The 226,604-nt window shown below is 39.3% G+C and overlaps 1 protein-coding gene and 1 long non-coding RNA gene across 15 annotated transcripts; one reads left to right on the top strand and one right to left on the bottom strand.

Annotated features, from left to right (window-relative positions):
* Positions 1–301: 301 nt before the first annotated feature.
* Positions 302–215,875, bottom strand: syt1a (synaptotagmin Ia). Of its 13 annotated transcripts, none has more exons than XM_078941964.1 (11): positions 215,576–215,875; positions 145,909–145,965; positions 110,075–110,170; positions 58,580–58,783; positions 43,629–43,801; positions 38,577–38,693; positions 27,214–27,381; positions 24,713–24,880; positions 19,226–19,343; positions 7,501–7,634; positions 302–3,552 (listed from the first exon to the last, which is right to left on the bottom strand). In XM_078941964.1, exons 4-11 carry the CDS (start codon positions 58,752–58,754, stop codon positions 3,346–3,348), a joined length of 1,260 nt encoding a protein of 419 aa, XP_078798090.1. In that variant the 5' UTR covers positions 58,755–58,783; positions 110,075–110,170; positions 145,909–145,965; positions 215,576–215,875; the 3' UTR covers positions 302–3,345. The 13 variants fall into 13 exon arrangements, with proteins under 13 accessions (XP_078798090.1, XP_078798087.1, XP_011489566.1 ...); XM_078941961.1 differs by having other exon boundaries at positions 38,577–38,702; positions 215,576–215,874; XM_011491264.4 differs by lacking the exon at positions 215,576–215,875 and adding an exon at positions 198,988–199,347.
* Positions 82,364–133,798, top strand: LOC144989465 (uncharacterized). Of its 2 annotated transcripts, none has more exons than XR_013653671.1 (5): positions 82,364–82,510; positions 83,028–83,085; positions 83,228–83,289; positions 84,100–84,195; positions 133,670–133,798. It is a non-coding gene; the product is annotated as an uncharacterized LOC144989465 (long non-coding RNA). The 2 variants fall into 2 exon arrangements; XR_013653672.1 differs by lacking the exon at positions 133,670–133,798 and adding an exon at positions 84,685–84,805.
* Positions 215,876–226,604: the final 10,729 nt, after the last annotated feature.

Below are 226,604 nucleotides of genomic sequence, written 5' to 3'. Positions count from 1 at the left end.
AGTAAGGTCAAAATAAACACCTTTTATTGTATATTTACAACACATTATGAATAGTTGTGGCCTTCTTTACATCTAAAAAATATCTATTTTATGTCATAATTCCATGGATTTATATTTTGTAATTCCTCATGGTTTGTCTCCAGGCTAAATTTCAGTGAAAATTTGATTTAAATTTGCTGAATCTCGGTCGCTTGTTCCACTATGATCCTCTAGATGGCAGTAGTGACCTGTCAATGTGAAGTTATGAGCTTTCCTTCTGCAGACCCAACGCCAAAAAGAGTGAAAACATCACATGATAGGCTTCTGTATCAACAGGAAATAAAACGTTTTTATTGATCATTTGTGTATATGAAGTTATATAACAACAGTCAGAAAACTCCACAGAGTGAATCACTACACAAAATGAAACAAAAACTGTAAAACACCTCATCAAAAATGAAGGTATACACAGCAAATATAACTTGTCAGCGGCCCGCTGTCGCTGCGAGCGATATGGCAGGAAAAAACACCCCAAACAGTTCTACAAGATTACAGAGAAAACTTCCACACACAAAATACTCAAGCAGGCAGTTGATATACACAAAGGCAACTAGGATCTTTCTACAGCATCAGATTCTAATACTTACACAGCTTTGCTTTTGAAAGGTCAGTGTGGCTTTTTGTCGGTGTCACTGGAGAGAATCTTGTCGCACGCTCCATACGATTGTAAAAATTTTGTGGTCTTCGTGCACACTTTGGCGGGAAACGGTAACGAGGGCAGCACCGCAGCGCAGATAATGGCTTTGTAGTTAGTTTTTATTTTTTCTTTAAATACACACCTCCTGATCCGATGTGTGTTCTGCAGGGCGGCCCGTTACCGGATCCCCAGACACTTGAATGCGTTTCTGTCGCTCAACCGTCGGTTCTTCATTGAAATCTGAAGCTGTTCAGGAATTGGTGGATCTACGGGTGAAACCAGCCTCTCCAAGCAGGAGGCTCAAAAACATAATATTCAGTGAACCCCACAAAGGATTGTGACAAATACCTGGAAAATATGAACAAAATGACCAAAGATATTTTTATTTTTTTCTCAAACAACAAAAAGCCAAAGTACATCTAATCATCTCACGGCTAAAGAAATCTACAACAACACAGTCCGTACTGTACATTCAGAGTTTTCGTCTCGGATATAAAAGCGCTCTGAATCAAAAAAGAAGTAAATGAGAGTCAAATGGATGAGATATATTTGCTGCTGAATCGTCGTGTCCATATTTATGTCCAGACACGAAGAGTATTTACATCTTTAAGGGGACGTTGATCTGGTTTTTTGTTTTATACGAAGACTCCCTGAAGCGTCTGATGCTGGAACTGTGTGCAAGAGGAGAAAACGAAGCTGCGAAACCCATAAACGGAATCTACGTGTGCTGTGGCCTAACCTTCCCGACCTCCTCTGGAGACTTCCTGGGGCGACGCCACCCACGCCAACACTATGGGATGGACATACAAGTATTGCACAGTGCTCAACAAAATGCTGTGTGAAGCCACCCGCTGGGATAAAACGCTTTCCCTCTCTCGGCTGCGTGTAGAAGGGGGGGGGATGGCATTGAACGCTACGACAACACTACAGAACAAACTCGCTACCTACTGATAAGTCTACGTCTCGAAGCACACACGGCAGTCACAGTGATACACAAAGCAGTCCTCAGAGACTCCTATGGAATGACAAGTAGCTTTTTCTTAATAGTGCTATCAACAACACAATAACATTGAAAAACACTTAGTCCTCCTGAAGCTAGCATCGAGTATACGCAAGAGGTTCCTTCAAGACTTCATGGATTTCATGGATTCTTCTGCTCATATTTGGACCCGTAGTCAAAGACACTGTGGACAAATCGCAGACCATTAACTTTTACGGTTATTCTGCGCCAACACAAAAGGAGGATGCCGTTGGCCCAAACGGGAATTGTCATTGCTTTTTCTCTTTTTTTTGTTTCGGTGCGGCCGGAGGATCTCTGGCTCCACCTCGCAGGTGACCTGGAACACGACAATGCTCGGTAAAGAATTCAAAGACACCCAGTGCAAAACAGCAGCCACATAAAGGTTGAAACTGGCAGTAAAACATGGCTAGCTCTATTGTCACTGTGAAAAGGCAACGCAAAGCAAAGACTGCGAGTCAGGGCACCACTGCAGCCAGAGACATTGTTCCCGATAAACCAAAGCTACGACCGCTAGCAAGCGGGAGAGTGCTCTGCGCACCTCCCTGAAAAATGGCAGTGTTTAGAAGCTTCACCTTCCTCTGACTGAAGGCGGATTTCCCTCCGACTTTAGTTAAAATCATTTTAAAAAAATCATGCACGTTACGAAAAATAGTCAAAAGGCTGAACCGCTCTAAAAATATCGTTGTCATCTTTAAACCAGAAGTGCTCCCGTTTTGATAACTCTTCATTCAGGTCAGAGATCAGACCCGGAACGCGACGACGAAGCTGAACATAAGATCGAGTTTAAGGACACAATGGCTACAACTTGGTGCTTTTTTTCCCCCCACATCGGGTCACGTTTCCTCTGGGACAAACGGTCAGGAGAAGTGATCAAGGCCCTCTCTGTCGCCTAGTATGAGGAGATGAAGCGCTCAGTGGCTGTAGTTTAGGACCGCCTGTCCTCTGAGTACAAAACACTGTAAGAAAGCGTGTGCTTGTGTCACTTCCAGCAGCACTTTCCCACAGAACCATAGCAGTTAATGGCCTCGTACTCTTTTTAGGGTTTTGCTGGAATATATTCATCTGTTCGTCTTTCTACAATGATTGGTTGCTTAACTTAAAGCCCGGACGTCGTCTTTTAGGCTCCACCGACGTCTTCGTGTTAGAATTTTCTGGAATGCAAGAAGGTAATAAGGTACAATTCTTAAATCCTGGGATATATATAATATTGGCTTTCCTCTATATCTGCATTTACATAATTTAAAATAGAACATCGTATTAAAAACATCCAGATATACACAGATTAGGAAACGGTAACAACATATAAACACGAAAACTAGAAATCATTTTTGTCTGCATACTTATATATACAACTGTGGTACAATAAACTCTTTCAGTCATGCGGTATCTATACAGATCATATTGCTTAAAAGAAGGGGGCTTTTGGTTGTTAAGGGCTCCGAGATGAAACTGCTAAATCATAGAGGAACGGAATAAAACCCGACAGAAAAAATACAGAGCATGTCTGGGGACGTTTGAATCGGTATCTGAAATCAGGAAGCTGAGACGGGTGGAGGGCGGGCTAACATGGACGGACCCATATATCACTGAGGTATTTACACATACTGGCTAAAGAGTACTACAAGGCAGGGAGCTGAAAGGGCCCTGCCTATTTCTTGACGGAGAGCTGAGCGTCCACCTCCTCCTCGGGCTTCAGCACGTGCCACTGGGCGATGGGTCTCCTGGGGTTGGCCAGCATGTCGGACCAGTGGCGCAGCTCCGTGCCCGAGCTGTTGAGCCCCACAAATACCTTGCCGATGGCATCGTTCTTACCGATCTTGTCATAGTCCAGAACCGTTATAACAATTTGCACTTTCTGCAGAAGGGAAGAGGGCGGGGAAACAGCGGGGGAGAAACCAGATTTACCACAGACTAGGAAACAGGGAGCAGCTTGTTTTGACACGTTACCTGTTTTCTGTCAGCTCTTTTGTCCTTTCAGGAATCAACTTGCTTAAGTTAAAAGGCCTATATCGTGCAAAATCAACTTTTTGGAGCTTTTAGGTGTATTAGAATGTTCATTCCTCACAAAAAATTACCCCACAGTGGTATTTTGATCACGCCTTTCTGAGTATTCCTCTCAAACCCTGCGCTCTGAGCACCAGCCCCTCCCAATCCAGGAGAACCAGCGGGTTCTCACATTGTGACATCACAAAGTGAGGACCAGCCCCTTCTAAGAAGAGTCTGCACTTTCTCCGTGGAGCTAACAGCGATCGGCTAAACGCTGTTCTTTTAAATGCACCACGTGCACATCTCTATGCAAAAGCTTGGATGTAGTTTGTTTTCGTGGAATAAATGCAGACACGCTACAGATGACGTCATAAAATGGGAGACACCCACAAGGAGAGAAAGGCGGAGCCTCCAAAATCCAGTTGTCTTACCTCCGGGTAGAAAAATTAGCCGTGAGAATAACTCATATTTAATAAAAATAACACGATACGGGCCCTTCAAATGCTCATTTGCTCATTTTTACTTTGTATTTGGACGAGTCTTCTGATGCTTTTGCTTCCAAATATTCTAAAACAATCTTTAATCTGGCTTGTTTACTCCTCCGAGAACTGTTGCCATGGACACTAGCTCCACCTCTCCTCTGGGCTGTTAGACTGAATTAAAATGAAACAAAAATGTATTTATTCTGGAAAGAAAAGAAGCCCCTAATGGTCACTCATGGAACTGAACGATCATCTTTTGATGTATTTTAAAAGTATTCCCAGTGGTCCTTTATGATTATGCTATTTTGAGCCGAAATCTAAAAACCTGTGTCGTTTTTAAGGACATAGTTTCTGAAGAGCTGCAGGAGTTCATTAGAAATTGTTTTTGGTGGGACTGTTGGCACAAAGAACCCCGACCCCCCCCCCCCCCACCACCACCACCTCACTGTTACTGAGAGCTCGGAGCATTTTCTACGTAACAAATACGATCTTTTTCCAACAGCCTTTTTGGGTCACCGACTTGAACAAAGATATTTTCTTTATGAATGTTTCCATCAGAAAATGATAAGACAATTGTTTGGGGGAAAAAAATAAAAAAGAAAGATCAACAAATCCATAAAAATAAGAATACAATGTTTCTAAAGAACTCTGGGTTTCAGGACTAACCAGTTGTTTGTTGGGACAAATTGTTTTGTTTGTTTGTGTTTATAAATATACTGAATCCAAGCACAAACTAGAGTTGTTAAAGCAGTTTCCATCATTTATAGTTGAATGAATTGAGATAAAAAGACTTAAGATGATGTGTCTGCAGAGAAGCGCAGCTCCTTTAGAAAGTGATAATTAACAGGACGAGTTCTTTTCAGAGGGTTTGATCGCTCACAGGTCCGCCTCTCGGGCTCGCCGTGGCGTTTATCTGCAGAAGAGGAGTGACCGGGCCGTCTGCCTCTGGAGCAGAATAGGAATTTCCGCACAAAGTGGCCTGATTAAGTTTCGATCCAGACTGAGATGGAGCTGTTCATCTGAAATGATATTTTTATACATGTTGACTAAAAAGGATTAAATTGAAAAGGGTTAAATATCTGATCTACCGGCAAGAAAAAAAATGGTCACAAATGTCAAAATGCAAAACCGCCTGACTACAGGCTTCATTTCTTTCTTTTTAAAAATAAAATAAAATGTAGAAACCACACAAATGATGGGATTAAACATGCAACCATTGACTGTATATGAGAACTGGACTGAGCGTATCGTAAAAAATGGCAAGTGAATTAACTTTATTAACCATTTTCTATGTATGATGTCACACTCACGCCATCCAGTTGTCATATACAGTCAGTGGTTGGTGCACATCAACCCTCTAACCATTTTCCTACTTTACTTTATTGTTTTTGTGTTTACCAACTTATGATTTGACAAGTTTTCAGATATCTAGAGATTGCCGTTTAAAAAATGCTAATAGAGGTAATTTTTTATGGAGTTACTGAAGAGTTATGGAGACTATAACTATATACAAAACTAGTATTATTTTGTTGCCTCTTAAATACCAGCTAATAATTTGCTGGTAACTCGGCCCCTCCCACAGACAGCTAATTATTTTTTTAGAATCCTTTTTTCCGAGAGGGAAATGCTAAATCCATGTTAATAAAAAGGTTTTACTAAAGAGCACAAATCTTTAGGGGGTAAAAATTTGGTACAAGTGTGACTCACAAACAAAAAAACATTTTGTTTTTGCTTCTTCGCCTTCAAAGGTAGAAAAACACAAACTGGAGTTTTTCCTCCAGAAGAGGCTGCGGGACGCACAGCCCACTCAAAGCCATCATTCAACAAAATGAGTCTTCAAGAACGACAACTATCACCGACAGCGCTTTAGACGCGTCTGAATTATTGAAGGGGGCCGATGGAACAAGACGGCTGTGTGAGGAGCTGCAGGCGCAGAAACCAAACTCCTTCATTTGTTCTCTGCAGTCGACAGATTCACTCTAAGTGAATCACAAAAAATCTGATCACGATTGCTTAAAATGAGGAATATTTGCTCTGCTGTTTTTAAAAATTGCCGCTTAAAGGTTTCCAATTTTGTCCATTCTACTTTAAGTTCTGAAATAAAACATCACAATTGTTTTTGTAAGTTTTAACCATTTGTTTGTTACTAAACTTCACTCATAAAGTTGATAATTAGAGAAAACTGAAATAATTTCCTCCTTTGGACGCGTTTCCATAAACACAAAAGCCTCATTTTACGATGACCTGGTAAAAAAAAAAAGAATAAACAGATTAAGTTGATGTGTTGAGCGGAAAAGCTCCACGGTTCAGTGTGTTGGTTTCAGGCCTGAAGAGCCTTCAGTGATACAGACGATGTTTGAACAGCTCATTAGTTCAACATTTACACCAGCCTCAGAGTGTTTGCTCTGTCAAAGTCCAATGAGTGTTTTTAAGTGTTAAATAACCTTTTAAGTGTTCAATCATTCAAACTCCACGACAGGATTATGAGTCAATCAATGGTGGTGACGTGAAACTGCCAGAATGCACCCTGTGATTTGTGGTCTTTAGGAATCCCACTCAGTTAAAATCATGTCTTTAATCGTTTATATTCTTCAGCTGCTATAAAAAGAGTCGTCGCCACAGCGAAAGCGTGGCTCCATATTATTGTTGTACAAACATCCAGCTCAGTGATGATGTGCTCGCTAATCACTGCAGAAGTCTGCACAATTAATCTCAAATTTATCGTTATCGCGATTTCAAGCAGGGCAATATCCATATCGCAAAGTCTGTGAAAATTCCAATAAATGGTAAACCTTAAATGAGCTAAAACAATCTTATGACAACTTGAAGTATTTAATGAATTGAATAAAACTCTTTATGCATTTGACCTATCGGATGGAGCTTTTATGTTAGATGTTGGCCTCCTATGTAGACGAGGGTCCTTTGGAGACTAATTTAAGGTATTTTGACTCTGTTAAACTTTTGCAGTAAAATTGAAGTGTTTTTGTTATTTGTTCATTTCTCGCAAGTTATATCGCAATATTGATCACTAATATCGCATATCACGAGTTTTCCTCATATCGTGCAGCCCTACACTGCAGTAATAAATGTGACAGGTAGTGACGAGTGCAGAGAATCACAAGCACTAAAGAATTGGCCTGACGAATTGTAAAACTGAAGCTGATTTAAGCTGAATTGACTTACTGTTTGGATGAAAAACTACTAAACTGATTATTTGCTACATGAGCTCTCACTTATCAATGCTAACACGCAGCAAACTGTTAAGCTGCTTAAACCAAATGTTCCATTAAAGCTCGGAAAGCTTGGTCTGAAAACAAAAGGAGGAAAACTGATACCTGGATTTGTTCAAACGGGACTTCAAAGCTAAAGGACTCGTTGTAGTAAGGGTTAAGGGTGTTCTTCTTGATTGTCGTCTTCTTCTTCTTCAGCCTCTTGCCGTTTTGCATCAGGTGGATCTTCACATATGGATCTAAAACAAAAAGTTTGAAACGTTTAATAGTTTTTAAACATCTTGGGTCAATATTAAAAGAGGCTTCCTGTCCAAAAATTTCATTTCGGACAATATTGCTTAGCCCTTTAACCCTTTAACCCTTGTGCTATCTCAGATGACCCCCCCCCCTGCATTGAGGTGTTCTCCCTACCATGACAAAGGTGGATAAAGGTGGAAAGATTTCATGTAATCCATGGACACCAGTGAAGATCACAAATCATTGAAGAAAAAAGGTTCAGAGCACTGTCTAGTGGGTCTAGATGACCCAACTCCCAATGTTAAAGTGCCTAGGATAGCACCAGGGTTACAGACATTCTTTGAATTGTCGTAACTCTTCAAAGTAAAGTTGATATGAAAAGCTGCTTTTCTCAGTGCCACATGACTAAATTGAGACACTTTTTATCTATTTACAACGATGCACACACTGATGCATTATTAGCCTCAACCCAGGACAGCTGTGCATCCTTGTGTTTGTTTACAGCACTCTGTTAGCCTTCTCCTCTCAAGAGCCCTTATTGTTATCCGCCCAAATGCCATGTCAAGTGGCACCCAAGTGGTCATCCATCTTTATCCACTTTGCAGCCATCATGGGGAGCATAGTCTGAATTGGTTTACATTTTAGAAATCATCACACAGAACTAGTGAGTCCTGGAGTCTGAGATGAGGAGGACACTTCTCAATCAAATGTTAAAAAACAACAACATGGTTTTTAGGTTTTAAAGGACTCATTACAAAAGGAGGCAGAGAGTTAATTCACATGAAGTCTAATGAGTCCAGCGACAGACGGGGAAGAAAGTAACGAGGTTCACTGCAATTTTCCCAGGGCACAGGACAGAGAAAGTAATGAAAGACTATCGGGAGTGTGTGATGATATTATCCATTCAGGCGCCTTCTCACCTCAAAGTCACGAATAATGTGGATTCATGGAAACAATGAGAAAACCATTTTTTCCTCATTTGTTATCAAATCTGGCAGATATGATCATCTGTGAGTTAAAATATATAACCTGGAAGTCCACAGAGAGCAGCAACAAACTGCCTCTGAGAAAACAGGGGCTGTAACCCAAGTAGTTCTCTGTAACCCCCTGATGAGGAGGAGTAAGTGGGGGGAACAAAAAACAAACAAAAAAAGATGAACCCCAAATCTGGAGTCGGTAACCATGGAAACTTGACCTGCTTTGCTGGTGAGTTCTTCAGTGACTCTTCTTAAGCGGAGTTCGCTCCTGCTGAGCCTGAAGCAGCCGTGTGGCGGATCGCTTCCCTTCCTTCTTCATAAAGTTCTCCTCTCACACATCAAACATCCGTCTATTTGGGTCCTTAAATAATTAATCCGAGCCTTTCTTTTTTAAGTCACTAAAGCTCTCTGCTTTTAGTGAGTGGTTTCTATTTTCTGCTGACCTGAAAGCTGTTTTTCCATTTTCTCATTAGTGTGGTTGCATTAAAAAAAAAAAAACACGAAATATTGATTTCAGTAGAAAAACACAGACAAAGAGCCTCATCTAATGTTTTCAGTTGGCAGTAAATAAAAGTATTTCTGAATGTCATTCATCCTGTACACATTTACTGAACCCTGAAGCCAAAGAAACCCAACGAAGACCTAAAGGTTTTCAGAGGACCATCTTAGTCTATTGTGGTTCCAAGAGTCTGTTTCCCTTTGTAAAAATCTCATTTCTTAAAATTAAGGTTTTTAGTTTCAACATAATTAGATGTCTGAAATAAACCAGATGAATGGAAAATGAATGGAAACATCTAAACAAGATGTAGAATAAGTTTATGGTCCTCATATTTATGAACAGTAAATGTTATGTAAATAAAGTTTTGACTACAGTCATATATCCCAAAGCGCCATTGTGTGGCGATTTAAATGCAAGCTTCCCTAAAAGGTCCCTAAAATCGTCTGATGAAGGGCTGATTTTAGACCGTCACCGCCCTGCCCCCACCACGGGCTGTCGACATTCCTGTCCACGCCAACAGTGCAAAAAAATAAAATAAAATCAGGCGGCGGCATGAAATCTTGAAGAATCTGCCTGTGCCTCCCCATCACCCGCTGGCAGCTGTATTTGGAACCGTAGCATTACTTCTATAAACTTGTAAATTCTTTTACCTTTAAAGTAATATCTAGAGGGTTGGAAATAAACCTAATATTTGTGACTTGCACCTCAGTTCAGTTCAAAACATAATCATAAATTTAATGTAAAAAATTACAGAAATACTTTCTCCAGTATTTAAGGTTGCTTGGTCAAAACGAGATGAATATTTATTAATGTTTTAGAATCTGGCTGCCTGTAGGATTGAGATGTGATCCGTTTTTTCAGGCTGAAAAAACCCCCTAAATTCTGACATTTCTCTGTTTTGGAACTGAAGTATCCTTAGGAAAACAGCAATCTGAACATGAAAATAACTTTCTCTAACAACTGAACCGAGTCTGCATGAAAAAGAAGTTAAACTCGTATTCAGACCCAATAATTAACTGATGAAACGCAGCTCTGTAGGATAATATGGATTATCTGAGGATCCCAGATGCCCAAAGTCTTTAGCTTGTAAGATTTCTTGATGCTGAAAAATGTTTCTCATCTCTGTTGGAGAATTGTGAGATGTCGAGCTAAAATACAAGCTTAGCTCCTCTAATCTGTCATCCAATTTGGGAAGAATAAGGACCCGGATCAGAATGATGGACACGAGCAGGGTGGTTTTTATGAAAGTGGAGGAAAAACAGTGCAGAGACTGCAAAGTAGCAGAATAAATAGATGATGGGGAGTAAAAAGGTAACATGCTCCTAATGGAGTGGGTGTCCATTATTACTCTCCTGCTGAGTGGAGCTGAAGAGCAAAGATGGGAAGAAAAAAAAAACCACAGCAGAAGGTTTGTGTGCACGGTTTGTCACTTGGTGCACAAAACGAATGGATCCCAAAGCTTCCAAATGAGGCCTTCATGCAGCTTCAGCAGCTCTGTTTAAAAAGACCCTTCATGTGACAGATTTCTGTCTAAAAAACAGACCAAATATAAACCGCACTAATGAAGTTAAAAGAGGATTATTTTGGTTCCACTAGTCAGTATTTACCTGATCTGAATATCAGGTAGTAACAAATACGCCGTCAAAGAACCATGGGAATTGGAATCTAACACTATAATTGGAAACAACTTGTGGGATGAGTTGTATGGGACCAGCCATAAAAGTCTTCAAAGTCAGCAATAGAGAGAATCAAGACTGGATAGTAAAAATTAGATCTGTATATATGCTGATCTTTCCGATGGGTTAAAAAAAGCATCAGTTTAGAGAGAAAGTTCACCTCTTACCGCTTGTTTTTGTCCAAATGATGATGAAGCTAAAGGTTGTTTTAACGAAGCCGGTGCAGTGATACAAAACATTTAAGCTAGGTGACCGGAACTTCTTTCACCATGCAGTTATCCTGTGGTATATCACTTTTTAAGGCACACCCAGCAGCCAATCAGAATCGAGTATTCACCCAGACCATGGTATAATGATAATTAAAAGACCACTGATAAGGACATACTATGTTTGGTTATGGGATGTTGTTTTTTAAGTGGTTTAAAGGGTTATTTTTTGTTTTATATTCTTGGTTTTGTTTGTAACACTGAACATCAAATAAAATTAATTTGTTTTTATCAAGAAAAATACACTAATGCGAAAACTAAAGGAGATGTTTGGATATTAAAATTTTACTTTAAACCTCTTTCTGTTAAGGTGAAGAACAAAAGTATTCGGATGAAGCCTGTGGTTTTAAAAAGAAAAAGAAAAAAAAGCCAGAGTAACAGCCGAAGCACATTTTTCCGTTTTTTAAATGGTAATTTGATGCTCAAGCATAAATAATTAGAAAAGAGTTTAGATGTAACTGACTTTTAAGAATAAAAAGTAAAATCAACCATAAACTATTATGAGTTAGGAGCTGTGAAGTTTTCAGTGATCCGAGAGCCAGAGGTTGTTTCTGATTTAGACATCCACATCATTCTAGAACAAATTAGAAACATACTTCCCATTTATAAAAGCTGCATATTGTTTTTTTCACATTTTTGTGCTGTAATTTTTTATTCGTTTAGTTAATAGCTGTGATTTGAGTAATTTATCCAACAAACCAAAGTCATTTCTGGCGCTGCTGTGGGCTAAAAGAGGAAGTTGTGCATTAAAAATGCACATTTCTGCTCTTTTGAGCTGGCTAAACTGACCGGACCGCATTAAATGAGCAGAAAAAAAGCTCTGAGCTGTGGCTGTGATCACCAGAGGCAATGATGTCCTAAACGGCTCAGATCTACTTCATTTTGGTCCATTCGAGCAGACATTTCGTCCTCTGTCTTACAATCTCAATCCCTCCTGCTGCATAAATATTTGGGCGAGGAGGATCAGTTAGAAATCTTTTTTTTTTTAAATTAAAAAATCTGCATGACAGCAGCTGACTCCTTTGTTCTTAATTGTCTCTGAAAAACACAAAGCAGCAGCTGAAAGGGATCAAGCCAGATAACCTTTTATGGTGCAGAGAAAGAAACACCTGCGGCGCCGCATCACGGCCATCCAGATGCTCTTATCTTTGCCGCCAGCAGATGACAGTTTGGCTTTTCTGAGAATTGGGGGAGTCGCCCTACCTCACATCCGGCCCCTTTTACCGTTTTCATCCCAGATGGATGTAATCTCTCCCTATTTTATGGATGAAAGGCGGATCTTGTGATCCAAGAGCGCCTCCGCACGTATTTGAACAGCGTTCAGGCTCGTCTGCGCCGTCCTGGGGGTTACTCATCCGAGTCCTGGATCCTGGCCACAGTTTATGAGGGGACGCACTGCCAATGGTCCATGGGCTTCCCTCAGGAAGCTCGACGCAGGTTTCTGGATAAACTATGAGCTCTGAGCCAAATCTGCTGCAGAGTTAAGCAGAGCGACTAAAGCTGTCTAATTTTAAAGTGGTTACTTACACATAGACGTTCAAGCTGTGATTAAACGCCAGCTGGGACTCATTTGGATTAATCTAGTGGTGAGGAGACTTACTGCAGGCTACAGTACCGATTTTTCTGAAACAGTACCGGCTTCTCTTCAAGTGTTTCCGTGCTCATCAAGTGCGAGTGTGGTGGGCGTCGGCAAATGAACGCCAATACAGCCGAGTTAAATATAGCTGTGTGGCTTTTCTCCTGTCATTCTGGATTTTCTATGGTTGGTGCATCCAGGGGTGACTGTGGAGAAGTGGCTTGCAGGTTCCTCAGGGTACAAGCACTCACTGTGAAATTTATCTCTTTAGGGTTCAAACCGCCTGCGTTGGTTGGACCTCTGATTTTTTTGCTTGTAGGATGTAATTTTCAGTTTTAGTTAAATAATCTTTTGACCCAAGTTTTACTGTTTTACTAAACTGGGTGGAAATAACAGGAGAAGCGAGACACATGAAACCTCTAACTCTAAGCTTCATAGAGATAGAACTTGGTTTAGTGTACAGAACCTTATTACCACCAACATTACAATTGTGTGCTTTGATACCGTCCCTTCTGTAGATCGTTACATGGTTGTATCACAACAGAAGAGGTTAAAAAAGTCCTTCACGCTCTTGACAATTACCATATTTTTAGCATAAGTCCTATTTTTTTGCACAGCTTGAACAGGGGCGAGACTTATACTCAGGAGCGACTTATATGTGATTTAAAAAAGTTAATGGCTCATACATTTGTTCTTTTCCCACTAACAACCACTAAAGGGCAGTGTGTGTCAGTATTTGATAGTGACATTAACGCAGAAGCAACCGCTCACTCTGATCAGTGGGTGGAGTCCACCGCTCACAAGTTTATGAAACACATTTTTGGACGAGCGCTAAGCATCGAATTTGACGCAAGCCGATAGAGAGACAAAGGACTCAAATTTAGGGCATGACTCGCGTTTGGTGTGACAGCAGCATTACGCCAGGCTTAGCAGATTAGTTCAGAAGCATCGCACTTTTCCCCCAAAAGTGCAAATTATCCTCCAGAGCGACTTATGTATGATTTTTTCCACTTTATAATGCTTTTTTTTTGCCTGCGACTCATAAACAAAAAAATACGGTGATGTAAACAGCCTTTGTTTTCATCTAACCCCCCGGTCATTTCTAGTTTTAGAGATTCAGACCCAAAATCCTGTAAAACAAAAAAAGAAAAAAAAGAAAGCTTAATTCAAACTATGGGATAGCTTGATTCTGGTTCATTCTCCCCACGTCTCATGAAGATGAACTGAGAGTGAAGCAGGCTGTCTTATTTTTTATACTTCCAAGGACATGGAGGGATAATCCTCTGGCTGTCTCTTTCTCTAGGCATTGTGGGAATCAACATTAACCACAGGCGTCCTCCTCACAGACACCGTTTGGTTGTGAGTTATCTCCACAACTTCTTTGGTACTGAATGTCCTTGTAGTGTTTTGTGCTGAACAAATGTCCACAGCTCCTCGCTCCCACAGCCAGCTGCTCTATTCTAGAAAGAAAAAAAAAACTTCCTCTATTTCTGATGACACACCCCTTCACGTCTTTCCAATCCAACATTAGTGGTCTCTATTATTCTAAAACAAAGACATCAGCCTGTGTTGGAAACGTTGACTGTATCTGAGAACTGGAGTGAGTGTTAACTTACTTCTGGCTCCAACCAAATGAAGTCAAATTTGTCGCCATTTTTTCCACAGTACAAACGTAGTCATGCTGGAGCCAGACGTCATTAGCAAGCAGTGCTTGGTCTGAGGTCAACGTTTCTATGGCAACCACTCTCACCAATCAGGTGTGCCTTTATTGGAAGTCCAAACCCCTACCACTTGAAAGTGGGCTACAAGAAATCTGCCAATCAAATGTTAGACGTGGGACCAGCAGACTCCATCTACTTTTCTTGAAGCATCTGATTGGTCGGTTTATAACTTGGATAACTTGCAGTACATGGAAAAAAAATTGGATTAACAAGAACATGTTTAAAAAAAAGGTGTCAGAGCAAAAATGAATATTCTGATTGGGATTGCACAAAATATGGCAATTTTATCATTATTTCAAAAACAAACTGCAATAAATGGTTACCTTAAGTGTGCTTAAGCAATCTTACGCAGCTTGAAGTATTAAACGAGTGAAATAAATCTCTTTATGCATTTGACCAATCGGATGGAGCCCTTTGATGTTAGATCCTTGTTCCAATGTAGACGAAGGTCATTCGGAATGCAAGTTAAGTCATGTTGACTCTTTTTTAAATTTAATTGTTGCAGTGAAATGGAAATTATGTATTTAGTTGTTTTGCCATTTCTTCATGTATCGCAAGTTATATCGTCATTGCAATATTGATCAATAATATCGCAAATCGCAAGTTTTCCTGATATTTGCAGCCCTAATCCGGACCAATAGACTGATTGAGTAACAGCTGTTTTGTCTATGGGGTTTTGGCTCCCTGGAGCCAGCGGGTACTTCGCTGCACAATAGGAGGGAGAGGTCACTCAGTCCAGTTTGCATTTACAGTCAATGGTTGGAAACGAGTAGAGGTTGTGGGGATGCAGGACAATAAAAAGAAATCATCATCTATTTTCCCAAATCTGCGCACAGCTGGATTGTTGAAGTTTGAATCAGCGTTTCTGGTCAAGCGGGGATGCGTGGATGCCGCTCCAAAGGAAAGGGAAACATCTTCATTTACCTAAGTTTGCATTCACACGGGAGCAACATCCATGAAATGTCAGGCAGTTACGACTGCTCATCTAAGGGCAATACTGGCTAAAAACAGCTTTGACCAGAAAAAGGAATGAAGACGACCAGCTGGTCCTGATAGTCTTCTAACCTTCACATCCTGACTGTACAAAACCGCTTTTTCAGTCTTTTATTCTCTCTAGATGTACCTCTCACTTGTATAACTCTCTTTAGTTCATTTTAAAGTGATCCCTTGTTTATCGCCATAGTTACGTTCTAAAAATAACCCGCAATAGATAAAATCCACAAAGTTGTCAGTTTAATTTTTCTTCAATACAGATGCTTGAAAGGCTGTAAAATTAATCACTTTCACTTTTCTAAGACATTCTCACTCTTTGATCACTGGTCTGATCGCCATCGAAGATTTTTGTGAAGATTGACTGACGATAACAGCCAGTCAGGACGCAGAACAGAATGGATTTTTAAAAAGGCTGCACTGTGCAAGACTTCAACCCTTTAACACCAAAGCTTTAGCCCCCAGTGTTGACATTCTTTTGACTACAGTAACTCTTCAAGTGTTTACATACTCAACGTAACTCCGGTGGACTCTGAAGCAAAGAAAAGCAACTTTGAGTTACTATGCAACACTTTATGCTAGTAGAGGTGCTTTTCTCTGCGTCAAAATATGCAGATTCACGGTGATCACGTAAACAGTCGAACAGTTATGGTACATCAAAGATTGTGTGTTGTTTCGGTGTCGCTATCTGGTTTTGGGGTTACAACCCTGCACCCTCTTTTCACATAAAGCAGAACTGTATCAAGGTTGACTTGAAATAGAAGCAAGACCTCAGCCCTCCGATGGATCAGGTTTTGCTCATATCTAAAGCTAACCTTCCAATGAAATAAACTGGAGTGAACTAAACAGTGGAGTCACTTTAAAGTCTTTGTTTTAGCTAAATAAAAATAAGCCTGTGGAATTCTAACCTTTTTTTTTAATCCCATTGCCCTCAACTCCACATAATAGCAGTAATGATAAATTGTAGAGTTGGTTCCTGCAGAGGGAGAAGCAACACGTTGACAAAGAGGCTGGGATTATTTTAAGACGACAGCTAAAGAACACGGTGTCTGGCGTGTCACAAAGGTTTAGCAGCAGCGATCCTGTAAATCCATCCCCTCAAAAGTTTGCTTTTTTAGGAAACAGCGTGGCAGGTAGATTTTTGGGGGCAGTTGGATGAGGAACAAATGAAAAGAATTATTTCTGATTATACATTGGTTAATGATAATTCCCACATCTTCCTCTGTGAGCCATAATTAGCCGCGGTAAACAGGATGACAATAGTGGAGAAAGCCGATCCCAGGCCGTCAATTGCTTGTTCTCTTTAAGCTCTGGCTGTGCGTGGAGGCTAATTATTGTTATCAGAGACTCGCCTATTATTTCCTCCATCTGCCGCACATTTAAGTCTGTTTTAACAGCAGTCACTGCTAAATCAGTTGTTTGTAACCAGAAACGTGCAATGTGCTATTACTTTTATGATAACAATTCACTGGAATTCATGGATGAGAGCAGATGAAACCTGCGACACACATCCTGTGGATTCAGACAGAACAGACTTGGCTTTCACAGCAAACAAATTCTCACTTTTTTTCTTCTTCTGCATGAGCTGCTCGCTGTCTGACAGCTAAAAACATTGACAATCTCACCATGCAAATGGGAACAGGTGAGCGCTGATGTCAGTGTCATAAAATGGCAGCAGGGGAGCGTTGTTTTTTTTTTTTTCTTTGCCCAAATGGCTGGTCTCTTAGATGAAAGGGAGCTCTGGGCTCTTCAATGTGTTACTGTACTGCACGTTGTTTGGGCTTATATGGAGAGGCGGGCCTGTCGAGCAGAAAGAAAGTGGACCCAGGTGTATGGTAATTGCAGCTGAAAGAGTCAAGGTGGGAGGGAAGGGGCGCAATGGGGAATTTCTAATGAAACCATGGAAGAAAGTCAACAGAGAGGCAGCGGGGGAAGACGGCGGGTTGGGGCCATAATCAGCATTTCAGAAATCGACACTGATCAAAGTCTAGGTGAAAAAACACGACTCAGATTTTACACGACTCAGCAGAAAACAGGACTGATAGGATTAGGATTGTCCCAGTCAGGTTTTTTTGGGTCCGATTAGAGCCATTTGATGTTAGGAATCTGCCGATACAGAGTCCCGGTCCGATACTTTTGTAACAGATTTAGTCAATAAACAGATCCAGGTTGTTCCCACAGTCCGATTTTCTTTTGATACCAGCTCCCAGACGTCTCTTTATTCTGATTATGCAGTTTTTTCGGACATAGTTTCTGCGTCTCTGAGTTGTAGGCGGAACTGTTGCAGCGGAGCTAAAAACGCAGAGCAATGAACTTTTTTACAACTTTTCTACATCACAAATGAGCTTTTTTTCTTTCATCTGCTTCTGATTTACAACCATTTAAGTAAAGAAATGCTGAGAAATGCAATTTTGAGCTTAATTTTCTTCACAATATATCTTCCATCATCAGAAAAATCCCACAAGAACATGTAAATATGTCAGAAAAATACAATTTTCCTTGTGTTTCATCAGACTGGGTGTATAAACAGGCATTATAGTGCAACTATAAACTAGAAAGCAATTAAAAATAGGTGATAATTACCTTAGTCATGTGAGAAAGATTGGTGACTGTAGCTTTTGTATCTTCAGCATTATTGAACATTTTTCATCATATGAGATTTTTGACTCGATTAAAGAATCCTAAAAAATGTAAAATTACTTTGTTCCCAAACTGTAACTGGAGCAAAAAATGACGAGATCATATCAATGTAACCGTTCGTTAGTTTTAGTTATTTTTGAGACATTATGGATTTATTAATTTTTTTAAATCTGTTTTTCCTCAAGCTTGCACTTTGTAGACGGTCCCTTGGCAGCTGTGTCTCTCTCTCTCTCTCTCTGTCTCTCTCTCTCTCTGTCAGAAGCATGGAGAGAGCAATTCTCATTAAAAAGAAGCAAAAACCTGATCTTTTTTCCTTTTTAAACGCTTTTGTAAGTCGTCGTTTGCATTAAGACAAACCAATAAAGACATTTGCTGTGAGTTTTAAATGTTTATTAAAAAAACTGTTGGGCTCAGAAGTCCAAATCTGTGAACATCTTGATAACTTCACAGAACTGATTTGGTGCGCCGACTGCTCAGACTAATGTCGTATTCTGCTGCTCTTTACGGCAATAAAATGACGTGATGCCTTCATGACAAGTAGAACTTTTATTTGAAATAATAAGCTTGAAACTTAACATTCAAGTCTGAAGCAGCGTGATCAGGCCCGATTTCCCTAAATAAATTCTCGTTGTTAAAAACTAACCTGACATTCTTCTTATCTTTTACAACAGCTCAAATTGCGTTAAAACTCTTAAATGTTGGTATATATGGATGGACAGCTGTTACTTCCCTCTTCTTTTCTTTGAGTATCTTTGATCGCAGCAGCTCTGCTGGATGTGGAGCACAATGCCATCGACGAGTCGAGCTCTTAACGAACGCTCAGAGGAGATCAACTCGCAGTTTTCATTCAAATGTGCGATTTTGTATTTCAAATCCCAGCTGTGCAGGAAATGAAGCTGAAGGTAAAACCTGGAAAATCAGCATCAGCTTTATCATCAGCATGACAAAGAGCCAAGACTGACCGTTAGATAAGAACCAGTAAGCAGCAGAATAATTCATGTTTGATCCTTATCCTCCTTTTCTACATTAAAACTGTGAATATTTTCCCCTCCGACAGTAGAAGAATAAAGCTTCGAAGGCCCGCTTTTTTACAATAACTGAGCGTGTTTGGATAGTTGAGGTTGAAACAGGAAAAACAGCGAGTGTTGTCGGAGCAGTGAGTGCTGCAGAGCGGGTATAATTACAGACAAAAAGCCCTGTCAGAGGAAAAGGCGGCAGGTAGGCATTAGCATCGTTTCATCTCCTCACCTGACAGGCCGCCCACGTCCATTTTCTTCAGGTTTTTGGCCTCAAGAACAACCACCGTCAGCTTGCCGGCGGTGGGGACGTATCGCAGGGAGAAGCAGATATCACCCAGCTTCTCTTGCTGTTAGAAGGGCAGGCGGAGAGAGAAACTGGTTTAACAGAAATCAGACCCATCAGAGAAGACAATCATTTCTCAGCTTTGGTGCAGAAAATCTAAGAAAAATCTAAAAACACAGCAACAAATCCGTCTAAAAAGATGTAAGCTTAAAAGTTTTACAAACTGAAAAAAGATATTAAACTGTTCTGTGTTTGATCAAAGATGTTAAATCTTATTCTTTCATTGCTGCAGCATTAAAAGGTTTGTTCCTATGTGACCATTCCTAAGATTAATAACTTTTTCACTAGTTATTTTTCAAAGATGCATAAAGAAGGAAAAAATGAAGATGAAGGAAAAGGCAGATTTTGAACTTAAATTATTCGTAAAGAAGTTCTAACAAACTCATGTGAAGCCTTAGTCCACTCTATAGTACTATAGTACTTTTGAAGAAACTGCAAAGTGGAGCAAAACCTAAAAAAGAAGGGATACGCTTTCAAATGTGTGTATAAATCTGTTAAAATTCTCCATTTTCAGAGGTGCATTTGCTGCTGGATGTTTGAAGATCAATGTGCCATTAGAAGTTCATCAGCCCCGAAAATTCACTGCACTAAATGTGTTCCCTGATTTGATTTGAATGTTTCTAAAAATCAGCATTTTGAGAAATGCTGCAATCACTTCACCTGTAACCCAAATCAGCATCACTGATCCTGAAGAAGGAAGGTGATTCATCTCCTGACTTTATCGCTCTGTGGTCAGAGCAGACGGATGGCCATCTTTGGAAGAGCTTTAAAAATCAACAAAAACACGACCTGAAAGTAATTCCCCATCAACGTCCAATCAGGGTGTGCTTCCTTTTGTTCAATCGGTGTACTGCTTTCTGCAGTGTGTTATAAATTGAACACATTTCACTTCTCTTTCTTAAAGACAAGAAACAAAGGCTAAATTCTTCAAGTAAAAAAATAGCATGCTCCTTTAAAGCTTTTTTTTTAAATCATTTTTGGAGAAACAAAACCCCAACAAGGATATTTGAGGACAGGAAATAAAATCCCACAAACATTTATCAAAATAATCTGTATAATGGCATTAAAATCCGCATGTGAGACAGAGCAGGTATACGCTGCCCCACCTTTACAAACTCATCAGCATCAGTGAGATGCCACCATGCATTTATAATTCACTGCATTCAGACAGAATCCTGTGGGTTAGTCTCTGTCCCCCCTTTATATATTTTTTTAAATAAAATTGCTTATATTTCTCTTTAAACGATGTTTGAACGTCTTGTTTGTTCTGCAGCTACGTTGAAGTCAAAGGCTTGGACCGATGACAGCTAGCATGTCGAGCAATCCATTGATCATTGTGCAGCTGCATCAGTAAATATTGGTTTAAATGGACCGTGCATCGTCTATCATAGCTCAGCATTAATGTGGTCTCATTACCTGGACAAATAGGAGAGTAAACATTAAAAACGTGGACAAAAGAATAAACATGTTTTTAATTAAAGCAAAGTCTTCGGGTAATTTTTCCTGTGTCTGATTTAATAAAAAACATCTGGACTACTTGTCAAAGGTTATTTGACTGTGATATAGTTAGAGCACTAAACTGAAGAAGTTCCCTCTATGAAGATCAAAACGTCACAAACTTCATCAACATGAAGTTCTAACACAAAACATTAAAACATTACCATCTGACCCGACCCAGATGTTCAGATTTACAGCTTTAAGTTTCATAGCAAAAAAATAAATAAAAAAAACAGATGCAGCTGCACTTTTACTAAATAAAATGTTTTAAAAATATGAGAGGAAAAGCAAAGATAAACAGCGGTAAAAACTTTGCACAATGCTGAGCATTTAATGATGCGTAACGTCATCGATGTTCTTCGGTTGATCAAATAATAAACTGCATAGTGGATGTAAGAAGAAAATAGACTCCGATAGCAGAGAAGCATCTCAGTTTAGAGGAGCTGCAGGCTTGTTTCATCAATTTATTATAAAAAGAAAAGAAAAAAAAGAAAAGAGCAGTGCAAGTTGTTTAATACAATAAATAAACATGATTTTTTTCTTTAAAATGCAAGCAAACCCATGCTAACAAGGTTTTAGCAAGCTAGCTCTTTTCAAACTGGTTTAAAATCAATGCCTCAGTTCTTCCATCTATGTCTTGATTTTTTAAATAATTTTTTTATTTGTTTTATTTTTAGGATCCTGCTCCTTCTTGCCCTCAGGTTTATTCAGTAATAGTTTACTGTCTTACTCTGATCATCTTTTGGTCCATTTGTAAAAGCGTTCCCAGTGATCTTTTATTTATATTTATCTGTCAGGTTTTTACCCGTTAAGTCATAATATTATTCATCTGACTATAATGTGTATGGATTGCATGTTTTATGGCTTTATTTTATTGTTTTTAATGTTGCCTAACCTAAAAAATGTTAAGAACTTTAATGTGCATCTGCTGGAACTGTACAGTGGTGAATAGTTTAATGTTCCCTGTAACGATGGAAGTACTTTGGGCTTCATATTGATGAATAAAAATACTCAATAAACAACTTCTTCTTTTTTAGAGATGAATTGATTATACCATTTTGAAACAAACAAAAGTGACTTTTTGAGTTTGACAAGTCCAGAACTTTGTTATTTTCAGTCCAGAAACAGATTTTCTTTTATGTCTCTGCTCGCGCCTTCAGCCTGCCTCTTCTCACCATTGGTGTTGAGGGTCAAGAAAAAACTCGAGTGGTACGACCCAAAACTCCTTCAGACAATGCTGGAGAAATCGGCTCTCCGGGTGAGAAATCAAGTTCAAGAAGTTCTTTTTTTTTTTTTTTTATCTGAGCAACACAATCATTTTTTCTCACGTCTAGAGAATGGCAACGTTTTTGCAGCACAGGGTTTTATTTTTGTATGAGAGTGACTATCACTTGATGCAGGACAGAAACTCTGCAAAAGACGTTCGATGGAAGGGTTTGTATGGTTTTTAAAATAAAATCTAAAAAGATGCCTTAAAATAAAAAATAAAATGACATGTTTTCAGGTTTTTAATGATACTTTAGCAAAATTATATCTAATTGAAAGAAGGAAAGCATTAAATTAATTACTTAAGTCATGTGCTATCGTACGGCAGGTTGAACAATTGGGTCAAAAGGTGCTGCAGGTTTTTCATGGAGGGTCGTACAGAGGAGTGGCGGCATCGTAATGGGAGCGCAAGTTTGGCTTGCAGATCCCTCCAGGTTTGTATGGATACCTCAAGGGACGGCATAAAAATGGAACGTACCATTGCTGTGGGTATGGTAAGTGTATTATGCAGTATTTGAAAGGATAACCTAAGTTTTGCTTATGAAGTACGCGTGCTGCTGTAGTACAGTGACCTTTCGCCACACTAGTCATTAGAACGGTGTCAGTGCAGGTCTCTTACTGACACACAAATGTGGCTGTAGGACGCCCACTAAAACTCCATTTTGATTGTCTCATTTCCTCATTTCTAACATCTGGCTGCACGCATGGAGCACTTGAACAGCACTGAAGGCCTCTCTTTATCTCACTAACTTCACTTACCCTTGTATGTTTAGGTGGGGATGACATTTTTCTCAGTACGGGCTTACCGAGCGGTCTATGACCACCTCCGTGCCTCGTACCGGTTTACCCATTTTGGCCATTGGGTGTTTCCCAACCCTTGTCCTCAGGGAACACTGTCCTGCAGGTTTTAACCACACTTTATTCAGCTCATCATCAAGTTTAGCCCTTAAAGGTAAGTGTTGTAGTTGTAGGGTTAGATAAGTTAATTCTTCTCAAAGAGTTCTGGTACATCGCCTGTCCGTCCTAGGGGAAGATCCCACCTTCATGTAGACACCCGTCTGTTCATTCATTTTTTTCCGGATTGTATTTTTTTTTTTTTTAGGAAGTTTTACTTACCGCAAAGGAGGGTCTCAGGGCAGGGATGCCCAGTTTAGTTTAGTCTGTTTAGTTAAAGTTGAGTATTCTCCCATTGAATTCTATGCATCTATGATCCTTTTGATTGTATGTTCACTTTCCAATTACCATTACGAAGCCCACTGACATGACTGTTGTTGTGAATTTGGGCTGTACAAATAAAATTGAAATTGAATTAAAGGCGGGTGTGTTTAAACAGGGTAGGATTGAATGAATACAGCACTGTGTCCCCTGAGGACCAGGGTTGGAAAACACTGATGTTGTCAATTCCAGACTAAAATATGTAAGGGTTAATGGCCGACGAAGTGTGCATTATCACTTTTTAACGCACGCTGTGGAAGCCTGAACCGTCCGACGTGAAGCAGAGTGCGTTAAAAAGTGACAATGTACACTTCGAAGGCCGTTAACCTGCTTATACCATGGTCATTTACAAAAGCAATACATATTCACCAGTTTTTAGCCCTTTATTCTTGTTTTTTTCCGATTTGGATCGCTTTTTTCACGAAAAGTGGACTATTTGTTCTGTGGTACGATGCCTTGTCTTGCTGCAGTCAAGATTCAGTGATATAAATGATTTATATATATGCTGATTGTCCCGATGGGTTGAATAAAGCATCAGTTCAGAGAAAAAGGTCACCTCTTACCGCTTGTTTTTGTGCATATGATGATGAAGCTGAAGGTTGTTTTAAAGAAGCCGGCGCAGTGATACAGAAGAGTTAAGCTAGGTGACCGGAACTTCTTTTTGGGGCGTGCGGTTATCACTTTTTAAAGCACACCCAGCAGCCAATCAGAATCGAGTATTCACCAGGACCACGGTATAACACGTAGATAATGAATATTAAGTTAAAGTCTTTTGTCCCCCTGCCTCTTCTTCCTGGTTTTGTGCAACTCATGTTTAGTTTCATCATACTAAAACCTTATTGTCTTTTCATTAATCTTGCATTAACTCTTTAAAAAAAAAAAAAAAAAATCCACCAGCAGGAATGAGGAAAAGGTTGAAATAAATAAGAGGTGTAACTACCAAACAGCAGTGGAATCAATGTAAAGACTTGAATTAAGTTGTTGTGTGCTACAGTGTAACGAAACCTAATACAGTAAAGTGATGCCCTTCAAACAAACACCAGCAGCAGCCTTTCAATGCTGTTATAATTAACCTTTATATCAACCCACAGTAATGCTAGAAATAAGGTTGGCAACATGTGCTATACGCCGTGACATTTACCATGAAAATTAAATCTCCTGAGCTGCTGCTCGGAAAGTCACACTTCTATTAATTGAAGGGGAAGTGTGGACATGTGATTGACATTTCCGGGACAGATGAATGAGATGGCCACTGCTGTGTTTGCTTCGGTTGAGAATGTTTGACTGTACACAGGAGAGGAAAGGCCCAAAATATATTACTGAACCGACGTTCCAACTGAACGTGTCTTAACCTGTGACTCAAGAACTGGAAAAGCTGTGGTTTCGGACTCTGACCTCCTCCTTCTCTGCGCTCTGCAGGTCTCGCCACTCCTCCGTTACGTGGCTGAAGTCCACTTTGTTCATGGGCACCTTGATGTCGCCGATGGCGTCGTGCTTGGAGAAGCGGTCGAAATCGTACACCGTCATCACCAGCGTCTTTCCACCGAGCTCTACGTAGGGGACCTGCCAAGGAAACATTACAACAAAACAAGAAATTCCTGTTTTATGGAGAGTTTACCAATAAACTTAAATCTATAGATGCATTTCTTTAAGTTTACTTTGAGTTTAAAAAGCATAATGCTGCATCCACACCGTATTTGCAAGTCAAATTCGCGTCTGCTGGCTCTCTTTTGACGTGCCTCAAATTTACTGCTGGATGCCCCGGCGCCGGAGCAACTGCCAGCCTTTTTCTGGACTTCATTCGTTGCCACATCATGGTAAACATGGATTATGTTAAACCAGTAGCTTAGTTTTGAAGAGCTCCACAGAGGCGCCGGCAACCACGTCGCTGTGTCTGGGCTCACCAGATCCTTCAGAGACGCTCGTCACCATTTACAGCAGATGCTGCGCCTGGATGTGACGGCTGTTTTAAACATTACATCCCTCTGTCTGTGGCCCAGTTTAAAGAAATTCTGTCCCGCATTAACCTGAGAGGAGAGTATATAAAATTAAACCGGAGGTTCTTTTTATTATGATGAAATTAGGAAAAACATCATAAGCCCACAGAGCTGGAGCCATCAAGCCCACCATTACAGCACCCGTGGCAGCTCTCCGTCTGCTGGGCGGCCAGCATAGCAAGCTCCGCTGCCCAGGACTGGGGAGCTCTGCCAGATCCTGGGCCGAACCAGGTCGCTGGCGGGCACATTGCCCCAGCTCCATGGGCTTTTTGACAGGCCGGCGACCCGTCCAGGGTGTGACCCGCCTTCGCCCAACAGTAACCAAAGCAGTCTGCGGCAACCCCGCGGCACCAGTGGATTAAAAAGAATGGAGGGAAATGGACAAAAATCGTCGCACCGACCAGCCACATTGGATTTATTTTTCGACCCTTTGATCGAATCACTGAAAGCGTCACATGCCCAAAGCTGAGTCCCTCATTGGTTGTTGCGCTGCATCAACCTCGTTGCCCCCGATTGCCAAATTGCCCTGCAGGACCTCAGATCGCATCTATACATTGACTTAACATCCCCCCTTGACGTTATAGTAACTTTTATGTTATAGTAAAATAAACCTACCATGTGTCGATCCACATGGTTTTTTCCAATTTTTCGATTATCAATTGATCAATATCAATTAAAAATGATATTGGTTAATCAATCTCAGACAGATTGATCTGGTTGGATCATAGGAATATGAATCAATCAATTAATTATTTGTTACACCCCTTATAATAATTATTGGGGTTATATTCTATTCTTAAATCATCAACTCCAGTATTTTCTAAGGATGATCCACCTGTTGTAAGGTATATTTGCTCCTCTATTTTGTCCTTTTTAGAATCTGTTGATGTTTGATGAAGTCAAATCCAGCAAGTTTGAAGCTGAACAATGGTTCCAAATCAGCCCGGTACCAACCAATGGAGGTGCTCCAATCTCTAATCAATGGTTTAGACTCAACTTTATGACATGTTCTATAAATACAACACTGTTTTTTAAATTAATTTTAGTCAGTAAACCTGAAGAGGTTAATTCTCCCTCCTGAGTCTGAGATAAAATACATCTGTAGCTGAAAACCTGCTGCCTTCAGTGTGATCAAAATCTCCTCTTGATGTTTTCTGTTGCGTTTATCTTAAAGTTTATAACATGTCAAGCTGACTTTAACGAGTTTTTCAAAATGCATTGAGTGCTGTGAGTGATTTTTTTTTCTCCCTATCAGGCACTTTCACCTCAAATCATTTGTTCTCACACTGCCTTCAATCATGAAAACTTTCATATTAGGCAAAAATCCTGCTGTGAAAATTCAAAAAGCAGCCTCTCAGAAGGCTCCTTGACATTATCTCAGCATAACATCTGCTTTTCTTGACAGTGTCACCACTGCATGTGTGCCATTTAATCCCAGAATGCATTGCAGATTTGAAAGGAAGTGTTAAAAAAAGAAAAGAAGAAAGAAAGGTACAATAAATTCTTCTAGGAGATGGATATCACATGAGATTATGCTCCATGTAAACCAAACACCTGCGCTCTCCACTGTTGGGTGAATAACAAAACTTTCCCCACCACTGAGCAACAGCTATGCATCCATAATAGCTGAGGTAACGTCAAGCTGTAGTGATGCATCTGCCCGTGTTCATCCCAATCACATCCCGTCCCGGTGTGTGTTTGTGTGAGTGTAACTGTGTGTGTGTGTGAGAATCTGTCAGGAGCTTGTTAATGTGCCAGCTGGTTGCTGTCTCCACACTTTCCCAGAATCCAAGGCTGAATGCAAATCAGATTGTCAGCAGGAGCAAAACACTTCCAGTAACAAAACGCCGAATGTGTTTGACCGTTCTGATGAAAACGCACTTTCGGTTCGGGGCTTACCTTGAAGGTGAACTGCTCGTTGAAGACGGGGTTCAGGGTCTTCCTGTGGACTTTTGTTTCAAATTTCTTCTTCTTGTCAGGCAGCAGGTAGACTTTCACATAGGGGTCAGAGGTGCCGCCCATGTCCATAGCTGGCAGCTCTGCTGCCTGAATGATGCCCACCATTAGCTGTGAGAGTGAAGAAAGATGTGTCACGATCCACAAAATTCTCACTGAAAAACTGTTCCAAGAAAAAAAGAAACTTGGCGTTTTAATTATGATCATGCTGTTTTTAGGTGAAATAAAAAAAAACCTGTGTCGTTTTATAGGACATAGTTTCTGCAGAGCAGCAGGAGTTCATTAAAATTTGGCCTAGAGATGTGGGTGGGATTGTAGGTGCCCCATTGCTGAGAGCTCTCTGTTTACATGCCCTTTTGCGAGCTTACAGCCCCTCACACCCCCAACCTAGCATTAGTGGTGCAACAAAAGTGGTGAACAATATTGGAGCTATCCAGCCGTACAGCTTTAAACCAGATCCCAGCTGAGACGAGGAAAAGGAAGATGTACACGGATTCGTCTGCAAATGGACGCATCAGAATGGAGCGGAGCAGGCAGCTTGAGGCACCCCCGTCCTATTTTCTACATCACAAATAAGCTCTTTCTCAAACAGTATTTTTTTCGTCTGCTCCTGATTCACAACAATTGGAAGGAGGAAAAACTCGGAAATGCAATTTTAAGCTTAATTTTCTTAATTTGCCCTGTAAATGACTGGCGACTTGTCCAGCGTGTTCCTCGTCTTTGCCCATGAGGCTCCGGTGACCCCATCACTCAAAATGGAATACGGTGGCTTAAGAAAAATGGATATTTTCTTAATTTGTGTCCTCTGTCATGAGAAAAATGCCACAAGAACATGTTAAAAACACCCGGGGGTCTTTTAACCTCTGTTTTATGAAGCCGCCATCAATCATCGTAACGATGATTCGGTGTCATTTCCTTCTGAGCAGAAGCTCCACTAGTGGGAGGTTAAGTAGACAGAACATGACTGCAGAGTCCTTAAAGGTCAGGAAGTATCAGACTCATTTCGACTGGTCTGGTTTTCCTCATACAAGGCTAATAATTAATATCCCCAATGGAAGGGGGGGGGGGTGATTGACCTGTCAATCTATTCAAAGGTTTCTCAGGACATCCAGCCAGTCAGTCAATCAACTTCTATCAGGGACCAATCTAAGATCTGGAGCTGCTGTTGAGAGAGCAGCTGCTTTGGTTCACATACAAACTTAATTTGTTTTATCAGATTGGTTGATTTAGCTTATTTCTATTACTTTGAGCAGTAAGAACAAAGAAAAACAACAAAAAGAAAACAAAATTAAGTTTTTCAATGTATTAAATATTTTAATTAATAACTGAATCAAAGAATTGAAAAAAAGGGGAAAATTACGCTACTTTCTTGACGTTTTAACTGTTCTAAAATACAAATAGACACATTTGAACTTACACACACAGTGCACAAACGACATGTGATTCCATTAAATTGTTACCAAACCTTTTAACATTCATACTAATCCAAAGATGTTTCCAAAGGTTCAAAACTAATTGACTAATGAGTAAAGTAAGTACTTTTTTTATGCACTTTTTCCCAGTGAGCGACTCACAAAGTGATCAACAATGTTTAAACAAGACAAAACCAGAGAAATAATACAAGCTGCTTTAAAATAGCTTAATAAAAAAAGATAATCATTCAATTCATGACATGTTTATAAAAGCTTTTGAAGATTAAATAGACATACATTTAATTTGAGCTGGGTATTTAGCAAGCATTTAAACTGACAATTAATAAAGACAAAAATATAAACAATAAAATGACAAATTTCATTTCATTTTCATCGATGGGTTCATGTAATCTGAACTGGAGGTTCAGAAACTATTGCAGTTCGATCCGTTTAAAAGGTAAAGTTGAAAATACAACCACAGCTCTGCTGTCATTTTGAGTTTTATTGGTTGTTTATCACACCGATGTCAAAGATTTGACACAATGGGGTGAACTTTTGATTTTATGTACCGGTTTCTTTTTTCTCTAAACTCTCTTGTTATCGTCATGTCAAATGCTCTTATGTCTTGCTTTAACTGTTGTATTTTCCAGGGATTTTTTTCTTTCATGCTCATCTGAACCAAAAACTCTGCCGTGGATCAAACCTGCCAGAGAAACTTGTTGGAAGAACCTGGTTGCATGTTGATGGCATTACTGCAAGCACACAGGATCACTTTGACACAAACGGTGTGTCAGCTTGTACACTTGCAGCTCATCAGAATCACTCACTGTGAAATAGTTGCTCAGAAAAGAAACGAAACAATTACTGCGGCTGTCATTTACCTTTACCTAAATGGAAGCATGGTGAGCATGCGAGCGCTGTGAAATGGCACTTGGATCTTATCGTAAACATGTCTTCATGCATGCTGTCCTCCTGATTTCCATCCATCCATCCAGCAGCACAGCGAGGAGGAGACACAACGTGTCACACCTTCTTTGTTGGGAGGAGCAGTGAAGCTTGAGGAACGATGAGCCCTGATTCCCATTCTGCTGCTTTGGTTCATTGTAACCACGTCTGTGCGAGTTTGGATCCATACACTCGCTTGTAAACAGCAGTGATGGTTTGTCAACGATCATTAATGAAAAATGTTAAATCGATCAATGGCTCCTTTCACCAGCTATGCTGAACAGTAGTTTTTTAAAGAGAGAATATAGAAGTAAAATAGCTTAATTTACAAATGAAAAATAAGGCGTGCTGAATATTAAATACTGATTTAAGCCCTCATGCTAGCATTAGATTATTTTTGGAGGATTTTGGTTTTACATAAAATACATACCTTGATTGTAAAGGAGACATATTTGTATATTTATGATATAATTATACCTTTTAAAAGTATTTGTCACAGTCTCAGTAAAACTAAACAGTTTATGGGTTAATCAAATGGAAAAAACGAGGAAATGTTCTTCTAAAGCATCACGTTGACTTATGGAGAAAAACACATTTATTATTTCAATGTAAAGAAGAAAAAAAGAAAATGGGATCATTGTCCCAATAATGGAAACATATTCTGACCTAGACCGTTATCTTTTTTTGGTCTGTTTTTTTTTTTTATCTACAAAAACAAATCTGGTTAAATCATAAAAAACAATATCTCATTTTAAATCAAAATATTTTTTTTAATTTACAAACAAAATTATTTTTTTAAACATGTAATCTAATAATTTTCCTCCAATTGATGTGATAAAATAAAAAAAACACAACAACTTAAGCATGATGTATTTGCTCATCTGTGTGTGTTTGGGGTTTATCTAAGGACTCAAGCCGCCTCACAGAAAATAACTGCTTAAAGAAAATTTCTTTCTTTTGTGAGTTGCGCGTCAGTCCAGTGAGCTTTATGCTGACCAGAATGAGCACACAGGACGATGATTCAGCTCCTGGCATCTTTATATTGGAGGGCTTTGTCCTAATGCATCACATGGCTGCGCTGCAACTGCGCTCAAGTACTCACACAAAGATTAAGCACCGGCTGGCCTCAGTCGTATTTACCGCAGTGGCTTTGGACAGTAATTTTGGAAATGAAATGCAATGAATATCATGAAGAAATGAAGTGTTTCGAGATTCACCTCTTCTTAATAATGGTAATAAATTGGGAAACGGACTGGACACAGTGAAATGTGCCTGCTCTCGACCTGGGGAACAGCAATGAGTTTGGTAATGATGCTGACAGTGGCAATGACACTGTAATTCTCCTCCTGCTGTGCTGAAATGGCTCTTTGTGGTTCATTTGGTGTTTATTTGCCTTTTGCAGCACTGCGCCACTCACAAAACGATTGGGATCCTTTACAAAACCTTTTTGGTCTCATTAGTGACCAAGCAGACCGTAGACAAGAAGGGAACCTTTACCAGTTTAAGGTCTTTGAAGGACATGAGTAACTTATAAAACTCCAACAGATTGGAACTTGCATTAGAATCTCATAGGTAAACATGAAAAATGTTGGACAATTTGATAATCACATTTGTAATCATATAAGAGCAGTACTGAAAGAATAAACCATGTAAACAGCAATATGACTGACTAAGTACCTCGTCTTGGTCCTAAAGATTAAACACTGGATAGTTTCATTCATCTTCTTGACCGTTTATTCCCTTTCGGGGTCACGGGGTTGCCGGAGCCTATCCCGGCCACTTGGGCGTAGGCAAGGGATGCCCTGGACTGGTCGCCAGTCTGTCGCAGGGTAGAATATCTTCAACCACACATCCATTCACTCTCACACTCACACTTATTGGACAATTTAGAGTTGCCAATCAACCTACGAAGCATGTTTTTGGACGGTGGGAGGAAGCCGGAGATCCCGGAGAAAACCCACGCATGCACGGGGAGAACATGCAAACTCCACACAGAAAGGCCCCCTGTTGATGTTGTGTTTTTCATGTCCCCCAGCCAGGACTTGAACCAGGGGCCTTCTTGCTGTGAGGCAAGAGCGCTAACCACTGCGCCACCGTGCAGCCTAAACACTGGATAGAAATTTTCAAATTTTGTTCAGCAAATTTGAAATAGAAACAGACAGTCTGTGTCTGAATTCCCTCACTACTTCCCGCTTAGTGGACTATTTATGTCATTTGGCATTTATTCGGGTTGTTTGAATTATTTTTTTGGGTTATTTGCACTTGGTTCCAGCGATTGAGGATTTTTTGCAATAAAAAAAATGATGATTTTTTTTTCTTGTTGTTGTTGAAAGATTTCATTTAAAAACAAACATTACAGTCTTACCAAAAAGTTCTGTTTTGGTTTTCACCTGACCATAGGACATTCTCCCAATCCTCTTCTGGATCATCCAAATGCTCTCTAGTAAGCTTTAGGCCAGGGGTCGGCAACCTTTTTTACTGAAAGAGCCATTTGGGACCGCCCCTAATAAAAAAGAAAGCACCCGGAGCCACAACCCGTTTTGACATCATTATATATATTATGCATGGATATATTATATCAAAGGTGCTCATTACGTCGATCGCGATCGACCGGTCGATCTTCAATGACATGAGTGTAGATCGTGGGCCAGAAAAGATTAAAAAAATAAAAGTACTTCTTTAAAATCCACCAGCCAATCAAAATCCTCACTGAGAAGTACGGGACTTGATTGACATGCAGATTGGCCAATCGGACATCGTCTGAAGCATACGTTGCTGCAAATGCACATTGTGTTCTTTAAAGGATGATACCACGGCCGCGTGTGGGAGGAGCTACTGGTTCTGGTCTGATCGCTGCATGGAGCGATGTTTTTGTCAATGCATGGTAGACAGTGAGAATGTGGAGAGATCAGGTTTATTATTTTGAAGAATTCTACTTGGTAATCATGTTTCCATGTTTGAGTTCATAAAATCATCCCAGAGAAAGTCTCTGCTTCAACTCCTGCAGGGAAAGCTGCGTCTCAATCTGACGCCCGTGTTTGCATCTCTGACAGAGTTTGAAGCCAAAGCCCTTCCCCCGCCTCTCTACCTGCTTTTCCTCTCTACCTGTTCACCTGTTCACATCCTCTGCAGCTGAGAGTTGGTTTCCCGCGCTCCCAGTGTATTCTACAGAGAGAGCGCAAGATACGATAGTCGGGGCCTCCAGCGAAGCACAAGGATGAAAGAACAGGACGCAGGTTATAGCGGGGATAGAGCGGGTTAAGAAAATGAATGGAAGAAGGCGCTCCGCTGAAGAAATATTCAATAGTGTACACATTTTATTATTAGTCTGAACTATCTTTTATTTAGAAAAATCTTTTATTTTGTTAAATCAGTCCAGTGCGAAAAAAAACATCAACAAAAGTTATGTTGGGCGGTTTTTGGCTGGGTCTGGCGGTTTGCAGATGACTTTTGGGCTGGAAAACTGTGACTTTATCTGGCAACACTGGCTCTGTCATCAGAAAGTTGCTCTCTGCCCCGCAGCACGTCAAGTTCCCGGCAGAAGATCACGCCGCCCCGCGTTTGTCCTCCTGCTATCAGCTCTGCAGTTCTCGCCCGATAAATACGAGCTCATTACGAAGCTGTTTTTTACGTGGCACGCGCTTCATGCGGCGCCAGCAGTGACTTTGAAATGCCATGAAAAATGAAAAAACTAAAATAAAATTTAATTATTACAAAATACTCATTATTTTCTAAAGTCACAGGGAGCCACATCAGATGGATGAAAGAGCCACATGTGGCTCCGGAGCCATGGGTTGCCGACCCCTGCTTTAGGCGGTCCTGCACATGTACTGGCGTTAGCGGGGGGGACACCTCTGGCACTGCAGGGTTTGAGTCCCTGGTGGCGTAGTCTGCTACTGATAGTAGTCTTTGTTACTGTGGTCCCAGCTCTCTGCAGGTCATTCACTAGGTCCCCCCTGTGGTTCTGGGATTCTTGCTCACCGGTCTTGTGATCATTTTGACCCCACGAGGTGAGATCTTGCGGGGAGCCCCAGATGGAGGGAGATCATCAGTGGTCTTGTGTGTCTTTCATTTCCTAATAACACTTGATTTCTTCACACCAAGCTGCTTACCTTTTGCAGATTCAGACTGTTTGAGGTTGTGGCCAGGCGTCTTTTCTATAGATAACCAGTTCAAACAGGTGCCATCAATACAGGTAACGAGTGGAGGACAGTTGAACCTCTTACAGAAGAAGTTACAAGTCTCTGAGAGCCAGAAATCTGGCTTGTTTGTTTGTTGGCAAACACTAATTTTCCACCATTATTTACAAATAAATTATTTAAAAAAAAAAAATTAGACAATGTGCTTGTCCGGATTTTTTTTTTTGTTGAAAAAACCCACTAGGGTAGCTACAACATCATCCCTCGTATTTTATGGCCATGACCTTAAAAAACAGGGAAAAAACTGTGAGTTTGCTATTGTGAAGAACAATGCATTTGAGTGGGTTTTCCTGGTACACTTCCCACGCTTGGTCAAATAGTTGGAGCTTTGCATATAGGAGATCTGCACAGCCGACGCACATCACTATGCATACATCCAGAGCTTTGACGGAGAAGACATTGCATTGATAGATTTCATGGAATTTTTTTTAATGTTTATTTTATTTTGAAGAGGATCACTGTTAATATTGTTGGGTCTTATTGTTATTATTTTTGGGGCAGTCCAGGGGCCTGTTTCAGAAAGGAGGTTCAACCAACTCTGAGGTTAAACTTGAACTCTGAGTTGGTCAATCGAGAGATTAACAACTCTGAGTTTTCTGTTTCAGAGAAGCTGATCGGAGTTAGGTCAATCAACTCTGAGTGGACTGATTCGGAGTTAAGGCCCGTACACACCGGGATTCGCCAGGCGTTATTCGCCAGCGTTTTTCGCCACGTTTTTTGTGTTCACACCCAGGCGATTTTCACTGACGATGAGCCGAGTGAACATGCAATTTCATTCCCTGACATTAGATGGCGCTTAATGTAAACAGTAATACTCCTGTACACAAGGTGGCGCTGCGCAACTTTACGCTTCTTAAAGTCGCTTTTCACTCAGAAGAAGAGAGCAAGTTTCTACGCGCTTGTCAGAATCATACAAAGAAAACATGAATATTTCAAGCACCAGTAGCTCCAACTGGTACTTGGTTTGGGGATATTTTAGAATGTCCGTCATTATTTCTTCGCTGCTGTGTAGACGCTACTTGGCGTCTATCTTCTTCGCTGGTATGTGTGCTCAGCAAGGCAGTTTTGTGTTTGAGCGCCCCCAAGTTGTGTTTTACTGTAACTTCAGAAGCTCCAGACATGTGTGCAAAAGCGGCATTCTCATTGGTCGAATAGATTTCGACGCGAGGCGTCAAAAAAAACAAACAAACCCGAGGCGTTTTTTTTTTTTTTGACGCTTTGACGCGTGGCATTTTTTCGCGTCGGTGTGCACACTCTCATTGGTGCCCTTTGTTTAGTCATGAGGCGTTAAACGAAATTGTGAACGGGCCTTTAAGCGTGCGCACCGCGACTATAAGAAGCCATTATTAATGGAGCGCAGATATTACGAGTCACCATGGCAACCGTGAAAAAAAAGAGGTGTGCGTATTTTTCTCCAGCTGAACTTGACGTGCTGCTGCAGAGTTACAGTGAATATGAGCACATATTCCGGAAGAAAAGCAACACCGCTGCATCTGCAAAACAGAGACAGTTAGCATGGGAAAACATAGCTGCTCAAGTTAATGCCTAAGTTTGCATTTAAATCATTGTTATAAAATATTGTCTGTAATAATTTTTTAAATAGCGTAAGGTGTGAAATAAAAAATGCCGATATTTAGGTTTACTTTTGAAGTGTTATTGCTGGTGTAATTGCATGAAATGCTGCATAGTGTACAGAACCAATCGGGGGAAAAATGCATTTAACGTCGGTAATGTTTAGAGGACTTTTTTATTAACCTTCCCCTCTTGCAAACGTTGGTCAGTTTAATATTAATACATGCAAATGTGTTTTTAAAAGTGAACTTTTGTCTACCCTTGTATTGATCAAGTGGTATAGGTATATATGGGATTAAGAAAGTAAGCAGTGCTAGCAAATTGTGTTTCCAAAAAGTAATTGTTACATTAATCTAATTCAATGTCCCTGATTTCATTTTCATGTAGATTTTCATGTAGATTTTAATTCCTGCAGGAATTAAAAGAACATGGCAGCAGCTAAAAATGAAGTATAAAAACATAATTCAATCAGGTCAAATTAGAGCATGTCATGGATGTAGGCTTTGTTGACAATATTTGACATATGAAACATCTACATAGCAATACATATCTAATGTTGTTTTCATTGTATATATGTAATTGACTGCAACGAAAAACGGTAACGCTCAAACAAAAACGTATGGGGAAATGACAAAAAATCGAGTCTAGGTCTCAAAATCCTCGCACGACGTAAATGTAATTCTCTACTAATTAATGCAGCCTCCTCGGCTATTGGGTCCTCCAGAAAAGGACAAGCCATTCTTGTCACTTGTCTCTGTGTGACGGAAATGTGGGCAATGAAGGTTAAAGCGAAAAATACCGCTTCGTCTTTAAAAAGGGGAGGGGACCTGCAGAAACCTTGAGTTTAGAGAATAAAACCTGCTCCCGACCAGGTTAGGTTCACATCGTAAGTAACCATGGACACTGACTCCGAGTATAAGTTACCTCTCTTTCAGAAACGGGTTTAACTTACTCTGCTTTCTCTGGTTTAACAAACCTCCCATTCTGAAACGGAAAACCCAGGGTTTCCCTGATTTCAGGGTTAACGCACTCAGAGTTTACACTTATCCTCCTTTCTGAAACAGGCCCCAGATCTGTGGAGGGTTGACGAGAAAAGCAGTTGAACCTTAAAGGGAGAACAGGTGCACTTCCCCTAAAGCTCATTGAAAATAGAATGTACGATTGTCGTGCGTGTGGTAAAGGTAGCGTGAAGTATTTGTAAAGCTAATGTAAGTAGTATAGAGTCGTCCATGATCTTAAAATTTCATAGAGGCCACCTGCGTCACATGCAGGTTTGTTAATGTTTCATTCATAGCAGGAGTTGTGGTTAAGCCATTAAGCAGACAGTGAAGACGAGTCCCAGTTTAATTCTGGCTTCATGCTTCAGAGAAACTTAAGTTGGAGCTTTTAAGGACAGACTCCTTAATTTTATGGAGCTTTACAGTGACTAACTGTAAACATGTCATTCTAAGTCTGGTCTACTTATAGAGCAGAAAATTTGGACTTTTTCTGATAAATAAAACTCGCTTATTTCTCAACAACAAACTTCCTGTGAGAAAGGATTATATTAGGCTTTGAAGTGTGTGCAGAGTTGTGAAATGCTTCCTGAAATGACTTCCCTTCCCTTCTTTTTTTGTCAGAATCTAAAGGGCTGCTGTCTGAATCGTCCAAACTCCAAACGTTTGCAGCGATTACGCAACACTAGGGAGGGGGGTTAGATAGAGGAATGGTTTTAAATGTTTTCTTCATTTCACAGCAAAACCCTTTCAATTTATTCAGATGGCACTTTTAGGAAGAGCTGCCTCTGAAAAGGGAGCTGTTACTTTGATTCTGACAGACGATGCATGTTTGGAAAAGCAAACATCTTCGCAGAGAGAAGGTTTTTAAGTCTAGCATGAAACGTGGCCATGATTACATAATGAAGACAAATGATAAAAAATAGAGAGGAAATAAAACAATTGCCACTTCTCTCAAGTGTTTTTTGCATTTTTGAGCTGCTGTAATTTGGTCCATTCTATAGCCTCTTTGTAATAAAATGTCAACAGTCGTTTATTTTGCCATCACAGAGTTCATTACTGGTGTAATCAAGGAGCTCTGTCAACACCTTCCAATGCGTGACAAACGCTCAATACAAGGGAAACATTTACATATAACTGTGGAGTTGAATTTCAGAAGCTTCCAGTGTGTGTTTGGAATATACATTAGATTTGACTATAAAAGTCCTTGTTTTTTAGGAAATAGAGTTTTCTACTTTTTCCAAGGTGTTTAGAAGCAATCAAAAGGGCGTCTGAATCCCAGGTTGTCACTTCTGTTTAGAACTGGGAGTTGGGGCAGGGTGTTCATGCACAGCGTCTATTATCTGTTTCTCAACATCTGCCGTGGGAAAGTTTATGTACTTTCTCATTCAGCCTTTAAAAGTCAGTCATTGGAAAAATAAAGCAGATTTCCATCTGCGGTGGATGTATTCAGTGAGGGAGAAAAACACAAAGCAAATCCCTGCAGTGTACTGTATCTTTTACACGTCTCAGCGGAGAAGGCACAAAATCAACCACCATGATTCATCCGTGAGACTCTCAAAGAACAAACTGTGTTTAGAAGAACCGTAGTGGAGCAGAGTGTTGTGCAAAACCTGAAACAAGTCCTGATTATCTTTGGAGACAAGGACCTCAGAGATTGCTTATGACCACGAATAAAGTCCCACCTCAACCATCTTTTAATCTATTGTAACAGTTTTCCCAGTGGTCTTTCAATTATTATTATGCCAAAATGAAGAAGCCAGCTTTTGTTTTCTAGGACAGTTTTTGCAGTACGGCAGTAGTTTATTAGAAATTCAGTTGTGGGCTGACATGTTGGTGCAGAGTGATCCTGAGCTCACTTCCCATCATCCCTTTGTTTACACTCTCCCCTGTCAGCCTCCAGCCCCTCACACCCCCAACCTAACATTGGAATACCTGCAAAAATGAGGAGCAATATTGGATTGCTTGTCACTGCTACAAGCCTTTTCAAACCGCATTGTTCCGTCTTCTCCTGACTCACATTAATTTGAAAACAGGAATACTCAGAAATGCAATTTCTTTATATATGTCCTCCATCATGAGAGAAATGCCACAAAAAACATGTTAAAAACACAGAAAATATATTTTTTATTGGTATGGGCCCACAGCATGAACTTAAGCGAACATGGAGAAATGATCCTTACCGTATTCTCTGTGAAATTGTAATCCAGGGAGTACTGTAATTTGCCCAGTTTCTCGCTCTCCTTGGGCTCAGCCTCTTTCTCCGTTTCAGTCAGCCCTGTCTCGGCATCCTCCTCATCCTTCAAGGCCTGAAGGAGACACCCACCAAGAGTCAGTGTCGCCCGTTTGTCGCTGGTGCTAGCACCCAGCCAGCGGCTCCCCGCCCAGGTCCTGCCTGTGGACCTACTCCTGTAAAAGCTCCCACTTGTTTTATGGAGTAGAAGGGGAAAGGGGGAAGCAAGCACTAAAACACCATAGCAGTTAAAACCAGGACATGCTCTGTGATGCACTAAAAGCCCCGAGTTTGGTCCCCCGTGGTGCCTTTCTATTAATCTGAGTGTTTCTCTTTAAAAGGAAGGAAAGATCAGATGATGGCGCCAGGAATAAGAGCAATGAGCAGGCATTAGAGAAAGGAGAAGAGAGGATATAGAAAGTCACAGAAAGGGTGGAAAAAGAGATGCTCGTGGAAAATATCACAATAAGACAAGTCCCTTGATGTTATTTCAGGCAGATCAAGTCTTAGGCAAAAAACATAAAACAAAAAACCACAACTGGGAAAAGTCAGAAGTGGCAGAAAGTGAGAAGTGAAGTTGCCCTCTGGCTAACCCTGTCCTGAGGTGAGAGGAGCAGGTGGTGGGTGGTGGGGGTGGAGGAGTTTCTTATAAGAGCAACATGCGATTGAAGAGGCAAAGAAGAGTTCTCAATGTCATTCATTCAGCGTCAAATGTTGCCTTTCCAAGAGTCTCTTTGGTTTGGCATGCAGAGCATTCTCTGTCATACAAAACAGTGCTCTCGCGTGATTCCCCATTCCTGTGCGTGTTTACACCCTCAGACATACAGTTACATCGCCATCGCGGCTTACAGCCGCCGTGTTACCCCCTATGCCGATGGTAGCTAGAAGCATCATGCCAGCAGTGGGTGGGTGTTGGTAGAAGGGGTTGTAATGTACATCAGGCCTGCTTCTATTAGTTTCGTCACAAAGCAGAGGCTGAACAGCACTGATTGAGACAAAAGTTGCAGCTGAACCACTTGGTCTCTACCTTTTGTGGGACCAGAAAAGTTTGAGCTGTTAAAGTCCCACTCCAATTATCTTTTAAATATGATTGTCGTTTTTTTTTGAGCCAAAAAAAAAAAAAAGTTATTTTCTAGGACATAGTTTCTGCGGGAGTGGAGTAACACCTAACTAATTTCCCATCATTCCTTTGTTTACGCTCTCTCCTGCTAGCTTTCAACCCTTCACAACCCCAAGCTAACATTAGTGGAGCAACAACGAGCAATCTTGAAGCTATCCAGCGGAACAGTTTTGAGCCAGATAGCCACTCGGACAAGGAAAACAGAGACATTAATGAATCTATTTGTCTGCAAGTGGATGCAGCGAAATGGGGTGGAAAAGGGAGCTTGTGGCCTGATTGGAGTTTGTACGTTGCAACTATTTTTTGCTCCTGATTCACAATGATTTAAATAAAAAAATACGCAGAAACGTAGTTTAAATCTTAATTTTCTCAATAGATGTCTTGCATTGTCAGGAAAATGTTACAAGAACAAGTCAAAAACACCAAAAATGCAATTTTTATTGGAGCGGATCTTTAAAGTGAATGAGCCAATAACAAACTAAGATTTTAACAATTTGAATCCAATTTTGAAGTAAGAGGTCCCCATTTATTTCACCTGGGTTGACAGAAGGTATTTCAAATGGAGCTGCAAGTCAAAAGGTGGTTTTTCGTGATTATCTTGCAGATTTGAATGTGGAGCCTCTCAATTTTTTCAGCTGTTTGAAATGTAAATGAAAGGCAGAAAAAGGCAGGAGACGTCGCACAGAAATCAGTGTGGTTCAACCTCGTCAATGCACACCCAGTGCTTCTTTCGTACATATATATGTGCATATGCAGGTTTTACGCACATATATACAGTAGATATAGATGTACAGTATGCATAGTTACATATATCTGGTACTATGGGAGTAGTAGTTGTTGTCAAGAGGCTATTAAAAAAAAACATCAGAGCAGCAGGCTTAAGAAGATCCAACAGCAATTAGGAACCTACCGCCAGTGACCATCCCGAACAGTCATCAGACACAACACAGATAAGGAGGACATAGAAGGAAGAAACACAAATTAAAACAACCACACACAGGAGTTAACACACTAGAGTCTGGGCACACCAGGAGAAATGACTGCTGGCCCCCAAAGTGGCAGATTCACAGATTGCCAAGATTGGCTATTAAGGAATCCTTTGTCTTGATTAATAGCTATTTGAGCCTAAACTCTGTGCAGGGTAAAGGCAAAATAGTGGAAACTAAGGAACAACCGTGTCCCCTAACAGGCTGAGTGATGAACCGAGCTGTACATAAAGCTATCATTTTTAAAGCCTTAATTACAGCTAATCAAATGTGGTAATTTTCTTTCATCCAACTCCAAATAGTAGAGGTGTTTTGGCAAATTGGACACACTTTATTTCTTATTTCATGAGGGAAATGGCTATATGGATTCTCTGCAGGAGATTTCAGCAAACACTTCCATTTAGGTTTAGGACAGTATCCATTACCACAGTTAAAACAATTAGACTCAAATTAGACCGAAGTCCGTTTTTTGTTTAGCAATGTCATTTCTCTGGGTGGATACCACTGCATTGAACATTTACTCAAACTCCCAAAAAAGTGAGAAGGTCGTCATATGACAAAAAGAGACATTGACAGCAACCATATGGAGGAGAGAAAACTCATGTGCTGTCTCTGAAATACAAAGTAATCTACCGGTACATATTTATTCTTAATTCAATTGGATATTTGTCTTTTTTAGTGTTTATAAAGTTTGTGCAAAAATTAGTACCCCTGTGTAAAATTGTTATCCTATTAAGCAAAATCTGCTTGTGGAGTCTTTATATTTGTCAAATCAAACCTCAAAAAAACAAAAGAGGGCAACACAAAACATTGATATGATTCAATTAGATAAAACTCACAAAGTAGGAAAAAAAATAACTGGGAGTAATCAGGTCAATGAAAATATGGAAAAAATATCATCAGTAAAAACATGGCCTACCTGTTGGTCAATTATCGGAATCATTTTGGATTACTTTTATCACCGATCATAATGTGACTTTCAAACTTCCTATTACTTTTAAAACCTCCACCAATCTATTCTTCCCAATCATGATAGTCTTTAGCTTTTGCTGTGGGAACCAATATACATGTAGCTCCACAATAAACAACACGCTGCTGCTGTGCACAGTTTGTTCTCCAGAAAGAGAAAACAGAAGTATATACGCAATGTTTCTTAGTCTCACACTCGTAACTCCTTTACTCACATTTACTCACTGTTTTTTGGCATGTGAAGAAGAAGACTTTAAAACTGTGGTGGATACATGCTGACAGGTATCACCTTTTGGAGTGTCAAACCGATATCCAAATCTCATAACTGCCGTTATCATATAGAAGACAGTGGATTATGCTGTCTAGGGCTGCACGATATGAGGACAACTTGCGATATTAGTGATTAATATTGCGTTGACGATACGAGTCTACACAACTTAAATTTACTCCAACTGACCCTAGTCCACATAGGAGGCGAACATCTAACATAAAAAGCTCCATCCAACTGGTCAACAACGAGAAGGGGTCCATCAGATTGGTCAAATGCTTAAATGGATTTAATTGATTCATTAAATACTTCAAGCAAACATAAGATTGTTTTAGCACATTTAAGGTAACCATTTATTGCAATTTTTGCCATGTTTTGCAATATGGATATTGCACAGCTTGATATGGCGATAACGATAAATTTGCAGTATATTGTGCCGGCCTACTGTCTGCCAACTATTAGTAATCACTAATCTGTGATTGACTGTACAAGAGAACTGCAGAGTGACCCCTACCCCTTTGCTTTCCAAACAGGAAGTACTCGCTGGCTCCATTGACTTCTATGGATAAATAAACAGGTATTACTCAGTTATTCTATTTTGTCAGAATAACCATTCTAGCTCTGATACCTATTTTTTGAAACAATTTCTTGATAGTCCTTTTTTTAAATTATTTTTCTGCTGTTCAAGTTATTCAAGTGATAAACTAGCGAATCAGATGTATCAATAGAAGTAGGTGGAGCCTGCTGGCCCCATGTCCAACATTTGACGTTTGACAGATTTTGTGTAGCGCGCTTTAACATGGCAGGGTTGTGGACTTTTAAAAAGGTCATTCCTGATTGGTGAGAGTGGTTGCCATAGAAACAATGACTCAGACCTATCACTGCTTACTGACGTCTGGCTCCAACATTGCAGCGTCCACATCGTAAAAGAAGCCAAAAGTAAGCCATTTTTATTAGTTACGTCACACTCAGTCCAGTTCTCATGTACAGTCAATGGCCCCTCCCCTACATGCCGAACACAACGTTCGACTAGTCACTGATTAGGGTCGCATTAAACACAATAAAAAGCTCAATTTCATTGATCTGATAAGAGCGACCAGAAAGACCTGTGATTGTGAAAAATAAAGATATTTTTCTTCTTTATTTAAATAAAGAGGTAGCTTGCCTTCAGTCATCAGCTCGACTGAAAAATTAGCTGCACAGTTTGGTTAAGAGACTAAAGAAGTCTGTAACCTTCTTTCTTTAATAATAGTAGCAGCAAATTTTTCTTAAATAAACCCTTATGTTGTTGAACAATTCATTAATTGCTTTGAGGTCATCTTTGCTGAATACTTAGACCCACCATGATCAGATCATTTAGATTTTTAGCTGAAAAGATCGCAGGGGTAATAGTTTTTGTGCACAACTGTAAAAAAAACAAATGAACAGTAAAAATAAAGTAACCTTTAACAACCATCTACACATTCCATTTTTATGTACAAAAGAATCTAACGGCCCAGAATTATGAAATAAACAAATAAACATTAGAACGATTGAATCTTTGGTGCTTTTTTGTGGACACATTGAGGATAAAATGCCCTCAGCCTTCATCAGAAGAAAAAAGATTTTTAAAACAGAACTTCTATTTAAACCACTGATTCAATGGTTTAAAGTCATTACCTCAGTTTTGGCACCATCTTTGACATCCTTCATGTTGATGGCGTTTTTGCCCTTGTCTTTGCCCTTCTTTTTGTTTTTCTTCTTGAAAATCCACTTTTTGCAGATGCAGAAGCAGCACGCCAACACCAGGATAATGGCCACAAAGGCGATGGAGACAATAGCCCACGACGGCACTGCCAACAAAAAAAAACAGGACAGAGCATTTTATGCCACTCTCATGGAGTTAAGGATACCTAAAAGCCAAATATTAATGTGTTAAGCGTATCCACCAGGACAAAAACTGTACCTCAGAGAAGTTTGAAGACACTGTTTAAAGGGAATTAAATGGGTCAAAGATCTAAAACATACTTATTACAGCAAATGAGATGGAGAGGGGAAGGTTGTATGTGTGCACGAGTCCATCAGGAAGTCCTAATGACCAGTCGTGACTCACAGGACAGTACCGGGGCAGAACACCTCCAGCCAATTTAGTGGATATAATAGAAGTTGGCATTTTCCAGTTGTAATTTAAACTGTCCATTCGCAGACAGATGACACTTTCACAGGAATAACCAGCAGCACGAAGCTGGCTGGGAATGGAACTGGTGGGTTTGGAGGTTGTGCTCTGGGGCAATAACGCCGTTACAAACATGACATACCAGACAGATATGAGGGTCACATCTTCCATACTGTGGGCTTTAACCCTCCTTTCTACCCTCTTCTGCGGTAATGAGCTTTGTGCCATGATTGAAAGGATAAGATGTTGGCTGAAATGAGTTTCCTCCACAGTGTGGATGGGCGCTCCTTTCAAATCAATCAATCGATTGATTGATTGATCGGTCAATCAACCAATTAATCAATCAATTAAAAAAACCACCAACCAACCAATTAATCAACCAACCAATCACTTTCTTTGTATAGTGTCTTTTATCACACATAAGTAGAGCACAAGGCACTTTAAGAAAAAAAAATAAAGAGAGATAAAAGTGGTTAAAAAAACGAGAAGTCGAAGAGCTAATCGACTCACAACTCAACACAATCCTAATTAAAACATCAAAAATTGTGGATAAAAAAAAAAACTCACTAAAGAGGTACTGGTCGTTTAAGTTTAAAAATGACAATATTTTAAACACAATAAAATAAATTAGAAGCTGAGAGATAAATACTTTAAACAAGTTATGTAAAAGCAAAGTTAAAAAGATGTGTTTACATGTAGAAATATCCAATGATGCAGTAACCCAGATCCTCAGGTAAGTTATTCCAGTGGTAAGGTCCAAGATACTGGACAGAAGCCTCATCATGAGTCTTCGTTGTAATAGCGGGTATCGATAAAAGAATCTTAGGATCTGAGAGCTCTGGGTGGTTTAAGAAGATCTGATAAATAGAAGGGCCTCCTAACCCATTCAGACATTTAAAAAACAAAATGAGTAACCTAAAACTGATCCGATAGCTGACGGGCAGCCAGTGCAGAGACCTTAAAACAGGGGTAATGTTTGCTCTCTTATGAGTGTGAGTTGAAAGACATGCAGCAGAGTTTAGAAGTTTATGATTAGAATCCTTTGGGAGACCACTTAAGAGAGCACTACAGTAATCAAGTCCACACATGGTAAAAGCATGAATCAAAGTCTCTGCACCGTCTCTGGGGAGGAATGGTTTAACTCTGGCTACATTTTTTAAGTGTATAAAAGCAACCATAGTAAAATGAGCAATTTGGTTATTCAAACTTTAAATCAAAAAGCAAAAACTCTTAAATAAGAAGGTCTCTGTTCAATGGTTAATGCAAGTTATTAAATATACTTCTTGGAATTATATACACCTTATATTTATGATGGGAAATTGTTGTGATCATCAAAGAACTGCCAACTTCTGTTAAAAACATTTCTACAGAACACCGAGGGGATGTATTTTTTGAAACTGCTGAAATGAGGATTTTAAAGGTTAAAGAACCTGTTTTCTTCCATCCATCTTTCAGAGCTCAGTTAATTAACCCCATTATTCAATTTGGGGTTACATTTCTGAATGTAAAATGAAAGTAGCGTCTGTTGAGTGACAGTGCTTTATTAACAACAGCTTAGAAACACAATAGTGGTGTGTGACATTTAAACGCTCAAATTGTCCCGGATTTCCTGAATCTTTTCATGTGTTTTCTTTGTTCTCTATGGCCAATTCCGATTTAGTTTGGCTCAAAGTGGTGAGCCATGACCATGACCCTCCCCTACCTGCAAAGTCCAACATCTGTATGTTTGTTTCTTTTATTTACTCGTTTTTGTAATTTCAGCAAAAACTGTCATCAACTTTGGTCAAAGTCCTACAAAAATATGTCAGAAAAACTCCAAAAATAAAACATAGATGTTGCAGTCTCTCTCTCTGGGGGCTTTACTGACTAGTATTCAGCTGAGGTTTCTTTTCTAAGGTCCGAGAGCAGCAGAGAGAAGGGAGACAAATCAATTCTCTGTTGACAAAATCAATAAGCGCTGTCCTCTGAGGAAAAACAGAGACTGATGCTCTGAACTAACTTTAGGATCCACAGCTCCGGCCTTGCCTTGGAGCCACGTGGTAATGGAGGTGACACTCCATCGGCCTCGTTTACAATGAACTACGTGAAACTGAAGCATATCCTTGAGGAACTTCACACCTCACCCAGAGTAAACTAATGATCACCACGCTCAGAGGAGAGCAGCTTTTTGTCTCTTAAGGACAAGAGGGGATTTAAATTTAAAACGATTAAAATTGTAAAGATTTAGAAATTCATTTCCCAAGACTAAAAGAAAACGTTAACTCCTGTATACTTTAATTTGCAGTGCCTATCAATCCATGGCTCAAAGAAAATGAAAACAACCCTAGTTATAAAATGTACTGATGAAATAAAGAGGACTTTCAGTCGGTTGGATGGATTAATGCTGCTGAAAGCGATTCTTTTCTCTATTTAATTTGAACTTGAAATTGAATTCCAAAGTATATGAGAGGGGGTGCAGTAAGCTAAAATTTCTGCCTAAAAAGCAGCAATTCTGCTTTTTTTAATTAGATTTTGAGGACCAAAACAAACAAATGCTGACAAAAAATAAAAGGAAAATTCAGTGAGCTAACCAATGCTCTCCAGGATGTGAACAAGAACTGATAGAAATAAAAAAAAACATTTTTATTAAAAGGTAGAAAGCCTGGTTTGAAAAACATATATTTCTGGCTATCCTAAGTGGCATAACTCACTAATGTTCGCTTATCTATTCAGGTCTGAATTGAACAATGTCGCTTCTAAAATGTATGCTTTCCCTCCTTTTTATTACTCTTCTTAAATTGCACAATGTTTCCGTCAACAGTTTATTTTTTTCAATTTAAATCCTTTATTAGTTTTTTCCTTTTTACAAAATAAAACATATAAATCAGCAGAAAAATAATCAACTTTAGAGGTGAGCCTTCTATCTCATAAGAAATAAAGTATGAAATAAAGTATGGACAAACGTTCTCATGTGATCTGTTTTAAACAAAATCTGTTCTGACAGGTAATCCAAGTTTATTTCAACTTTATGTATATATATATATATATATATATATATATATATATATATATATATATATATATATATATATATATATATATATATATATATATATATATATATATATAAAGCTTTGTTTGATTCTTGGCTCTGGTCCACCTGATAACATGAGTCTCTGTTTACCTGGTATTGAACTGTGTGTCGTTCACGACAGACTAACTGCAGACTTGAACTAAACAGATGAAACAACAAATGGTTGACCAACAAAAAAAAAAAAAATACATATATACTCAGATTTTCAAGGATTTCTAACACATCAGGCCCACTTTAGAGAAAAATTATTCCTAATCCTAATACTTTTAGCATATATGACAACTCGCTGTTTTAGCTCTGGAGTTAGACACGATCTCTGCCTTTAAGGATAACTTAAGACTTAAGACTTTTTGACACAACATTGAGCTCGGTTGGGTCTGGGTGACTCCAAGCTTAGACTGCTCTGAGCTTTTTCTAAAATAAACTTGTTTTCTTTCTTCACACGTTTCCTTTGTATTCCTTACTCATCCTTCAACGTGTCAATTTTAAAAATTCCAAACCTGTCACTCCTTTGTCTTAAAACAGATGTTCCTGTGTTTTTTTTTCCTGTCTACCTCTTTCCCATTTTCTCTGATCCTAATGAGTCACAGCAGATGGTCACTCATATAGAGTGTGGTTCTGCTTGAGGTTTCCTCTAATAATCCACTTTTCTTCTCTACAGTCGCTCACTTGGATGCTCAGAACTCTTCTGTGAAACCCTCAAATTTATCAGTGTGTCAATTATTTAAGGCACAGTGGTTCTCGCTACATCATGGTCCACTATTAGCGTTTTATTAAGTGAAATTTTTCTTTTTTTTTTACAGTGCATTGTGTTCTACGCCCTGATTGGCTGCATAGACCATTGTCAATTAATCTCTTTCATATAGAATATGTTTGATTTGCCTAATCAAAATCAATTGTGAGCAGATTGTTGTTTACATTCTATAATACCGGACTTAGTTTTTTATTTAGGTTGAAGCTTTTGGGGGTTTAAGCCAGAGTAAAGTTCGTTTATTATTTCCTAAAGGAAATATCTCGATTGAATCATACAAAAAAAAATAATAGTTTGATAAATAAGTTTTTGCTTTTTTTTATTTTAGCAATTCTTTGTGTAGCTCTTTGAGGCTAAAATGAACTCAAACTTGAATTTCCATAGACAACAAATTTGAATCCTTTACATGTATTTCTTACAATCTTTCTAACATTGAATTCAAACTATTTCGTGTGTCAAATTTTTTTAAAGGTTGAGAAATTCAAAGGTTAAGTGGAAAGCTTTGTGTTTTCCAGAGAGAAGGTGTTTGTTACTGTTGACGGTTGTAACAACTAAAGTGATGGTTCTTGTCTCTATTATATTAAAACACAGAGGAAAAAGAGCAACAATGAAAGTTTTTACTGCCAGGAGGAGACAGGCTTTTAAGAGAACTATTAAAGATGTGACAGATGTTAGGCAGGCATCCCACCGTGAAAAGCAATCACATCTCTTTGGAAGCTATGGAATGACTAATGGAGGCGTTCATTAGTGGAAATCAGAATAAATAAAATGAAAATTTGCTTTCACGAGTGCTATGTCCTTCTGCAGTGTGGCTGGCATTTCATCAATGCTCGACAGACCTGACGGAATGCGATTTAAGCAGTGAAATACATGGAATACTCTGCCTTTATCTTTTTTTTTTTTTTTAAATCGCACGTCTTCCAATGAAAGGCAATTCTGTGTTCCTTAATTAAAGGAATAAAAGCAGTCCCTAATTAACTACATTATGTGAGTGTCCGTTCTCTAGAGGAAACAGCAAGAAAGTAAAAGATGGAGGGAGAACAGTCAGCAGCTCCCACACTTATCTCCCGTTCCGCCATGCAGTACCGAGGAAAATAGAGTTCCTCTAATAGCTAGGCTGAGTACGCTGAGTTCCATGTTTACTGTTCCTGGAGGCTGCAGCCTCTCTAGCAAGCAGCAAAGCTGAAAATGGAATGATGCCACACGCCAACAATCGTTTCATCGCTGTTTTCATTTTTTAAATCCCTTTTTATTTTGGATCATTTAGCAGCCAACATAAACAGACGGTTGCGTCAGAATGTTCTGCAGCAGTCCTGAACTTCTTGCTTAGTGTGCGTTTGACCGAACGTGTCGCCCGTGCAGGACACTGAAAAAACGCATCAGAATTTACCCCAAAATAATGACGAATGACATCACAGCTAGCAAAGCCTTCCAAAAAAATGATTCTGCGTGTTCATTTGCTGGATGGGACCAAAAGAAGGGGGGTAAAAAGGGGGTCAAAATCTCTGAAGAACTGTACTGTGCAGTCGTGACCAGGGTAGAAGGGGCAGAGAAGGAGAACGAGATGCTTGGAGCATCTGCTCAGCCAGCAAGGGCAGGTCAAAAGGGGATGGCAAGGGCAGCTTTACTTCTGATGTTAATCTTAATACAACGTCAATAACATCAGCTTCAGTCTACCTTGGCTACTTTTTTTGAGATTAGAGTGTGGTAAAACCAACAGACATTTACCAAAATAATGTTTCACTTTTACACCAACGCATTTATGCAAAACAAAAAATAATGCAATTTGTAAGTTTTGCAAGTTTCACATAAACCTAAAATACTTTTTTTGTTTTTGAATTTCCTACAACAGCAACAGAGAATTCAACTAAAATATAACCATAAAAGGGCTCTCAAGGGTGGAAGTTGAGGAATTTGATTGGCTTAAGAGCTATGAGCCAGACAGTTTTGACTGTAATGTAACGGTGGTGGGTTTAGTTTCCCACAGATAAGCTTCCTAAACCTCCTTCTTGAGTGTTTGTGAGGAGTGACAAAGTATAGGTTTAAATAAAGTAAATGTCAAGTTTCACTCGCTGACATTTTGAGTCTTTGAGATGTGCCGCAGGTGTTCTGTAGCAGACTACAGTCACAGTAAGAAGAGAAGGAAAAACACATCCAGTTCAGGACAACTATTCTACTCCACAGGATAAGAGGCTTTCTAACAGTGACTGACATCGTTAATGGAAAAGGTAGACGTTTTTTGTCTTTTCTTTCAAATCTTTTTGGTTTCTTAAGCGTCCACTTTGATTGGAGCTGCATATTTAGCATTGTTAGCATTACAACATACAAGGACAGTTAAGGCCGTGTCACACAGCCGTTACGTACATTTTGTGCATATTGCATGGATGAAAATTGGTCATGGAGGTGAATACAAGTGGTCTATACGTTTTACAGACGTATCATGAATGAACTATGTTAAAACCATGGAAGAATTACAGATAATCCATGGAAAGAACACATGTATCAATGAAGAACAAGAAGAGTGGGTGATTAATGTGCCGTTTATATGCAATGTATTAGTGATTCATGTGTCAAACTCGAATTTTAACGGATACGGGATATAGAAATAAGACATCGGTGGTGCATGCATGAAAAGGCAGCTGGATGTACATGGAATGATTGTGGAAAGCCACAAATGTGCATATATTTCTCACAAAAGTCTCTGCTGGGGGTGTATGGCTGCAAAAGGTCTTTTATGTAGACCAGTACTTGGCTATTAAGAGCTGTGTATGTTAAAACCAGAATTTTAAAATGCACTCGGTAGCGGATGGGGAACCAGTGCAGCTGGAATAATAACGGGGTGACGTGTCAATTCTTAGATGATTTAGCTAAAAGCCTTGCAGCAGCGTTCTGGACAACCTGGAGCCGTTCTAGAGATTTTTTGCTCAAGCATGGAGTTGCAATAATCAAGACGAGATGATATAAAAGCGTGGACGAGCATCTCCATCTCAGAACGCGACACAATTGGACTCAGTTTTGCGATGTTTTAAAAATGATAAAAACAAGAGCGAACAAGTGACCCGACATGAGAGTCAAGGGATAAAACCGGGTTTAGGGTTCCCCTGAGGTTCCTGACAGAGGACTTGATAAAGGAAGCAAGAGGACCGAGCCACTGGACTACCTGGGGGAGGCAACTGTCAGGGGCACAGACTAGGACCCCGGTTTTGGCTTCATTTAGTTGGAGAAAATTATCATTCATCCAACTCTTGACTGAATCCAGACACCTGCATAAAATCTGTAAAAAGAGATTTTTTTAAAATCTGTTTATAAAATACAGATTTTTTTTAGACCATTTTTGTTTCATAAATGCTCTAAAAAGGTCTTTAAGGAAAAGGTTCACCTTTAAAATGTGACACTGATGCATGTACAGGATGTGAGGGGAAAGTTTTTATTTTTTAAAATAGTCTAAAAGGATTTCCACACATTTCGGTTGAGTTTGTGAGAACTAACAGCATCCCATAAACATTTGTTTGGATCATTCAAATGCAGCAATCCTACTTATAAATGCAGAACATTTAGGCAAAACATTTCATGTTGGATGAAAGAGCTGCATGTGGATATATAGTGTTGTGCTGCATCTGACATAAATCCACTCCCAGCACGCATTAATCCAGTGTGACAGGACCCTGTTGGTCAATTAACCTTGACATTATATCTCGTTATGCCTACAAGAGCAGCGCAGTGGCCGTGGCCTTTCCCACTTGCATTGTTTAAGCCAACAATACGAGTCATCCAGCAATCTGTGACAGCAGCTCCAACCTGATCATCACAATTCTACTCAAAAATCCTCTATAGCCTTTTTAGACCAGACAAAAATTATTCCAATTTGGCAATGGTTATGGCACATTTTTGTCAACAATGCAGATAAAAGAGTTTAATTTAGTAGAATAAATTCTTAAAAAAATATATATTTCATAAAACCCTGATGATTTATCGCCCAGCTGAAAGATGTGATGACAGAAACCGGCAGAGAGGAGGCCCAGCATCATGAGTCTCCCTTCAAAGCCTGTGGAGCCTAAACTGGGTTAAAAACCTGAAGGAAGGTCTTCTGCAGTGGAGGGCGGCACCATGCGCAGCTTCTGCTCTCACATCTTCTTGTTAACTTTGCTGCTTGACTTTCTCCAGACAGTATCGATATTCTACAGAGTAAACAAGTCTTTGAGCATTCATCATCCGCATGGCAGCACAGAGGAGCAAAGTCATTGCTTTTGATTGAATAGATGATGGGGGAGGAAACCAACGAATAATAAAATACTCTGTCATGATATGTAGTGTGGCAGGGCGGCAGTGGCTCAGGCGGTTCAGCAGGTCGTCCAATGATCGAAGGGTTGGCGGTTCGATCGCCGCTCCCCCCAGTCAACCATCGTCGTGTCCTTGGGCAAGACACTTCACCCTCCTTGCCTCCAGTGTGGCTCCACTGGTGTGTGAATGTGTATGAATGATCCCGGTGATGGTCAGTGGGGCCGTAGGCGGGAAATGGCAGCCACGCCTCTGTCAGTCTGCCCCAGGGCAGCTGAGGCTACAACAGTAGTTACCATCACCAAGTATGAATGAGGAGTGAATGAATGATAGACACACTGTAAGCCCTTTGAGCGTCTGTAAAAGTGCAGATTCATCCAATCCATTATTATTTTTATTAACGCATCTCACCAAAGGGAATATTTTCCGTTACACCTGACCCCTAAACTTATAGTAACAAGTTCTTAAGCTCAAACTTGGAGACTTGGAGGTAAATGTTGGTATTTAATGCCAACCGTGAGAGACAGAATTAAAAAAATAGAATTCTGGAAGTTACCATCCACATTCTTCCGCTCATCCAGGACCAGGTCCTGGGGGCATAAGTCTAAGCAGAGATGCCCCAGCCACTTCCTTCAGCTCCCCGGGGGGAACCCCATGGTGTTCCCAGGCCAGCCGTGAGACGCAGTCTCTCCGGCGTGTCCTGGGTCTTCCCCGGGGCCTCCACCCTGTGGGACATACCCGGAACACCTTCCTGCAGAGGCGTCTAGACCAGATGACCGAGCCACCTCAACTGGTTCCTCAGGAAATCCCATTCAACTCAATTTATTTGTATAATGGTGGACAAAACAAGTATTTGGTCTATTACAGTTTATCTCAATAATGATTGTCAATAACAGAGCTGAAATGTTTCCTGTACTTTGTCAATTTCCACAGATCCTCTATTGGATTGAGGTCCAGGGACTGGCTAGACCAGGGGTAGGCAACCTAGGGCCCTAATGTGGCCCGAGGGCCTTATGTGGCCCATTAAACGATGCAATCTAGCCCGCTAAACTGGATAAATTATGTTGATAATCCTTAGTAATGTTTTGTTTCTCTTATGAGGTGAATAACCAAAACACTCCACGCATTTGTTCCTGGTCCAGCCCTTCTGTCAATCAGTTTGTGGCCAATGAATCAAAATGTTTGCCCACCCCTGGGCTAGACCACTCCAGAACCAAGAAATGCTTTTCTACATAGCCACTCTTGCTATCCAGGCGATGGGTTTGGGATAAAAAAATTTTTTTTTTACATGTTTTTTACAGTTGATCACATGTTTTTTAGACTTTTGCAGCTGTATTTATTTATTAAGACGAATCTCATTTTTGATAATACTTTTCATAATAATTGTAATAATAATTTTTAATAATTTAATATGAATGTCATTTTTGATGTTCTTTTTTGATGTTATATTAAATACATTATTTCTGAATGTCGTTTTTGCTGCCACAGACAGATGAAATTTCCCCATTGTGGGATTAATAAAGTCATCTATCTATCTATCTATCTATCTATCTATCTATCTATCTATCTATCTATCTATCTATCTATCTATCTATCTATCTATCTATCTATCTATCTATCTATCTATCTATCTATCTATCTATCTATCTATCTATCTATCTATCTATCTATCTATCTATCTATCTATCTATCTATCTATCTATCTATCTATCTATCTATCTATCTATCTATCTATCTATCTATCTATCTATCTATCTATCTATCTATCCATCCATCCATCCATCCATCCATCCATCCATCCATCCATCCATCCATCCATCCATCCATCCATCCATCCATCCATCCATCCATCCATCCATCCATCCATCCATCCATCCATCCATCCATCCATCCATCCATCCATCCATCCATCCATCCATCCATCCATCCATCCATCCATCCATCCATCTATCTATCTATCTATCTATCTATCTATCTATCTATCTATCTATCTATCTATCTATCTATCTATCCATCCATCCATCCATCCATCCATCCATCCATCCACCCATCCATCCATCCATCTATCTATCTATCTATCATTGTCATTCTGGAAGATTTACCTTTTCATTCTCCATGTTCTCACTGATGGAAGTATGGAGTCCTATACTGTTCATAATTAAATAAATAAATATTTAATTAAATAAATAAATATGACCTCATGCAAATACACAATCAACCAATAAATCTCTCATAAATATATAAAAAGATCATGAAATTGTGAAAAACCTGCACACAGATTTTAAATTAGCCATTGTTCATTTTGCTTTAAAAACCTGTTCATTATTTTAAAACACCATTTTAAAATATTCATTTTTAATCATGTGGAATATTATTATAATTCTTTCTTTTTTCAGAAGCTCGTATTTCAAAATCAATATTTTCCAAAGTAGCTTTGTTTTTATTTCATGTTGCTGTTTTTCACAATGGCTTATTTATTTAATGAAATGCTTTTTCAGGAGAATGGGTCTGTCCGTCAATCAGTGAAAGTGGGCGGGATCTAAACGCTCATTGGCTCATCCATGGAAATTGACTCATATTCCTCGATACCCGCTCAGCGGTGTGCCAGTCAGAGAGATGACATGTTTCAGGAATATCTGCACGGCTTTGCTGACATTAGAGATCAAATAGAGACAAACAATCTGTCTGCTGCAGAAGATGCAAACATCTACGACTCTGTTTTTGTAGTTTGAGGGTTTGTGTGGACCAAACCACAGAGGAGCTCCGGTCATCCCCGTCTCGAAGTCCCCGGTTGAAACACTCCTCATTCTTACGCAGAGCTGGCGGACCGACAGTCAGATCAGGCAGCTGCGCAAAGCGGAACAAGCCTTTTCGTGCCTCCTGGACCTTATGATATTTTTCTATTTTCAATGAGACAATGATTATAATCAGGTCCTCTGATTTTATTTTTCCCTCTCAGGGAAAATGTTGAACCTTTCCTGCGATGACGTTTCTGTCATCTTAACACTCTCCATGTACACTGTGCATCCATGCATTGTTACTGAGATAAGCACAATCAACCGCTCCGTGTGGCTATCAGGCTAAAAACATTAGCTGGTAGCCCCTCCCACACGCGGCATGGTGCATTCATGGAACTCCAGTTCATAGAAGTTGTGTGGAACTCCAACAACCACTCAGACTAACTTAGACCACTACTAAATTTTCATGAGAAGATAAAAATTGCCGAACCGACCACAAAATCACCTGAATTATGCACACTCGCTCAAAGCCACTTTTATCCGCAAATTTAGAACCAAAACTGCCCAAATTTCTTGTAACACTGTGGATGTGTTGAGGTGCAGGCTCCCCATAGTGTTGAGGGGTGGGCATTGCGCCGTCACGTTTGCTGAAACATCTTCGATCGATGTAGTCAGGGTGTTGCTGCTCATGTCTGAGTAAAGGAGTAGCCAATCACAAAAGTTTCTCCGCCTTGTCAAGTTTGATTGACAGACAGACCCATTCTCCTGAAAAAGCTCTTCATGAAATAAATAAGCCATTGTGAAAAACAGCAACATGAAATAAAAACAAAGCTACTTTGGAAAATATTGATTTTGAAATCCAAGGTTCTAAAAAAAAGATTTAGAATTATAATAATATTCCACATGATTAAAATGAATATTTTAAAATGGTGTTTTAAAATAATGAACAGGTTTTTAAAGCAAAATGAAATATATTGAATAATATAATGGCTAATTTAAAATCTGTGTGCAGGTTTTTCACAATTTCATGATCTTTTTATATATTTATGAGAGATTTATTGGTTGATTGTGTATTTGCATGAGGTCATATTTATTTATTGAATTAAATATTTATTTATTTAATTATGAACAGTATAGGACTCCATATGGAAGGAGGTTTTGGAAGGGAGCCAGAAATCTTGTCTGCTTGTAGGTGCAAATACCTATTTTCTCCACCATTATTCAAATAAATTCTATGAAAAAAATCATACACCGTGATTTCCTGGATCTTGTTTTTCCATTTTGTTTCTCACAGTTGAAGTGGATCTATGATGAACATTAGAAGACCTCTCTCAACTTCTTAAGTGTGACAGTTTTCCAAATTAGTGACTTGCAAACGTATTGCACTACTGCAAATTTCTATTAAAATTTAAAAAATGTCATAAGACTTCCTAGAAGCAACTAGGAGGTATTTTGATTTAAATATTTTTGGTATAGGAAACCTTTGTTTGGTACATATCACATAAAAAACAAATGAAGTAAAATGTACTTCTTTAGTGTCAAAAAATACTTGAGGTTCACAACAGAATTACTGTCATTTCTATCTTCAGAGAGAAAAACTATTTGTAGATGGGTTTGTAGAATATTTATATTTAGTACTGTGATGAAAGCAAAGCCAGTTGGATGGGCAAGCATATCCTAATCTGTAATGGCATAAAGACGACCACATTTCCACATCCTTGACCAAGAGAATTTCTCCAGGCAAATATGAGGGAATTGTAAAAAAATATGCAGTCACTTTGACAGAAAGCAGAATAAAAAAAAAAGATCAAAGCTGCTGCTCATATTATTTCACTATGGACTTCAAATGTATCTGCTGATGACAGTTTACCGGATCAACTGAGTAAAAATGAAAAGTACCTTTATTTTCCCACTGGATTGTGTGAAGCTTTTGTCAAACACCATGATTCACACCAAATCATGACTGTGCATCACTGACTAAAGTTCATGCTCTATGACTGAGTCTTTGAGTCACTGTTACACACATGATAAGAGAACTTGATTTTAATCTCTTGTGCTTTTATGACTTTTAGTTTAGAAGCATCTAAAATTTCAAAGTAACATTCAAAAATCAAATAAGACAGTTTGTCATATTAGATAACAAAAATAAGATAATTCAGGTAATTTCTGTAATGAAGGTGTATTTTCATTAATTTAATAACTTTTTTTTCTAGCTGAAAAGAGTTCAAAAATTGAGGTGAAGACTATAAAGGCAAAGGGTCAGAGTACAATGCCCTGTGGTGCTCCTTCTCAAATTGACTGTAGACTAAGTGGCGTCTAAATGACCAGAAAAGACCATGACATTTCACTGCATTTGTATCATTGCTTTAAATCACATTAGGTCAGTTGGCAACCAGTAATTAAATATGAACTGATAGATAAAATGAAAGTTCCTGCAAGACCTCTACAGTGTTGATTATTAGGCCATATGTGTACTTAAACCGTAAACTGTATTGAGGTGGTCAAAAACCTCTGCCGTGGTCTAACCTGCTTTGAGCTTCTCTCAATCTCCAGTCTGTTCATTTAATCAACTCTCAACGATGATCCTGTTTCAGGTATACGTCTAGTCGGTACGTTCGCCGTGGCACCCGACGGCATTTCCAGGACGACTCAACCACTACAGCTCGTTACTTCTCCTCCACCACTCGTAACAGCAGACGCTTTTTGGACCACAGAGTCCTCTCCAGCCTCCCCAGGTTGGTAGATGAGACTGGCGCCGCTGTGTGCCAAAACTTGGAAAGTCCTTCCGGTCCCGCTTCCCGCACTCAGTTGCATGGAGTGCACCGCCTTCATGTAACTCCACTGGTTCTCAATCAAATTCAGAATACAATCCAAACTTATTCTTCTCCCCTTCAAAGCTCTCCATAACCTGGCCCCATCTTATCTATCTGATCTTTCCCATATCCACACTTCCTCCCACCTCCTCTGGTCTTCTTCTCTGCAGCTCTCCGTACCCCCCCATCCGACTGGTCACCATGGGGAGCAGAGCCTTCAGCCACTCTGCCCCCCAACTATGGAACTCTCTCCCACTTGGACCTCCATATCGTTGTCTTGTTACCTATCTTTAAACCCAAACTCCAAAACCCGCCTCTTTATATCTGACTTTCTAGTATGATTCCCCATTCCTCCGTTGGCTGATTTTATTTTTTCTGTAATGTACAGTTTCCTTTAGTGGCAAAAAAAAAAGGCGCGCTTTGAAATAAAATGGATCATTATATTATATTATTATTCACCGACAAATTATTGAATTAAGGATGGTAAACCTAATTGTTTTTTCTGATAAATGTTCTCCTGTAAACACTAAATAGAGTAAATAAAGTTGGAGGGCTGAAACTCTGTTTAAACCGACACCTTATACTTTGAGGCAAAGAACGGATAAAACATTTCTGTCAGATGAGGCTAGAAATGAATTATGTCTTTGTTTACTTTACAGGAACAAATGATTTAAGGGAAAGACGGCAACATCTCTTTAAAATCAGCATAAAGGACACAAGGAATCATTATTTTGCAGTTGATTGAGTTATGGCTTCAGGTTCACGCCCTAGAAGACTAAAAGGTGTTTACAGACATACTCACGTGGAATTTTGTTGAGCTCATTCATGAACTTGTTCTTCACCTTGGAAAAGGCTTCGTCCTTCTCGCCCGTGCCTTGGCCAGCCCCGTTGGTGGTGTTGGTGCCAGCCATGGAGGAGGATGCGGTGGTGGGCACCGGGGCCGCCGCTGCCAGCGCTTCCCTTCGACTCTCATTCATCGTGGCGTTGCTTGGCAGCCAGGCGGATGCTGGACGGGAGGAAAAAAAAGACGGAGGAAGCAGTCAGGGGAAGATATTCTTTTCTTCGTATTTTATTGCAGGGCGAGGGGGGTTGCTGTGACAGATGCATGTCAGAGGCAGTCTGCTCGCCTCGTCAGATGACAGAGTTGACGCAGACCGTGTGAGCAGCTGCCGGCTCAGCCTGAGTAAACATCAGCTGGGGTCCGGGATGAATTGGCCAGCTCTCAGAATTCAGAACGAAGCGACTCGCTCATTGCTCAAAGTCCAGATTAACATCACTGAACAGTAATAAAATCATTATTTATTCCTATCATAGAGGACAAGGCTTCAATCTTCATTCGGCTTACTCTTAGGCTGAAACTGTGTACCTATAATGGCTAAAAATTGTGTTGGACGAGGGAGGAAGTGCACCACGGAGCTCTTTGTACACAGCAGGTGTGTTTGCTTAGTGTGCAGCTCTTTTGTGACGGCACAAAGGAGACAACACTTCTCTCATGTTAACTGCTGCTGTTAGTGTGCGAGCGCTCATGCATTTCTTCATTTTTGCTCTGCACCACAGAAGCCTCATCCTCAGACTTGTTAGTCATCACTATACTAAATATTAGAGGCCAGTTCCACATGAATCGTCCACATCATCTCAGATCAACAGCATATTATATTACGTTTTTCCATTAGAAACCACGCAAGTCTCGTTAAAACCTCGCCATATTTGTGCACAAAGATGGAAATTCTGTTTTTTTTTTTAAGCGTCGTCGTTATTTTTAACCACAAAATACATTTGAAGTGATGCAGTTTGGGGAATATTATGATGACAGTTACAGAGAACAGCAGCACCATAACACCTTCACTACACAGGAACTATTGTGTATTCCTATTGTGCAGGTTGTAATTTGTTTCCGTTGCCATGAAGATTCAGGAGTACAAACAAAAAAGACTATAAAATGGTTTCAATGGAACTAAAATGGATTCAGGACATCTTCAGCCAAAACTGAGACTCAGAGAGAAATACCTGGTACTGAACAGTGCAGGTGAAGTTTTCAAGATTCCTTGTATTTCTTGCCAGATAATCAAGTGTAAATTAAATATGTGTACAAACAAACAAGTTAACAAGAAGTTATTGAAAATCATCACATTTTAGTTTTCTAAAGTTCAGTTCATTGTTGTTTTTTCATGTCAGAATAATCCAAAGTAGGGCTGCACGATATGAGGGAGAACTCGCGTTATCCAATATTAGTGATAATTATTGCGAAAATGATATAATTTGCGGTATATAAACAAATAGCAAAACAACCAAAAACATCATTCCCAGTTCATTGCAAAAGTTTTAAAATTACACTCCAAATGAACATCTAACATAATAGAGCTGGGTCAACAACGTGAAGGGCTCCATCCGATTGGTTCAATGCATAAAGGGATTTATTTGTTTCGTTAAATGCTTCAGGTTGCCATAAGATTGTTTTAGCACATTTAAGGTAACCATATTTTGCAATTTTCGCAGTCTATTGCAACATGCATATTACACAGCTTAATCTCGTAATCTCTGATAACGATAAATTTGCGGTATATTGTGCAGGCCTGATGTAAAGGGAACATTATTAGAACATTTTACCAAACTGTATGGTTACGTGACTTTGCTAAATTCAGTGCTTCCACACATTGGAATAATGGTTCGATTGGTTTTTGCTGACATCATGTTGTTTTGCGCTGTGATGCACTCAGTTGCTTTTACGTTATGGTAAAATAAACCTAATCTTTAGTTTTTCTTAAGGAGAAACTGATTGTGCCACACTAGGGCAGTAAATCTGAATATTAAATACAACATTGCAATTCTGAAATGATGTTCGGGTGTTTGGAGAAGGCTGAGATCAAAACCCGCTTTATGAACCTTGTGACCATCGAGGCTGCGCTGCAGGCTTATGAGATCAGTGTAGCTTCAAAGGCTCAGGAGAATCTGGGGAATTTAGTAGCTGAATAAAGAAAGGCAACCTGAAGAAGTTTTACACAAACTGAAAAGCGTAAGTTCTGTAACAACCTTTTTCTAATGTATAATTTAAGAAATCTTGAAAGTAAATCAGAAATATTTGTAAATTGATAATCAGCACTTCAGTACTAATTTTATTCATTACTTTTTACTTAAAAAAAAAAGTGCAGGGCACATAAAAAAAAAGTCTGTACGACAATACTGGGACTTATTCTGATGTTTCTCCTGTTTTACTAAATGATTTATTTAGAGTAACCGTGGCAACAGGGATTTTGGAGAAGTTGCACATGTTTTAAAACTCAAGAGACGAAGCGTTGAGCAAGAAAAAGAAAGCTTTGATGTTTTCACTGTGAAAAGTAAAAATAAAAAGAAACAATACCTGATAAAATGATCAAATATAAAATTATTCAATTGATCATGTAAACATTATAATCTGATCATGGCAGATATCTAATTTCCTTTTGCATTTATACCAGTTTATCTGATTTTTTTTCTTGTTCTATGTTAAAATAAAAACATGCAATAAAGAAAAATATAATGACATTAAAAATAAAAACCCTAACAAAGATATTGTTTTAATCTTGGGCAGTTCTGAGACTCCTTGGCCGATTTCACTAGAAATGAACTGAAAAATGTAAACCAGGTTTTTGGAGGATCAAACTTTGCAAATGAATTTAAACAGATATTAGGATAATTGTCGTCACATATTAACGATAGATCTGCGTTGCAGGGTTTTAACCTTACATAACCCACAGGGTCAAACTTTGATCTGTTTTTTCTTCTTCAATTTCTTTCTATATTTTTTATTTAAATCTATTATGGGTCACTGTTAACTGCTGCTAATCAAACTGAGCAAACAAACAAACAAAAGAAGAATATTGCGTTTGGGTTCTCCAGGATCTGGCAGCAGGGGGGCCATGGGGTTCTTAATTCCAGTTTTTAACATCCAGTGCCGCTGACTGCTGTTTACATGAACCAGGTGTGCTCTGCTGACCCCCCAGAACTGGGGATGTGGACCCCTCTGATCTGGACTACCACTTCTCTGAATAGTTGCCAGTGGTGCAGAGAGCCTTTGAGAATCAGTGAGAACTCCAAAGCCGACACTGAGCAGCTGAGTCCAACTCTGGATGGTGAGATGTTATCTTTGGGTTTCACCATGTTCTTTTTCTTCTTCTGAAAGTCTACCTGTGCTACCTGCCATTAAAGCATCTGACATCATCAGCTCACTTAGCAACAACAGAGTTGTTGCCAGGTTACGATGAACAAGCACTTTCACAGCCTTAAGCCCCTCTGCTACACTTTAAACTTATCAAAATGGGAAGGTGATTACTTTTTACACTCGACTTCCCTAAATGTTCAAAAGTTTCCATCAATTTGTTGGTTAGACTTTTGCATAAAAAAAGACCTCAAGGTGAAAGTAATCATCCTTAATAAAAATAAAAATTTTAATCTTCGTTAGTATTCCTCGATTTAATCATCCTGGTTTCAATTGTGGCTTTGAATAACGTTTAAACGTACAAATCTAATTTTTGTTTTCCTCTTTATCAGGAAGGTCAAAGTGTTTAGATCCCAATCAAGATGGCGATAAACGTAATGGAAATTCATCTTTTAATCATTTGAGATAATAATATACATTAACACCCATCATCTGATTTCCACATGGGCTGCTGCTTCTCTGTGAAAACTCTGTGAAATCGCTGCACCTTCCAGCTGCGACTAACACTTGGCTAACACATCTTCAACAGCATCTTTTTCCATCATCAACACGTTCCTCACTTCTGCTGAAGATCTAAAAAGCACAGTGCCAAATGAAGCGCAGCTTGTATTGAAAGACAGATGATTCATCAAGGAAAATTGTATTTAAGGAGAAGAATGGCTGTGCGCTCTGAGCAACCACTGGTTACCTTGAGCCTCTCAAGCTGCCTCACAGTTGTATGATCGCCCACGCATGTCCATGTTGGCACAGCCTCCCTTCGGTCTCTTTGAAATGTTGCAAGGTTAGTGTGGAGGCTGATTCATTGAGAGCCGGCTTGGCAGTGACAGAGATACTTCAACAGGGGCGAGGTCTTTAACAAAGCGCAGTGATGCTCTGCAGAGTGCGTGTGGGAGGAAAAAGAATTGATCATGCTTTGGGTGTGCATGTGAGGAGAAGATAAAGAGCTGGTCAGTTTGTAAACTCGTGTTGATGTAAAAAAGGCAGAAAAAGTCTGCACTTCTTTTTCCAGCATGGGTTTGTTAGTTTGCGGAAAATAAACTGCAGACATAATTTTTTTTTTATTGGTGCCGTTTCCCAGTAAAAGAAACTTTCAGAATGTGGAGTAACTTCTGTGCATCTATTTAAAAAAAGAGGACATTAAAAAATACAGCATAGGTTGCTGGAGTCAAATTCCTTAGGTGCACACTCATAGTTTTGCTAAAAGAGCTGATTTTGATTTGTTTGTTTAAGACATTGACTGTAAATGGATTTGGACTGAGTGACCCCCTCCCCCTTGCATTCCAAATAAGAAGTGAAGGAGCCAAAATCCTATAGACCTCTATTAAGAAAATAACATGTTACCCAGTCCGTTTAATTGTCAGAATAACTATTCTTGCTCTGCTACTTTTTTTTCTACGTGTTCTTAATAATTCTAGTTTTTTAAATGATATTTTTCTGTAGTGCAAGCTGTTCAAGTTATAAACCGACCAATCAGATGCCTCAATAAAAGTGGGTAGTGACTGCTAGCCCCCAGGTCTAACCTTTGAAATGCTTGATACATTTAGTGTAGCCCACTTTCAAGCCGTAGGGGTGTTGACTTCCAACAAGCACAGTCCTGATTGGGGAGTGGTTGCCGTAGAAAAACAATGACTCAGACTAATTACTGGTTGCTGACATTTTCTGACTTCAACATGGCTATATTGCAAAAGAAAAAAAAAAAAAAAACGACTGAATTTACTTCATTTGGTTGGAGCCAGAAGTAAGTCATTTTCTGCGGGTGACACCTCACTCACTTGGTCCAGTTCTCATATACAGTAAATGGTTTAACCATCAAAATGTCAAATGATGTACAAGTTTCTGAGCTCATTGAAGACATACGAAGGCTTTGAGCCCAGAACAAATATGAGACAGCAAGATCGATATCATCAAAAAAAAAAAAGTGGACGATTTGAAACAACACTCCAAGATGAATAACATGGTAATTTCAGTACAGGTCGAACATTGGCCAAAAGCTAATGCAGCTAATGCTAACGTATACGTATATACATGTCCATATTTCTTTATAAACCAATTCCAAAGACGAGAAACCAACAGTGAGCATGACGCCATGTTGGCTCTGTTACGCTTTTCACACTGAAAACGTACAAATGAAACATTCATTTAACCCATATGCTCGCCGGCCCAGTCAAGCGTAAGATGACAACTTCTACATTATCTTAATTTCCTGCAGTGGCAGCAGGCGGTCCACTTGAAAGCTGGTCTCATTCACTGCTGGAGTGGATTGGGGCTAACTAATCTCAACAGAACACCAAAGAGTGCTGACCTTTTTCTCTCTCAAAGAGCTGTCATGACAGGGTAATCATACTGTATACCCACTGCAAGGCGTACTTAATATCTATCCTGCCATCATTACATTCTACTTAAAGCCAGTCTTGAATATAACCCACCGAACGCCTCTGCATTCTTCTGAAAGTCTCAGACTTGCATTAAAATCTGACTGAAGTTGACATCCCTGTCAATCCAAACCGCCGCACAGTGGGCTGCGTAACGCAGCTGTTTTCTGCTTCTTTCGGCTCCAGCCGTCTATTTAGAGGCATGTCACTCAGGTGTAAAACCCCAACCCAATTACAGGGCTGCCAGATGGCCCAGCATGTCCCCCCCCCCAACCACAGGCGCCATGCAGCAACAGCTCCTCACTATCACCTCTCTCTCTCCGTCTTTAACTAGGTCAGCATGGTTGTTTTTCATCTCGCTCTATCAGTCCATCCCTCTATCACTGTCATCAAATGCTTTCATGTCAACCCCCCTCCTGCCCCCCTAACCTGGATATTAACCCAACTATTATTATGTTCACCAACTACCGTACAAATACTCAAAAGTAACCAAACTGATCTTTGTGACCCATTTCTATGTCTTCCTCACAGTGGGGGCAGTTTGACACTTTTCTTGAGGTTTCAATATTTTGCTGTCTTAGAAAGTGAAAGCTGCTAAAACAGCCAAGTGTGGGTTTGATGGAGTCCAGTTTTCCGTCTTTTTAAGGTTATACAGATCACATCACATCTGGGCTTCTGAGGATTTTATTGGGGTGCATGTGTGTGCGCATGTGTGTGTGCTTGTTTTGTTGAGACACTTTGAGGCTCCCCTTATCAACTTCAAGGTCATCCGGACCAGATGAGTGAATAAGAGAGCTAAGAGAGTGGACATTCCAAAACAGCCGAGTGGAGAGGCGGAGCTGAAATGCTCTGAAATGCTTTGCTGCACTTGCCTTGCTGATGCTGAAGTAGTTTTGGTATTTTCATTACAGCCTGTGTATTCCGTGCTCTCTCTGTCGTTTATTTTTCAGCCAAGTTCTGATGTCCAATTTGGCAATTTTAGGATACAACAAGATTGAGTCTCAAACAGAAACGGTACAATAGCACCTGTCCTGGGGGGCTGGATTCATGGATGGGCGCTGGGCCTGGATCACACTTATGTAAATGGTAAATGGCGTATACTTATAAAGCGCTTTTCTACCTTCTTCGAAGGCTGAAAGCGCTTCACAGTCACAGACCATTATGTATAGGGAAAAAAAACCCAATCTCTTATCCATTTATGCGACTTTAAAAAGTCAGTGAACTGCCAGTTGCTACAAGTGGACTCTAAATGGTTGTAAAATAAATTAATTTGTGTTTTAATTTTTTAATAGGAAGAAATAAAATTAAAATTGAATCTTTTTAAAAGGTAAATCCGAGCTGTTAATGACTCAAAAACAATAATGAACAGAACCAATCAAGGAAATCTTAAACACAGAACCCACAAGGAATGAATCAACCTAATGTGAAAACAGAACCATTAGCTGAACATTTCCTCAACAATTGAGCCGTAATGAAGTCATAACATGTGCATTCCTCACCTAATTGCAACAATTGTGATTATTTGCCAGTTAACAGTTGCTCAGAGGTTTTAAATCAGACTCAATTAAGGCGTGGGAATTGTTGTTGTTTATAGTAATGATCTGAAAGACACTTGGCAACGATTTGCAGATTTGAATTAACTAGTAATCAAAGTAAGGACTCTTGTTTTGATCCATTGGGAGTGCTAGAAGTGTTGCCACAATAAAGGTTGAATCAAAAGGTTGGAATGAAACCACACGTTTGCATACATAATGAAGAGTTTCAACAAAACCAGGGAGATCGTCAGCAGATACGTCTCAGTCAGGACATTCAAACTTTATTTCTCTCTTTTATTACTCAGGTATGAGTCATTATTGCATTATCCAGGTTTCTGTCACTAAGGATGATACATAGAAATGCAAGGTCGGAATTTTGTCATCACTTTTATCTTGAATAGCCAGAAGAAGGTTATCACAAGAAAATGTCTTTTGAAGAAAGTTACTTTTATTACTTTTTTTTTTTTACTGAATAGCAGCATTTTTCAACGGAAGAACTACAGCAACCAACAATAAGTGGTTGTCAACTAAATATTCCAATATATTTTCATTAATCATGACTTTAAAAAAATAAACTGTATATTTTTGTCACACAAATCAGCAACCAGAACAGTAACTGCTGCAGCGAAGTCTGCAGGTATAAAGCATTTCTTCCTAAACTTCAGGAAAGTAAGCTGACACCTGCATTACAGGCCCCCACCACCTTTAAAGCGCTTATTTGTTTAGAACCAGTTCCTTAAGACAGTGCAGCCACACAGGCACGCACATGGGAGGGGAGTCTTTCCGTAGATAGTAGGAGACATGAATGATTGCCAGGTGAGCTGCCTCCAGCGAGTAGAGATAAGAAGAGTTTGAGAAGGCCTGTGACCACTTCTCCTTGTCCAGTGAAGCCTCTTTACTCACCTGGAGCCAATCTCAGGGGGTAATGGAACTGGAAAATGCTATTAACCTCGCTTTGCAGGAAGACTACGACAGCTCTATTAAGTCGGCTCACAAAGATTCCTCCATTTTCAATTACTGCCTCCGAAGCACGGAGAAAAGTTGGAAAATCTTCCTTGTTGTCTGTCAAAAAAGGACTCAAAGGAGGAAGATCCAGAGAGCTCGTATTATCTCCTTGTTGCAAGCATGGCAGAGATGTGACACTCACTGAGTTGTTGCGAGATCGGTTCAGTCGGTTTATGACAAACATTGCAAAGTGCCCCACACTCTGTGACATGCCCCAGTCAGTCAGGGACTAAATAGGAAACAAGCGGAAGGAGGGTAAAGATCAGCAGATGGAGATGTCAAACTATTGGATCCTAATTTAACCCTTTATTACCAGAGTTTAGCTCCAGTATTGACGTTCTTTGGATTGACGTTTACTCAATTAATGTACAGTGTTCCCTTATATCAAAGTACAGATTTCGTGGTCTTGCGGTTTTGCATTTTTTTTTTTAAGTGCAACTTTGCATTTTTTCAGGGGATGGGTTCGTTCAAAATGAACCAATATCGACTATGATTCATACCGGAGACTGCAAATAATGATACGGATGAATTTTTGTCAAAACGAATTGCTACACCCCTACAAATCTTTCATTGTTAGCAGTTTTCATCCCATAATACTGGACTTATTTTTTTTCCACAAAGGATTGAACTTTGAGAGTTTCAACGACAGAGAAGTTTGAGAAAAGTGTATTAAGTGTGTAGTTAGGGATTTTACAGCCTAAAACATCTGTCATTGGGATTTCACTTATCGCTGATTATTTTAAGAAACTCAACCCTTAACATAAACAAAGCAACACTGTAATTCTGAAACTTTGCAGTAGTTTATGTAATCAAGATAAACCACCTCATCCGTACCAATAGACAACAATAATCTAGTCAAATCCGTTGAAATTAAGTGAATAGGGTAAATGCTGGAATAGTTGTGGTGGTTCAAAGCGCATACGTTGAATTACTGTCGCCATCACCAGCTCAGGTATTAAACTCCTACACATGTACATTTTCTAAAATAACAATCAAAGTGTGTTTACTGTATGCTTTTCCAGATTCAAAAGTAGTTGATTGGTCTGCTGTGTCTTACCCCCCCCCCAAACTGAAAACCAACTTTCTCTTCCTGTCTCCCTGACAGACAGAGATACAAGATCCCGTGACTAATACATGGCTGCATGTTTTTCTGGCTGTAAGGCTGGGTTGGGAGGTTTGTATGCCACTTGAGGGTCAGGGCTAATACAGCAGCGCCTGGGGAGTCATGTCTGTTGGAATCACTGTGATGTAGGGGAAGAGGGGAGAGGCCAGAGGCTGTGGTGCGAATACTGGTAGGTGAGTCACACAGATGAAGGGCGGCTTTTCGTTCAGCCACTGCACTACATCCAGGGTCACCCTGTGAGGGAAATCTGCCTGGCAACGACTGGCTTCGTGACATGATGGAGGAGGGGGCAATTTAGTGGCTTCAAAGCAGGAAGTAAAACCTCAAAACAGGGACTCTGAAGGCTCTTTGGTATTTTACTAGGAGGGAAGGGTAGTGTTTGTTACATTTCTTACTTCATTTTGTCTTTAATATGATGTTCTCAAGCACTATTTATGATTAATTTTGCTTTAGGATGACAAGATTGTAAAAATGATCTAAACTTAAAATGCTGAGACATTTCTAAATGGACATATCCGCCCTGCACACTGTTTATTATTTTAATATTGATGAATGCCATGTCAGCCTGAACTCTCAGCCCTCGTTATCGTACATCACATAAATATTTGAATCAACTTTAGCCCATTAATTAGAACTGTTAACACCAAAAAAGCTTTACATTTATTGAGGTAGCAAGCACTTGCCGATCGGTCAAAGTCAAACGTTTCTTTTCTGTCAAAACCGTTGACTGTATGTAAGAACTGCCCCCAGAAGATCTCCTGCTGCTGGATCCATGTTTGGCAAAGTATTCTGTCACAAAACAGGCAGACGGGCTGGTTCAAAATGCAACAGGTTTATTAGCTCAGGTAGAAGTCCACAAAGCTAAATCAGGGTCGGGCAGGCAGGGATCAATAACGAGCATGGGAGCATCAGAGAAGAGACGGGGTAGTCAGGATCCTGGCGATATTTTCGGGGCAGGTGGCAGGCAAACCAAGTCAGAGACAAAACAGGGTCAGGAAATGACGCTCGGTAATGCAGGCAGAGTGGCACAGACAATACTTTGCACTGAGTGAAGCTCAGTGTATTGTTTAGGTATGATTTGGGTGATTGCAAATGAAAGTCAGGTGTGTGGGATTGCTGGGAGTTGTAGTGTGTTTAGAACTCTGGAGACGGTCCCCATGGTGACCAGAGGGGGAGACAGAGCTCTGGACTTCTGACAGCAACTGAGCTGAATTTATTTTGTTGGAAGCGGATGTAAGACATTTTTTATGGGTGACGTCACACTCACTCGGTCCAGTTCTCAATGGTGTTGCAGTTCAATGGTCAGCTACCCTCATAGAATATAAAAGGACGGAAAACAAACAGCTGTCTTGGGAAACTTGAAGACTGTGTTGTGACCTTAAATCCTTTCTTTGAACTGCAGTGGATAATTTAGACTGAAGGGGTTGAGCTCAGGGGAAGAACAACTTTATAACAAATGGCCTTTAGCTTTGACTTTATTTAGCTTCATCCCTGCAGCTTCATTTCTTCCTCCTGCCCACCCTTTCACACTTCCCACTGTTCCACCCTGCTGTCCGCAGGGCTCCGCCACAGATATCACAACTGACATGGATTATCAAGGCATGAAATCTGTTGGGAGCGAGGGAAATCAAAGTGGGACATTTTTCAAAGCTTCTTGGTAATAACAGATTCCTAAACATTCATCTGGAGATGCTAATTGAGTGGACTTGTATGAGAAGTGACTTGTTTTTATTTGGTGCCAGATGTTGCTGTGTTTCCCCATTTGTGGTTGCTGCATTAGCTCGTTTGCTTTACTGAGAACAACAAATGCAAGCAGAGTGGTTAGCATTTCCGTCATGCAGACGGTGTTTTGAGTGCTCTTTCCAGCCTCTTGGCAGCTGACCTTTTTAATTCCGAGTGTGGGATGTGCACAGTTGAAGATGCTGCTGTGGATTAGCTCCAAAAACAAATGCGTAAGCTCTTGGACAAAAGTATGAGCAGCCCTCGCCCATCTGAGCTGTCACTTCAAAAGGATGAAATCTACTGCAACCCCTGTAGTAATATCAGCATTTAAGGGGTTTTGGGGGGACAAGCCATTGCAAAGAAAAACCTAAAGCTAGCATTTAGAGACAAATAATGGCTCCTTCACATTTGAATTGCTGCACGTCAAAAACGGGAGTTACTTCCAACTAAATGACAGGATAAAAATCGGGTTTTGTCTCGTTGATGGCTGAATTCTAGGTCACAAAACATCTGTGTTCTTTGAGCGTCGATGAATAAATCAGCTCATGCAGGACATCACTGCATGCACCCACGTCTTGAATCTAATTGGCACGTCGGAAAAGCTGGATGTCGGATTTCATAACCGAGCCCCCCCCCACCACGCAGACACACACAAGACTGACAGGTTTCTAATCTGATAAAAGTGTCAGTGAAAGATGTGAAAGTGTGATCTGAGGCGACAAATACTTCAACAGCAGTAACAGTCCAAGTGACATCGATCTGTCAGTTTAAACAGATGTGAACCGGTAATGGCAGAACACCGGAGGAGGATTACGTTCCTGCTGATTGGACCAACTTTCTCGCCAGCATAAACTTCTAATCCTAATTGCGTCTCTTTCCCAGCACACCGTCGTGCTTTTGCCTTTTTCATTTTCTGACCATCAGAAAGACGTTCCTCCCCACTGACTACCGTTTCATAAGCCCACAGCCTCTCACCAAATTTCCGCCCACAGTCTTTGTTAGAGACCAGCAGGCCTACAAACGTCCAACCAGCTCAATTGTCAAAAATTATAATTTCAGCGCTGCACAAGTAAAGATTGCACCAAAAGAAAAGATAAGTGCTCTGAGAAAAGGAACATGTGAAATAATAGCCCAGGGACCAAAATGATATCTGCTGTTGATTCATTGTACTAAGTGCAGGTTGTCAGACTGGATTTTTTTTGGTGGCGTCATTAAACACAATCATACTCCAACAGTGCTGGATCAGACTAAAACTTAACTTATTGACAGTAGTGGCAGCTTTGACAGAAATCATTGTGAGCAAGATGTTGAAATGAACAGGCAGCGTGGGCAACACTTTGAAAGTTTATTTGCTATCAGGCATCTCTGACACTGCGCTAGCGTGACTTTTGATTTTCCCTTTTAGGACCGGCGCTCTCATTTGCATGCCTGCCGTTATCACCGTGACGGCAGGTTGTGAGGAGCTACAGCAGTATTGAAGCAACAGCTCCGGAAAAAACAAGGGGAAACATCTGTGGAACACCTCTTTTATTTACCCTCACCATACCTCATCTAGAAGCTTGAAAGTAGTTTAATTTAAAAGGTGTCAGATTTGAGACAAAACTTCTCTTGTATAGCAAAGGTGGAATCCAGGATGCAGATCAAGATGACATGTCAAGAGAAAAAGAAAACCGCTCAGGAACAAAACACGTGTGCAGGTGGTTAATACCAGGATGAAGCACTAAAATGGATACTTGGTGCTACAGACAGGCTGGAAATGTGCTCTGTAGAGGTGGCTCCTGCTGTAAACACTAGAATATTGATTTTATGTCCTTTCAAGGAATCTACACAAGGACCTTTTTATATGTTTTTGGTCTTCCAACAGAATAAAAAAGTAAATTTCCATTTCCACTACTGTTTTTCATTTTCTAAAACTGTCTCCAAAAGAAGGCAGCATGGTGGGGTAGTGGTTAGCACTCTCACCTTACAACGAAAGGTTCAAATCCCAGCTGGGACCTTTCTGTGTGGAGTTTACATGTTCTACACGTGCATGTGTGGGTTTTCTCTGGGCATTCAGACTAAAAACATGCTTTGGTTGATTGATGATTTCTAATTGTCCCTAGGTATGAATGTGAGATTGTGGTCCTGTAACGAATTGGTGACTTGTTCAGGGTGTGTCCCGCCTTTGCCCAGCAGTAGTTGGGCAAAGGCGGAGCAAAAACATGCTTCAAAGGTTAATTGGCAACTCTAAATTGACCATAGGTGTGAGTGTGGGAGTGAATGGGTGTGTGATTGTAGACATTCTACCCTGCGACAAACTGGCGACTTGTTCAGGGTGTCCCCGCTGCCATCGCCCACAAGTGGCTACGGTATAGAAAATGAATGAATGAATAGTTGGGGTTGGCTCCATCAGCCCCGTGACCCCGAAAAGGATTCAGTGGGTTCAAAAAATGCCTTTTTTCTGCTTTCTGAGAAATGTATAGTATTCCAATGGAAATTGACTAATTTTCTTGCTGAAAGATTAAAAAACAAAGACTTCTCATCACTGTATTCATGCTACAACAACAATTTAAAAAGAAAGTCATTATTGATTTTTAGGAACTTTTAATGGAAATACAAATCATATATGAACAAAACTGTTAAATAATTCTCAAGAAACTAAAGCTACAGTCTCCACACATTCTTACCTGGTTAATTATCACCTATTCTTACTAGTTAACTGTTAACAAATTCTTCTTGGTGATAGTTGCACTAATTTTGCTTGACTGCTTAAGCTATTTCACAGAAGAGCTCAGTTTGAGCATTAAATGACAAAATCCTGGGAGTGTTTACTAAATTTGTTCATTTTTCAAATAAAGTTAAAAACAGTATCAGATCAGGAATCGGTGTCGGCAGAGTCTATTAATCAAATGACTTGAAATCAGTTTGGGGCCAAAAAACATCTGATTGGTAATTAAACATTTTGCTAAAGAACTGTGCAAAGAAACCCACTGAGCAGCCTCAGGGGTTTTTCTAACTCTTCTCCTTTCCAGAGTAAACTTACAAAAGGTTAATAATCTTATCATAACTCTGCAGTGCTTCACTCAACAGCCGGCTACCAACCTCTAACCGCTTTAAGCCCGGAGGCCACTTGGGAGACCCAATCATAATCATGATGAGTCCAGGATAGACTTTAGGGGCTCTGAACAAAAGCCCCCCTTGTAATAGTACCTCTAGGCACCAACAGAACCCCCCCCCCCCCATATCTCCCACAGCTCACATGATAATTATCACTGCTGGCTCTGGCCGAGCCAACAGCTGCCACGTCCAAGCAACGCGTCAGTAGATTTTGGGTAGAGCATGGTACTGTGATTAAAATAAATTAAGTCTATGGGGTGTGTGTGTGGGTGAGGGTGGGGGGGGGGGGTCCTGTTTTATTGGAGAACAAGCATGGCCTTTTTTTTTAATTTAGCTGTAATTCACATTGATTCAAGAAATATCAGTGAGGGTTTTTCAGGTTCTGTGAGCTGTCCGTGGTCCTGAAGAGAAACAAGGAAGGGATTTTTGATTTCATACCCAAGGAAAAACGTTTAAGCTGCTGGAAATTAAATAAATAAATAAGACTCACGTTTAAAATGATCAATAAATGATACAATATAATGGATCTCCAGTTCTGCCTGCTATACTGAGAAGGTAAAAGTGTAGGGGGAGTCCTTCATCTACTTGCATTTTTTCCTTTGTGGCAAGAATATGAAAACAAACCAAACCAAACTGAAAAAAAGAGACCGAAAATGTTGGTCATCAATCATTAATTAAAACTCTCCAGGTCTGTCAGTGGGCAAGATTCTTAGAGCAACACATTTCACCCCTTCTGGCAAACGTGTTTGACTACCACAAAAAATCTGACAGTTTAAAAACAAAGTTTCATTTTCACTCTGTTGGTTTTTTCGGTTCAGTGTCATGACATGATCAGCCCACTTAAAAGCTGCCCACTTTAATTCCAGACATAAGTTTGCCTCAAAAATGAAAATATTTCTAAAAGAGGCCAGCATCTCCATCCTTTTTCAAAGAGAATCTAGTTTCACCCACGGAAGACAATTTCACATTGGGTCTTCATTCCACATGGACAGCCAGAGTTTCCTCGTGCATACACTCCATTTTTTTAATTTTACTTCAGATTTATCATTTACAGGCATTGGCCAACACTTCAGTTTATTTATCTGTATAATGTTTTTGCAGAACATGCAGTCTACATATTCCATGAGGATTCAAGCGTGATGTTTGCTCATTCAAATGAAAAGCAAAAGCTTTGCAGATGACTGACCAAGGCAGTGAAATGACAGATGTTGCAAACATTTTTGTCTGCCTTCCCTTCACTGATTCCTCAGCCCGATTTCAAAACTCATATTGCTTATAAAATCTAAAATTTGTTTTGCTTAGATGGATGAGATTAGCAAAAATTCTTCTTGAAAAATAATTATTTTTTAAAGCCCATCTGCTTGCAGTGTAATCGCTCCAATGAAAATTGAAATATAAATGTTATAAAACATGTTTTAGACTGGTTTAGAGTGTCGGAGTTAGACTTCATCTCATATATACTTCCTTAAAACTTGCTATGTCTAAAACAATTTAAAACAAACCTGATAGTTCTGATAACATATTAGAGGAGGGAAAAACTCCAGAAACAGCCAATCTAATAAATATTAAATTCAGAAACACGCGCAGATAAACTTTCAACATTCTTCATGATAAACAATATCACACTGGTGTTCTGCAGGATATGAAGAGGAGGAATCAAACACAATCCCAAGTGAAACGTTTGGTATCATACACATTTAATGAGATATCTCCTCATTCACTCCTTTCATCAGTTTTCAGCAGGTTCCAATAAATGTAAGTAACATGTTGCCTCACACATTGTTAAACACGTGTAGGAAGTAAAACAAAAGGAAGCAGAAGGTCGTCGTATCTGGCAATTTCTTTGGAGAGAAAAGAGAGAGGGGGTCCTATGTGGTCGTCTTATGGCAGAAGTAGCAGAAGGATGGCATTTCTGGTCTTCTCTTTGGAGAAGAAGCAGGAAGTCAGTACATTTGCTAACAATTTTGTTGCTGAAGTGCTATAACTATTTTATATGGAGTACTATTTCTGCCACCACGTTGCACACCAAACTTTCTAAGTTGCAAATAAAAATATTAAATATTTGCTTTCAATTTTCTTTTGCTTGCAACATTATTTTTTTTTCCAAATTTCTTTTTTACGCTTTCAATTTTTTTTTACTTACGTGAGCAAAATCAAAGATAGGAAAAAAGCGAGATGAGACACAATGCATGCGACAACATTTGTTTGGCAAAAATATATTTTTGAAAGCAAAACAAAATTGGAAAAAAAACATTTTTGGCAGCAAAAAAAAATTTTTTAAGCAAAAACAAATTGAAAGCAAATATTTAATATTTTCATTTGCAACTTATAAAGTTTTGTGTGCAACGTGGTGGCATAAATGTAACTCCATATTTTTTTAAATGATAAAACTGAATAAAAATGATAGAAAGAAGACTGATTAAAAAAACTGTGAAAAAGCTTTAAATACTCCACATATGCACCTGCTGGGGGTTTGTGGTGACAGATTAATTCACTGAAGGCCCGTGGCGAAAAACGCTGGCGAAAATTCGTCCCGGTGTGTGCGGGCCTTTACACTGATGCGTGGAAAAGACAGCTCCCCCTAGAGGATATAAAGGTAGCTGCAAGAACAGTCTTCCAGTTGAAACACCAGGGGGAGAAGGTGTCCAGTAGAAATGCTGCCTTTATGTCTCGTTAGTTTCATGGTTGAGCAAAATTACAAAAAGACTTGTATGAGGCTGAAGCAGTCTCACCCCCCATCTAAAAACTAACTGGGAGACCAATTACTTTGTTTTTGTAGGGGAGGGCATGCCAAGGCCTCTGGGCTTCAGACAGGAATTACTTGACATAACTTCACCCTTCTGTGCTTTTCTAACTGCATGTCTGTAGTATTTTGCAGAGCAAGCACCACCAAAAGGAAGTCTAGAAAGGCTGCATACATACATACATTCTTAGGCTAAAACACATTAGAGCAGATGAAAGCTAAAACTTAACTGTGTCTGGCTAAAACTAACCTGTCTGCTGATTAGGATTTGCTTTCAATCATTTGTCATCTAAACATGTTTTGTCCCTTTTGGGGTCACGGGGCTGCTGGAGTTTATCCCAGCCACTCGTGGGCGAAGATAGGGGACATCCTGGACAGGTCGCCAGTCCGTCGCAGATTCCCCCTAAAAGATTTATTTACCTTTTAACTGAATGAGAAACATATTTGGAAATTTGATAATGAGAGGTGACCGGACAATAGACTGCTTCTTTTTTTTCCCTTTTTTTGTGAGGAGCATGAGATTTAGGGGATGGTTCCTGGTGAGACGTCTCAGCAGAGCGCCGGTCTGGCAGGAGTTGAACGCCAGCCGGCCTCTGCTGGGCATGGGCAAACAGTCGTGTCATTCAACTGCAGCCCAATCCGATCAGACGGAGAAGAGGACGGCTGAGGTCAAAGCACACAAAAGCCTGCTGTCCAAATCCTCACTGCTGTTCCCCATCTGACATGTGCTCATGTGGGGCACCAAGAATCTGAGGGAAGCCAGCTTTTCAGGAACATTTGGCAAAAACGGAAAGCAGAAATACTCATTTGGCAGCTCATGGTGCCTCCTCAACAGCAGCGCACCTGACTCTTAACAACCCACTCAGATGGAAATGGTGTTTTTGGTGTTTTTAGCATGTTCTTGGTGCAATTTTCTGAAGATGGAGGACATTTAGAAAGAAAATTAAACTCAAAAATGCGATTCAAAGTATTTCTTTACTCAAATCGTTGTGAATCAGGAGCAGATGAACAAAGTGTCGTTTGAAAAAGAAAGCTTATCTGTGGCAATACGTCACAGGCAATAGCTCTGCCCACAACTCAGAGGTCAATTTCTAGTGAACTCCTGCTTCTTTGCAGAAACTATGTCCTAGCAAGTTATAATATTTTAATATTTGGGCTCAAAACAGCGTAATCATGATTAAAAGACCGGTGGGAATGATATTACTACAGATGGAAAGGTGATTGGAGTGGGAATTCAACTTTAACCTTTAAAAATAACCCAAAATGTCTTCTTTCTCCAAGACTTCGTCAAACACGTCAGGGCTTTCATTCAAGTCCCGCTTGACTTTCAGGTTGCATAAAGGTGAAATAAAACAATTTAAAAATTGTAATGCCTCTTTGTTTGCTGTAATTCAGCATAACGCTGTGGAGTGCAGCTTCACTCTCTGTGAAAATTGATTTCTACGACAAAGCCTCCCTGTGATTCGGTCCCATCGTCACACTTGCCGCCGGCGTGTCTCGGCCTGTGAACGTTCAGTATGTCGCAGCTCACACTGCAGAGATGCCTCTGCGTTATCTGTGGCCCTTTGGGCTTTATGTTGCTTTATGCAGACTCCACTGGAGGTCAAACAGATGCTTTATTGCATATCCGTTAGGAAAAATGTCTGGGGACAAACAAGTGGAGACCTGACTGTTTGAAGGTAAACTGTGTCTGATTGCTTGCAAGAAACACAATGAAAGCAGCAAATATTCAAGTTGGAATCATAGAAGTGTGATGAATACCAGCAATTATGGAAACAAAGAGTCTGAAATGCATTCAATCAAACATTACAGTAGCTTTTAAAGCAGCCAAGATGTATAGAATAATAAAGACCCTCACAAGTCATCGTTTGAGCTATTTTCAAAGCGTTCTCAGAGGTTTTTTATCCAACATTTAGCCAGAATCTAAAAAAATCGGTGTCATTTTCAAGGAAATAGTTTCAGCTGGACGGCGGGACTGTTAGGGCGGAGCAACCCTGACCTCCTTTCCTTTCCCCATTACTGAGAGCGGAGCAGGAAGCTTGTGGCCTGCGTCACAAATAATGTATTTTTTGATTGACATTCTTTCATAACACCTCCTGATTCACAATGATTTGAATAAAGAAATACTCAAATGCAATTTCAAGTTTTATTTTCTTTATGTATGTCCCCCACCATAAGAAAAAAGCCACAAAAAGTCTTAAAAACACCAAAAATACAATTTTTCTTTAAAGACCAGCTTTATTGCCCCTGCAGACATTGAATCCTTGCTCTGTATGCAGCAGGGTGAGGCACTGCCTATTATCTCGGATCATGGTGTGATTGGACCTGCAGCACTCCACCAGGGGGACCCAGATCCTGTAAGTGAGGGCCTGGCCTCTTCTACTAAGCTGCCGTGACCTTGGAGTTGAAGGTGCAGCGTCCTGGGAGCCCACAGAATGAACAATAGGAGGCTTGCAGGGAGCCGGCCGTCCAAACATTTCATTACCATGCTTAATGTTCTCCCTCTGTCGCACCTTTCCAGACACCTTACAGCTTCACCATCTTCTTTCATTTCATCTTGCCAGGGAGGGTAAATCTCTCCTCGTGCCTGGGCAATCTGGCCAAAAAAAGGAAGAGACCCGAATGCATGAATAAAAGGACTGGTTAGCTCCAGGCGGAGCTGAAATTGGTCTATTACGCTGCTCCATTTGAGACCAGAGTGGGAGGGAGTGGCAGGGCCAGGCACGGAAGGTTTTTTTTCTTTTCTTTTTATGCTCTTCTGTCTCTGCCCTTTTGGAGACTTTGGTTCAAGCTACAAGAAACTCTAATCTCCTGGAACAAAGTGAAGGTGCAGAGCAAAGCTTATTGAAAAAAGCACCAGAGATTTGTTAAAGTAAACTTTAAAAAAAATACTGTACGGTGTAATCCAACAAACACTTAGGGAATCTGAGCTGAAAGAATGTTATTAGCTCAAATGGAGATGCGGCTGATGCTACATTCAGCTCTGACTAACCACACATATAGAGATGGATCACCTCCTATATTAGGCTCCATTACAACCCTATAATAACCTTTGCTGGTGCTGTGTAGAAGCCCCATTTATCCATCATTTTCTTTGCTTTTCTGCAGTCATAAAGGGAAAAAAAACTGCTTCAGCTCCAAATATTCTGAAATCAGGACGGCTATGAGCACATTCTGTTTGATCCCTGGCAGGATGCTGTTGAAGTAGAATGAATGCATGCATGAATGCAGACTTTTGGGAATTTATGTGAGTAACGGGTGACGACAAAGCGATCCTCAGCACATGGCATCTGTGGTGATTCTGAGGACCGTGCAATCAGGCGGCATTGTGGCTGGAGTGGGGCCCTCTCCTTCATGATCATTAGGCAAAGAGGGAGAGCAAGCAGAGCCATTTACTATGATTTCTCTTCACTCCACAGATTTAGGAAAAAAAAAGTGGAATGAAACATCATCCTTGCTGCAGAGTAATCAAAATGCTAAAAGCAGTATGCTTCCGTGAATCACAGCCGCAGAGTGCGATTCTAATCTACCTGTATACAAATGAGGGCTGTTTGTGCTGCTGGGAACCAAACCGTATGATGGAAGCTGTAGCAGATTAGGGAAATCTTATTACTCCTTTTTTTTTGCTTAGTTCCAAATAACTACATGTCTTTAACCTTGAGGACAAAGAGAGAAGAGGAGGATTGAGGTTAACCTGCAAACTTTCAAAAACAGTCTGCTAGGATTACAAAAGCCATTTGCTACAATGATTGCTCAGAGGTAAACAGAATTAATCAAGATGATAGGATAGGAAGGCTGGAAGGTGGCTGAAGACAGACTCAGCAGTAAATGTAAGCGTGGCTCCGGAAAATGGGCGTATATTGGAGCAATTAATAACAAGGAGCAGACAAACGTATCATTACATGAGTCTGGATTGTTTGTAGTTTGCAAAAAAGATGTTTGTTTGGATATTTAACCACAACTCTGATGCTACGTTCCCACTGGATGTTTGAGACTAATTCAACAACGCACTAAAAAGGCATTCTTGACTGTGCGATGAGCCATTAGTGTTCAGACTAAACTAGCAGGAAGGGGCTTCTTCTTCTTTTTCTACCGTTTCTAGCTCATGTCCACCATCTACAGTTGGAAGAGGCTTGGTTCGAAATATCGAAGCGGTGCAAATATCATGAATCTGGCTCCAGGTTTTTTCTTTTACAGCTCTATTCCGATATGTGAAAGACTTGGTGTCACAGAATTCTGGCAAAATACATTATTCACTTCTCCTTCGTGACCAATTTTCAAACGGTTGGCACTTCTGTGAATTAAAAGGGATGCCATCCATACGTGTTTGCAAAAGCACTGATTGCTCAAATACATAATATTATAGGATTAGTGAATAAATGGGCATCAAATACCTTTAAAAGTTCTGGTTTGTTGTTATAGGTAATTTTATCTTTTATTTAAAAATACTTTTACTTTGTAATGTTTTCAATTGAGTTTGGCCCCTTTTTTAAATCGGATTTCTGAACCGTGCAACAAAAATGTGTTAATCGTGAGTGAACTACTGATGAAAATGTAATCAACTGAACATTTTAGTGGACTGACAGCTTTGGTTTCATTGTGATTATTTTCTTCAACCATCTGCAATCACTAACCCTCAACTGAACAGGCAGTTACACAGAAAAGATAAGAATGGATAGAGGTTTAAAAGAAAGATTCCAAAGAAAGAAGGTACTTTTTTTCCCCCTGAATGCCACAAAACCACCGTCACAAAGGACAGGAGTACACTCGTGACCTTGTGCAGCTGCATCTGACCTTTCTGATTTTATCTGGTGGAGAAAAGCTCCAGAAGCATTGATTTTCAAAGGCAAACAGCCGAGGGGAAGGCAGCATCACCTACTTTGACGTGCGTTTCTCTCCGTTCAGCACAAGCTGAACAAATCAAAGTGACATTTTAGGGAATTAGGTGGTGTTAGGAAAATGACAACCGTTTTGTCTCTGTTAAAGAGCTTAGTCAAGACACAAGGAACAGTTTTGTGGAGCTTTTACATGTACTGGGAAATAACAAAAAGGGCTTTTTTCTGCGTCTCGAGAGCGGCACTTGTGAACGAAAGTTCTGTGAAAATGTTGTCATCACTCAAGACGTGTCATAACTGCACTCAAGTGGAAAAGAGACTATGCAGCTCATGTTCATGCTAAATAACTTTATTTTTGTGCTTCAAGAAGTACCACAGCACCACAGTACTTGAAGAAAGAGCAGGTGGGTGCATGCAAACAGCATCTTCTGGACTTGTTATACACGGAAGTATTTAAAAAAGCCAACAGTTACTTCGTCAGATATTTGGTTTTGTGCAGATTGTAATTTCCATAATCTACTTGGACATCTTTCAGCATCCTGAGTGTCCTCCAGATGTCTCCCTGTTCCTCTATAAATCACCTGACAAACACACCGGTTGTGTGTGTGTGTGTGTGCGTGGCCTTTTCTGACCTTCAGCTGTGGGCCAACAGTCCACACTGATCAGGCAAAGGCAAGCCAGCTGCCAGCCCTATTTTGCCCGCTGTCAGATGTTGACAAGCTGCATAAACATCGAGTGAAGACCGCAGCTCACCTGAGGGGCTAAAGCCAGGATGAATGATCCGAGGAGTCACTCAGACGGGAACCAGCTCAGTTAGGCTAAACCTGTGGTATGAAAGGAGCTGCCGAGGACGTTCACATCAGGAAAGGCTCTTTTAAAAAAGAAAAAATCTTTCTAGCACCACAAGAGTTCCCATTGTAGGAAAAGAAGCTTAAAGCGTTCGTCCTCAGAGAAATGTGCCAAACTCTAGATGCTTTGAAGTTTTCTCTACTTGGAGTGAAATGTTTGGCTAATTTTAGTGCGTGAGAGCAGAGTGCGGGTTTTTATGAGGGGCCGTATAAGACATTATTTATTCTGAACCATTCACATTCATACATTCTTGCTCTCACAGTCATATATACTCTCTTTCGCATACATATATTCTCTTACGCATCCATATATTCTCTCTCTCACATTCATACATTCTTGCTCTCACAGTCATATATACTCTCTTTCGCATACATATATTCTCTTACGCATCCATATATTCTCTCTCTCACATTCATACATTCTTGCTCTCACAGTCATATATACTCTCTTTCGCATACATATATTCTCACTTGCACATCCATATATTCTCTCTCTCGCATCCATATATATTCTCTTACGCATTCATATATTCTCACTTGCACATCCATATATTCTCTCTCTCGCATGCATATATATTACTTTACACATACATACATTCTCACTCTCATTGTCGCTCTTAAAAAAGAATGTATGTATGTGAAAGACAAGTATATATGAACGTGTGAGGAAGAGTTTATATGTGTGTGTGAGAGAGGAGTATGCATGAAACGGAAGTTACTTTGCATGAAAAGGAAGGCACTTTGAATGAAAAGGAAGGCACTTTGAATGAAACGGAAGGCAGATGATTTCTCGTGCTCTGATTGGACGAGAGGCCGCCACCTCCCATTTTGAACACTAAACCCTATCACTTGTACTGACTCATAACTATTAAGGTTACACAACTTAAATGTCATTTTGTAGTTGATTCAACTATAAAGTATTAAGCTCTATCAAGATTTTTTCAAATTTAACTTAACAGTGCTAAATATTTTAAAGCTTATTTGTATCTGGCACTCAAAAATTTTAAGATCCGTGAAGTAGCGTCATGACGTCATCACGTACTGGTGGGAGGGTCTTTCGTTTTCTCTACGTTAGCTCAGGTGGCCATGTTGGATTTGCCGAATGCGAGTATGCGACGTTTGAAATTGAAAGTCGAGCATTTTATTATTCTGCAAAGCGTTGCGATTTCGTCCCGCTTCAAGACGCCCCAACCTCGGGTTTTTTTTCATCCGCCTCATCGCTGATGGTGCCGTCTTGTCTTCAGCCCTGATTTAATTTGGTAAGTATCGTTCATGGTTTATGAATGAATGCTTTAAAAATGCTCTTATACTACCGTAAATGTGGTTTACTGTTGTTTAAACATATGTGTGTTATGATTGTTTTAGAGATTAATGTGGAAATGTATACATGATTAGTTTGTCATAGCAGACGTATGGCGAGCCAAACCCAAAATGCATTTCTGCCCGTAAGTTACGACAGTGATGAGGTTTTTTTTTTTTTCAGAGGTAGAAATGATCTGTTATGCTGCAATCACACTAAACATGATCCGCGTGTGAAATTCGCGTTGGAGGCCTCTGTCTGTGGCTAAAGTTTGCTGCTGGACATTTGTCCAAAAATGTCACTCAAAGCCTCTAACGGTTGTGTGGGAGGAGCTACCGCCAACAGTTTTAAGCCTGGTTGCTACATGGAAGCATTGGGTTTTGAATGCAGCTTTAAGCTTTTATAAATCACTGATCTCCGTTATAAAAAAGGTTTTTGTAAAAATAAATTAATCAACGTGCTCGTGTTGTGTTCAGGTACCGAACTACAGAGTGTTCAGTGTTTCACCTCCAGATAGACGCCAAGGCCAGCGAGGTAACTTGTCTCAGTTATTTGTCTAGAGCTATTTTAAAAAAACAAAAAATGCAATAGGTTGTGTAGTGCAATAAATGTTTTTTGATCAGAATATAATTGAAACATTTTTTAACATTGAAAAATCTCTCTTGGACTTTTTCAGATACTGAACTTCAGAAAGTTCACCAGAAAGTCACCATTTCGCCAGAAAAGACCTGTCAGTGGGTGAGTTTTATACTTATTTAATACATTCATCCTGAACTATTACCATTATTAGATTTATACGGCAGCATGGAAACATTTATGCACATTTTAACTAGCCAAAGGTCTAAATAGAGCTGAAATTATTTACAATTTAACTAAACATATTTAGATTGCAGGCTGAAGGTGGCACAATGGAATGGAGGTGCAAGTTGTGTTCTGTTACTTTGGCACTATGCAGTACTACATATAATACTGCAGTACTACATAGCAAATATTCCAAAGTGTTTCCACTGCCATGTATGTGGAGACACTTTGGAATATTGTCATGTCTTTATGACAGTATATTACAATAATAAAATGATGTTGCATTAGCACCATTCCATCATTTGAAACCATGAAAACTCATCTGTCAAGATCTGAAATGGATTTATGTAGAGTAGATGCAGTCAGAGGAAATTGTGCAGTTTTTACATGTTTGTGTAACTTAAAGCTGCCCTTTTCTGAGACTAAGTCCACCAAAACAGACAGGAACTGGCCAGCTTGGTTAGGATTTATGACCTCCAGGTGAATTTCTAATGTGCATAATTCAAAAACGGATAACAAATCATTTGTAAACAGCTGTAAGAAGCCACGGTGTAACTTGCCTTCAAATGACTTTGGGTCTTTGACCTGAAGTGGATCATGCCATGAACACTGTATTGTCCTCTTACTAGAAATAGACATCTAGAAAAGGTATCATTTTATTATTTCTTAAAGTTCCTTGAATAAATATTGGAAGAGTTGCTGTGCATTTGCTTCAAAGGTAATGGATATTTCTTTTTATTCTTTTAGGACCAGCGTGACGTGAACATGAGACGGGCACTTGTCCTCCTTGCACTTCCTGTTTATCTGCATGAAGATGCCTCCAACTTCTTCAAGACCTGTAAAGTAAGTGCACACGACTCCCTGTCAATGGTTTTCACTAATCCTTTAATATTGATTGAGATTTTATTGAGTGACATAATAAATAGGGCAATTGTTTGTAGTTTGTAAACTGAGTGATATTTTTAAATGGTTTTAAAACTGAGACGGAAGATGAAAGGCGAACATCAGGGACTCCTGATTGGAAGGAGTGGAGTTTCGTTTACCTTTTCTGCTCCTGATCCATCATTATTTGAATAAAGAAAAATGAAGCTTTAGTCTTAAATTATTTTATAAATGTCCTCCTTCAGAAAAATGCTAAAGAACTTTTTAAAAACACAATTTTAATTGGAGTTGGTCCTTAAAACATCATAGCCAGTTGATTAAAAGCTAACAGAATGTTAGCATGAAAAGATTCCTATTGACAGATGGCAGGAATGTCAGTTTTGGACATTAGTGTGATGAATATCTTTGAGGGTCTGAACTCATCTGTGTTTTTTGTTTTGTATTTTCCAGAATACCAAACCTCACAGACACTGCTGTGGGTATCTTCTCAGTTGTCGTGGTGACGCTCCGGATGCTGCCGTCAGTGGTCCCACACATCTGGCTGACTAATCTCTTCTAACTCTTCGGGGACATCTATGCTCTGGACCTACAGCACCCCAAAAAACTTGAACTTGCCTTCATATTTATTCAGAATGCTGTCTTGAGCCTTGAGGACAGCAAACCACTGAAAGGACATTTATTGACGCTGAAGAATGTTTCGTTGAGTGAGTCTTCCAGAATGGACTATTTGTTGGTTTAAGTGTTATGTAACTAATGTGTTTTGTTGTGATCATTTGCTTTTTCTGCCGTAAAATACAAAACCAACTCTTTTTGTCAATATGTTGTGTGGCACTCTTATAATGCAGTTTTATTGCACTTATTGTTTCTTCATCCTCTTGATATTTGTGCTTTTTTTTAAAGAGCAATTAAAAAAAGTGTATTAAGCAATCACTATTGTGTGGCCTTCACGTTTGTTGGTTTTTATCAATGTTAGCCTTTAAAATGTAGTGGGGCAGTATCAATATCTCTGTTTAGAATACATTTTAAGCTGAAGAATTTTAAATATTTTCAATGCTACACATTTAATGAGTCAAAGAATTTATAAAGCATTTGAGTGAATTTTACATATTTTATGAGTTGAGTAATATAAAAATATAGTTAGTTAAAGCGTTTTTTAGTTGGAAAATATTAAAAACTTTAAGTAAATAATCTCTCTTTTATAAGTTGAGGAATCTTAATATTTTTTATATGAAATAATACAAATGTAAGCCAACTGACAATATGAATTTTAATAAATGTTAACTTAAAAGTTTTAATAATATAACTTAACTGTTGCGTAATCTGTTACAAAATAATTTTTAAGTTCAGTCAACTCGCTAGGGATTACAGTGCAGACGCTAACATGAACAAGCAAGAAATCCCAAATTAACAGACTTGTGTTGTGGAAAGGTATGTTTTTCAGCTAGCAGGAATAATCAAAGTATCCGTTCTCTGTTTCAAAATGAGATTGCCACAAAACCGTATGTTATCTCATACTGGAACAGCTTTGGATGTAGAATTCAGTGGGAAAAGGTTTGGACCCTGCCACAAAAGTATTTCATCACCAATAAAATCAGAGAAATTTGTTTCAAAATTCTTCACAAATTTTATCCAGTGAAACATTTCTTTACTAAGTTTAAAAAAGATCTGGACATAAACTGTTCATTCTGTCATTCCTCACCAGAAACTGTGCCTCATCTTTTTTGGTTTTGCTCTTTCACTCAACTATTTTGGAAAGATGTGATACATTTTATAAGAACTCATCTATGTGAAGATTATAGATTATTTTACGAGCATATTATTTTTGGATATTTTACACAAGAAAGACTTAATGCAGAAAAAATATATGTAGTTAATTTACTTATAATTATGGCTAAATACTTTATACACAAGTGTAAATATGCCAACAAAAAAACCGTGTTGCATGTTTTTCAGAAAGAAATGGTTTTGTATGTGAACAGTATTAAATCTTCCACTAACAAAAAAGCTGTCAGAACAGTTGAAACATGGTCTCTCCTGAAACTTTAACAGATTCCTTTGCCTTATTATTTTTGTTTTCTTTTTGCATAACCTGTTTTACATGGTTATCATTATGTTTTTTTGTTCATTCTCATGGCGAACGTGAAGATTGTATTTTGCACACAGTGGAGTTTTGTGTTTGGTATTTTGTATGTGCAAGATATTGTTAATAAAGTTTATTTTTTTAAAAAAACGAACCGGCAAGAAGTAGCCACGGGGGTCCTGCAGCCATCGGAACCTTAACAAATATTTCATCTCCACCTCACCGTTGCCTTTTTTAAGAAATGACAGCTGGTTTTCCCACATTTATATGTAGTTATGGATCGAAAACAAGAGGAATTTGTTTTAATGTAAATGCGTGTTCCAGCGTCTACAGGAAGTGTCGCCCATAATTCACGCAAAGGCTCATGGGGGCTAGGAATAAGGTGGATACGGATTTTCTGTTTCGGTGGCACTTCTATTACCATTATTGGTATTTGAGACATTCCTTTGTGTCTCTAGAGATGCAGACAGATTTGTGACCACTTGAGGTGAAGATAAAATATTTCTTAAGGTTCCGATGGCCTTCTTATTGGTTCGTGTTAGCGTCTGTTCAAAATGGGAGGTGGCGGCCTCTCGTCCAATCAGAGCACGAGAAATCATCTGCCTTCCGTTTCATTCAAAGTGCCTTCCTTTTCATTCAAAGTGCCTTCCTTTTCATGCAAAGTAACTTCCGTTTCATGCATACTCCTCTCTCACACACACATATAAACTCTTCCTCACACGTTCATATATACTTGTCTTTCACATACATACATTCTTTTTTAAGAGTGACAATGAGAGTGAGAATGTATGTATGTGTAAAGTAATATATATGCATGCGAGAGAGAGAATATATGGATGTGCAAGTGAGAATATATGAATGCGTAAGAGAATATATATGCATGCGAGAGAGAGAATATATGGATGTGCAAGTGAGAATATATGTATGCGAAAGAGAGTATATATGACTGTGAGAGCAAGAATGTATGAATGTGAGAGAGAGAATATATGGATGCGTAAGAGAATATATGTATGCGAAAGAGAGTATATATGACTGTGAGAGCAAGAATGTATGAATGTTAATGGTTCAGAATAAATAATGTCTTATACGGCCCCTCATAGCTTTTGACTCAAATATTTCTTTAATTAATAGTGTGACAGTTTTAAATTGCAAATATTGGAATGTTTATGACAAGATGCAAGTGTTAAAAGAAAAAGAAAAATATTGTAGAAACATTTCTCCAACTACTGAGTACTTCAATAATCCTGGGAAAGTTTTCCAAAAATGAGAAACTTTTGAAAATGAAGCAACAGCTATTTAAAAGTTGCAATAAATATGTTTTTATGAGAAAGCTAGGAAATGAAAAGTTTTAAAAAGCATATTTCTGCATTTACACAACTGAAAGTGAGTGTAAATGCGGTAAGGCTGATTGCTTTTAAAATTTACTATGCCATAAAAAACTAATGGACCAATAGGACCTTGACTTTTCCTAAATGTGTGTATATTTTAGGCTAAAATTGTTTGATCATTCAAACTTCAAAACACTAAAGATACGTGAGTATTTACTACCTCAAATGACATAGCAGTCAATTGACTCCATGCTTTTTACAGGGGTGGTGTCATTACTCACTTTTTACTACATCTTTTGCCTCCTCCATAGTCTTTTTTATTTTTATTTTTTGCACTGTGAAGATAAAGTGTGGTTATAGTTTCTTTTTTAGCCAAAGGGAAACACAAATAAGAAGTGAAAAAAAGACAGTTACAGAGGTAACCATGGAAACTTCTAAAACTGTGTTTAAATTGGAATATGACTGATAATATGATTATTCCATGAAATAAGACTTATCAGGCTATAATGTTTTAGTGACGGTGGAACACTAAATTGTTATTGTTTTCATTGAGTGGCCTGATGTGGTTTCCCCTATTCTCCCAAAAACGGATCAATAAAATCTAAATTATGTGCAAATATTGCCAGAGCAGTCAGAAAGGCTGCTATGGTCTTTTTAGTTTCAAAGTGTTACCAGTAGCCTTTTAAAGTGTATTCCAACTGGACCCATTGGGTTTGTGTAACCCTTGTGCTATCTTAGGCACTTTAACGTTGGGAGTTGGGTCATCTAGACCCACTAGACAGTGCGCTGAACCTTTTTCTTCAATGATTTGTGATCTTCACTGGTGTCCATGGATTACATGAAATCTTTCCACCTTTATCCACCTTTGTCACGGTAGGGAGAACACGTCAAAGTAAGGGTGGGGTCATCTAAGATAAAACAAGGGTTAAAGTGAACCAGAGTTCGTTTCCCCCCGATGATCCAGAACAAATTTTCAGTCTGAGTACACCCAAGCAGACCCTGGTCCTGAACCAAGAATCGCTCTCTGACCCTTATTTGGAGGTGGTCTCGATTCGTTTCCAATCAACTCAGCTTTGGATCGCTCTGACATTCCTCAGTCTGGATACATCCATTCCCGGAGCAGAAGAACTGGATCAAAACGGCTACCGTAGCCAACGCAAACGGGGTAGGAATGTGGCAATAAATGAGCTGCAGACAAATGTAAAGCAACGGTTGATGTGATATCGAACAGAAAAAAGGGTCCAACTGTTTATTTGTTATTTGAACACAGCTGAAAATGCTTCTTCTTACATGATTTTCTGTGTCTTGTAACATGGCATGCGCTCGACAGGCACTGCTGTGACGTCATACCTTCTAGTTCCTTTACAGAATTCTCTTAAAAATAATACGATAACTCCACAACAATGAGACACAGCAGCTCATTGAGATGTGATCAGATGATTTCAGACTCATCAAAACAACTTAACGTGACGCACGTTGCTTCTCACTGTTTTACTGACAATCTTTGTCATAAAGGTTTTCAGCGTACCTTCTTAGCTGTCTTCTTGCCAATAACCGGCCTGCAGCACGACTCCACCGGACTAAAAAACGGAGTATAAAGTGTTGAGCATGACGTTGATACAGACGTTCAAAACTTGTGAGCGAAATATAAAATTTGAATGAACTAAAAGCAGAGGACTTCCATAATTTCTGCTTGTAGTTGATTTGCGCCGCCCTCATAATTTCTGACCAATGAGTGAAGAGATCTTTCAGTCTCATGGTTTTGTTTACTTGCCAGAACCAGAAAGTCCCCTTGACAAGAGTCAAGGGGACTTTCTGGTGAAAACGGACCAAATGTGAAGTTCAGGACTCGATCCAGACCAAATGAAACGGACTGGGTCTGGAATTAACGGTTTTCTGTCTGAATACACTCTTAGTTATGATTGTGCAATGTTGTTATGGTGCATAAAAAAGGAAAGCGTTTTGCCTATCACCGCTAGCTCCACGGAGAAGTTGGGTGTGTGCGTTAGCCTGGGGGCGGAGCTGGCAGCGCAGACTCTTCCTGGGAGGGGCTGGTGCTCAAAGATCAGAAGAATACTCAGAAATGCATGAAAGGATCAAACTACCACTTTGGAGTTGTTTTTTGACAGAAATTAACATTCTAACACACTTTAAAGCTCAAAAGCTTGATTTTGCATGATACAGGCCTTTTAAAATACAGCCTCGTATGGGACAGTATATTCTGGATTACTGACCATATGATTTTTAGTCATGTTATTATTTTATGGCATCATGAATCAAGTGCAATTTTTACACTTCACTTTTTGCAAAGTAACTTAAAACTACTTTTATAAAAAACAGCTGAAAAAAGTTTCAGTTCAGGTGTTTTAGCCTGTTAATTGTTGCCAGTTTCACAAACAGCTGCATTAATTAAAGTTTCACATTGTGATCTGTAGATAATGTAAAAGGTTAGAATGTAAACAACTGAGGAAAATGAATCCAGGCCTTCCCATCTTATCCTGTAATTACGCTTGCGGACGCTAATTTCCCAGAAGGGAGAACACTGCGTGCCTGGCCTACCTTCCCCGCCCCCCCCCCCCCCCCCCCCCCCCCCATAGTGCTATGACAACCCGGGGGAATAAAAGCCCTGACAAACACACTCAGCGCACACATGCACACCAACACAGTGGGTAAACCTGGGCAGGAGTGCTCCGTTTCAGGAGTACGTCTGTCAGTGCACAGAAAAAAAACTTCATTATGTTAAAATAAATGTGTGCTCAGCAACAAAAGGAGAAGGTGCTTTTCCACAAGCGTCATAAAACTATTCAATTATGAAGAATTGGACCGGCGGAGAGTCGGCCAGTGGTTCTGGATGATCCCGTTGATGCGAGTTGAAAGCCCAAACAAGCTCTAAAACTAGTTTGGTGGGTGAAATGTGCTTCTGATGGTTTGCCAGAAAAACAATGCACGGCTCACAGAGCAGGTCTGTATTTTCTCAAAAGCATTTTGCCATGCCTGACATGATCCTATTTTGAATGGCCCTCTGTGGTAATAAGGTCATTTGTCTTGTGCAAAGGAGAGAGAATCTATAGTTGTCATACGCTGAGCTGGAGATAAATGTGAAGGGCTAAGACTGCGCCAGTGGAAAGCATTAATGCAGTCAGCCCATTGCTCCCCTTTTCCTGATGAAAACCCTAAAAACTGTCAAAACAAAACTCACTGACTGTAAAAAAAGGACACAATTAAACTGCAGTCGATGTCTTCCGCCGTCTTATTCATCCCTTTTATGTATCCAGGTCCAAAACCTTGTTTTGTATTTAAATGTTATGCTTTTTTTTAACCCACTCCCCTCGGCAGATTAATCTTGAATTTATGCTTTAAACCACAATTGTTTTGTTTTTTTATTGAATCTGGCTACTTTCAATTTTACTGTATGTTAAACTTCGTTCTTCCACTAAAAAGTCAGCAGTTCAGAGAAAGAAAAAAAAGAGCTTTAAAGGCGTCACTGTCCTTGTGGAGCTAAAATAAGCCTCACAACAACAACAACAACTCTAAAAGTTGACCTAAAATATCACAAAGGAACATATGCAACCACACAATCAGCCAATAATTATTAGTAGAGCACCCTTCATGCATTGAACACAAAGTGCTTTATAGGGCTGAGGAAAGCTTGTGATGTACGAAAAAATAGCAAAATAAAAAACAACCGATCTGTCATTTCCATTTCACTGCCACAGTTTTCGGATTTCCCCCACTGGGTCCATGGAGGACCATAGACAGGAGTGGCCGCATCTTCTGGGGTTGAGATCAAGTGTCTCTTGCATGCAATTCTGACATACAATTGTACAACTCAACTGTATCGTGAAGTATTTGAAAGCCTTTCAAGTGTTTTAAAGGTGAGTGCTAGTTGTACGCATTTATGACAAACGGATGATGATGTCGTGAGGTGTCCTAACGCTCCACTCGCCGTTAGTAAGGTGTGTCTACTGGTGCGTCACTGACCATGCCTAAGTGACGCACGCACAGGTTGTACAGGTGATACACAAGTGACCGTAGGACGGACATAGGACAAAGTACACAATCATTGTGTAATTTCCTCATTTTTAAAAAGCCAGGCTGCACGCGGGGAGCGCACACTTCTCACTTGAACGACTCCAACGGGCCCCTTGTGCAATACCCAGGATTCACAGGGGACATACGACACACCTGCATCTCACCTACTTACCTTTGAGATTTGTGGAAGTGCTCGCAGCATGCCCATAGAAATAAAATGTGCATGAACATTTTCACTCTATGTGTTCACTGAGTGGTCTACAACTTTAGTGGTTTGTGTGGACCATCTAACCCATTTTTCGCCTGTTTCCGCCCTTAAAGGCAGTTGTGACAAAGGCGTCAGATGGTAGGAATCGATGAGGCTCATAGTGTAAGAAGGCAATACGTATACAAATGATACAAGCCATAAATACTTAAAAGCCACATAAATAAATGGGTTCATTAAACAAATTGTGTAAATGCTTTGTTAAAAAAAGTGAATCCTTCATTTCTATTTAAAAATCTCCACAGATGTAGAAACTCTCCGATCCTCAGGCGTTATTCCATAGAAAGACAAAAAATGAATGATTTAAAAACACACATGTAGTCTAGACACAACAAATGTGTTTGATCTACCTCTAAATCCCTCACCCTACACAAGAAAAGAAGATGATCCGAAAATGCTTTCTTTCTTTTCACACTTAACGCTCTTCTTTCTGCAGTATCAAAGTGCACTCGCTTTTTTCAGCCTCTGCTGATAATACCTCCTCCATCATTGCTATTGAGCAATGGCTTAACCCCCTTTTTTTGCGGTCCACCTTGCTGCCGCGGCTGTGAACAGATGCACCGAGGTGTGACCCCGCCGGCCGGGCTCAGGTAGCGAGCATTTCTCCACACACAAACGTTTACCGTCACACAGTGGAAACGCTGGCTGTGGCTTTCGTGTCGTAATGTTCTTGGATCAGGCAGGAATTAGTGTTTTCACAGCTATGGATGGAATCCGATTATCATACAGGGATCACCGTCGTCATGGAAACCAAGGATGGAGCATAGTGTTAAGCCGTTTCTTACACATCCTACAACACTGGGAATTAGTGAGAAAAATTTCAGCTCCCTTAAAATAATGATGTGACAGTTTTTTTTCTTTTGTTTTACTGAGCACATTTATGAGGCAGCTATCCATGATGTGTTTTTATAGACTGCATGTGTCGAAGGACAACCTCTGCTCTTCAGAGACATTGATTTGTCACGCGCTGCTATAAAATTTCTGCATCAATAAAACTCCTCCCAAGGCGGGAAAAACGACATTTGAAGACCTCGACTTGTAATCTAATGACATTTATTTACATTGCGGGAATGTGTTGCTGGAGCTAGCCCGGCGTTTTCCCATCATTTCTTTGTGTTGTGCTGCATCTACTCATGGAGGCTAATTTCATATGGGATGTGCTCCGATTCGTGCCTTACAAAAAAAAAAAGTGGGGCAAAAAGGATTTAGTCAGCCACTAATTGTGCAAGTTCTCTATCTTAAAAAGATGAGAGAGGCCTTTAATTTTCATCAAAGGTGTACCTCAACTATGCGAAACAAAAAAACCTAGAAAAATGACATTGTTTGATTTTTGAAGAATGTTTTTGTAAATTATGGTGAAAAATAAGTATTTGGTAAAAAAAAAAAAACAATAGTTCAACTCAATACTGTTTTTTCCACCCTTTGTTGGGAATGACAGCAGTCAAAGGTTTTCTATAAATCTTCACAAGGTTTTCACAAAACCTTGTTGCTGGTATTTTGGCCCATTCCTCCATGCAGATCTCCTCTAGAGCAGTGATGTTTTTCCAACCCAAAACTCATGTCCGGTCATATGGTCGTCTTATCTGCATTCAAATCGGTAGAAAATCCACACTAAGCATTAGGGGTAGGAATTTTTAGGAACCTTAGGATTCAGGAGGCAACAAGTCTATTACAAAGCGGTTATTAATGCATCCTAAATCTTTATTTTCCTTATTTTAAAATATGGTTTTTCTCTTTACCACATGACATTGGACCAATACAACTTACTTTTCTCACCCGTAGCATCAGCTGTTTTCGGAAAAGTCCCGCCCCTTTAACTGTCTCCACAAATCATTATTGGAGGCTTAATCACACTTCATCAGTCTGACCAATCAGAAATGGTTAAAGTCTTCACCTACTTGTTCAGATTCTGCACATAAAGTCTCTCAGTTCCAACAAAAATACCAGCTAAAGCTCGTCTTTAGCGGTGTAGCTTTCCACATTTTTGCATGCTGGTGTGCCGCTAGATCTCGTTCAAGGTTAAAGTGTGGCGTGGCTCAAAAAAGGTTGAAAAACACTGCCCTAAATAATACATTTTAGTACGACACAACTTACAAATGGCTTTACTTTTGTCTGAAGCCCTTTGACTTTTGACATTCAAAAAGCCTAAATATTTCCAAACATAAGCTTTAAGTAAAGTCGTGTCCTCTTCAAAAACGTCAGAGTGAAAAAAGCATTTCAGTGGGAGAGTGTAAACAGGGGTATGATGAGATATCAGCATTGCTTCACGCCATCAATTCAGAGGTGAATTTCTACTGAACTCTTGCTGCTCTGCAGAAAATATGTCTTAAGCTCTTTGATTTAGACTAAAAACAGCATAATCATAATTAAAAGACTACTGGGAATGATTTTACAATAAAGACGACAAAAGATGATTGGAATGGAACTTTTATACTTTTATGTGAAATAACGTTAATTTTTCGATTCTCGACTTTTTAAAATTCACAGATTCTGAATCCAGTGCAAAAATCCAAACACATTTTTATTAAAGTTTTAATGAATTTGAAATGTGTAAAAAATGTCTTTCATTTCTGCAGGTGACTGACAGACCAAAATGTGTAAATGACTAAATTGCACGTCTTGCTTGGATGTGGAGTGTGAAAGTTCTGTCACCGCCTGCAAAGTTCAGAAGCAGTTTTTAACATCCATCCACGTGTCACACACAGTACTACAGTACACTACAGTCATCCCTTCTTTCCGTCGTGTGGCTTTCAATCATTTTTGTCATTCCCTTCTGCATTTCCATGACAAAAAAAGTGTAATAATAATCCGCTGCTGTTCCTGACTTAATTAAAGCTTGTCACAGGTCCATTTCACACTAGTTGATTAATGCTCATGGCCGCTGTGTTCATTAGCATCTCAAAACATTCCTGGCTAATACATTAAAATGAATAGATGATGTATGAAAATGATCTAGTTTGGATTTTCACAACATTTTAATTATGGTTTTAATTGAAATGATCAATTATGCAGACAGCCATATATTGCTGTCTTGTTATCAATCAGCGCAGCGCAGAGACAGAAGACTCAACACGATGAGTTTAATGATTAGAGGGACTGGGATTGTCTGGATCATTGACTCGGAGCAGACATGTGGTGGGGGAAAATCTGAGGTCGACCCCGACGCCTGAATCCCAACGCCTTTTATGGCGCTGCCGCTGGGTCACAAAGAGGTCCGGAAAACACAACATGCCAGCTAACGAGAGGAGTGCTGTCGCGGACACAGAAGAGGATGCTCCTCCTTTTCCTGACTCAGCAGTGTAATGATCAGCAAAAAACTGATACACACTTTTTTGAGATCAGTCTAGAAATCCAAGATAAGTTTGCAACAAGCATGTTATTATGTGCCACTATCGAGATCTAAGAATAAGTAAGCCATTTCCAATGAGTGACGTTGACACTTGCTCGGTCCAGTTCTCATATACAGTCAATGGTAAAGCCTTTTTTTCTTTGAAGAACAGGTCATTTTTACAAAAACACTTTGAATATGTTGCTGCATTACAAAAACAAGACAAACACAGGAAGAATACTAAACGAGACCAGAAGGCTTTAGCACCAAAACAATAATTTCAATTAAACTAATTAAAGAAAAAACATAGAACTATTAAAGCAAATCTACAAACATCTAAAGAGCAGGGAAAGTTAGCTAAACACTGCAAAACCAACATCAGGAAAAGAGCTAAAACAAACATAAAAATTTGTATGAAGAACATGTTTAAATATTTAAGACCGGAGCTTTAGCCCTATTGTTTACATTTTTCTACTACCATAACCCTTGAATTATTACTAATGTAACTCGAGCGCATTCTAAAGCAGAAACAATAGCAGCTTTGCTCCACTGTGCAACACTTGTAACACTTGTATAACGAAGCAAAGCCGATATGAAAAGCGTCAGAATCAGCTGATCGCATCAGCAGTCGAAGAGTTACGGTATGTCAAAGAGCGTGTGTTATTTAGGTGTCACTAGAAACATCTACAGTAGTTTATGGGAGCAAATGTTCTTTTGTGGTAAAAGTTGGGTATCAGACAAACAACAAAACAATTAAATAACAAAATAACTACCATATTTTTGCTTTCCAAAATCAAAATAGTGAGCGGACATTTTAAGATTTTATACCTTTTTTTATAAAAAATAAAATAGAATCATTTTTTTAAATATGAATAAATCTTATTGAAGTGGGCATTATGAAAAAAAGTAGAGTGTGTCTTGGAGTTTTAGGGCCAGTTTAAAAAAAAAAAAGTTTAATTACTTTTAAGTCATAAATTTACGATAAAGAAAGTCATAACTGTTAAATTATGAGATTTTAGGTCGTAAATTCACAAGATTCTTTCACGTAAATTTACCACTTAAAATGTTGTAATTTTACTTTTTTTTTTTTTGGGTGGTAATATTTTGGTGGTAATTTGGTGATTTATCAAACCGTCTGTTTTTAATTTTTTCCTAATTTTGGTCAAAATTTGGAAAGAAAAAAAAGTATTTAGTGGCCTAAATGGACAACAGAAGCAGAACAAAAGTCTCATTAAGATCCTAAAAGTCATGGAGTCTATTAAAAAAGGTTTTTGAAGTGCAGAGCTAGCTGAACGTGAAAGAGGAAAGATGCACCTAGAATCCCACAGAACGACTCAGATTTCATGCTTTTATCCGTTTGCTTCCGTTTTGGATTTCCAGCAGAAATGAAATAAAGAAAGCACGAGCCTTCATATGCATGCGACCATCGCCACACACCACTGCACAGCAACACTCTCCTTAGTGTCCGTCAAGGTCACTGGAGCGAGACTGGGCCAGAGTGATTGATGGACAGAAGAGGAAGAATATGGACGGGCTGGAAGGAGGAGTGAGCCCGAGGTTAGACGCCATCATAGATCTGACAGACAAGAGGAGCCTGCAGGGTGTAATTCAGTTCACTAAAAGCTCTTAAACCTTCAGCTCCAACCATTTCCTCCTCCTGGCCAGAGAGGCAAAACATGGAGCAGAAATGTGAGTGGCATTGCATTTTGTTTCCAATTACACAGGTGGTGTAAACAATGACCTCCATTTTATTCCTCATTAGTGCCTATGTTGCATTCATTTCCCTCTGAGTTTTTACTAATTGTTTGCAAAACATGTTTAAAATATTCTATGTTGTCTGTCCGTGGCGATTATTCATCTGCTTGACCTTTTTTCACACTGGTGACAAAATCTTCTAAAACAGAGGGATGCCAGATGTGAGGAGCGGTGGTTCTCACGTACGTTGGAGATTGATTTTTGCTGAATCTTCCTGCTTCAAAGTGAAAGCCTGAAACAAAGCAGCAGCGAATGATCAAGGCATTCAGGCCAGTTTTTAGCTGGCTTGCAGTGAGATGATGCAACAGTTTGTAAAATATCTCAAAACGAGAACAAGCAGCCTGTAGCTGCAGGATGCAACAAACCCGTGTGGCTCCTAACGTAGTAAAACGGGTAAACGCTGCACCTCTCCAGAGACACTCTAGCCCCCTAGTGGGTGGATGTGGGCTGTTTACAGGCGGGAAAATGGGCAAACCTGTACGCAGTAGGCCCGCACAAAATAACAAGGTCGTAGACCACTAAGCCTGTAGAGATGAAATGTTTCTGCACATTTATTTACATTTATTTTAGGGAAGTAAGGGGGTAGTTTTGTATCACCTGCACACCCTGTGTGTGTGGCATTCGCATGTGGTCGGAAAGGAAGCAGTACTCGCACCTTAGTACCAACAACTATAGTGCAGCGTGTGGACACCATACGCCGGCATTTCCAGTACGTTATTGGCAACTGGCAACTTACACTAACCTTACAAATCCTTCACATTACACTTGTCATATTCCATTTTCATGATGCCTCAAAGCACATCTGTGCTCGCCTAAAGACCTTCTCCTATGAAAACCATGTTTTGGCTGTTTTTATTGTGTTGTTGTGGCATGATGGGGGACTATAACGCTTAAAGTTGCTTATTTCAGTATTTCTTTATTCAAACTGTTATGAATCAGGAGCAGACGAAAAAATGCTGCTGGAAAAAGAGCTTATTTGTGACATAGAAAACACGCTGGGTGGTCCACAAGCTCCCTGCTCCGTTCTATTCTAACGCATCCATTTGTAGCCGTCTAGATCCATGTACGTCTTTGTTTTCCCCACCTAAGCTGATAACTGGCTCAAAACTGTACGGCTGGATAGCTCCAAAACTGCTCACCATTTTTGTTGCACCTGCAATGTTAGGTTGGGAGTGTGAGGGGCTGTAAGCTAGCAGTAGAGCATGCAAACAGATGAATGATGGAAAGCGGGGGAAGGCTGACTCCACTCCAACAGTCCCACCCACCACTCAGAGATAGATTTCTAATGAAATACTGCCCCTGTGCAGAAACTATGTTATGGAAAACAGCACAGTTTTTTTTTGTTTTTTTAATAATCATAATCAAAATTAAAAGACCACAGAGAAGCCTTTTAAAATAGATCAAAGGATGACCGGAGTGGGTCTGTATGATGCTGTCACTCCTCTCTGGAGCCAGACAACCCAAAATCTCACAACAAAAGTACAGATCAACTCCCTGTATGGATGCATGTGACTAAAAGGCTTTAGTACTGTGGATGAACCCTTTCTCTGAACTGCGATCCCCGTGCATTCTGGGTAGTTTTCTTTTCCCCTGCGTGTTGATCATATCAGGAAGTAGTTATGCTTTGTGCCCACATTTGTGTCTCTGAGAGGGCCACAAGGATGTAATGCCCCCTGCTTCTGTTGTACTGAAGCAGTCTTCCAAAACTTAAAAAAAAAACCTGCATCGCACCATAAAAACCAGACTGAACACTAGTTACCGCTCAACGCAGCGCATGTTACCAATCTTCACACACAGGTGTTCTCAGGTAATTGACTCAAAATGCAGAAGTACAGATTTTGTTCATTTGGCTTCAGATTTTCTGGAGCATCGCATTTGTCCCTGAAATTCAATCACGACTTTTGGCAGCAGTTGAAGGCGATGACGAATGAATAAAACATGAGCTCAGTGTGCTGCGGTTAATGACACTGGTCTGGAGCGCCGCTGTATCTGAGAGCAGGTGATGCCAGGTGAAGAAAATGCATTTTTGTAGCTGCTAAACATTTCAGATATAATTTTCCACTCAGCTTCAGGAAGAAAAAAAAGGGGGGTTGCATTTTTGGGTAATATAAAAGGGAATGTGAAGGCACTGACTGCATTTGCTTTTCAGATTCTCACCAAACAACAAAGTATGTGTTTGTGCACAAAGAATCCTACAGCCTCTCTAGTCTGTCATGGAAGTCTCATTCTTCCATCAAGCTCTGCGTGACACAGCATAGATTCTTTCAATTTGTTTCTCCTACAGCTAACTCCCTTTAAAGTCCAAGAAGATATCAGAGATCGGCAATAACTCGCATTTTCCCAGCTCTGCTTCAGAGTATTTTGATACATTAAAACAGAACAGAGGTAAAAAAAGAGCCTGATCTGTTGATAACCTCCTGACTGGTCCCTTTCTAAAAGAACAGACTTAACGGATAAATTGTTCTTTAATTGCAGAAAAGTGGGACTGACTGGAAGTGGAGACAGAGGTCAGGGAACCCATTATATAGAAAGCGGCAGAGCAAAACACAGTCATTATAAACATAAAGAAAAGGACTGTGGTGAGCTGCAGCCTGAAAACTGTACATCTGAAGAACACAGGGCAGCCCAAGTCATGGAGGGTAAAGGCTGCTGGTCATGGTGTTAAAGTTAAAACCGTTCTTAAATGTCAGTGCTGGTTCTTTTTTTTTAACACAGGTAATTTGTTTTATGTTCAGCGTTTAAAATGTACTGTTTTATAAAACTTGTAAAATATTTTGGTTACAGTCTGCAGGTGCATTTACCCAGACGCTTTAAAACATGCACCTATGCGGGTACTATGGGTTTTTGGGGTTGTCCGGGCCTGTGGAGGGTCGTAGAGAGGAGCGACCACACCGTAAAGGGAGTGCCGGCGTGTCTTGCAGTTCCCTAGACGCTCGTACAGCCACCTCAGGGGACACGATGAAAACGGGATGTAGCGTTATCACGTGTGTGTGGTAAATGTATCGAGAAGTCTTCAAAAGCCTAATGGAACACGCTTATGGTGTATGGGTGATGCTGGGGTACGGGGCCCTTACACCATCCTCCAGTCATTAGTAAGGTGTGAGTACTGCCTCCCTACTGACCTGCCCAAATGCTGGACACGGGAGTGTGGAGGTGATACGCAATAATGTCCACACAAACTATACTTCGATTGCCTGATTGTCTAATTTCTAACAATCAGGTTGCACGCAAAAAATGGCTACTTATTACGTCAACAGCACTGTGGGTCTTTGCCCAGTCCGCAAGATTGAAAACAAATGTTAAAAATCTGTATGACACGCCTTTACTTGCCCTATAAGTGTTCACTGTGCTCTGTCGCCCGAAGCATGCATGTAGAAATGGGAAAGACCATTTTGGCTTTATGGGTTCACTGACGGGTCTACGACCTTGATATTTTGTGCAGGTCACCTGCGTGTCCTGTTCAAGTTTGCCCGTAAGGCCAGACATCCGTTAGGGCAATTGTGACAAAGGCTGTATGTGTGCCAGCTCAGATAATAATAACAAAGACTCCTCTGTTTATCACGGTACAGACTCAACCGAGGTATCCTATGGTAGATAGACTTCTGTTGCAGGTTTGTTTCTCCAATCAGCACCATGAAGAAAAAAGGAACAAGGAGCTTTGGAAGGTTAGAGCACTTAAACAATTTTTTAATAAATATGATTCTTTAATTGCTTAACTGGATTTCAAAGTTACCGTTTTACCTGTAAATGCTTGCCAGCCTTTCCTTAGTGAGCTGAAGTTTCAATATTAAGGGCAAAATGAGGCATGATAAACATGGAGACCAACAGAACACCACCCACCTATTCTGCAAAATCACCAAGCTCCACTCTGCAGCCAGTAATTGGTTTGACTCCTCTGAGCTGCTGCAGTCACAGGGTGAACGTGTAAAAAGAAAGGTCACCAGACAGCCCGCTGAAGAGAAGTTTCCTCAATCTGTGACGCCTCGTTCTCGCCCGGAGCGGCCCCTTCAGGAGACCGGAGGAAGATCTGACAGAGGGGTGAGGAGAGCACTGCTTCTGTCAGATCCTCTCACCCCCACAGTCTCTTAAAAACATAACTGAGGTGGTTTATACACGTTCACATTACAGGACACAACCTTCTTCAATGTCTTAGCAACATTCTTAAATAAGAGGAAACCAAGCAACCAAAGGTACAGAACTATATCTGCTGGTACAACAGTTCAGGACACGTTATACACAGCAAGCATTGCATTGTTTAGACGTTGTGATTATGATTTTAATGCAAGTAGCTGCTGTTGTCACAAATACATTGATATTAATGTAGAAATCTTTAATTGGAATGATTTACTAAAGCTTTTATTGTGCTTTTTTGAGTAAATGTCAACAAAAATAATTCAATCAATAGAGCAAAGCAAAAAAAAAAAAAAAAGTTCCAAATCTTAAACTTTATAGTTTAATTTAATGAAATTAAGAAGAAATTAGGAGGCCATCCTGGGACCCCTTCCTTTTCATTGCCTATCTATTTCTCATTGAAAAATCTCTTGTAAATTTAAGAACCAGTTTCACTGCTATGCTGACGACACCAAGCTCTATCTGTCAACCAAACCCAACCCTTGACTTCCAACTCATTAGTTGTCTCACAGACGTTAGATCCCTGTTCTCCTTGAACATCCTTCAACTCGGTGATAAAACAGAACGTCCTTTTGGCATAAAATCCCCATTTCTCTTCATATCAATAACTATGGTAACCCCTGGACTATATGTAATAAAGTAAAAAGTCTGGGTGTCATTCTGGACACTATCACATGGTAATGACATCAATAACAATCCCTGGTCTGCATATTTTAATGTGTTCATCCTCTCTGCCGCCCCCATCTTGGTCTGCAGCCTTGTCATTGACTATTGCCATTGTCTCCCCTCTGTCTTCCCCACAAATCCCTCAACAGGCTCTAACCGGTCCAGAACTCAGCGGCTTGGATAATTACAAAAAAAGAATCTTTTCACCACATTAAACTACTGAGGCTCCACTGAGTCCCCAGCAAATTTAGAATTTAGCACAAACTCCTGCTGTACACTTTCCAAGTAAACTTTGCCCCTCGAACCTGCCCAGTGTCCTTCACATGGGGGTGGGGGGTTAAGAGCCTTCAACAACCAAACTTTTAAACTCACTCCTCTTAGATCTAAGAATCATAAACTTTTAAAACACAACTGTGTAAAATGACCAACCCATGAAACATTTTTTTCCCTCTAGCTATTTCTCAATGATTTTAAAACCCATGATCCTTTTAATAACATATTGTTTAAGCGTTTTTTTTTATTTGTACAGTGCCGTTACGTTACTATGTATTATCATCATTTTTTATTTCTACTCTAGTTAAACTTAAATGTTGACCAGTTTGCAAGAGTTGATAAGGCTCTAGACATTTAATTTCTCATCTAGAGAAGATTGAAGCACAAATGAAGCAATATGAGCTGACATTTCTTGACAAAATCAACCAAAATGTGCCCATGTTTAACAGTCAAGATGGAAAATTAGCCTGGCAAATAGCTACTTAAGCATCAAATGGAGAACCCATGCTGAATTTATGTTTATAATTTTTAAAACAAAGGTTTAAAAGGCTTCCTTTGGCCATCATTTTCACACCTCCATTAAACTTATTTTACATTCTGTTGAACACAAGGCGAGCCTTCTCTTGGTTTTAAAGCACAATAAGCTGTTGCCATGCAACAAGTAAATACAGTTCAGGTGTGCTGCTCTTGAATGTCTTTGTACCTTCCAGTAACCTGTGCACTGAGTGCAGCAGAAATGGCCTTTCCTTGTTGCTGTTAGCCCTCTCCTCTGTGCACTGAAAATAAAGGCCCCTGATGGGCTCTTTTTAGGGTGAGATTTTTTTAGAAAGTTCCCGTTTTCTTCCAACATCAAACATGGAACATGAAATCCTGGTTTTCACAGTGCTGTGATGACAAAAGAAACAGTGAAGAGCCCAGTCATTTCCCTCAAAGCTCACCAATGTGGAGCATCTTCAGATCCAAGACTCTTATTATCAGCTTTTCCCAAAACGGGAATGTCACGGCAACAAGAAAAGCCGTGTGGACAGAAGAGGAGCAGGAGAACATGAGAGCCAACTCTCCATCCTCCTGCTTTTGTCATTTTCTGGCAGCTGTAGCCTGAGTGTCGTCTAACATGCCAAACATGTGGACATCACCACGCTTAGTCCACACTGAAGAAAATAAACAGGATGTAAAGAGGAGGTATCACGAAGATATGATGATGGCGTTAAACAGTCAACGTGACCAAGCGGTGTTATTAACTCACCAGTAGTAAACACTTAACTCTTGCCTATTTAATTACGCTAATGAATACATATACAAATGACCCTGACTAGTTATTAGCCCTCTCAATTAGGAGACGTGTAGGGGGGGAGGGGGGTGCTTTCCATGGGTGATAACAGGCAGCAGAGAGAAAGGTTCATGCAATTCCCCTGTTGCCTCAGGGGGTAAAGGGTGCTGCAGATACCCTCTGTCCCCAGAGAACGTGGAGCAGTGCACAGAATCATAAATGCACACGACTGAGGACAAATGTAACTCTAGATCCAGTTTAAGATTAGCACTGCAGCTGTGAGATCAAAGGTTTCTGTTAAGTTCATGACAAGGTTTAGACCCTAAGCCTAAAGCTATGCTCACACCGCCCTCGGCACGGAGCGTTAAAGCAACGACTCTCAGGGAAAAGTCAAAGTAAACTCGCATATATTAGCATTTCAGGGTTCTGCGTTCAAAAGTCACGTTCAAGTGCAGCTACATGAGTTTTTACAACCATTTCTGGGGTCTAAAGAGAAAATGTGTTACCGTTGAATGACAGAATGAAAGTTGAAACTTTAACCAGGTCGAACTTTGACCAATAACGTACTTGGATTTGGTAGTGATGTATGGATGGCGTCCCAATTCCCTCCTAGAAGTGCCAACCTTTTGAAAATTGATCCTGAAGGAGAAATTACTAATTATGGTTTGCGCCCGGCCGAAATTATATGACGTCAGGACTTTCATACAGTCAGGACCATATATATTTGGACAGAGACACATTCTTTCTAATTTAGTTTCTGTACATTACCACAGTGAATTTGAAATAAAAGAGCTCAGATGCCATTGAAGTGCAGACTTTCAGCTTTTTTTTCCATGGGTTGAACAAAAAGATTGCATAAAAATGTGAAAAACTAAAGAATTTTTTGACACAATCCCTTCATTTCATGGGCTCCTAAGTAATTGGACAAATAAAATAACTGAAAACAAAATGGTCATTACTAATACTGCAGCGGCTTTCAGTTGCTGTTTGTTTGTGGGCCTTTCTGTCTGAAGTTTAGTCTTCAACAAGTGAATGCTGCTCAAGTGGGTTCAGATCAGGTGACTGACTTGGCCATTCAAGAATATTACACTTCTTTGCTTTAATAACCCATGGAATAAAAGCTGAAAGTCTGCACTTCAATGGCATCTGAGTTGTTTTATTTAAACAATTCTGTGGTAATGTACAGAAACTAAATTACAAGTCTCTGTCCTAATATTTTTGGTCCTGACTGTATAACAGAGTAGAGCTGTGAAAGAAAAAGGCAGGAGCAATATTCACAAAATTTGATTAGGCATTTTGCACCAGGCTTTCTGTTCAAGAAGGCACATCACATGCCCAGTGTAAACGTATCATTAGTCACAACTGCCCTGTTTGCAGGTGAAGAATGGGCAAACCTGTATGGGGCACCCAGGCAGCCCGAACAGATCGCTCTGTGAACCTGTGGTGCTAAAATGTTCACGCTCATTTCTTTTTTTATCCTACGGGCAACATGTCGTAGTGGACACCTATACAACATGGAAGGCTACGTAAGGGAGAAATAGGGGTACGTCATGCAAATTTGACATATTTTAACCTCCGGACTGTCCAAGCAGACATGATAAGTGATAAGTGCACGCTACTCGTTTGTGTGGGCATCCATTAAATATCCCTTAATGGGTATAGTGACAAATGCTGTCATTAAGTGATAAAAACTTCCTTCATCTGATTCTAAAATAACCCTCTTTAGATGGCTTCAGCACCTCCCATCACACAGATGTGAAATCCATCTAAACCGGTTACAAATAACACTAAATCTGAGTTGTTTTAAATCAGAAATGAAAGTCATTTTATTAACGTAGATTGTGTCCAAATATCAGGATGCAAATTACAAAAAAATTAATGTTGTTTAGAAATTTACTTGCACTTTTAGCAGCTTAAAAGTTAAATGTGGGTTTGTGGTGGAAAAGTACAATTTAGAAACTTTCTAAAATATTTATTCATGCCAAGACTAAATACATTCATAAAATAAAAAAAAAGATGGAGCCACAAAGAATAGGGCAAGTTGATTAGGATGATGTTTTCCATGAATATTTATCTAACAAAAACCAAAAACACTCATTTCTAAATAGAGCCTGACCTTTATGTTCAGTACATTCATTTATTTGACAGCATTTTTATAACCAAACAATCCCTAATCATCCTCTGTCACAGTTTCTAAACACCTTTGTACAAACAAATGAAACTTAAATGTCCATCGATACCATTTTCTGGTTTTCTGCGTTTGTTCTGCTACGGCTAAAAAGCTTCTGCATTAAAAAAAAAGCCTGACATTCAAGAAAATTCTCTTTAATGACCTTGCACTGACATTTACATTTTAGTTTGTGTTGCAAAACACCACTACTGCCAGAGGCTTGTTGTAATCTTCAGCCAAGGGAAGCGCGGGCCGAGGAAGTAATTTGTCAAAATTGCAGTCGAAAAACGATGCAGACAAAAGCAGCAACACTGTTCATGTAAGAGCAGCTCATTCACTTCTGGAAAACATGGCTGTAAATGACAAAAGTCTTATAAAACACTGAAACATGGGAGTAAAGGAAAGAGGAAATTCGTTATTAGGCGGATTTGTATGGAAACTGAAGAAGATAAGTTAATCGTGATGTCAAATGTAGGTTTGTAAAGTTCTATGTTAAAAAAAGTCCTACATCAAAGTGGTGTTAAAAAGTATTAAGCACAATAGAGGTGGGCTTTTCGCCATTCTCCTTTAAAAAATTAATTGGATGTTTTGAAAATCACTTTGTTTATTGGTATCAATGTGTCATGTGTGTGCATGTTTAAGTGCAAATGTGTCTATGATTAAGAGCAATTATAATGTACAGAAGATTTCTTCTTTTTTATATTTGTTAATTTATGAATTAATATATTCAATAGATTTAAATAATCTACTTATTTTTATTGTCTTTTTCCCCTCGTTCTTATAACTAAATTTGAATTCAACCGATCAATCAGTTAATCTGTGTTGTAGATGTTGGTTGTACGTAAGAACTTGACTGAATGGCTCCTCCCCTGTGGCGTTCCAAACAGGAAGTATTCGCACTGATACCTTTGTTCTAATCATGTTCTCGATATTGCAAATCTTTTCATGCTATTTTCCTGCAGGTGTTTTAAGTTATAAACTGGCCAATCAGATGTCTCAATAAGTCTGTGGTCTTACGTCAAACATGCGAGAGGTTTGACAGATTGTGTTGCCCGCTTTTAGGTGGTAGGTGTGTGGACTTCCAACAAGCTCCAGTCTGATTGGTGAGAGTGGTTACCGTGGAAACAATGACTTAGATGGACTGGGACCAATCACTGCTTACTGACGATTTCTGGCTCCAACATGCCGACTGAACTGAATGTCTTTTGGTTGGAGCTGGAAGTAAGCGTCACACTCACTCAGTCCAGTTCTCATATACAGTAAATAGCTGTTGAGATTTTCAATCATCTTAAATATAAACAGCCATGTAAATCCAGCCACAACCCATTCATTTTACCAGATAAAGATATTCAAGAAGTTATTTAAGAAAATCAAAAATGTGAAGCGTCAAAAAAACCTCCTTACAATAATCTATAATAAATGTTCTAATGATGTACTGAATCAGAAAAAGGAAACAACTTTGATGAAAGTGGCGCCATTACCTATTTAGATCACCTGGTTAAGCACAGAAGCCCATTTTTCATGGACTCAGGTGATAATCAGTGCCGGTTCATTAACACAAAGCTTCCACCAGTGCAGTGTATCTGCCTTGCAGATTGTTTCTTCAGCAGCAAAATTATTAAATTTGTCATCCCCTTCAGTATATCATCTAATCATCACATGAATACTCTTAAAAAACAAGATAGTGCTTTGCATAGTTAGCTTAATTCATTATTGTTGCTTAGTTTCTACGGCAACTACTCCATGAAGCATGTGGTGCTATCCACAGAGGGTGGTGCTGAAATCCCCTCCTCCTTGTAGCCAGCTCTCCTCAGGATCTGTCCGTGGTTCTGAATCTGAACTGCACGGCCATATCACACAAGGCTCTTCCCACTGAGATAAAATGAAAGAAATTCAGCCGGCTGGCGGGCTGGGTGGGGCGAACCTCATCTTAGTCAGGACTGTCTGAAAGTGGCAAACAAGCCTGGGTCTCAGCGGGTGGGAGGCTCCACGCCCTGCTTGCCTCTGAGCTGTCACATGTGTCACATCCTCAGGAGGAGGGGGGGCTGAGAGCATTCCTCAGACGGGTTCAAAATGTGATTTCTATTTGGAAAGGAACTAAAAAGTGTTCATTAAAAGATATTAGACCGTCAGGAAACCACTTGTCCTCTTTGTACTTCCTGTTTCATTCCCGCCTTTCATCACTGAGTGACACATTGTAAATGGGCATCCGGGATGTTGTGTGAAAGGAGTGGCTGATCCCTGCTCATCAGAGGGGCAGACCCTACACTATCCTCACATTCCCTGGGGTAGAAAAGCCATCCAATCAGAGCGCACGAATAAATGACTCAAAGAGAGCCGACCGCACTCAGCGGACCGAGAGGAATCGTTTGCCGCTCTGGGCAGGAGAGCCAACATCCAGAATGGAATGATCACCTTTAAGCATCAACACAAAAGAGGTGTGCGTCCACTCACATTTTCCCCCAATCATCACTGATTTAGACCAGAAAAAAAACACATCCTTGCTCTGCATAGACCTACTTTTGCAGAATTTCCTCCCTGTTTGAGATTTATGAGACCTGTCATTACTCTTCAGTGTTGGCGCCCTGTAATAATTCACCAAGCAACCACTATAACAGTGCAAGGTTTTGTGAAGGTCAGAATACTGTCTACACACAACACAGGGGGATTTTTCTGTACAAGTCTCATACTGGAGTTTGAACGTTTTGTCATTAAGAGAAGGAGAAAGAAGGGTGTGAGAATGTATTTATCAACTAATGATGCTAGAAGATAAACTCCAAACCTTACATTGAGTTTGATTCTGAAAAACAATAAAAAAAGGAATTCTAGGAATCTCTCACATCTCATGTGGGAAGCAGAAAGAGGTTTAAGACCCACTCTAAAGAAAAATACATTTTTGGTGTTTATATAACATGTTCTTGTTGCATTTTTCTGATGATGGACAATAAATGAATAGAATAAAAATTGTATTTCTGAAAATGTCTTAATTCAAATTGTTGTGAATTAGGAGCAGACGAAGCAAGTGCCGTTTGAAAAAGATCGTATTTGAGATTAGAAAATACGCTGGGCAGGCCAGAAGCTCCCTGAGGGGGGAAAGGAGGGCGGGCTCGCTCTACAATTTAGAGGTGAATTTCTAATGAACTACAGCTGCACTGCAGAAACTATGTCCTAAAAAAAGGCAATAATTATAATTAAAAGACCACTGGAATGCTTCAAAATAGATGACATGCTGATCTGAGTGGAAATTTAGGGAATTTTTTTGCAACTCAACCGGACTCAAGTCTGGTTTAAATGAGTCACTAAGGTGCTGTGAATAAAAAATGTGATGTGAACCCTAAAAAAGGAGATGCTTTGAAAAGGGGATCAAAATAAGGTTGAAATCGGACTGAATAAATGTTGTGTTTGATCAAACCATAGCTGTGTGCTGTTTGGTTGCAGAAAGCATCCATATGGCTCAGCCTTTCCCCATCCCCAACCCTAAGAGGATTCAAAACATTTGACAGGCCAGTCTTTGTTCAGTGGGTTCAGGTGGAAAGGGAGAAAGAAAAGATTTCAACTTTAAGATGCAGAATACAACAGTAATGTCTTTTGATCTAAGACGTGTTTTTCTTAAGTCAATCTTGAATGATTTTAAAATTCTAGAAAACAACAATCTCATTTGTATTGATTTCTCTTCCCCAACACCCCTGATGGGGTGGAAGAGAGATCGACTAGTTCATTTCAGCTGAATCTGGGATAATGAGGCCAAAGAGAGGCGGGAAGAGATAAGAAATGACAAGGGGGAAATGACGAACAGCAGAGAAGGCAGCTCAGTGATTCAATTATTGTAAGTTCTCTGCCTTCCTTGTGATTAAATGACAGAGAAAGCAGAGCATGGCTTGGGAAACAGCAACACTCGATGGTACAAGTCTAAAGTCTGTTCCCCTTTCTGGAGGGCAATTACCGTCTCCTCTGACTATTCTGCTGCCACCCTGATCCTGAGAAGCAGCCGTTGATCTGGAGCTCGGCCCAAGCCGCAGTGGGACTTTTCACGTCCCTGCCTGCCACTAATACCGCAGATCAGTTCTTCAGCCACATTTAGCCAGATTCTGCTTAAAATAAGAGATGTGTGCTCATCTGAGTGCACGGAAAGTGAAAAATAAAAGCCACACCACGAAACCATAAAAACTAAAGGCTACAGTAAAAACACTGCAGTTGAAAAAACAAGATGAGAACAAACGAGAAAGATGCTTTTTTTATTTAAAATGCTTTTTTTTTTTTCAAATGCTATATTTAGTCATCTGTCAAAGGACAAACCTGCTTTGACATCTGTCAGCCTAGATGAGCTCCCGTGTAAAAGCAAAGTGCGCCTCCTCCTCCTCCTTCCTGTACTATACGTGACTCCCCCTGTGACTGTTACAGTAGTGTCCCGCGAGCCATGTTTGCTGACATGCTAGCGCTCTACAAAAATATCCATTTCAAACGGGCAGAACAAGCACTGCTCTCAAAGCGGCAGCCCAAACTCTCTGCAACTCCACACTGAAATGTTTCCTAATCTCTTACCTGGCAGCACGCTGTCTTTCTTTCCTGGATCCTTTTCCCAATCCCAGGAAGAGGTTCAGACAAGTTCTTCCTTCGCTGAGAAAGCTTGATGTGGCACTTTGAGGAAAGAAGAAGGAAAAAAAAGCAAAAACAAATCAGTGGCTGAGAGGGGGAAAAAAAAACTAGCAATGTCCCCTTTTATTCAGCTCAAGAAGCACTCACGATCACACACAAGAACACCCAGTCAGCTCCGGCAAGCGAGCAGCTCGCCGTTCCTTCTCTCTTTCCGTGACACTCGCCTCCTCTTTTCCCGCCCACCCACTCCAGCCTCCTCCCCCCGCTCCTTTCTCTCCATCCCTGCCTCACTTGCTCCTCTTCTGTCAGATGAAAAGCACACATCCTCTCCATCTCTCAGCTTCCCGTTTTCTGACATGTTCGCCACCTGCTCACAGATCCTCCAACCGAAACGCAGCTTCACTTTTAGATTTCTGCACATCTGGAACGTTTTTTTCCCCCCGCACACGTCCCATGGAGAAAGACCAGGTCCCTTCTGAAGGTCTGACAGCATCAGAATACTGTGATTACCTAATAATGCTAATGAGACATTTCTACTGTATATAATTAGCATTCCAAAGCCGTCGCCGCCCCCTAGTTTCCTGATTTTCCACTCTCGCTGAATTTTACCCAACGCCCCTCACGTCCTGATCTGCATACAGGTCAAGGGCATTCCCAGAGTAAGCGTATGCAAATGCTCCATCTTGAGGAGCGACACTCCCAGACACTAAGCCAGACCAGATGTGGCACTCACTTCTTCCAGGGAGGGGGCAGCACATGCAGAGGCAAACATCCGCCATGCTGTCGTGTCTCCACTCCAGCTGAGAGTGGCGTCAACGAGAGCTAGTGAAGGTGACCAACGGGATTCTAACGATGTGGCGACGTTTACAACACGGAAGCACAAAGTGATGCAGGATCATGACAGAATGGAAACAGCTCCTACATGCATTCCCCTTGAGGTTCAAACAACAAACCTAATGAATCTATAATATTTTTAATGTAAAAACAACATTTGGAAAATCTGGAAAATAGGAGCTTTCAGAGCACAACAGTCGTACAAACCTAGTGAGTCTTTAAAAAGTATAAAAAAAGTTTTCTTGGCAAAGACAAAAACACTTTCCTGGACATGAAAGTTGTAAGATACCCTTTGAACAATCTATGAAACCAGGGGGGGGGGTACATTTCTGAGTGGTATGTGCTTGAAATAATTCAGAAGAGTTCATTAGAATAAAGATAAGTTTGAATTTCCATATGCACATTCGCATGGTAAACATACACATACAGGAGCACCGGAGCATAAGCTTAAACATAGACAAGAACAAGGCTTTTAAAAACTAATTACCATATTAAACAATCTATACCAATTCACTGTTCTACAGCACATCTGTGCGAGCATGAAGAGTCTGCAGGAACGGATGCTGAGAACTCGTGTGCCTCTTTGAGTCTGCAGCACCAGTGTGTAAATAAAATGCATGGGTTGTTAAAGCACAAGAGGACACTGCAGTGTCACACCTACACACACAAAGAAAAGCTAACAAACATGACCGGGACGGCAGCAGAGCAAACAGGGAGGTTGTGTTAATGAATACCAGCTAGTGTCCGGTCTGCCTGCACAGCGTGATCCACTGTGTTTGAACCCTGGTTGACCGGTTGTGCTCGTGTTGTGAGTTTGTCTTGTGCGGCGTGGATGGTGGTCGGGTATGTTGGTAAAATGATTGATATAGTTCCACACTGATGAGCATCCATGCAGAGTGCAAGCCCCCTTCTAACAGGCATTTATTTCTGCTGTTCACTCCTGAACACAAAGTGCTGCACTTTAGAGGGCAGTTACTATCATAACCTAGTATCTTCAATGTTATCATTGACCGTCTTTAGGGCCTGCAAATATTAATGAAGAGAATAATTCTTGCATTGTTGCCAAATGTGTTCAGAATGTGTAAAATAAAGCCACTTTTTGCCCAAAATGTGTTGAAGTGTCAGTATTTATGCATTTATGACAAATGAATGTATGTTTTTGTTTATGAATGTAATGTGTTTATATCTGTGTTGGCATTATTAAGATCTGGACTAAGAGACCCCTCCCCCCTGGCATTCAAAACAGGAAGTAATCCCTTAAACTTCAATTGGGAAATAAACAGCTGTTTCTCAGTCGTTCTATTCGTCAGAATAACAATTCTTGATCCGAAACCTTTTAACATGTTCTTCATAATCTTCGTTTTTCTTTTCCATGACATTTTTTTTTTGTAGTGCAAGTTATTTAAGTTCTAAACAGACCAATCAGAGTCTTCAATAAAATCATGTGGTGTTTGCTGGCCTCAGCCTGCTTTTAAGTGGTAGGGGTGTGGACTTCCAACAAAACCCCCCTCCTGACTGTCGACAGCGGGTTGCCAAAGAAACGTCGACTCAGATCAATTGCCTTCTGACAATTTCTAGTTCCAACATGGCGGCGTTCGTATCGCGGCTGAACCGGCTTCCTTTGGTTGGAGTCAGAAGTCAGTCGTTTTCTATGGGTGATGTCACACACTCACTCAGTCCAGTTCTCATTTACAGTCAGTGGACTGCATGTGGACGTGTACACCAGACCCTAGTTTCTGTTATTTACGCATCACATTTATGAAGCTACACCTCATGCAACTTCTGTTTTTTTACTTTATCCCATTGGATTCTTCTGTCATCGTTACCAAACATGCAAACCTCTCTTCTCTGTTTCTAACGTAGAATAGAGTTTTGCTTTAACATAAACATGGTTGACATAAATAATCATCTCTATTGTTCATGAAGTAGATTGCATAAACGCTGTTTCACAGTCACATCCACCCAAACGAAGCTTTGAGCTTCTCTTTGCTCAGCTGTTGGCCATTATGAGGTAAAAAGATCTTTAAACTACCAATGAAACAAAGAAGATAGAGAAGATGATCAGTTCCATTTTTAGGTCAATGGTTCTACTGAAAAAGAGCAACATTTCTTTAAATAGTCAAAAAGAGGTGTAATGAGGTTTCAGGATGGGTTGATATCCGTCTACCTGTCATAAAATAAAAAACAAATAGCAGAGTTGACGGTCATATTAGCCCCATACAGGAAAGGAGAAACGTGAAATGAATAAAAACCAAAACAAAAGGTCAGAACATTAAAGTAGGACTGTTGAGTTAAAAGTGAGAAAGCAAAAGCAGCAGTTAAAACACGTTCAATTTAATGTCGTTTTGAAATGACATTTGAAATCTTTTGGTAAAATACTCAGTACTAAGCCTGCCCACACATTGTTTTCAGAGATAATTGCATACTGCTGATGGGAAACAATACTAATTACTTTCTGTTTTTAAGCGGCTCTGAAAAAATGAGGATTTAGCGTCAAAAATGTGACCCCTTCCTTCCATGGCATTTAAGTTTTCAGAATGTCAGTCCATTATAGTGAAACTATTGAGTAAAAACAGGATTTTAAGCAGTAATTATTCTTGTTTGGGATTCAATTAGGATTTGTTTTGCTCCTGTTAGCAGCTGCCAGCCTCCAAATGGCTATTTCTATCCTCACACTATAAAGTGATAGGAAATAATTAACTTTCTGATTCGTTTTTAGAAGCTCTGGAGTTATTGTAGAAAGATTCTGAAAAGAAACTGAAGCTTACAGAGATGTTGCAAAAAGAATAACTGTTTTTTTTTATTTAAAAAAATTAGTTATGCCTTCAAATAAGCATTTAAGTAAGTACGTTTTATTTATACAGCGCCTTTCACAGATAAAAATCACAAAGCGCTGAACAATAAAAAACATACAATACAGTAAAAGCAGAAACAATCAATTAAATATGATGTAAAGTGAAACTAAATTAAAGAAATATAAACCTAAAATAACGATAACAATGAAACCAGTCAGCTAAAAGCATTTTGGAATAAAAGTGTCTTCAGTTGACTGTTAAAAGAATCGATGTTGTCGGCCACACGAAGGGACAGAGGGAGGGCCTTCCAGAGTCTGGGGGCTATTGCCTGGAACCTCTGGTTTTTATTTATATTTAAGGACTATTAAAAAGGAATAACATGATCCCATTTGAAAAAGAAAAAGAAAAATCTCAAGCTTCTAATGTATTTTGTCTTTGTTACACCAGAAAGAGAAAACACTTAATAAAAGGTAAATTTCAAAGAAAAACTACATGAAATACGAAGTGAAGTATCGTAACTCACAGTCGTTGGTTTTATAGTTTTAACTTAAAAATCAAATTTTGTTCTGTGAGGCAAAAATAACTAACTTAAGGAGGAAATTTAGACATTAACCTTTGTAACATGTGAGGCCTAAACAGAAACATTGTAAAAGTTTTAGTTATAAATAAATCAAACAAAGTACACAAAACACTAGCCAAAGAAAGCTACTTTATGTTTTTTTAAATAAAAATTTCATTGGCAACACAAAAGCAGAAAAATTAGTAATACATAAAAGGACAACTGGATTTTATCAGGACTTGGGACGAAATGGAATTTTCTGTACCCTGCTATATAATGATATATATCACGATGTAAAGCAAATAGCTTTGCCTTGTCAAATTTGAACTCTCTGTGACTCACAACACAATTGTGTAATCATCAGCGGGTTGTTTAAATGTAAAGATTTATCTCCTCTTATACTTTAAACGTAACAGATGCACCAAAGGAACATGATGGAACAGTGTTTTTCAGATAAGAAAAGGCAGTTATATTACAAAATAAATGGAAAATTAAAGCAAAAGCTTTCATGTTTTAAAGAAGGAACATGCTTTCTGCTCCATTTGCACGTTACTCTGGTTTTTGGTAGAATTTTAAAGAACTGTTATACCTCTACACAGGGGCCGAAATTAAAATTTTGAGTCACCGGCCAAGTTAGTCAGTAGATTAAAAACAAATCTGCCGGCCAGTCATATTTTTACCGGCCAAATTATAACACCATTTCACAAAGAAATACCTTCTACCTTCTGAACTTTTTTTCCAGAAAAGGAAATTGCCTAAAAGTAATTTAGAAATGGTTTGAACACGTCTTTGATGAAACTGAAATTCAAACATGCTGAGAAAACAAGGACAGATTTACGATAGATTTCCTAATCCAGATGATCACATTTTATATTAAATCATAACAAAAAGCTTCCTGAAACACCATCATGTTTTGAATTATTGTTATCAAATATAATTGACACTAAAGCTGCAGCTGTCTCACAAGGGAAAGGGGCGAGAGGAATCAACATCTGACAGGTCACAGTTTTTGGTGCAACAATGGCTTTGCAATGCATTATTATTATTCGTATTAATTTTGACTGGAATTTCTTTCCTGGGTGTCCATGGTCCATTGTAACTTTTTAATGGACACCCTGCAGACCATCAGAATTGAGTATTCACCTAGACGATGGTATAAATCTGATCATTAAAACAAAATATTCAAATATCCATCCATCCAATACACTCTAAAGCAGAGCTGCCTGCTTTCCAGACTTTGTTGCTGCTTATTACCTGGAGCAGGTGTGTTCAGTCAGTCAGGATGAAGAGACACCTGAGTCATTCAAAGTCGGCCAATATGAAGAGAGAACTAGAAGATGGCAGATCTGGAGGACCAGGAGTCGGCAAAAACTGTTTAAAATCTAAAACTATGCAAAAAATTTAGCTTATCAGCAATTTGAATCAATAATTTAGAAATTCATTTATTATTAAATGATGATTAAATCCAATTCTTAAACTATTAAAGTGTTCCCTTTTTTAAAACTGCAGTCGTCTTCTATTGATTTGACCAGTCTAGAGTCTCCTGAGCTACAGAGAGGGAGGGACGCGCTCCCAAACGGAGGCAACAGGCTCTAATTACAGCCCATGCTATCATTTACTCTCCTTTTTTACATCTTTCTACGGTTCTCTGGCTCTGCGCTGCAGGCAGGAAGCTGCCACCAATCACTCACAGCTTTATCGGCAGATAAGTGGCTGTTTAAATATGGAGCTATTCAGAGAACTCCTCACAATGCAGGCAGGTGCTCCTTTTCACCGCCAGCCGGCTTCTTTCACTCCCAGGCATGTGGCGGATCCTGAACATAAACTCCCCGCATATCCACTCACACACGCACAAACATCACCGGAGACCACCTGCTCGGGTCAGCAACACTCGCTACAGCCGTTGACGTTACGCAGACTGTGAGGCTGGCGTCCAAAGGTTTCATGGAGACGGACGAGGAAGCCGCTTATTTTCCCCCAAATGACATTTTCTGACTAAAATGTTACCGGCTGTCATTACCTGTTACTATAAAACAGCTGAAGGTAAAAATAAGGTGCGGATTTAACCTCTTGTGCTACAAGGAAGTACTCTGACCTAAAGGCTATACTCAAAAGAAAAAAAATTGTAGGTTTGTATGTTTCAACAATAAGAACACAACATTGGGAATTTAATTTGCCCACACAAAACACCTCAGAGATCCACTCCATTTTCAAAGCGTCCCCAGATTATCCAGTTTTTAATCAAAATGTGGATACATCTGTGTTGTTTTCTAGGACATAGTTTCTGCAGAGCGGCAGTAGTCCATTACAACTGTGACTTGCAGGTGAGACTGTTGTATTGGACCAACCCCGCCCCCTTTCCACTCCCCGTTGCGGAGAGGAGCAGAGAGCTTGTTGGACGTCCAGCATGTTTTATGTCAAATCAGATCCATTTCAGACGCCATTGTTTCATATGCTCTCGATTCACAACGATTTGAAAAAAGATATGCTCAGAAATGCAGTTTTGAGCTCATTTTTCTTTCTATATAATCAGAAAAATGCAGCAAAAGCATGTTAAACAGACAATTTTCATTAGAGTGGGGCTTTTACAAGGCAGAAGTATAAAGCTTTCAGTTTGAACTGCTAGTGCGGAGGTTCAGAATATTTATGTCCTGCCTTTAAAGTTTGATTGCTCCTAAGAACAGAAACCCTGTGATGAATGAGAATTTTCACTGACAAGATAAATGATAGTGATCAAATTTGAATACCTATCATTACTGTAACAGCAGTTTTATAAACATTTAGAAAGTACAAAATATGACACTGGGATGCATCATTTTAAAGGATGTGGCATAAAAAAGATGTTACGGTTTCTTTTTCTTTACCTTTGTGTTTGGGTTCCTTTTGTTCTGGCATGATTTCAGTTCACGTCCTGTTTTATTTTGAAAGGTTCCTGTGTTAGATATTGGTTGTGAGTTTTACTTTGGTTCTCCTCTGTCCTGAGTGTTTCCACCTGTGTCTCGTTTGTCTGCATGTATTTAAGTCTTGTCATTCCCTTCCTCCTGTGCTGCTCCATAGGTTAACGTTTCCCTATTCCAGTGTATTTCGAGTTTCGAGTTTTGAGTGTTTCTAGCCTGCTCTGCAGTGGTTTTTGGTTTGTTTAGTTTTAGTTATTAAAGATCCTGTTCCCCTGCAACCTCCTGCCTCCTCTCCTCTCTGCGCCTGGGTACGTCCCTCCTATTCCCTCCGTAACAAAAGAAAGATCATAGTACCGTAGTTTGACAGAATGCAATCAAAATTTATAATATACAAGTCAACGGTTGCCAAGTATATTAACCCCTTCAATACCGGAGCTTCAGCTCCAGCGTTGGCGTCCTTTCAACTATCGTAAGCGCTTACGCACTGAACGTTATTCCAGCTGATTCTGAAGCGGAGAAAAAGCAGCCGTGCGTTGATAAGCAATCTTTTACAGTAGTGAAGTGTTTAAGAAACGTAAATCAGGTGATATTGTCGTGGAGAAAAGCAGCTTTGTGATGCTATGCAACACTTTATGATAGTAATATGCTGCCTAATTCGATTTACTACTGGTCACGATGAGCCGATTCCTGTTGATTGCATAAGTGTCAAAGGGCGTTTTGGAATACTGAACTAAAATTCCAGCTAGAAGTCTGGAGAAGAGATTCCCAAACATAATTGTAAACCAACTGTTGCTTAATGAAAAGCTGAGGAAAGCAAATTAATTTCTCGTCTTTTGATCTACTTTTAAAAGTGTTTCCAGTGGTCTTTTAATTATGTTTATGTCATTGTTATTTCCAATCTCTTCTGCTAGCTAACAGCCCCTCAGCAATATCAGAGCTATATCCGGCCGTACGGTTTTGATCCAGGTTCCAGCTCAGGCAAGAAAAACAAAGACGTACATGGATCTATTTGTCCGCAAGTGGATCCATCAAAATGGATCCAAATAGGGAACTTGTGGCCTCCTCTAGTGTATTCTCTATGTCACAAATACGCTCTTTTTCAAACTGCATTTTTTCGTCTGCTCCTGATTCACAACAATTTAAAAAGAAGAAATACTCAGAAATCTAATTTAAATCTTCAGTTTCTTCATACATGCCAGCATCAACCAGTCTAATATGGTTTGAACCACTCTGATGCATTGGGTCACCCTGCCCCTCCAGGTGCACTAAAACTGCCTTTACATCACACCAGCTCAGTGCCCAATGCTTCCCTGCTTGACACTCAGCATTAAAGGGTTGGATTGGGGTTTGCATTGTCTGCAGCTCACCGCTCCCCCAGGGTCAAATGCAGGTCAGATGCGGAGAAAAACTTTCACACACCTATGTGTGTGACAGATAGTGGGACTTTAATGTCTTCCACCATGAGAAAAAGGCCCCAAAAACACATAGAAACGCAATTTTGAATAGAGTGGGGTTTTAAACTGTATAGCTTAATTAACACTATAATAGTTAAAGTTCTGTTCTTCCATCAACAAAACGTTCAGTCAATTTAGACCACAGGTCTGGTACCATGTGACACATAGAGGCAGGTGTAGTTAAGCATGGTGTTACTTGCATAAAATCTCCAAGAACCCCTGCTGGTTACACGGCTGCTGCTCTTCAGATTCAACAACGGCAGCACATCCCTGTTCATATCAGTCAAACCCGTCTTATCATCCAGCTCTCATGGATGAACATCGGGATGGAAGTCCCTTCATTTAACAGGATCTCTACTGTCAATGCTGGTGGAAATGTGCAGACATTTCAGGAAAACGTGAAGTGAAAAAAAGTGTAAAAATACACAAAAAAAACATCTTTTGGGTTTTCAAGATGGACAATTTTTGTCTTAAATGAGTCATCGCTGTTTTTCAAATACAGATAACTGGAGATGTTCCTTAAAGTATCTGCGACCAGCATGCTTCACGAAATTAATTTGATGTCTCCTCACACCAGGCGCTGCTGCAACTGAGGTCATTTTCAATTCATGCCAGCACGGTTAATTACCAGATTCTCATGGAGCGACGAGGAGGCCTTTTGACCCCAGACGTCCATGAACTGACACACAAGCAGGAGGGAGAAACGTGCGGAGAATGCACCGGAACTGACGACACGTGATCCACAAAAGCCTGTTTTTTTTGGGAGGCGCCCTGTCTGGGACAGAACTGAGGAGTCAGCTCTGGCCGTTCGTCTGCCCCAGGCCGACTTTGTGAAAGGGGGACTCAGAAGGGGGATTAAGGGGGATTTGGAGAGCAGTAATTACCCTTGCCCATGGAGGGTTTGGTAATTAAATAACCTTAGCAACCATCTAACTGTCCATTTACAGAAAGGCTCCAGCGTCAGCAAGACGGAAATTTCAGCAAGTGCAAGATAATATCTGCATCATCCCACGGATTACTTTACTTTCGGGCCGACTGAAAGTCACAAACAAGTTGTGTTGTGAAAAAAAAAAAAAAACATTTCCAGATAGGATTTCTCTAAACATTTTGGGCATGAAAAAACCCAAATCATCTCTGGAAATGCTCGACACTTGTCCAAAAATGTGTTCATAAACTTGATGCTCCTGGCGCATGTGGGAGGAGCTACAGTCAAACTTTCTTTGCTTCAGCGGTACATGGAGGCATTGACTGTATATCTCAATGCATGGAAGACACAGATGATGATGACAGATCAGGATTCTTGATTTTTCAGAGCTCTTCAAAAGCATCGGTAGACGCATTTCCATGTCTAGGGTCATAAGGTCATTCAGAGACCCTCCCAGTACGGTGAGCTTTACCATCTACTGCAGGAAGTGCTTCTGAATGACGGACGCTTTCAGCTGTCAGTCTCTCTGTGACCCAGTTTGACAACTTGCTGTACCGCAATAGTCCAAGGAGGGGGAAAAATTAAACAAAATTTGAACTTTTTTACTATTTTTTCGATGCAAAGAAGGAAAATGTCATAAAGTTCAGTAGAAAACAATCAGATTGCACCAGCTGACCATGTCATCAACATGTCACAGGCTAAAACTGAGCTCCTGATAGGTTCATGTGACATATACTTTTTTCCAAAATCAGATATTTAACGTCTGGACGCACCGCGACACCAAAAATGTGCCGTGCCTAGCAACAATACGGCTAGACTGCTGCGCCCCACGCTCAAAACCCACCGCAGAACCTCTGATTCCATGATTAGCATGAAAACCTAGGAACTCTAACACTTTTTTAAGTAGCGATAAACATGATCATCCAAAGCACTGAGAGGCAAAGTAAAACAGGGATTTTTATAGTAGTCTGACTCATAACACCCACGTTAATCGTTGTTGGAGACCAAACACACCTGCCCATAGCAACTGCACTCATCAAACATGATCTCAAAATAGAAAAATGTGCCATGAAATATTACATCAAATACCTTCTCAGAGCTCCAGATCACTAGGAGGAATAATCCAAATAGAACCACATGGCTATTTTTTCCTATATATTTGAGATTTTAAGCAACAAAGTTGACCTAAATGCCAAGTTGCCACAGGAAGGAAGAGAGGGGAGCAGAAAAGCAAGAAATGAGGGCGAGTTAGAGAGCATGGATTTGGGTAAAAGGAAGAGTGACAGGGGAGGGAGGGAGATGTGAGGGAGTAGCAGCGTCTCCCACACAGGCATGAAAGTCACGATCCACTGCTGAGCAGCATCCACTCTGCTGCTCACATGACACATCAGCAAATTGTCCTCTCAAAGCGGTTTTTAGCTCAACCCTAAACTCCTTCTTGGCGGTGTATTTTATACATGCATTAGCCGCCCTGACAAAATCTATACTCCTGTTGCAGCACTGTGGTAAATGGCGTATACTTGTATAGCGCCTTTCTTCCTACAAGGACAAAGCGCTTTACAGTCACAGACCCATTCACCCAGTCACACACACATTCACTCACACATTCACACACTGGTGGCGGCTCCGCTGCCAAACACAGGCGCCCGCCTATCACCAGAGGCAAGCTGGGGTTCAGTGTCTTGCCCAAGGACACTTCGACTCATGGGCGTGCAAGGCGGGAATCGAACCTGCAATCTTATGATCATGGGTCGACCGCCCTACCGCTGCACCATGGCCGCCCCTGTGACATCTGAACACAAGCTCAGCCGCATGAAAACACACCTGCAGGCTCAATGAAATCACAAACACACACTAATCTTTCACACAAATGGCAGAAGGGTAAGAAAGTGACAACATGAAGTTATTAGCTGCTTCTTCCCCCAAAGACATAAAATTTGTCTTTTTAAATTCTGATATAGTTTGTCTGAACACAAACTATAATAATGTCCGACTGTGGCTTCAAGCCTTATTCCAAATCTCATTTTATTCTCACAAAAAAGAAAAAACTCATGTTAGTCTACCAAAATAACAATTCTCCAGCACTGCCTGCAAAGCAAATAGATCAAAGTGACAGAACTAATTCAGTGACACAGAAAACATTTTCAGTAAAACGAGTTGCCTTCATCATATAGCTAATGTACAATCACTTTCAGAGGTCGTACTCCTATGGAGATTATTTCATCTCTGTAGCATAGATACTTTAAAATGTTCCTTTAAAACTTACTTCAAAACTTTCCAAAATAAGCTGTTATGGTAAATGACGTATACTGAGATAACACTTTTTAATTTTGATTTCAGACCCAAAATGCTTTAGGGTCTCAGTCTCATTCACCCACACACATAAACACATTCACACGTTGAAGCTACGTTCACACCAAACGCAATTTGTGTGGCAGGGCGACCAAATTCAATGTTCAAATCAATGTACAGACGCGATCAGAGGTCCAGCGGCGTGTTTTGGGCATCAGGTGTGGCGCAGTGGTCTGGCAGCAATGCATTTTGGGTTGTTTAGTTTCTGAAGTTTGGCGAAAAATTTGCAGCAAGTCAACCAATCAGGTTCTTAGTTTTGTCGTGGGGCTTGTTGAGGCTCCCATGAGGCAAACACTAGCTCCTCCCACACATGGCGGGAGCATCAAATTTATGAACACAATTTTGGACAAGTGCGGAGCTGTATTCCACAACAAGATGTAAATTTAAAGCATGAATCATGATTGGTGTGAATGCAACATAATGGCACTAACCTCAACCACCAGGATCAACGCGGGACTTAGTGACAATTCAATACTTGGGCAAGCAAGGCTGGAACCAAACCTGCAATCCCCAATCAGAGGTCAACTGCACTACTTTTGCCCGCTGTGTGTGAAGTTTTTTCAAGAGACTTTTGTGGTTTTCACAAAAAGCGAAAAAATGTTTTTGATTATTCGCGTGTTGCAGGCAGAACTAGACAACAAATTAGCCCATAAGAACTCAGACCCATTTTTCCCTACATAAAAATTATTATAGATATTCTAGACCATGTGGACCGCAGAAGACATTTCTAATATATTCTGTTACACTGATGTCACCAAGGGTTAAAAGAAAAATGTTTGCCTGGTTACTTGCATCTACAGTGTTGCTTTTTGTTCTATTGGAGTTTTGCTTTTAGATTTTAGTCAACTTTATCTTATCCAACAAACAGAGTTTAGCTATGGAGGCGTCTAAAACTGTTCTGTTCCCCTCTGACACGTGCACTTTGGAGAAAGTGATGGCAGCATAACAAAAAGAATGCACATTTTTCTCGACCAACCACAAACCCTGTTTAGTGACTAATTGGAACACCTATGATGAGCAGATTGAAGTTTTCCATGTTGGGATTACATGACAAACCTAATTAATTGATCCGAGCTAAATGGTTAGAAGAAAACAGAATGTAAAAAGGTGTTGACTTGGCCCCCAAAATACACCAGATTAACCATCCAATCACCCATCTGTGGAATATACAACCAGCAGCTAACAAGTTCAATCTGTGTATACCCCCTGACAACTTAGGGCTACATTTTTCTGTCCCGCATAATGATAAATTAAATTTTTGCTCAAAAGTTGTATTATTTTAGACCTCCTACACTGTCAAAAGTGATTAGGATAAACTATGTGCAGCTGAAAACAATCTGGTTACATCCATGCTTTGCTGTGCACAGCAGATACAGCAGTACATGGAATAACAATTGCTCATTAAGCAGAATTGACTCTGTCTGTCAAGCACCTGTGTTTGGAGTAGAGGCAGCCAGCCATATGTTCCTTGGGACTGCAAACGATGAGTGATGGCCTTATTTTATGACAGGGACTGAAAATCCCAGACACCCCTGGGAATCCCTTTTATTTATTTATGCTCTTCTTTGTCTTTTTTTTTCTGTCACTCCTTCATTTTTCCAATACCAGTAGCTGGCAGCTCTCCAGAAACCAGGCGATCAGCAGATGCGTGTCACATAAGTGCGCCATCATCATCCACTGCTGCCCATTGGAACATGTAAAGGACAAGAACAGCTGGTGGCAGATGCCCTCTGCAGCACCTGATGGTTGGGATGCCGTCAACTTGGCCAAGTCAAGCCGTCTCACAAAATATTTACAACATAACATATGTATCTTAAGCCTAGGAAAGAAAAAAAATATATATATGGGGAGGGACTTTCTATAATCTAGTCAAACAGACTCCACCCCATTGGGTAACCTTGCTCGTGCCCTTCAGAGCCTGCATGAGACTCACAATGACACATCCTTTCAGAATAAACAACCCAAACAACAAATGGAAAGTAGAGGAACGTACAAAAGTGATCAGCAAGATCTGGCATCTAAACTCACCAATAAATAATACATTTTACACATTGTATCGAGACTGTAAACAAGACTGATTTATAGGTGATTAAAATGACAGGTGGTTCCAACAAATATGATAAATGAATGGACTCATGTCCAGTGTATTGCACTCCCACAGTAGAAAAGCCACAGACAGGAAGCCTGACTAACCTTATCAGTCGAAGAGGATGCTGGTGAATTGCATTGTTTTAGCAGAGAAAATTGAAGGCGTGCTCGGGACTACAGACGGTGGAAGTGGAGTTACAGTCCTCACAGTCCATCTGAGCTGAACGCTTCTCACTTTTCCTCCCTCTCTCCTCCGTGTCTCTGCGGACGGCACTCTGCCACTTTAGATATGTCATGGGCAATAAGGATGAAAAATTGGGCTGCTCTTGGGTCCACAGTCAGCATCCCGGCTTCATCCTCCACATTCATAAGCCAAGAGGAGGCCAAGTTCCGCGCTCCCAAAACAAAATAGGATTTAACAAGGCCAGAATCACTCACAATGCTTTGGTAAATAGCCACTGAACCCTTCCTGAACCAGAACTGGTGGCTGAATACAAATCCAAACACAGAGCTGCAGACCAAATGCAAGGAGTTTGACAGCAGAATGGCTTTAAGTGCCTATGAAATACATGTTTAGCTACCAGGTTGCATTAAAATTCACATTCCATAATTGCAATGACTCAAATGTGAGGAGCCACAGTGAGAAGTGATAGATTTAGGTATGACTAAATTATTTTTCTACAACAAAAAGTGCACTTTAGAATATTTTGCAATAAGGGTGGAACTCAAGGGCTTTCAACATCAATTTATGACATATATATACAATATCATGAGGAATCAGAGGTGTACAACCTGAAGTGACTACAAGTTTTGGACTAATTTCACACCATCAGACTGGTACATTTTATTCCCACAGGTGTTTATTATCCTTATATCTTTTTTTTTTTTTTATCCTTATATCTAAATGCTTTTGTCGACCTCTTTTGCTCATTCGTTGTCAGCTGTTTTCTCCAACCATTGGTATCGGTCCCCCTTGGAAAAGCATGAAGCCTTAGTCACATGCATCCATAAGGGGAGTTGACCCAAATGGGTGCTGTGGGTTTTTGGGTTGTCCAGGCCCATGGTCGTAACAAAGAACGGTCAGATCGTAAGCAGAGTCTTGCAGATCTCTTGAGGCTTGTACTCAAAGGATGTCAAGAAAATGGAATATACCATCATCATGCATGTGGAAGGTGTATTGTGAAGTAGGTGTATTGTGAAGTACTCATGATACAATGCCCTTATGCCACACTCTTGCGCAATCTGTAGGATTTAAGGGTAAAAACATGTACGACACACCTGCGTCTAACCGACTTTACCCTTGCTTAGCCTTGCATGTTAATACGAGTTCACTACAACCTGTCGGCCGCAGCATGTCCAAGAACCTCTTGGCTCTACGGGCTCACTGAGCGGTCTATGACCTTGATATTTTATGAAGGCCACCTGTGTGTACCGCGCAAGTTTGCTGATTTTTCCCCGACAGACAGACAGCCCGTAGCCACCTGTAAGGATGTTGTGACGAAGGCTTGAAATAGGGATCTTCATTTGTGACTCAGTTTGTCAACATTTAGCAACAACTTTAAAAACACTGCTTTTCGAAAGAGGAATGACATGAAACTAGCTAAGCTTTTATTTGCTTACCATTTTAAAGATGTTTTTTTTGTTTCCCTTTTTGTTTTTCAAATGAGACAAACAGGAATTGGATTGATTGAAACAATCTATTTCTGTTGGTCATAAATCGTAAAATGCAATCTAAAAATGTCCTTGCATTAGTTTTGCAGATACGCCATCACTACTCTCTTTTTTTTCTCCAAATGTTTGTATGAATTTACATTTAGGTTTATCAGTTATTCATCTCCTTAGACATGCTATAATCAGCAGTTTTTTTCTTTCATTTCAGTAACCCATAAATGATCCATACTTAACAGCTGACTGGCATTCTATGATCTGACTCATTTTGAGTTAAAGGCGTTTCTTCGAGCAAATTGTGAGTCAAATGCTCTCAAGTTTTTTTTACATTTTTTGAAGAATATTGTTATTCTTGACCAGGTTATCAGTTAAAAGGAAGTTCTTTGAGGTTCAACTGTTTTTACCTGGCTTCAGTCATAATAATTCCCATCATCCCATGAAAATGTACTTTGCTATTCAGGTGGATTGTGTATAAAAGCTTGTGACGCATCATCTTACATCAGCATGACCGTCATCTGAACGATATCTGCAATTACATGTACTAATTTGAGGCACCAATGAGGCTGTCATTTTCATCCTGCTGGGTTCAGTGCTGGAGTAATGCTGACAGCAAACATGGTAAAGACTCAGTGGGAAACAATAATACACCCCAGGAGCTAAAACGTGTTGTGGTTCATTAAGTTTATGTAATGAAATGTAATATCTGAACTGCATCCTTAAGCAAGAGCAAAATGAAATCAACCTGATTTAATCTATGAAGACCTCTTTAAAGCCAAACATTTAAATGCAGAAGTACAAGGAAATCAAAAGGACAATTGTAGTTGTTGAAATTGGTGAAGTGTCCTGTAAAAATGTTAGTAAAAAAGTGCTGCGTTTTGGAAACAAAACACATAACTGAAGTAATTCTTTAGACTAAAAAGACGTACTTTAAACACAGAGCTTTTTGTGATTGTTGCAGCACAAAAAGCCTAAAGTTGCAGCAAGTTTTTTAAAAATTGCAAAAAAGTTGCAATATCGTTCAATAATAAAAATTTCAACTTAAAGTCCCAGTTCAATCATCTTCTGAGCTATTTTGAAACATTTTCCAGTGTTTTTTTTAAATAATGATTGTGCTACTTTTAGACAAAAAAAAGAAAATAGATACATTTGTAGTAATGAACCTTGGGAGATGTAGTGAGTTATGATAAATTGATGGTAAATAGACTCACGCATTATGTCAATGGACTCAAGTCTCTGAGATTTATGCATTTTTTTACATAAATCTGACACCTGAAACCACAGAAGGCTGGCTATACCGTTGGCCACAATCCTAAACTGGGATTTTTGTTGATGAGACGTCATCACGCACATCAACACAAGTAAGAGCATTAAGAATGTTTGACTGATAAATCAAGGATGTTTAATTTCAGCAGATATTTGTTGTTTGCTGGATGTCTGCTGACTTTCAGTTGTTCTCACATATTAATCACAAACTTACTGCACAAGCTGTGATGACAGCGAGTCCCATTACAAACGTGCCCGAATCAATGACGCGTCACCACTTGAAATGCCCCGCTAAATATGCATGAACAGCAAATAGCATGATGGGAACACAATGAGCAAGTCATTGTGATATTAGCTGCAAGAAACTGAGTCTTTGCCTTTGTGGCTCTTGGCAGCCATCTGCACAAGTTCTTTTGTGATGCTTCAAAGAACACAATGCTCGTTTCCTCCTGTGCTTTCACATTTTCTCCTACAGCCCTTCTGTTCATGAGCTTTTACCACTTTTTGAATCAGAAAATGCTGTGGTTCATAGTAACAATAATTCATCTACATCTCTCTGTATAGTTTTGGTCTGACACATCACTATTTGTCATGCTAGTGTCTGCAAGGACTATAGATTTAATCTCTAGTCTACAGAAAGATCTCCCTGATAGATTTCACTCAGGGTGCATCTGTTATCTGAGGCACAGGTCAATGAAGAAGACCCTCTCTACAGTAATGCACCCCCTAAGAAGAACTCAAATGCTCCCGCACTCCTGCAGATGTGACCAGCACACCTTGTAAATCAGCTGTTAAATGCATTCTCTGTTACTCAGCAGAGCAGCAGTTCATGCAACGACCTGATGAAGAGGCAGGGACATAGGAGTGGAGACTGAGAACCAGACACTTGACAGGACAGATATTTCCACCGTCATGTACACTGAGAGGCAGAGCTGTGGAGCAAGCTGACCTTGAAACCTGCCAATCAAAGGAATGTTCCTCGTTTCTGATGAGAAACGAGGCAGAAGCTCAGGTCCCAGATCCATCAGCAGAGTCCAGATGGATAAATATAGTGGGGATGAAGGAAGAGGAGGTAGCCCACTATTTCTATGGAAACAGGGGCTCCTTCACTCTACTGCGGTTCACCTTTCGCTGTCTCGCCGATTTTGCATGCATTCTTTTACACTGGATTGTGTTCTGGATCCTGATTAGTTGTAGCTCATTATGAATCAATCCATCTCAGTAGAGGTCCCCAAACTTTTTCAGGCCATAGAACGGTTTAATGTCAAACAATATTTTCACAGACCAAAGTTCACGTTTAGTATTTTTAAGCTTCTGGTTTCTAAAACAAAATATTTTTCAAATCAAAATCCAACTAAATGCTAATTTAGTTTAAATAAAAACTGAAAATAGTACTGGATTTTTTTTACAGACGACAAAGATTCAATAACACAAAGTTGCTGATTTGTAGAAGTTGTTTCTGATTTGTAAAAAATTTACAAAAGGCAGCATTATAGTTTTTTTTTTTCATAGAAAACCATTATAACAGCGAAAACTTAACCCAGGCTCAAAACAACCTTTAGGGTAAAAAGATTTATCCTCGTTTCTTTTTACATAAATCCTGATTAACTGGGCATTTTCTGTGCTAAAGTTTCTTGACAGGTGCCTGCTAAATTTCCCCTTGCTGTTGGAAAATTCACAAATGTCCTTTTTACGTTGTTAGACACTGATGCTATGATGCTAACGAGCTGTTCTGTGGGTTCGTGAAGATGGACCAATGTCAGACAGACCGGACTTTAAGATGTGTCGGATCAATACAACAAAACGCATTCATAGTACATTCATTAAAAACTGGTATTTGGTTACAGACATGAATCGACTGTGCAGCAACTTTATAATTAGCAAAGCCTTTGTAACATTACAGCGCTGGTGTTGTGCTGAAAATGGAAAATAGTGCTTTTGTCATGACAGGGAACCAGTAAAGTGAGCTGATATCACACTGAGTTACTAAGTTAACCCTTTTCTTAACTATGACTTCTTATTTCTGAGCTTATTGGTACTAAGCTGATCAGAAACACATGATTACAAGGTAAACTAGTCAGTGAGACACGAACGAATTCCGCTGAGGGCATAAAGCAGGATTCATAAAAGACATGACCTCACCCGTCATCTTCTCTTTATTCATCTGCACGATGGATGAATGAATGATGGAAGCGTCGTCTCTTTCTGTTATAGAAATAAAGAACCATGAGGTTTCATGATAATAATGTGCCTACCTCTGTATGAAGCAGATCTGTGTGCACAGGTCTCCACCAGGCTTACCATCTGCTCCAAAGCAGCTCACACAAGTCAAGCTGTGGAGATATTTTAAGCTCATATTTGACTGCAAGTGTACAGTACAGTGTGCTGTTAGCTATAATTATATAGCATCTCACTCATATTAGGTGATAGAAGTAATGTTATAAAATGTGTAATCTGCTATTGTTTAGGAGTTTGGTCCTATAGCAAACAGTGATTATAGCACTATAAAACACAACCTATACTGCAGTTTGTTTAGCTAGGAAAATAGGAGCATCGCTTTGTTTTTATTTTAGTGCATCTTTATAAATATAAAATGATTTAAGGCCAAGTTTGAGCCAAATGCCAGGAGATTTGATATTTTATGCATCCAGGTCAGTTCTGCAGGTTTATCCAGAGAGGGACTGATCTACTGCTGTGAACACAGACGTGTGAAACATATGATCTGAAGACACCGTATGCTGCCTTTGTCGACACCCTCAAGCACTCTTCCTTTTGTACCCAAGCCTTTATTCTGCAGCACTGACTGCCTGGAGACAAACTGAAGCACTCAGTAAAGCTTCCACGTTACTGTACAACTTTTTCAAAGTCAGTCAAAAGTCACATTGTTCATGCATCGTTTCCATCATCACATTGGTTCATCCATTTAAACAGTTACAGTCTAGTACTAGGAGGATGCTTAAGACACAATATAGTCCTAAAGTGGCGCAGTGGTTAGCGCTCTTGCCTCACAGGAAGAAGGTTCAAGTCCTGGCTGGGGGACCTGAAATAGAATCACCTATGGGGACCTTTCTGTGTGGAGTTTGCATGCGTGGGTTTTCTCCGTAGCTTCCTCCCACCACCCAAAAACATGCTTAGGTGTAAATACAAGTGTGTGATTTTGGCCCTGCGACAGACTGGCGACCTGTCCAGGATGTCCCCCTGCCCTCGCCCACGAGTGGCTGGAATAGGCTCTGGCAGCCCCGTGACCCCAAATGAGACCAAAACGGCTTTAGAAGATAAATGAATAAAGGTTTTTACCCAGTTTGGGTGTGAATCTCTCTCCTTAACTTTTGTGCAAAAGGATACATGCGCAGTGCCTCGTCCCTTTAAAGATCATATTATTTCACATTTTATTTTGAAGCTTTGAAGCGCAAAAAAAAGGCAAAAATTAATAATATAACTAAAGTAAAATGTTTAAACATTTGCAGCAACAAATATTTATGTAGTGTTATAAGATTTATTAAAATATATCAAGTTATTTTTTATAAGACCATCATAATACTAAATAAATGCATAGGTTTGCCTTTTATGAAACACTGGTTCCTGAAAGTTAAATAAAGTACGACTAACACAGCAGGTGATACTGTTAATGTAAAAACACAACAACATTAAAGAAAAACAAAATATCCTATATGAGAGGGTAAGGAAATACATTTTTTCTAATGTCAGTACACACCCCAATGACTACTTTGATCAAATGCTAACTAAAATTAAAGAACATTAAATCTGACTAAAACCACTTACCGGTAATCTGATGGGGAAAAGAAAAGTCACACTGGAAAACCTTTAATAATGAGAAACAGATAAAAAATAAACTATAAATAACCGATATATGATTTTATTTATTGAAGCTTTCACATCAAAATAAATTAACCCAAAAAAGTGACACAAACTGAAAAAAACGAAAGGAACACAAACAAAAACAGAACCTTTATTTTTGAATACATTTCATATCAGCAGAGTTCGTGAAACCTTCTGCTCTTGGGGGCAACCAGCCTGGATCATATGAGTCATGTTCACAGATGTAAACATCTTTATGGAATCCTGGGTAACTTCCGGAACAGGAGCGATACGATCGCTGTGCATTTGGATGGCCGAATACGATTTGACCGAGCATGACTGCGTCTCAGTTATTCATTCTACTGTTCATCCTCTATTGGAGTCGACAAAGCAAACATGACTGTTGCACACCGACTGAAATCCCTGAGATAACCCACAACGTCTCAGCGTTACACATCTGCATGAGTAGGTAAGTAATGTATTTAAGTCACAATAACAAGCGAAGATGGGGGGGCCATTCAGATTTGGACCCACTTCCGTTGAGAAAGGAATTGTTTGTGTGCTTTTTAGGAAAACAGAGAGACATTGTGGTAGTTGTGACCGAAGCATGACTCCCAAACATACGACAGCGCTGTGATCCCGTCCTCTTCCGGTTTATCACAGCAGAGTGAAGAGGCTCATGTTTGAACAAGAGTGTCCTATGAACTGTGTTCATGTTTATGAGCCAGTTTGGACATGCAAACTAAAATTGTTGTGTGTGGCGTGTGGTGTGGCGTGTGGTGTGTGTGGGGGGGGGGGGTCTCCATGGTGACAGGAGCAAAGGAGCCTGATGCAGATGGGTAATGCTTTTTGCTAGAAGTCCTGCAAGAGTATTACTGGGACACAAATAGTTCAAACTAGTTTTTTTCTCTCTGCCGATTTAATACTTTTGAAAATGTGTAAAAAATGTCTAATTTTTGCATTTGCATTTTTGCATTTGGGACACAAATGAAACAGGGGTTTTGCTATTTTTGTATAAGGGCTTCAAAACTATCCTTTATAACTCTTTTTTTGCCTCTGTAAGTTTTTGTAAATCAAGTTCAGGACCAATCAAATTTGTTATACATATTACAACAGACCATTCAATGCAATTCCCTCCTGAGGGGGAAAGCAAAAATTGAGTATTAGGACTAAACCATTCCGGTAACAGAATGACGGTCACAAATATCACAACTGCCCTTATGGACGGATACGAGCAAACCTGTGTGGGACACAGAGGTGACTCAGATAAAATACGGTAGAGCAAAAATGATCAAATACTTTTTATCTACGGACATGCTACATGTGACAGGTCATAGGAAATACTTATGTATAGGTGAAGTAGGTCAAATTCAGGCACAACATACGGATTTTTCCTTTATTTAACCTACAAAAATCTTCTGGACGGCTCTAGAAGCCCGTTAGCTGTTCTGACAAATGCAAAAAATGAGTAAATTAGACATTAGGAGTGTTGTACCATTCTACAGGCATCCTCCAGGCACTTTTGTATCACGTGCACACCGCTTGTGTGTGCAGAATTAACATGGTCAGTAAGGAGCCAGTACTCGCACCTTACTAACCACTAGAGTGTTGGGTAAGGACAGCATTCGCCTGTTCGTCATAAGTACATCCAACTGACATTATCCTTACAATTACCTCAAAATACACTCACCACACACGTCAATGGTACGTTCCATTTTCATACGGTCTTTTAAAGTGGTCGTGAACATCAGCTCCCTTTAAGATGTGGCCCCTCTCTATGACTTGACGGGTCCAGATAACCTAAAAAACCTGTAGCATCCATACGGGTCAGCCCCCCACACAGGTGCATGTGACCTAATGATACAAATTCCTACATGCATGTAGATCATGACAAAACACCACAGTACAGGTTACCAGAACTACTCAAGTACAAAAAAAACATTCTATAACAATGATATAAATATTTTACTGTCACTCACTGAAGTCTGATAGACTCAAAAGAAAGGTGTACAAGACAGAGGTGAGACCAGCTCTGCTCTATGGGTTAGAGACGGTAGCAGTGAGACAGAGACAAGAGGCTGAGATGGAGGTAGCGGAGATGAAGATGTTGAGGTTCTCCTTAGGAGTGACCAGGTTAGACAGGATAAGGAACGAGTACATCAGAGGGACGGCTCATGTTGCCTGTGTTAGCGACAAAGTCAGAGAAGCCAGACTGAGATGGTTTGGACATGTTCAGAGGAGGGATAGTGGATATATTGGTAGAAGGATGTTGGAGATGGAGCTGCCTGGCAGGAGGGCAAGAGGACGGCCAAAGAGGAGATACATGGATGTCTTAACAGAGGACATGAAGTTGGCTAATGTTAGGGTAGACGATGTTCATGATAGAGTGAGGTGGAAAAGGATGATTCGCTGTGGCGACCCCTGATGGGAAAAGCCGAAAGAGAAAGAAGACTCACTGAAGTCTGATAGAAATGTCTTTTGCCAATATGATTTTTATTTTTATTTCAATGCATCTACAGACCAGGTTTTCAGATTGTCTGGATAGCACTGAAACAAAAAACATGTTTATGCATGTATTTTTTTTTTACAAGTGTTGTCTGCATTGCTAATCACACATTGAACCCTAGCGTCTTGACTCTGACCAGAAATGCATATTTATCTGCAGCCACAAAAAGAGAAGTCTGGACATTAGCATTAGAAAGGAGTCTGCAACCCCAGAGCCTTTAATGCTCCCCTCCTGCTCAGATTTGATGATCAAAGCTAAACCAGGTTTGCAAAAGAGCTTGACTTCAAGGGCAAAGATGTACACAGACTTCATCTCTTCTGGCTTTCCTTTCAAGACCAAATTGCTCTTTTATTAATTTCTGCTGCCTCTATCCAATTACAGAAAACAAATTCTTGGAAAGAAGCTCGCCGCTTTGTCAGAATGTGCGAGGGAACAAGGTGTGCTTGGAGGCGCTGAATGATGGTGCAAAAGACAGCAATTTTCTTCTGGAATACAAACAGAAAGGTGGGGAGAAGAAAAGAAAAGTCTGATGACCTGCAATGAGGGACATGTTGATTCTCTGCAGTGTCAACCTGACCCCTGTTGTGACAATTACTCTATTTGGACTCAAGCAGGCTGGAAAGCTTTTGGGCTGTGGACCTGAAACACTCTGGAATGTGTTTACAACTTTCCCGTGATGCTGAAGTCACACAGGACATTTTCAGCCTGGTCACTTACTAGTATGAACACTTTGTGAAATGCTGTGCTACTAAGACTCCATTTGCACATGTTTAAAAGGTAGCACACTTTAATTACACAAATTAAAGAATAATAAGGGTGTATGTCTACATTGCTGTGTTCATTAAATGTACTAGAAGTAAAACATTCGCTTGACGTTTGAGAGTAAAGCAAGTTATACTAGGACCTTATCACGTTTCTTAGCTGATCTGCTCAACAACGCAGCTTTTTAGAGGAGAAATTATTCTTAGAGGTGTGAAAACTGACGCAGTTCTCCGAAATAACAGCAGTATTAGGAGGCGTTTTGTTACCTAGCAACAAAGCTACTTTGACGCAGTGCTTATGGTGAATTGGTGAATTTACACATAAATGAAAGGCGAGGTGCGACAGTTTCAGACTGAAACAGATGAAGTTTCCCGCTGTTAAGTTTAAAAATTCAATTCCGATAATTTAGTTGTTATATGTAAAAAAAAAAGGATACATAAATATCAGTGTATATATATATATATATATATATATATATATATATATATATATATATATATATATATATATGATTAAAAAGAAGCTAATTACTCCAAAATGGAAAAATATTAATAATACATTGTTGACTTTTGTGCATTGCAAGAACGAGTGGGGGGAAACAAATATAATAATAATAATGATAAAAGATAAAATGGTTCGTTTCATTTATCTTTCATAAAGACCAATTCAGCGGAAAATGGAGTTTTCAACATGTTCTTGCTGCATGATGGAGGACATATGTATAGAAAATTGTTTAGTAGTTCTTTATTCAAATAGTTGTAAATAAGGAGCAGGTAAAAACTGCTGTTAGAAAAAGAGCATAGTTTAGAGGGTGTGGGCTAAAAAAATCAAAATCATAATTAAAAGGCCACTGGAAACATTTCTAGAGTAGCCCAAAAGATGATCTGGGTGGGTCTTTAGGCGACTATGAGACCAAGTCGACTCAACAGAAAAGTGTCTTGTTGCATCTGTTTACTAATCACTAATAGAACAGTGTAGTGAACTTCCTTAGAATGTAGTTCTTCAACCAAAAGTCAAAACTACAAATTAAAACTGGATAAGAGTGATGTGAGGCCTCCTAATGCGAAAAATGAAACCACAAAAATACACAATGAAGCCTTCAATTGGACCAGAGGGCTGATTCCCAACAACACCTGTGAAATGATGGAGAAACGGATCAACACGCATATTCACATCAGGCGGACTTCCAATCCAGCTCTTGCAACAGAAATCCTATTGGCACAAGGTTTAATAACAGCCAGAGTCAAGAGCTAAGAAGACATTATGACTGTGAGTTGAGCCTTGTGGTCTTTTTAAATATTTTCCTGCCAAATTGAGTTTGCTAAACACACATTTCAGCACAAATTACATTTGTCTGTGTGTGAACTATTGAGAGGTTAAGGCAGAGACATCCATACCGCCTACTGTTAATGAAAAGCTCCCTGAGAACTCCAAACTCCTCAGTCTTTCACTATTTCCTAATCTAAATGGAGTGCATCCAAAAACACAAATGTGCATTTTTTTAAAGTAAAAAGCAAACAAACAACAAACGATCCAAAACCCTGGAAAACTCGCTGTACAATGCAGAAAAATAGCAACTCTACATATGTCTTATGTAAAAATGCTACACTCAGACATTTTAAACAGAGCTGTATTTTATGGGACGACAGGATTATGCTGGATTCGAAAGGAAACAACGAAACAAGGAACGATAGTTAGATCTGAGCCACGCTGCTTCTTTTAGGTTCACATCGAGATCTGAAAAGAAAATGGACTCATTTAGTCGATGGGTTGCTGCAGGCAAGAAAAAGAAAAACATTATTCTCCTTGGTGACAAATTCAATGTATGGTTGAGAATAATGAGTAAAGTTTAAGACAAATGCAACATGTTTTAAATCTGGAAAATGTCATGTATGATTTAGAAAGAAAACAATTGTGAAGCTTTAACACACGCAGTAACTCTTCAACAGTTTAATCAACGTCAATCCGCGGATTCTGACATGGAGAAAGGAGGCAACACTTATCAATAAAGTTGATCCTAGTAAAGTATTGGTAAAGTGTGGAAATTTAGGCAGAGACCCTTTTCTCCACGTCACAATCTGTTTATTACGTAAAGGTTTTACTAAGTGTCTCATTTCAGCACAGAGCTGCTTTTTGATGCATTAGAATTCAGTGGAATTACATTAATTAAGTCCATTAATTTAAAGTATTGCAAATTAGTGCAGAGCTGCTTTTTTCCACATAGGAATCTGTTGAAAGGCATGCTGGGAAATTAGCAAGGCTAATGAAAGTGAATTGGTTCCAGATCTGTGCTTCTTTTTCCAGTCATTTTCTTGACTTTAACGTTTTTGTGTTGGTGTAGTTTTTGTCTTTGTTGCACCAGATGCTCTCTCACTGTCCCTCATACTCAGTTCACGTTAAGCTGCTGTGCGTGTAACGACAAAGCCGACTCCCCAGCTGCACTCAGTATAAACCATAGAGGTTGAAAGAAAGTTAAACAAAAAAAAAGAACACGGCTCCCAGAAAGGAGCCGGCTCTTAGAGCCGTTTCATTCGCGACCAACCCATAAGTCTGAGCCTTTTTAAACATCCAGTTTTAATCTGTTGCGATCCATCATGATTTGAATTGGGAAACACTCAGAAACGCAGTTTTAATGTTTAATTTCTTGCAAAATGTCCTTCATTATTGGAAAAATGCCACAAGAATGTTACAAACACCAAAAACAAGATATTCATTGCAGTGTTAAAAAATGCAGTTTAGTTTTGGTTGCAACAGTGATAAGATATTTTTCTAAACGAGGCTTAAACAACAATCATAACTGCATGAATTTGTATTATTTTTAGTCATTAAAATGTGACATTTTAATGTAAACAGTATAGCAAAAACAGTGAAATAGCACTTTGCATATAAATATATACATATTATGTTTTTTTGTCAAGTTTTGTCAAAATCTGTTAATATTACTTTATTTTGATAAAGACAGAACATGCTTTGTGAGGGATTCATTTATAAACTTGAATAAAACAGCAGAAAGAGTCTCAGACGGCTTGGTTTTTAAGGTATCAATAAGCAGAACAGAAGAGAAGCAAACAGGGTCTGTCTTTTGTATGTCATATCTCCTCCAGCCCCTGGTGACCGCAATGTGTCTCATGTGCTTTGGCTCACAAAAGACAGATTGGCACCAAGGAGCCAGCGGACTCGGGGCACCATGGGAAATGGCTTCCTGTGGCCATTTTAAACATGCTAGACCATCCTCCCTCATGTGCGCTCTTCTGTTTAGCTCATCCAGGGGGAGTTTTTTCTCCATCACAGATATCATAAAGCTGCTCTGACAGAGAGGAGGGATCCTGGAGGATGGTCACAAAACATGATGTGGCACCCTCCAGCGCACAAAAGGAACATGATGGGCGAGAAAAAAATATTCAGAACCCTGAATTCCTGTATCTAGAAAGAAAAGCGATTGGTGACGAAGATGACATCTTGAACTACTCCAGTTTCAGTGCTACAAAAGAAGCCTTTTTAAATGAATGCATCTTATGTTTAAACTGCTGCCTTTAGGGGGCGCAACTTTCATCTAATCCCATTTCCTCCTCAGTACCAACAACCACATTCACGTCCTCCTTCAGTGCATCCATGAACCTCATCTGTGGTCTTCCGCTGGACCTCTCTCCTGTAGTTAAAACCTCAGCATCCTTTTACCAACATCATCACTGTTCCTCCTCCGAATGAGTCTAATCAGGGGTCAACGACCTTGAATAATCAAAATGCCATTTGGACCCATTTTTCTGAAAAATAAAAACACTGGCAGCCACAATTCCTTTTGGAAATATAAACTAGAAGAGATAAAACCCATCTTACCTTTAATTCAATGCATAGGCCAGAGGTATGCAACCTTTATTATCAAAAGAGCCATTTTGCCGCCTCTTGTACTAAAAAAAAGAAGAAAAAAAGCACACTTTTTTCCTCCTCTTTTTCATTTTGTCGTTCATTCAACCAGGAAGTTTATTTTTCTTAACAAGCTCTGTTATGTTTTCGCAAAATATAACAGAGCTTGTAGAGCTTGAGTTTTTGTTTACCGAAAAGGAGGGTCTAAGGGCCGGGATGCCCAGTTATGTTCAGCCTGTTTAGTTAGTTCAGTTCATATTGAACTCTATGTATTCATGATCTTCATGATTTTATGTTTACTTTCCAATTACTGGTACGAAGCCCATTGAGACGACTATTGTTGGGATTTTGGGCTACACAAATAAAATAAAATTGAACAGACAAAAAAGTTTTTTCCTGGACCTCACCTATTATTTTTCAGACAAAAGTGTATTTAAGTCTGTACAAAAATAAATTAAACACTAATCTGAGACAACTGGAAAAGTAAACACCCTGTGTTTACAAGAATTTTGTTCAAAACAAAAGCAAACAATTAAATGATATAAAATCCTTTTTAAATCGGAATCTAAACACAATCTAAGCACACCTGTTCTAAGTAAATCAGCAGTGGCTGGAAATCGCCTATCATTCCCGATTCTATCCATCTTCATCACTCCTAAAGAGAACCTCTACATCTTCATCTCTGCTACCTCCAGCTCTGCCTCCAGTCTCTGTCTCTCAGTCACTAAACCAGCAACATGGCGGCTCTCATCACAGTTTCTGCACCTTTTCTTTCATTCTGGATGAGACACATTACACCAGAAACATTCCCCCTCTCCCTTTTTACACTCCTCTTCACTCCCCATTGCTCTGGACTCTTGACCCTCAGTGTTTAAAGTTCTCCACCTTCTTCACCTTTGCTACCTCAACGTTCCACTTCAGTTTCTCTCATTTACACACAGTCCTGCTGCTGCTGACCTTCATTCCTCTCCTTTCCAGAGCAAACCTCCACCTCTCTAGATGTCCCTGCTATCACATCCTTTTATTCAAGAAAAAGCATGTAAGACCGTAAGACGATGCACACACCGGATCTGTTAAACAATACAATACGTTAAAAAGCCAACAAAACTCTCTGTGAGGGTGTGCCGTCCCTCCTCCACCCCATCCCCACCTGGAGGTTTACATCAATTACCAAGATTTAACAAATCCTAAGGTGTTAGTTAAAATGATTAATATTTACTAATATGATTCTTTCAGAAAGCACCAAATGTGACAAAGTGAAATGTAGAATTTAAAATACTGAATGTTTAACCTGTCTTGCAGGTTAAAAAAAAAAAAAGAAGTTATTTCTAAATTAGTTTGAGATCTACAAAAGTCACTGTTTGACTAAAGTATGTGCTCGATTTACGGTACAATCAATTTTCTGTCTTTGCTCAAGCTACATTATAACTTCATTTAAAAGTTAATTATATTTACATTTGAAAAGCAATGTGTGTGGAAGGATACTCAATTAAAGGCTGCCTTCAGTACACAAATTAGAAACCATGGCAACTTTATGAGCAGTAGAACTGAAAAAGGGCTGGATGTACATCTTTAACACGCATCTCTCAAAAAGCAGTCAACATTTTATGCCTTCTGTTTAAACTTTGAGTTAAAAAGATAATGAAAGCCTTCGTGCTCTACAGTGTTAAGCCTTTATAAAACAGTATTTTGCCCCGTATTTGCTGGGGCCAAAGAATATCCCTCACCGAGCCATACCATAACATTGGAATGTTGCTCAACATCGTTTTTTATGTTTTTATCCAGAGCAGCAGACTGTACCATAGGGTACTTTATAACACACATTTGGAGTGCCACTCTGTTTCGCTGTGCCTAAAAACTGTTCCCTCCTTCATTGTTTAAGTGTGAGAGGGCAGTGTGAGACCCCCCTTCGCGGTAAGGAAAAACTCCTAAAAAAAACGAATCCAGAAAAAAAGAAAAAACCTCAGGGGTGTCCACATGAACGAGGGACCCTCCCCCGGGACGGACAGGCAATGTACCAGAACTCTTAGAGAGAATTAGCTTATCTAACTCCACAACTACATATATAAAGTCCAGCATATGGGGGAGGATCCCTCCTTCATGTGGCAACCCTGAGGTTCCTTCCAGATTCCGTTTTTTTTAAAGAGTTTTTCCTTACTGCGAAGGGGGGTCTAAGGGCAGGGATGCCAGTTTAGTTTAGTCTGTTTAGTAAAAGTTTTAGAATTACCCCATTGAGTTCTATGCATTTATGATCGTTTTTGATTGTATGTTACAAGACTTACAAAGCCCACTGAGATGACTCAGACGATGAATTTGGGCTATATTAATAAAATTGAATTGAATCGCTACCAAACAGAGGCATGGAGAACTAAATGATAAATAAATGATCAAGAATAAGGGAGAGAAGGAGAGTATAAGTAGGCGAGAATAGGGGAACGAACCCCAGTGCACCATAGTTACCCCAGATTTAAACTTCTAGCAGCTACTAACAACTTTATTGTTACTGTTAAGTTTAATTTAAAAAATGAACAGCATAGTAAATATTCTCTGAAAACTAGCTAGTCTGATAATAAGCCTGTCCAAAGAGGAATGTTTTCAATCTAACTTTGTAGAAACTGTGTCGGCCTCTCTTTCATGAGCTGGGAGCTTATTCCATAAAACAGGGGCTTGATGACTAAAGGCTCTACCTCCAACTGTGCTTTATAAATTCTAGGAACCACAAGCAGTCCTGCATTTTGCACCTTAAGTTCAGAGGAGTCACGTGACAAATCAGCAAATATTGAAACACAAATAACCGGGGCAACACTGTAGTGTAGAGTCTAGATTTGTGTCTCAAGTCTTTGTTCTGAGTGGTTTAGGCTGTAAAAACGTCTCGTTTCCCCCCTAGAATTAAAGCATTTCTTTCATAAAGTATGATACAACAAATCAATTAAACTTCTTATTTAATTACAGTTCAAAATATCATTTTAAAAGTCAAATAAGAATCCAGTCTGTCCGTCTCCGATTATCAACCTACATAGATTTGATTCAATGAAAATGGCAGGAAATGAAATGGTGGCACTGCAAGATTAAAAATGGAACAACACCTGCCATCATTTTCTCCTCTGAAAAAGTAATGCTGCTAAAAGGAAAGAAGATTTCTTTTTGTGCTGGCAAACCTCAAGCAAAAACAGTCATTGAGAATGTGGCTGATTGTGGACTAAATTCACTTTTTTATGAAAACATGTTAATAAATAAATAATTCTTCCAAATCTGGCCACACCTGACTGAGATGAAAACAATTAACATGCAGCAGGCGTTGGCACTTTGAGAGTCTTTCACAAGATTTTTCTAATATGTATGATTTTCCCCTTATAATTGGAACTAAATATGTATTTATCTACTATGATAATGTCCCTGAAAGCAAAGGCACAACTAAAATAAGCAATTTGATAGCAACTTTTGCAATTAAATTCAATAACAATAGATGAGAAAGCAGTTTACTGTTTGCTTTAAAGACCACATACACTTGCCATTAAAAAATACTTGTACTTGTACATCTCTTCATCCTCTTGGCTGTGTTAACCCTTTCATACTACATTCACAGCGGGCTGAGAAAGCTGCGTACAAGTGAGCTCTTCTAATGAAAAGTCCATTTAAACGCGCATATATGCTCGTTTCAGGCTTCCGCGTCCAAAGCTCTTTTGTTCACACGTCGATATGCAAGTTTTCAGTCGGTTTTTGGACTCTACGTACAAAATGCGCTGCTATCGAACATGCATCAAAAGTTAAACGAAATGAACTTTGACCAGTCAAAATATCAAACTGTGAAAGAAAAACTTGGAGCAAGACTTACGGGATTTACACTGCTTCGACATTTCGCATTAAGCCTCTTCCAACTGTGAGTACATGCGCTAGTATCGGGTAGTGACAGCCCAGTTTGAACACTGTAGGCTCAAAGCGTTTTAAAGAATGCACGTGCAGTGCATTCACATGCCGGTGTGTAGGTAGCATAACACTAGAGATGTCGCAGGTGACATCTAAATAACCCACACTCTTCGACCCACCGCAACTCTTCAAATGTAAACATGATCAACGTGAATCAGCTGATTCTGACACAGAGAAAAAAGCTCATTTTATATCGACTTATGGTTTAATTAGAAAAACTTCCATTTTTACTTTTGCAATTGTAGAAAATTACCATCACACATTAACATAATGGGGAAAAAAAGTTTTATTTTAGAAAATCAAGTACCAGGGAGGATTCTTAATTTTCTTCCTTCCGATCTTACTGCACCCATTCACATTATATGCAATTTGTCTTGGAATATTGATGTAAAAAGACAATGACAAATTTCACATTTAAATGAACAGACAGTAGCATTAATCAGAAAGTTACAACTTCACAAAGTTGTTGACATTATCAATTATAAAAACTCATTTTTGGAGCCCTGGCTTTCATCAGCCTCATCCACTGGGGCTGCAGAGCACTGCATGTTTTAAAGGGCAACAGCGAGACAACTACATAAATAATGCTGATTGGCTAAGGAAAATTAAATTTGATGGAGGCAAATCAGAGGCAGAGGTGGCAGGACGTTTGCACACAAGGTGAAAACACACCGCTGCACACAAAAACACAACTCTCAGCGACTCTGAGACAGAGAAACGTCTTTTTTAAGGCTGTGTTTATCAGTTTGAAATACAGACATTCCCTTGTTAAAATAAAAATTAGCACGTCTGCAGGCAAAATGGATTTAAAAAAGACAACCTGTTAGTAACTTTCTTTGATAAATTACTTTTATAATGCTGACGTATTTGAACTATTAACTCCAAACACTTTCTTTCCTTAAGTAATCTTCTTAACAGTGGTGGCAGGGTATGAAGGATGATTTATGTTTGCCTGTGGAAACTGGGTCAAATATCTCTGCAATAAGCCGAGGTTTGAGGCGTAAACTTCAGTGAACACCAACAACTGGAGGTGGGAAGTGCAAACTCCATCAATCACTGACAACAGCTAAGACAGATGCAGCGATCATCATCACTCAGAGCCCATTGGGAGCTTTTACAAATCAAATCACACAGCTAACAAGTAATTTATGCAGAAAAAAAAGTAGACAGAACATTCAGTTACAAAGAAGGAGAATTTCTCAAGAATAAACTGGTGCCACTGAATCCATGTATATTAAAAACATATTTTTGTGCCTATACTATATCTGTACATTTCAGGAAAACAAAGCTACCACTGTTGGAAGAAACCACTGTTTTTTTTTTCTTGAACAACATCCATACCATGCCTTCTGATGTTATTGCATGAAACCTGAACTCACCTTGAAAATCAGAGGAAGCCTGAAGACTTTGAACGAAGCTCTTCAACTTAGAAGATCCCATGTTTGGACTTTAGCACAACCAAAGTTTCAGGAGAGCAGAGTTGTTCAGAAAACAAAGATGCTGATTGGTTGTCTGGTACTAAAATGATCAAAGTACTTGATGTTTATAAAAATGCAACAGTTTGAATATATAACAAAATATATACATATATACTGAGCCTGTGTCATGACATTAAAAAACGAAAATTTATCTCGTTCCCACAAATTAATATCTTGTTCGCACGAAATAATATTCCGTTCCCACGAAATAATGAATTTGTACGAATGAAATAATTTTTCACGTTATAAGTCATTCATAAACATGGATATGCTCTCCGTCCGGCAGCAAAAGCCGCTTTCAGCAGTAACTCAAGTGTCTCTGTGACCCACATACGTTCAAGAAAGGAAAAAGAAAAAAAGAATGATCAATTTATTCTCCGGACATAGCACCTAGCTCCGCTGCAGAGCTCTTTAGCTTGTCTTGCCGGCATTCGGGCACCTGGCTGGCGGGTAGTCAGCCAGCCACGTTTCCCCATAATGCATCTGGACCAATCACTGTGTCCCTATTACTGTAGCGTAACAACAAGACAAATGATTGTCTGGTTGTGATACATGATGACGTACATAGCTTGTAGCCTACTAGCCTTCGGATGTAAAGTGACTGCTAACGAGTATGATGCTTTTGTAGAGCTTTTTAAAATAAATAAATCTGATCTCTAAACTTCCTCCATGTCTTCAATGCAATGTAATGAGACACACACAGACAGAAAAGTGAAGGTATCTGCTGTAAATCCAACTATTGCTCACATCCGTATTTATAAAGCCAAGACCTAAGAGCTATGTCCGGTAGGCTAACAGGCAATCCATGTTCATGAATGACTTATGACGTAAATGATTACTTTGTCCGCACAAATTAATTAATGCGTGGGAACGAAATATTATTTTGTGGAAACAAGATATTAATTTGTTCGCACAACTTAATTATTTCGAGCGAACGAAATAGTATTTCATGGGAACGGAATAATATCTTGTGGGAATGGAATATTATTTCGTGCCATCAAGACATTAATTTGTGGGAACAAGTTATTAATCTGTCGGAACAAGATATATTTTAGTTTTTTGATGTCAGGAACGTGCTCCGTACATATATTTTATGAACATTTATGTGTATTTGTTATATAAATATATAACAAAAAAGAAGAAATAAAACTGATCTGTGACTGGCTAAGCTAAACATTAGCTACTAAAGATAATAGATATTTTGCTAACAACAAAAAAGAGGAAGCTCTTAAAAAGAACAGTGCACTTCCCTGCCATTATTTGAAAATCAGCACCACAAAATTGTGAAGAAGTTCTGTAATTAATGTCATTTTTGGCCTCTTCATGACTATTTATATTTGAAGCTTTAACCCTTTACCATCGTAGCATTAGCTTCACTCTGGACGTTTTTTGAGCTATCGTTACTCTTTAACCGTTTACACAGCTACTGTAATGCCGATGGATGCTGAGAAAAGCAGCTTTGGACCAATATGCAACACTCTACTGCCACTACAGAATCTGTTTCAATTCCATCAATTGTGTAAAAGGTCAAAGAGTTACAATAATTCAAAGAGTGTCAGTCATTTCCTGCTGCCTGCAACAGCGCCAGTGTTAAAGGGTTATTACCATAGGTTTTCTGTTTGCCAAAACTCAGACAAAATCTGATTTCTATTTTGGCAAATTTAAGAGAATGTTGCGCTTTGAAACAGCTCAGTCTGTGTCACAAAAGAGAGCTTTTTCAAACATTTTTTTTTCTTTTGGCTCCTGACTCATCTCGATTTGAATAAATAAAATACTCAGAAATGCAGTTTTTTTGTCTTAAAATTATTTTTTTTATGTCCTCCGTCATGAGAAAAATGCTACAACAACACGTTAAAAGAACAAAGAAAAAACAATTTCCATTGGAGCGGGTCTTTAAATGATAAGCAAATTCTTCCAGCAATTTCTGCATGTTTTGTCTTTACTTCTGTTTGTGACAGAACCTCTTATTCACAGAATTTACTATGAATTGAACTTACAGCCACTTTTAAAACTCCTTCCTTTGATTTAAACAAAGACAAAAAAAGGCCACACATCAGTAAATTGTAATAGTTATGGACAAACTTGAAATGTCTTCATAGTCACCACTGTGCTGGCATAAGAAAATTGCTTTCAGTTAAGCATAATTCCAACCTTTTAAATGCTGCTTCACCTAAAGTGACGATGGATGACTCTAACAATACTGAGGGAAACATGAGAGGCTGAATGGCCGCCCCAGACCTGCAAGCACAGCTGACTTTACTCCAGTCAATTAACACAACGCTTTCGGGACTGCAGACTCAGGGGCCATATTGGAGCCTCTATGCTGTCCATTCGATTGTGAGCCTCCAGATCTCATTAAAGGCAGCAACAAGGCAATGTCTGCATCTGAAATGAGCCCAGAGACCATCAGGCATCCTGACTCCGTACCCCATGTCCATGGGTCAGAGGCAACTTTTTGTAAATACAATCCTTCTATACTTAGAAAATACACCCATGGGGCAAAAATTGCAATTTGGGATTTCATCAGGAGTGAAACCACAAAATACAAATATAGGTTGTGTCAGATGTAATGAAAAAAAGAACACTCACTGTATCTTCTGTCTAAGGAGGGTTCTTCCGGTTTTTCTTCTTTAAAGTAGCAGATCACTGAAAAAACACAAACATTGAGGTCAAAATCTACAAATAAAAACACAAGAACAGTCAAAGCTGCTCAGAAATATGCTGACTAAGACGATAACACAGGTGGATGATGAAACGTTTCCCTGAAGATATAAAGAAATAGTTAAAGGAGTCCCTGAAGACACAAAATTCCATTTTCTTCTCAACCACAATGTCCAGCATTAGCCACACATAATTAATTATACTTTTGAATAAAAGCTAGAAGTGCCTGAAGGCAAATGATTTACGGTATTTAAGTATTAGTTGGCACTAATTAACACATCTGAGAAGTAGTAAAATATAAAGAACCAATCTCTCAGTGAAAGAAAAAGTGTTAAGAAATTAACACTTTTAACACAAATTGATCCTTTTCTGGGGGATTTTGGTCACTTTAAAGTAAACTATTTTTTTACATTTTCATTAAAATGCCAAGTTTTACCTTTAAAAATCATAAACTCAAAATATGACATGGTACTATTGCAATTATAATTTAAAAAAAATGTAGATAAAAATCGTATTTTTGGTTGGTTTTGAAGCATGCTCATTCTCTCTGAAACTAAGTTTAACACTTCGGCAACTTTAAGTTACAATGATTAGTTGTAAAGCAACAATTTTATCTTCATTATTTTTGTAAAGAGTAAAGAATCTGAATTCTTCCCCTACCCCTCCGGCTTCTCCCTATCCCTAATTGTAGGGGTAATGCTGGCCGAAATAGTTTTTTGAATGGGAAATAATAAGAATAATCCATGTTGCGAGGAGGAAAAACGCATTTCTTCACGTGGGTGTGTTCTAAAAGCTTAGATGTTTAATTAAAATGTAAGCTATGACTTTTGGTTTTAGCCTGACTTTTTAGTCATCAAACCGATGTGGATTTTCTGAGCGCTGGCAGCTAGGTGCTAAAGTGGAGGACCAGGGACTATTGATGACGTCATCGAGTCGGACTGACATCCAAATCAGAAGACACTATTTTTTAGTGTCTTGTAAGTGTTTGTTAAACTCTCTGTTTGGAGGGCAAAATGTGAAGGTTGGGGAAATATTTGGATTCGACCCAAATAATATAAATACTATTTCATCTGAGGCTTATTTTTTAACTTAGTTTGACAATGGGGCCTATTCTAACAATAAGGATGCTTAACAATTCTGTACTACCACACCCATGAAAAATGTGTTTGTCCCAAAAACCACTTTTATAGCCCTCCCTACCAAATTGGTCTTTCTGCCAAAAAAGCGAAATATCATGGTGCCCCCCCCCCATACTTCCCTGTTTCTTCTTCTTAAGATAGAAACATACAGATGGAGAGGGAAAACAAGAACAGAAACAGCCTTGTTCATTGATTGGGAAAGCCAGAAAATCAGTACTAGAATGGTCTGGCTGTCTTCCAAAAGATGATGCTGTGAAAGATATAAACAGCCACTAATTAGCAGCCGATATTTACCAGAAGACAGCAGGAGGGCTCCGAAAGCCAAATCTGTGCTTTTACTGAAAAGGTGTTTCATGAATGTGCAACAGACATGTGGGCTCGGAAACAAACAGCTCACTGTCCACCTATATTCCAAAAATAGAAATGAAATGTCTCAGGATACAAGTCAGGCTCGATGACAGTCATCGACACCCAAGAAGCAAGGTGAAGAGAGCTCGAAGGCAAATCTATTTTTTGCAGTGACAGGGCGAAAAACAAGTTCTTTACTCGCAATGATGCACAGATAGCAATCAATACTAAAAATCTCCACTATATGGTACTCATATACAGCAGCAATAACACCAACGGGGTCCTTTTCTCCAAACGCATTGAGCCCATGATGCTGTAGAACTTTTTACAATGGCATGATTTATTTTCCTTTCTGGACGTAAAGCAAACTTTGACATTTGAGTTGAACAGGAAAAGGTTTCAAGCTTGTATTTCTGAGATCAACTTTATATATTATCGATAATAAGGTGAATTTCTCATTCTCATTTTGGCAACCCACTAGAAAGTCAAACCTTTAACACCAGAGTTCACACCAGCAACAGAAGATAATACACGCTATTTAAATTATAGAAACTATTTGGATAATCAGTTGGTTTTGGATTCCACACGTCCATCACATCATTGCCACATCACTACCAAAGCTGAGTTCCTAAATGATCGACACAAAGTTATGCTTTGCCAAATTTCAGATATTTGAACTCTGGAATATTGTGCCAGTTTTTGACCCCTCTTTAGAATTTTTACACTTACAGCTTCAGGATGAAGAAAGAAACCCAAACAACAGAATGTTGGTCCAAATTTTAATGATTAGTTTGGAAAAAAAACAATAAATTAACCAATAGATTTGTTGGAAACAACATTTTTTAGATTCAGTGTTATTCTACGGCTGTTCCTCATTTTGTGTCGCACAAAGATTTCATGGGCACAATACTCCTGCACTGTCCGCTCAGCTCTAGTCAATGGGCAACAGTCTAATAAAACACACAGTATTGTATTCAGGCTTGTGTTGTTTTTTTCAAATCATGACATCTATTTAATAAGAAGTCTTGTGGAGACCAGTGTTTAGGAAACAATGGTGTTTTGTGTTCAGCAGCAGGAACACAAAGCTAATATCCTGCATGGAGATATTACTGCTGAGGAAGGGGGAGCTTTGATCACTCTCCCAGCCTCCATACAGTTTGAAGGCTTTATGGAGCCTCTTTCATAATTTCGCTGCTTTCTGGGAACCTGACGGCCAGCCTTGACAACAGCCAGATTTGAGGCGCACATGCATTTGGCTCGACGAGTTTGGCAGAAATACAACACAGAGGCTGTTGGCGAATCGCAAAAAAGATGAATAGTCCAAAAGTCTGCCAAACCTTTGCACAGGGGTATTTGTGTTTGGAGTATAATGAGGCTGCAGTATGAAGCTGTCTAGTACACTCTTGTTTCTGTTCTTTGCATGCTGATACTTATTTGCTATTTAAAAGGTCAAATTTAGAATTTACAGCCCCACTTATCAACAGAAAGATTAGATTTACATTAGAGTAAGAAATAATAAGGCAAGCCTATCCTTACAGAAATACAGAAAATGCTCAGTCTTCTGCATTTCTACAGGCACAATAGATGGTGAACTGCACTACTGTAGTCATTTACCATATTTTCCGGAATATAAGTCGCCCTTTTTTTTCATAGTTTGGCAAGGGGTGCGACTTATACTCCACAGCGACTTATATTAGAAATAAATTGAAATAAATACATTGTTAACCCTCCTGTTATGTTCATTTGTGAGGAATAGAGATGATGTTCCTCTGTCAATTTGTTGTATGAGGTATGTTAAGTGACTCAGAGAATCAGCAAGTTTTACAATAAGATCTTGAAGGCTAACAACATAATATTCTATTTTCCAATGATTTCATAGATTCAGAAATGCAATAAAAATGACAACTGTTTCTACAAATACAGGATGAAAACAGAGTATTATTTGGCCAATGATGCTTCATGAAAGGAATAAATAAATAAGTATGCATGAGAAAGAATTACTGTGAAATTATGAGATAAACAGTCTGCTATGATTGTGTCATATGAGGTTGTGGAACTTATTAGTTCTTGGTCTCAGATTTTGCCAAATAAATGTCCCGTCAAAATGCGACTTATCTGTGTTTTTTTCTACTTTATAATGCATTTTTGGGCTGGTGTGACTTATACTTCGGAGCGACTTATAGTCCGAAAAATACGGTAAACTGTAAAAGCCAGTCACCAGGTTTTGATCAACCTGTATTTTGAAGATTTGTGATGAGTTAAGATCCACTCCAATGAAAACTGTTTTTAACATGTTCTTGTGGCATTTTTCTGAAAGACGTATATAAAGAAAACGTAGCTCAGAATTGCATTTCTGTGATTTTTTTTGTCTTCAAATCATCGTGAGAGAGGAGCAGATGAAAAAATTACAGTTTGAAAAAAATCTGATTTGTGGAATAAAAAGTAGGCATTAGGGGTCACAAATGCTCAGCAATGGGGAGGAGAAAGAAGGCGGGTTGCTCTGCGCCAACGGTCCCACCCAAAACTGATGGTTTAATGAACTACTGCCGCTCTGCAGAAACTATTTTTTTTAGAAGAAAACAGTTTTTGATTTTGGCTAAAAACTGCACATTTATAATTAAAAGACCACCGAGAACGCTTTAAAAAACAGCTCAAAAGAGGGAGAGGGATTTTATAACTTTCTGCTGTCTGCCGAGCCTGGAACAATAATAAAATGCTAAATCTGCCTGGTTTATTTTGTAGAAAAGAAACAAAGATGAATCTCTGCTGTCAGACACTTTATGATCTGGTGCTCTGTCTAGTCGTGCCTGTCAGTCAACATTTCTCATCCAACATCAAAACATTTGCTAATCGTGCAGCTGCAGATGCCAGAGGGAAAAAATACATTCATTAAAAAAAAAAAAAAAGAATTAGCCTAGTGCATTGTGCCTGTAAATCATGCTGCCTGAGATGTCTCTTTGACATCAGGATAAACCAAACAACAGTTAAACTTTTTGCCCATTTACTCTACTGAATGAACAATCACAGCTAAAAGCTCACAAATGGAAAATGATCTGTTAAAAAATACTATGAAAAAAGGCATAGCCCGTGTGATGCATCCGTAGCTTTGCTCCGTTTCAAAGGGGAACGAACGTAAGCTGATGAAACGAGGCTTGTAACATTGATTATGGAGATTAGTACAACACGTTTCCTCCTCAAACCACTAAAGGCTTTGCGTGTTCGTGGATCAAAGTCAACAGATAAAATCTAAGTTGCAAGGGAGGCAATATCTAATTAGGCCTGACCCCGGTACAGGGGAGAGGACCCAGGTTCAGCCAGCAGCACAGCAGTATTGGTTTGAAGAGATTTCTCAGCAGTGGATCAAGCAAACAGTTGCTACCTTGGAGCCAGTGGCTGAGTCACTGTGAGCATTAGAACAACACAAATGTGAGTGTAATTAAATGAAGTAATGTTCTTCCACTTTTGATAAGGAATTGAATCCTTTTTGAAGCAGACACTATATGTTAGAGTCACAACACAAAGTCTGAAACACTTGGGGTAAAGCAGAATGCCCTTGAAGTTGGCACTCGATTAAAAATATCTAATCGTATTCAGATGGTCTCCCTGCATGATGATGACACAGCAATTGCAAAGTCTTTGAGCTTCGCTCTTGAACTGTAAATTGTTGACTTAGCTTCATAAACTTCTGTGTTTTTTCTACAAAAACAGGGGAAGTACCGATTTATTTAACTAAGCAGAGAATCCTTACGGCCTCAAGAATAAAGGAGACGAGAGATAAGCAGACTCTGCAGAACGTGAAGCATCACAGGCTTTATTACATGAGACAACCATGACCACTGATGGAGGACTGCCACGCTCAACGCTCACCTCTCTGATCAGACCGACCTTCTTTGAGCTTTGCTTTTAAATTAGAGTTACAGTTAAATAACCGACGAGTCATTTCATGCTTTTTGAATTTGAATTATGGTTAAAAGTATTACAGGGGCCTCAAAAGTAGCTAGAATTGCTGTCTGTAAGTACTACTTTTTGATGACAAAGGTTTTTATTTACTGGTAGTAGGGGTACTAAATTAGCACTCGCGAGCATTTTTTTTTATCTTTGGCGAGTGAAGTTAGAAGGCCAACTGTAGCAAATGTTTGTGCTAAATTAGCCATGCTTATTAGCCCTCCTTTTGGTGATTTTGCTTCTTCTCTACTGTGTGGGGAACACAAGCGAAAGGGATACAAGAAAGTCGTATTTTGACATTTCTGCAGATATTCAAATACAAAATAAGTCCATATTGGCAGCACTTTAGCCAATTCAAATGCCTGTGGAGTTTCATTAACCCTTTACTACCAGAACTGTCGCCAACGTCTTGCTCAATTAATGTAAACTAATTGATTCTGACGAGGAAAAGGGAAGCTTTGTGCTGTTATGCAACACTTTACACTATTAAACGTCAAAATTTAGCTAGCTCACGTAATCACTTCACTATTGTAAAGCGTTGCACATCAGTGCAAAGCTGCTTTTCTCTGCGTTAGTATCCGTTGAAATTACATTAATCATATCAACAGTTCAAGAGTTGAGGTAATTCAAAGAACGTCAGGGTAAAAGGGCTTCATTTCAGTGATAATTGGGAAGCATGTTTTTATTTTAAATCTATTTAATGCACCCTTGATGTCGGAATTGTTTACTACGATGCAAATTCAATAGCCCAGAATTTTTGTTTTTTTCAAAACTTGTATTTTTGACAAGCGTTTCTCTACCTGACATCCATGTTACTGTAGGCATGCTATTAAAGCTTCGAGATGGCGACTAATTAAAAGTGCTACATGATTAAAACTTGGCAGAAAAGGGGATAAACCTCTCTGATGTTAATGTAAAATTGGGCATGGTTTCTGCACGCAGATGGCACATGAATGGCAAGTTAAGAAAAGAGAGAAAGGATCTCACTGAGCCGTCTTTTTTTTTTCTCCCCAACACCTACTTAAGCAGTCCTGTTTTAGTGGTTGCTAGGAAACACTCAGTGTTTCACTTAATCAGTGAGAGATGGGGTGTGTGAGCCCAAAGTTAGACTTTCGCTCAGAGGCAATTATAAATCTCTTTCACGACATCTTAGAAATTAAAGCCAACATCTGACATAAGGCTACTGAAGCGACTTCATTTAGTGCATTAGTTATATGCATTGAAACAATTTCTGGCATTGCAAAATTAAACTACTTAAAAAACAGCTTCTTTTACATACCTTTTTAGATTAAAACTAACTCAAATTAAGAAATAACTTTTAATGATCCTTTAAAGTATAATTTTGAACTGCTAACATTTGTGTGATCAAACGCTAGGACAGCTGCTGAAGATTTTTTGAGATGTTTTGACAGGAAACGCATGGAAATGATTATGGGAGGAAATGAACCCCAGCAGAGTAAATAAAGAAATTCTTAGAGTAAATTAGCTCTGGAATTGCTTTATTGGTCAATAAACATGTGTTTTTGCATTTAGATAACTGGTGCTGTTACTGTGTCACTGCAATTTCATTACTAGGAAATGGAAACAGCCATTTGTGAGCCTATTATCAGCAGAAATGGCTTTCTGTTAGTCAACGTGTATGAATGCATTTGGAGTCCTAGACTTTTTTCTATTTTAAAATATCTTACTACTTCGATTATGCTATGTCAGTCTTTCAGGTGTTGATAATAGAGGAAAATGGAATCAATATTCTTTTATTTTTTCACCAGTAGCTGTTGGTTGGTCTACAAAAACAAAACATGATTGAGTCAAAACATGACAAAAAATGAAATGCAAAAAGATGACGAAAGGAGGTTCGACATCAAGAAGCTAAAATCAGTTTATACTGATAGCATAAATGAACCAGAATTGAAAAAATGTTGGTTGGCAATTAAAACAAGGTGTGAAAACTTATTGAGGCAATTTTTCAACTCAAAAAAGCAAAACAAACCAACAGAAAATGATTATCTGGTTATACTCATCAATAGAATGAAAAAATGAAAAAAAATGAATGAATCAATATACTCATCAATAGATGCATTTTTTTTCCTTTTTTGTATGTAGTGTGAGCCCTGTCGGCCACCGTACATTTACATTACCTTTGTAGTTGTGCAAATCGGATTTACAATAATAAATGTACTTAATGGAAAGAGAAAATAAAGAAAACAAAGAAAAATTATTATAAACACAAAAAAAAAGAAATATGAAGACATATATTATGAACAATTATACAACTACACATATTTGAAAAGGAGTGAGAAGTATAAACTTATATAAACTCACCCTGTTTACCTCATCAATATTAATTACATTAGCAAGCAGCTTCTTCATTTATATATATTGTTTTATAATATAATCTATATAACTATAAAATATAACTTTTAAAGAGTACTGTCATAAATACTGAGCATGAATTATTATTGAAAAATACTATGCGCATAATAAGATAAAAATAATATACACATTTATTATTTACATATGTATACATACATACATACATCTGATATCCATCCAATATATTTGAATATCGTTTTAAAATAATATTTTTTTTATCTTATTTTAAACAGTTTTATGTTTGGACATTGCTTTATTTCTGCTTCTAAACTGTTCCACAGTTTTGCTCCACAAATAGAAACACTGAAACATCATAGAATATAAAGTGATTTATGATTTAGGACAGATTTTGTTTTTATTTAGCATTGATACCCTTTGAGACAATTTTGATTGTATGTATTTGATAGGTGGCTTCCTACTTAGTTTATCATCAATTACAACACCAAGGAATTTACATTCATATATTCTTTCAAGTTCTACCCCATCAATCGTTACATCAATGTGCATATTTGTTGTACAGTTACCAAACAACATATTTTTTGTTTTGCTCAAATTCGATGATAATTTATTAATTTTAAACAATATTTTCTACTTATTCATCTCTTTAGTTACATCTTCCAATATTTGTATCATCTGCAAATAGTACTAATTTAAATATTTCAGATACTTTACATATATCATTAATATACAAAATAAATAACTTGGGGCCCAACATTGACCCCTGTGGGACACCACAATCTATGTCCAAACATGCTTAACAAACATCTCCCAGCTTCACAAAATGCTTTCTCAAACTCAAGTAGCTTCTGATCCAGTCTAACACTATCCCTTTAATACCATATCGTTCTAATTTATTCAGCAATATATCATGATTAATAGTGTCAAAAGCCTTCTTTAGATCAATAAAAATTCCCCCAACATATTTTTCTGATCGATTGCATTTGTGGTTTGCTCTAAAAAGTCTATGATTGCAAAGGATGTTGATTTGTGTGCTCTGAATCCGTGTTGACTGTCACTAAGAAGTTTGTGCTTTTCAATAAATGCATCCAATCTACATTCAAAAAGTTTCTCCAATATTTTGGATAACTCTGGTTTTAAGGATATGGGTCTGTAGTTTGTGAAGTGGTGCTTGTTCCCAGTTTTATACAGCGGTATGACGTTGGCTTTTTTCATGCCGTTTGGAAAGGAACCTGATTCAAAAGATAAGTTACAGATGAACACGAGTGGTTTCAAAATACCATCAATAACTTTTTTTCAATAAAGCCATATCAATGTCATTGACATTAGTTGAATGTTTGTTACTCATCTTTTTTACTAAGTCTTATATTTCCTATTCTATGACACAACTGAGAAACATTGAACTGGGATTCCGACTGAATAATTCATGGTACTGGTTTCCAGATGGTCCTGAATCAGAGTGTTTTTGCTGCTACGGGTCCAACATTTACAAAATACTGAGTAAAGCTTTCAGCCACATCCTCCATCTTGTAACTTTCCTTTTCATCATAAATAAAGTATTTAGGATAACTATTTTTTTCTTTGGCACCCTTTCTAAGAATTGCATTAAGAATGCTCCAGATGTTTTTGATGTTACTTCTGTTTTCGTCAATGAAGTTATAATATTCTTTTTTGCATCCTCTTATAATATTGGTTAATTAAATTCTGTATTTTTTATATCTGTTTCCTGCATCTTTAGTTCCTTGCTTTAAAAACTCTTTGTGGAGACAGTTTTTTTTTTACAGGCATTTTGTAGCCCCTTTGTGACCCAGGGGCATTGGCTATAATTTGTTTTTCTTCTAAATGCTTTAATAGGACAATTTTTATTAAATAATGATTCAAATATTTTTAAGAACCATTCATAAGCCTCATTAACGCATTGTTTTTTGTAAATTTCATCACAATTTTAGGCTAATAAATCATTTTTGAATACATTTATGGATTCCTCACTTTTAACCCTTCTGTGCTGTGTTGACTTGTTAAACTCATAATTTCTGTAATTACAATCATATACTGTAAACACTAGAAGATGGTCACTTATATCATTAATTAATAATCCTTAAACTGTTTTCTTTTCAATATCATTTGTGAATATATTGTCAATTAAAGTTGCACATTAGTTTGTAATTCTTCTGGGTCCTCCCCTATTTTAGAAACAAAATAGAAACTATGTGAAACGAAGGAAACAACCTTCTGAAATAATTGGTATTATTTATTACAACCTGATACCGAGAAGCACTAATCATTTTTACCCAATGACAAACTAGTAATGCAAAAGCTAAAAATGATTGTGCATTTGCAAATGTCCTCATAGAGACTCCAGATGAAAAATGTACAAGTGTGGACGTAATGCAATATTTGATCCATGCAAAGCCACTTGGTTGTTACTTGTTACAGTTAAAAAAATTGATAGATTTTAAGATTTATGGATCATGGATATTCATTAACGCTGCACCATATAACCTGTGATCTACTTTTTACTAGGAAAACAGTAAATAAAAAAAACCTTTGTTTGGGTCAACCTATAAATGTTTAATCACCTAGTTTAAGACCGTGAGTGCCCTACAGGTTAATTTCTGCTCTACTGTCTATTCTTAAATGGATACACAAAGGTCCTCCTGTACGTCACGGCATCAAGACACAACCAAACACCAACAAACAAGCACACACAAACTGCATCATCTAGCAGGCACATAGATTAGAGCATTTTAATCAGGTTTGTTTGATGAGAGCATGGTTTGACTGGGACATGCAGCTGGCAGCAAAGGACAGAAGAATTGAATTAGTCCCACTCTAGACAATACAGTAAACCTCTGACGAGATTTGGTCCTGACAGTAAGCACTGACCATTTTCTGGAGTCTAAACACAAAAACTCTCAGTGTTTACAGACAAAGATCTAAAATAAATACCCATAAATGCAGCATGTAGCTGAGGGCAATCAGTTTATGTTTGCAGCGAGTTTGTTTTCTTAAATAATAAAGGAAATTTGCTCCATTGATTTAATGTTCACACACACTTGAAAAACGCATTTATTTGAATTGCTCAAGATCGCTTAAAGCTTTCTGAGTGTATAAATTGTATCACATAAAGAAAAATATATTTTCCTCTAAACTCAGCATTGAAGGAGAAATTTCTCAGAGCCATCCAAGGAAACCAAAAATTTTGGCTTCTGAACAATAATAATATGGGTGCTAAAACAATTTTTTGCTGGTGATTTAAAAAAAAAAAAGTCTTGACAATACAAAGAAAAAATGCTCATGCGAGATGAGGACACGATGGTTCATTGGACTGCATGACTCACCAAAATAAAAGACACTTTCCTACTATTCAACTCATGATAGAATTAGGTCAACTTTAACCCTTTAACACAACACAGAAAAATTACACACACTCTTTGAACTACTGTAAATCTTCAACTGTTAACGTAATTTCAACATTTAACCAACGTGTTGTAAAGTGTTGTCCCATAGTGGTGCAAAGACACTTCTTTGACATCAGAAAGATGTTGATTGCTTCAGCACTTTACTGTTGGGTTTTGTATGTCAGCGCAAAGCTGCTTTTCTCAGCTTCAGAATCCGTTGGATTTACGTTAATTGCTTAAACGGTCGAAGAGTTAACAGTAATCTAAAGAATGTCAACGGTAATGATGGGATGAACACTCAAGCTCCAGCATCAAAGGGTTAAACTCTTAATGCAAATTCCTTGCAAGTACTATTTTGTGTGTTTTGTGATTTTACAAACCCAAACATGGAGGCATTTATTATAGAGACTAAATACCAACATTTTAAGCCAAAAATAAATGAAAACAGCAGCACTGTTTTGGCTAAGCATAAGGCAGTAAAGTGACAATTCTCATCATCTCAGCAGGAAAACTGAAATGGTGCTCCCCTCTATGCCTTTAAATTAAGAATTCTTCCAGATACGTATCCTACATACTGCATTTGTTCAAAGTGACAAGGTTATTTCCACTTCCATCTGAGAAGGTTGTTAAAGCAGCAGGGTGCATGCAGAGTATGGCAGCAGCCCATAGCAATGGACCACTTAGTATTCCATAAGTCCAGCTTTTTCAGCCTTTTGTGACCTTTGTTTGATTAAAAATTTAAAGCACAATGTCAAGTACATCGAACCGCACTAAAAAGGAGCAAAACTATTAAAAAAGTAATCTATATGGGGTGGGTATAGTAGAAAGAACAGACTTTTGGAGTACAAGCCAAGCTTAATCAAATCAACAACTCGATTCTCAGTGACTGAAAAGAGTGACTTTTCTACATGAACAGGTTAGTTTGGGGCTGTTACTGTAATAATGTAATAAAATAAGCAGCATGGCTAAATCAACAAAGTAAATGGCGTGACCAGACTCATCAAACACCAAACCAAGTAGTTTCTGTTTGTTGCACAGCTTGCTCTACCTAATCTGTTGTTTTTCTGCTTGCAGAAAGGACTCCCTCCTCCCATCTTCCATCCATTACCCATAATTAAGAGAGCACAGAGCGACAGATGAGGCAGTGAGGTTCAGTTCTGAGACACAAGTGTGGGTTGCAGAAATGCAGCTTTTTAATCACAAATAGGCCAGGCTATCAAATTAGATACTGTAACGTTGAATTGCCTCAATGGTTTTGAGAGTTGAAAAAGCCGCCGTCAATGGAAAACAAATTTGAATAAAGATAGGAATCATTTTGTCACTGTGCAAAACTAATAAACCAAAGTTTCTGGGATGGTGTGTTGCATAAACTCTGTAAAAAAGCTATCACTCAGAAATCAGAATCAATCTCAGGGGGTCTGCATCAACACAGAAAATAGTGGTACCATAGGCATTAATTCAACAGATTTAAATCTTTTTTAAACTGTGAAACTCTGTTACACTTTAAAAAAACAGTCAAAAAGAAAACGGACTGAGGAGAAACCTATTAATTTCCTGATTTTTTGTTATAAGTTAGGACATCTGTTACGACGTTATCTTAAATGCAACAGAAAAGGAGTTATTAAATGTTCAAAGTAAATGAAATAAAAACAAGTTTCCCTTTATATTGGTACATATTAAAAATTAATCTACATGTAAATTGCCTTGTTAAACACATATTTTTATTCGGTCTCTAAAATAAGCATGTACTTTAACTCAAAAAAAGATTGAAGCTTGACAATTTGAACCCTGGAATTTCTCAAAGCCATATCAGTGTAGAATCCATTCTATAGAAAAAGTGTGACGGCTTCTCTGAGGGACACTTCAACAGTCCTTCAGTGAGATTAGTGGATTCATGTCATCTCGGCGTTCACAGGTTCAGTTTAGTAAAGACAGCTCAATTCTTTCAGGCAGCGTACTGTGAAGTGCAGATTAAAAAGCAGCATTAAGCAGTAAAGCCTCTTTTCAGACTTTTCTAGAACAATGCATAAGGTGTAATCCAGTGATGCTATTTTACTTCCGTTTTTACACTGTTTACAAATGTTATGAATTATTTTCCAGCTTTGTTCAAATTTAAACAAAGACATATTTGTGCTGCCAACAAGTCAATGATGTATATTTATTTGCATCTTTAGGCATTTTTATAAACTCTATAGATGATGTGCCAGCTGGAATAACTTAGGTACCATTTTGCGTATATAATCAGTAAACCAATTGATTTCAAGATGCACAAATTGCCTCTTTAATTTGAACCTAATGTCCATAGGAAGTGGCGAAATGAGGACTGTAATTTCCCAGTGACACACAACATTCATTATCAATGCCTGGTAAATAAACCCCTACATTGCTGCCATGTTCAGCTGAGGCAATTCAGGATATCATGACAAGCAATTACCTGTACTAAACAGAGCCCTCTCTTGGAAATTCATGAATTGATTAGTAATTAGTGCCTAATGAAACTGCAAGCAATCAATATAAGGAAGAGTAATTTTTTTAATAAAGCTTTCTTCGTATGTACATGAAGAACCTCATTTCAAAAGGTGAACTCTCAGAAAAGGTGAGGACTGTGCTGCTGATTTGCTCGGGTGGTTTTCTGCTCCACTTCCAGTAGGGAGTTACATAAGATGGCCTGTTGCATCATGGGAGTTTCAATGCAGAGCATAGAGATCCTTCTGCTGTTTCTTGATTGTACAAACATGGCACTATTTTCAATTTCATAAATACAAAAAATATTAAGTTAATCAGAAAAGTGTAGCTTTAATCTACACACAATATCATTTTGTTCTCAAGTTGTTCCCACTGGTTTGCATATAGGATATTTCAGAAGCTTCTTCTTATACTTTGTCCCAGATTAAAGAGTATTGACTGCTCCATTTGTTACTAATTTATAAAAAGCAACATTCAAGAAGAAGAAGAAGAAGAGTGCTTATAACATGGCAATTAATCAATATTTAATGTTACAAACTGTTAACAACTCACATTAGCCTACGTTAGCATGTGAACCAAAGTGACAAAGGTAAAATGTGGAGACTGGATGCCTGTATCAACGTTTGGTACACTTTTTAATGCTACTTTGGTCTGGTGGAAGCCTGCTGCCAAGCGGTTGCCAAGGAGACTTCAGCTATGAAGATACACTGAGAGGGTTGACACAGATTGTCGGGAAAACGGTAAAAAGCAATGTGGATAACGTTAAACGTTGTTTTAATGAGCATGCATTCATCCGATCATACTTCAATGAATTGCTGTGTCTGATCGTTGTGGTGTTATGGCATTGTTTTAAGAGAATTCTGTTAAGGAACTACAAGGTAGCTTTTAGGATGACGTCACAGTAGCGCGTGCTTTGTAACGATAAACAGAAAAGTATGCAGGAAGCGTTTAAATAAACGTTCTAAGAATTAAACATTTGATCCCTTTTTTCCGTTTGATAACACGACAACCCTCGCTTTACATTTGTCTGTGGCTGATCGGTTTCTTTATTCTTAATCTGTTTGCATCATGTGACAACCGGCTACGGTGGCCGTTTTGGTTCAGTTGTTCAGCAGAACCCACCTCTAAAGATGGGTCTGAGAGTGGTTCCTGGTCCAAAACCAGGGTCCGCTTGGGAGTATTCAGACTGAAAATTTGTTCCGGATTATCAGGGAAACGAAGTCTGGTTCACTTTAAGCGAACATAATGTGTCCATTCTGAATACAACCTAAGTTCATGTTGCTTCTGCAGCTCAAAATATTAACAGATTTAATCATTATATTTAAGGGATTTCATTTTGAACACGTTTGACCCTTTGGGGTACCGTACAGCTGCTCTAACAAAACATTATCTTTATTAACTGAACTGGGAAAAGACGGCATATTTCGACTTTTGACTAGTTGCCTAAACTGAATAAAATAAAGGATTTTATTTTTCTAAGTTGAAAATTGATATTCCTTTCAAATCATAAAACTAAGGGTTTAATTCAAAACAGATCAGGCGATCAAAAATACTGCAGAGCTGTTTAAATGTGAGAAGAACAACAAAATAAGAAGTAAATGTGTTATTGATCTGCTTTCAAGACCTTTCAGTCCAAACATTTAAAGCTGTGGTGGTCAATATTTTGTACCAAGTTTTTAACCTGAAGGCTGTCTGGTTTCAATAACAGATAATGCTCTCTTGCGACTGGCTCAGAAGCGCGCGTTGTTAAACTATGGCTGAAAATGTAAAGTGACAAGGAGCACTTTAAAGGCTTTATTCCTTTAGGCGGCTGGTTTTCTTTATTTAACAGAGAAAGAACAAGGCCAGCCCATAAAAGAACATGCACTTCAGCGTATACATCTTTTACAGAGAAAAATTAAATCCTTAATTTCTGATTTAGCCCCAAATGATTAAAAACATAAGAAATTCACAAAATATTCTCTTTAAAATTTAAAGCCAAGAGTATTGGTGCAGTAAGTTGAAGTTTATAAAGAAAATAAAGATAAAACAATGATATTAACACCTTTGTTGGCAGAGATGATCAATACTGTGACAAAGCTGGCACTCAGACAACAGGATAAGCTGAAATGACCCAAAAGTGGCTGGAATGAGCTGTAGTCACACCAATCATTTTAAAAATAAAGGACAAGTGCAGAGAGAGTAGCTAAGGACTGTACTATAACCACAGTTATAGTACAGTCCTTAGCTACTATACTATAAGCACAGTTATAGTACAGTCCTAGCACAATGGTGAATAAAAGAAGAAATATTACTCAACTGTTACTTCTAAATTTCTAAAATAATGTAATGCCTAGAATTAAATTTAATTTATAGGCTAGACAATGTGGTAGATGTATACCAGTTGGCAAAAACCAATTGCATCTAAGATCCCAAGTGTGGGAAAACTATCAAGTTAATGTAGATGACACATCTTTCACACAGATCAAACAGTAACTATTACCTGGTGGGGAAAACGTCTGAGATGTCACCAATTTTATTCCGATTTTCACTCTAACTACAGGGAATTAGTTAATGGAATTTCTTAAGCCTTTATTTTGAAACTGAAGCTTGGTTTTTCTTGCTCGCACAGCAGAAATATTTTACATTTTTCCCTTGATTTAGATAAAGCTGCCTTAGACTGGTAGAACGTGGTCATATTTTTAGATTGAGTGAACAACAAAGTAGAACGAGCAACACAGTAAATTCAGGTTCAACGCCACCCAGGTGAATCTAAGCGAAGTGAACTAAGAAGAAAAAGAAAGTTACTGAAAGTAGAAAATAATTTCCAAATGGTAAAGTATAAGGGCAGCAGGGTATGACTCAGTGTTTCTTCTCAGCAGGATTTCACCTAAAATAATGAGAACAAGGCGTGTGAAAGAAAAAAAAACTTCCAAGTTATAGGAACTTCTGTTAAAGGTTTCAGTAGTTGTGTGATGACATATTTGCATGCCTCTTCCTTACATCTTACTTTCAGTTTAAGACAGTAAGATGTGAAATACAAACAGAAAAATTATGAAAAAGCAACATTTAAAGGGAAACCATACAAAGTTGTCTAAAGCAGTACCAACTGTATAGCAAACTTCAGTCTTCAACAAGCCTGTTGAACCCTGGTCCTTAGGATCTACAACCAGACTTGCTTTTTATCACTGCAAGCTGCTGATTTCCTAAATCACATGATTTCAGTCATAACGTCTAAACAGGTGAGCTAATCAGCAGCAAGCAGAGGGAGCAGAAAAACTGCCATTAGATCTTCGATACCAGGAATGACTAGATGTGGTCCATACCTTCTTATTCAAGTACTGCTCATGGTACTAATTTTTCACCTACTTTGATACAAAAGTTCAATCTAATATCTGCTAAGAGTGAAAGTTGGCTGTTTGGGAAGTACAATGGAGTCAACTCTTCAACTGTTTACACAAGTAGCGCATTTCTAAGAAAAGCAGCTTTGCGCTGAGATGCAAACTCTACCAAGTTAAAGAATCAGTGTCAAAATCTGATGATTTACGTTGATTGCGCAATCACTTCACAATCAATATATTAACACAAAGCTGCTTTTCTCAGCTTCAGAACCCATCGGAATTGCATTAATTACGAAAACAGTAAAAGAGTTACAGTTACAGTAAAAAAATGTTAACACTGGAACTAAAGCTTCGATTTTAAAGGGATAAGTCAAATAAAACTAAACCTATGGTGTAATCTAAAAATACACTCAAACCAACGAATACGTGTAAAGAGATTACCACTCCCATCTATGTTTGGACAGCTGACGCTTGTTTTCAGGCCGTGAACAACAATTTTTTTTCTTCCCATCAATATTATTGGTTGACATGATTTGGTTGTAACTAATATCTCGTGTTTTTAACTTTGCAGAAAATAGTTTAAATTCTGAGGAAATTTTTTAGATTAAGATTTAGGATCCTTTATGGTCTTGTGTTTGAAAGAACAAATGTTTTCACATTCAGGCCATTTCAACTATAACTTTGTAACCCAAAAAAGAACCAAAAATCCAATTATTGCTGTATGTTTCAGGGATTGATGTACCAGTTCCATACAAGTAATCAAAGGATCAAAAAACTTCAACCATTTAAACACCATAGATTTTGTTGGCAACACCAAAATGACACACGCTGTTTGACATAAGGCAACTCTTCAATCATTTATGTGATCATTGTTGATCAGCTGGTTCTGACGCAAAGAAAAGCTTTTTTTCATAATAGCTTAGCACCAACATGAAACACATTATTGCAACACAAAGTGTTGCTTAATGGCGCAAGGCTGTTTTTCTCCGTTTCAGAATCCACTGAAATTAGAATGAAAATAATAATAAATGTACTTTATTTATCCCACAATGGGGAAATTCTTTCTCCGCATCTGACCCATCCCCTGGGGGGAGCGGTGAGCTGCAGGCTAGCCGGGCTCGGGGGGGGGGCGACTGCAGGCTGGGGAGAGCAGGGCTCGATCCGCCGAGCCTTTAGTTGTTGAACGACTTGCTCTACTGCCTGAGCTAAACAGCCGCCCTATCACACAATCACACATTTGGTTGACGAGCTGCGGTAGTCAAAATATTGTCAACACCAAAGCACCGATGTTTAAGGGGTAAAGTAAAAACCATTATGGTCTTTGCAATGACTTTCTTGACTTTATGAATGTATTATTTTGGTTACTACCAATTTACTATGGCTTTTAAATCTAACAGGCCACCTTTTTTGTTGAAGGTTTTTTTTTGTTTTTATACAAAAACGCTTGAGAATGTTAAAATGTGAAGATTCCTACACAGACATTTGACTTGTCAGCTTTTTTTAAGGAACCTAAAAAGACAGATGCATAGCAGGACAGAGAAAAGGACGGAGAGGTGATGGTGCACAGCAAACATCCATCCTGCCTCTGGGGCTACCAGATGAGCACCCACCTGATCACCACCGTGAGGGCACTGAACAGCCCACAACAGCTGGCGGTGCCACTTTTATTACCTATAAATTATTCCAAAGCGACTTCAACGATCATCCATTCTACAACCAGCAGTAAAATACTGCACAGCTCAGTAGTCCCTCTCAGGATGGCTTTTAGCCTTTTAAAGAATAACTAAAGGTATCCCGCCATCTTGAGTCAGTGTAAGCACCATCACTTGCTATGAGTCATGTTTATATTTAGATTGGAGAGGAAGAAGAGCAACCAAGCGAATAATGCACGTCACCTTTCCCAGTGGAAGCACTTGGCTGAGAAATAAAAAATTTGTCTATGTAAATGTGTGTGCGTGTGTCTGTGATCTACTGTCTGACCTAGAAAAGCAGCAGCACCAATCACAAGATTCTTGGCGGTTGGGCAACACACTCTACGGTATAAATAACTTCTCGTGTGCCAGTTGCATGCATAATTACAAAGCAGTGAAGCAGGAGAGCGCAGCCTAAAAAACAATAAATCATGATGTCCTCCGTCCCTTGCCAGGCTGCATGACTTTAACATGGCTTGGACATTGTATGGTCCTGTACAGCAGGTGGGGCTACAGCATCTCAGTGATCGTCAAATACATGCTGAGCAATGAAAGCCTGTCATGGAAAGATACTGAACAAAAAGATGGCCTCAGGAGAGCAGAAACAGCTTTTTTGTCTCAACATTCACAAAAAATGCCAGTTATAAAAAGTGAAATTTAAATCCCCATTGTCTCCATTTAATTAAAAAAGATAATCAAGTAACTTGTAATCAAAATGGAAATGAACTCCCCGTGTTAACACAATCTTTTAAATGGTTTGTGGAAAAAAAAAGTTAAATAAAGTGAAACTTCTAATACAGATTTTAATTTGCATCACAATCTTTAAAAAGTACACCATAATAAAAAAAGACTGAGAATTAAAGGAAGCCCTAGATGAAAAAGAGCAAAAACTTTGATTACAAATTCAAAAAAGCAAAGGAGAAAAAAAAAATATGAAAAAAAATAATCAATCTTAATTTCCATTGTGGCTTAAACGGAAGAGAGAGCTGCTCCTACATCGGATAACGATCTCTTATTTATATTCCAGCAACAGACACTGAAGTTTGACATGAGGTAAACTCTTGGAAAAGGTAAATAACATCACAGACAGCAGAGGATGTTTTGACCCTTCACTCCTCATTGTTGGTGCCAGCAGCAGGACATTGGTTGAACAGAAAAAACTTGAGCTTGAATGAACTGTGAGCACTTCAGATCTGGGATGACAGATTCTTTGCTTCTCTCAGAAGTCACAGGGGCATCAAAAACATTTTTAGATGTTGACAGGCCATATTGAGTCCCAATCTCAGGCTGAGATACCTTAGTACTAGGTAACCACAACCTTTTTTCCCCCAAAGGTTGCCAAGACTAAAAACTTCATTCTGAAGAAACCTTGAAGATTAAAAGATTTTCAACTGTAGGTCATTTCATCCATGACTTTGTAACCACAGTCCCAGTTATTGCTGGACGTACAAGGGCTTGCTGTTCTAGTCCCAAACAAGTCCTTATAGGAACAATAAACTTCCTCATAAATTTGGGCACTAAAAAAATGAATTTTTTTCTCCACAATCGAACCAGTGTTAGAGCCTTATCTTCCAGTTCTGTCTAGATCCTGTTTAAAATCAGCCAAACGCTACCCGGAAGTGTAGGCGTAATGGAGGGTGGAGGCACTTCTCATTCTGCGTGCGCTCGCGTAACTCGCTCCTCTTTCGTAGCTCATGTACCGGTAGTTATTTTGCTCATTGCGAGAGAAAGCCAGGCAAACCTTACTCCTTACAAAGAAAGCCCAAGAAGGCTGAGTGCTTGGAAATAAAATCCAGATTTTGCCACAAATAAATCTTCTAGAACAACTTCTAATTAATTCGATAAATCAATTTATTGCCCAGTTCCAGTTCAAGACCATTAAATCAATGGTGGGTATATTTTTCAATGCTTGACCCAAGCCCAACAGATTTTTGTCCTTTTTTTTATTAGCCACCCTTGTTCTTCAGAAAAAGCTTATATGACATTTACTTCAATCAACTACCACAATATTAACAGAGTAAAACCTTTGCATTTTGTGCATTCTATCCTCAGCTGTAGTGAAAACATGGTTTGCTCCCCTCATTACTCCTGTAAATGCATCACTGCCCTTATGTTTGCATTGAAGACTTTGCCCTTTTCAATTATTAATGTTGTGGTTATCCAGGAGTTTGTGAGCAGCCGCTACTGCATTCCTGTGTGCCAAAAGGTTCACTTTAAAAAAATAAACAAACCATGAGAAATCTATGTTCCCAGTTTGACATGTCTTTTAGATTTAATATGTTCATTTAGGATCCTAATTAGTAGAGATAGAGCTATTGAAAGATTGACTTGAATCCTTTTATCCTATGCAGGAAAATACAATAAAAGTGGATTTGAAATGCAGAGGCCTAACAGGTTAAAAAAAAGGTACACCTTGGACATTATTGAGACAAGATGTGATAGTTGATTTATTAAGGAGCAAAAGCATAAGGTTAAAGGTTAAAGTAAAATAGAGGTTCTAGAATGCATTCACACTGAGCTGTTTGGTCCACACTGGAGTTAAGTGTAAAAGGCGACTTCAGTGTTTGATTCACTTGAACTCAGCTGTGCTGCAAATTTGCCTAAAGACTCGGAGTGTGACGATTCATTTTAACAATGATTTATTTATATCATTTTTTTGTGGTAGACAAAACGATTCATAGTCAATATTGGTTTATCTGGAACAGTCCAATTTGATCTGATTCACTGACCTAAAATGGATCCAGGACACCTTTAGCCAAAACTTCAACCAGTGTGACTCAGAGATAAATGCCTGGTACTGAACAGTCCAGGTGACGTTTTCCAGATTCCTTGTATTTCTTGTCAGATAATCAATTGTAAATTAAATATGTGTACAAAAAAACAAGTAAACCAGAATGAATGTCAAATCCATTCAGATTTTAGTTTCCGAAAGTTCAGACCACTGTTGTTTTTTCACATCTAAATAATCCAAAGGGAACATTATTAGAACATTCTACCCACTGTATGGTCACGTCTTTGCAAAATTCAAAGTGTTTCCACACATTGGACTGGAATGATGATTATTGTTTGCTGTCATCACACGTGTGTTGTCGCTGTGATGCAGTTGGTCGTTTTTACCTTATAGTAAAATAAACCTACCATGCCTAAATCCAAATGGTATTTTCCAAGATCAATATAGTTGATTTATTTCATTTTAACAGTGTTTGAATGGTATAGGTCAATTCAATTATCAACTTGCCTCACACAGATCGATCTGGTTTGATTGTAGGACTATAAATAGATTAATCAATTAAGTTGATCAATTGTTACACCCCTACCAGAGACCTGGTATTTACAGGGGGGCCTACTGATCAGCATTCATCACCCTAAGTATCTCAAATTTCCAAAAATATATATAAATGTTGTAGAATGATCAGACATTGTGCTACAATAATCTCCTAATGGCTTTATTTTGCAGCACTTTTAAATGTTTTCCCTAATGCACCTTATATGGCATAACTTTTACAATTTAGTTATCATTTTTTTCCATCAGGCATATTTCTCATGGTTATAAGCTCCACCTGTGTCCACACCTGCACTTCTAACATCCAATAATGGCATTTAATCTAATCCAAAGACATTCATCCATAAAACATAGAGCTGCGCAGTTTTCCCCTTCTTCGGTTTCACTGCTAGACAAATCACTCCATCTCATCTTAATGCTGGGACTTGTTTGTTTACAGAAAGTGCGCTGAACTCTGCTGTGAGGTAAGGGAGAAACTATGCAGCGTTTCGTGTTGGCATTCTATGGATTTTGCAACCGTCAGGTGGCCTTACTGGCCAGTGGAGCCCCGTTGGCCAAGCATTCGTCTGCCTGTAGTTATTGTACGGCAGCCGTGCCTGCAGTCTAAATGCAAACATACAGCCTCAAACTGTAAAAATCCTTAAGCCATGCCTGTGTCTCACCTACTTCACCCTTACGCGTTGCGTAAGTGTTCCCTTGTCAGACGTCAGAACTCTGTCTCTCCTTCCCGTCACCAGCGGGAACCATCTCTGGTTCTAACCACACTTCCTAGACTTCCTGACTCTCATTCACTCAATCAGTCTAATTAACCCTGGTGCTATCCTAGGCACTTTAACATTGGGAGTTGGGTCATCTAGACCCACTAGACAGTGCGCTGGACCTTTTTTCTTCAATGATTTGTGATCTTCACTGGTGTCCATGGATTACATGAAATCTTTCCACCTTTATCCACCTTTGTCGTGGTAGGGAGAACACGTCAATGTAAGGGTGGGGTCATCTAAGACAGCACAAGGGTTAAGCACTGCGCTGAGCCACACTCAGTGTGAAGTATTATTTGTGCCATTCTGCCTTCTTTACCGAGAGTTATATCTGGACCTGACCTTCTGTCTCCAGACCCTAATCTGACTCTTTGCCTGCGTCCTGCCCCGACTCTCGCAATATCACTGTTAAAAAAAAAAAAAAAACTGCATGAACATTTCCACTCTATGGGCTAACCCAGTTGTCTACGACGTTGGTAATTTGTGCGCGCCACCTTCATGACCCATTCAGGTTTGCCTATTTTTCTCCGATGAGGTCAGTTGTGACTATGGTTTTAAATATTTGTCATCAATTTAGGGAGTCAAAGAAGACTACAGTTTCAATAGAGAAACAAAACAAAAAAAAATCCAGACAATATATCTGCACAACATTTGATAGAGTGCCAACACTGGTTGCATGTTTAAAAAGCTTGGTACAAAGAAAATGCCAGAAGCACAAATTCTTTTTTCTTTTCTTTTTCCTTTTTGATGCAGATTTTTCAGTTGCTATGATTGGTAGTTTGGCATCTATCAAACACCCAGAACTTATTACCACTCGGTACAAAAGACATCTTTGATCAAACAATCTGCTGAAAACCGTGATTAAGCAACACAGATGAAAATCTGCGGATCCACAAGCCGTTGACATCTGAATGACATTTTACAGGCAAAAAAGATCCCGGCAATTTACTCTGAACTAACAATTGTAAACTTCTCTGCAATGATTCTGTCTAAAAAACTGACAGATGGCACAAACCTTCAATATTTTGCTTCTATTTAAATCTTTGGATTTTGTACTTGTAAACTGTCTGATCCTTGTTTAAATAAGAGGTTAATTGTCTCTCCACAGGTTTGGGTTTGACATTCAAGCCTGTTAAATGGCATCAATCCATATCCGCTTTAGCAGCATATGAGCACTTTAGTTTTCATTCCCATGAATCTATGAGAGGCGAGCTCTGCACGCTGACTTTCATCAAGGCTGATAAGCACAACCATTTCAGACATTCTGGGTGTGCTGATTCCTATTTTGGAAATACAAGGCTAAATTAGTTCAGCTTATTTAGCTCTGGTTTCTGTTTGAAACACACATGCTTGTTGTTCAATACGACGCATTAGCTCTAAGTGAAGGAAATGGATGTTGGCAGACGGCAAACACACGGAGGGGAGAGTTGTTGTCCCATCATGTTAAGTTTTCTAAACTGCCACATTCACACCAAACGGTTTGTTTTTGCTAATAAGTCTTGAGTGAAGCCAACAGAAAAAATGGACAGAGAAATGTGGTCATGAGCACAGACCCATGCTTCAGCTTGTTCTGAACACACGGCACAGGCAGAACACAAAGAAGTTTCTCACTAAATATGAATTCAAGTTTCTGAGATGTTCAACACGCCTTTTGAAACCGTTACATTATCTCAAAAGAATTTTTCTGAGACAGGGACATAATTACCATGTTCTACACCATAATTAAGACTTTTTTGTTGTGTTTCTGAATTAATTAGCACTTTTAGAGAACCGTGAACAAAAACTCTGCGTTTGAACTCAGGCTTTTGAGGACTTGAGTCGATTGAAGTACTTTGTTTATGCAAGAACACGGCAAAAGAATGAAAGATGTCATGTTTCATTAAGTTGTGCAGCTGTGGCTCATTTTCAGTGTTTTCATTTAAAGACAAATGGATTGCATTTATACAGGTCAAATGAAAAAAAAACAATGCTTTTTTTTTGGATTAACAATATTTTACTCTTTAAACCAACAGTATAATAGTTTTAAGGTTAATTACCTCAAAAAAGTTTTATAAACAAAAACATACGTTTTTTAACCAATAAAGCAAGTGAAAATTTACAAAAAAAAGAGTAAATGTCTCAGAGTAAAAATAATGGCTTTATGTACATACTCAGGAAGTCTGAGCCAAAAATTCTCCAGTTAATTTCATATCTGGTGAACAAATATTAACAAATATTTTAATCATTGACTAATCTGTCAGTTTTTTTGAAGCAATTAATCAAAACTGTTTCACGGCAGCGTGTCTGCAATCACCCCTTGCTCCGTGGAGAAAGTGGGCGTTTTTATTTGCCTAGGGGCGGTGCCGTCTGCGCAGACTCTTCCTAGAAGCGGCTGTTCCACATTTGTCTACATCAGTTCATGAGGACCCACTTCGTTTAGTGGGTTGGGAGGGCTGGTGCTCGGAGCTCAGCTTTTTAGAGGAATACTCAGAAATACGTGTATGGATCAAAGAACCGTTTTGGGGTTTCTTTTCGTGAGGAATAAACACTATAATACACTTAAAAGTTTTTTTTAAATTGATTCGGATGGTACAGGCCCTTAATGTTTTTAGTTGATTTCCAAATGAAGTTTTGTAAATTACCAATGTCCAACAAATTGCACTTCACATGACTTTACACCTGAAAACTATAGCTCAATATACCCCTAGAGTATTAGCAAAAAAAACGTTCTTGTACCCTGAAATAAGGTTCAAACCGTCTTTTAACAATCTTACACAAATTTATTCTACTTTTAATTAGTTGAAAATTCAATTTACTCATAGATAAAATGTCTAAAAGAGGACAAAGTAGAGTTCAGTTCCTTGATGACCTGTAACAATGGAAAGGGTGTAATTGTTGTTTACAGAAAGTGCGCTGAACTCTGCTGTGAGGTAAGGGAGAAACTATGCAGCGTTTCGTGTTGGCATTCTATGGATTTTGCAACCGTCAGGTGGCCTTACTGGCCAGTGGAGCCCCGTTGGCCAAGCATTCGCCTGCCTGTAGTTATTGTACGGCAGCCATGCCTGCAGTCTAAATGCAAACATACAGCCTCAAACTGTAAAAATCCTTAAGCCATGCCTGTGTCTCACCTACTTCACCCTTACGCGTTGCGTAAGTGTTCCCTTGTCAGACGTCAGAACTCTGTCTCTCCTTCCCGTCACCAGCGGGAACCATCTTTGGTTCTAACCACACTTCCTAGACTTCCTGACTCTCATTCACTCAATCAGTCTACTTAACCCTGGTGCTATCCTAGGCACTTTAACATTGGGAGTTGGGTCATCTAGACCCAATAGACAGTGCGCTGGACCTTTTTTCTTCAATGATTTTTGATCTTCACTGGTGTCCATGGATTACATGAAATCTTTCCACCTTTATCCACCTTTGTCGTGGTAGGGAGAACACGTCAATGCAAGGGTGGGGTCATCTAAGATAGCTCAAGGATTAAGCACTGCGCTGAGCCACACTCAGTGTGAAGTATTATTTGTGCCATTCTGCCTTCTTTACCGAGAGTTATATCTGGACCTGACCTTCTGTCTCCAGACCCTAATCTGACTCTTTGCCTGAGAACTCTAATTTGTCCTAAAAGAGGACAAAGTAGAGTTCAGTTCCTTGATGACCTGTAACAATGGAAAGGGTGTAATTGTTCTTTTAAGTCTTTCAGGTGTCTTATACTGACGAGGTCCTCAGATTGCCCCTCTGGACCATGAACTGTATATAAAAACTGAACAGAGTGCGTGTAACGTGACCCAAACAAAATCGCTTTCTTCCAGCTCCAACCAAATTAAGTTCATTCAGTTCTCTTTCTTTGCTAAATGGATGCTGCCATGTTGGAGCCATACAATGCCAGTAAACAGCGATAGGTCCAATTCGCTCTGATTCATTGTTTTTATGGCTACCCCTTGTGAGCTTGTTGGAAGTCCACACCTCTACCACCTGAAAACAGGCTACACGAATGCAGTCACCTTTCAAACATTGGATGTGGGGGTCAAGAGGCACCACCTACTTTTATTGAAGCATCTGATTGGCCAGTTTATGACTAAAAGAACTTGCAGTACAGAAAAAATAGTGGGGGAAAAATAGAATCCTCAAGAACATGTTAAAAAAAAGACAGAGCAAGAATGGTTATTCTGACCAATAGAATGAGTAATAGCTCTTTAGTTCTCAATAGAAGTTTATGGGATTTTGGCTTCTTGGGGCCACCGGATTCTTCCTATTTGGAATGCCAGAGGGGAGGGGTCACTTAGTCCAGTTCTGATATACAGTCAATGCTCTGTACTGAAGTGGACCCTCACAGTCGACGAGTTTTGCTGTTCTCATCTTTTTATTAGTTTCTGTGACACGGGTTATGAAGCTTTTGGTGGGTTCATTTTGCATTTTTAACTTTAATTAACACCGGTTCTGTCACCACCAACACGGAACGACACGCTTTTCCAACAATCGTCAACCAAATTCATACAATTTGTGTGATTCCAACAAATTCTGAAATGGAGAAAAGCCGTTTTTGCAGGGTTATTATAAGTTTATTTATGTTGATTGCAAAATACTTCACTACTGTAAAGAGTTGCATTTCAGTGCAAAGCTGCTTTTTTTCACCTTGATTTCCATTGGAATTACGTAAAGGCTTGAATAATAATAATTTAAAGAATATCAACACTTGAGCTAAAGCTCAGATGTTAAAAGGCTAAGATAGTAGCCATCCAACCAGGCTTTGTAAGAGGCAGAACTTGGATTAAGGAAGCAACGAACACTGAACGCCAGAAGAAGTGCATTTTTTGCTACCGCTTTAACTTTTCTCTCTGCTGAGCTTCTGTAACATTTACACAACCAATGGACGTTAAATAGCTAAACACTTGTATGCCATTTACAACAAATACCATTGATGAGACTATTTATTTTGCAGAACTATTTTTCTAATTCTGTTGTCCTGTTATGTCCTCATCAAGCTCTATTAAAAGCTTCAGGTGTTCAGTTACATTGACTTGACACAGTGTGCATTTGTATTCCACAGATATATGGTCTGACCTCCATTCGATTGCGATCCTGTTTCATGATGGATCCCAACCCTCCATGCACACACAGTTTTGGTGAAGGTCACCTCAAACCCTGAAGACAACCTATAGCAAAGGAGAAGTCCCTTCAAGGAGTAAATGCTCACTCTTTACATTGCAGCTGTAAATAAATAGCATCTAAAAAGGATCCTCATCTATTGATTTTGGAATTATTACATGGCTGCACATGGGTGAAAAAAAAATCTTCTGCCCTTCACTAAATCAGAAAACTGGAATGAGCTCAGGGCACATCTGTAAAATAAAAGGTGGTCTCACAGAGAGACATTTCATTGCACAAAAGCTAAAATGCGCCTGTCGAGTTTGTATTGTGCCTTTTATGATGGGAGTCCATTCAAGCCAGTCTACCAGAGGGAGAGGGCTGTAAAAATGCAGCTCTGCTTTTGCTGCTCATTTCTTCACACCACAGTGCACCTCAACCAAGAACACACCATCCAAATAAACAGCACCATGTCAACTAACTGCAGCCCATCAATCTCCGTTTATCCCCGTGAGTCTTGTAAACAGATAAAAAGCTAATCAAATCCTTCACTGTGTAATTCATCATTTTCCATTTTATAAACAGTTTTTCCTTTTATTTGTCCTTGGTAACACCTCCACTGCTCTGACAACAAATCAAATTTATTTCTTTGGTTTTCATTGGCGGTGTTCAGTTGATACACACACCGAATCCCATTCTGAGGAAATTAAATACATATTAGGAGAAGGCTTAACATTTTCAATATAGCATCTATGCCTCTTAAGCATGTCTTTAGAAACACTTCAGAAGAACCAAGTAGTGGTGCATTTAAAAACTGTGAAAGGTCAGTTTTAGTCTTTCCACCACGGCCTTGCACGACAAGAAGACAAGACTGCATGTTTATTGCTGTTTGCATTTGATCTGCTTTAAACAGAAAATCTATTTTGTGGCTATAACACCACCTTTGGTGCTGATAATGAGAAAAACATATTACATTAAAAGCTGATAACACTGGATAAAACTACCGTAATTTCCGGGTTATAAGCCGCTACTTTTGTCACACGCTTTCAACCCTGCGGCTTATTCAATGATGCGGCTAATTTATGCATTTTTTTATTTTTTTAATGCATTTTTTCTAACGGCCGCTATGGGCGCTCGAGCGGAGAGGGTTAGAGTGAGACAGGGGGAATACGGTATATGTGTCGAGGAAGACAAGTTTAATGTAAATTCCTGCTTTGTGAATGAATGGCAGGAACAGACCCTCATCATGCAAGAAGAAATGCATATGAAGCAGCTTTCAAGTCAAAAGCAATCATTAAAAGCAGTGTGAAAAAATCCACCATTACCAACGGGTTTGGAAAAGCCGGTCTGCTGCGTGACGGAGAGGACAGCGAACGCTCAGGAGTGAATTTGCCTCAGGATGAGAGTGATACTGACAGCAACAACGAAGGAGAGACTGAGCGAGTGTGACGAAGAATATCTGACGCTATTCCATTCCGACATTGAGGAGAAAGAGTTCCATGGTTTCAGTGCACAGGAGGCGCGTGCTACACCTATAAGTTACTGCTGCTCTCAGTGACTTTTACCGGTATGTTTTTTTTAACCAGCCCCGTTAGTGCCGTTACCACCATGTTACTGCCGTGTCATAGGCACTGTTTGGAATAGAGCTGGGACGGTGTGGGATTTTTGATCACCGCTGTGATGAAGCAGCAGGAGTTGCGGTGGGGGTTCCCCCCCCCCAACACAAAATCCCCCAGCGGCCGCTTCGCAAATGAATCCCGGTACAAGTAATAATTACAATGCAGTATTCTTTATTAACAAATAACAGTAACAACTAACTATCTAATTAATGAACTAACTGTACAGGTGTTGTAGAATGAGTGTGTGTGCAGGAGGAAGTGGCCGGAGCAGAGCAAAACTGAGTTAGAGCTCTCGCTTTTGCGCTGCACGCGCTCTACCCTCCCTCCGCTTTACCCGCTTCCTCCTCTTTCTTACACATGCAGAGCAAGGTTTCAGCACATCCTCATTCTACAACACGTTTCAATGTAGGCACATGCGGCTTATAGACAAGTGCGGCTTTTGTGTGTACAAAATGTTTTAGCCTTTAAAAATGTAATGGTTGCGGCTTATAATCAGGTGCGCTCTATAGTCCGGAAGTTACGGTAAATACGGTAAAAGTAAGGTTGACCTCACTGTGAAACTACTGAAATGATCGGATTTTGACTGTGTGATGTTTTTGTTGTTGTATTGTCTACAAGGAATGGTTAAAATAAACCAGTATATCAAATAAAATACAAGAAAATTTGAATTATTAATTTGTGATATATTTTATGAACTACTAAGTTTGCAAATAAACATTGAGATAGCGAATCAAAATCCAAGTTAGTCCAGAAAAAAAAATCATGCAAATCACTTTAACTTTTCTAAAATAAACTGAATCTAAATGTACAGATCCTCTGGAAAATCATGCACAAATCATTAAAAGCAATTAAACCCTAAACAGTCAAGAGTAAACATTGAAGTATTTGCATACACTTCAATGCCTGAAAGACGGTGGTCAACATCACAGGCCCACTTTGGGTTGTTAAAGGCAATTTTAATGAATGTGAAAAATAAACTGGGTATGGAAGTTTCACACACATTCTGATGAAGGAGAAATCATTATTATTGACATAGATGCAGGGCACATCGAGGATAAAAGGACCCAGTTCATTACAGCAGTTGTCCATATTGAAGGTTGTAGCGGTGCAGTCTCAATTGATGGGGCAAAAGGTGGCTGCTGGCAGCAAAGCACTCTGATTTTGCATTTATGCCTAATGAATGTTTGTGGAGCCTCAGTGAAAACTCTTTAAAAGGCAGGAAGGAAAAATCATTTTATGGTTAGTTAAACGAAAAAAATGTCCATTTTATATTTTGGCCAGTGCAGAAAACCTGCCTGATGCGAACAGATTTCATGGTGCGTTGATCTTACCGAGCCTCCAAAGACCTCCACCAAAATGCAGAAAAAACTCTTTATACTTTGTGTTAACGACAATTTCCTGGATTTTATGACTTACATGAAGGCCTGTGAGGGAAATGCAATTCATTGAAAAACAAAGGGCAGCTCCCTCTTTGGTCTAATAACTGCATTCTGTTTTAGAATTTAATTTTCAAACAGCAGGGAGCCGTTTTGTTGAAAGTGAAATTTATCCCATGTGGTTAGACTAAGTCACGTTAATCCACATGTATTGTTTCCTAAACAAACACCTGCTGAACCCTTGTATTTACTGGGAGGAGTCAAGGGAAGATTTGGTTGTGCATTTTAATTCTAGTGTGTTTTTGTTTCTTTGGGCAGTAGTCAATCTCCCATTTATACCTAGAGTAAAAACAAATTGTGCAGGTGTTTGTTATCTCTGGGGATTGATACACTTCAAAAACTAATCCCCACAAATAAAATAAAAAAATAAATAAAAAATAAAACAGCCATGTCCATGTCTCTGTTTGGCAAATTGATAATTTGTCGTTTTCATGAAGTTAGAAATCTGCTCCAGGCTATGATTTTTGAAATTGGCTTCTGAGGTTTGATTTTTATGAAATATGTCAAGTAATTTACCAATCATTAGAAAATTAAAGATGCAACTTTATTAGTTTACAGTTTGTATGCAAAAGCTAATGAGTTAATCAATAAATGGTCTGCATTATAGACTATTGGAAAAATGAATTTTACCTACCAAACAACCAACATTTTTTCTTAATATTTTCTTAACGTGTTTTGCAGTTGCAATAAGACCCAAATATCGGTCACAAAAAAACGGAATTTGAACTACTGGTGATTTTCTTTATATATAGCATCCTTCATCTACAAAAGACTGGGTTGTCCGTGCCTGTGGAGGGTCATAGAAAGTGGGTGGAAAGAGTGGTGGCATTTTAAAGGAAGTGAAGTTGTGCTTTCCAGTTCCCTTGAGGCTGGCTGAAAATGGAACATACAATTATCGTGGGTGTGTAAATGTATCGTGAAGTATTTCTAAGGCTACTGGAATTTGCGCACACTAATGACATATGGGTGATGCTAGGGATGGGTAACGAGCCCCGGTATTGAACGAGCACCGGAGCAACATTCTTCAAGACCGCAGTATCGTTAAGATCTGACCTCAACGGTTCTGCTATTGGTATTGGAGAAGTCACATTTTTTTTGTGTCGCACGAAATATAGACGTTATCTGCCATATTTAACTCTACAAGTCAGTAGGGCTGCACGATATGAGGAAAACTTGCGATATGCGATATTGGTGATTAATTTTGCGATAACGATATAATTCGCGGTATATAAACAAATAGCAAAACAACCAAAAACACCATTTCCATTACACTGCAACAGTTTAAAAATTATACTCCAAATGACCCTTGTCGACATAGGAGGCAAACATCAAATATAAAAGGGCTCATCTGATTGATCAACAACGTAAACGGGTCCTTCTGATTGGTTAAATGCATAAAGGGAATTATTTCATTTGTTCAATATTTCAAGCTGCCATGATATTGTTTTAGCACATTTAAGGTAATCATTTATTGCGATTTTCGCTGTCTTTTGCGGTATGCATATTGCACAGCTTAGTGTCGCGATAACGATAAATTTGCGGTATATTGTGCAGGCCTACAAGTCAGTCAATTTCTCAATGTCAATGTCAACCTGCTGCTATAATGACTGTATTTTGCGGTCTCTGTATAGAACACGCTGGAGGGGCGCGGGAAAAAACGATTCGCTGCTGCAGAGGATATAAACAGGTGAACAGGTAGAGAGGCGGGGGAGGGGCTTTGGCTTCAAACTGTCAGAAAGATGGAAACACGAGCGTAAGATATAGACACAGCTTTCACTGCGGGAGTTGAAGCAGAGACTTTCTCCGGGATGATCTTATGAAATCATTTATTTAATCTGTTATATATTTACATCATGACAGCAATATGTCAAAACATTGCTGTTTATTTTTCTTTAAATAACTTATTTTTTCATGTATTTTACTTTTAAAGTTGGAAAAATGTATAAAGTAAAATGTTTTGTTAAAAAAACATCGTCACATAATGAGGAAATAAAATACTTTAGGTTCTTAATTTTTTATCTATTTATTTATTTTTCGTCCTCAAAAAGTATCTATGGGAGTATCGTTAAAATACCGGATCGATAAGCAGTATCAATAAGAGTAGTAGTACCGTTAAAACCTTAACGATACCCATCCCTAGGTGATGCTGTTGTACCCTTACGCTGCACTCTAGTTGTAAATTACAGAGCGCCCATGAATGGCTGCACTTTCAGGGTGTGTACGTGATACACATGTGCCCGTACACACTGATTGTGTAACTTCCTAATTTATAACAGTCTGGGTGCATCACAAGGAACCTGTAAGGTGGTTAAGTGGTATTTCTTGAAAGTGTTGGACTTTCTTATTGAAAGATTGAACCACTAGCTTTAATGTCCTTTGGTATTTGCTAGAAGTGGTCTCATACTTTACTTCACTTGGTGTTTTAATATGGGTTCTGGTCCATAGGCAGTAGATACACCAGCGATAGACAGGCAACTACATAAAGAAAGCTATCTATGGATGCATTCGTTAAGGGGAATCATTTGAATTCATAGTTTAGAAACATAATTAGGAATGTATATTTTGCAAGACAGTAGAAACCATATTGGTTCAATGAGGCCAAACAACTACAAATTTAGTGATGACTCCCAAAATTTTAAAAGAATTCAATTTAAATGAGTTGTACTTAATTTTTTTTTTTTTTTTTTTATCAGACACTGGGTTTGTTTTGTGTAAAACCTACCGACATGTTTCGGCGGAATGCCTTCCACCTTCGTCAGGGTCGTCATCAGATGGTGGCGTGTGACGTCACACGCCACCATCTGATGACGACCCTGACGAAGGTGGAAGGCATTCCGCCGAAACATGTCGGTAGGTTTTACACAAAACAAACCCAGTGTCTGATAAAAAAAAAAAACAATTTAAGTGCTTAATAGAACTTATAGACACAATGAACTTCATTGAATCATTACGTAAATGAGTTGTATATCTACAGTGTATGCAAGATAAAAAAGATGTAAACCTAAGATGTGTAGTTTGGAAACTGCATCAGCTTTTTTAGTTTTTAACTAGACGGGCTTCAGGGAATGTTTCTTTTTAACAAGATCAAAAATGGGGCACGGAATATAGTTTTGCTGCTACAAGAAAACAACATACATGTGCCTTATCCTAAGTCAAACTTCTTCTTCCACTTTCGGCTTCTCCCATCAGGGGTCGCCACAGCGAACGAGTCGCATGGTAGATTTGGCAATGTTTTACGCCGGATGCCCTTCCTGACGCAACCTTCTCAAACCGGGCTTGGAACCGGCAGAGGTAGAGAAGGGAACAGGGAGCAGCCCGGAGTCGAACCCTGGTTTCACGGACGGCAGGCGCCGCAAACCAGCACGAGCTAAACCGGCTCCCATAGTCAAACTAACTACTTTAAACTAAACTCAGCATCCCTCAGACCTTCAGAACATTCACTGAATCAGAATCCATCATTTAGTCAACGTCATGTCTTTGATCTTGGTGCAATTTTCCTCTGGAAGAAAACTTTCTGCTCCTTTCATCTCTGCAGAGACTGAGCAAGGAACTCACCTGGAAACAGGTGCTTCACTTGTTTGATGTTGCCCTGCTGTAGTCCAGCAGGTTGGGAAACATGAAGCAATCATGACCTCATTCATGAGACCCACGATGCGGTCGCTTCCCTCCTCCTTCCTTTCTGATGAAGCGACCAGGTGCCAAAGATACGCACAGCTGTGATGAATAACACACCTGACACACTGACGGCGGGACAGAAGCAACCTCTGAGAATGTCTTGGACCCGCTGTGCTCACACACTCGACTCATTACACGAGTTAATGAAAAAGTTGGTGTGAAGTTGGCTACTATGACACCTCAACTGTTTATCAAGCTGAGAGAAGCAGGGAGCCATCTTGCAGGAAGAAGAACTGGATCTGGCTGCTCCATCACAGAAAATATACGTTGTATCCGAAATCTCACTAAATAGAGCACTATACTGCATTCGTGTGCTGTCCGACTCTAGAACTCCAAAAATTAGTGCCCTAAAATTTTTCTAGAAGTCTCTGCTAAAAACCAATGTGCATTATATTGCCAAATATAGACCACAATGTATTTTCTAACATAAACCATCCAGGTTTTGATCATCAGAACACAGTGGATTCATAAATAGTCATTTATTAGGGTTTTACTTCATGAAATTAGTCACATTATATTTGCCGTAAAAAAAAAAGTAGTGAGCGTGGTTGTCAGGATTTGGCCCCGTTTCACCATTTTCACCGTCCTCCCACTCACCTGTTCCCTGATCAGCTTCAGCTGTGTATATTAGGTGTATTTTAGGTGGGTGTGTCCGCTCATTCCCTGCCAGTTCGTGATGCTTCAATTAAAAGCTGAAAAGCCACCAAGTGTCCGTGTCATAGCCATGATCCTGTTCTTCCTACTGACTTTATCCACAAACATTACAGAGTAAAACGTTGGATGTAGTTCTATTGACCAGGACAAACTTTTTATTTCTGTCTGTTGAGATGCACAGTCGGAGTTTGCCTTAATGTGAAGCTGCAGAGGCAGGCAGGGACTGTCAATAAAGTACAGAAAAACAGCCCAGACAAACAATAGCAGTTTCTCTGTCACTCACCATAAATAACCTCAAAAGCATCACAAGTACTCCGTACAGTATTGTTGAAACAAAATCCACAGAAATCCCTAATGTTGTTATTCCTCTTTCTTTGAAGCAGCGTAGAATAATCCAAGTTTTAGACGCCTCCTTATCTCCTCGCTTTAGGCTTTAGGACTACAACTGTTCAAGTCCTAAAAAATGAAATAAATAAATAGCTCATTCTAGGCAGTATTTAATACTCCCACAACTTTTTGCTCTGTATTTTTTGTTGTTAAAGTAGAGAGGACAAAATATTGTAACCAGCACATAAACTAAACAGATTGTGTCTATGACACGAACACTTTGTGGTTCAGATTTTGTAGTTCTTAAAAATATTAGAAGGAAAATCATAAAAATTTAGAACAAAGGCCAGTGTTGTTTTTGTTTGTTCATTGTTTTTAACATTACCTATTTGAAAAAGTTCCCTGACCGACTCACCCGCCCTGCCCCTCTCATTCTGCTGACTTTGGTCAAGGTCAAGAGGTCTTTAAGGAGCCACAGATACCTCTCCTTGAAAAGCCACTTGTTGGTGAAACTACATTTTCCCGGCAGCAAGCTGAAGGCGCCACTCTAAGCTAACAACAAATTAAACTGCTTTACAGTTGAACTTCTGCCACAATTTCACTACGAATCCCGTGCTAAACCAAATATTGTTTTTGTTTTTGCATCCAAAATTGTTTTAAATTTCATGACTTTTTCCAAACATGCAGAAAATTTAAATTTTAAAACAAAGTTTTCAAGGATCTAAAAATTGCATTTTCTTTTTCCAAAACTTTCCCAGGTTTTTCATGACCATAAAACCGTCTAATACATTACAGGGGGGGAAAAAATAAGTTACAGGCTTCTTTCAGAGACTTCTGTATCTTTATAAAAGATGTTCATACCGTTTAAAAAAAGGTTTAGGAATAATTTTTGAATTGTAAAAGTTTCCTCATTTATTTAAAGAAAAGAAAAGCAAATAAACCAATTTTAAAATGTTAAATATGGCAGAATATGTTTAATTTAGACTTCTTGCTATCCAGAATTGGGTTAGCAGAGTTAAAATCACTTTTTAGTGAAATTTGGTTAAACAAATGCCCCCTACCCTTTTACCGGCTGTAGTAGTAGTAGTAGTCTTTTTTATTTTGGACTAGTGAAACAAATGTAAAATAACAGAATAAGACAAGAACGAGACAAAACTTACAAAAACAAGAAAAAGACAAGTAAATTATACAAAACAAAACAAAACAAAATGATATAAACACCAGTCCAAAAGGGAGTGAGAAGAAGAAAAATCTTATAAACTCTCACCCCCCTTTACCCTAAGCCCTTACTTTCCCACCATCAGAGTCCAGTGCCCTACCCAAGTGTATATGTACATATATACATGTAATTTTCATTTCCTAACAACATACAAATGAATAACAAAACGTATTGTCAAAGTATGCAGATTTATAAATGCTGACATTCTGTATTTTTTTGTATTTGCACATATTTATCCATGATCATATTCCTGTATCTATATTTAAATTCTTTTATGTTTGGACATTGTTTCAAGCATTTACTGGTTCTGTTCCACAACTTCACTCCACAAATTGAAACACAGAATCTCTTTTTATTTGTACGTGCTTTATGTATGACAAATGTATCTTTTTCCCTAAAATTGTATTTTTCCTCTTTTGTAATAAATAACCTTTGGATATTCGTCGGTAATAAATTGTTTTTGGCCTTGAATATTATTTGAGCGGTACAATACTCTACTAGATCGTAAAATTTGAGTAATTTTGATTCTATGAATAATTTATTTGTGTGCTCAAGGTAACTGACTTTGTGTATGATTCGTATTGCTCTCTTCTGAAGTATTGAAAGTGAATGTAACGTTGTTTTATAGTTGTTCCCCCAAACCTCTACACAATAAGAAAAATATGGTAAAACTAATGTACAGTATAACATGTGGAGTGATTTGTGGTCCAGAACCAGTTTAGCTTTATTTAAGACAGAAATACTTCTGGATAGTTTAGCTTGTATGTAGCTAATATGTGCTTTCCAGGTAAATTTGTCATCAATTATGACCCCAAGAAATTTATTTTCATAAATTCTTTCAAGTTTCACCCCATTTATGTGCATGTCAATGTTAATATTTTTATCCTTATGGTGACCAAATAACATCATTTTTGTTTTGCTTAAATTTAGTGAAAGCTTATTTACATCAAACCACAGCTTCAGTTTTTCCATCTCCTTCTTAACAATTTCAATGAGTTGCTGCAAATCATCCCCATCACAAAACACATTAGTATCATCAGCAAATAGAACTAGCCGTAATTTGTTAGAAACCTGAAATAAATCATTTATATATAAAATAAACAATATTGGTCCCAGAACCGACCCCTGAGGGACACCACAAACAATGTCCAAACATTGGGAACAAGCACCATCAACCTTTACAAACTGCTTTCTATTGCTCAAATAGCTTCTGATCCAGTCTAGCACTAACCCCCTAATGCCATACCGATCCAATTTATGAATTAATATACAGTGGTTAATTGTGTCGAAAGCTTTTTTTAAGTCAATAAATACCCCGATTACATGTTTTTTATTATCAATAGCATTTGTTATATTTTCTATTACATTCATCAGGGCCAGTGATGAATGTAATAGAAATGTTGCCTGTGGTGCATTGGATGATCTCCCACTGTCGTTTACTTTAAAATGATCACCAACCAAAAGCAATCGGCCCTCAAAGCTGAAAGGCTGACGCTCACGTTTTCATCTGAACTTGGCCATTTCTTGTTTTATTTGTTATATTAAGCAGTTTGATTGGAAATGTGTCTTTTAAACATTTTTTCACTTAGTGAAAATTAAAAATTATAGCTTTATATCTTTGCTCAGTTTCCTTTTACTTCACTGCACATTTACTGCGCATTTTGTTGACTTTGCTCTGCATTTTACAAGCGGTGCTGCATAACAGGTAAATGTCGTCAATTTGAGATCGATCCTTGTTGCTCCTCCGCCTTTTTCTCCTACTTGCCTTTGTTCGGGTAAAGGCAACACAAGCATCACTTGAAACTTAAAAGTGAATTACCACATCCTCTTATTTTTGTCACTCCACAACAGTCACAAACAACAAACCATCGACTGCACTGCAATCAATCTCTTTGTGACAGAATGGGCCCGTGGAGGTGACCCCCAGGAAGCAGCAAGGCAAGTCAGCTCCCAAAACAAACAAAAAAAATAAAGCTGTACAGTTAAACAGAACACCAGTTCAGAAGTGATCGACGTGCTGCCCCCCATCAAGAGACCATCGTATTAAACAGCATATTGATTCTACATTTAAAAGACAAGTTCACCAGCTGGATCAGATTACACGAGCCACTGCCCCCCTAAGCCTCTGAAAATCACCAAATCCTCCCCCCAAAAAAACAAAACAGAAGCCAAGGAACAGTACAGGAGTCAGAAAAGCATCATCATGACCCCAAATCAGCAAAATGAGAGAGTGAATCCAAATTCAGCTAAAGAATCTGGGTCACATTAAGGAAATATTCTGCCTGTTTTTTTTTAACAGAATCAGGGAAATAGTTTTGCAACACTGCCTTCGAGACAGCACAACAAACTCAGAGTCTAAGAAGAACATCAAAGGACGGTTGGTGAAGCAGCTCAATGGAAGCCCACTATCTCTGCAGGAAATTTAAAAAGGATTTTGCTTCAACAATTGTGGGTTATGGAGGGGGAAAAATGTGTTATTTGTTCTTTGTATTTTTTTAAAAATACAGCCTTAAATGTCAGTGAACACAACTGTTTCTTTAACCATCTTTTCATGCACCAAACACAAGGACTCAAAGATTGATTGAGAAAGAGATAAAGTGGAGTTGGAAAGTGGATGGAAAAGAAATAGACAACCAGTTTCTGTGCATTAACCGTAAAGTCTTCAAGACCCACATTAATCTAAACAGTTTATTTTAACATGTTGATCTTTCTGATGATGGACATATATTAAGAAAATTAAAATTAAAATTGCATTTCTGAGAATTTCTTTATTCAAATTTTAGTGAGTCAGGAGCAGACGAAAAAAATGAGTTTTGAAAAAAAGCATATTTGCTGGGCGGACCACGAGCTCCCTACTCCACTCTATTCTGATGCGTCCACTTATAGACGTCTAGGTCCATGTACAACTTTGTTTTCCTTGTCTGAGCTGGAATCTGGCTAAAAATTGTACTGGACAGCTGGTTAGATCCAATATTGCTCACCATTTTTGTTTCACCTGTAATGTTAGGCTGGGGGTGTAAGGGGCTGTAAGCTAGCGGGAGAGTGTGTAAACAGAGAGCTCGCAGCAACAAGGAAAAAGCTCCAACGGTCCAAAATTACAGGTTTTTTGATTTTGGCTAAAAACGGGAAAATCATAATTAAAAGACCACTGGGAGCACTTTGGAAATTTATCAAAAGATGATCGGAGAGCGTCTTTTATTGAATTTAGAACTTTTTGCCTTTTTTCTGTACACAGGACAACATTTAACGAACACATTTGTAATATAAAATGTCAGTTATTTGCTGATGATTCTCAGGTGTACATCTGGGAAGAGTCTGCATTTCTTTTGAGATTACCTCATTCATGTTAACAATCAACTGCGGGGGGGGGGGGGGGGGGGATTCAGGAAAACATAGGCAGCCTATCTGAATGGAATTCTTAATTTTTTAATTAGTTTCTCTCTGCTTCAGTGGTCTAGAAAACGTTTTTGATCTAAGGTACAAGACCTTGATTTAGCGTCAAATTAAAATGCAACACGCAAAAGAAAAAATAAAATCTATGTTCACTAATGTGGAACCAGAACCAATTAAGAGATTAACAGGTTTTCAGGGAAGTGACTCAGCTTTTAACTGCTCAGCATTTTGGTCACAGAGAAAATACACGCGTGTCAAATATCTGGTAATAACCTAAAACTTTTACCAGATTTTTGTTTTTCACACTTAAAGTCAACTTTTCATCCAACTTTTGCTTATATGGTATGAAAATCAGCTAACTAACCAGTAGTATAATTAATCACAAACCACTTTCTACATCTAATTTCATCAATTGCATTTTTTTTTACAGCTTCAACATTAGGCTATGGAAGACTTGTAGTATGACCATGTTTACATGACATTTTATGTTGTGTTAAGAACCTGCATCATGCACAGCCCATAATAGATACTGTAACCCATCTTTGGAGTTGAGGAAAAAAAAGTGGAATTTGACTCTCCAATTTGCACTGCCTTTAGAAAAACAACATCAATGAAAAGAGTGGAACTGGCAACACTACATCTGCCATTTTTACACCAAAGACTGTCTAAAATTCTCTGCTGGGGCGGCCTCCTTTGTAGTAATAGCTGCTGACAGTGATGTCTTTTTGTATTCACCATTAGAAATTCCGCCTCAAAAACAAGGAGAGCGCTGCTGCTTTAGTCGGGCATTGGGGTTCGGGCTCCTTTATAACAATGTTTTCCATTCAGATCCAAGTGTAGAGGGAAAACAGAAAACAAAAGAACAAGGCTGTGGACCTTTAATGGACCTGGATGCTGTCGGGTTTACAGCGGCTCCTGGTGCGGTTTCTCTACTGGAGTGGAATGATGTAATCTGAAGATATCGATTGAAGTTGCTTATCATCTGTGAGTTGTTTTAGAGGTGCTGCTGGACTCAGCTGAGAAGAATGTTTTTGTGTGGTAGTTTGATGCACTGACATTGACGTTTCCCCCCCCATCACACACAATCAGCCCGTTCTCTTTAGAACCGTCATGACCTTTTGAACTGTTAGTCTAAAAGCAGTTGTGTGTTCAAAAGCCAATGAAAATAGACCATCATCCAGAGTGATGGGCTTGGAAAAGTATTATCAAAACAACACCCCCCCCCACACACACACACACACCTCAAGTGCTTCATGAATTTAACAATAAGCAATAAAAACCTTGTCAAGTGAAAGAGTCCAACTATCAGAATATGTTTTATGTGGTGTTCCACAGGAATGTTTGGTTGTATAGTTTTGCTGTCAGCTTACGGCAAAAACAGATGTGTCTGAAAAAACTAAAGGGTGCTGTCAAACTGGGTGGGACCTGGGTGGGCCAAACTTTATTAATTTCAAACATGATTGAAATTAATAAAGTTTGGCCTCAATTACAAAAGGGGTTTATTCAGACATACCTTTGGTTTGTCTGAAGATTAATAACCCCTCTTGTTAAAGTAAAATATGTCCAACACAAGAGGACCTCAGCTCTCATATGTCTGCCTAGCTGTTGGACAGGACAAGTAAAAAAAAAAAAAAACTGGGTGGGACCTGCTGGAACGCCATCTGTCAGGTTTGTTGTCCGAGAGAAAAAACTGTAGAAAGGTTGTGAACCATGTTCCGTGGGTTTTTAAGAAGCAGCTAATTGGAGAGCAAATTAATTATTACATCTATTTGTAAAATTAGGAACGGAGCAAATATTTCTCAGTTTGCATTAACATAAATCATAATGAAACACTTTAGTCACCCATGTGTGACTGCTGGGAAAAGTAATGGCTACCTAGGGAATTCCGAAATTAGTCACCTCAGCAAAAAAGCAAGAGCTTTATTTAACACCCTTTATTTTTATAAAATACAAAACAATTGAGACATGATGTCCACAAGTGCTTTGTCTATTATTATTTACCCTAAATATAGTATATACAGGGATGTCATATTCGGCAGACAAATGGCACTGGTCTCACACTCTTCTAAAAAATTCAAACTAGTTTGAAACAACAACTTAGTCAACTCAAAATGAGGTTTATAAGTGATTTTGCAATATTTTCACCTTAAAGAGGTTATTAAAGAGGTTATTTTAATCATAGTTTCATAGTAAAAGCTGCGGTGACCTTGCTAATGTGCTTACTGTACAAAAGTCTGCTTTCCTTTCAGAGACCATCCTGAGAAACAAACTGATCCAAATAGAGACACTTCTGGTTTCAACTACACGATATATCAAAGTTTATTACTTTCACTATAACATTTAACATCACTACTGTTCTCTTTTGCAGGTTCATTCAAAACAGCCACCATGACTTCAGCGTTCAGCTAAATATACAACAGTACATCATGCATAGGGGTGGGTACGGTTTGGATTTTATCCAGTGCCGGTGCCAAACTGGTATTTTTGAAACAGTTCCAGTCCCCGAGTTTGCTGACAGGTTAACAACATTTGCGTCAGACAAAGCAGCATTACAGGGTGAGAGCGCTTGAATGTCTCCAGCTTCCTTTATTTCAGTCTTTCAAATAAATTGCATCACTCATCGCCATGATGTTGGTCTTATTTTGAAGCGTAGTACACGTCACTCTCATCTATCAGGTCGCTAAATTAGAAACTTTTGCTCGCTTCGCATTTTGAGTGAAGCTCCGCCCACTCTTACGGCCTCACGAATTCTTATGTGAGCTCGTCCACAATCACTGGATAAGAAACATGATTAGCTAGAATTGTGCAGCAAAACTGAATAGAATACAAGTGACTGACATGTCTCAAAGGAAGCAATAAACCGTATTTTTATATGGTACAGGCAAAACCCTTGACTTCAGTAGAGATACCAACTTGCCATAGAATCTAGTCATGCGCTTGGTAAAAACATGAAGAGATCATACATGAAGTCAATCTTTTTTTAGGGTCTAGCTTTACTTGGTGATAATGAACCATTATGCTATCGGTGTTGACAGTTGGGCGTCCATACAGCAGCGAACAAATCCTTCGCACCACAAATGACAGATGTGGCCTCAGATGAGGAGCTTTCATCCCGTTTGAATCTTCATGATTGAGGCTGGTTTTTATTTCATTAGTCTAAAGACCTTTGCTTCATTAAATACCATTGAAATGCAATCATAAACCTATTCGAGCTTACCAAGGGCCCTGGTAAGATGCCTCTTCATTTTTTGCTTAACAAGGGGAAACGCACTACAGAGTGAACACTGGCAATCCCTCCATGAGACCAGATTCTTCAACATGAAATGTTTTCCTTATTTCTACATTAATATTTTTGGAAAACTAAAGGAAGACATAACCAGCTACAATGGGATACATTCACAGTACACTTTAGCAGCCAGACATTCTGAACTAATAGACATCTCAGACAAAGAGGACAAGAATCTGACCAAAAGAAATGAGGAGTTGTGTGAAGCTCTGGTACTTTAGCCTCCACATTTGATAAACAGAAGAATGCACTGATTTAGTTTTAATTGAAATGCTTGTTGTTAATGGCAGCTTTAAACAGCTTGTTTTCCAATACACAATGCATAACTAATCCACATTTTAAGTGGCAGCCTCTTAATTAGAGACTTTTTAAACAAAATAAACGCAAAGGAAATCCATCATTATCAGAATCTCAAATCACCAAACCCTACAGCTGCTGCAAACTCATCTCATGTCATTTGCATATGCAATTAGTGAAACTTCAATAAGCGGATTTGATTGACGGTACCAAGTGATTTTTTTCTTTTCTTTTTTTGGTTAGCCTTAGTTTAAATAATTTATAGTCGCTGTCATTGATTTGGTGGTTGAAGCTTTCGGTTTCTAAAGCCATGTAAAGACATAGATAAAGGGTCAAACTGCTTGACCTCCACATCCCCTCAAATGTGTCCAAAAACAGAAAAGGCTGTGCTGATTCTTTACCCACTCTGACATTTTATTAGATCTTTCAATTGTTTGGCAAATTATTCATTTCTTCACCTTTTCAGATTTTGTTATCATTTCTGACAAATACAAAGCCGAGCGGCAGGTTTGATAAAAATCTCATCTCAAGAGGCAGAAAAATGAAGTGTTCTATTTTTGCCTCGTCTCCCACCCCCCTTCATTGGTGCCACTCGGCTCAAGGTTGTTCAATCAGAGGTCAATATCAACAGCAAAAAAGGGTTAAACATTTATGTTCTGTGCCGAATTGCTCAACATTCAGAGGGGACACGAGGGTACGACTGTGTTTCATTATAAATTCAAAGCTAATGCATTCCCAGGGAAAGCAGGATGTCAAGGTAATGAGTTAATTTAGAAGATAAGGACGGCAAATGTAATCTGAAATTTTACTGGTAGCAAAATGGCTCCTTGAGGTTTAAGCCAGGCCCATTAAACAGAGGGGGAAAGTTAGTTATTATCACGACTGTCTAAGATCAGGGTTCTCCACAGCACCGTAAATAAGGATAATCATCCTCTCAAAATAGAGCGAGTTTACCCGGAGGATCCCTTGTAAAGATTCTATTGAGCCCTCTGGTACTAGCAGCAAAATGAAGTTGTTTCAACATCTTCAGCTTAAGCAGCAAGGAGCAGGAGTCCCACTGCTTAAGAACCAATCGTCCCTGCCGCTATCGCGAATACCAGACTAGGTGTTACCACAGAATTATACCAAATTTAAAGGAGAAGCCTGGTTGTGGTATCAAAGGAGATTCAACAAGCCTCCTGGTGCTGTGATAATGAATGTTTTTTGTTTAACTGGAGGGGATATGCTATCCCCGCAGGAATCTACCAAGTGAGCAATCAGAACGGATCTCCATGTTTTCATTATCTTTCATGATAGACAAAAAAGTTAGACAGGTTCATACGCGGGGAATAAATGGGAAGCAAAACAAGAAGACAAGGCGCTGACTCATAGTTGTGTTCCAAGTTTAATGCTGCGTTTACACCAATGTAGTCTGAAAAATAGCCGCTTTCAGATGTACTTCCTGTCTTTGTAACCCAGTTTGACAACTTTCTGTACCGCATTGGTCAGGGGAGGATAAAATAAAATTAAGAATAAAATTAGAGGAACTTTTTAGAATTATCTCCATAAAAACAAGAAAATCATCATTAAGTTCAGGAGAAAAAACAGCAACTATCAGCTTTTTCTCCGCTTTGGTTTTGGATTTCAACCCCTGATCCCGTCATAAACACGTCACGGGCTAAAGTACAACCTCGGATCGTGTCTCTACATTGACAGTATTGAAACTGATGAGCGTGTGAAAAGCAGGAAAGCTTTTTTCTTCTGCTAGTTTAGTCTTTTTTTGCACCTGCTGACCATAGCTGGTGAAACATTCCTTGAGTTGAAGTTCAGCAAAAATCTCAAAGATAGCTTAATGGATTGCAGAGGATGATGCCGTCCACGTGCACGTGTCAGCTACAGTACAGTCCTAACGGCTGAGGGAGAGTATGAGGGAGGCGGCTGGCATGACAACCTACAGAAGGCAGGAGACGTGGTTGCCATGACAACCAACAAGGATGTTTGCATCAGAGGGAAATCTCAGCAATCCACAGCACAGGGCGAACATTCCACTCAACTAACGGTAATGGAGAGAATCGTCAGGGGCCACAAATAAGACGTGGGAGGGTGCGGTGAACAGTAGGGCATGCCTTCCCCCCCCCCATCGCTTGGTGTTCCCCCTCAATTTACTGCCAGCAAGCCTGAACCACAACGCATTGCAGAAGGGATGGTAGGGGGTTTGTTCTAATAAGGGAAACTGAGAGTCTCTGGTCTGACAGCTAATGACATCTCTTGTTTCGCCGTATTAAAGAGAAAAATGAAATCATCTTCACAGTAGGGTCACTTGACAATATTAAGACTGTAATGCTTATTATGCGCCTGTGCATTTACGCCATTTATTCCAGCCACAGTGAATTTAACGAGCATGCAGTGACCTTGATTGGTGGAGGGGGAAGAAAAACAGCAATGTGGCTCATCCGAACAGGCAGCTCCCCTTAAATGTGTACTCGTAAATTTAAGGAGAAAATGGAGAAGGCAGTCATTTCTACACCTGTGCCAAATTTTCATCCACATTGTGGTATCAAGGTTAGAGACACCGAGACACCTTTCAGATTTCCCAAGGTCGTTTAGGTTGTGGAGAGAACTGCACAGAGTGAAACTGATTTTAATTATTCGCTTGCTGTATTGTCTCATAAGGCTGTTTTCTGCAAACCCTTGTCTGTCTTGTGGTTTTATGACCAACTCTTCCTTCAAGGGCGCCCAGGAGCAGCAAGGTAACCGAAGCAGAGCCGGGAGGAAACTTGCTTGGATACAGATTGATATGCTTACCGTGGCCCAACTGACATCTTCTGAAAGAAGCTGCAGAAATGTGAGCTGTAAAAACACAATTACGCTTTTCTGCCTCAGGCAGAGCTCAGTCTGTATTGATGTTGACTTGTTAAAGTACCTTATTACCCAGTCCATGCTGCTTTCTGATGCACAAATCTTTTTTTTCTTGTTTTGGTACATGGGTGTGTGAGGGATTACAATACCAGCTGGTATTTGCTTGCTACCAATTTTATAAATTAATAAATAATTGTATGTAATAATTGTAAACACAAGTCATTTGTAGTCTGTCAGGAATGCTCTTCATACGGAGTGGCTAAATCAGCAAAGTGAAATGTCTCTAATCAAATAATCTCACACCAAAATAATACTAATAATAATAAAAACAAGAAAAACACATTTTTGTTAGATCTACACAGTGTCTGGTAAACACAAACTCTGCCTCCTCTATTTTTTTTTTCATTGAGTTCTTGATGCTTTAGGAGGCATCAAGGGATGTCCCCCAACATCTAAAGGGACGAGTGTTCATGATCATTTCAGGAAAAGATATCAAGTAAAAAGGAACCTCAAGCTGTCTGATCACACTCATAATACCCAGAACAACTGCCCCAGGGCAGCTTTTTTAATACTGCATGGGCTTCAGGAATAATTAATCTACTTCTCTACTGAGTTAAGGAGATTTTTTTTAGGTGGGACAAGAAGCACACAGAGAGCAAGCAGATGCCCTTAACAGCCCCACACACCCCAATGGTATTTATCTCAAATAACTTCCTCACAAAAACCTTCAGGCAATGACAGGAGAAATGCTATAGCTAGGTGATGCCTTTTACCATCGCTGTGTGCGAGTCAGGATATTAAAAAGTTGTAGGAGGGCAGAAGCAATTTCCTCTTAAAGGGGATTTTAAAATTACAGTTCTCAAACTGACAGCAAGTCTTAGTCTAAAATCATTTTTTATTTTTACCTGTCACAATAAAAACACCCCTACCTTCACCATGCAGCACTCAGATAACAAAGTACATTTGTCAGTAAAAAAAAACTATATACATATATTTTCTAAAAGGCTATAAATTTACAGACAAAAATGTGAAGGAAATGCTTGGAATATGATTACACTTCATCCAATTAAAGCCAAATTTCTCGCTACAATGAAGTTCAGAGGTAAGGAAGTAGAAATAAAAATGTAATTTTTATTTAGTACTTGTACATTTTTTACCTGCTGTATTAGTCAGTAAAAAACCCATTCTGATGAAAATCCTGTTTTGGGGTTTTTAACATGCTCTTTTGGCATTTTTCTAAAGAAGGACGTGTATTAATAAAATGTAGCTCAAATGTGCATTTCTGACGTTTTTCATTCAAATTGTTGTGAATCAGGAGCAGAAGTAAAAATGCAGTTTAAAAAAAAACTTGTATTTTTGACGTAGAAAATACTCTGGGTGTACCACAACTTCTCTGCATTCTGATGTATCAACTTGGAGACGACTAAATTTGTGTTCGTCTTCGTTTTCCTCGCCCGTGCTGGTATCTGGCTACAATGTTGCTCTACATTTTTGTTGCACCAGTATTGTTAGATAGGGGGTGTGAGGACCTCTGTGCATTGCAGAGGGGAAGTCGGGTGGGGTTGCTCCACACAAACTGTCTCAACCACAACTCACAGGCAAATTTCTAATGAACTACTGCCGCTCTGCAGAAACTATGTCCTAGAAACTAACAGATTTTTTTTAATGTTTTTTTTGGTCTAAAGACGGCCTAATCATAATTAAAACTTCCCTTTGAGAATGGATCAAAAGATGATCAGAATGGGTCTTTAAAGTTGCAGGCTTTAAAAAAGCCTCAACAGTCACATGCTGCAACAAAACTCATGTTTTGCCTTAAAATCAAACAAAACCAATTGAGGATTTGGGTTTTTAAAAAAAGGTCATTCACGGTTCGTGAAATTTAGCAGCATTATTGTCTGTCAAAGACGTAGCTTCATGAAGTGGCCATCCCCAGAATGAGGGGATTTGAGGCTCTTGCAAATTGCAGCTTTCTTTTTTTTGCCTCTGAAGTCAATGTTGAAGGCTGCCCTGATACTAATGAGCCCCTTTTTAGGCTAACAAATGTTTATTCAGAGGAAAATTATTCATTTGTAAATCCAAGTTCTGTGTCTCCGCTCTCAGGATGTCTCATTGGCGGCGATAATTCTCTAGTCTTATCTTGCTGGTCTGTTCTGGGTTCTACATAGTCAGAGACAGAGCTTAACATAATCAGCCAATCAGTGACAGGCCTTTAGGAAAATGTTTACACTGGTTTGGCAAAGCGTTAAAATTCCGAGAAGAATTCTTAGCACACTTCTCCAGGGTTTCTGCATTAGTAGAGCATCTCTGCTTTGAGGGAACGGCTGTAAACAAGAACCACGAGGAAACATGTGTTGCCTTTTCTTTTTTTATATGTAACAATTTTCAGGATGACGTAAAAAACAACTTTCATTATTAAATATATAAATTATTTACATTTAGATTAGTTGAAGCGCTGTGATGAACAAATGCGGGGAGAAATTTGTCTACCAAAACATCAAAATGAAAAAAGAAAGCTTTTTTTGCACAGAAAAACGTTCCTTAGAAAACTCAATCCCGACTAACAATCCCATCATTCCCATGTGTAAGCCACCTCCATGAAGGCAAGTTATGAACAGATTTACATAGAAGCAGAATGTTTTGTTTTACAGAAAAACGAGATGGTGCATTTATATTGGTGAGCATGAGCTGGAGGCCATTCTTATCAAATTAAATTGTGGAAAATGATCTTGCCATACCATCATAATTGAAAATCTTTAAAAGAATTTAAAGATCATTGCATGAACTTCCTTTGGCAACCTCCTAACCCTGCAGGTTAAATCTTTTAAAGTTAATGGTAAAGAATGTTGGTTTTATTGTAGGGTTACCTAAACTGAGTTTTTCAGCAATAAACAAACTCCTTTCTACAAATGAAAGACCATCTTTTACGGGTTGGATGGGACTTGTTTACCTTTGTCACTGATTGATTCTTTTCTTTGATTATTGATTTCTTTCATCCATGATGTAGCAGGATTTCCTGCAGCATGAGACAGACCTGTAAAAATTTGAGTGAGTGTGACATCATCCATAAAAAATGGCTTACTTCTGGCTCTAACCAAATTAGGTCAATTCACTCGCCTTTTTTTTTTTTTTTTTGCTTTTCTATGGTAACTACCACTGAGTTATATTGTGGAAGAAGCTACGCTAACCTGTTATCATTGTCCAAAAAAGGTAAACAGGTCTGTAAAAGGTTTGTAAACAATGAGACACAGCTTAGCAGACAATCAATGACACCTCATTTCAAACTTTTCAATTAAAAAATGTCATATAGGAAATACGATGTATGTACAATGTTGATAAATGGTTGGGATTTTACTTAAATCTACACACAGACCATCATTTACACAAACAGACTCCTTGATCCGCGTTTCAAAACAGGTTGCTGCGAAGCCCACATCGCCACAGCAGGTGGCCAGTCCCAAACAGGGTGACAAGACGCAGTCAGAGCGAACTGAGAACAGTGCAACCCAATCTGAAGTCGTGCCGCCTCGGGGGCCCCTCGGACGGGAAAGAGGGTGTTGTGAATACTTCAGTCCATGGCCCCGGCACAGGGAGGTCCGGGCGCATTCATTGTAAAAGCACGCCAGTCCTTGTCGAGCCGGAGTCGGTTCGTAAATGCACAGCTGCAGGGGATATGCACCTGGCGGCCTTCGCTTGCTACTACCGAGGGAATTCTGGTTACTTTCTTTCCTCCGCTTAGTAATATGCGTCCATTGAGTGGGTCATCCTCCAAAAAACAAACAAAGATCGGTGGTCCTGCCAGAAATCGTAGAAATTGTGCCAAGTCTAATGCTACCATTGCCTTTGAATAGACTACAATATCAGCCTAAACGTTCACTGTTGAAAGTGAACTCACTCAGATTTTCCTAAAATGTTTTCTATAAGTTCTCCTTTATTAGTAATAATTTACATATCTACAATCATTTCCAGCTCTATTTGTGCAATTGTATGACACCAGTGAGCTAGCATTTCGAATGCATCTTATCTTTTGAATGTCTTGCACCACAGAAAAAATATCATTGAAAAAATGAGGATTATCAAGAACATGTTAAAAAGATAAGGTAGCAGAGCATAAACGGTTATTCTGACGAACAGAATAAAGCAAAAGCTGTTCATTTCTCTATAGAAGTCTATGGGATTTTGGCTTCTTGGAGCCAGCGGGTACTTCCTGTTGGGAATGCTGGGAGGGAGGGGCCACGCAGCTAAGTTCTTGTATACAGTCAATGTTTACAGGAGAAATCTCCACCAAAGGATTTCTTCCCCAAAACTTGGTTGATTAACTGTTTTTTTATTTTTTTATTCAAATTTATTTTCTCTAGAGATTATTTAATCCTTACAAAATCAAAATGCCGTGTTCCATTTAAAATGAAGGGAATGTGTATAAAACCAAATGTTTTTTCTTTTAATGAAGGTCTATCATTTTTAATAATCTTATTCATCCCAGATCATTTATGATCAGTTAGTAAGATCTTAGAATTCAAACTGGAAAAAGTCTTCGTTTTTAACAGTCCTGCGTTCCAGCAGCATTGAAACAGTAATGTAGTTGGACTGCAGTGGGATTAATAATCAATATGTAGCAATGAATACTACAATAATTTCACAAGGCTCTATGGCATGAAACTACAGTGTAAAACGGTTGGCAATAACCTCCATTAGCAGGAATTCTTATTGATGTCTAACGGCGTTAGGATGATGTTGAGTTGTATTTAATCTTAGCAGAAACACAACACAACAATGCTTACAGGCACTCAGTTAAAAATGAAAACCACTGACTGATTTTCTCCAAAATCTTCTCGTTTTCTATTATTCTCTCTAGGAGACCTTGGTCTTGTGGTGCTGATCTCTCAAAATCTTTTCTCCTCTCCTCCATCATCTGATAAATGTACGAGATGTTGGCTTAAAAGCAACCAAGCCTGGCAGATGCACTTTTATCTTGATGGCCTTTGCCTTACAGGAAAAGTTCATTCGCAATAACTCATCAGAGACAAAAGGTTGGTATTGCTCAAACATCAGACTGGTGACTCTGGGGCTGTGTGTTCATTAATAGCTCTTTAACAAGGCTGATAAAACATCACGACACCTTGAGCGACAGCTGAGTAGCCACTTGATTTGAGTCAAAGCCACAACCGTCACCACCCTGTTATACATATGCATGGTGTAATTTGAAGTATCAAAAAGTCTCAACATAGCATACATAAACCTCAGCCCGTCTGGTTCGGTTAAAGCCCCTGAAATGAAACATATGCAGAAACTCCCAGAGAGTGTGTAAATCTAAGTTCCACCTTGGGAAATTAGCAGGGCGAACATTTAGATTGGGGTGGGGGAGGCACAAAGTGCTGCCTGGCACTTTTTCCTCACCGTCACCTGGTAACAGTCTGACACATGGGAGCTTCCTAGTTAATGTCTTCCAAGCAGCAGGCTATACGGCAACATTTAAGCAACCCCATCCCCCCAAATCGTTTTTTTCTTTCCTTCTCTTCTCTTTTTGCATTGGTGGAACCTGCCTCTTGAGATATTGGGTAACCTGGGAGTAGGAGGTGATAGGCCATCTGTTTTTTAGCAATCTGTCAGTGGACACACACATCAGTCACCATGGATTTGTTTGACGTGTTTGCATAGAGTCTGAAGCCGGCCGTTTTCGAGCGCCCTGCGCGGTAACCAATCGACACTCCATCAGTAAACCTGTGGGAGGTGATAAGCCTTTTTTACAGCCAGGGGGGGTTCCCCTAACAACCACAGCAAAGATATTTGGTAACCTATGAAACTGAAGTGGTTTTTCCAACAACATCTGCTCACTGAGCCGACTAACATCAATAGAAATTACAGATCAATTTTAGTCCGAAATGAGGTTTAAAATTGCAGATTAGATTACTGTGACCAGGTAGAGAGAAGCAAAATTACATGAAAGAGAAAAGTCACTTTTTATATCGTTACTAAAACACTGGCCGTTTTTTTATAAAAATAAATAAACCAAAAACAAGTAAAGGATAGAAGAGAGTGAAGGAAAAAGAAGGAACCGAGCCTCTGTCTTATCTGACGGAGTGAAGTGAACAAATTGAGGGATTAGCTTCTATAGGATGAAAGCCGCTGCCCCTTTTTCCATCTCTGTTCCCCTCCCTTCATCTTTCCATCTGTCCGCACATCCACATTGCAATCTCCCCTTTTTAAAAACAGACGTGTTTCTATATGTAGCAGCCGTGCTGGTGACAGCCACGCTCCACCCTATCCCTAACACAAATTTCCAGCACGCGCACACAAATGAAATAAATAAATCCTAACAATGCACATAAAGGCGCCGCAAAAACCAGCCTCAAAAATGGTGTTAGGAGTAGGGGTTAGGAGTTGGAGCAAAGTCTACTTCCTGTCTGACTCTCTAAACATCAACCAACCTGATTACTTCACCTAGACAAAGACATCACCCGTCGTGCACCAACAATCCAGGTTTGTTTGCAACTTCTGGGGTAAAAAACAATACTCTTACCCGGCAATAGCAGCACACCTTCAGCTCCAAATCTGCTTGCCCTGACGGGAAGGCTGGCTCATATGGAGTGTTGAAGAGTGTGTGTTTGTATGGTTGGTGTGTGTGATGCTGGGAGGGAAAGAGAGAAAGATGGAGCGAGAGCTGCTGGGGAAAGTGAGAGGTGGAGCTTAGCACCGGGAAGAAAAGGAAGGCTGGATGATAACTGTCTGCTGTCTATATAGCCAGTCTTGTGGGAGCTGTGTTGGAAGGCGCTAGATTATCTTCTGTTCAAACAGACGATGGATGCACCTCGTGCTAGACTTGGAGGCAAGAGGGGGGAAAAAACCTGGTGATGGAGAGGGGAAGGTGGGGGATGTGTGGGAGAGACGAGGGAGACTGAGCTGTTTAAGCCAGCATCGTCACGCAGCAGTTCCTAGGAATCCCTCCAGTGAGAGGGGCTCTGCATCACTGAGTCCTTGGCTGTGATTGGCTGGGTAATGGGGAGACGCCAAGAGTGGTGGGCAATACTGTGTAACCTAGGAGGACCCTTTCAACATATATTTACAAGCTTTGTCTATCTTTCTCTTTTGGGTCCACATCACAGTCACACGAGTGATTGAGAGGACGGATCTGTTTGTCCGTGACGAGCAAGTCCTGACCTACCCTTGCTCACAAGCAAACAACACACAAATGCAGTTACATGGACACATCTCCGGGAATTTCTTAGAGGAAGTCCATTTCACCAAGATAATAATTTTTAAAAAAAAGCCTGCCAGGAAAAAACTAACAGTTTTTTTTGGGCATTAATTCTATGTAAAGTGATGCTTAAGGACCTACTCCAATCAAAGTTGTGTTTTTGTTGTTCTTGAAGCTTTTTTTGGATTAAGGACATATATTAAGAAAATTAAGCTCAAAATTAGGTTTCTTTATTCAAATCGCTGTGAATCAGGAGCAGATGAAAAAAGAAAGGCTGTTTGAAGAAGAATATATTTGTGATGTAGAAAATACACTAGGCGAGCTCCCTGTTTGTAACGAGAAGGGGAAGGGGGATGGGTGGCTCCGCACCAATGGTCCCGCCCAACCGCACATAAAACTATGTCCTAGAAAACATTTTTTTTAGTATGGCTAAAAATTGTATAATCATGATAAAAAATAAAACAAAAACACTTAAAATAGATCAAATGATGACCGGAGTGGGTCTTTAAGAGGTCTACAAACATTATTAAGCTTTTAGAAGCATTTAAAATGTGTATGTGTTGAAGTAACCTCCAGTTGATCTGTTTTTCCTTCATGATTCCAACATTTGTAGGCTATGTTCAAAGCGCTATACTGTCCCAAGGTGTGAAAGTGAGTATGATAGATTATCAGTCTTCATACAAAGCCCCATGACACAATAGAGAGCCTCTGCAGTTTATCAGCTGACATACAACTCAGACACAGCGTTAGCCTGCGAGAAAGTCAATAAGGATAAAGGATGAGTGGAAGGGCAAAAGTATCTGTTAAAGCGCACACTAGTATTGTGAAAACATAGTTTTGAAAGTAAGAAAAATGATAGACTCCTTTAAATTAAACTATGCTTATCCAGCTTTGATTGAAACAGCCAAAAAACGATATTGCTGCCATTCCTATCTGAGTTGCATTGCATGTGTTCACGTTCAGGTCTGTTTACATGAAAGCGTAACGGCACCTGCCAGAATTACCACACAGAATGGTAATCAGAATAATCAGAAAACTGTTTTTTCACATGTCAACATGGATCTGTACAAACACTGTAAAACCTATAGAATCTTTAAAGTCCACATTATTTACCAAAGTAACTTAATCTTGCATTTTAAAACTGTGTAAAATTACCTAAAGAATAGCCACTCATTACTCCCTCACCCCTAAAGGACTATAACTAGTGCTAACTAGTGCTCTGGATTTTGATGCAATTCGAGCACATATTACTACTTTTGATTTTACCGCCAGATATGATGTCACCGATTTCGCAGAATAAAAACCTAAAAATGTGTTCTAACTAAACATTCAAAAAATAAATTAGTTAAATGAATAAAAAACATTGTATTCCTGATAATTACTGATATTTTCAGAGTTAATCGATGCAACAGAAGCCAATATGTGGAAAGAAATTAAATGGAACAAATATTTTTCACTCACTTTTTTGTATTCCTACACCAGTGTTTTTCAACCTTTTCCTCCAAAAATGTAAAAAAAAAAAGAGGAGAAAATCATAGTCTGCATTTATCTACACAATCTCACATGCATTTTTGTGATAATTATTGTGGCAGAAAAAGCTGGAAGCTGCAGCCGTTTTTTCTAAAAGATGTAATAAAAGTTAAGTTAGAAGATTTAAAAACTCTTTGATTTGTGTTCGTTGTTGTTTCAAGACGTTGAGAGGAGAGACTCATTATGTGCTGAGACGCTGTCACTTTAACCCAATGCATCATAGGAGATGTAGTGAAAACAGCCCCCGAATGCAGACAAGACTAGCGTCTCTGAGCTTCATTCTTTTGATCCCTTTTTCCGCGGTCTGCTACCGGATTCTGTGGAAAGCTACACCGCTAAAGACGAGCTTTAGCTGGTATTTTTGTTAGAACTGACCGACTTTATCAACAGAATCAGAACAAGGAAGTGGAGTCTTTAACCATTTCTGATTGGTCAGACTGATGTAGTGGTTAAGAATACAAGAATGATTGGCGGAGACTTTTCAGAAAACGGCTTTAGTTGCAGCTAAATCGCGGTATCGTCATTCTTATCAAAATGTCTTTAATAGGATCAAATAAACACAAAGAAAAAAGTATTTTACGATCTTTCATATTCCTAACTACTCAATGTTTTATCAGGGGCTGTTTGGATGAACACAGAGCTGATATCCTGGAGATGGAAAATGTTTTTAGATAAGTTAATGAGGGCAATTTCCCATGGCACACCTGACCATCTCCCACGGCACACTAGTGTGCCGCGGCACACTGGTTGAAAAACACCGTCCTACACAACAAGCAATAACCAGAAAAAGAGCCAGCCAAAAAAAGAAAAACTGCTAAATATTGATACTAGCTAACTGTAGTTGCAGAAACTATGCTGTTGATGACTAAGGTTTTAAACCAGAGTTCAGCCTGTATTACTATTTCAAAGAGCCTCCTGGTCCTCCATACTATGCAGGGTTAAACCTCTTATCCTTCCATGCATCAACTTGTTGGGTCTAGATGAGCTTCACTGGCTCACTGTCAAGAGCAGCCAAAACAGCAGACTAGCTGGTCCTGCTCAGATGTAGAGCTTGGCTCCAGTAATGGTTCTGGGCCCATCCCCAGCCAGCTGCCCCCCCCCCAGAGGTACAACAGGCCCCATGCCAGGAGTCTGGCTCAAGGCCCGTACACACCGGGACGAATATTCGCCAGGCGTTATTTGCCAGCGTTTTTCGCCATGTAATGATGTAATGATGTAATGTAAAACAGAAATACTCCTGTACACAAGGTGGCGCTGCGCAACTTTACGCTTCTTAAAGTCGCTTTTCACTCAGAAGAAAAGAGCAAGTATTTACGCGCTTGTCAGAATCATACAAAGAAAACATGAATATTTCAAGCACCAGTTGCTCCAACTGGTGCTTGGTTCGGGGATATTTTAGAATTTCCGTCATTATTTCTTCACGGCAGTGTAGACGCACCTTGGCGTCTATCTTCTTCGCTGGTATATGTGCTCAGAAAGGCAGTTTTGTGTTTGAGCCCCCCCAAGTTGTGTTTTACTGTAACTTCAGAGGCTCCAGACACGTGTGCAAAAGCGCCATTCTCATTGGTCGAATAGATTTCGACGCGACGCGTCAAACCAAAAAAACGAACCCGAGCCGTTTTTTAAAAAGTGACGCTTTGACGCGTGGCGTTTTTCGCGTCGGTGTGCACACTCACATTGGTGCCCTTTGTTTAGTCACGAGGCGTTAAACGTCGGCGAAAATCGCGGGCGAAATTCGTCCCGGTGTGAACAGGCCTTCAAAGCGCTCCTAGTCATGGAGGTGCCTCAGGCACACAAGCTCAACCAACCCAGTCAGTATCCGAGCAGACCATCATTAAAGACATCAAAAATGGCACTGGATGCGATGAGGTTACATGAAGACATTACAAAACCATGTCGCAGGTTTCTTTATAAATCAACGGCTGCTTTCCCATACGATTTAAAAAAAAAATAAAAAAAAAAAAGGAAAAAATGATGGCAAATTGAACACATCTGTCATCGTATTCCAGCCATCTTGCTCACACATCATCTAATTTGCCAGTTAGCATCCCCTTTGGTTTGGTTGCCTGCTAATATTTGCAAGCAAAGTAGGCAATGTTCATTTGGAAAACCTTTCTGCTGTATTTTATACAGCTCTCCTGCATACTCAGCAAGTCATTTGTTTTTTTAAGCATCTACCTGGCAAATCACAAAAACTAAAACTAAAAAGAAAATGTTATTTTCCCTTTTCAATTTGGGGTTCTTCGCCAACTAGACATTTAATAAAGTACAAAACACATTAATATCTACTTCAAGGTTGAATTATTTCCATTTTTTGTCCAGGTGCTGCTGCAGAGATAATGAGGATATCTGGACATAAACAAAGGATGCAACGATTCACTTTCCTCACGGTTTTGATTTTCTATGCATTTTGATACCTCATCCTATCAATGCTAACAATTTGTTTGTTTAAAGGACCACAACCATCAGAATCTGGCTGTATTGATAGTTAGTTTATTTTCTTTTTACCTTTTAAAATTTCGACAAGTGCCATGCTCTGCCCCAACAGCCTACATCAGCGTGTCAAACTCCAGGCCTCGAGGGCCGGCTTCCTGCTGGTTTTTCAGAAATCCTGCCTCATCTGCTGTTGATTACCTGAATCAGGTGTGTTTAGCCAATAAGGAGCTTCAATGGCAGGTTGGTTAGAAAATATGTAGGACACCCGCCGTTGAGGCCTGGAGCTTGACACCTGTGGCCTACATGGTCATGAAGCCCTAGAAGGACCGGATGGTTCGCTCTGCTGTTTACAGATCAACAGCATCTCTAGTAGAAGCTGGGTGACGGTGTGTGACAGACTGATAGATGATGTGACACTCATGTGCCACTGTGTCATCCCTGCTTCAACCCTCATTCTCCCCTCAGCCTCGCTGCTCAAGGGATAGAAAGAGGATTGCAAATGGATATGCATGCTGATGAAGCTTAGAGTCGAACCTTTCTTCAGAAAAATGCATCTTTATATGGAGAAAAGCCCGATGGGTAAACAGTGGGCGGCTGTCAACTTGCCTCACTGTTAACAGGCAAATGACAAGGCTAGATCCACTGCAGATGACAATGCTCAGGAGTGGGAAAAGCAGGGAAAATGGGTGACAGGAAGAGGTGACAGGACACAGGGGCACCAACCGAATCTGCATAGAAATGAGCTGGATTCCCAAGAAATGACATATCAAGATGTCACAGCAGGAAAAAAAAAAGGAAGAGATGTGACAAAATGTCAAAGGTGAGAGTTGTCCACACATTGATTGCTTCTATAAAGAAATATATAATAAAAGGGGAAAAAATAATTACACAGAGCAACCACTTTCAAGCGGTTCTTTGCATTTTAGTTTGTGAACCACACATCTTACAGTATCTCACATTTCAAAACTGTTAGTAAACTACTCAAGACCAATTTACATAAAATTCTTAAATGCATACCACATATCATATCATATTTAATGTATGATATGACTAAACTACCCAGAATGCCAAGAGGAAGATGATTGGTCAAACGGGTTGATGGCAAGTTTTCCTTGTTGCTTATTTACATGACCCCCCCTTTAGAGAGAGCAACACAACAGATAAGTCAAACTTTATTGACAATGACTCTCAACATTGTTCAGTTGTGACACATAAAAATAAACCCTCGTTTTTCAGCTCATTATGTTGATACGCAGTGCCTATCACTCTGATAGGCTCCTGACTACAGTACCCATGATGCTCCAGCAAGAGGTGGGGCTTACCAAAGTGGTACTAAAAGATTTGGACACATTTTTTAGCACCATGTTCCACCAAAAATCATTCAGTAAAAACAATCCGAATTCTCACAATAAACACAACAGATTTTAAGATGCACAAAATAAATGAATGTCAAGAATACTATCTTACACAACTAGTAGTGGTTTTAGCTTGTGTTGGCTCTGGAGTCTCATAATCTTCCTCCACATGAAGATCCATTGATTCTTGAAGAGTTTTAGGGTGAGAATAAATTCTGGTGAGATTACAAGACAAGGTAACTAAAACCAGAAAAAAATTATTTTTGTCTATGTGGGCATATAGTACCAACTCCTACAATGCTAGACAGCAAAGAGTCATAAAGCATTTAAACGTCCCGGTGGACAGCATTCCTTATCATGTACTAAATAAAACTGGTCTAACACAGGAAATCTAAAGAGTTTCCCCAAACCATAACCAACTTGAGAAACTTTCCACTAGGTCCCAGATATTTTGGACTTTGTCCCTTCCTCTTGTCGTCCCTTGTTTATTGCTGGAGTTACGTTCTAATAATAACGCTCGAAAAACCGCAAAGAAGTCATCTTTATCTTTTACTAAGAATATACTGTAGATGTTTTAAGGCTGTGAAGCCCCTCACTACACACTTTATACACTTTTCTCAGAAAGACATGAACATTTTCACACTTTTGTATTGTTTAAACTCTCAAAGTTCAAACCAGTGAAAAAAAAAGTCCAGTATTGTAGATTTATGTAAATCCGGCAAGCCGAATGCTCTCTGCATATGAGAGACAGGAAGGAGGAGATTGATTCACAAGGGTTTACAGCCAATCCAAATGCAGAACACAATACGGTGTGAGGCATAATAACAAATTCAAAGTTATGTAAAACTGCCCCAAAATATTTCAGCAAAACAGCAAGACTGCAAAAGCTGAAATGGCCAGGACCACTAAATTCATTAACGTTGAACCCGCTTTACCAATTATTTCACTTCATTTTATTTAAGATTCTGCATTTTACATTTTTACAAGTTGAAAACATAAAAAACAAAAATCTGAGGAAAAGTAAGTTGTGCATAATAAACCTCTAAACTGTGTTTAATGTTGCAAGCTACATAGCTTAAGGATGAGCTGAATCATTTAAAGGGAATCAGAAGCTGATTGGCAACAGTCAGACTCTTCCTATATTGAAAGGTCAATCAGGCTGTAGAGCTCCATAGATTCAATGGCTTGCTAATCCACCTTTTCACCTCATCTCCCTGAGTCTCTTCTGCACATATGCTTACATTTGGAGCCAAATTGGAGTCGTCTTCTTGACAGGCAAAAAGTGAGTATTTGAGGAGTATTAGAAAGGATACAAGATAAGGCAAAAACAAATATTAAAATATTTTCCCTTCACTGAACCTGCTAATGGAATCTATTGTTATGTTAAATTAGGTTCAGGTAATTATCGTTTAGACAGAAGCAATGTAAATCAATTCTTAAATTACAGAACCCACGACTTGGAAAAAAATGGTGAAGGTCAAATTCACCTCAAACAGTGACCAGAGTTCTAAATATGTTCCTTTATAAAGAACCAAAATATGTTATTGAACTATCCATGTGTCAGAGAACTCTGCAGAAATTCCTTGAATCTGTGCATCCACAGGTCTGAACAGCATCATCTTGCTTTGATGATTTGTGGACCACCATGTGATAACACCCCTACAACAACACTTGATTTCATCTGTGTTTCTAATCAAGTATCAGGTCCATCAGCTCAGTCATATCTGGTGCCTGAAAGCAAAAGCAGAGTCACCTATAATCCGTCTAACCATAGCAAGCTTGGTTTTTATTTTACAGAAAATTAAATTCAAATAGAGCACTAACTAGGGCTGTCAAGATCAACAGTTCACAGATCAAAGCACAATTCTTAGTTCTTCATGTATTATGTTTGAATGATTGCTACATGTATGTCTTTTTGCTGAAAATAAAAATATTAAAATAAGAGCCTTTGGTGGGAGTGGTTGCCAGTCACTGCTTACTGACGACGTCTGGTTCCAACATGGCGGGTCCATATTGTAAAATATATGGCGACTGAATTGACTTAATTTTGTTGGAACCAAGAGTAAGCCGTTTTCTACGGATGACATCACACTCAGTCCAGTTCTCTTACACAGTCAACGCACAACACACAAGGGTATGTAAGGCTGAAGTAGGCGAGACGCAATCACATCATAAGGATTTTCAAGGGCCCTGTGGGACAACATTACTTGTACATCATAAGTGCCCACAACTTACGTTATTCTCACATGTACTTCATGATACATTGACCACACGCATGACAATCATACTTTTAATTTTGATGACGTCTGCATGAGCCTCAAAGGAACTGAAAGACGCACCCGGCCTCCCTGTAAGATGTGGTTGCGTCGAAAGCAAATCTTTACGGTTTTTCTGCTTCACTGCAGCCATTTTCTCCCTCATAATTTCTAATCATGTCATTTCTATCCATGTGTTTGGGAGATATTTTTAACCGGGGAGTCACATGACACCAATGCAAAAGGGATCTCACAGCTGTAAACTACCAACATACCACACTGCTATAAGCTCTCAGTCCGGGAAAAAAAAATATTGAAGTCTTAACAAGTATTAGGTCCATATGGTATCAACACAAAAACAAACAAATAAATAAATAAATCTGGTATTTCTTGCTCTCACTGATGAATTTTCGTTCTTGTTCTTTAACCTTTAGACATTTAATCCAAATGTTTTGGTGGATTTTAATTCTGCTCTGTAACTTTACTGAGGGAGCAACTTAAGAGTCAATCAAAAAAAAAAAAAAAATAGAGATTGGTGTAATTACAGGTTCCCCAAGGATATAGCAAATCTACCAGTTCAGAAGCATTACTCCTATTACTTTAATTTAGGAATTAAAACTGATTGCAAATTGCTTGAATGTGGAGCACCTGAAGGTGCATGAATATTTCATTTTGCATATTTATACACAAGCACCAAGTATCAAAAGCCAGGGAAAAAAATCTATGCTTGGCACTAAATCCCCACTAAAAATAAACTTCTCAGAAGGCTTGTGAAAACCCAATTCTCCAGCACATACAGGAAAAGAGACGGGCTTTGTGTGGGAGACTATTCACACCTGAAGAAGAAAAAAGCACACAAATGGATCGGTCAATTCTGACTTGTCAACTGACTAGAAAATGTGACAGAGATGAACCGTTCTATCTATCTATATATGGGACATTTTCATCCACACCTGTCAGGGTCAGAGTTCTGCTTAAGGTCAGGACAATTATACACTTGATAAAGTGTAAGTTGAGCACAAATGATTACTTTGTTCAAAACTTTGCAAAGAAATGTGAATACATTTGATTTTATGATTTAGCACATTTAGGGGTGTGTAGATAAAGCTAAAACAGAACAACTCCTGCCATATACCAGCAGAAAAAAAATGCAAAAAAGTTGGGTGTTCTGATCCTACTGAGGTTTTTTTTTTTTTAAGTGCTGATTCGGTCAGCTGTTGCTACTTAAGTTCTGAGTTTGCTTTCTTGTTTTTGCTTTTTTTCATCCATTTTCTTTACCCGCTGTATCCCTTATCCCGTCTACTGTCGGGCAAGCCTGACGACTTTTTTGCCGACTTTTGCGATATGCATATCGCACAGCTTGACATTGCGACAAGGATACATTCTTAATTTATTGTGCTGGCCTAATTTATACTTTTTTGCAATTTGTGAACAAAGTCTGAATTTGTGCACAACTTAGTCTTAGTCGAACCAGTTTGGACTTCTGCACTGTAATTGAATCGGTTGGTTCAAACGGGGCCCAAGTCCAAGAGGTCTGTTTTTCCAAGAAATGATTTTAATTGTACAGCTTAAAGGGAGGCTACACCATGCAAATGCTACGATATGAAGCACCTTAATTTTCTCATTTCAGAGGACTAGCAAACTAAAGTCTTTGGACTTGGGCCCTTCTTGAATTAAACAGGGGCGCTGCCATATTGGATAACTAGTGATGCCATCTATGGGATAAAGCTAAACCCATGCAAGAGAGGCCCAAGTCCAGGAATTTTGCACTTAATACATTTTAAATGTCAAGCATAGTCAATAAATTACAACGGACTTGGGACTTTTTTGCACATAATCAGATATATTTTCCCTTGAAGACCATAGAACATATATCTCTATTGTGAAAAATTGTGGACTTGGGCCCCTTTTGAACTAACCGATTCAATTTCAATCTGTGATCATCCAGGTACCTCCCCCGTCGCAGAAAAGTGGAACATAACGTTGTTTCAAGGAAACACTGAAAAACTTGAGAACTTGCCTGTGGCGTCGGTATTGTCATGAATTAAAGGCTGATTTACACACAGACGCACAAGATAAATGCCAACTACTGACAGTTCTGATGGGAGTGTGCTTGAAAAAATATTGGAGAAAAAAAAAGTAAATATTTTAAAAAAATCCTAATAGTTAAAAACATATTTATATAAACCTAAAACTGTTACCAATTAAAAAAAAATGTTTTTTTGTAAGAGCAGCTGTTTTGTATTTTTAATTTTTCAGTGTGTCTCAAAATTAAAAAAAATAATACGTTTCATACATCCATCCATCCATTCATCTTCCTCCGCTTATCCGGGATCGGGTCGCGGGGGCAGCAGACTGAGCAGAGATGCCCAGACTTCCTTCGCCCCAGCCACTTCCTCCAGCTCCTCTGGAGGGACCCCGAGGCGTTCCCAGGCCAGCCGAGAGACGTAGTCTCTCCAGCGTGTCCTGGGTCTTCCCCGGGCCTCCGCCCAGTGGGACATGCCCGGAACACCTCTCCATGGAGGTGTCCAAAAGGCATCCGGACTATATGCCCGAGCCACCTCAGCTGGCTCCTTTCGATGTGGAGGATAAGCGGTTCTACTCCGAGCTACCCGCGGGTGACAGAGTTTCTCACCCTATCTCTAAGGGAACGCCCAGCCACCCTGCGGAGGAAGCTCATTTCAGCCGCTTGTATTCGGTACCTCGTTCTTTCTGTCATGACCCATAGCTCATGACCATAGGTGAGTATTGGAACGTAGATCGACCGGTAAATTGAGAGCTTTGCTTTTCGGCTCAGCTCTCTCTTCACCAAAACGGACCGATACAGTGACTGCATAACTACAGACGCCGCTCCGATCCGCCTGTCAATCTCACGCTACGCTGTTCCCTCACTCGTGAACAAGACCCCCAGACATTTAAACTCTTCCACCTGGGGCAGGGACACTCCACCCACCGAGAGATGGCAAAGTACCTTTCTCCGGTCGAGAACCATGGTCTCAGATTCAGCGGTGCTGACCATCATCCCAGCCGCTTCACACTCGGCCGCAAACCACCCCAATGCAGGCTGGGGGTCCCGGCTCAATGAAGCTAATAGGACAACATCATCTGCAAAAAGCAGAGAGGAAATCCTGTGGTCCCCAAACCAGATCCCCTCCAGCCCCTGGCTGCGCCTAGAAATTCTGTCCATAAAAACTATGAACAGAACCGGTGATAAAGGGCAGCCCTGCAGGGAGTCCAACGTGGACCGGGAACAGGTCTGACTTACTGCTGCCTATGCGAACCAAGCTCCTACTCCGGTCATACAGAGACCGGAGAGCCCTCAGTAAGGCTCCCCGGACCCCATACTCCCAGAGCACCCCCCACAGGATGCCACGGGGGACACGGTCGAACGCCTTCTCCAAATCCACAAAAACACATGGGTAAGTGAACTCCCACAATCCCTCCAGCACCCCAGATAGGGTGTAGAGCTGTTCCGCTGTTCCACTGTTCCACAACCAGGACAGAAACCGCACTGTTGTTCCTGAATCCGAGGTTCGACTATCGGACGGACTCTCCTCTCCAGTACCCTGGCATAGACTTTCCCGGGGAGGCTGAGGATTGCAATTCCCCTGTAGTTGGAACACACCCTCCGGTCCCCCTTCTTAAAGAGGGGAACCACCACCGGTCTGCCAGTCCAGTGGTACAGTTCCCGACTGCCACGCGATGCTGCAGAGACGTGTCAGCCAAGACCCTCCCACAGCATCCAGAGAATTGAGGATAATAATAATACGTGTCAAATTTCCAAATGTTTTTTTCAAATTTTCAATATTTCATTCAAGTTTACAAAGTGGACTTTCAATTTTCATTAAAATGTACATTTTGTTATTTTATTCAATGTGATCCTGATTAGTCCCCATGCTGTTCAATCAGTTTACCTATGAAAAGAAGTCAGAAAGACAACTTTTTTATTTTTTAATAATTAAGCAAATTCTTTTTTATCTTATTCTCTTGTTTAAAAGATTCCTCCACGACCAACAACATTTTTAGCTGCTGTCGCTATATAGCATGGATTTTCATAAATTACACACCTGACGTGACCACGGTCACCAGGTCTAAAGTGGAGCAGAAAGTGCTCCATATTCCATTGCATCGTTCTGTCATGTTGTAAACAGGGATCCTGCAGGAGCTGCAGTCTTTCCTCTGTCTTTTAATTGCTGTTGTATCTCCTGTGTCTATATATCTACAGGTTTAGTTGTCCAAATGCTGATGTAAACACATTATAGAATTTAGACACTGTTCATAAACTAGAGTAAAAAGGTAAACACATTTTTCTTATTTTTTGAAAGGTCGTATTTGTTTAAACAAAATTTTGGTCAAATATCCAAACACTGTGTTGTGTTACATTTATCGGCACCTGACCTTTTCAGCCACCCAGTGTAATTGTGCGTCTGGCCTGATTAGCATTTAGTTTCAAGAAGATTTAATGAGCCGATGCTGATACTTGTAAACATTAAAAAAGATTTTCATTACTAGTTAAAATCAGAAAAACTCTTTCATATTTTTGGAATAATGCACTCTGACTTTTTTTCCTATTAAAAAAATAAAATAAATAAAAAACAAAGATTCACTCCAATGACAATTGTGTTATTGGTGTTTTTGACATCTTCTTGTAAGATTTTTCTGATGATGGAAGACGTATATTAAGAAAAAATAAGCTTAAAATAGCCTTTTTGCATTTCCCTTTATCAGACGAAAAAAAGGTTTATTTGTGACACCGAAATATGCTGTGTGGGCCACAAGCTCTCTGCTCCAAGCGCTCAACAACAGAGGGGAATGGGGGTGGGGTCATTTCCCACCAACGGTCCCATCCACAACTCAGAGGCAAGTTTCTAATGAACTCCTGCCGCACTGCAGAAACTATGTCCTAGACCAGGGGTGGGCAATTATTTTGACCCGCGGGCCACATAGGATTCTAAAATTGGATAGAAGAGCCGGACCAGGAGCAGATGCATGGAGTGAGAAAGAGAAAAATGGAATCTGGATGACAACATTTGGATTGAAAATAAAGTTTTAAAACCGAACATTTTAGAGTTTTTAGGTTCAAACTTTTGTTCTCATTTTAGAGCCAATTGCACCAACGGCTTGAAGTACCTCATGTAAAATGTAGAGAAATGCTGTGTTCATGTGGTGTTTGAATGATGGGAAGAATAATAAACAACAAATCTTCCAACACCACATGGATGCTAGAGCGGGGTCCCCAAATGTTTTCTTAAGGGCCATAATAACTCTTTTTCTTTAAAACTTTAAACTTCTTTTATCTTTCTTTTATTGTAAAGCCCTATAATAAAGTTGTATTAATCCATGATCATTTTAATAAAATAAATAACACTATTTATGAAATGAAAAAAATTACCAAATAACTTTACCTGTGATTTTCAAAGACAAAAAGTCAGGAAAAAATAGACTGATACATTAAAAATAAAAACCAATAAATAGTGGATCCTCTTCAGTCTTCGTCCCGCTGAGACTTTGAGGCCTGCAGCTCCTAAACGTCTCACATTTTGCGCTAAAACAGAGCAGCTGTGTCCTGCACGTCTGTTTCTCATCCAGTAATAATGAAGAAAGCTCATTTCTATGTCTTCTGCTGCAGCTATGCATATATATGTGTTATCTTTCCATCAGTACAAAGTTCCCTCGTTTATTGCAGGAGTTACGTTCTAAAAATAACCGTGATTGGTGAAACTCACAGAGTCTGATTACAGACGTTTATGGCAGTAAAACTCCTCACTGTTCACTTTCTACACTTTTCTCACACAGACATGAACATTTTCACCCTTTTCTCTTGTTTAAATTCTCAAACCTTCATAGAAATGAGGTCCAAGATCTTAGAATAAAAAAAAAAAAATCTGATCTATCACAGATTTCTGTAGAGCTCCACATTTCTGTACAGGAGACACGGCACAGAGGAGATTGATTGACATGGTCTCCAGCCAATCAGGACACAGAACAGGATGCGCTGTTTAAAAACAGAGGGGAATGGGGGCATAATCGCTCTGAAAGAATGACCTAAACCGGGAAAGATGAACTGCGATGTTTCTTTTCTGTCTGACAGAAATTTTAGAGAGTTTCAGGTTGGAGCACAGACTGCAGAAGGGTGGAATAAAATGTCACGTTCTATGGGGTCTTGATCGTGTTGCCAGATAAAAATAAAAAACTTGGGTCTCTGATATTGTTCAGGGGTCGGACCAAACATGGAGGCGGGCCAGATCCAGCCCGCGGGCCGTAGTTTGCCCACCCCTGTCCTATACAATGACACAGATTTTCTTTATTTTGGCTAAAAACAGCATAATCATAATAAAAGACCACTGGGAAGGCTTTTAGATCAGATGATCAGAGTGGGTTAGGGCTGCACGATATGAGCAAAACTTGCGATGTGCGATATTAGTGATCAATATTGCGATAACGATGTAATTTGCGGTATATAAACAAATAGCAAAACAACCAAAAACCTCATTACCATCTCATTGCAACAGTTTAAAAAATGATACTCCAAATGACCCTTGTTGACGTAGGAGGCAAACATCCAACATAAAAGGGCTCATCTGATTGGTCAACATCGGAAAGGGTCCATCCAATTGGTCAAATGCATAAATGGATTTATTTGATTCGTTAAATGCTTCAAGCTGCCATAGGATTGTATTAGCACATTTAAGTTAACCATTTATTGCGATTTTTGCTGACTTTTGCGATATGGATATTGCACTGCTTGATATTGCGATAACGATAAATTTGCGGTATATTGTGCAGGCCTAGAGTGGGTATTTAAATGCAAAGAGACTATCGTGAAATAACTTCAAATCCGCCCACCACCATTGTAACCATCCTCCAGCTGTAAGAACAAATCTCTAGATTGTCACCCATCAATTCAAAGATCCGTTTATCCTAAAGACTTCACTCCAGTGTGGCGTTTCAGTCCTATAGAAACCTTCCCAGCAAGCACTGCTGCTTCATGGTTGCTTAACTAGATTAGAAGTGATGGCAGATCCCCAGTGTGTCTGCAGCTTCCTCTAAACAGCCCTGCAGTGCATTTCCTCCAATAGACAAACACATCGCTTTTGTGAATTAAATGAACATGCTGCTAACAGAAGCAGCTGTAAAAAAAAAAATTAGTTCATAAAAAAAGCGACAAACTCAGAAAATCACCATTAGTAATAGAAAACAATCCTGTCGCTGAGAACAATATGAACGTGACAGAAAGAGTCTACAGACCAGAGAAGATTTTCTAATTTCAGCAATACATCTTATTAACTGCTCTACATTCAACAGGCAAATATATGCACTTATTTTCAGATCTCCCAAGGTAGTTCAAGAGCTAGAATATTATTTTCCCACATCCATTACTCCAGTTGCAAATAAAGCACTGCCATGGCAGCAAATATCCCTCGCATTTTAATTAGGAGACAAAAAGATCCAAGCTGTTTTGGCCTCTTTTTTTATTAAACAGGCTTTGAGAGTAGAACTTGAAGTAGACAGCCTCCCACAAATATCAGCTTCATTTCCAATGTCCATTTATACCGTGGCAGATAGATTAACTTTAATACTGTTATACGGATGTAGATTAAAAAAAGGAAGTGGCTATTCCCACGTAATGACCAGGGTTACGGTTCTTGTTAAAATACATGCGGGCAAAGCAGTGATATGCATTTACATGTGGACAGCTTTCAAATTAACATTAGCCTAAAAAAAATAAATAAATAAATAAAATAAAAATAAAGTACAAAAATGCAAAGACAGACCATCAAACGAGTTTTTTCCTTGGGTGCATATTTTTAGGATGCTCTTTTGAACTATCAAAAAAAATAACAATAAAGATTTGTTTTTCTTGTACAAACAAGCAATCAAAGTTATGAATAGGAAACGAAAAATTAGCATTTTTGCAATTATTAATATGTTTTTTTGTTTTTTCAATAGGAGGGTAGTTTTTAAATAATACAGTGACAAAAAAACATAACAGAACTTGGATATTTTTACATTTAAAACGGCCCACTTCAAGTCAGTCAACAAAATCTATTTATAAGCATTTTAAAAATTCTCAAATATTGATATTATTTTGCTAAATGTACTTTGATTAATTACTAACTTTTAAAATAATCTATAAATATTTACGTATAAAAAAAGTTGACACTCGTCTAAACACACCTGGTTCATTATCATCACTCAGAGGGTTAATGGGCTGATCCAGGTGTTAGCGCCGGATCTGCTAAGCTAAACAGTTCAGGGATGGAAATGATGTGGAAAATACCAACAACTACAGATGACAAGGGTTTAACAAAGTTAGAACAAGCTGGGATTTCTTACCGTAGAAGAGAAACATCTTGAAAAACGTTTCCGGAAGAAGTTTAGCGGCAAGAAAACTAGCCTGCTAGCTAATAGCTAACGTAGCCTACTAATAACTCAGAATTCTTTTTTTTAACGGTTATCTATGGGAAAAGAAAGAAAGAGAGAGAGAGAAATAAAAATGTTACCCTTGAGGAAAATTTTGATCAATTTTGTTTTAGTGATATAGTTATTTCTGTAAAAAAAATCTATGAAACACGACACGAAAGCGCAGTCTTCAGAAAGGTGAAAGTCACCGGAGAAACATCATCCTGTACTCTGATTGGCTACTCCCTTACACAGTGACCAGTAATTCTTGTTTCTGATTGGTTCAACACTTTCAGGAAATGAGATTTTAAAACTCTTGAAAAACAAAAATGTTTAGGCCTGTTTCACACACATTATTATTATTATTGTTGTTGTTCTTAATATATTTATATTATTAATTGTATTATTATTATTATTATGCAATCAGAAGAGTTCTAGACAACAATTAAATTGTTTTAACTAAGAACCTAAACTTGTGTTTTTATTTCTGTCTATATTTACATTAACAATAGTCCAGAACGTAATTGAATAAAATGTTTGTGTTATAAACATACAAATCCAACATAACAAGACTAAAACTGGAAAGTATTACAAAAATAAAAATATACAAAAAGTTAAATATACGTTTCTTAAAAACGCTTTCAAATCTAAATCATAAAAAGTTGATTTTTTTAGTCCAGTAAAAAAAATGCATATAAAAATGTTACAAACCTCATTCAAATGAACTGGTATAATAATTAAAGGTTTCATTGACTGATTCATAAGACCAAAATCATACTTAACCCATTTTTGAGTCCAGATGATTTTATTTGACTTTACCTCGATAAACAAAATAAGTTGATAATATCCCCTTTGAATTTTTGTAAACAAAAAACCAAATGCATACATTGTGACAATTTTCTTCAAAAAATACAAAAAACTATCATTTAAAGTGTCACTGTAATGAATCAATATGACAACAAACAGGGTTTCAGTCTCAGACAAATTTCCTTCTAGCTTATGTTATGTATCAAAAAGCGTAAATGCTTTTAGTTTTATGTTTTTAACATTTAATGTCTATATTCAAGTCCAGTTTCTTGTTAATAATAGGCTTCTCATCATTAAATTATCATGACTGAGCACAAAACTTTCTTGCTAATGATGTTCCTACGTTTGCTTCACATCAAGCAAAGGTGTCTGAAAATAAATCTCACCCCACACAAATACATCATGAGAATAAAAGCACAGTGCCTGACTGCAAATGTTGGATTTTCTAATATAAAGTTATGCTCTATTAAAGCTTTTCCAACAAGTCTGATTTAAGTTGTTTTTTCTTTTCAGATGAAATGATAGCGTTCTTATTTTAAAATGTATCTCATATTTGCCAAGACGAGGAACCCCGAGGAGCTCAGGTCTGTGTGCTCTGCGCATATAACTTGAATTTTTTACCAGCAAACAGTGATCAAAGCCGACAAGTGCTTCAGCAGGTGGTTGAGTGGCCATCCGAAGCAGTAACGGCACAATAATGCCCCCAAACAAAGGTTGCGTGGGGCCCCCGCTGCCTTTTATCTAGCTAAGGCCAGAGATAAAGACGGAGAACATGCGAGAGAGCATCATTACAAGTCCATCTACACTCTTTATCTAATCACTAATGGCTTTGGAGAGGAGTTTTGAAACCATCAGCGCTGCAGTTTCACAGTATTTCCCACAATATACTCCCTTAGTGCCAGCCATTATGTAAATGAAAACACCAAATATTCTGCACCCGTAGCCTCTGCTCCCTCTCAGCATCTTTCATTCCATATGCCACCGTCGGATGACCTTTTTGTCAAGATGCTTGCCAAAGTTACAGGGATCTCTTGTGAGCTGGCAGAGAGTTTTGACGTCTGATGAGACTGCCAGATTTCCGGGGTTGTTCAGGACAGACAAAAAGCCCCCAGAAGCCAGCAGCCATCTTGTTTCGAGCGTTATACAGCAGGACAACAAACAGAGGGATGGGGATTTTGGTGCGAGTTCTGACGCGGTTCGTGTTTTAGTTAAAGGTCAACGTTTCACTCGTCTTCTCAAAGCCCACCTTGATGTAGACAGTTTTTGTTTTACCGGATCTCCACTGTCACGCTCCTCGAGGACACGTCCTGTAAGTGCAGCGTCGTGGTTAGCGCCACATGGAGAATGACCTTTCAGCCATGTGTCACCTGCCCGTGATGCTCTGGAAGGTCCGCCCGCGTCAGCATCGCGTGTGTGAATGTCAACACTGAGGACTCAGAAAACAGCAAAACATTGGACTCTAGCACAAGTTAACAGCTTTTATTCAGCAAAAAAAAAAAAGATTAATATAACAAAATACACCAGGAAGTAGCTACATTTACCTTTCCAACATCATCAAACATAGCTTACCTAAAGGTGGAAAGAAGACCCAACAAAGAAATAGCTCAATATTTTATTATAGGTTATAGAATGAAATGTATTCATAATGTTCTCTGATAAAACCTCTTTTCTTCCTCTGGCTGTGCTGCTAATGCTACAAATGAGAACCTGAGCTGTCAGGGTGCACCTGAGGCAGCAAACAGCTTTGTTGTGATGTGGAAACATTCTGCAGCAGAGAAGAGGATTCTGTCAAAAAGTTGCATGGAGGTAAAATTCAAATGACATTGTAGCAAAAAAGAAAAAAGACTTGAGCTTTTTTTTTTTAGTACATTTTGACAAAAGTGAACTTGCAAGTGTTTTTTTTTTCAGGTTAAAGTCCCACTCTGATTATCAGAAATTAAATGGACTTCACAGAAGCACCTGTCCTCCGCTTTGCTTTGGATGGTTCACGCCTCTGCATCGTCCATTCATCTCTGATGATGGACACGTCGTCCAGGACTATCCCTTACATGTCAGCTGGTGTTCTGAGTTGCAGTTTCTCCGGTCACCAACTGGCGTTTAGGCCAGCGCAATAATATAAAACATTCAGCAAACATTCGTCTTTTTAGATGTCCATTGTGTTTGGGATAATGCCCGAGGAGGTGTCCATTATCAAAAAATTAATGAACGCACCTCGCGGAAGCAACCGTCCTTTGGTGCGTTATTTTTCTGATAATGTACACTTCGAAGGCCACTATCCCGCTTATACCATAGTCACTTACTAAAGAAATAAGTATTCAATCAGTTTTTAGTACTTTTTTCTTGTTATTTTTTCTGTTTTAATCGCTTTTTCTCAAAAAGCAGACTATTTGATATGTGGTGTGGCGCGTTGTCATGGTAACGGCTGTGCTGGTTCTGACCTTGCCTGCAGCGGGAAAGGAAAGCGATATCGTCACGATGTGTTGAATAAAGCATCAGTTCAGAGAGAAAGTTGACCTCTTACCGCTTGTTTTTGTCCAGATGATGAAGACAAAGTTTGTTTTAAAGAAGCCGGCGCAGTGATACAAAACATTTAAGATAGGTGACCGGAACTTCTTTTTTAGCCGTGCATTATCACTGTGGATCAAGAATTGTTATACAACGGTCCAGGTGAATACTTGAGTCGCTACCTGTGGATTGAAAAGTGTTCATGAAGCCAATCGGATATGAAAAACACGGAAGGGCTCAGGGCTAATGACAAAACACAATAAAAGCAGTTTGACATCCCAGAATCCTCAGCATGACCTCTTTGAGACGATCAGCTGTTGTTTTCAGGTCTTCGAGAGCAGAGGTGAGGAGGTTTAAAAGACTCTCACGGGGATCGTTTTCCGTCAGAAGGCGCAGCACTGCCGGGTCCTGCATGTGCAGATGAACTCTGCCCTCCAGCCACTCGGAGAGGAGCCACCTGTGAGCCGTCTGTCCGCAGGCAAACGCTGCAGGTGCAGCGGGAAAGCCGTGAGTGGCGGTGGCCTACAAATGAATGGCGCAACAAAGAGGATGTCTGCAATTTATTGCTGAGTGTAAGTGTAGATGACAGATGGGTAATTAGAGCAAATGTCTGTCTAATCCATCTGCACCGAGTCGGCACACACACAGGAAGGTGAAGCTCCGGCCACCGCGGCCTCCAAACACTCTGGATTCACTGGAAACACTCCTGCTGCTTCCTCCTTCACAGGTTCAAACCCCCGGCTTCTGTTTGTGCCTCTTTTCCTGGCGGGTTGGGATCTCAGAATGAGGCCCCCCTCAGGGCTGAACGTGCATCTCTGCCTCTCCCGTGCTGACTTTGTAGTGCTGATGAGGAGGAGGGTGTGAGGAAGGGGAGGGGAGCAGGGATGCTCCCTCTGTGTGTGGGTCTGCACTGTGGTTTCTGCACGCAAACGTTTGGCGAGTTCCCCATTAATTCACGGTACGCAACAACACCACGCCGACAACTTCTCAGAGGGAGGCCAGCGCTGTCATGGTAACAGCGTGGAGTGACCTTCAGAGGCTGCTGATGCTCCCCAGAGCCGCCTCCTTTTCTGCTTGGCATGGACTTTGTGAGTCATCAACAACATTCAAATTCACTGCTCCCTCTCTGGGGGCTCAGGCTTATTAAAATGGATGAGCAAACCGGAAAAAAAAAAAGAAAAGAAATAGCTGCAACATTAAACTTAGAAGCTCCTGATTACAAATTGATCTTAAACAGGATCTGTCATTACACATGATTAAATCCCAGTCAGGATGCTGTGATCCACTGCCTGTTATGTAACCGTTTCTGTTGAGGGAGAGGGGGGCAAGGAGGAGCTCCAGCTCCCAGGAGATGGGACGTGAAATTAAGTTTGCATCAGAACGACTGGGAACCGGACGCGGGGGCTAAACCCCGCCCGGCTGATGTGACACCAGGATACGACGGGCTGCAGTCTGGGGACGCTGCCCCCCACTGGTGGGGAACAGGAAGTGAGGCGGAGGGGGGGGTGTCCATCGTCTTCAGCGTGAACTGGAGCACCCCTTCCTTACTGCAGGTGGAAGGGACAACCAACATTAAGGATGGATCCAGACGCTGTGTTCTATGTGTGTGTGCTTGTGTGTTTGTGCGTGGGGGGGGGGGGGCATCATAAGAATTTCTCCTGGATGAGACTGGACAAGCAGATGCTTTTGTTTGAACACGAGGAAAGAAAATAAAAAAAAATAAAAGAATCGATCAGATACATATATCCCGTTGCCGTGGCAACCCCTCTGGCCAGGAAGACATCTCTCTAGTTGATGGCTAAATTCCCAGAGGAGAAACAAGCTCTCTGAGTCTGTCATCCTCAACCTGAGCTTGAAGGCAGCTGACCGCTGAACCTATGCTGTGTGCATGTGCGTGTAAAGCTCATGCATGTGCGTGTAAAGCTCATGCATGTGCGTGTAAAGCTCATGCATGTGCGTGTATTCAAACTATTGTAATGGTCAGGAAAATTAGAGAAAAAAACCTAGAACAGTTTGCAGCAATAAATATAAACATAAAGAGGCATCAACTAAGGGCAGAGGATGGAAAAAGGTTGTGTCGTGACCTGAGCACATCCAGCAGATGTTGGTTGGTAGACCTTAAAACTCTAGAATGGCTGCAGACAGTTAAAAGCTCAGCTAAGTAAACTGGGGAAAGACCACGAAGCGCTTTAAAGAAAACGAACACGGATCCAGTGAAGTGAACTGAGAACCGGAGTGATGACTGCTCGTCTGGATGTTCCAGTTAAGTCGCGCTGCCCTTCCATTCGACTTTCTGTTGATCTGCTGGGACACAGCGCTGAGAACAGTCAGCCTCCTCAGCCGTGAACGTTTGTGTCAGACTATGGAGGGAGTCAACGATGGCCTTCTGGCTGATGGTCAAGTCTGAAGTCTTCCTCATACCGAACCGAATTGAACCAATTTCAAGACATCTGGGGAAACGGCAGGTACTTTGAGTTTATCAGATGATGAGTTGTTGAAACTCAGTTTAAAACATTCATGTCCTGCAAAAATTGGAAATTCTCTCCACATTTGTCTAATTTTTTCAGATTCTTTTTGAGCTGGGACCCCAATTTGTGTAAAAGCCTATGTATTAGACAGTGGTCCCTGAATCTTTATTATATGAAAGTGTAAATGTTTGAATGGAGTTATGGACACTTTTCAGAATATTCCAATTATTTTTGGAATTTCATACAGATTTTTCTTTTGGCCTGTTAACACATGACATCACAAACATGTTTTAATTAGTTCCTTATTTTGCCCAAAACCCATCAACAGCAATGCTGTGTTTGTTTTGTTTTGAAAATGTGCATTTAGATGCTACTAGTTGATTCTACTCTCTTTGTGGACCGCTCTGTTGACTTTTACAGAGCGTTCCCACTAAAGAGAGCTCCATACAAGGTCCAGGTATTCAGCAAAAAGCGTGTGAGGCATCAAAACGTCCTAATAATCCCATTTTCCTGCTCCTGCAGGCAGCTGTGTGTCTCCAGGAGGAGCCTATTTTTATGAAGGAATCAAAACTTCACAGATGAGTGGGGAAAAAAAGATCCACAGCGATGGTTGGAGCAAGCATTGCTCAGTCAGAACAGTGTCTTTGGAGCTGCTGCATCATTTAGGTTGGAGATAATGAGGTATGAAAGGCGCATGGCCGGCCACGAGTTATTTTCAGACTGCTGGTTGAGAAAATGGGCTGCAGTGATAAAGGTGTGAGGAGGAAATTGCAAAAATGTATATATGCGAGTCCCGTATCATTCCATCCATCTGTTCTCACTCAGACTGGCACCCTGACCCCCGCCGTCCCCGCTGTGGATGAGCGCTTCCGTGCATCGGGGACCCTGGAGATGGAGCAGATTGGCCGGAGAAGCAAGAGCATGAAACCAATTGATAATGAAATGTGACCGGATTTCTTCAAGAACAAGATAAGACCTGCTTCTCATCGGTGTCCAGACTATCAGCCCCCCAGGATCTAATGTGCTTTGAGGACGAGGACATGTCTCCTCACAGGGAGTGCGTTCACAACAGACGACTTGCAGTGACGCATGCAGTCCCACGACCAGGTCAGGGGGGTATTCCAGGAAGCAGGTTATGCTAGCTCCCACGATAAGTTTGAGGCTAAGAAAGTTGATAACCTCAGCTTTCGGTTCCAGAAATGGAGGTATGTTTCAGGGTAGGTCAAGTTACCATGGCAACTCATGCTCTGAACATAACCTGGTCCGGAGCAGGTTTAGTTGAAGCTTAGTTTGTTTACAGAGAGGTGAAGCAGCACGGCGTGTCCATTTGAAGATGATTTAGTGGATGAAAAAGCTCAGATAATACTTTTTCCACCATGAGAGGATGATAAGACCACGTATGGATGTTGGAAAGATAAACTTTTTTACTTTGATCTAACGTAATTATTTGCTTCAGTTAAGATAAATCATTTTTTGGTTAGAAATTTTTTTGTCAAAAATTACACGTAGTTTTCAGACAGTTATTTTCCTTTCGTTCAAATTAATTCAATTAAGTAGGTGTAACTTTGATGCTGCTGTTAGATCGGCACCGCAAGGGATTCTGGGATATCATTCCCTTTGCCTGTCTGGACGGATTTGGGTTTAAGTGTGGGTTTTTTACAAAATGTGTTTAGTTGTATAGCTGTTTTACTGTGTTTCACCGTGTTTGGCCGAGCTATTTTGTCCTACTATGCTTACGTCTCTGCACCATGAGTGAGAGTAAAGAATAGGATGATGAGTTTAAATAGCACCCCTACCGCTTAGTATTGTAATGACAGTGACGGAAAATTCTTTAGTGAGTTTTTGCACTCGGTGCATTTTTTTTCCGTTCTTTTTATTGTTGTAAAAATGAGCATATCTGCCGGCTCAAACTTAGACATATGAAAGTTCAAGAAATATAAGTAATTAAGATGGAAAAAAGATTAATGGAGTAATGTGACATTTAGTTAGATAAATACGTAAGTTTGAGTTGTATAAACAATAATTGAGTTTGAATAAATTTAACTAAATTATTTAAATTATTTTTCAGCCGTGTTACTTTTTTGATGGACTTATAATTTTTAACCGCCATCATTAAAATCTCAGACTCCGTCTCAGTTCCGTCTCAAGTGTCGCGCTTTCTTTTTTTTTCTCTACGCGTTTCCATGGTGATTCCAGAAATCGGCGATCTATTGAGAATGTCTTTATGTACCGTGCGTTAACCCAGGGTTACCAAGTCGAGCGTAATTACGCCAACTCATATCCGGTCTTTTGGAACCGACATACCCAGAGTAAGCAAGTTCAGGCGGATTTCAGCCAGAGTTCAGGCTCAAAGTCAGGCTAGTTTAAACATGCTTCCTGGAATACCCCCCAGGACTGTCTTTGAAAAGGTCTTCATGGACGTTTATCTTTCAGATGTTTGCAATAATCACTTCTGCAGCACCTGGATGAACCTTAATGACCTCCAGAAGGTGATGCATCTGCTAGCTGATGCTTGGAGAAGTTAGCATCTGTCCTCAGATGTTCCCTTTTTTCCCTTTGACGTACTGTAAACCTTCGACCGTTTGTGCAATCGACGGGAATCGGCTGATTCTGACGTGGAGAAAAGCAGCCAAACTAACCTTAAGTGTTGCATATCAACCCAAGGCTGCTCTTCTCTGCTTCTGAATCTGCTGGAGTTGCGTCAATTGTGTAAACTGTAGAAGAGTTACGGTAGTCAAAAAAAGGTAAACACTGGAGCTAAGCACTGGGATTGAAGGGTTACAGATAGGATCAAGTTAAGGCTTCTTGACATCCAAATATGAGTAAAGCATGTCAGAAAACCTCAATGCTTTTTAAATTTGTTTTTTAAAATCTTTGTTCTGATAAAATAAAGGGCTGCACGATATGAGGAAAACTCGCGATATGCAATATTAGTGATCAATATTGTGATGATATGATTTGCGATACATGAACAAATAGCAAAACATTCAAAACATTTCCATTTCCAACAGTTTAGTTTAAATAAGAGTCAACCCTCGTCTACTTAGGAGGCGAACATCTAACATAAGAGGGCTCCGTCTGATTGGTCAAATGCATAAATGGATTTATTTGATTTGTTGTAGCCTTCAAGGTGCCATAGGATTGCTTTAGCACATTTAGGGTAACCATTTATGGCAATTTTTCGCCGTCTTTTGCGATATGTGTATTGCACAGCTTGATTTGGGATTTATTGTTCAGTCCTAACATCAACGTAACAAAACAAAAGCTTAAAAGAGCACTTGTCTCTTTGTGTGGAGCACAGTGGAATTAGCAGAGGCTCTCTGGGGTTTGTGTCGGCATGATTTGATGTCTAACCCAAACTCCATCAGGATTTTAAAGGGCCTGCATCTTGTTTTTCTTTATCCTTTCAGAGTAAACTATATCCATATATAAGATAATATATTACCTTTGAATGATTTTGATTGATTTTGAATTAGTTATTTTCACTGATAGTTTCCTACCTAGAAGTGAGACGATTCGAACTCTGAGGCTCCGCCTTTCGCTCTGTGTGGGTGCCGCCCACTTTATGACGTTAACCTAGAGCGGGCCTCGGCAAAAACAAACAAAAACAAAAACAAATCCAAACTTTTGCAAAAATAGATATGCATATTACTCCACGGAGAAAGGGTGTGTGTGTGTTAGCCTGGGGGCGGTGCTGGCAGCACAAGCTCTTCCTGGAAGGGGCGGTTCCTCACTTTGTGATGTCACTATGTGAGAATCCACTCTTCGTGCAGTGGGAGGGGCTAGTGCTCAGAACGCAGGTTTTTAGAGGAATGCGTGAACGGATCAAAATACAGCTTTGAGGTTGATTACAGTGAGGAATTAACATTAAAACACGTAAAACCTAAAAAAGTGGATTTTACATACTTTAATATGAACCTTTTTTTTTTAAAGACCCACTACAATCAAAAATGTTTGGGTATTTTTTTAACATGTTCTTGTGGTATTTTTATTTTTTTTTTTCTAACTTGTCCTGTCGAACAGCTGAGCAAGCAGATCAGAGCTGAAGGCCTCTTGTGTTGGACAGATTTTATTGGTTACAATTGGGGTTTATGGATCCTCAGACAGAGTATATTTGTATAAACCCCTTTTGTATTTGAGGCTAAGTTTTATTTATGAAAATTATATTTGTATGCATTTCTTGTTGGACCGGACAGAAAAAGGAAACAAAAGAGGAGAGAAAGAAACAGAGTGAGATGTCAGAGATGGGGGATAAGGGGTTGGAGTGGGGGGTAGTTAATATCACAAAGTTAAAACATAAAAGTGCCGTAAGTAAATTAGACTACATAACTTAGTTCACACAGCAACAAAAAAAAGAAGTCTGCACACAACTATTTACAGGTTAGAAGTATAATCATGCAGTAATCATTAATTGATTGATTTATCTCCCAAGATTTCTGCACATGGACCGGTACACACAATATTCACAGTACCAATATTCATAAAGAGGGGTGTGGAAAAAGAGAAAAAAAAATACCCATGCCCGTTTTTGTGCAAAGGTGAATAAGCGGGTGGGTTGTATGAATGTGTGCCCCCTGTGGTATTTTTCTGATCACAAATGAGGAAAAAAGAAAATAAAGCTCAAAATTGCTATTCATTTTTTCATTCATATAGTTGTGAATTAGGAGCAGATGAAAAATGCATTTTGACAAAAAGCTTATTCGTTTCATCCTGTGGTGAAATGACAAAGAATCATTGAATAAAGAAAGAATCCTCATGTGTAATGTAGAAGTTACTCCAAAAGCTCCCTGCCTTTAGCAATGGTGAGGGGAAGGGGGGCGGGGTTGCTCCACACCAATCGTCACGCCCACAGAACTACTGCTGCTCTGCAGATTTTCTAGAAAACGTTAGTCGTTCTAAAAATTACTAAAAGACCACTGGGAACACTTTAAAAACAGATCAAAAGATGATTGGACGGGGACTTTAAAGAATGCTTTTATTTTCATCCTATAATCACTGAAACGCTTTTATTTTGAAGCTTGGTTGTGCATTTTTGTGTACAACAGAAAAATTCCTAAAATCTTTTCGTATGACAGAGCCTTTCTGAGGTCACATGAGCTTTTGACTTGGATAAAGGACACCAAACATGACATTTCCTCGGGCTGACGCCAACATGCCGGCCGCAGGCGACCTTGGTCAGGAAC

This window comes from Oryzias latipes, chromosome 23 (assembly GCF_053564925.1).
Source record: "Oryzias latipes strain Hd-rR chromosome 23, Olatipes_Hd-rR_3.1".
NCBI classification, from domain to species: Eukaryota; Metazoa; Chordata; class Actinopteri; order Beloniformes; family Adrianichthyidae; genus Oryzias; species Oryzias latipes.
The sequence above is the reverse complement of the archived record's forward strand: the minus strand, read 5'-3'. Positions and strand labels throughout refer to the sequence as shown.

What these genes read in the sequence shown, in the direction of transcription:
- syt1a (XM_078941959.1), bottom strand. An exon ending in CTCCTTAGACAGAAGATACA is followed by an intron (nt 58,784 to 145,908) that starts GTGAGTGTTCTT and finishes CCTCCCGTCCAG; the next exon opens with CATCCGCCTGGCTGCCAAGC. An exon ending in GGACGTGGGCGGCCTGTCAG is followed by an intron (nt 7,635 to 19,225) that starts GTGAGGAGATGA and finishes TTTTTGTTTTAG; the next exon opens with ATCCATATGTGAAGATCCAC.